General features: G+C 49.0%; 27 protein-coding genes across 31 annotated transcripts; 20 read left to right on the forward strand and 7 right to left on the reverse strand.

Moving 5' to 3' along the window:
- Positions 1-812: 812 nt before the first annotated feature.
- On the reverse strand, positions 813-17,221 carry STAT3 (signal transducer and activator of transcription 3). Of its 4 annotated transcripts, none has more exons than XM_084275548.1 (24): positions 17,204-17,221; positions 10,515-10,661; positions 9,802-9,946; positions 9,540-9,638; positions 9,023-9,118; positions 8,857-8,938; positions 8,344-8,438; positions 8,071-8,222; positions 7,469-7,627; positions 7,248-7,340; positions 6,440-6,499; positions 6,139-6,168; positions 5,906-5,999; positions 5,775-5,822; positions 5,445-5,528; positions 5,256-5,354; positions 4,960-5,095; positions 4,795-4,847; positions 4,639-4,706; positions 4,181-4,320; positions 3,562-3,774; positions 3,261-3,303; positions 2,808-2,920; positions 813-2,714 (listed from the first exon to the last, which is right to left on the reverse strand). In XM_084275548.1, exons 2-24 carry the CDS (start codon positions 10,640-10,642, stop codon positions 2,659-2,661), a joined length of 2,286 nt encoding a protein of 761 aa, XP_084131674.1. In that variant the 5' UTR covers positions 10,643-10,661; positions 17,204-17,221; the 3' UTR covers positions 813-2,658. The 4 variants fall into 4 exon arrangements, with proteins under 4 accessions (XP_084131674.1, XP_084131673.1, XP_084131672.1 ...); XM_084275547.1 differs by having other exon boundaries at positions 3,559-3,774; XM_084275546.1 differs by having other exon boundaries at positions 4,612-4,706.
- A 516-nt stretch (positions 17,222-17,737) lies between these two features.
- Positions 17,738-39,427, reverse strand: CAVIN1 (caveolae associated protein 1). The gene is made up of 3 exons (XM_084275505.1): positions 39,365-39,427; positions 35,596-36,059; positions 17,738-20,454 (listed from the first exon to the last, which is right to left on the reverse strand). The coding sequence occupies exons 2-3, from the start codon at positions 36,037-36,039 to the stop codon at positions 19,789-19,791; spliced, it is 1,110 nt and encodes a 369-aa protein (XP_084131631.1). The 5' UTR covers positions 36,040-36,059; positions 39,365-39,427; the 3' UTR covers positions 17,738-19,788.
- A 235-nt stretch (positions 39,428-39,662) lies between these two features.
- Positions 39,663-74,976, forward strand: ATP6V0A1 (ATPase H+ transporting V0 subunit a1). Its single transcript, XM_084275591.1, has 21 exons — positions 39,663-39,723; positions 39,938-40,079; positions 40,341-40,419; positions 40,712-40,809; positions 41,402-41,530; positions 46,587-46,669; positions 47,801-47,927; positions 49,053-49,135; positions 49,769-49,862; positions 51,465-51,677; positions 52,419-52,569; positions 52,757-52,896; positions 53,786-53,943; positions 54,369-54,459; positions 55,271-55,389; positions 56,189-56,405; positions 57,710-57,817; positions 61,538-61,645; positions 64,858-64,975; positions 65,408-65,579; positions 73,471-74,976. Exons 2-21 carry the CDS (start codon positions 39,963-39,965, stop codon positions 73,562-73,564), a joined length of 2,499 nt encoding a protein of 832 aa, XP_084131717.1. The 5' UTR covers positions 39,663-39,723; positions 39,938-39,962; the 3' UTR covers positions 73,565-74,976.
- A 1,712-nt stretch (positions 74,977-76,688) lies between these two features.
- On the forward strand, positions 76,689-80,618 carry NAGLU (N-acetyl-alpha-glucosaminidase; the record flags this gene model as incomplete). The annotated part of the gene is made up of 6 exons (XM_084275660.1): positions 76,689-77,074; positions 77,263-77,410; positions 77,494-77,640; positions 77,798-77,883; positions 78,119-78,375; positions 78,660-80,618. 6 exons carry the CDS (start codon positions 76,689-76,691, stop codon positions 79,874-79,876), a joined length of 2,241 nt encoding a protein of 746 aa, XP_084131786.1. The 3' UTR covers positions 79,877-80,618.
- A 430-nt stretch (positions 80,619-81,048) lies between these two features.
- Positions 81,049-82,792, forward strand: HSD17B1 (hydroxysteroid 17-beta dehydrogenase 1; the record flags this gene model as incomplete). The annotated part of the gene is made up of 6 exons (XM_084275634.1): positions 81,049-81,145; positions 81,304-81,465; positions 81,751-81,930; positions 82,027-82,120; positions 82,252-82,435; positions 82,542-82,792. 6 exons carry the CDS (start codon positions 81,049-81,051, stop codon positions 82,710-82,712), a joined length of 888 nt encoding a protein of 295 aa, XP_084131760.1. The 3' UTR covers positions 82,713-82,792.
- Positions 82,793-83,236: 444 nt separating this feature from the next.
- Positions 83,237-88,245, forward strand: COASY (Coenzyme A synthase; the record flags this gene model as incomplete). The annotated part of the gene is made up of 9 exons (XM_084275639.1): positions 83,237-83,843; positions 84,203-84,417; positions 84,808-84,939; positions 85,189-85,378; positions 85,829-85,893; positions 86,551-86,635; positions 87,265-87,362; positions 87,454-87,600; positions 87,897-88,245. 9 exons carry the CDS (start codon positions 83,237-83,239, stop codon positions 87,951-87,953), a joined length of 1,596 nt encoding a protein of 531 aa, XP_084131765.1. The 3' UTR covers positions 87,954-88,245.
- LOC311201281 (coenzyme Q-binding protein COQ10 homolog B, mitochondrial-like) lies at positions 88,013-90,182 on the forward strand. Of its 2 annotated transcripts, XM_084275641.1 has the most exons (5): positions 88,013-88,148; positions 88,288-88,649; positions 89,150-89,251; positions 89,340-89,529; positions 89,747-90,182. In XM_084275641.1, the coding sequence occupies exons 2-5, from the start codon at positions 88,582-88,584 to the stop codon at positions 90,155-90,157; spliced, it is 771 nt and encodes a 256-aa protein (XP_084131767.1). In that variant the 5' UTR covers positions 88,013-88,148; positions 88,288-88,581; the 3' UTR covers positions 90,158-90,182. The 2 variants fall into 2 exon arrangements, with proteins under 2 accessions (XP_084131767.1, XP_084131766.1); XM_084275640.1 differs by lacking the exon at positions 88,288-88,649 and having other exon boundaries at positions 88,019-88,148.
- Positions 90,183-90,597: 415 nt separating this feature from the next.
- MLX (MAX dimerization protein MLX) lies at positions 90,598-95,604 on the forward strand (the record flags this gene model as incomplete). Its single annotated transcript, XM_084275585.1, has 8 exons — positions 90,598-90,642; positions 90,876-90,912; positions 91,030-91,119; positions 91,894-92,000; positions 92,205-92,304; positions 92,601-92,700; positions 93,099-93,300; positions 94,116-95,604. 8 exons carry the CDS (start codon positions 90,598-90,600, stop codon positions 94,275-94,277), a joined length of 843 nt encoding a protein of 280 aa, XP_084131711.1. The 3' UTR covers positions 94,278-95,604.
- A 3,805-nt stretch (positions 95,605-99,409) lies between these two features.
- LOC311201073 (tektin-3-like) lies at positions 99,410-103,795 on the forward strand (the record flags this gene model as incomplete). The annotated part of the gene is made up of 7 exons (XM_084275379.1): positions 99,410-99,796; positions 100,270-100,353; positions 101,651-101,721; positions 101,935-102,078; positions 102,707-102,929; positions 103,160-103,314; positions 103,579-103,795. 7 exons carry the CDS (start codon positions 99,410-99,412, stop codon positions 103,793-103,795), a joined length of 1,281 nt encoding a protein of 426 aa, XP_084131505.1.
- Positions 103,796-105,560: 1,765 nt separating this feature from the next.
- Positions 105,561-109,959, forward strand: LOC311201074 (tektin-3-like; the record flags this gene model as incomplete). Its single annotated transcript, XM_084275380.1, has 7 exons — positions 105,561-105,947; positions 106,421-106,504; positions 107,815-107,885; positions 108,099-108,242; positions 108,871-109,093; positions 109,324-109,478; positions 109,743-109,959. 7 exons carry the CDS (start codon positions 105,561-105,563, stop codon positions 109,957-109,959), a joined length of 1,281 nt encoding a protein of 426 aa, XP_084131506.1.
- A 1,765-nt stretch (positions 109,960-111,724) lies between these two features.
- On the forward strand, positions 111,725-116,117 carry LOC311201075 (tektin-3-like; the record flags this gene model as incomplete). The annotated part of the gene is made up of 7 exons (XM_084275381.1): positions 111,725-112,111; positions 112,585-112,668; positions 113,968-114,038; positions 114,252-114,395; positions 115,024-115,246; positions 115,477-115,631; positions 115,901-116,117. 7 exons carry the CDS (start codon positions 111,725-111,727, stop codon positions 116,115-116,117), a joined length of 1,281 nt encoding a protein of 426 aa, XP_084131507.1.
- A 1,629-nt stretch (positions 116,118-117,746) lies between these two features.
- LOC311201077 (tektin-3-like) lies at positions 117,747-122,311 on the forward strand (the record flags this gene model as incomplete). The annotated part of the gene is made up of 7 exons (XM_084275383.1): positions 117,747-118,289; positions 118,763-118,846; positions 120,170-120,240; positions 120,454-120,597; positions 121,226-121,448; positions 121,679-121,833; positions 122,095-122,311. The coding sequence occupies 7 exons, from the start codon at positions 117,747-117,749 to the stop codon at positions 122,309-122,311; spliced, it is 1,437 nt and encodes a 478-aa protein (XP_084131509.1).
- A 1,629-nt stretch (positions 122,312-123,940) lies between these two features.
- LOC311201078 (tektin-3-like) lies at positions 123,941-128,505 on the forward strand (the record flags this gene model as incomplete). The annotated part of the gene is made up of 7 exons (XM_084275384.1): positions 123,941-124,483; positions 124,957-125,040; positions 126,364-126,434; positions 126,648-126,791; positions 127,420-127,642; positions 127,873-128,027; positions 128,289-128,505. 7 exons carry the CDS (start codon positions 123,941-123,943, stop codon positions 128,503-128,505), a joined length of 1,437 nt encoding a protein of 478 aa, XP_084131510.1.
- Positions 128,506-131,860: 3,355 nt separating this feature from the next.
- LOC311201079 (olfactory receptor 5AR1-like) lies at positions 131,861-132,829 on the forward strand (the record flags this gene model as incomplete). Its single annotated transcript, XM_084275385.1, has 1 exon — positions 131,861-132,829. One exon carries the CDS (start codon positions 131,861-131,863, stop codon positions 132,827-132,829), a length of 969 nt encoding a protein of 322 aa, XP_084131511.1.
- A 4,037-nt stretch (positions 132,830-136,866) lies between these two features.
- LOC311201080 (olfactory receptor 4A15-like) lies at positions 136,867-153,760 on the reverse strand (the record flags this gene model as incomplete). Its single annotated transcript, XM_084275386.1, has 3 exons — positions 136,867-137,836; positions 151,928-151,932; positions 152,831-153,760. 3 exons carry the CDS (start codon positions 153,758-153,760, stop codon positions 136,867-136,869), a joined length of 1,905 nt encoding a protein of 634 aa, XP_084131512.1.
- A 7,425-nt stretch (positions 153,761-161,185) lies between these two features.
- On the forward strand, positions 161,186-162,199 carry LOC311201081 (olfactory receptor 6B1-like; the record flags this gene model as incomplete). The annotated part of the gene is made up of 1 exon (XM_084275387.1): positions 161,186-162,199. One exon carries the CDS (start codon positions 161,186-161,188, stop codon positions 162,197-162,199), a length of 1,014 nt encoding a protein of 337 aa, XP_084131513.1.
- Positions 162,200-166,661: 4,462 nt separating this feature from the next.
- On the forward strand, positions 166,662-167,432 carry LOC311201082 (olfactory receptor 6A2-like; the record flags this gene model as incomplete). Its single annotated transcript, XM_084275388.1, has 1 exon — positions 166,662-167,432. The coding sequence occupies one exon, from the start codon at positions 166,662-166,664 to the stop codon at positions 167,430-167,432; it is 771 nt and encodes a 256-aa protein (XP_084131514.1).
- Positions 167,433-173,285: 5,853 nt separating this feature from the next.
- Positions 173,286-180,417, reverse strand: VWA5A (von Willebrand factor A domain containing 5A; the record flags this gene model as incomplete). Its single annotated transcript, XM_084275721.1, has 17 exons — positions 173,286-173,365; positions 173,545-173,671; positions 173,875-174,095; positions 174,565-174,771; positions 174,948-175,129; positions 175,479-175,582; positions 175,715-175,879; positions 176,232-176,343; positions 176,817-176,896; positions 177,201-177,345; positions 177,783-177,871; positions 178,143-178,270; positions 178,711-178,825; positions 178,971-179,113; positions 179,470-179,719; positions 179,798-180,045; positions 180,369-180,417. The coding sequence occupies 17 exons, from the start codon at positions 180,415-180,417 to the stop codon at positions 173,286-173,288; spliced, it is 2,445 nt and encodes an 814-aa protein (XP_084131847.1).
- A 995-nt stretch (positions 180,418-181,412) lies between these two features.
- PLA2G4C (phospholipase A2 group IVC) lies at positions 181,413-209,818 on the forward strand (the record flags this gene model as incomplete). The annotated part of the gene is made up of 16 exons (XM_084275389.1): positions 181,413-181,452; positions 191,534-191,574; positions 192,522-192,638; positions 194,239-194,381; positions 196,693-196,891; positions 197,163-197,280; positions 198,721-198,861; positions 199,630-199,683; positions 200,961-201,035; positions 201,870-201,996; positions 202,129-202,253; positions 202,408-202,458; positions 204,017-204,112; positions 205,102-205,256; positions 207,056-207,224; positions 207,843-209,818. 16 exons carry the CDS (start codon positions 181,413-181,415, stop codon positions 208,010-208,012), a joined length of 1,821 nt encoding a protein of 606 aa, XP_084131515.1. The 3' UTR covers positions 208,013-209,818.
- A 1,382-nt stretch (positions 209,819-211,200) lies between these two features.
- On the forward strand, positions 211,201-212,347 carry LOC311201346 (olfactory receptor 14I1-like). The gene has a single exon (XM_084275723.1). The coding sequence runs from the start codon at positions 211,328-211,330 to the stop codon at positions 212,264-212,266; it is 939 nt and encodes a 312-aa protein (XP_084131849.1). The 5' UTR covers positions 211,201-211,327; the 3' UTR covers positions 212,267-212,347.
- Positions 212,348-214,581: 2,234 nt separating this feature from the next.
- LOC311201345 (von Willebrand factor A domain-containing protein 5A-like) lies at positions 214,582-222,731 on the reverse strand (the record flags this gene model as incomplete). The annotated part of the gene is made up of 17 exons (XM_084275722.1): positions 214,582-214,661; positions 214,844-214,958; positions 215,267-215,490; positions 216,837-217,043; positions 217,201-217,382; positions 217,636-217,739; positions 218,031-218,195; positions 218,383-218,497; positions 218,964-219,046; positions 219,448-219,592; positions 219,846-219,934; positions 220,080-220,207; positions 220,367-220,481; positions 220,630-220,772; positions 221,106-221,328; positions 221,442-221,689; positions 222,689-222,731. 17 exons carry the CDS (start codon positions 222,729-222,731, stop codon positions 214,582-214,584), a joined length of 2,409 nt encoding a protein of 802 aa, XP_084131848.1.
- A 6,528-nt stretch (positions 222,732-229,259) lies between these two features.
- LOC311201084 (mast cell protease 1A-like) lies at positions 229,260-231,395 on the reverse strand (the record flags this gene model as incomplete). Its single annotated transcript, XM_084275390.1, has 5 exons — positions 229,260-229,439; positions 229,937-230,194; positions 230,311-230,452; positions 230,777-230,930; positions 231,338-231,395. The coding sequence occupies 5 exons, from the start codon at positions 231,393-231,395 to the stop codon at positions 229,260-229,262; spliced, it is 792 nt and encodes a 263-aa protein (XP_084131516.1).
- Positions 231,396-237,071: 5,676 nt separating this feature from the next.
- Positions 237,072-239,200, reverse strand: LOC311201085 (mast cell protease 1A-like; the record flags this gene model as incomplete). The annotated part of the gene is made up of 5 exons (XM_084275391.1): positions 237,072-237,251; positions 237,738-237,995; positions 238,099-238,240; positions 238,564-238,717; positions 239,143-239,200. The coding sequence occupies 5 exons, from the start codon at positions 239,198-239,200 to the stop codon at positions 237,072-237,074; spliced, it is 792 nt and encodes a 263-aa protein (XP_084131517.1).
- A 9,710-nt stretch (positions 239,201-248,910) lies between these two features.
- Positions 248,911-250,655, forward strand: LOC311201086 (mast cell protease 1A-like; the record flags this gene model as incomplete). The annotated part of the gene is made up of 4 exons (XM_084275392.1): positions 248,911-249,143; positions 249,467-249,608; positions 249,725-249,979; positions 250,476-250,655. The coding sequence occupies 4 exons, from the start codon at positions 248,911-248,913 to the stop codon at positions 250,653-250,655; spliced, it is 810 nt and encodes a 269-aa protein (XP_084131518.1).
- Positions 250,656-255,134: 4,479 nt separating this feature from the next.
- Positions 255,135-256,070, forward strand: LOC311201088 (olfactory receptor 13G1-like; the record flags this gene model as incomplete). Its single annotated transcript, XM_084275394.1, has 1 exon — positions 255,135-256,070. One exon carries the CDS (start codon positions 255,135-255,137, stop codon positions 256,068-256,070), a length of 936 nt encoding a protein of 311 aa, XP_084131520.1.
- Positions 256,071-258,828: 2,758 nt separating this feature from the next.
- Positions 258,829-260,983, forward strand: LOC311201089 (duodenase-1-like; the record flags this gene model as incomplete). Its single annotated transcript, XM_084275395.1, has 5 exons — positions 258,829-258,886; positions 259,312-259,465; positions 259,789-259,930; positions 260,047-260,307; positions 260,804-260,983. The coding sequence occupies 5 exons, from the start codon at positions 258,829-258,831 to the stop codon at positions 260,981-260,983; spliced, it is 795 nt and encodes a 264-aa protein (XP_084131521.1).
- Positions 260,984-268,978: 7,995 nt separating this feature from the next.
- LOC311201090 (uncharacterized protein) lies at positions 268,979-275,928 on the forward strand (the record flags this gene model as incomplete). The annotated part of the gene is made up of 2 exons (XM_084275396.1): positions 268,979-269,918; positions 274,979-275,928. 2 exons carry the CDS (start codon positions 268,979-268,981, stop codon positions 275,926-275,928), a joined length of 1,890 nt encoding a protein of 629 aa, XP_084131522.1.
- Positions 275,929-279,453: the final 3,525 nt, after the last annotated feature.

Raw genomic sequence — 279,453 nt, forward strand, 5'->3', positions numbered from 1 at the left:
TAATCCTGCCCTGACACCGCAATAATCTCTCCCTCTGAGCCTCATCAGAGCCCAAACCTTGCAGCGGTGCCACAGCCGGGCTGTGGCTTCGCAGAGGGCTGCAGGGAAAGGGGAGATGCTGGTGCTGGAGGGGCAGCACAGCCCCATCCTGCACCCAGCACCCCCGGCCCCGCCGCGGGACAGAGCAGCGTTCATGGCCCAGCGCCACAAGGCGCCAGCTCCGTCGTGTCCCCACGAGAGGGCAGGACAGGCCCAGGCTGCAGCTCTGCCCGCAGCCCTGAGGCCACAAGCCCTGGGGCCAGGCAGCCACCCCCGCAGCCAGCTCAGGGGAGGGACGCTGGGACAGGCACCCGGAGCCAGAGCTCAGGAAGCCCCTGGGCACCCCCACCCCGCGGTGGGTGGGTGGGTGGGTGGGGGGGGGGTGTGTTTGGGTACAGGCGTCACATCGCAGGCTCCCTGCGAGGTGCAGTTTCCTTTGCGCAAGCAGCGGAACCCCAGGCGCTGCTCTGGGACAGACCGCAGGCAGCCCCGGGCTGCGGCCTGGCGATACACCCCCCACCCAGCCCCCGGGGCAGGGGCCTGCTGCGCTGCGATAAGGCGGGCAACGCGCGGCCTACCCGCGGCCTGGCCGGCAGCAGCACAGCCCAGGTAACTCAGCAGCAGCAGCAGCGGGCGGGCTGGGCTGGCTGGCGGGCTTGCGTCTTGCAAACCGCAGCGCTGGCGTCAGGGCAGCGTTTGCACTGAGAGAGGCCCCAGTTCCTGGCAGGGGAAGGCGGGCGTCGCACGCAGACAGCTCAACTCCCAGCCCCCAGCCCGCTTCAGAGCCTTTATTCTGGAGAAAGTTTAAAGCCTGTAGATACAGCAATAAAATATACAAAAAAATAAAGTTTTTTACAGTATCGAGTGCTGCCCGGGGGGGCTACAGTGAGTGACGGCAGCTGGGGGCAGCTCCACGAGCACGGGGCTACCAACCCCCTTCTACCCTCGCCGCACCTCCCAACGTCAAAAGACCCTCCTGGGCCCAGGGGGCCAGAGCCAGCGGCTCCTGCGCACGCTGAGCCCAGACCCTGCAGCCCTCTCCCTTTCCTCGGGGATCCTACCCCTGCCCTCTGGCTCCCAGCCCATGGGCTGTGATGGGCAGAAGAGGCAGAGTCAGGACAGGACCCCACCCCACCCCCCCCAGAGCTGCACTGCTGGTACCCACACCTGAGGGCTTCTCCCCACCCAGGGCCAAGGCAAGACAGCTCACAGATGTGTAAAGCCACGGGGCGGCTGCCTAGTACTGATACATCTGCTGGTGTTACCCACAGCCTCTGTGGGGGCAGCACACTGAGCCCTGCCCCAAACCCTGGCCTAAGAGCCTGCGTGCCACCCCACTGTCCACAGCTACAGCCCCATTACCAAGGTGGGTGGGTTACCTCTGCCACTGCCTCCCCTATCTGGCTGGAGCAGGTGCCACAGGCACCAGTGAGCACAGCTCCTGGCCTTCCCTAACCCCCAAGCAAGGAAACCTGCCCTTCACAACACTCACGTCCCTGTGGAGCACTGGGCAACAGCAGATTCTTCCCCCTATGAAGATCCTGCTCCCTTCAACGCTCACCACCTCCTTCCTACCTTAACAGCAACAGCCAACCTCCAACCAACCTCCAACCAAAACGCCATGCAAAGCCCCTGAGAAGCTGCAGACCTGCTGCCTGAGCCCCTAGCCCAAGCAGAGGGAAGAGGGCCAGACCACCTGCTGCTGGTTGCACTGGATCCCACAGCCTCCTCGAGCCTACAGGCCCAATGCCACACAGCAAGGGAAGCACAGCCACAGTCCCCTGCTTGGCTCTGGGGTAAGCCACGCTGGGGGAAGCCTCCATGGTTACACCCAGCTCCCAGAACAAACCCAAGGTGCAAACGCTGCATGCTCACACACAGGCACTGGTGCAGGACACACCGCTGCCCTGCCCCAGCACAGCCTTTGCACCATGGGAAGCCATGTGTCCCAGGGAGCCCTGGGGCTGCTGGAGCCAGGCAGATCTCAGTGCCTGCAGCAGGAAGCTAGTGGTAAGTGCAGACAGCCACCAGAACTCCCCGCTCCCAGTAGAGCCAAGGAGCAGCCCAGCAGAAGCATCACCCAAGCCCAGCTGCCTCACAGCTCTGAGCCTGTGTGCTGGTCCTCATGGGCAAAGGTGTGGCAGGGAGACCCCTCTGCAAGCAGCAGCCAGGCAGAGCCATGGTGCATCAGGGAACCTGCAGAGGCCAGGACTGCCTGATCCCCTCTCAGGCACCCAGTGGGCTCGTAAGATCTTCACAAGTTTTTGGACTCTGGCAGTCAAGAGAGCAGCTTTTGACAGCAGGCAGCATGGCTGGGGCTGCAGAAGCGCCTGTAAGAACTGAGGCTGCGATCGGAGGCGAATAGGCACTTGAATGAGCAAAACAAGAATAAAAAACTGTTAGGGAAGGAGATAGAAAAAGGTTCATCCCCCCCCAGAGCGCCGAGCGGCGCCGCCTGGGAGAGGGGGGGTTTGTTTGGGGTAAACAAGAAATTGGTGGCAAGGACTCTGGGACCCCAGCTCCTCTCAAGTTAAGGGTCAGAGCAACTGTGACCAGGGGAACTCTTGGGAGCAGGAAGCCCGAGTCCCAGGAGGGCCCTGTGAGCGCTGGCAGAGCACCTCACATGGGTGAGGATGCACACTCCTGGGTCAGCTCCATGTCGAAGGTCAGCGACTCTGCAGGGAGACACAGGTGGAGGTTGGGAGGGGAGTCCATGTGTGGTGACAGCCAGGAGCCCCCCTGGGTGCCACAACCTCCCCCAGACTCACCAAACTGCCCTCCTGCATTGGCCTCTGCTCCCTCGCTGCTGTTGCCAAACTGCATGAGTGAGTCCAGGGTGCGCGGGGACATGGGCAGGTCGATGGTGTTGCTGAAGGAGGTACTGTCCAAGGGAGGGAAAAGCACAGAAAGCTCTGGAGTCAGGGCCCAGTGTGAGCTCTCCAATCACCCCTCTGCCCCTGATGGGCCCCTGGGCATGGCCTGGCCCAAGAGCTCTCAGAGGAAAGGGGCCCAGGATGGGAAGGACAGGGCTGCAGCCAGGGCAGCATGCCAGAGCCTGGCTCAGCCCCCACGGCCAACTCTGCCCAGGCATGGAGCCTCACAGCACCTGGGCAGAGTTTGGGCAGTGTCAGGAAGGAAAAGCCCTACAAGACAGGCTGAACACACAAACACCCCCACCCCCCTCCCCACACTCACAGACAACCCCCCCCAGGAACACTCACGGGGTGACACAGATGAATTTGGTCTTCAGGTAGGGAGCAGCACCTGCAGAGGAGGGAGCAGCCTTGTCACCAGCTGCATGAGGAGGAACCCTGTTCTCCCCCATCAAACACAGACCTGGGGACAACACCCACCCTCTCCCAGCCCCAGCACAGCCCTCGCCCCACAGGGACCCCACCACTACTCCCATGCTGTGGCTAAGTCCTCTGGGGACCAGCACAGGAGCCAAGCTGGTGACACTTCTTCCCTGGAGCCACCGTGCAACACAGGAGCCATCCTGGAACATGGAAAGTCAACGACTACCTGAGTCAGTGGCTTCAGAGTGCTCCTGGCTCTCAGAGCGGCAGTACTTCCCGAATGCCTCCTCCTTGGGGATGTCTGGGTACAGGTACACCAGGGGGGACACCAGGATGTTGGTGGCATCCATGATTTTGTAGCCCATGATGATCTCCGCGAATGACATGTTGTTCAGCTGCTGCTTGGTGTAAGGCTCCACAGACTGGATCTGGGTCTTCCCTGTGCAAGGAGACTTTTGGACACAGCACAAGACACCCGCAGTCCTCAGGCAATGGCAGAGCCTTCCTCACACCCCAGGAGCAGCAGCGACAAGACAGCCTGGCCTAGGGCCATGCTCAGCCTCAGAAGGTTCCCAACAAGCCACAGGGCAGGATGGGACCTGCCAGGTGGTTCCAGCACTGCAGGAGACTGTGCTCTATGGGCAGCACATGGGCACTGGCAGCCAGGAGGCAGAGACCAGCAAAGGGCACCCAGGCTCAAGACTCAGCCCAGGGAAAAGGCTTGTCAGGACAAGGACAGAAGTCTAGTCAGGGACATGGCCATGGCCCAAGGCCCCTTTGGAGCCAGAAACACCAGCTGAGCAAGAGACTGCACACCCAGGGCAGTGAGGGGGAGAGCAACGTACCACTGATGTCCTTCTCCACCCACGTGAAAGTGATGCCACCTTCCTTGCTGCTCTCACTGAAGCGCAGCAGGAAGGTTCCTGGAGGCTTGGTGCTCAGGATAGCTCGTTCACGTTCCTTGCTGATGAACCCCATGATGTACCTAGGTGCATGGAAGCAAGGAGAGCAAGGGTGGGTCAGGATACCAGGACAGCTATCCCAGGACACGAAGCCTATCAGTGCTCTGCATAGTGTCAGGCAGCAGCAGGATTTGGCCTGTCCACCAACACTTTAAGGATGCCCAGGTGGGTTTTTACTCTGATCCAGCAACAGGGTCTGGGCAGAAAAAGCAGCCTGGGAGAGGCCAGGACCTGGACAAGGCATCCAACTCACTCCATCAGGGACCACTCATGCGACACCCCCCACCCAAGGCCCAACACTGGCCAAGGCTCACCCTTCGTTCCACAGCGCCAGGATGTACTTTTTCACCAAGTCAATGATGTTGTCCAGCCAGACCCAGAAAGAGAAGCCTTTGCCAGCCATGTTCTCCTGAGGAAAAGGGCAGAGAGGCCATGAGCACAGCTCAGAGGGAGGGAACAGCCAAGGGAAGGTGCTGAGGGAAGAGAGGGGGACACACCTTGCAGAACTTGGCCCAAGTAATCTGGCAGCCTGAATAATTCACCCCTGGCCCTGGCAGAGGAGAACAGGAGCATCAAGATGTGGCTAGAGCCATCCTTCCAGAGACATTTCCAGGGAATGACCTGAGGGCAGGAGGATGGGCAGGACACCCACACCCAGTTACCTAGAAGTTTTTCTGCCAGTGTTGTCAGCTGCTCGATGCTGAGGCCACGCTTCGTGGTGGAGGAAAACTGCCAGCTCAGCACCTCTGCCACCTGGTCCCAGGTCCCAATGGGGGGCTTGGTGAAGAAGTTTACATTCTGCACAAGGGAAAACACAATCCAGAGTGAGGCACACAATGAAAGCAGAACCAGGTCCTGCCCCAGGTTCTCTCTCACTGCCTGGAGCCTGCTGGCCAGGGCATCCTGCTCCCAATGCACTGCTGCTCTGCCAGCAGCCCCCCCAGAGCACCGGCCCTACCTTGGGGTTGTTGGTCAGCATGTTGTACCACAGGATGGATGCCCAGGCATTGGGCATCTGGCAGATGTTGGAGATGACCACCACAGGCAGCGAGTGGGTCTGGGAAGACAAGATGTAACCTCAGGCTGGGACATCTCCCAGGGCTGCTCTGTACACAGGCCGTGGTGGAGGCAGTAACCCACAGCTCACCTCCAGGTCGATCTTCAACCCCTGGTGATACACTTCTGTCTCAAAGGTGATAAGGTGCAGCTCCTCAGTGACAATCAGTGATGCCTAGGATGAAAGAGGAGATGCTGAGCACACAGGAGATGCCTGCCCTTGGCCCAACAAGGCCATTGAACCCAATGCTGCTGCTCAGGTCTGCAAGGGGAGGGTGGTCTGGCAGCTGCCAAGGCACCAGAAGGCGCCTGTGGACCCCCCCAGTGAGGCAGGACTCCTGTTTCCCCCATGGCTCAGCTGCTTGACAGGGAAGAGAGCTGCTGCAAAGGGTTTGCACACCCAGGACCCCCCAGCACTCACATCACAGTTGGCTCTGCCTCCGTTCCCACACCGCTGCTCCCTCAGGGTCTGCAAAGGGGAGAACAGGCTGAATCAACACTGCAACAGCACACAGCTGTAACAGGAGCTGCCTCAGAGCTCCAAGTACCTACCAGGTGCTTGAACTCTGCTGAGAGGCTGCCATTGTTGGACTCCTCCATGTTCATGACCTTGGTGTTTGTCCCCAGGATGTTAAACTTCCGGGACCTCAAAAGACAGACAGACAGAGCATGGCTGACAGGGCCCTCAGAGCAAACGTGCAGTGGGACATTTGCCAGGATTAAAAGCAGAAGCAAGAAAAAAATTGAAAAAAAAAAAAAGAAATCCAAACCACCATTGCACTTACCCCCGAAGGGCTGCAACATCCCCAGAGTCCCTAGGAAAGGGGAAGAGAGGCACCGGTCACAGCCACAGCCTTCCCACCCTGACGCAGATAAGCTGGCATGTGGGGCTGGCTGCATCCCAACACTGAGTCCCACAAGCCCTAGGCTGCCCCCACCTCAACAGGAACAATCCCTTGGGACACAGTGCCACCCCACACCCTCCCTCTTCTATAGGTTGGGGGTGGCAGTAGTCACATCATGAGACCAGAACCTGACCCAGGTCAGGTCTTGTTCCAGTTACACCACCCAATGCTGCCAACTCACTTGTCAATGCAAACTTTAATTTTCAGCTGGTAGTTCAGCTCTGGAAACTTGACCAGTAACCTGCAAAGAGTCAGCAGAGGCAGAGCATGAGCATCCTGCACACACCAACAGCTCCAGCTGGACACAGCACGTGGCACACACTACAGAACAGCCACACAGGCAGCACAGCTGCATGTGTCCTCACACAGCACTGCAGATCCACAGAGACAGGGCTTCACCCAGCTCCTCCAGCACCCCTGAGCCCATCTGCTGCAGGCTGGGATGTGTCAGCCCTGACAGGCATACCCAGAACCAGGGAGGTGCCAATGCTCCCTGAGCACGGTTTGCTTGGCTGCTGACTGCCCATGCTGGGCAGACACCTCCTTCAAACATCCTCCACGCTGCTCTGCAGCCCAGTTTCCCCCTTGGCACGTGGCAGCACAGGAGGCACAGCTGGGAGATGGTGCAGAAGCTCTAGGCAGGGCTATCGTTAGAGCAGTCTCTCATGGAGTCTGGCAGGGAGTGCAGGCCAGCCAAGAGGCAGCTGGCCAGGGATGTGCTGATGCTTCCTGCTGCTTGCCCCCATGGCAGGATTTACCAGAACCCTTGCTGCCTCCAGGAACGTGGCAGAGCCCCAGCCAGCAGCTGCCATGCCAGCACTGAGTCACGCCGGCAGCACTCCAGCAGCACCAGCCTGCTGGGATTCATTCCCTCCCAGCACCAGCACTCCTCAGCCACACCAGCATCCACACCAGGGTATCCTGTGGAGCAATCCCACAGAGCTCCTTTCCCTTGCCTGAAAACAGGATCACAGGGGCCAGAAACTCACCTGACTTTGGTGGTGAACTGCACACCAGTTTTGATGACCAGGGGCCGGTCAGGGTGCATGGGCATGCACGGCTGCCTCTCCACGACGAAAGCACTGCGGGGAAAAGCCCCAAGAACCATGGTCAAACCTCAGGCTGGGTGCAGGACACTCACTGCCCACCCCTCCACACCATGCCTGAGAGCAGGGGCCTGCTCACAGCTTCCCCCCCCAGCCCTCTGCACCTTTTCATCAGGTTCCTGAACAGCTCCACAATCCGCTCCTCCAGCATAGGCCGGTGCTGGACGATTGGGTCACCCTTGTAGGACACCTTCTGCTGCAGTTCTTCCAACTTTTTGATCTGCTGCCGGGTCTGTAGCTGTGACTCAGCAAGAGATGTTATCCTAGGGGAGCAGGAAGAACCAGTGTCAGCTCCAGCTGCCGAGCCCAGCACGGTCCCAGCCCGCAGGGCTCGCCTCTTCCCACGCTAACGCGAGAGAGCACGGCCTCTGTCCCAAACCTGCAGAGAACAGAACGTGCCTGTGGCTCCCAGCACAGTGCCTTTTTCTAGGCCATGCATGACAAGAGAAACCTGCACGTGCTCAGGTTCTGCAGAGACACACTAGGACCAGGAACATCTCTCAGCACCCTGAAAACCCCACCAGCTCATGATGCCAGCACTAGTGCCCACTACTGAGGATCAGTCCAACAAAGGGATTATGCTTATGCTTGCAGGCCTCAGAAGCAGTTTTGCCAGGATATTTCCAGAGGCAAAGGGCTTATTTCCACTGCAGGTGTTGAAATGGCACCTCTGCAGGGACTGGTGCAGCCCCCAGCAAGCTCCTACCAGTTCTCCAGCCGGTCTAAGCAGATGTTGGGTGGGCCACCAATGCAGGCGATCTGCTGCCGTCTCTTCCAGTCTGCCAGCTCCTCATCTGCCAGCATCTTCTGCACATACTCCATGGCTGACAACAGCCCAGCCAGCTCACTCACAATACCCTGTCAGAAAAGCAAGCAGAACCTTCAACCCCTTCTGATTCCCTCCCTGAGCTGCTGGTTTCACACTCACAGTCACTGCCCACGGCTGCGTTTCCAGTGCTGCTCTGGGTTCTGGCCGTACCCTCCGCATCTGGTCCAGCGCCGTGAGCATCTGTTCCAGCTGCTGCATCTTCTGCCGGGTCACAGACTGGTTGTTTCCATTCAGATCCTGCATGTCTGTAGAGAGGTGAGAAAGCTCCAGCCATGCACGTGGACTCTTCCTGCCTGCCCAAGCATCACACAGACTAAAGACCTCCACTGCGAAGGAGCAAGCACCCTAACGGGGTGCCAATAGCCAGGCAGGGATCTTGCAGAGCCTCCAAGCATGTTGTTGGCCTTCCTGTATGCACAGCAGCACTACCACCACCACATGCCACTTCCCTGCTTGCAGGCAGAGCTCTGGTTTAGCTCTCCCAGAGGCAGTGTCAGCAGCAGAAACAAGAGACAAGGTTTCTCCACTTGCCATGCCAACACCCTGAGCCAAAGCCACCCTTCCTGCTTGAGGGAGGCGTGGGGAGGGCTGGAACGTGCCCTCCAGCAAGCCTCCTTGCAGCAACACACTTTGGTTTGCCAGGAGCTAATGAGCTTCCATTACCTCCTTGGCTTTTCAAGGTCTTGTAGTTAAAATCAAAGTCATCCTGGAGATTCTCCACCACTTTCATCTTCTGCTCCAGATCCTGCAAGGCAAGAGACGTGGATTTATTCTAAGCACTAAAGCGCTGTGGTGGGGGAAGGAGAAGGTGCCTAGGCAGCACACATACCTGCACCCTCTTCCTCACATCCTGCAGATGCTGCTCCAGCATCTGCTGCTTTTCTGTCACCACAGCTGCTGTTGGATGCGTTGCCTGTCCCCCTTGCTGCAGAGAGCACAAAGAGGGCATGAGGACAGGGATGTATGTCCTCAGGGATGCTCCCTTCCCAGCCCGAGGAGGTTTTGCAGGAAGGATCTGCACCCCATCACTAACAAAAGCCAGTGCAGCTGGCTGCACGCTCACAGCATGGGTTGCAGAGCAAGGTGCACAGTGCAGGGCACTCCCCACACAAGGGCTGGGAGTGCAGATGGGTGCACAAGGCCAACAGCCACCCCAGGCAGACAGCACCCAGGCTATGTCCTGCTGGGAAGCAGCTGCTGCACGCAGAGCAGAAGTTATCAGCCCCCACAGCCACGCCAGCCCTGGGCACAAACCAAGGGTAGGACCTTTGGGCTGGAGCTTCCCCACAGCACCAAGTTACCCACATAGCACTGCCAGGAGGAACAGTGGCCTCAGAGCCACATACCTGGGCTGCAGTGGCAGCTGTCTGGAGGAGCCTGGACTCTTCCCACAGGCAGCGAGCCACGATGCGAGCTATTTCCATCGGCTTCTCCAAGTATCTGCTCTGTAAAAGGTTCAAGCCCCCAGGGTTAGTAGGCACAACCTAATTCCTGGGATCTCCGCATCGTTTGGAGCTGTGGGTCATGAGCTGTGCCAAGGAAACTGTCAGGCTTCAACACAGGCTGCCCCAGCAGCTCCTGACAGCCAAACCAGTGCTCCCACCTCACCTGCAGGAACTGCTTGATCCGCCGCAGGTTGTGCTGGTACAAGACGTTGGACTCCTGCAGGAAGCGGCTGTACTGCTGGTCAATCTCCCCCAGCAGGTTGTGGAACACCAGGGTGGCGTGTGACTCCTTGCTGGCAGCGTACGCCCTGCACAGGGTATTGGGGCAAGGCAGCACCAAAGGCAGTTCTGCTCAGGCCTGTGCCGCCCTGTGCAATACAACACCCTGCCCATCTTCCTGACCTACACCAGAGCAGGGCCCAGAGCAGGCTTGATGTGATTCACACCAATGAACTGAGCTCTTGGCCCATGCCTGCAAGGGCAGGGTGACAGAGGGGGTTTGACTCAGGCTTAAAGCCTGGTCTTAAACCAGGCAGAGCGTGCACATGAGCAGCTCACCAGTCCTGTCCGTTCGCTAGGCAGGAGCCAGGAATTAGCCAGGAATTGCTCTGCAGCAACCTAATTCCCAACAGTAGCCAAAGTTAACCAGCCCTGGATGGGGACACCTCCACTTTGGAGCTCCCCCTTCTCAGGGCTGGGGGCTCTGACCATAAGCAGACAGACCTGCTCTGTTCCCCTTTGTGCCACACGCCTCAGGGAGGAAAGAACCAGTCCCACCATAGTGAGAGCCTAGGGAAAGCGAAGCTCCCCCAGATCTGCCACCCCAAGGTGGGCATCCTGAGCAGGGTCCCCACAATGGCATTCACAAGGACTTACCAGTCCTGGCTCTCAATCCACGGAGCCAGGAACTGCCGAAGCTCCATGGGAAAGCTGTCACTGTAGAGCTGATGGAGCTGCTCCAAGTACCGTGTGTCGAGCTGCTGCAGCTGGTTCCACTGCGCCATCCTGGCCAGCTCCGGAGACCTGGGATGGGCACACGTGATGCTCAGAGCTGATGTCCAGGAGCCCCTGGGCTCCTTCCTGCCAGCCACTCTGCAGGATCTGGCCACAGCCACCACTGCCCTCTGGGGAGGGCTGGAGGGAGCAGACACAGAGATATGCAAGGGCACAGCGAGCCGAGGGGAAGTGGCTTCAGAGGGCCAAGGGTCAGGCAGCGTCCATCCCAGCATGAGCAGCTGCTGGGTACACAGAACGCTGCAGAGCCCAAGTCAGGATGAGCCCAAGGCTGGTGAATTCAGCAAGCCACCCCCTCAAGCCTGCAGCCAGTCCCAGTTTGCTACTGTGGTTCAAAGAGCCCTGGGAGCAGTGCCACTTTGAGCCTCCAGGCTAGGCTCTGGCAAAGTGAGAGCTTCCAGCAGCTCCAGCTGGCAGGACAGGTGCTGCTGCCACCTCCTGGGGCAGACCTGGGTCAAGGGAAGGCAGAACAGAGCCCAAAACTGCACCATTAGTGTGGGAATAACACACATGCCTGGGAGGGCAAGGAGAAGCACGGTGTGCTGGCGAGGGGAAGAGCCCTTCTCACACCCCACAACTGCGCCCCGGCACTCAGCCCCTGGCAGTGTGGGACCCATGGCTCACCTGCCCATGGGGCAAGTGGCAAAGCAGCCAGAGCACTGAAAAGTAAGGGGCTGGCAACACCACTCCCATCCCCAGAGCTCAACTCCAAGCAAGCATGGAAGGTGGTTCTGGCCCCTGCCCTGCAGCGGAGGTTTCACTCCAGCTGCCCCAGCTGTGAAGCCGAATAAAGCCCCAATTCTGAGTCATCCTCCTTTCACCACACGCTGTGACATTCATCTGAAACACGTGAGGTCAGAAGAGCAGAGCTGGCAGCCCGAAGCCATTTGCACCAGGTCACAGGAGTGCAGCAGGCCAGCCCTGGGACCAGGCTGAGCCTCATGCCCTTCCAGCCCTATGGAGGATTTCACAGCCCACAGATGCCCAGGGCTCAGATCGTGCTGCCCTGAAGTCAGACCAGACAAGCCCAGACAGATAGGAACCTCAGGTCATGCTGCCCCTCCACCCAGAGTGAAAACAACGTCCCTAACAACACTGCATCCCTCAGACAGGGAATGTGGGACACTTCCCGAAGCTTTCTCCTAGAAAAGCACTGTTCCCCAAAGGTTTCTTAGCTTCTTGCTGGGGAAGCAGGGTGGGGAGTGAGGGGTCGTGGGTGTCACCAGTGACAAGCATGAGGCTTCAGTCTGGTGCCAACATCTTCTAGGACCCCACAGCAGCAGCACACAACCCTGCTCTGGTGAAGGAGGGAAGGAGCTGCAGAGGCTGAGACTGCCAGAAAACAGCACAAAGGAGGGGCAGCAACTGTCAACTTAGTGACTTGCACAGGGATGGAAACCCCAGTTAGGCTAACAAGGGGATGGCAAGCTGTGCTCTGGAAATGAAGGCACAGAGCTCTGCCCAATGCCAGCAGAAAGTCACTGCCTTGCTTTTCCCAGAGGTCATGGCAGAGAGCAACACACCAGCTGGGACTGGAGGGCAGCTGAGGGGACCAGTGCCACAGGAGCAAGGTGCAGGTGAAGGGCTGGCACCAGCCATGAGTCCCAGGCTGGCCCAGGGCTCAGATCAGGGCACTGTGCTCCATCCCACAGCTGTGTCAGAGCCAGGCTGCTCTGCCCCAGGCTGGGCTGGAAGCAGGCAAAGACACAACACCCAGCCCCAGGTCTGCTCCACACAGGAGCCAGGCAAACTTTCCCTAGGCAAGACAGAAGCTGCTGAAGCCCTGCTGAAGCCCAGTGGTCGTGTACAACTTCCCTGGGCACACAGGAGCATCAGGCAGGAGTTCTGAACCTCACCTGGGAGCTGGGTGCTCGTGCTGGTTTCTGGCAGTGCAAGAGGGGTCCACGGGCACCCTGTGACTGCTCACCCACAGCACCCACCCACAGGTTTCACTAGCAGCTTCTCTAAGGTGAGCCCACGAATCAGGTCACGGCTGCCTGACACCTTCAGCTTTGCTGTATGTGGAGCTCTTCTGATCTTTGCTGCATGTGACACCTTGCCCATCCTTCGGGATGTCATTTGTAAGAAGAGAGGAAGAAGGAACATCCCATTGCAGCCTGAGACACAGGCAGGAGGAGACAGATGCTGGCACTCGCCAGAGTTAGAGGTCTTCAGAACTTCACAGTATTCAATAGCTCCAGAGACAGAGCAACATCCACAGGACATTAACCTTGAACAACAGCCCTCTGGTGCAATCCAAAACACCACGTGAACCAACCCTAGGAGAGAGACACTGACCTGAAACAATAGACACTGCTTCAGCCACAGGGTAAGACCTGGCTCGATGTGGTGGGGCCTTTGTAACCCCATAACTCTTGCTTTCTGCAGCTATGGACCAAGAAAGGCCAGGCTGTTATCTGCAGGGCATGGCCACATACTGGCACCATATGGAAGCCCCTGTTTGGCAGTGGATCCAGCTCTTTGCTGGCTGTTTGGCTGCTGCAGCACAGAGAATACTCCCCCAACTTGGGCTTGAGGCTGCTACTACAGCAGGAACCATACGGTACTGCTTCAGTGGAGAAACCTCAGCGAGTACACAGGCCAGGCAAGAGCTGGAAACCTCCAAGCCACAGGAGCATCCCACCTGCCGGTGGGCTTGGCCACCCCATTTCCCTCCACACCCCCATGCACAGGGAGTGCTTCAGGACAGCCACTGTCCCAGCCCATCTCCTGCCACAGCAGGGTTTCCAACCCAGAGCCAAGGATGGGTGCTGCTGGGCCACTGCTGCAGTACCACCATTACAGGGGAGACCCCATCTCAGGCAGCCCCCCACACGGAGAGGCTCATGGATGGACTTTCCCCTACCAGGCTGCAACAGCCAAACCAGACACCACTTCACCAGACCCTCGACCCAAGCAGATCACCCAGGAGAGAGCCACAGCCTGGGTGCCTCAGGGCAGCACCGGAGCCCCAGTCTGCAGAGCACTGAAAGGCTGAACTCTAAGCCCCTGCCAGGCTGCTGCTCAGCAGCGACACTTGGACAGGAATCAGTCACTTCTCGCTGCCACAAATAGCTGCAGGATGAGCCACCGCAGCAGCCCCAGCGCTCAGCACCAGATCCTCCCTGCCGCAGCGCATGCTCTGCGGCCGCAGGAAGCCGGCGCCCTGCCAGGGCCCCCGTGTCGCGCACCGCCGTACTGATCCCTGAAAACAGAACTAGCACGGGGCAACACACGAGCTGCCCTGCCTCTTCCCACTGCAGGCACCTCCTTGCAAGGCGAGAGGCTGAGGAAGCAGAGGAAATCCCTGCAGACCACAGGCACCAGTGCAGAAGAACCACAGCAGGCTCACCCTGCGCAGGCACGGAGCGGCAGCCTGCGAGGACAGACGCTGCCTGCAGCCAGTCCAGTGCTGGACATGACCTCTGCTCCCATCCCTAGGGGCTCTGCTCCATCCAGTTCTCACCTCAAGGAATCTCAACAGAAGCAGCAGATCACGCTGAGTTTTTACAGCCTCCAGCTCAGCCTGGCTGACCCTCCACATGGCACCACAAGAGCGGTGGGCTGGGAAGAGCCCCAAGATGGGTTTTGCTAGATCATGGGCTCATGCCAACAGAGGCAGCTCTGCTACAGCAGGTGACAGGAGGGCATGCAGCCTGGGGAGGGAGCTATGTGGTGGAGGCTGCCCAGTTAGCATGTGGGAAGGTAAGACTGCCTGGGAGCAGAAGCCATCAGACACCTCCTCTCCTTCCCAAAGGGCTGACTGACGCTGCCTCCTTAGGCACAGCACCAAGCTCCAGCTCCTCCAGCACCCACAGAAACCAGTCAGGCAGCCTGAAGCACTGTCCTCCCTGGAGGTCCATGCTGTCACAGTCACTAGCATTAGGGCAGCCCTGATCCTATCAGCCCTAAAATGCCACTGTGAGCATCTCCCCAGCCAGCCCTTACTGCCAGGAAGCCTCTTTTGTCGGGGTTTAAAGATCTGAGGGTTGAACCTTTCCAATTCCCCTGGGCTTGCCTGTCTCTGCGGTTAGACTCTCCTCCCATCTCTGGAACAGAGCCAGGGAGCAACTGATGTGGCCAGGGCCAAGCACTGCATGATGCAAGCCCAGGGGTGAGCACACTGTCCAGACCTCACAGTGAAGCTGTAAAAGTAGCTTGAGAGCTAAAGTCCATCTTTCCTTAGCTCCCCTGCAAGGGCAGAGCATGAGAGCCAGGCCCGAGCTGTGTAGAATCACTAGCAGAGCTCTGCACACTCCAACAGCCCTGGGTACAATCCCTCAACTGCCTTGCATCTGTGTTCCCCTTTCTGAGGCGCAGCTGAGCTCTCACCTGCACCCCCACGACAAGCAGCAGTGACCCTGGGAACACATCTGGGGGAGTCACCAGAGAGGGCTGTGAAAGGATGGCAGGACCATGGCACCCCTCATCCCCCACAGCACCATGAGCAAGAGGAAGCTCAGTTACCAACAGCGTTGCATAGGTGACGAGTTATCACCAGCTGGAGCATCATGGACTCGTGCCAGATGCCATGGACAACACTTCACAGAACCCTCAGCATTCCAAGAGTCAGCTGCACTCACACCAGGGCCTGGCCTCCCACACCACCAGCAGCAGGCTGATGAAAAACTGTTCTGCAACAACACAGCTGACTGCTCCAGGCAAACACCAGGGTGAGTTCTGAACAGGCTGCTCGGAGAACGTGGCTCCGTGTGTCCAAAACTGCAGCAGCAGATGCAGAGATTTGAAAAAGCAGAAGGTGACAGTTCAGGGCAGAGGGAGGCACGGGGTGACCTCCCAGCCACAGCGCTGAGTTCCCTGATCGGCTCACGCCACAGCTGGATGTTCCTCATCACAGCTCAGCAGCTCTCTAGGGTCCCGTTCCAACACCTACCGCCTGCTGTGGGAGCTGTGTGTAAGGCACTCAGAGCTTCCATCACACAGCCCTCCTGTCCTCTGCCACCGCTCCTGCAGATCCATAGGGAAGAGCAGAAGAGGCTGTGCTGAGGAGTGACAGTGAAGGCAATCCCCTTCAGGGTGGAAACGGGGGTCTAGTGCCCCAGTGAGCACACATGGGAAGGGCCACGTCCTGCAGATCCAACAGGGACCTTCTCTAGAGCACCCACCCTCCCCTCCAGGACATTACCCTTCCTGCCTTTGCACGGGGGACCCCAGCTGTGCCACAACTGGGACACATGGATGCACACACAGCCTATGGGAGAGCAATGGGCAGAGCAGAGGCCAGCAGCAGTGGGCAGCACTGTCAGCCCCCACTGAGCACTCAGGCTGCTCAGCCACACAGCTCAAATACTCAGCCAAGATCCACAGCCCAAGGGCTCTGCTCCATGTCCTCTCCTCATCCACTCTGCATCGCACCAGCTGCCCAAGGATGGTTATTAAACCAAAGGATGCTCCAGGAAGAAGAGCCCGAGCAAGACACTGCCAAGCAGCTCTGTTCAAGGGGTGGGTAAAGCTGCAGCCCTGAGCTCAAAGCGTTACTACAGAGGCCAGGCAGATCTTGGTCTAGCCAGGTGCAGACCCTCAGTTACCAGTCACTGCATCAGCTGAAAACCCCTCACTGGGACAGGCTGTGTCAGCACCTGCCCGAGCAAGTGTGTGGGACAAGCTCAGGTCTGGGGCCCAAGAGACGTCCTACGGCTCAAGCCCTCCAGCTGCAGGGCCCACACCGGAGCCGGCTGCCCAACCTCGCTGACATAAGGCCAGGCCCTGCTGATCCGGATGCGTTTTGCTCTCCAAGGTGCCTATTTTGGCTCCAACCAAAACCAATAAGCCATGTTTCACCCACAGGCCAGTGCCTGGGACATGGGGCCCGAGCCTGGGACACGGGGCCCTGTGCCTGGGACACGGGGCCCTGTGCCTGGGACACGGGGCCTGCGCCAGCTCCTGGGAGCTGCCGGGGAGGAACGAAACGCCGCTCGCTATCAAAGCAGAGAATTAGGTTAATTAGTACCTCGCTAATTACGACTGACAGGGAGCTGCTGCTCACGGCAGCGCCAGGCCCGGCCGCGCCACCGGGACAGAGCGCGGCGGCCCCGCAGAGCCGCCTCCCAGCAGCAAAACCGAAACCGCCGGGTGACCGCGACGCCGGCCCTCACGGCGGGGACGGGCCCGACCCGACGCGGGGAGGCTCCCGGCAACGACGCCCTTCGCGCGGCTCGGGGCTGCGCCCTCCCCGCGTACACCCGGCAGGCCCGGAGCGGCCGCACCCCCCCCCCCCCCTCCCTACACCCCCCCCTCCGCCGTGCACACCCCTCCCCGGGCCGCTCCGCACGGCTCAGCCCCGCCGAGGCGGGCGGTGCCGGTGCCACGGCAGCACCCGGCGCTGAGGCAGCTCCGGGCCAAGACGCAGCGGCCCCGCAGCCAGAGCCCCGCCGGGGCGCCGGCACCCCGCGCCCTGGCACCCAGCCCCGCGCCCCCGCAGCGCTGACACCCCGGTGCCAGCCACCCCCGGGCCCCAGCACCGACGGGCACGGGCCCTGCAGCCAGCCCGGCGTGTCCGTCCGTCCCCCCCCTCCCTCCGCCGCGCTCACCGGCAGTCCCGGGCGGGGCGGGGCGGCGGCTCCCGGGGCCGGCGACGATCGCGGTCGGGCTCTTCCCGAGTGACGAGAAACCTGCTGCCCGTCCGGCCCCGCCCCGCCGTGACGCGTCAAGCCCAGCGCAGCCAATAGCGGCGCGGCGCTTCCCCAGTCCCGCGAGGGTCGGGCCCTGACAGCCAATCAGTGCGGCCGCCCCGCCACTCGTCACGGCTGGCCGCGGAACGGGGGGGCTGATCCGGCCGGCTGTTCCCGGATGGCACCGCCTCCCGCCGCGGGGCGGTGCTGGGGAGGGGCGGTGCTGGGAGGCGCGGCGGGGGGGGTGGCGATTACCGGGAACGGCCGTGCGGGAAACCCAGCTGAGTTCCGGGCAGCGCCGTGACGTCAGCGCGCGGCTCCGCGGCCGCCGCCACCGTCTCTTAAAGGGGCAGCACCGCCCGGTGCCCCGCCAGCGCCCCCGCGCGGTACAACGGGGCTCCCCGGCGCCCCAGCCGCCCCTCGCCCCGCCATGAACGGGCCGCACACGGGTGGTGTAGAAAAGAGACTTTATTAGTTGCGCTGGACGCAGTCAGGGGCTTGTCTGGGCTCCCGCCTGCGTGGCTGCGCCTGCCCGGGGCCCCAGGGCCTCGTACCCTCCACCGCCAGCCGCTCTGCCGCCGCCGGGCTGGGCTGGGCACCGCCAGCTGCTGCCCCGTGGGGCAAGGAGGCCGGAGCGGGCAGGACCCAGAGGCAACGAAGAGCCTGGGTGTCCCGCTGCGAGGGGTGATGGTGTCGCAGGGCTGGCACCCAGGGCTGACACCCAGGGCTGGCACCCAGGGCTGGCACCCTGGGGTGGCACCCAGGGCTGACACCCAGGGCTGGCACCCTGGGGTGGCCCCCTGAGCACCTTCTCCAGGGATGGTGGCGGCAGTGCTAACCCTGGGGGGAGGCACCTCCCAGGTACTGACACGGGCCCTGGCAGCGCAGGCACCAGGATGGGACCCTGGGGCCGGGGCCAGACCGGATGAGCCAGACAGTAAAAGGAAAGTAACTCTTAGAGGAAAAGCAAGTTTATATACTGGGTTATGTCAGCAGCAGCCATCCGGCTGCCTGGGGGGAGCGGGCTGGGGAGGAGAGCGGCTGCGCTCACGGGAAGGGCTGAGCTGGGCAAGGAGATGGGGATGAGCACCCTCAGCTTCCTCCCTTGCCTGCCTGCTGGGATCAGCCTCCCCAGGTGTAGCAGCCTTGACACGCAGCCTCCCACCTCGCCACCTGTTCCCGCAGGGCTGGGCTGTGCTGGGGCAGTGGCTGCCTACACAAGAGCGGCAGTGTGGTGACCCCAGGCAGAGCCAGGGCTGTGCCCTCAAGCTGTGGGGTGCTACTCTAGTGCTGCCTTGCTGCAGGGGACAGGGAGTGAAGCTGCAGAAAGTGGGTAATGGGCAGGAAAGTGCAGTATGTGGACATGAGCCTAAGCTGTGCTGAGACCCCCGGAGAAAGCAGATGCTTGGTAATACTCAAGGTCCAGTGCTGGACTGGTGTCAAGGCCATTCTCTGACAGTCAGGAGCCTCACATGGCATCAGCGCATCCCACACCCCCCTGGAAACCAGCTGCAGGTGGTGGTGGCTGCTCCAGCACTGCTGCCCGCTCATCCCCTGCTGCCACCACCCCCTCGGGTGTGCAGGGACCAGAAACAGCACCCCACCTCCATGGTGTTCCCCCCAGCAGTGAGGACATGCCCATCTACAGCTGCAGGGCCTCTGGCAGCTGGATCTGTGACCTGGGTGGGGAATCCTGCACTGCTCCTGCCACGGCCCTGGGGCTGCTGCAGCGACAACCCCAGCACAGTGGGGAGGAGCAGGGGACCCCAGCTGTGTGATGCCATACGGGCACCACAGCAGCCCCTGCTGTGGGGCAGCTTCATGGCAAAGCCATCCAAGGCACCACCACACGTACCCCAGTCCTCGGGAGGGTGGAGTGGAACAGCCCCACCTGCCTGCTCTGCCGCTGGCTCTGCTTTGCCCGGACTCTGCCCATCAGCAGGACTCGCTCCACTCTTCCCTCCCACAGGCCGGGTACATCCCAATTCCTCTGCTCCCCAGAAGGGGCAGCCAGCTTGGGACCTGGGAATCTTCCTGCCTGTGGGGATGGCTGCACAGCCTGGCACAGGGAGCCAGGGTGGTGTGGTCTGGGGGGCTTTCTTGACACCACATCTTTGCTTATGGAGGACACTTGAGATTTCCAGGTGTACAGCCGTTATCTTGGTTTTAGCACTCTCCAGCCGGGCCGGGTCCCCGTTGGTCAAAGCCCATCTTCAGGTCTGGTGCTCGAAGGCTCTCACACAGCCTGCAGCAGGAATGGTTTCCAAGGGTGATTTAAGAGTGTAAGAAAAAAACAGTCCTGTGTTCCTATGGTTTCAGTGTGCTAAAACTAAAATATAAAATACACCTTGTCCAAGCTGGCAGGGGATGGGCGGCGGCTCTGCAGGGTAGGAAAGATGCATTGTGGACGCTTTCCCTGGGGCACCAGGGCAGAGAGAGATCTTGAAATGTGAATGATAACGTGTTTGGCCGTCGTTCACAACCCTTCCATGCTGCAGCCTGTCCTACTCGCTGTCGCTCTTGTCCACCAGTACCGCGTCGGACTCCTCGGTGATCTCCAGCAGCGTGTGCATCTCGGGGCTTTCCCCACGCATCAGATCCGAGTTTTCTCCCTCCTCTCCACCAACCTCCACCAGCTCTGTAGCTTTCACTTCCACTTCACCCTCTCTTATTTTCTTGACGTGGAAAGTGAAGGGTGGCACTTTGTAGACGGCCGTCTTGGACCTGGCATAGATGGTGTGGTCAGGGGTGAAAGACTTCCTCAGCTTGTCCCGAGAGGTCTTCATCTTCTCTCTCCTTTCATTAGTCACAATCTTGGTGCCCAGTTTGTTCATCCTCTTCTCCAGGTTGTGGCGGGTCTTCTCCAAGTTGTGGCGGGTCTTCTCCAGGTTTTCCTTGGTCTTTAGCTTAGTCTTCTCCATCTTCTCCTTTGAGAATGCCTTCTTAAAGTCATCCACCCTTTTCATGCCGCTCCTTTTGATGCGCTCTGCCCGTGACTCTTCGATAATCTCTTCAATTTCCACCTCTTCATCCGAGGAGAGCTGGACATGGTCCTCCTCTGCATGGTCCTCACCCACAGGCACCTCCTCACCCTCGCCTTCCTTCTCCAGCTTTTCACCTTCCTTTAGAGACTTGCTGATGCTCAGCTTAGACGGGAGCTTCACTTCATCCTGCAAGACACAGAGCGGAGCCAGTGAGACACACATCCCCAGCCCGGGGAGCCAGCCCCTCTCTGCCCGGCAGCGCCGCAGAACTGCAGCTACAGCTCCCAGCTGAGCAGAACCAAATGACCTGGGGCCTGGGCTCATCCTCCCTACCGCACCCATGAATGACTGTAACGAGGATTTCTTCTACTCATGTTGAAAGCTCAGGGATGCTGGTTCTGCTTGGCCTAGGCTGGTTCCAAACCCATCCCTGATTCCAGCAGTGCAGAAAGAGGCAAGCCAGCACTGGAACTGGAGATTTTTCCCTTCCTCCTGTGCTCCCCATCACATGCCCATTCCCTCCTGTTTCCTTTTCATCCCAGGACCTGGCCACCCTGCTCCTGGCCCCAGGAAACCCCCCGACTGGCACCCTGTCATGAAGGGGCACAGGGAACCCACTCGAGCGGTGTGGTGCCCCTTCACTCCTGAGCGCTGGCCCAGACTCCCAAACCCCCCTTGAACCCCACCATGCAGCATTCCCACATCCTTCCTGCAGACGGTCTCCTCTTGGCAGGACCGTGGGCCTCTGCCAGCTCTGCAACCTGGCCAGTGTCCGGCCTGCCATGGGCCCAGGCTGGACTGCAGCTGGCAGCCACGCTGGCTGGCTCACCCAGGTCTGTGCTCAGACTTTCCCAAGGTCTGTGGGATCCTGGCGTGGGGCTGGACATCTCTTGGGATGGAGCAGGATGCCCTTGTCTTCCCATTCTCTGCTGGGCAGTAAGTGAGGGAGTTTGAGGCTGTATCTGAAGGCGGCTGAGCAGGTGGCCCTGCCTCGCACGGCGAGGTCTGCAAGGTTACGCTGTCTCTCCTCGGGATAGGGGGTGAATTCATTCAGCTTCTCCACTCTCCCAGGTCAGCCAAGTTTCTGATCCCAGTGGCAGAGGACAAGCATGTGCCCAGGAGAGGGGGCATAAGTCTGGAGTGGGATTGGTTTTCATCTGAGCAGCACATAGCGTGCGTCCCAGCCGCAATGAATCACCCCTCTGTTCCCAGGACAGGCTGGAAATAGCCCGTCACTGTACAGGGCGTCACAGCTGCAGGGCTGCAGCCCACGTTTCAGGAATTTACTGCCTGAGTAGTTCTGATCTATTAAACTGGGTGGGAGAGACGTGGAGCTGCTAAGATGAGCTCGGTCAGAAAAGCAGCAGCAGCCGAATGGGCACATCAGAGAGCAGAGCCACTGGGCTGAGGTTTTGAGAAAAGCTGTGGTAGAAGGACAGCCAGGCACCATTCCCAGCCCTGGCACAGATGGGAGCTGAACAGTGTGAGGCCAGGGCATCCCAATCCAACACTGGTGGGAGTAGGGACCAGTGAAACCAAAGGGCAGACCGTGGGCAGCCCAGGCCCAAGTGTTTGAAGTGTGTGGCAAACACACAGGCTTGGGGACACCGGGAGAGGAGCTGGCCATGTCCCAGGAGATTGAATTTGCTGTGGCATCCCCTGTGCAGGCTCAGTGTCTCACGCTTGCATGGCAGCAGCCACTGCACCAATGCAGCCATGAGCTAATGAGCTACACAGATGTCAACGGCCAGGATGCTCATGAGGGTCAAACCGTCCCACAGCCAGCTCCATCCCCGCCTCTGTGCAGGTTTCTTTGGTGCTGCTGCAGCAGAGGACATCCTGAACCTCTGTGCAGTGCCAAAAGGGATGGTGTGTTCATGTGGCTGCATCTTGAGTGCTCACCCACCACTAGACTGCCAGGCCACAGCTCTGGCCTGAGCCCCTGGACGAAGGCAGGACAGGACACTCCCTCTGCAGACACGGGGCTGCTCAGCTGGGGCAGCTACAGTCCCCAGCTCTCCCTTCCCTTGCACCCCTTGGAACTGACATGAGCTTACTAGAAAAACACTGTGAACAAGGAAAAGTCATCTTCACAGAGCCCTGGGCTCAGTGAAGGTGACATGGGCTGCAGTGTCCGTGGTCAAAGCCCAGTGTCTGTTTCGTTCTGGGTTTCACTTAGAGCAGGGAACCACACTGGGCAAAGCTTTTCACCTTCTGCATCACAGCTCAGGTCCCAAACACTTTCTGGAGATGCAGGTCAAGTGGCCCACATATGTTTTCTTCATTTGATTAGCCACTTCAGGAGAAAACAATACACATGTCCTCCAGAGGGTCAGGTCAGTCCAGAACAAACCCCCATCACCAGGAAGGCAGGGATCCTGTTCTCCACAACAACACCTGCTGGAGCAATCCCAGAGACTCCCGGGGACCCTGCCCGTGGAGCCAGGAACATCAGGAACTCCATCCACTTCCTTCCCTCAGTCAACACAATGAGCCAGAACAAAGGCATCCCCCTCTCTCCTGGCATGACTGTCACTGGAAACTGGCCACATCCTGCAAGCTCAGATACTTATCAGCCCCTTGATAGCTCCAGAACACGTGTGTGCAGAAAGCACCACCACCTCAAAAACTCTGGATCTGCCACATAAATAACCACCTTTCCTTGTGTTAAGCCAGCAAATCCATCGTCTGACTGAATTTTCTGGTGTGGCTGAACAGGCCACACCAGCAACACACCCATCTGACCTCAGCAGCACCCTGCAGCGTCTCCTCACAGCCACGAAGATGTGGCCAGCAGCAGCTCCCGGAGCAGCCACTGTTAGGGAGACAGTGCAGCTCTCTGCAGTTCCTGACACTTAATCCTGAGGCCAGAAACTTCCTGGCTGTTTGACCCTAACCCAGACCATACTAACATGCAATTCCCCACTTGTACTCCCCCATGTACCATCCCTGCAGGCAGCCCCTGCATCACTCAGGCACTTGAGGCCCTGCTCATGCCTCTTTAGGGAGGCACCCTCACTGCTCAGATACAGAAGCAAAGAGGGAACAAAGCTATTCCCCTAAGGGAGGGTGCCTACAATCCCAACCTCCCCCCTCAAGACTGTTTCCAAGAGTTTTTCTCCAGTTGCCCTTGGGAAACCCTTTGCAGTCTTCACCCAGCCCCTTCCCCACAGGGTGAGCAGGGGTGATGTGCCTGCTGCAGGGCTGCCAGCCCCACACAGCATCTCTCTTTCCAATGCCTGGTGTAATTGCTGCATTTCCCACCCCTCAGCTGTAAATAACCAGCTGGAGGACAGCTGCTGGGTTTTTGGGTCTCTTTCCTGACTCCAAGTCCACCTGCACTAGGCAGCATTCCTGCTGGTTTAGCAGGCTCTGGTGTAGACACAGCACAGCTGGTGTGAGACCAACCAACAGCTCGAGCCATGTCCTATAGGACATTGCCGCTGAGCAGCCCTCATGTGTTGCCCTCCACCTGCACCCAGGCACTGCCCAAATGCCACCAAAGGTCTCTCCCTTCCCCCTTGAGAGGTGTTTCTCTGGTGGAGAAGGGAACTGCCTGCTTTGGCCAAACTTGCCTACAGACACAGCCTGTGGTGCAGGACAATGGGATCATGTAGGAACAATCCAGAACCATCCTGGGTGTCCGGGTGGCTGCCACACAAATCCCTGCTCTGAGCAAGGCACTATGATCTGTGCACTTTATGTCAGTCATGACTCATCCAGATGAGCCACATTTTTAACACCAGGCATTCCAACTACTCTATTTTTACTGGGAAAACACCGACCCTTGACGTGGGCAAGTCTCAAGTCCCGGGTCTTGGCATCCCTGCCCACTGGGGTATTCAAACCCTGGCTCCCAATCAGCAGGAGCAAACTCTTTCAGTTCTCTAAACCAATTTCAATCCAGCTGGCACAAAGACAGTGGGTAAACAAAGCTTCTCAGACAACTTGTACCAGCAGAAGAAAAATCTTCCAGCTCTGTGCACCGAGCAGAGCTACACCCAGCAGAAGGGCCGTTGGCATCTGTGCTGGAACCGAGCTTGCTGCCATGTGAAGTGTTCCACAGAAAGGATGAGCTCAGATTGGAGTTCTGTTTCTCTTTTACCCCTTTGCAATGTGCCACCCCCAGCCCATTTCACAACCTGACACGTACAGCTGTGCCACCCCTTTGCACAGACCTCCCTGGGGAAGCTCTGTCCCGCTGGCAGAGCCGATGGGAACAGCAGCCTGATGACTGCAGAGCTTGTGGGTGCCCGTACCCAGCGGCAAAGGCAGCTGGCTGCCAGCCTACAGGGTGCTGGGCTGCTCTGTATCCCTCCTGCTTCAAACAATTGAGAGCTGGTAGATCTACAGGGCAGGCTGGCCTCTGCCTTGCTGCACTACGTGGGCTTTTGATCTGACCTTGTTTTCGAGCTGAGTTCCCTTGCAGTGAGTCACCCCGGCAGCCCCGGATGGTCATGCACACACTGCCTGGTTGCTACAACATGCGTAAACACTTCCCCTGTAATACAAAAGGCCAATGGGACACAAAGCTGAGCTGGATTCCCAGCCCAGCAGAGCTCTGCGAGCGCTGCAGAACAACCAGCAGATCTGGGGAACGCTCAGAAGGCGAGAGAAAGGCTCCTGGGCTGCTCTCTGAGAGATTCTTACTGACAGCGTGCAAGAAACAAAGTCCCAAGAGCTCCCAGCCACTCAGATCACCAGTCTGAAGGTTTAATGGAGGAGTTTTCACACATGCATGCTAATCACACCTGTAATTCACTTTGTTCAGTTAGTTTTTACAGGATTGCAACAGCACAAACAGTTGAGTTTGGTTGACATGCAGCTGTGACATGCAGAACATGAGCAGCTCACGTCCCCAGCCTCTGCTGTGATCCCAGCTGCTGGGTGAGCTGGAACTGCTGCACCCCCTGCACCACACCAGCCCTTCCTCTGCCCACCCAGGGCAGAGCAAACAAGCTTTCACACTGGGGGAGGCCGAGGGAGGGTTAAAAGCATCTGGGCAGCAGACACCCTTCCAGGGCAGATTGATCCCTGCCAGGGAAGAGCAGGTTCTGCACTCCCACGGCCACAATAATCAATTTGCTCTGCCAGTCCTCAGAGGATGCTTTTCTGTGCTCACTTTCCATCAGTGTCACAGGAAGGAGGATTCAGTTATTCCTGAGGAAGAGCAACATACCTGATAAACACCCACAGCCTAGCAGAGCTCATAGATGTAAAGATGCCCTATGCAGAACAGAGGAGGGCTGTGTTTTCTTCTCCAGGGCCTTGCTGGAATGGACTTCTCTGGAGATTAGAATTGCTATCAGACTGTCTACCAAACACTGCCTTTTTAAAAACTGACGTTGCTCTCCTTGAAAAAGAGTTTTCCCTGGCAGCTTCCCCCAGACACCCTGATTCCAGGGCTGAACTCCCCTCCACCCAGCTCCCGGGGGAGTCCTGTGGCCGTTCCCACTGTTCCCAGGACAGGGTGACCACCCAAAGGGCAGGCAACTTAAACTTAGAGTACTTTCTCCAGTAGCCACACAATATGAAGGTGGCTAACAGGGCACTGTGGTGTTTCCAGTGGTGTGAGATAAGTGTTAGACAAACAGCAGCTGAAGCCACCACCAGCTCCAGTCGGTGAGGAGCTTCACTCTCCATGACCAGCGCCGAGGGCTGCCACTGAACAGCCACCTGCCTGAGACAACTGTAGGTTTATGTCACACAGATTGTGCTCTCTGCCTTTGATCTCTTTAAAACAATAACTTCAGACTGTTTCACAAACGTTTATACACTAAACCTTACAACAAGCAGGAGGAGGTAGGTATTGCCAGGTCGGTGTTTCAGGGGGAGAAACTGAGGCTCCCAAAACAGGTAGGGTTTGCCCAGGCACATCAGAAACCAGCAGAGCTAACTGCTCCTGGCTATGAGCAAGCCATACAGCAATTCCCCCCTCCCAGACTGCAGATGACAAGACCCCTAATGCCCAAGAGAAAAATCACAGCTCCTCCCCATCCTTTATAATCCAGGCAGCAGCATGCAGCAAGCAGCAAGCAGGTTAGTCTGAAAGATAAAGCCTTTGGGTCTGAGCGCTTGCAGCAGCCCCAGCAGGCAGAGAAGGCAAAGGCTTTGCAATCAGCAGTTTTTCAGAGTTTCAGAAGAGGTTCAAAGTGATCTTCAGGGATCTCCTGCCGAGGCCCTAAAACTGCTGCCTCCTCACGTGTCTTCTGCTGGTTTGGGCCATGGCACTTTCTGCAGCGTGGACAGAGGGAACCCGGCTCAAAGGGCAGTCCCTGGCGAAGACTCAAAGCCAGCACTCTGCATCTTCTTGGGCTGAGATGAGGAAAACTGTGTTTCAATGCCCAGTGGAGAGGAATCACAAGGGAAAAACTTACCTGGCCCAGCTGGGAGTGTGATCAGGAGCATTCCCAACAAAGTAGTCTGGGTTAGGATGAGAAGGGGCAGAGAGAAAAGGCACAGCGGTATGAGCTAGTAAAGGGAGAAGCCAGGTAGCAACATTTGACAGAAAAGACAGCAAAGATTTATTAGAAGAGTCTCCTCCTCTAATTTACAGCAGGTCCAAGGGATTGTAGTCTCCCTTCAGGCATGTTTACACTGGGCCAGATTCTGCTCTCTCTTCAGAATGCTGACCAGAGAGTGACCTGACAGCAGCTCTTCAGCTGCACTTCTTTCTGGGGTGCAGCTGAAAGCAAAGTTTGCTGTGTATGTGCACGATGATGAAAAGAGGGTGATTTTAAAGCCCTCTGTTTATTAATTCCAATATACAAGCTGGAGAGATGGCAACAGCCAGGTGTGATTCCAGAGCTGCATCCATCAGTTTTGCCAGCATACTGGCCATACCCCAAAGCAATGCCAGACAATACCCAGCATCTCACAGCTGTCTATACCCAGGGACACAGCAAACCTGCTCACCACAAAATCAAAGCCTCTTTCTTCTGCTAAATGCACTCTGAGGACAGAGGGTGGCTGCTCAGCATTCCTAGAAGCATCTGGCCTATGAAATTAACCCCTCTCTATGCATCAGGCATGGCTGCAACTCCTACATTCCAAAGGTTGGACAGGTTTTATCTCCAGTAGTCCATAAAAAGAGAAGCCTTGAGTCCTTAGAGAGAAGGCTGGAGAGGGGCTAGTGCCAAGGACAGGGAGAGAGAGGCCCTCAGCTGCAGGAGGGCAGCTGGAGAGGAGCTGGGAGGCAGAAATCCTTCCGGGGAGAGGGGGGAGGCCCTGGCACAGAGTGTCCAGAGAAGCTGGGGCTGCCCTGGGATCCCTGGCAGGGTTCAAGGCTGGTTTGGATGGGGTTTTGGGCACCCTGGGCTGGTGGGGGGTGTCCCTGTCCATGGCAGGGGTGGCACTGGGGGGGCTCTGAGGGCCCTTCCCACCCAGGTTATCCTGTGATGCTGTGATTCTAAGACTACTGAGTCCTGTAGTAGGAAATCACCAGGAAACACTGCTGAGACAAAGGAAAAGATCTAAGATATTAGGGGGAAAACCAAAACAGGTTGGGATTAAGCACATGTTTAAGTGACAACCTACTTCATTCTCAAGCAGTGTCTCCCTGACCAGCAGAAATCCTCCTACACTGTAATTCTGTGCATTGCACAATCTTCTTGGCTGTTTTTTCTGTCAGGCATATCCAGTTACTTTATGTCCTGGAAGCTATGTCCTGAAAGGCTGTATCTTCTTCATTTGCTGGTGAGAATGAGCAGCATCATATAGCACTGGAGCCAGTTCAAACCTGATGGTGAAAAGCAAGGGAGGAATTGCACAGGAAGAGGAGGCAGCTGTTTTTTGGAAGTGCTTCTGCCTAAGAGTGAGTCAGAAGAAAGGCAAGGCTGTAGGAAACAGGGAAGTAAATAGATTGCAACGTGAAAAGGCTTTATTATTTTTCTTTCCTCTGACAGCAGAAAAAGTTTTGATCCTATTATCAGTCTGTTTGTACAACTGGCTTTACTCTCAGAACTGCTCCTCACAGATAAACCTGTCCCAACTGATTAATAACTCCAGAGCTATTTCTGAACACCAAACCACTAACGATGGAGTTTGCAGATAGACCTGTACTGATACTGACACTTGCATCCTCTCATAAAGCTATAGACTAAACATCCTGAGACTTTTTATTCTAAATATTTGATTTTACTTCACTGACACTGAACATCTTTGTTTCTGGCCCTTGTCTTACCTTGCAGCTGGACAATTCTTCAGGTTCTTTGTAAGTTGTAGAAGATTTTAGAGAATCAAGAGGACATCTTTATCCCAAACAGGATAAATGAAGGCTAAACATGTTGCTGGAGAGCTTATGAGTCATTGCCATGCTCTGCATAGGTCACAGATGCATCACAGATTGCACTCATTGCTTGGACAGGGACAGCACATTGCATGGCTGGGCAGCAAAAAGCAGCTTCAGCAGCAGGAAGAAGCTCCAGTTTCACCAAGCCTGTGCCTTCCCGGTCAAGCAGCATGTTCTTTGGGGAAATGGCTGTGTTGGAGCACAGCTGCTCACTCCTCCTGCCTGCCTGGCAGAAACTGTGTGCCTTCTCTGAAGCTGGGATGGGGTGACAGTGTGTGGTGAGTCACCCACAGCAGGCTCAGCGCCCGCCCTGTGAGCCAGGCTGAGGGACGCTGAGGGACTCACACCAACTCCAGAGCATCTGCATTCACAAAAAGCAGGGGGATGGAGATGCTCTGCAGGAAAACCCCTTCTCCTGCAACACTCACACCCTGCCAGGGCTGTGCAGAGCCTCCAGACTAAGCAGCTTTTACCACCTACCTGTTCAGTTCTCACACTGGGTGCACCAGCAGGAATGGGACTGTGTCTCTGCAGAGACCCACAGTCTGAGCACTGACTGGCTTCTTCAATTCTGTACTGCCTAATCCCAAACTCAGTTACAGGTGGCCTTGAGAGTTCTCCCTGCTGGGTGTCCATGAAGGATTAATTTCTTTTTGCTGAGGGCTTGTAACTAGCTTAAGAATGGGGAAATAAGCTACAACCACACTGGAAAGCAGAGCACTCCAGGCACGCAGCCCGGTGAGAGTGACCAGCAAATTCTGCACTTTGCTGTACTTCAGCATGCAGTGGCCCCAGGATGGATCCTCTGCTCCTAGGCAGAGAGGAATACATGATCAAAGGGAATATTACCTTTGCCTATATTTTCAGGAGCCGTTACTCCTCTGGTCCAACCCCATCCCCACTGGCTGCGCAGCCTCTGGCCCTTTGCTCTGAGACTATTTATTGCTGCACAGTTCAGTACCCAACTAATAATGCTGAAAGGATTTCAGCAGAGCAAACAGTCCTGGCCCTGACTGCTTATAAATAATACCTGAGCAATGAAATATTAATGCAGTTGATTGCAGGCTGCAGCAGAGAAATCCATGCTCCAGAGCTGTGCTTTGGTAGGAAGACTGATAATCTGCCCTAAGGAAAGTGAGAGCCATCAACATCCTGATATTTTTTAAGTCTCTGTCTCCTGTGATTTATTACCTTATAATAACTCTTATCATTCAGTAATGTGCAGAGAAGATGAAGGATACTTCACACATCAGGATCTTAACGTAGTGCCTTTACAACAGGTGGAGAACATGCAGCTGAATTCAGTGCTGCAGCCTGGAAGACTTAATTGAAGACTATTTCTCTCCTTCCCCTTGTAGCTTCCTGATTATTCCTCTTTCATATTTTGTTTAAGAGCAGAATAATAGAAAGTAAAAGCCAATCCAGAACCACAGGAATATCCTGTCCCCATCGATCACACCAGAACTGCCAGTGGATGATGAGGGGTTTCTTGGCATTTGGCAGGTTCCTGGTGAACAGAAGAGTAATTCTCTGTGAACATACGACAGTGGGAGCTGGTTGGAGTGGATTCACAGCCAAATGAAACCAGGCTTTTACTTTATTCTCACAAGATCAATACTAAACCCACTGGCTGCTGCAGTGCAAATCTCCACAGTGACGATGTACTGATGCCATGTACAGGGCGGCTCCAGATCCACAGCGACTCCAGCTCCCAGTGCTCCTAAGCACATGCAGCCAACCAGCCTTGCAGGAAAAGCATAACATGGGTGCCCAAGCCTATCCCCAGTACCATCACTCACATTTTGACATGTCTATTTAGTGTTTAGCTCCTGTTCTTGGGCAAGCTCCCCTGATTCCACAGCCTGGAACCGTCCCCGGCTGTTCTCTGGGACTGTAGATCATGCTGGCTCTCATGAACCCTCTGCTGTCATTAGACTCATAAAGCTTTTGTTTCAGAATGATTCATTTGAAACAAAACCAAGCTCAGGGCAGCTGACATGCTGTTTTGGTGGTGGAGAAGGGCTGCAGCCCAGGGGTGGTGGGTGCGGCGGCCGCGGCACAGGGGTTTGTACTCCCTGTGCTCCCTGCCCCATGTTTCTCATCACACCCCTGAGCTCACGCTCCTCTCCACGCTCTCTTTTGAGGAGCACAGGCCTAAAAATGAGGCAGTTTGGGTCAGGCTTCCAAATCCGTGGTGTTAATGTGTGGGTTTGGAATTCATCCCTCCTCCCCATGCCTGACAATCTTCTTGTGCTCGGCCGTATAAGGCCCACTTGAGGCACAAAAGCTGAGCTGTGCTATTTATATTTCTTTGTCCAGCCCTACCAACCCTACACATTGTACAGCTGAGGTTCATGCTCTGCCCATGCTCTCCTAACCTTCCAGAGAAACTCCATGCATTGCCAGGCTCCCAGCAGCCACCACAGTCCCCTGCTGAGCAGAAGAGCCCTGGGGGAGCCCCCAAATCAGGCAGTGTGGGGAGCAGCCTGGCCACACTCCTCTGACAAAGGCTGCTCTCTTCCCAACAAACAATGCTGCACATCACACACCAGGCTTCCCAGAGCTCAGCACCCACATGAGCCTCATAAGGAAGGACCATTGTATTATAGAAATTCAACCCTCTGTATGTGTGCTGAGGGCTGGAGGCTTCTGTCTGGCTGTACAAAACCCAGGGCTTTCACATTTGGACAAGTAAGTTTAATCATTTCAGAATGTTTGGAGGAAAATGCCATGCTTACATAAGTGCTGACACGTGCTGTTCTTCAGATGGATGCAGCACACTGTCTGGTTTCAAGGCAGTAGTTTTTTGCATGTGACATCCACTATTTAATCATGAACTGTAGTAACGAGCCCCAGATTCCTGTATCCTAAAACCAGGAGATTTGGGATGAAGTCCCCCCCCTGTTTGTTTTTCTTAGCAACCCCACTAATCAAATCTGTTGGTGTCCTAATTTCTCTGAAAGACAGGAGCCCAGGGCAGATGGCACAAAGGAAGCACTGAGAGGCTCTCTTCCCATGGGCTGTTAGTAAGTGCACGTAGCCATCTGACATCAGGCTTTTTAGGAAGGCAAGTCCTGTTTCACTGAGTGTCTGTTTACAAAGCAGCTTGTCAAAAGCCCTTTGCTTTTAGTAGGCTCATTTTCAACCCAAAAAGATGTGGCAGTTTGGAGGGGGCTTGGCTGTTTCAATTTTTGTAATCAAGAATCAATCTAATTCCAGTATCAGCATAAACACTCAGTATACATCAGTATAAAAACTCTTCCCTCAGTAGAAACCAGACCGACTCCTGGCAAAACCTGGCACGGGGGTATTTGAGAGAGTGAGCAGGGCAGAACTCCTGCACTCCAGGGGTGACTGCAAGGAATGGATTGTAAACACTCTGCTTACTGCCTCGCCCTTGGCTGGCCCAAGTGGAAAGGACTTTCAGTTCTTTCTCCCCCAAAGACTGAAACTAAGCAGGTAGATGCTTTAGCTCATCTCAAGGGGTCGAGCTTTCCCTGATTAAAATTTCATTTTCATTTTCTCCTCCTCTAAGAGCTAGCAAAATAGCTCTCTCCATGTTGTTTGCCCTCTTCTCCCAAGGTGCCAAAAGGTCTTATTTGCACTCCTGAAATAGTCCCTCTGTAGCTGCTGGAGACTCAATATTTCAGTGCCTGAAGAATAACCAAACGCCTGGAACAGCTGAAGAACTGATTTCTCTTCACCTCCTTTCACTTCTTCAAACCCCAGAATCCCCCCATATTAAACCCCTCTAGACCATGACCACTGTTTTTCCCAGCTATATGGCTTGAAAGCAGACACCACTTTGTGTCTCTTCAGATGAGTTTCTCTCTTTTTCTCCAAAAGACTAATTTGGCATTTTTAGCCAGGACAACTGACAAAGCAAGTGCACAGGAAAGAATCACAGGTTTCCAAGGGCAGCTTTAGCTGAGTGAGAAAGCAGTAATAAAGCTGCTCAGCATCACACAATTAAGCACATTCACAAAAAAACCCCACCCTAATGTAAATGTTGCAACCTGGTAGGTCTTGAGAAGTGAAGAATTAGAATTAGGAAAGAGTTCTTTTGTAATCTTTTTTCATTAATGATAAGACACAGTTAGGAAAACACAGTGAATTTTGCTCATTTAAACTCCCAGGTGCAGCCCACCTTAAAGTTTGGGGTTTATAGACCCTTGATACATTTTTTCTACATTTCATGATTATTAATACTGACCCTTTTCTAATTTTCATTATTATTAATACTGAAACACAGAAGAGTATTAGTAAGCAGGTAAATCCAGCAGGAATCAATGAGGCTTCTTGCAACAACCAGCACTGTTCGTTCTCATCAAAGCAGCCACACATCACCCCCTATTTAATAAATGTCTGTACAGCACCCCCCCACACACAAATGTCCCTCCTTTCTGTACAGTTTCTCCCTAACTGCATTGGCATTTTCTCTTTCCTGTAATCCCAGACAAAGTACCACTCTTGTCCTTGATGTGCCTTGAATTCCTGACTCTGATAAAATATCCACATGAATAAATTGGGACACAAAACTGAAACCTGCTGTTGTTACAGATCTGTGCAACTCCCTCAGCCTGGGTCAGGGATTTCTGAAGAATGACATCTCCACAATTACAGGCACAAACCCTAAAACCCCTGTCCATTCCAGGAAAAAAAACCAAACAACTAAGCAGAATAAAACCCCCTAAAGCCAAGAGCAAAACTTCTGAGATCCCCCAAATCATAGAATCATAGAATGGTCTGGGTTGGAAGCGACCCCAAGGATCACAGAGCTCCAAACCCCTGCCACAGGCAGGGACACCAACCTCCAGGCCTGGAGCTACAAATGTTTATCATTTTCCAAATAAAAGGGCTCCACAAAGAAGGGAGACTCCAGCACAGGATGGCTGGTTTTTCCTCACACCAAGCCATACAATTCAGGTTTCTGTACAGTGAGTTACATGCTGATGTTTTTATGGGGTGCAATCTGCACTTTACCTATGAAACAACTCTATTTTCTAGAGGAGAAATGATAATTGATGTAGCTCTGAGGCTGCAGATTGATGTAATGCAGGAACATTCTCCACTGAGCAGAACTCAGTGGGAAAGTGTGATGACACTGATGTAGAGGGCTGCAGAAACACTCCCCATTCTTCCCTGCAGTCCATGTCCAGACATCAAATTCTCACTCTCTGGGTCTGTCTTTGCCACAGGAATGCTGAACAATGCTACTATCAGTAAGACATTTGTTACTCAGGCATGTTAATACTTTTGCTGTCTCTTTCCTTCTCCTGTTCAAACGTCAAAAGCCCATCATGGATTTTGGTTTTCGGTTTCAGCACCAAATTAAGAGATAATCAAGAGTTTGTCCTCCCAGAGAGACTTTCATTTGCCACACTGTCGGCCTGCCCAGAGCCAGAGCCTTTCCCCTCACCGTGAGGGCTGCTCAGGCATCCTGCAGAAGCACCAGGATTTCCATGAGAGCACAAAAGGCTCCGTTTCCCATGAAACAAACTTGGGGAATTTCTCACCTGGGCTCTGTGATCTCCCAGGCAAATCACACTAAATTCCATGCAGGAAAATTACAAATAAATACAATTTTTTTTTCCCTAATATCTTCATGATTCACAAAATCTGCACCATAGTCCCTTGTCAGCTGCCTCTCTCAGAGGTTTCTCTGTCCTCATCACATCATTGCATTGCCCCCATTTCCTTTAGACACAGGGTTGCTTTTTCATATTCAAAGAGCAACTCTCCTCCATACTCATAAGCAACAGCAAAACAAAATGACCAGTTCAGAAAGTGACCATCTGCCACTGTTGAGGATGGTTCCAAAGGACCTAGAAACTCACCAACTTCCCACCTACTTCTGTAACCCACAAGGAATGGTTTTGTTTAAGCAATTCCCTTCCCTTCACTCTTCTCACTTTGCAATGTGTGTTGCTTCTGCAGTTCATTTAAAGCTCTATTTTATTTTTCCATCCATCTTCCCCCAAAAGCCTGATACAAAGATCTTGGAATAAATATATATATATGAGTATATATAGAACTGGTGAGGTTGCCCATATGCTCTGAATAGCCTTGAGTATTTCAGCCTTTCAGGCATGATAAAACTACAAATGCTTAAGCTCTGAATCAGAGGGCTACGCAGGCTGCTGTGCTTGTTAGATTCCACAGCCTGTTATGATCCACTCTCCCTTCAGACCCTGTAGTATGAAGCATTTTCCCTTTTTTTCTGTTGTTCTCTCTCTTCCTGTAATCAGCTTCTCTCTCTGCCCCTGCACTGTCTATTATTAACTTCTAACTGAACTGTTAACTATTTCACTCACTTTTCTTCTGTGGCCCGATAGCAAAGTTGGCTCTGCTAACTCCAGACAGGAAAACTGGCAGAGACATACTGCTCTCTTTCTTCTTGTTTAATATTAAAGGAAAAATCTAACACTTTAGCACAGGGGTTGAACATCAAGCAAACCAAAGCTGTTGCTGAAACCAGACAGTTAGAAGATTCAAGACTCCAAGGTTGCATAAAAAAAGAGTGTGGAAACAACAGCCAAGGCAGACCTGAGTGCTGAGGAGCTCAAGGAGCTGTTCTGTATTTTCTCTGTTTGTCCTCATCAGTGAGGTGAACCCTAATGCTGCTCTTAATGTCTGTTGTTACCAGATGCATGTCACAAATGGGTCTCCATGTAGCAACACCCATTGCCTCTCACTAGAAAAGATGCAGGCAGGCAGATTTGCAATGCTCCCTTTCCATTCTTGTTCTTTTTCCTTAGTTAGACAGTAAAACCAGGTTATTTTGATACTTGTGGTCCGTTGCAGTGAGTGCTTTGGGGCATTCTCACTCCCTTTGTTAAAATTCCTGTTAAATATAGCAGCTCTGCCAAAGCTTATCTTAGAACACACAGGCCACGTTAAATCATGAACCAGGAGAGCTACTCCAGACCCGCCCCAGTCTGGACAGTCAGGGACCTTTAGGAGACTAACGGGGGGGGGGGGGGGAAAGAAATCCCACCACCACCAGGAGATAAGGAAGTTGTGAAAGAGTTCCTTACCTGGTAGATCATGACTTTGAAGTTCCTGCGTTTCAGGAGCTCGGCCTCGTTGGCCTCCAGCTTCTTTATCTGCCCAGCTTGTTTCTCCAGGTTCTGCCGGACAGTCTTGACGTTGACGCTCACCTTGCGGACCTTCTCCAGCATCTTGTTCACGGTGTTGCTGGTGGTGGTGTGTGCCTTTGTCAGCTTGGTTAATTCTCCTTGGATGCTGGTCACTGCGCTATCCATCTCTTGTTGTCTCTCCTCCAGCTGTGTTTGTGTCAGCTGGATCTGATCCACTGCTCCAATGATCTTGTCCAGAAGGGTCAGCACCATCACCCCGTTGATCTGGTCTGATTTGATGGGTTCTTCAGGCACTTGCTCCTCTGAGGCCTCAGAAGCGGTGGGTGGTTCGATAATTTGCAAAGTGGTATCCTCCATGATTGCTTGGGAGTCCTGGCTCATGGAGCCTGCAGAAGCTGTCACTGCAAGGAGAGAGAGGAGGGAAAACTAAACCCGAGCCACAGCTAAACTCTGCGCTGGGAGACACGCCAGAAATGGAGAGCGCAGTGTGTGGATGTCTGTGCTGCGATTCAAATGGCACAGCTCCGCTCGAGCTGTCCAGTGAAACTGCTCTGCAAAATTTTCCAGGCTTGCAGGTCATTGGTTGACTCCACCTCAGCTATATAAAAGCAGCCCGCTGCCAAATGCCTGGCGACCCACCCTTTCTGAAATGATTAAAATAGTTGGAGGGGAGGCGATGGCTTTGCATGCAAACACAGGCACAGCTCGGAAAGGAATGCAAAGCTCTGAACCTACAACCACACGTCCAAAGGCACTGTAAGCAACGGGAGGAAAAAACAAAAGCCTCAAGTGAGCGGCTCGGGAAGCTGCTGGGAAGAAAGCAAGCCCATGTGGGTACAGCTGTATGCACTAGAGGAAGGCTGGTTTAAAAAGCTGTGCACGTTGAAGTTCAGCTGGAAAATTCAGCTCTTGCAGCTGAAGTTTGCTTTTTTTTTTTTTTCCCAGGACTAGGAGAGCCTGATCTGCAACACGTTAACAAAAGGCTATAGTTTGGGTTGAGGAGTTACAGCACACAACTTCTGGGTCATAAAAATGTGTGTAAATATACACACCAGGCACACACGTGCCATACACAGCACGTACCGTGTCTCTACGCAGAGTTAACACAGGGGAGTAAGAATAATTTGCTCCGGCAGTGAAGCAGCTGGCTGCTCCCACCTTTAAGCAGCTATCACAGCTCTGCAGTCCTCCATCCATCCATCCATCCATCCATCCATCCATCCATCCATCCATCCATCCATCCATCCATCCATCCACCCACACCTCTACTTGTTAAGACACTTAAATACAGGACACACTTCAGCATATGCCACATGGAAAAGTACTCCTAAGCAATGTCCAAATCCCTTGTGTCACAGAAGGCTTTATTGGTGAAAAAAATACTAATTGTTTCAGAACTTAATAGGGTAATTATTGGTTTGGAAAACATGGCGAAGAAATAATCCTTATTTTCTAGCTTTCAACCTCAGTATTGACATGAGAAGAACTCTCAGGGTCTTATAGGGCAGAAGTTTATGCCTCGTGGAGCCATCATCAGCTCACTGCCTCAAAAGACTTTGAGGTGCTACCAAAGGCTGGCCCCAACAACCCAGCAGGACCCAGCACAGCACCACCAGGAAGGAAAACTCAGATCTTGAGAGTGACCCTTGGTGAGACCCTCATCGCTGCCCCTGGTGTTGGCTCAGGCACAGGGACAGAACCGCTGGGACGGCTCTGGGACTCTGGAAGCAGCAGAGAGCCCTGGGGGGCTGAGCCAAAGGGCTGTGGGCAGAGCCAGATGGCTGCTGTTTCCCTGTAGTCCTGTCAAGAAGCATTTGGTACTCAGCACATCCTGCCTCCCACAGGGTCAGGCCCAGCCTTGACATTTGCCACCAGCTGGCAACTGAAACCAGTTCTGTGAGGCTCAGCTTCTCCAGGGCCTCCCTAACAGCAGTGCAGGGAGAACTCCTCCATGGCAGGCACACACACTGGTGTGCAGGAGCGTTGTTTAACGATGAGAGCTCCCAAGAGTCAGCACTTTCTGCTCCCCTGCACTCTCTGCCATGTGACAGCTCACTTTTTCTGCTGTTGTGCTCATGCTGCACCACTGATCTAGGTCTGGTTTGACTGTGCATCAGTACATTGTGCTGCACAGCTTCCACAATAGGTATTGTGTCATGTATTAAAAATAGGTTGCTTTTCTATAGCCTGTTTTTCCTGGAGGGCCCTTTTTCCTGAGCATTTATTTCCAGTGTTTGCCGTTGATGAGTCAGCTCCACGAAACACCCCTCTCTCCAGCCAGCCAGCATTGAGGCCCTGCAGTTGTCTCTTCCTGGGGGTATCTGCTTTAGGTATTACTGATCATAGAATCATAGAATGGTCTGGGTTGGAAGGGACCCCAAGGGTCACAGAGCTCTAACCCCCCTGGAATTGAGTGCACCCTCAGCAGGTTTGTGGATGACACAAGCTGAGTGGGGTGATTGACACAATAGAAGGAAAGGAAGCCACCCAGGGGGATGTTGACAGGCTGGAAAAGTGGGCCCAGGTGAACCTAACAAGGTTCAACACTGCCAAGTGTCAGGTGTTGCACCTGGGCTGGAGGAATCCCAGACATAGATACAGCCTGGGAGAAGAGCTCCTGGAGAGCAGCTCTGCTGAGAAGGGGCCTGGGGGTTCTGGTGGATGAGAAACTTAACATGAGCCAGCAGTGTGCTATTGCAGCTTGGAAGACTAATGCTGTCCTGGGCTCCATCAGCAGAGGGGTGGCAGCAGGGACAGGGAGGGGATTGTCCCTCTCTGCTCTGCCCTTGTGAGGCCCCAGCTGGAGTCCTGTGTCCAGAGCTGGGGCCCCAATACAAGAAAGATGTGGGACTGCTGGAGAGGGTTCAGAGGAGCCACAGAGATGATCAGAGGGCTGGAGCAGCTCCCCTACGGAGAGAGGCTGGGGGAGCTGGGCTGGTTCAGCCTGGAGAATAGAAGGCTGTGGGGGGACCTCATTGAAGCCTTCCAGTCCCTGAAGGGAGCAGAGGAACAGGAGGGGAATCAGCTTGTTAAAGGGCAGAGACTGGCAGGACAAGGGGGATGGAGTGAAGCTAAATGAGGGAAGGGTTAGATTAGATATTAGGGGGAAGTTTTTTTACAGAGAGAGTGGTGAGGGGCTGGAACAGGCTGCCCAGAGAGGGGGTGGATGCCCCATCCCTGGGGGTGTTGAAGGCCAGGTTGGATGAGGCCCTGGGCAGCCTTGTGTAGCTCCAGGCCTGGAGGTTGGTGGCCCTGCCTGTGGCAGGGGGTTGGAGCTCTGTGACCCTTGGGGTCCCTTCCAACCCAGACCATTGTATGAATTCCGCTCAGCTCCCCAGACAGCAAGATCCAGGTGTTGGGGGCCCGGCAGAGACAAGGAACAGCCGCAGCGTGCAGCAGACATCCCCTCAGATTTCCATCTGTCCTTTCACCTGTAGCTTACATCCCGCAGAAAGGGGCTGGGCAAAGCCCATTCCCTCCCGTTCTCACAGGCCTGGCAGAGGGGAGGGAGGGGATGTGCAGTGTGCGTGAGCCGCCTGTGCCGCTCGAGGAGCTCTGAGCTGCACAGGCCTCGGCCCACACAACGCGCTCGGCTGGGCTGGGCTGGGCTGGGCTGGGCAGGGGGTTACGCTGCTGTGGCGGAGCTCGGGGGTCCACGGCGCCGCCCCGCCCAGCCCCGGCGGGCCCGGGCTCCCCCAGACCGTACCTGTGGCCGCCTCACGGAGAGGGAGGCCGCGCCGCCGAGGGCGGACCAAACCCTCGCGCCTCGCCCGCGCTGCCAGTGACGCCACTGCCCGCTTGGCGCCGCCACCGATGGCGTCAGGGCCGCGGGCAGAGGCGACGTCATCAAGCCCTGCGGCGCGGAGCCGCTGTCGGGTGACGTGACGCCTCCCCTCCCGCCCCCGTCGCCGTCACTTCCGGCGCGGGCCTAGCCGAGGCGCGCCGTCGCTAGGAGACGTGCCCGCGTGACACCGTCCTGCGGTGCGGTGACGTCAGGGACGGGAGCCGTCGCGGATCAGCTGGCGGCGGCCGCTGCGGGTCGGGGCTTCGCGGGGGCTGCGGCAGGTAGCGTGGGGTGGCGGGGCCGGGGCCGGGGCGGGCGGGGATGGTCTGGCACAGGCGGGATGGGGCCCACCGCGCCCCTCCCCTCTTCTCCCCTCCCGCCTGGCAGCCGGAGCCGGGCCCGTGAGGGAGCATCGGGGACATCCCGGCGGCCCGGCCGGCCCCCTGCTCCGTCCCGGTGCCGGCCGAGCCCCGTCCTCACGGCTTTTCTCCTCAGAGACCGCGGCGGGGCCGGCGCCGCCATGGGGGAGCTGTTCCGCAGCGAGGAGATGACCCTGGCCCAGCTCTTCCTGCAGTCCGAGGCCGCCTACTGCTGTGTCAGCGAGCTGGGCGAGCTGGGGAAGGTTCAGTTCCGCGACGTGAGTACCCGCCGGTCCTGCGGGGAGCACCCGGGGCGCCGAGAACGGCGCTGCCGGCCCTGCCGTGGCCGTGCCCGCCGCAAAGCACCGGGAGGGGGGGCGGAATGGAGGCGGGGGGGGAGCGGGTAAAGGATGGCGGGGGAGGGGGGCAGGGTGAGAGACCCCTGCCCCTCTCTGCCGGGCTGGCTCAGGCCCCGTTGCCTGCGGGGGGGGGGGTGGTGCTGGTGAGTGTCCCTGGGCAGACGTGTTGTCTCTCTGCAGCTCAACCCGGACGTGAACGTGTTCCAACGTAAATTCGTCAACGAAGTCAGGCGGTGTGAGGAGATGGACCGAAAGCTGAGTACGTTTCTCACCGGGCCCTGATGCTTTTACACAGGCTAAACCCCTGGGGCTGCCTTAGGGAACAGAGTGCTGGCTGGAAGGGGAGAAGATTGCCTTCCTTCTGTGTGTCAGCCACTCAGCCTGCCTCCAGGGATTCCCTTCTGCTTGAAAGATGGCTTTAACCCGCTAAGAGGGGCTTGGAATAGGAGGTGAAAGGGTTCACACCTGCTAATCAGGCTAGGCCCTGGGTACAGTGACAGTTTGACATGGAAGTATCTTTTTAATTAGCATTAATAATGCTGTCTCTCCAGGGTTTGTTGAGAAGGAGATTAAAAAGGCAAATATTCCGATCATGGACACTGGAGAAAACCCGGAGGTGCCTTTTCCACGTGACATGATTGACTTGGAGGTAATGATGTGTGTTAAGACTCAAGGGGTATTTGACTCTGGATGAAAACAGGGGAAATCGGCTCACTGGTAGATACCCACTGTGTGCAGTGTCAGGGGTGTGTTTAATTGTAGTCCCAGCTGTCACTTGAAATGCCAGCTCTGCTGGCTCACCTCACTTTGATTTGCATCCACAAACATTGTTCTGTTTATGTACCTGCCCTGCTGCAGTTTAGAAGTGAAAGTGCTTCAAAGGCATTTCACTCATTTAAATCAGGCAAACACTGTTGGAACTGCCTGCTTTATGGTGGGTCTGTGTAAAAGTTTACAGGGTTTTTTGAGTGACTTGAAGAACAGTGGATGAATCCAGCCTATAAAAGACTGTCTGAGTATGAAAACTTTCAGATGCCCTGAGAAAAAAGTCACCAGTCTGGATCTGTGTACCATGGCAGGCTGGAGACACATCTGTAATTGCATGCAAACTGCACAGGGATGTAAAGCATCTTGCCTAACTCTTTCCTTTAATAGACTTATTTATGGAATTGGTTGAAATGCACTTCTTCATGGACTTGGTTTCCATCCTTTTTTCCCCTTCTCCTTTTCACCTCTTGCAGGCCAACTTTGAGAAAATTGAAAACGAGCTTAAAGAAATCAACACAAACCAGGAAGCTCTGAAGAGAAACTTCTTGGAGCTGACAGAATTAAAGTTTATACTGCGTAAAACTCAGCAATTTTTTGATGAGGTCAGAATACCGGGGGGCGGGTTTAAGCACTGGGGGAGCTGGTTCTTCTCCCACCAACTGCCATTTTTATCCTCAGATATATTTTTAATTGCTGGTTTGGGCAGCAGTGTCATTTTTTTCGCTTTGCTTAAGAAAGCTGCTCAAATTATTTTCCATTTTTTTTCACGTGCATAGCTACCCATGGTTTACCTCTTAGGATCTTGTTCAGGGGTTGTTTTACTTAAGCAATGGTCTGTCTAAAAATGGTGTAAGGTAATTAAGATGCTAATAGTTTTTAAAGCTCATGAGCAGACCAAAACTGTGGTGCTGCAGTGAGTGCTTTCTGTAGTGAGTTAGAGTTTCTTTGGGACATGGTAATTCCTCTCTGTAAGCAAGACACGACTGCCAGTGTAATTTCTCTTGAGCCTTCAACATGTTATGTGGAGGTTACTTATTAGGGTCATAATACAGAGTCCACTGAAGAAGTAGGTTATTTATTAATTAATTAATTAATTAATTATCTATTTGAGCCTTTGATCAAACCCTAAAGTTTTCAGAAGTAAGGTCAGAATATGGCAACTCTCTGGCTGGGCCTGAAAAGAGTTTCTCTGATGTTATTTGGTACAGAGACTCAAAGCCTGAATGGGAGAGGACATCGTCCTTTGTTGTAAAGCTGAAGTGTCTCAAAGTCTGGAGAGTTTCTCAGAGGGTTCCTGTACGTTTGTTAGAACGTAAGGGCCTGGTTTTGCTGGATATGTGTCCCACTCCTCTAATCCAAGGATTTGAACAAACAGTTCTCACTGCAGATGGCTTCTGGTATTTCCAGAGGCTGTGATGGAGCTGGGTCCCTGCAGACTTCAGGCCGTTTCTCTAGTGGTTTGTTTTTAGCACAGGCTGCTGCCTGTTCAGACACGGAGGTTCCTCCTGTGCCAGCACAAGTCTTAGTCACTGCTGACATAGGTACTGCTGCTGGTCTGATCAGCTGATTGGACATGGGTTGGTTTCAGTACAAAAATCTTGTCTTCAAGTGTTGAGTGTTCACTTACCAGCATCTCCTTGGACAAACAGCATTAGCCTGATGATCTATTACTTAGCTGCATTAAAGGTGCCACTGCCTGCCAAGTATTGAGTAGAACCAAGTACAGCTAGTGCTGTCTGCTTTTTTATTAGCTACTTCTCTCTCTGTGACTACTTTTCTTCCAAGTACAGTGTGATTGCACTAAATTTGGAGATGAAAATCAATTTTCTGAACAGCCTGTATCAGGTCACCCTCAAGAGGGAACTCGGGCCAGTAGTAAATGAAGTGGCCACAGAAGGTGTAGGTCTGTTTCTGCTCCTCTGTTTTCTGTGATAACAAAGCAAAAGGCAACAACTGAAATGTGATGTTCTTTGTAAAAGCCAACTGAACAGCACCTGTGAGACTCAGGGAAACGTAAGTGTTAAAAAAGTGAAGCTCTTTCAGTTCACACTGTGAAAAGCAAAGAGCTGGGTGAGAGATCCTGGGTAGACCAGGACTCCTGAGCCTACTTATTACCCCAAAGCGGTGAACGCTTCATTTCTTCATGCTGTCATTTGCACAGTGCCTTCAACACTGGAAGACTTCAGTAACTCCTAATTAAGATTGTGTTATTCATAGTACTAAGTTGGCACAAGAAATGGCTTACTGTCCAAAGCACTGGGTGCTGGGTGCTGCTCTCCTCTCCAGAGCGTGGGTGCCGGGGGGAGGGAGGGTGGCAAAAGGTTTTCACATGTTCTTCATGTGACCATTCTAGTCAAAGCAGCCATTTCTTGTTTCAACATACCATGTTGATGATTATGCTCCTTTTCTCAGTCTTCTTGTCTTTGCTTATGAAGAACACTATGAGCTGGAGAGATTTCTCTCAAAGATTTGCCTAGAGTGTGAGCACAAAAGAAGACTGGAAAAGTAATGGTTAATGGCATGCAGTCCCCTGTCTCCCTTTCCTCTTGACTCTTCTCACCAGCTGCTTATTTTTTGTTTTGCATCTGCCATTCCTGTCTGGGCTCTGGGCTAATAAGTTTGATGGTGAAATGAATCCCTTTTAGTCCTTGTAAAAATGGTTTTCATTTATTTTTTCTTTTGGTCCTGTTTGTGAACTGGAAGGGGCTTGAATTGTATGGCATTGTTTGGACCTCCAGAGGTGTAGGTAGTGTGGAACTGTCATCCAGTAGGGAAAAGGGGCCTTTTCCACTGGCCTTGAGATTCAAGGTGCTGATCTGGGTGAACAGTAAGCAATTTAAGAATGTTTTCATAGTGAAAAGTGCACATCCTCATTCCTGATGTGCAAATGCCTGGCAGCCTGAGCAGCCTGGCACAGCATAAAGAACTGCACAGTAACTATGATCATAGAATCACAGGGGTTGGAAGGGACCTCGAGAGCTCCTCAGGTCCAACCCCCCTGCCAAAGCAGCTCCCCAGCTCATAGTGCACAGGTCGGTGTCCAGATGGGGCTGGAATCTCTCCAGAGAAGGAGACTCCACACCCCCTGGGCAGCCTGTCCCAGGGCTCCCTCACCCTCACTGGGGAAAAGTTCTTCCCCATGTTGGTGTGGAACTCCCTGTGCTTCAACTTGCAGCCATTGCCCCTTGTCCTGTCCCCACAGACACTGAAAAGGGGCTGGCCTTGGCCCCCTGCATCCCATCCTTAAGATATTTATAAGCATTAATAAGGTCCCCCCTTAGTCTTCTTTTCTCCAGGCTGAACAGCCCCAGCTCACTCAGCCTTTCCTCAAAGGATGGATCCTTTGCTGCTGGTGAAAGCTCTTGTTCAAAGTAAATTTCCCAGAGTCTTGTTTTTCTGCATTGAAGCTGGAGAGCTCTATGTTTCCACATAGTCTCTTGGGTTTTTATTTCTGTTAACTCTTACACCACTGCTTGAGTTACCCTTGCCAACCCAGAGCTGATTTTCCTACACCATTTCCTTTCTGGAAAAGGTGTGATCATCAAATCAAAGCAGTTGAGAGAGACATGGAAAGAACACAGGGGTTTGTTGCCCACATAATCCTTGTGTAAGAAAGTTCTTGTTTAGTAAAACTGGTGTAATCCAATTTTATTCTAAGCTGCTTCATTCTGTAACTTTCAGCCCCTCTAAGTAGGACTTGGTTTACAGAGTGTCCTGAATAAAGGACGTGGCCCTGACAGGGATAATAAGTATTTATAAGAATTATGCTCTCAAGTGAGGCAGGTCCAAACTTCACATGTGCTGTCCCCTTTTTTTTATGTTTTGGATGCTAAAACGTGGTGCACCTTGCAAAAATTGTCCCAGAGAGTGTTTTGATGACTGACAAATACAATACAAGCCTCTTACAATTGTAACTTTTATCTTCTTGTTTTTCCACATCCCAAAATCTAGATACCAAATAATCACTGGTATGTTTGGTCTGTCTGTTTTGGTTTTATGGGTACCAAACTCCCTTCCTTTCGTTGTGCTTTCTGTGAAGCAAAATTTTCACTCAGTTTTGGATGTTGCAACAAGTTGCCTGGAGGATGGAAAGGATCAGAAATGCTTCGTGTTGGCTTTTGAAATGAATTTGAGGGGCTCCCTTACTTTTGTAACATCTGGAAGCTCAAGCAAGCCTGTGTCCAAGCAATTGAGCTGTGTTTGATGTCAGCCTTGCAAAAAACTTCTTGCACATGGTAAATGCTTTTGTTTGCCACGCAAGTAAAATGTTGAGGAGTTTCTTTCAACCATTGTTGAAGCAGCTATTGCACAGGGAAACTGTGGCTGAGTTGTTAAATTTGCTGTAGACTTTCGTAAGGCTGGGCTGTGTGTGTGCATGTGTTGTATGTGTTCTAGGGTCAAACTCGACCTTCTGGTGTATTTTAGCAGGTTCCCTTGAGAGCTCTGTGGGGAAGACTGCCTGCATACCCCAGAGGGTAGAATTTGACCCTCAGAATCTGTAATTTTCATCATTTCATTATATAAGCTGCAGAGGTAGAAGACTTGAGGTTGAGCAAAGTATAAAGATGTTGCATAAGAGGATGTGACTTGAGCATCCTTCCTGAGTTGAATTGCTGACTCTTACAAGCTGTATTCCCAAGAATTCTAGCCTGCAGATCAGTTGCAGTGAAGGGCAGTATGAATCCACGTCCTATTTTAATGTCTGGGTGGTCAAAAAAGGAGCAAGATTATCAGTCTGCCTTAAGTGATGCATCTTTAAGCTGGGCTTATTGTATGTTTGTCCTGGAGGGAGAACTTCATTAAGCCAGTAAAGAAAATTACCACCTGGTACTTCCATTCCTGATTCTGAGCCTGTGTCTCCAGTGATGTGGCGAGTAACATGGCATCACTGAGACTTATCATCACCCAATTCTGACATGAGGTATTGTCTGTGCTTTCAAGTGCAGCTGAAGGCTGTCCCGTGTAGGATACACAGGGCTTGGAGAGCTGGTTGTGGGTACAGCCTTGTGAAGCTGCAGGCTGCCCAAAGGCCAGTTCAGCTGTCTCCAGAAGTCTTGCCAGAACATCATTCTTCCAGTTTCTGTAGAACAAGACTCCCAGGCTACTTTACTTGCAAGATTGATTTCACAGGCACCTCTGAGTAAATGCCTTTTGCATCCTCATTAATGTGCAGAAATTGCACAAGTGCAGGGGGGAATCAGCATCTCCCTTCATGGTTTTCTCCCATTTAAGATCTAGGGAAAGATGAGGATAAGCTGTGTCACTCTGGTTCATGCTGTTACAGAATGGTTCTTGGGAACATCACTTGTATTCAAAAGAAGAAATTTTTTTGAATTCTGCCTTTCTTCAGACTTATATATCCCATGGCTCCTTTGTTCTGTTGCAGCAGTCTTCAGACTCTTCTTGTGTGGAAGCTTTGCTGAGCCATTTCACTTTTCCTCTTGTTTTTATTCCCTGTGTGACTCTCTCCTACCATCTCGTTCCTCTTTCTGCTGTCTTATGTCCATCTGTTCTTTTCCTTTTATTTTTTTCCCTTGTTTGTTTTTTTTTTTTGTCTCCCCAAACTATCTCCTGGTTCCTCCTTCCCTGCATGCCACTAACTAGTTTCATTAGATATTAATTGATTTGTGAATTCAGGCTGAATTGCATCATCAGCAGATGGCGGATCCAGACCTGTTGGAGGAATCCTCTTCACTCCTGGAACCGAGCGAGATGGGAAGAGGTGCTCCGCTCCGCCTTGGGTAATGGCAATTTGTGCTTTCTCCATCCTGTGTTGGCTCACTTGGGTAATGGCAATTTGTGCTTTCTCCATCCTGTGTTGGCTCACATTCATCCTGTGGCATCTGCAGCGAGTTTTGGAACTTACCAGACTGGCACACCAGGCAGATGAAGGCTGATCTAAAGCTCTCTGCTGTCTCTGGTTTTGTCCTGGGTACATGAACTTCCCAGGTCATTTCCTTGTACATCTGGTCTGGTTGCTTTTCAGACATTCAACTCTCACAGTTTGGTTGAAATTCTTAACACTTGTGAGCACATAATACTCAAAAGAATCTGTATAGTTGTATATCCTCTGCATTGGATGCTTCCAGGCTGTCTCTGCATGTGTGTCATTCCATGTCTGGGTGTAGTGGTGTGAACCACTGAAGGCTTCTGAAGCATGTGCCCAGGGAGCAGAGGAACAGGAGGGGAATCAACTTTTTAAAAGGGTAGACAATGGCAAGACAAGGGGGATGGATTAAAGCTAAAGGAAGGAAGGTTTAAATTAGGTATTAGGGGGAAGTTTTTTCCAGAGAGAGTGGTTAGGGGCTGGAACAGGCTGCCCAGAGAGGGGGTGGGTGCCCCATCCCTGGGGGTGTTCAAGGCCAGGTTGGATGTGGCCCTGGGCAACCTTGTGTAGCTCCAGGCCTGGAGGTTGGTGTCCCTGCCTGTGGCAGGGGGTTGGAGCTCTGTGATCCTTGGGGTCCCTTCCAACCCAGACCAGGCTGTGATTCTATAACCACAGTACATGGTAGCCATGACTGCTGTAATCCTTGCCATGTCATGTGCTGGGAGCCTACTGGGATGAAGACTAGCAGGCATAGAACCTGTACACCTGAATGCATTTCTTTCTCCTTTAACCAGTGAATGACTTACTCTTTTTAGTAGACAATTGATCTCATTCCATTAAAAGCCATCGGTGTCGCCGTGGTGTGACTGGGTTTGTTGTGGTTTCCTCTCTCTGCATTCAGAGGATGCACCTTCCATTTCACTTAAAGAACTCCTTTTGTACCTTCCAATCTGATGCCAGCCTCTGGTTGCCATCATCAGTTCAGGTGTTGGGCTGTTGTGTTCTTCTGGGCCTGGAACTGAAGGTTGGGCTGTTCCCTTCACAGGTTTGTGGCCGGTGTGATCAACCGCGAGCGAATCCCCATGTTTGAGCGCATGCTGTGGCGGGTGTGCCGAGGGAACGTGTTCCTGCGTCAGGCAGAAATTGAGAACCCCCTGGAGGACCCTGTCACGGTAAAAGGAACTCTTCTTTGGGGCAGATAAAAGGGTTTTCCTTACAGATCTACAAACCTGTATCCCTCAGTGAGCTCCATGCAGTCACTGAGTGTGTGTTGTCCCTTCAGCAGTCCCTGCCCGTGGCCTCTGGGGCTGCAGTGACAAATGTTTTCCTGGTTTATTCAAACAAAACCAGCAGGGTGGATGGTGAATGCTGTTGAAGGGGTGGAAAAACCCCAACTCAGAACTCGGACTGCAGCAGGGCATAGTTGCTTCTCTGGCACAAAGTACAAGTCAAACTCGGGTATGCAGTTCTGAGCAAGCAGTAATCCTCCTTGAAAGAGGCATTTTGGACACCAGCAGTGGAACATCTGTAGCTCATTCACTCTGAACTTGGACCTTTCACTTTTTTTTTTACTTTGCTGACAAACACAGAAGAGTCAGAACCTGCTCACTGCCCATTTATTTCTCTTGTAAAGCCGACTTGTTCCACTGACTGCTGGTAGTTGACCTGTTGAATTATCTGTCTACTAGGAGAGACTTTGTTCTTATTGTGCAACACTTCCTTAAATTGAGGTTACACCTAGTGTAATCATTCTTGAAGTGTTACGTTAAACTTTCCTAAGTGAGGTAGAACAATAACTTGTCAACAAATGCAGGAAAGGGGACCCAGCTGCTGACATGAAAACAGCTGTACAAAGAATGTGCCATTGGCCTCCCTGGAGACTCCAGAGTTGTTTAACTCAGCTTTACCTTATTTTGGTTCAGTCTGTAGCTTTTTGCTTGGTTCTGTAGGTGAGCTGACTGCAGTAAGTGCTGATAAGTATTTCATTGCATCTCTCAACTTGGGAACACCTCCAAAAGAATTCCTGTTCATTGCATTGCCTAGGATATATAATAGATAATTTAGAACATTTTGCTTCAGTAAACATGAGTAGAGGTATTCTGTACTTAGGCTGAGAACATTGCTTTCCCTGTGGCTGGCTCAGTGTTGTTAAGGCATGTCCCAGACTCACTGTGCAGGTATGAGCTCTATATGTACAGATTCAGAGGAAGGAGAAGTAAGGCTCTGTTGTAATTTACTATAATGTTTACTCCTGTAAATAGCCAAGCTGTTACAGTGCAGTCTCTCTTCTGTTCTAGGGGGATTATGTGCACAAGTCTGTGTTTATCATTTTCTTCCAAGGTGACCAGCTGAAGAACAGAGTCAAGAAAATCTGTGAAGGGTATGAAAGTCTTACAGCTCTCAGATCTGTGAAACACAGTGACATGAGTTAATACCAGTATTGTTCAACTCCTTATTTCATAGTGACTGTAGGAGCACGTGTTTTGACGGCAAATAAAACGTATCATAAGCAGCTGAGACGTATTTTACAGTCAAACTGGCCACTCCCCAAGCCTGTAGTGCTCAAAATAGGTGACTGCTTTGCTGGAGAATGCCTTGAAACAAGGGAGTTCAAGTGTTGAACGCTCGGACAGACCTGGTGGGATGTTAGTGGGTGGTATTCCCACAGGGTAGACCAACGGTGGATGCTTCTAGCAGCAGCTGCGTTGGCTTGATAGCAGCACCCTGGGGTGGCTAATCAGGCTGTTGCCAGTGCCTTTTGAGATCCTGGCAGTACAGGGAATGGAGGGTTTTCTCCCACATCCATGTTCTTAAGCATTCAGCTTCTGTTTTGGCCTAAAGCAAGCTTCTGTAGCCATTTGATGTAAAGACTGAAACTCTGCTTGGCAGGCTTCACTGATCAGAAGCTTCTCTTGAAGCGCTGCTTGCTTTATTTCTGCCTTCAGCCATCTCTTTCCCTGACTGGTTTGTCTTCCTTCCATCTTTCTTACTAAGGTGCTTGCATGTCTTTCAGATTCCGTGCCTCCCTCTACCCATGCCCAGAAACACCACAGGAGCGGAAGGAAATGGCTTCTGGTGTCAATACCAGAATTGATGATCTTCAGATGGTAAAATAACCAGGGTCAATGCCCTTCTTTATTTTTTCTTCAGTAATAGAGTTAAAATCATCTTTGCATCTTACTGAAACATGAGAATTTTGGACCCTACTAGATGGCTGTGTTTTCAGCTTGAGACCAGCAGCTCAGCACTGTAAAAAAGATGTTTGGAGACTGCTCAGTTGTTTATCTCAGGGTTTAGGGTGGTGGGATGGTTTGATATTTCTGGAGGGCTAAGCAGTTAATTATGTACATGTAAGTACAGCATTGATAGAGAACTGCATGCCAGGGAGCAGAGAGGAGTATGCATGTGTAAGGAGATACCGTGCTTCCCAACACTGAAAGCATGCTTGTACAATTGCCTGCTTCATCTGCAAGAACTTCAAAACCACTTAAACTTGTTTCCAAGTTGAGATAACAATGCTAACTTTAACTTAGCTATTCTTTTTTCTGCCTATCTTCATATTTTCACGTTGTGCTGTCCTGAAGAGCTTCTGCTTTACAACTAATCTCTTGTGCAGCAGCCTGAGTGTTGGTAAAAAGTAATCAGCACACAATTCTGGTGGTGCCTGATCTGAAATATTTGATGCTTGCTTCAAGGAAAGAAAGGCAGTATGTTATAATGCAGAGAAATTTAAGGGATTTGAGACAAAAACATAGGAAAATGTTCAGAAACTAAAAAGAAAAGCAGCTAAATCTTAACTGCTTCCTTGATACAGAAGCTGTTTCAATCTGGGCGTTGCATAGTGCAGCTGTTTGGCAATTTTAAAGTAGACAAGAACCCAGAAGCAATTTAACTGATGGGATTAAAAGTTGCATGTGCCCTGTGCCCTCGCTTTCCCTTGAGTCTCAGACTTTCCAGTCTGGAAATCTGGCTTGGCGTGAGTTAGATATGTTCCAGTTGGAAAACACCCTCAGTAGAAAACACTTTCTCCTCTTCCCTGCAGTAAAAATGCCTTTCATTGTATTCTTTGTGTGTTTTCTTAAGGCAACGTATACCTCACTTGTAGAGCTCTGCTCTTTTAACCTGGGTGGAGGAAAAAGTGTTCTCTGTAATCTCTGAACAGTTCATTGTTTGAAATATCCACTGACCTTGGAGTGGGAGGAGGAAAGTTGTCAAAAGTATCCCTGGAAAGAAACCTTAAAACCTTTTAGTGGTACTAATTAATCTGGAGACTGAAGCGTATATTGTAGTCATGTGGCAGTCTTTGGTGTGGGGTGGGGGAGAGGGCTCATCCATCCATCCATCCATCCATCCATCCATCCATCCATCCATCCATCCATCCATCCATCCTCGGGGGGGTTAGGCTGTCTTGTTGGTCAGCCCCATTTCACAGTGCACTTACAGAGAGAGTGATGAGGGGCTGGAACAGGCTGCCCAGAGTGGGGGTGGGTGCCCCATCCCTGGGGGTGTTCAAGGCCAGGTTGGATGGGGCCCTGGGGCAACCTTGTGTAGCTCCAGGCCTGGAGGTTGGTGTCCCTGCCTGTGGCAGGGGGGTTGGAGCTCTGTGATCCTTGGGGTCCCTTCCAACCCAGCCCAGCCTATGATTCTGTAAGCTTCAGGTTTTGGTCAGTGATATTTCTCCTCATCTTTCCCATGCTTCTCCATGAAAGGTGCTGAACCAAACAGAGGATCATCGCCAGAGGGTCTTGCAGGCAGCTGCTAAAAACATCCGTGTCTGGTTCATCAAAGTGCGCAAGATGAAGGCCATCTACCACACCCTGAACCTCTGCAACATCGATGTCACACAGAAGTGCTTGATTGCTGAAGTCTGGTGTCCTGTTGCTGACCTTGATTCTATCCAGTTTGCTCTCAGGAGAGGCACTGTGAGTAACCACTGCACTGCTCCTGCCTGCTGCAGCTCAAGCAGACTGGCAACTGCTGGCAAACACCGAGTGGATTAATTGATTCTTCTGAACTGCCAGGCTCTGAGATACATCCCTTTGAGTGGGTCCTCACAGAGGATGGGTTATTTACCAGGCTGGAATTGTGGTGTATAGATAAACTCTGTAACAAATATATTGCATAAAGCTTTAAGTTCGGGGAAATGCCACAATGATAAAGCATCTTCCTATGTTTGAGTCCCTTGGTACATTGTGTGGAGCCAGGAGTTGGACTTGATGATCTTTATGAGTCCCAACTCAGTGTTTTCTATGATTCAGTTAACCTGGCTGTGCTGTGTAGCCCTGCTGACTGGATATATAGTGGAATTAGTGAGAGGAGCCATCTAAGATATTGGCAAGCTCACAGGCAGATAGTAGAGTGGAAGTGCCTTTGTGTGCTGTTTTAAAAAACAAACAAACTCTTGCATGAGTTTTCTTGTCTGTCCTAATCAAACACTGTTCATCCTCACTACAAGTGCTTTTCCTCCTTCTATACAAAGTGGAGAGCAGTGGAAACTTGGCAACCTTCCTCAGCTGCTCAACTGTATTTCTCATGGTGCAAGCACTCTACAGAAATGCAAGCTTGTAGTTTCTCAAATGCTGTTGAGAAAGTAGTGTTGTATTCTGCCCTGCAGTGCTCTCAGATTGGGTGTCCTAAGCTTCCCTTTTCTTTTTTCCAACCAGGAGCACAGTGGATCCACTGTCCCATCCATTTTAAACAGGATGCAAACCAACCAGACCCCACCAACATACAACAAAACTAACAAGTTTACTTCTGGCTTTCAAAACATTGTTGATGCTTATGGCATTGGAACATACAGGGAAATAAATCCAGGTAAAGTAATACTTAAAAAAAAGTCTAAGACATCAATTTTTTAGCCATGGTGTTTCTCTGTATTGCTTGTCCTATGTGAAAATCTCTAATAGGGTACTTACACCTTTCAGAAGCAGAGGAGAAGCTTAGGAATTACATTGCTGAATTGCATAAACCATACAGGGGTAAATCCTCTTTTCTCTTCCAGCACCATATACGATCATTACCTTCCCATTTCTCTTTGCTGTGATGTTTGGAGATTTTGGCCATGGAATCCTGATGACCCTGATTGCTGTTTGGATGGTGTTTAGAGAAAGTCGTATTCTGTCACAGAAGAGTGACAATGAGGTAAGTGGTGGGTCATGATGAGCTTCCCACTGAAAACAAAGCATTGCAGCTTGCTTTACTCACATCCTTCCCTCCCTGAGTTGAGAATGCCCATTTCTCCTCACATGTGAAGCACACAGACAGAGAGAGGAACTTGTAGACCACAGACTGAGTGGCATTGCTTCTCAATAGCAGAGAGTTCCTTTGTTTATCCTTGCAGATGTCCATAGGAAATTATTCCTTTCAGTTGTTTGAAGGAAATTGTTTATCAGGTGTAGATAAGAATTTGTACTCTGCATTGGTGAGGCTGCACCTCGAGTGCTGGGTCCAGTTCTGGGCTTCTCACCATCAGAAGGACATTGGGATCCTGGAGCAAGTCCAGAGAAGGGCAACCAGGCTGGGGAAGGGGCTGGAGGGCAAATCCTCTGAGGAGCAGCTGAGGGAGCTGGGGGTGTTCAGCCTGGAGAAGAGGAGGCTGAGGGGAGACCTTATCACCACCTACACTGGCCTGCCAGGAGGGTGCAGAGAGGTGGGGGATGGTCTCTTCAGCCAGGGGACAGGAGATGGGACAAGGGGCAATGGGCTCAAGCTGCCCCAGGGCAGGGTCAGAGCAGATGGGAGGGAAAAGTTCTTCCCTGGCAGAGTTGTGGGGCTGTGGCACAGGCTGCCCAGGGAGCTGGTTGAGTCACCATCCCTGAATGTGTTTAAAAAAAGGGTAGATGAGGTACTGAGGGATCTGGTTTAGCACAGGATGGGAATGGTTGGACTTGATGATCTTAAAGGTCTTTTCCAACCTTGTGATTCTGGGAACTGATTGATTCTACTGGGCCACCTCGGAGAGACCTTCCCTGTTCTCATGTAACTTATCTGTTCCTTTTTGTTGTGGTTTTTGTTTCTTTCTTTATACTAGATGTTCAACATGGTTTTTAGTGGTCGGTACATCATTCTGCTGATGGGCCTGTTCTCCACTTACACAGGCCTCATCTACAACGACTGCTTCTCCAAGTCCCTGAACATGTTCGGTTCATCGTGGAGCGTCCGGCCCATGTTCTCAAAAGGCAACTGGTCGTGAGTAGAGTTGGTAACTAGATGAAGAGTGACAGTGATAAGCTGGTGACTTATCTTTCCCCTTTGTCCTCTCCACTGAGGAAACCCAAAACTTCTGAACTCAGGCTCAAGTAGAACTGGAGGAGAGATGTAAATGGGATACCTATCAAGTTTCAAACCAGCTTTGTTTTTTTTTAAAGACTTGTGAAGATGCAGTTTAGCACCTTTCTCTTCATAGACTGTAGCAGGATTCCTGTCCACTGCATCACTCCCTTGTGACACTGAGTGACAGGTCGAGACCTGTCATTGAAAAAAATCTCTAGGACCACACAGAAACCTTAACAGTTCTCTCAATTTGAGATATTCCTTGGTCTCACAAGGTAGTTGTTACAGAAAGAGGACAGTGTTGCTTGTGTTAATGTTTGTGTCATCTTATACCCCAACAGAGATGCCTTGCTTGAGACTACTCCTCTGCTTCAGCTGAACCCTGCCATTCCAGGAGTGTTCGGTGGACCCTACCCCTTTGGCATTGACCCTGTAAGAGCTTCTCTTTCATCTGCTGACCTTTAAGAACATCCTCTGTGTCAACAGAAAGAAAAGTGCCTGTCTAGTTCACTGTGAAAGATTTCCACACCCAGGCATTCCCTTAGCAAGCTCTTTATCAATCTTGGGAATACTCCCAAAAGATAGAATAATTCAGTTCCTATTGAGACACTAGATTTGGGACAGAGAGACTTCTTCTCAGGTCCTTCTTTCTCCCCCTTTCTAAGCTGCAGTTTTAATAAAATCAAGTTAGACTTGCAAATCACTTTATGAAGTTCATATTTAACCTTGGAGAAAGTTATTTATCTTTTTTTTTTTCCCCAGTCAGTCTTGGAAATGTTAAGTTTCCACCTAAACTGGCACTTTGTGTCTGCCTACATGGCTAACACTGCTCCTAACACTGCTCAGGATGTTTGATACACATTGTCAGTGTGTTCCACATGAAAGAGGAAGTGTAGAAAATGAGAGCTGTGTGTAATTGTTCATTTAAATGGCTAATCATACTTTGTTCTGGCAAGGGTCCCAACCCCCTTTTCCTGCAATTTTTGTCTACCATGAAAACAAGTGAGGTCTGATTCCTGCTCTGATGGTGGGATCAGTTGCTGTAAGACATGTTCCTAGCAGGAAAGGTTGTCTGCTCGTTTCCCCAGAAGATATCCTTGTGACAAACACTCCTTAAAAACACCCTACTCTTAAAGCCTGAGGCTTCCTGGATGGTCAATACTGTTTAGCTTAGAGTTAACATTTCTATTCTCTTGTTTTCCTTTTACTCTGCCTTTGGCTGACTCAGTGTTGTTTTTCACAGATCTGGAATATTGCCAGCAATAAGCTGGCCTTCCTCAATTCCTTTAAGATGAAAATGTCTGTGATCCTTGGCATCATCCAAATGCTTTTCGGTGTCACACTGAGTCTCCTCAACCACATGTAAGTGCTTTGCTCTGGTTTTCTCATGGGGCAGAACTCCTCTGGGTGCCATGTGTGTGTTAGTTTGAGAGCAGGAGCCTCTCAAGACTTTTAACTCCAGGTGGAAGGGTGCAGTCCAGCTGTTTCTGGCTGCATAGGTAGAACTGTTGGAGAGGGTTCAGAGGAGCCATGGAGATGCTCAGAGGGCTGGAGCAGCTCCCCTATGAAGAGAGGCTGAGGGAGCTGGGCTGGGTCAGCCTGGAGAAGAGAAGGCTGTGGGGGGACCTCATTGCAGCCTTCCAGTCCCTGAAGGGAGCAGAGACACAGCAGAGTAATCAGCTTGTTCAAAGGGTAGATAATGACAGGACAAGGGGATGGAGTGAAGCTGGAGGAAGGAAGGTTTAGATTAGATATTAGGGGGAAGTTCTTTCCAGATAGAGTGGTGAGGGGCTGGAAGGGGCTGCCCAGAGAGGGGGTGGATGCCCCGTCCCTGGGGGTGTTCAAGGCCAGGTTGGATGGGGCCCTGGGCAGCCTTGTGTAGCTCCAGGCCTGGAGGTTGGTGTCCCTGCCTGTGGCAAGGGGTTGGAGCTCTGTGACCCTTGGGGTCCCTCCCAACCCAGACCAGTCTGGGATTCTATGATTCCAACTCTGCACGCTGAGCAGTGTTTTAAGTCCCAGCTATTGCTCAAATGCTGACCCCCAGCAGTTGTGTTCCAAAGATGCTCTTTGCTGTCTCATTAAAAGTTCATGCCCTACATGTGCCTAATTCTAACCCAGTGTAACTTCAAACTCTTTTTTTCCCCCTTTTTTCCCCCCATAGCTATTTTAAGAAGCCACTGAACATATACCTTGGATTTATTCCAGAGATGATTTTCATGTCATCCCTGTTTGGATACCTTGTTATTCTCATCTTCTACAAATGGACAGCCTACGATGCTCACACATCAAAGGATGCACCCAGCCTTTTGATACATTTTATCAACATGTTTCTGTTCTCCTATGGTGATACCAGCAATAAGATGCTTTATAAAGGGCAGGTGCGTGCTATTGCTGGAATAAGATCAGAGATCCTTTGTGATACTGCTCTGTCACTGACCTTGTAATAACTGTGAAATCCAATGTTAAACTGTTTTTCTCTGTGGTAGAGGAAATGTGGCATCATTTCCAAAGCCTGATGCCAGTGTGCCCTGGGGGCTAAGAGAGCCAATGTGATTCTGGGTGGCATCAGGAGGAGTGTGGCCAGCAGGTCACAGGAGGGGATCCTCCCCCTCTGCTCTGCCCTGGTCAGGCCCCACCTGGAGTGGTGTGTCCAGTTCTGGGCTCCCTGGGATAAAAAAGACAGGGATCTCCTGGAGAGAGTCCAGAGGGGCTACAGAGATGATGAAGGGTCTGGAGCATCTCCCCTGTGAGGAAAGGCTGAGTGAGCTGGGGCTGTTCAGCCTGGAGAAAAGAAGACTAAGGGGGGGGCCTTATTCATGTTTATAAATATCTGAAGGATGGGATGCAGGGGGAAATGGGCAGCTCCTTTTCAGTGTCTGTGGGGACAGGACAAGGGGCAATGGCTGCAAGTTGGAGCACAGGGAGTTCCACACCAACATGGGGAAGAACTTTTCCCCAGTGAGGGTGAGGGAGCCCTGGGAGAGGCTGCCCAGGGGGTGTGGAGTCTCCTCCTCTGGAGAGATTCCAGCCCCGTCTGGACGCCGCCCTGTGCAATATGAGCTGGGGAGCTGCTTTGGCAGGGGGGTTGGACCTGAGGAGCTCTGGAGGTCCCTTCCAACCCCCACGATTCTGTGAATCTATGTATGGTTGAAGGAAGGAACAATGCCTGTGCTGGGGATTTCTCAGTCTGAACCTGTCAGCTGCGGCTCCAGAATGGCTGGATCCAGACTAACAGTGAAAAGTGGGTGGGATATGCTGCTGCATCTACAGTGTGCTGCCTCCAAGACACTGACACCATTTCATCTCCATGCCATCAGGCCTCTTAATCTAAAGCAGTATCAGCATTACATGTTCTGTACCATCAGGTGGGGCAGCTGCAAGCAGGCATTGGGTACAGCACTTCTTGCTGTTCTAGAAGGAGAGTGAATTAGCAATGTACTCTAGGAATTCAGTTGTTCAGTTCTCTGTAAGAGCTCTTGCTACTTCTACGTGTGTCTGTGTTTGAGCACAGGCTGCCCAGGGAGGTGGTTGGGTCACCTTCCCTGGATGTATTTAAAAAAAGGGTAGATGAGGTACTTTGGGACATGGTTTAGCTTAGGACAGGGACAGTTTGGGCTTGATCTTAAAGGTCTTTTCTAATCTTATGATTCTGTAATTCATTTGAGACTTGTTTCTTTCACAGCAAGGGCTCCAGTGTTTCCTTGTGGTGGTGGCGTTACTGTGTGTGCCGTGGATGCTGGTGGCTAAACCCCTGGTCCTTCGCCATCAGTATTTGAGGAGAAAGCACCTGGTGGGTGACTACCTTTTTGTTTTTTCAATGTAAAACCTAAATACAGTTGAAAAACGATGTTCTCTGTCTTGGATACCTAGGTTCACACTGCATTGTGCCCTGTAAAACACTTTTGCATATTCCCAGGTGTAAAGGCAGGTGGGTTTTACTGGAGACAAAGTGCTGCCTGCCTGCTTCTCAGATCTGGACCCAGCATCAAATCTGCTTTTAAAACCCCTGTCTATTGGTAATGATAAAAGCAATGCATTGGGCTTGGGCTTTATCAGCTGGCTTAGGAACACTGTCTTACTAGATGCTGGATGCAATTCTGTGCCTTTGCTATGCTGACAGTGTAAAAGCAGAGATGCAAGCTTAATTGGCTGGCAGACTTACTGGCTGTCTTTGTTAAAGCAGTTTGGATGGTAAAAAATAACAATTAAAAGGGGGAAAACCACCCAGGCTTAGGCATTTTGTGAGAGGTTGTCTTCTGGGGTACTCTCTAGGTTCCCAACTGCCTTGTAAAGTATCTCTATAGAACACCCAGGAACCTGGCACATGTGCACTGAGGATACTTGCAAATTCTCCCTGCATGTCTGGCAGACAGCTTGTAGGATGTTAAGTGAGTCAAAGCTCAGTTCAGTTAAAGACACTCCCTCTCCCTTCTCTGACCATCCTTCATCCTCCCATGTCCCCTCCATTCGTCTCCCTTTCTCTTTTTGTTTTCTTCCTCCTCCCTTCTTTTCTTCCATTCACTATCAGGAAGGGCAACCCGTGGAGGCCCAAGTCAGCACAGTCCTGACCGAGCAGGCACTAGAGGCAGCAGCGGCTGCAACAGTGAGTGGATTTAAAAATCACCTGATGGATTTAAAGATGGGAGTTGGCTTTCTATCTAATTATCCAGAGAGCATGGAATGTATCTGAATTTCCTAAGCGAATGGCAACTGCACCTTTAGGGTGAAAAACGCTTTTCTCTTGGAAAGAGCAAAGTTCAGCAAAACTGATACATTCTGGAAGAACTACCAGGCTGGAGGATAATAGTTATGTGGGCACAGAATGCAGAGCCACTTCTTTGCAGGAGTGCTGCTGAAAATCAAAGCCTGCAGAGCACCACAAGAATACCTTCCCACCTCATCCCCCAGGTTAAGTTCCCCTTTTTTTTCTCCTTTTCTTGCATATTTGTTTGAGGTAGATTAGGATTCTTCTCAGTGAAGCATTTCTGTTTGCATTATGTGTTCCCAAACATCATGTTTGTGTGGTGGCCTCCCAACGACTTCATCTCAGTAGTTACTGGATTTTTAACACCTCTGCCTTTGTAGATACTTTAACTAAAAACTATTTTGAAGTGGTTGTGCACGAATCAGCCTCTCAGTGCCAGCTGTTTCTAGTTATTTGTGTCCAAACCTATAGACAGCCTCTTACTGCTGAAGCTCTCTGGCAGAGTGATGCTTGCAGTGGTTCCCAGCGCTTGGTCCCTTTCCCAGTACTGATGATTAGAGGCTGGAGCAGCTCCCCTGTGAAGAGAGGCTGAGGGAGCTGGGCTGGTTCAGCCTGGAGAAGAGAAGGATGCAGGGGGACCTCACTGCACCCTTCCAGTCCCTGAAGGGAGCAGAGGAACAGGAGGGGAAATCAGCTTTTTGAAAGGGTAGACAATGACAGGACAAGGGGGATGGATTAAAGCTAAAGGAAGGAAGGTTTAGATTGGATATTAGGAGGAAGATTTTTACAGAGAGAGTGGTGAGGGGCTGGAACAGGTTGCCCAGAGAGGGGTGGGTGCCCCATCCCTGGGGGTGTTCAAGGCCAGGTTGGCTGGGGCCCTGGGCAACCTTGTGTAGCTCCAGGCCTGGAGGTTGGTGTCCCTGCCTGTGGCAGGGGGGTTGGAGCTCTGTGATCCTTGGGGTCCCTCCCAACCCAGACTGTTCTATGATTCTATGATACTGCATCTTTCACCTTGGTTTCAGTTGTGAATGCTGCCTGTGATGAGGAAGCACACATCTCACAAGCTGTGTGAAGCACATTGTGCATTCTGTGTGTCAGAGGTGCTCAGAGGCACTTTTTAGCTGTTGGCCAGTGTTTCTACCATGACATTTTAAGCAGCCTCAGAGAAATTTCAGAAACTCAAATGGATCTTTTGTCTGTGATCCATCCAGCGTATTAAATACACTTCAAGTCAAGAAGCTGTGAGGGAAGGTCTTGGATGAGGTGTGGTTAGAGTGTAAAGTAAACCATGAGAGCTGATGAAGCCATGTTTACCTTGGGCAGTTGAGAGAGAACAGATACAAGTCAAGTGCAAGGGAAAAGCTGCAGAAGTGAAAATCCCTGCAGCCTAGAGATGTATAAAGAGCACCCTGGTACATCAGGAGCTTGTAATGCTTCAAAGGTGCTGAAAATCCTAATAGAAAGCACAGTCTTACTATAAATGGGGTGGGTGAAGTGTATGTTATTACTATTTTCACATCATAAACTTCTACCTAATTTGCTTTTAAAGAACAGATAAAATCTTTATTTCACATCTGATGTTACAGGCAAATTTACAGTCCAGCCTAAAAATAAAAGCAGGCTTCTAGGATGAAATGGGTTTGAAGATCCCTTAGAAGCCATTCTGCTGGTGTGCCAGAGCCATGAGCTGTGAAAGCAGGCAGGCCCTGGGATGTTAAGCCTCCTTGGTGTACCCAGCCATGCCAAAACTGCTGCAGCCTCAGTGTTCAGAGTTACTTCACACTCTGTGGCACAGATGACCCCAGTGCTAAACCTGAGCTCAGGGCTTTTCTTCCCATTTATGGTATTTCAGTTCACCTCCCTGTGTGGGTCAGACTCACACATCTTAATTTATAGTCCTTCAGAGCAGTTGTGAATGTTTTCTTGCTTTGGAGTGTCTGGGAAGAGATAGAAATTGGCTGTGCAGGGCACAGCCCTGCTTGCTGAACAGAAACCCAGCGACAGTGGTGTGCACATTGCACCTTGGTTCTCAGGCCATATAAACTCTGCTTGAGGGCACTGTCAGATGATCAACAGGTTTGTGTGCCCTTCCTTGGTGGTAAGAAGGTGTGGAGGAGGAAGCCTGCCATAAATTGGATGTTAAATGCACAGTGATTGCAGCTGTGGAGTGAGAAGAGCTCCTGGCTCTTTCAAAGCTTCAGCCCGATGCATGGGTTATCCTTCTCTGTTTGGCATGAGGACAGTCAGGTGTTGAATGTCAGTACAGATGTCTTAAGAAGGAGCTGCTTGCACAATGTAGTGTTTCCAAGTGCAGGAGAGTCTGATTTCCCATGTGTGGTGTCGGTGTCCTGGCACTGGCAGGGAGCAAGCATGTGCATGTGTGTCTGTGTCAGTCCTTCCTGCTGCGACAGGCTGCTCTGTCACTGGGTTCATTCACAGCACCAGTGGTGTGTTCCAGCACGTGCCCAGCAGCTGCTGGGCACACAACATTGGTCTGCTGCATGCCAGTGCCAGCCAATGTCCTCTTGAGGAGAGAGATGCCTTTTGTTTTACTTAGGGCTGCAGTTACTTTGTAGAAATGCATCAAGTATTCATTCAGAGAGACTTTTCCCCTCCCCAGCCCTAGCAGGAATCAGCATCTTTCTCCTGCAAACTGGGAAATAGAATTGTACAGATGGTTTAACCTGGGCTTTGAGATCTTGGTTTCTTCTGTGAGCTGCTGCTGCACACGGAGTCGTAAGACACATGTGCTCTTGCAGCAAAGCACAAACACCACTCTGCTCTTTCTTTTCCTGCATGCATTAGGGGACACACAACTTCGGTGGGATCCGGGTGGGCAATGGACCAACTGAGGAGGATGCAGAGATCATTCAGCACGACCAGTTGTCCACCCATTCGGAGGAGGGGGAAGAGGTAAGCACCCAACCATCTTCCTCTATCAGGGCAAGGCACGTGGTACTGTGTTATGCCAGCTTTATGACTGTATTTTTCAATTTCCAAGCTTCTTGGAACCACATAGCAGTATTTTCAGTGAAGTGTTTCCATAGCAGTGTTTCAAGCATCTCTTGCTCATCCCAGGGCCCCAGAAAAAGCTTATATTAGTTTGCATGTAAAGGGAAAGGGGAGCTCTGTTTGTCCCCCATACAAAAACCATCACCCTGGGGGCTACACAGTGAGAGCTGCACAGTGCTCCAAGGTGGCAGATGCAGCTTCTGCTCTGGCTGAGGTGCAGTTGTGCTGCTGGCTTTGCCAATGCCAGCAAAAAATCATGGGGCTGTACTTCTGCAGCAGTGCAGGCTTGTTGCTGTATGCATTTTGGCTGTTGGGGGACAATATCAACTCTTCTGGCTTACCTTGGGTAGTGAAGTAAAAGGAGTCAAGCTTATGTAGTGTGGGAGTGTTCTGATGCCTCTGAACAGCCCCAGCTCTGTAGTACATGTGACATGTTATCACTTTACTGCATCATGTTTAGGAGGGAATTGCTGAATGTGTTCATGATTAACCTTGTGATTGAGACACTGCACTAAATGTAAACTTATGTTTTCAAGCCTACAGAGGATGAGGTGGTAAGACTACAGCCAGCTTTGCGTTCATGTGTATCTGGACCATTTCCCATTGGTGTAAAGCACATGCTGAATGACACATGTTCTGTCACCACATCTTGTTTTCCAAAAGATCTAGCTATTTACATGTTACAGGCCATTTTTAATTCTTCATACATATAAGCCCTTTAGCAGACCATTAATTACTTCACCTCTGCAGCTTGTTTGTCTTATCCCCTGTCTGTAGATCTTGCTTAGTTTACCTGGAAAACCGTTACACTGGAGGTTTGAAACTGAGCAGGTTTTGCTATTAAACTTCTGCAGAAGAAGACCTGTTTGCCTTATGTTGTGTCTTTGGTGATCCTGCACAGCAACAAACTGTTTAAAAGAGACTTTTTTTCCCAAACAATCTGCAATTTTAAGGGTGATACTGGTTGTTGCCAGTCAGCAAATACAGCAAAAGCAATTTCATACAGATCAACAACTTAACTAACCAGTATCTTTCTGTAAAAGAGAAGCTCTGTTCTGAGAAACTGCTCATCTGTGAACACTTGTAACGAGCATGAGAGAAACTGGGGTTTAGGAATGTTCATACAGGAGTGGGGCCAGATCCAGATCTGGGGCCTGCAATACAAGAAAAATGTAGAACTGTTGGAGAGGGGTCAGAGGAGCCACAAAGATGATTAGAGGGCTGGAGCAGCTCCCCATGGAGAGAGGCTGAGGGAGCTGGGCTCGTTCAGCTTGGAGGAGAGAAGGTTGTGGGGGGACCTCACTGCAGCCTTCCAGTCCCTGAAGGGAGCAGAGGAACAGGAGGGGAATCAGCTTGTTAAAAGGGTAGATAATGGCAGGACAAGGGGGCTGGAGTGAAGCTGGGGGAGGGAAGGGTGAGATTAGATACTAGGGGGAAGTTATTTACAGAGAGAGTGGTGAGGGGCTGGAACAGGCTGCCCAGAGAGGGGGTGGGTGCCCCATCCCTGCGGGTGTTCAAGGCCAGGTTGGATGGGGCCCTGGGGCAACCTTGTGTAGATCCAGGCCTGGAGGTTGGTGTCCCTGCCTGTGGCAGGGGGTTGGAGCTCTGTGACCCTTGGGGTCCCTCCCAACCCAGACCAGTCTCCTGTGAACTTAGACTAGCTTCACAACAACAATGCTGCTGTATATTGAGCTGCATGTAGCCTTTCTTGGGGATCTGTTCTCCAGAGGCCCATCTAGAACCGAGGGGGGTGGGAGCAGTGTGCTGGGGTACCTGTCACTCCTGTGCATCACTAAACCTGGGAAAAGTGTGTAAATCTACAAATGTGCTGATTTCTCCTGCTCCCTAGCACAGTGGCAGCTCTCTCCAGCAGCTGCCCAGCTGTCAGAAACTTGTGATAGTTTAAATACTTCCCACATTCCTCTGGTTGCAGGGTGGCTTGCCCTGTGTGCTGGGAGGTGCTGCTGGGCACTGGGGCAGGCTTTGCTGTAGAGGTCACGTTCTGTGGAGAAAGAGTTAGGCTTTAGACAGCTAATTTATCTTAATTGTTTGAAATATTTATTGCTCTAGATAGACTAGGAGAGAAATAAGACTATAAATAGCTTTCCCTGCATGCTTAGGGCATTAGTCACTTCATGTATTTAAAACATGGTGTTCCCTTAACTTGAACATGAGCAGTTTCTGTAGCATGGAAGAAATCCAAAATGTAGGGAATGCTTTCCCAAGCTGCAAAACAAGAACCTGTCCTACATGACATACTTCCTTATAAGTTCTTTTACTATGTGAAAAAATTACCAAGACCCAGAGTCTTTGCCAAGGAATGGTGCACAGATGTGACTTTTTCAAGGCTGCTTTATGCATTAGTTTTGCTCTCCCAAAGGGCAGGTTGGTATTTTGCAAAATGTTCTTGTTGATCCCATAACAAAGGTGCATATACAGTGTCAGCTTGGAATACTGTCTCCTTTCTTGTATAGTGGTACATACAAATTGCTGGTGAATTCATGTAAATACCATGTTGTTGCTGAACTGTCTTTTCCTGGCAAAGTCCGTAGCTGAATTGGAAATATCTTACTTTCATCTGCCATAAGGTGAAAACAATAACATCCAACCTGCAGCACTGAACTATCATTCCACAAAACCACCAAGGCATCAAAACTCATTTTTCATTTATAAAGCTCACATGCTTTATGGCTTTATGGGCAGCCCCTTTTCAGTGTCTGTGGGGACAGGACAAGGGGCAATGGCTGCAAGTTGGACCATAGGAAGTTCCTCACCAACATGGGGAAGAACTTTTCCCCAGTAAGGGTGAGGGAGCCCTGGGACAGGCTGCCCAGGGGATGTGGAGTCTCCTTCTCTGGAGATATTCCAGCCCCATCTGGACACCGACCTGTGTGCCCTGTCCTAGGGAGCTGCTTTGGCAGGGGGGTTGGACTCGATCTCTGGAGGTCCCTTCCAACCCCTGTGATTCTGTGATGAGCCAGGAGAAGATGGTGTCAGTGTCTAACCTCAAACACAGTGTCCTCAGTGAGAGCAGCAGGCAGTGTGCTCCTTCTGCCCAGCCCTGGCTGCTGCGGGGCTCGCAGCTCTCTTCATCTCCTGTGTTCTCTTTGCAGTTTGACTTTGGGGATACGGTGGTGTACCAGGCTATCCACACCATCGAGTATTGCCTGGGGTGCATTTCAAACACTGCATCCTACTTGAGGCTCTGGGCTCTCAGCTTGGCCCATGCACGTGAGTATTCCTGATGGGACTGGGATTTGGATCCGTGTGTCCAACCAGGGGTAGGTGAAAGGCAGGAGGGGACGTAGCTGCTTGGAGCTCAGCTCTGTGGGAACAGGCTGGAGCTGCGTGTGCATTAACTGGGGGTAATTAAATCCAAACACCAGTGTGTGCTTGGCTGCTAAAAGGGAGGGGTGGAGTTGAAAGCAGTGAGTAAAGCAAAGAGCTGCTGAGCAAGGGCTCTGCTCACACAGTGTGACATCCTGGAGGTGACATCCTGGCATGCTTGGCTGCAGAAGCTGTTGTCCCTCTCCAACATCCCAGCTTGTTGTTGTCGTGGGGTTTTGCTTGACTTCAGTTTTTGTTTTGTAAGCAAACTGTAACAATGCTCCACTCTTGCTGAATGCTCTGAAATGAGCCATCTTCTCCCCTTTCTCCTGGCAGAGCTGTCGGAGGTGCTCTGGACCATGGTGATCCACATTGGCCTCAGTGTGAGGAGCCTGGGTGGAGGTTTTGTCCTCTTCTTCGTATTTGGTGCTTTTGCCACACTGACAGTAGCCATCCTCCTGGTCATGGAGGGGCTCTCTGCTTTTCTCCACGCTCTCCGCTTGCACTGGTGAGTTACTGGAACACACAGAAACTTCAAAGCTCTTCAGAGCAAGAAAATCAGTGTCACCTGGACAATGCAAAAATGCCATCTTCTAGAAAACTCTGTTGTCCCTTACCTGGGAAAGCTGAGGCTGTGAAATGGGGGCAGTGGGTAATATTTGAGCCAAGATCAACAACGTTCAGAAGTGCTGGAGTAACTGCAAATCTACCTAAACATCTCAAAGTCTTTAAAAGGGCCAGAGATTTTTTTTTTTTTGCCTTGTTTCTAGTGATACACCACTCCTGATTGTACATGTAAGTGTTGCTCAGAAATTGTGGAGAGTGACTGACCTCTGCTTAACAAGCAGAGTTAGACTGAAGCTTTGTGAACAGCGGGATGGGAAGGTTGTGCTGGACAAATGAGCCTGCTTGTGGCTTTCAGTGGGGCTTCCTTGTTCTGCCTTTCAGTCTTTTGCCTGGTTCTGATGCTTGTGTTACTTAGCACATGGTAGCTACAGACTGCCAGTTTCCTTCACGTGGTCTTGCTTCACTGTGTAAGACTGGCCATGGAGCAGAGGCAGCTGTGCCTGTCTACCCTTTGGGGTGCTGTGGAATAGGAGCTGTTTCTTGCTGGTCTTACTTGTTGGTGCATTTGTAGCCCTTCTCCCATCATTATTAAGCTCCCATGTGTGCCACTTGGTAAACAAGAAGGAATTACTCATCCTTTTTGCTGCATCCAAGTATGGGAAGTATTCAACAGCTTTCTCTAATCCCTGTTTAAGAGTGTTCATTGTCCCACTCAGATTCTCTGGTGAGTGCACTGGTGGGATCAAAGGAGCAATGTGGGAGTGGGTTTTGATTGCCTAGGGCTCTCTTCAACCTAAAACATAGGGAAGTACATACTTGTCTGTGTGTAGGGAAGTACATCTGTGTGTAGGGAAGTATGCCTTTATGCATCCATAGAGTTCAGATCTGCCATCTCTTCAGGTAGCTTCTTTCCTGGTAGTTTGAGGGAGCAAAGCAAGGTCCTGTGAAGTTCATAAGGAGTGTTCTGTCTTGCTTAAATGGGAAGAAGAGGTTGTGAGTGCCTTTTAGAAGTAGTTCTGTGAGCCAAAAAGGCAGCCAGTGCCTTCAAAAAAAAAAAAAAAAAAAAAAAGGAAAGAAAAAGCAACTTTTTAAAAGGGTGGACAATGGCAGGACAAGGGGGATGGATTAAAGCTAAAGGAAGGAAGGTTTAGATTAGATATTAGGGGGAAGTTCTTTCCAGAGAGAGTGGTGAGGGGCTGGAACAGGCTGCCCAGAGAGGGGCTGGGTGCCCCATCCCTGGAGTTGTTCAAGGCCAGGTTGGATGGGGCCCTGGGCAACCTTGTGTAGCTCCAGGCTGGAGGTTGGTGTCCCTGCCTGTGGCAGGGGGTTGGAGCTCTGTGACACTTGGGGTCCCTTCCAACCCAGGCCATTCTATGATTCTATGAAAAATAAGGAAAATCAGTATTTTTCACTTTTCCCCTGCTTCTGGGGAAGGAAAGCTCTGTCATTTTGCCCTCTCTGTTGGCAGCCTGTAGGCCACAGGCTGAGGGCCTGGGTCTTCATGGCTCAGGCAGGCCGGGCATCACCCTGAGGTTTGGAGGTGTCACCATTTTGTGTGGAGGAGCCCAGGGAACTGCTGCTGAACATGGCTGTGGGATGGGACTTGTCTTTCCTGGCATGTAGCCTAGAAATCTTCCCTCTGTTCACTTGAGAACTTCTTGCTGACTGGCTGGTGTTGCCTCATCCTGCTGTTACTGTGCTCCTCCATTGCATCAGTGTGACAGAGGGAGCTCTGCGAGCCCTGCCTGGTACTACCACTAGCTGTCCAAGAAGAGCAGAGAGTAAGCAAGCACTCCAGCTCCATCTATGGTGGGTTAGGCTGCAGCTGCTTGGGAATTAGTGGGTTTTCAAAGCCTTGCTCCTCTGGAATGCTGTGCTGGGTGGCAACAGTCCCGAGCAACGGCACATAAGCGGCTCTGAACGGCTTTTCTTCTTGGCAGACTTTGTGTTTCCTTTTCTACCCGAAGGGATAGGCTGAGATGGGTGGTTTTTCTGGAGATCCCTGTCTTGTGTTAATAATCAGAAACTGTGCTCACAGATGGTGCTCTCAGAGCTCCTGCAGCGAGTGGCAGCTGGGGGCTGCGCTTCAGCCGAGTGGCTTTTCGCAGTGCCAGGCCCAGGCTGTCTCTAAAGTGAGATGACAGACTTGTCTGGAAATGTGTCCAGGGAATCATAGAATCATAGACTGGCCTGGGTTGGAAGGGACCCCAAGGGTCACAGAGCTCCAACCCCCCTGCCACAGGCAGGGACACCAACCTCCAGGCCTGGAGCTACACAAGGTTGCCCAGGGCCCCATCTAACCTGGCCTTGAACACCCCCAGGGACGGGGCACCCACCCCCTCTCTGGGCAGCCTGTTCCAGCCCCTCACCACTCTCTCTGCAAAGAACTTCCCCCTAATATCTAATTTAAACCTTCCCTCCTCCAGCTTCACTCCATCTCCCTTGTCCTGTCATTATCTACCCTTTTAACAAGCTGATTCCCCTCCTGTTCCTCTGCTCCCTTCAGGGACTGGAAGGCTGCAGTGAGGTCCCCCCACAGCCTTCTCTTCTCCAGGCTGAACCAGCCCAGCTTCCTCAGCCTGTCTCCATAGGGGAGCTGCTCCAGCCCTCTGATCATCTTTGTGGCTCCTCTGACCCCTCTCCAACAGTCCCACATCTTTCTTGTATTGGGGCCCCAGCTCTGGACACATGACTCCAACTGGTGCCTCAGGAGGGCAGAGTAGAGAGGGACAATCCCCTCCCTGTCCCTGCTGCCACCCCTCTGCTGATGGAGCCCAGGATACCATTGGCCTTCCAAGCTGCAAGAGCCACTGCTGGCTCATGTGAAGTTTCTCATCCACCAGAATCCCCAAGTCCTTCTCAGCAGGGCTGCTCTCCAGGAGCAGGTCACTGAACAGGCAAACAGAGAAACCCAGCTGGGCAGCAGCAGTAGACACTAAGGGAGCTGCTGAACTGAAGCTCTCAATGAAGCCCCATTTTCCCTCAATTTGTAAAACTTTACTGTACATTCCTTAAGAGGAAAACCTGTTCAAGCACAGAGCCTGCAAAGCAAGTGGAAGGCAGTGTTTCAGACTGCAGGTTATCTGCTGAAATGCTTTTGGGGCATGTTGCTTTTTGTTAGTGCTGTGGAGGAGGTGGCACCTGCAGTTGTTCCAGGGAACAGAGTGTTAACATTCCTTTTAGCTTCTGAACCTGTTATCAGGGTATTTCCATTGGTAAGTGTTCCCTCATTAGAAGGAAAGGGGGGTCAGATACAGCTGTCCAGGGAGGAGCAGATCGGATGTTCTGGCTGTGGGAGAAGAGTCACCTCTCAGGAATTCTGAAGGTGTGGGTGGTTCAGCCTTCCTGGAAAGGAGGAGGAATTAGTATGTATCTTACTGGTGGGGGGGGAAAAAAAGCTTAGATTGTTCCATGTCTTCTGCCTATCAGTCCCTGGTGAGGAAGATTTATTTTGTGCTTTTTCAGAAAGCATGAGTTCTTTCAGTGGGCTGGGTCTTTCTGGGCATTCTGGGGTGGAGGAAGCACTCTGAGCACTGCCAAGACAACAGGCATGTGTGTTGGAGGTCAGCTGGAGCCAGCCTGGAACTGCTGGCTGTGCTTTAAGAGCAGTGTGCTCTTAACTCCTGATCTGAAATATTTCACCTTTCTATTTGGTTGTCAGTAATATAGTTTGATGTGAGTGTTTAGATTAATGTAGCTTACCTTTTTTAAAGCTAGTCAGCTCTTCTGATGTGAGCAAATACAGACTTTGCCCAGAAGAAGTTTGTAGCTGGATTCCAAGGAAGGTCACAGCATCGTGGATTGATGCAGGAACATGGTTTTAGTGGAGCTGTTTTCCTGTGTGAAGAGGTATTTTAGTCTCAGTCTTAGGCCTGATTTGGAGCCAGAAGCTAGTCTCCCTGAGTATGTCCCAAAACCAGCCCACAGCTAGAAAGAATGGCTACCAGTAGGCATAATGCAAAGCAAACAAGGTTAATTCAGGGCGCTGAAGAGTGGTGTTTGTGTTGCTCTGCAGGAGAGAGGTTGGTGCTCAGTGAGCGTCGTGATGTACAAGGTTCAGTTCCAGAGGCTGGAGGCTCAGACCGTGCTCATGAGGCTTGCTCTGGTGGCTCAGGCATCTCTCAGCCAGTCCCCCACTCAGCCCATGTCCATCAGTGTAGGTCCTGGCTGTACACAACTACAGCTTGTGCAGACAGGGACAACTCTTGTTTTCTGCTCATGCTAAAGGTTTCAGCCTGTCCTCTCCCTCAGGTGTAGCAGCAGCACCTTCCCAGGATGTGTGTGCACTTCATTGTGGCTGGACTTGACAGAGACATCTACATTATATTCTTTGTTGTGTGTTGCCTGAGCTCTTTGCTGCTGCTCTGTAATCATCCCCAGGACGAGCTGAGCCCCTTGGGTGCAGTGAAATGCACCCAAAGCAGCACTCTCAGCCCTGCAGCCTTAGGGACAGCAAAAGCACAGAGCTCACATTCTGAATGGCAAAGCTGGAGAGTGCTGTGGGCCTGCTTAGGGACTTGGAGAAAGATTTCAAGCCCCAAAAATGTGGCCAACATCAACCAACCTTGTGGAATAAATAAAAATGGCAATTCTGCAGCTCTTCATGGGCGGCTGTTCCCAGCTGGAAGCTGAGGATGGACAGACAGACCTTCCCCTCTGGCCCACTGCCACGGGCAGAGCAGCAACATGGCTTTGAGGCGTGGGTGTGCTGGACTTGCATCCCAGCCCTGGGAGTGGTGGAGCCCAGAATTCCTGCCAGAATTGGTGTTTTTCTTTGTAAAGGTCAGGAGGCAGCGCCTGTTGTTTGTGTGACTGTGAGAGGAGAGCACAGCGCTGCTCTCAGAGGCAGTGTGAAAGGCTCCTGTAAGTGAGAACAGAGTGACCCAGGGTGTGGGGTATGAAACTCCTGGCCTTTTTGGGAGAGAGTAAGTGTGACACACACACTGCACCGACACACACACTGCACCAACACCCCAGTGCACTCTGACTGCAGGCATCTCCCTTCAAGGTGTGCTCTGAACACAGCCACCCCTGGGGCGAGCACACCCCTTGGAGGACACTTGTACCACACAGAGGTTAGTTCTGCTGGTCAACAACTGTGTCTGCAGTGACATCCCATGGGAGTGTGAGTTGCCACCTTTCCCAGTCAGTGTGGGTACTCCATGGCTCTGCTGGGTCTGACAATCTGCATAGCTACACTCCAGCAAAGGCTTAAGCTAATTATTAATGCCAAAAAGCAGAGGGTTTTCTTTAACACTCACTGCCCAAAAGCTTTCCAGGCTGTTTATTTACAGTGTGGTGCTGTCTAGTGAATGCTTCTGCAGAACTTAATTGCTGGTGGGAGACACACAGTGAAAGGTTTAGGAATAAAGTGGGTACATGTGACAGGCAGTGATCCTGGGAGCAGCAGGGTCTCGAGCAGAAGAAGGGCCTTGGCCCCTGGGTGTTCCTCTAGACCTGCAGAAAAACCATACAGAACACTTGAGGTGTGATCCTTGGTTAAAGAGAGCCAGTGGGATCCTGGGGGCATCAGGAGGAGTGTGGGCAGCAGGTCACAGGAGGGGATCCTCCCCCTCTGCTCTGCCCTGGTCAGGCCCCACCTGGAGTGTTGTGTCCAGTTCTGGGCTCCCTGGGATAAAACAGACAGGGATCTCCTGGAGAGAGTCCAGAGGAGGCTACAAAGGTGATGAAGGGCTTGGAGCATCTCCCCTGTGAGGAAAGGCTGAGTGAGTTGGGGCTGTTCAGCCTGGAGAGAAGAAGACTAAGGGGGGTCCTTATGAATGTTTATCAATATCTGAAGGATGGGATGCAGGGGAAATGGGCAGCCCCTTTTCAGTGTCTGTGGAGACAGGACAAGGGGCAATGGCTGCAAGTTGGAGCACAGGGAGTTCCACACCAACATGGGGAAGAACTTTTCCCCAGTGAGGGTGAGGGAGCCCTGGGACAGGCTGCCCAGGGGGTGTGGAGTCTCCTTCTCTGGAGAGATTCCAGCCCCATCTGGACACTGACCTGTGCAATATGAGCTGGGGAGCTGCCTTGGCAGGGGGGTTGGACCTGAGGAGCTCTCAAGGTCCCTTCCAACCCCTGTGATTCTATGATTAAAGAAAGGTTTTCACTGGCTCTCTAACCTTCCCACAGCCTCTCCTCCAGCTTCAGGCATCCAGTTGTGACCAGTTGTCACTGAGTGTGTCCAAGAGCAGCTCTCAGGTGCCAGGGCCAGCTGGAACGGTTCATCATCAGAGTTACCATTTCATTTACAGGGGATTCTGTGTGACTCAGACTCACAGCCTTCTGCCTTTTATTTGGCTTTGCTTACAGAATAGTTACTTAGTCACAGGATACTCATGGAGATTTTCAGGGTTCCTGAAAAACTGGAGCGTGTTGGCAAGGAGCCCGTCCTCCCACACGGAAAATCCTGCCCATCCCAGGGATTCCTCCACAGGGACGCTGCATATCTGCACAAACAGGCAGCAGAAGATAGGAGCAGCAGGCTGTTTTTTCTCATGGTTTCCATCCTGGGCTCTGTTGGGCAATCACTTTCTGCCAGCTGAAATGCCAGCAGCTTTGGAGTTTGCTGTGATTTCCAGTTTGGGAGGGAAAAACGAAGTAAAATTCAAGCCTGCCTTTTTGTACTTCATAAAAATACATGTGAACTGAGTTAAATTTCTCTATGATTTGCTGTCACTTGCTTTCTACAGGGACTTAGGGTTGTTTTTTTTTAGTGGATCACGCAATGGAAAGTTCCTCACAAGGCCACTGAAACACTGTGCTTGTTTGTGCTCAGAATCATGGGATTATTTTTTTCTTTCTTTCCCTATTTGGCTGCTGCTGACCACTGGCCAGTTCTCTAGAACAACCCTTTTTTTTTTTATTATTATTAGCTGAGTTTATTTGGGGAAGCAGGCAAACAAGGCTCCATCAGTGTTCTGCTGGAGCCAACAGGCACAGCTCTTAGCTCAGCAGTTGTTGTGTGGGGATAAACCCAGTGTGCTCCAGTAAATAAACGGAAGTGGCTGCTGGAGGAAGTCTGAGCACAGCAGCCTGTGACTGAGGTTTGTGCTAACTAAGATGGGAGCTTGAGGAATGAGATTACTAGTTATGAAGATGATGAAGGGCCTGGAGCATCTCCCCTATGAGGAAAGGCTGAGTGAGCTGGGGCTGTTCAGCCTGGAGAAAAGAAGACTAAGGGGGGACCTTATGAATGTTTATAAATATCTAAAGGATGGGATGCAGGGGGAAATGGGCAGCCCCTTTTCAGTGTCTGTGGGGACAGGACAAGGGGCAATGGCTGCAAGTTGGAGCACAGGAAGTTCCACACCAACATGGGGAAGAACTTTTCCCCAGTGAGGGTGAGGGAGCCCTGGGACAGGCTGCCCAGGGGGTGTGGAGTCTCCATCTGTGGAGAGATTCCAGCCCCATCTGGACACTGACCTGTGCAATATGAGCTGGGGAGGTGCTTTGGCAGGGGGGGTTGGACCTGATGATCTCTCGAGGTCCCTTCCAACTCCTGTGACTCTGGTCTAACAGGAAACACCATGCGCTCCCAGGTGCTTCAAATGATAGGCACTTTGGGAATTCATCCTGGTTTTGTTGCCCTCTTGCTGCCTGTGGGGTGGGATTGAAGTACCCTGACAGTTACACTCCACTCCAGAAACTGATACCAAACACAAGTGTGGGTCTTGTGCTGTTAGAGACGTGTTCTAATTCCACTTTCTCTCTTTAAAGCTCCGTTTATAGGTAACAATCACACTTCTAATGGCACTCCTGCTAGTCACTAGCTCGTATCTGAGAGCCACTGAGTTAATGACCACACACTCTTCCCTCTCTTGCAGGATTGAGTTCCAGAACAAGTTCTACACTGGCACAGGATTCAAGTTCCTCCCGTTCTCCTTCGACACCATCCGTGAGGGCAGGTTTGATGATTAACGATCCCTCTGCTCCAGCGGTGTCAGGCATCATGCATTTATGGCTAGCCCCCTCCCCTGTGTCTGAGTTGCATGTAAATCCTCCCTTAGTGCCAGTAACTTATTGCAGCACTCGAGTGTTCCCCTGGTGTTTCAGAGCTTTGACATTCTCTGGTAGTGAGTGACACTGGATCAAAGAAACTTTTTCTGCTCCTTCCGTTTACCACTGAAGATACTTAAGTGCATGAAGTGTCTGGGTTTGGTGTGTAATAGTGTACTCCTTGTGTTGTGAATTCCCTGGCAGGCTTATCAGGGCAGTGTGAGAGAGCTGCAGCTCTGGCTGAGCGGGTGTAGGAGCACAAGGAGAGGAGCTCTCACAGCTTCAGCGTGCACACAGCGTGCTGCTCAGGAAGAGGTGCTCTGGTTTGAACGCATGGATCTTAACGTGTGGCTACCTCTGGTTAAACAAACTGAGCAGCAGGGACTTGACAATCCAGGGTGTGCGTCTGCCTCCAGGGCTGCCATGTGTGCTGTGTTTTAATCTGACAAAGCCAAGGATTCAGCTCTCTGAACTCTGGCTGGGGCTTGAAGAGCTACGTGAAGGGGCAGGACTCAGCTGTGGCTGAGTGTGTGGTGGCTCTGGTTGCTCTAGTGCTGGGGAAGCACCCTCTCCTTGCAGGAAAGGCTGTTCCCATCCTCCCCAAGAGCTGCTCCTCTGACTGTGCACGTATCCCAGGCAGAACCTCCATTTACCTCCTGTTGCTGGAGGCTGTGAGCCTGCAGCATCCTGGGCCCACATCCAGGTTCTGCCTGTGCAGGCTTGGTAGCAGGGGGAAGCTTGTGCAAAGGCAGAGAGGTACATGTGCCACATGGTGTCATGTCTGCTCAGAGTCTAAGGAGCCCCTGAAGGGAGAACAGAGGCTGAGTCTTGCCCAAGCAGCCCCATGGCAGTGGAGTCACCCTGGTGTTTCCCATAGTAGCTGTTGCTTTCTCTCCTGTGCAAGATGTGAATTAATTTCTTACCCTCCTCGACTCGATGTAGCTGTAGGAGCAGTGGGGGGTTGTTAGTGTTGTGTGTAATTTTTGTGTTTTAATTGTCACAGTGGGTCTGAAGTATTTGTGTGTGGACAGATTAGAACAATAATGAGAATCACTGTAACCTGGAATTAAGAGGAAAGGTGGTGTAGTGCAGGGCTGTTTAAAATTATGTGAGGGGTGTGTGCCAGTGCTGCAGGGAACACAGGGATCCTTGTCCTGTGCCTGGGCAGCTTGTGGGTAAGCACTGTGTTTACAGGTAGCTGTGGCTGTATGTTTACAATGGTGTCTACAGAAGGAAAGATGAAGTCAAAATGTGTCTGTGGGCAGAGCAGTGATGCCAGCCCTGCTGTCCCTGGGAAATGTGTTGCTGGCAGTCACTGTATAAATTAAACTAACTGCACAACAAGCACTGTGGCCTCTTTTCTGCTTCCCTGCAGCGCCTCTTCGCTGTCCTGGGCTGGGCAGAGCCCAAAAAGCTGCCCAGGGGGAGGTAGGACCTTTGGCTTTCCTGCCCTGGGATCCTGTCACGGCGATGGCAGAGCTGGGGGGAATGGAGCTGGCTTGTGAAATGAGATTGGTGTGACCATGTCTTGGCTGAAACTTCCCTGTGCTTATCAAGCCCTGGCTGACATCCTGAGCTGGGGCCGGTCAGGGGCTGCTTTGTCCTGATGCCTCCAGATAAACCTGGTAACTCAGTGAAACGAGTGGTTGTGCTGGAGGGAAAACTAAGGCTTTACCAAACCTGGGTGTTGTGGACGGCCTTTCACAGGGACTGGGGCAAATGCTCTGCCTGCTTGGGGGTGTAGCCCTGCTCCCAGCCTCCCAGGGCCTCCCCCTCCATGGGGACCCCACTGGGCAAGATGTGTTTTCGGGCTGCCCAAGAGGGTTTTCCACATGTGCTGGAGGAACAGAAGGGAGGTTGCTGCAGGGGCTTGGCCATGGTGGGTTTGAAGCCATGTGTGTTTCCTGCCTCCCGCTGTCTCTGGGAGGACAGGAGCTGCTCTGTGGTGCCCCTACAGCTCTCCTACAGCAGAGACACGGGTGCCCTGCTGCTGCCGTGCCAGCTGTGTCCAGGGGCTGCTCTCCCCTTTCACCCCCTCCCCTGCTCTCTTGCACCACTTGTGTTTGCAATCATATTAGGCTATTAGGAAAAAAATTCTTCATTAAGAGAGTGGTAGATCCCTGGCACGGGCTGCCCAGAGAGCTGGTGGAGGCTCCATCCCTGGAGACACTCCAGCTCGGGCTTGATGGGCATTCTATGAGCAGGGGGCTGCGGCTCCCCCCCCACCAGCCCGCTGCAGGGCCTGGGGCTCCTGCCCTGCCCTACCAGCAGCACGGGCTGTCCCGGAGCGGTAGCAGCAGCCGAGCAGGGCCACGAACCCAGCTTGCCCAACTCTCTCAGCCCGTCTTCATCCCCCCCTCCAGCACAGGAGCCGGCGGCAGGGCTGACCCCCGCCCCAAGGCCCCGGCGAAACCCCAGGGACCCTGCGCAACCCCGGCAGCGAGGGCGGGAGGGAGAGGGGGCGGCCGGAGCGGGGACTTGCCGGGTCCCGGTCTGTCCGGACGCTGCCGGGTCTCTCCCCGGGCCCGGGACCCGCCGCCGCCCGGTGCCGCAGCGCCCCCTTCGGGGCGGACCGGTCGCAGCCCGGGCGTGCGGGGGAACTGGCGGGGCAGAGCCGGGCGCGGCCCGGCGGCCGGTCCCGCTCCATCCCGGGATGTCTGAGCCGGGCAGCGCCGCTCCCCCGGGCTGGCGGGCGCTCCGGGACCGCCACGACCCTGTTCGCCCCGCGGGTTGCGGAGCCGTGGCGGGGGGGAAAAGGCCGGGAGCCGCCGGTACCTGCCCTGTGGGCACCGCGGGCGGGGAAGGGACCGCGGTGTCCCGGCGCACGGGCAGCCTCCGGAACCGCCTGTTGCTGCCCTGCCCCACAGAGCAGGGGGGGGGGGACTCTGGGCGTGAAGTCAGCCGACACCCAGCCGCGGAACCGGAACCGACGCCGCTTCTCCCGGTACCGTCTCGGTCCCACCCACCGCCGGTTCCGCCCCGGCCGGCACCGCCTCCTGTGGGTCCCGATTGGCGGAGCCCGGCGGCGCTGGGGCAGGGAGCGGTGATGGCGGCGCGGCTGGTGCCGGTCCTGGCGCTGCTGCTGCTGCTGCTGCCGCTGCCGGCGCGGGCGGGCGCAGGGGACGCGCGGCAGGAGGCGGCGGTGCGGGCGCTGGCGCGGCGCCTGCTGGGCCCGGCCGCCTCCGCCGTGTCGCTGTCGGTAGAGGCGGCGCTGGCGGCGGGCGGGCCCGACACGTACCGGCTGCGTTCGCCGCCCGGAGCCGCCGTGGCTGTGGCCGTGACCGGTTCCAGCGGCGTGGCGGCGGCCGCCGGTCTGTACCGCTACCTGCGCGACTTCTGCGGCTGCCACCTGTCCTGGTCCGGGGCGCAGCTGCGCCTGCCCGACCCGCTGCCCCGGCTGCGCGCAGAGATCCGCGCCTCCGCCCCGGGCAGGTAAGGAGGCCGCGGGGGTCCCGCCGGGGCGGGCTGGGCTCCGGGCGCGGGGCCGGGGCTGCTCATGCCTCGTTAGCACAGGACAAGGCACCTTTATGCTACAGGAATGGGGCCGGGATTGGGATGGGGGGGGGCTGGGGGGGGCCTGGGGGTAACCCAGCCTGCAGCCTCCTGCCCGCTCCCCCCAGGTACCGCTACTACCAGAACGTCTGCACCCAGAGCTACTCCTACGCCTGGTGGGACTGGGCGCGCTGGGAGCGGGAGATCGACTGGATGGCGCTCAGCGGCATCAATCTGGCGCTGGCCTTCGTGGGGCAGGAGGCGGCCTGGCAGCGGGTTGAGTATTGGGGGCTGTGGGACCAGGCAGGGCGGCAGTGGGGCAGCCACTGGGCCGGCTGAGCATCCACCACCGTGCGCAGGTGTACCGGTCCCTGGGGCTGAACCAGTCGGAGATCGATGAGTACTTCACGGGGCCGGCGTTCCTGGCCTGGAACCGCATGGGGAACCTCCACGGCTGGGCAGGGCCGTTGCCACCTGCCTGGCACCTCAAGCAGCTTTACCTGCAGGTACTGGGGACACTGGGGGCTGCCTGCCTGCCTTGAGCAGACCCACACAACCCCCTCACTTTGCTTCTTGGGGCCAAGATGGGGCTCACGGAGTCGTGGGGGGACTGCCACTCTCCTTCCCAGGGTCCCCCACCCACTCCCTCCTTCTCTCTCCCAGTACCGGATCGTGGAGAGGATGCGCTCGCTGGGGATGATCACGGTGCTGCCAGCCTTCGCAGGCCATGTGCCCCAGGGGGTTCTTCGGTAGGTGCAGCCTTGTGTGCTCCTGGACCACATGGGGTGAACCAGGCCTGGCTCCATCCCCCTTCCCAGTGTCTCAGCCCCGTGCCCTTCCCGGGATCCCACCTCTGGCCAGCACCTGCTGGGAGCAACATGGCTCGTAGCCCTCCTGTGCCCACACCAGCTTCCCAAAGGTTGTTCTGCCACCCTGGGGGTGTGGTGGTCCTGTCCTGATGCCTGTGTCTGCCTTCCGGTGCAGGGTCTTCCCACGAGTGAATGCCACTCGCCTGGGGGGCTGGAGCCACTTTGACTGCACGTACTCATGTACCTACCTGCTGGACCCGGAGGACCCCATGTTCCAGGTGATTGGGACCCTCTTCCTGAAGGAGCTGATCAAGGAATTTGGCACAGACCACATCTATAGTGCTGACACCTTCAACGAGATGACCCCTGTCTCCTCTGACCCTGCCTACCTCTCGAGGGTCAGCAATGCTGTCTTCACATCGATGACAGGAGGTGAGTCCGTGTGCGGTGCCCGCCTGGCTACAGGACTCTGGGCAGGAAGAGCCGGGGACCAGAATGGGAGGTGGCTGTGGGCACCATGTGTGTGCTGAGCTGCCCGTGCTCAGCAGACCCCCTTGGTGCCAAACATTCAAACTCCCCTCTAAGAGGGGCAGTTGGTGGCCTTGGGGACAGAGCTCTGGCTGCACCAGGAGCGTGGCAGCTGCACTGGGAATAGGGCTGCTGTGCCAGTAGGGTTGACCTGGAAGGGAGCCTCACCCCGTGACCTCTGTCCCCAGCTGACCCCGAGGCGCTGTGGCTGATGCAGGGCTGGCTCTTCCAGCACCAGCCGGACTTCTGGCAGCCGGCGCAGGTGCGGGCCCTGCTGCGTGGCGTGCCCCTTGGCAGGATGATCGTTCTTGACCTCTTCGCCGAGTCCAAGCCCGTCTACCAGTGGACAGAGTCTTTCTATGGGCAGCCCTTCATCTGGTGCATGCTGCACAACTTTGGGGGCAACCATGGCCTCTTTGGCACCGTGGAGGCCATCAACCACGGCCCCTTTGCGGCTCGCCGCTTCCCCAACTCCACGATGGTGGGCACTGGGCTGGTGCCTGAGGGTATCGAACAGAACGACGTGGTGTACGAGCTGATGAACGAGCTGGGTTGGCGCCAAGAGCCCCTTGACCTCCCCAGCTGGGTGACCCGCTACGCCGAGCGCCGCTACGGTGCCCCAAACGCCGCCGCAGCCGGTGCCTGGCGACTGCTCCTCCGCAGCGTGTACAACTGCACGGGGGTCTGCGTCAACCACAACCGCAGCCCGCTGGTGCGCCGGCCCTCCCTGCGCATGGACACCGAGCTGTGGTACAACGCCAGCGACGTCTACGAGGCCTGGCGCTTGCTGCTGAGCGCCGCCACGCAGCTGGGCTCCAGCCCCACCTTCCGCTACGACCTGGTGGACGTCACGCGACAGGCGGCGCAGCAGCTGGTGAGCGACTACTACCTGAGCATCCGCCAGGCCTTCCAGAGCCACGCGCTGCCGGAGCTGCTGACGGCCGGCGGTGTGCTTGTCTACGACCTGCTGCCGGAGCTCGACAGCCTCCTCTCCAGCCACAGCCTCTTCCTGCTGGGCCGCTGGCTGGAGAGTGCCCGTGCCATGGCTACCAGCGACCGGGAGGCTGAGCAGTATGAGCTGAACGCCCGCAATCAGGTGACGCTCTGGGGACCCAGCGGGAACATCCTGGACTATGCCAACAAGCAGCTGGGAGGGCTGGTGCTGGACTACTGTGGGGTGCGCTGGAGCCTCTTTGTCTCTGCACTGGTGGAGAGCCTCAACTCAGGCAGCCCCTTCCACCAGGACCAGTTCAACCAGGCTGTCTTCCAGGTGGAGAGAGGCTTTGTTTACAACAAGAAGCGCTACCCAGCCGTGCCGGCTGGGGACACACTGGAGATCTCTAGGAAGCTGTTCCTCAAGTACTACCCCAGTGCCCTGCGACGCAGACGGGCTGGGTCAGTGTGACTTTGGGCCGTGCCTCTGGAGGGAAGGAGGTCAGAGACCCCGAGCCCTCCCGCCTCCAGGCAGCTCCTGGCCTGTCAGCTTTGTCCTGGCGATGCTGGAGTGCAGGTGCAGATCCCCAGTGGCCCACAGCCAGCCCATAGCAGCAGGATGCACTCTTAGGGGGATGACGCCCAGACACAGGACAGACTCTGCTCCAGGGACTCATCCTGTGCCATGCTCCCTGCTCAGCCTTTGCCCTGAGCCTGTCCCTGGGAAAGCTGGGCTTGGCACAGGGGAAGGGCTCTGCATCCTCCACACCGCCTGTGGGACACTTAGGAGGAGCTGGAACTGTGCAGGGGGACAGTGCACACGCATTCCTGCTGCAGGGCCCATGCTGGCTGGTGGGAGTGGTGATGGTGTAGGAGAAGCTCGGGGTGGCAACAGTGGAGGGGGGGAAGGCAGGTCCTGCCCAGGGGGAGTGGGGCACTGCCCTTGCCCCTGGTGTGGTCCTGGGTCCCCCTGGGATGGCGGGGGGCTGCCTGCCCCATGGATCCCCGTGTCCATGGGTCCCCGCTGCTGCCTGGTCCCAGCCATGTTTGGTGCCTGTTGTACTGAAAGAGGCTTTGCACAGTTTTCTACAGTGACACTGGGGCCATGCTCCTTGGGATGGGGGTTTCTGGGCCTTTCCATCCCCCCAGCTGGGGCTCCAGCAGAGCCACCGTGGTACTGCCAGCCCGCAGAGCAATTAAAGGCCTGAACGCTGTGTGCTCTCTCCTGTGTCCATCTCCTCTTCCCAGCACAGGACTTGTGTGAAACAGGGTGCAGGGGAGTAGTGCTCAGCCCCTGGGCCTGCATAGCAGGAGAAACACGCTGCCAGATGCGTGCCAGCAGCCTGGGTGCCTGGCACGGCACGGTGCAGCGGGGGCTGGTCCCAGCTGGTGCCAATCCTCAGGCCTGTGGCTCCCCTGGTGCCCCAGAGCCTCATCCCACCGGGGGGTCTCAGCTCCACGGGGTCTTTATCGCAGCAGCTGCGTAAGCATCAAGGCATGGAATGCCCCAGGCGTAGGCAGGGAGGTTTGTGGAGAGGCCTTGAGATAAGGCAGCAGACACAACATCCATGGTGGGGGGTAGGGGGGTAGCCCCCTCCCAGCCCTTTTAAACGGCACAGCCCCCTCGGTCGGCACTGCCTGTCCATGGAGAGAACCAGGGTGCTGATCACGGGCTGCTCCTCGGGCATCGGCCTGGGGCTGGCTGCACGACTGGCGGACGATGCTGCTCACAGGTTTCAAGGTAAAGGGGTGATGCTGCAACAGGGGATCCAGCACTGCTGGGGTCTCCCAGGCTGGGCCAGGCAGCGCCTTGCCAGGGACAGCTGGTGCTGGGGGCTGGACTGTGCCCTGTGCCAGCCAAGCAGCTGGGGAGCACCGTGGCCACGCTCTCTCCCCCAGTGTATGCCACCATGCGTGACCTGGCCAAGGGCGATCGGCTGTTGGAGCGCCTTGGGGGCTGCTGCCCCGACACGCTGGAGGTGCTGCAGCTCGATGTCACTGACCCGTGCTCACTGGCAGCTGCTGCGCAGCGGGTGCAGGAGCAGCAGCTGGATGTGCTAGGTACGGCTCTTCCCAGTGCCCCCCACCATCCCCCCGGGGTGGCTGGAGGGATCTCTGGGTTTGCCAACACTCCCCATGGCACTGGGAGCAGATACCAGCAGTGCTGGGGCAGGGATGGGGTGTGTTCAGTGGGTCAGGGGTACGGGAGCAGGGTTTGGGGGTGCTGAGGGTTACTGGCTCATCCACGGGGAAGAGGTACCGTGATCCTGTTTTCTGGCACCTCCATGGTGCCAGGGAGTGTGAGGGGGACTGTGGTGCTTGGCTCACTGGTGCTGTGCCCGGCAGTGTGCAATGCAGGGGTGGGGCTGATGGGCCCCCTGGAAACCTGCTCCGACCAAGCCATGAAGACGGTCTTCGATGTGAATCTCTTCGGGGCCATCCGCACCATCCAGGCGTTCCTGCCTGCCATGAAGCGCCGCAGGGCCGGGCGGATCATCATCTCCAGCAGCATCGGGGGGCTGCAAGGTGGGACCTGGCCCTGCATCCCCCCCCCCCCAGCACCCTGCAGCACAGGGAGCCATGGGGAAGGGACCTGGTGCTCAGTGTGCCGCTCTGCTCCAGGGCTGCCCTTCAACTCCGTGTACTGTGCCAGCAAGTTTGCAGTGGAGGGGCTGTGTGAGAGCCTGGCCATTGTCCTGCAGCCCTTCAACATCCAGTGAGTACTAGCGATGCTGGGAGAGGGGCAGGGGGCTGCTTTCTTGCCCACCAGGGTGGAGGGACGCTGGGACAGGGACCCACGGCAGCTCAGGCTCTTGGCTCAGAGCTGCCGCCCCACTTCCCCTGCAGCCTGACGCTGGTAGAGTGCGGACCCGTCAACACCAGCTTCCTGGACAACCTGCAGCGCCCGGATCCCGAGGGCAGCGAGCTGCAGGGGCTGGATGCCGAGACACGGGGCCTCTACCGCCGGTACTTGCAGCACAGCCAGAGCCTCTTCCGTGACACAGCCCAGGAGGTGGAGGATGTCCTGCAGGTCAGGCTGTGGGGACAGGGCGCGGGGGTCGGTGGGATGCGAATATACCCCGGGGGTGGCTGTAGGAGCCACGCCAGGGACGGGTCTGACCTCTCTGCGGTGTCAGGTGTTCCTGGAGGCCATCGGCACCCCCTGCCCCCCGCTGCGCCGTGTCACCACCCAGCGCTTCGCCCAGCTCTCGCGTCTGAGGCTGACCAGCCCCGACGGCACCGGCTACGTCCGGGCCATGCACGACTTCGTGTTCGGCCACGGTGAGGCCGGAGGGGACCAGCCCTGAGCAGAGCCGCCGTGACTCCCGCCACCCCCAGGCTGCGGGTACCGTCCCGGCCGCGGGGCTCGGTCCCTCCGTGTCGCAAATAAAGCCCTTTGCAGCCGCACGGCTCCGCGCTCCGTCCGTCCCTCTCGCCGCAGCCCCTCTCCGAGCAGCCCTGCCCGCGGGGCGGGGGGCGCGCTCCCCCCGGCCTCTGCTCCGCGGTCCCGCCCGAGGGTCCCCGGGATCCGGACGTGCTCCACGGGGCTGGAGGGAACCGGGCTGGGGCTGGAGGGAACTGGGCCGTGCCCGGCGGTAACGCGGCGCCATCCGGGAGGGGGATTGGGGGGGGGGGGGGCGGGTCTGTCCGTCTCCTCCCTCCGCGGGCGGAGCCTCAGTCCCCGCGCTCGCCGGCAGCGGGACGCTCGGCGACCTCCCGTCCCCGGGTTCCCCGTTCCGTTCCCCGAGAGGCGGTTCCGGTGCCGGGGGCGTTACCCCGGCGCGTTCCGGGGTGGCGGCGGCGGCAGCGGCGGCGGCTTCCGGCTCGGGCCATGCCGCCCTTCGGCTCGGGGCTGCTGGTGCTGACGGCGCCGCTGGGCGCGTTGCCCCGGCGGGCGGCGGCGGCGCTGGAGGCGGCGGCGGGAGTGGTGGCGGGGCCGCTGTACGTGCACCTGCAGCCGGGGCTGCGCCTGGCCACCCCCGCGCCGCGCCCCGCCGCGCCGCCCGCCGACCCCGCGCTGCTCCGGGCCTTGGCCGCGCTCTACGCGGCGGCGGCGGCACAGCGGGGCCTGGACCTGCGCGTCCTGCTGGGCCCCGGCCACCGCCTGGCCCGGCCGCCCCGCGTTTTGTTGGCCGCCGCTGCTGAGGCGCCGGGGCCGGCGGAGCCGGTACAGCTCGGCCTGCGACACCTGGCCGCCGCCGCCTACGGCTGCCCGCCGCGCCTGCCCGCCCTGTTGCTGGGCGGCCCCGAGGACGCCGGGGGGGCCCCCGAGGAGGAGCCCGAGGACCCCGGTGCGGCGCTCCCCGACTTCTTCGACGTAGCGGTCGGCGGGACCTTCGACCGCCTCCACGGCGCCCACCGCCTCCTGCTCAGCGCCTGCTGCCTCCTGGCCCGGCGGCGGCTCCTGGCCGGGGTGGCCGACGGCGACCTGCTCCGCCGTGAGTCCCGCGGCCGCGGCTGGCACGGGGGGGGAGCCGGCGGTGGGTGGCACAGAGCGGGTCAGCCCGCTGCTGAGCGGGACGGGGTGCTGAGAGGGGCTGGTACCGCGACCAAGCAGCCGGTGGGCCCCATGGTGAACTGAGATGCACCCAAAGCAGCCGGGTCTGGGCAGGGTGACAGGGACACGGTGTGCCATCCGTGGAGCTGAGGGCGAAGGGAGCCGGAGGATGTGGCCTCCTGAAGTCACGGAGGGGTTTGGTCCCTGTCTCCCAGTCTCGCTGTTCTCTCTGCTGCCCCTCTGGGCGCCGTGTGTTGTTAAACAGATGCTCTCTTGCTTCTCCATCCTGGTACCCGGAAGACAAGGTCCTGCCGGAGCTGATCGAGCCCTACGAGCTGCGAGCGGCAAAGCTGCGCGAGTTCCTGGAGGACATCAAGCCCTCGCTGTGTTACGACATCGTGCCTCTGGCTGATCCCTACGGGCCCTCGATCACAGACCCCGACCTGCAGTGCCTGGTGGTCAGCGAGGAGACCCGCAGGGGAGGGGAGGCCGTGAACAAGAAGAGACTTGAAAATGTAATGCTTGCGTGGGAGCTCCCTGGGCTGTCCCTTCCCACCCTCCTGGCCATGCCTGCTGCTGGCTGTGGGTAGATCAGGGCTTGGCAAGTGGCCACAGCTGTTTGGCTCCCTGGCCATGGGTGCCCCAAGGATGGTGTACAGCCATGGGGGATGGAGCCAGCCCTCCACCCATGGAAGGTCAGGGTCAGACTGGCAGCTTGAGGGTCTCCCTTCCCATCTGGCAGCTGGGAACATTCCCCTTATGGGGACAGAGCTGCTCTGTGGGTTCACCAGGGGTGGCCATGGCCTCTTTGTGCTGCTTCTCTCAGGCCTTGACCTCGTGCTGAGCCCCCTTCCCTCCACTGCATCCCCAGGCTGACTGCACCTGGGGCTCCCTTCTCTTGGCAGGGGCTCCCAGAGCTGTCTCTCTACGAAATCTTCTTGGTGAAGGACCCTGATCACAGTCAGAACGAGGAGGAGAAGATCAGCTCCTCCAGCCTCCGGCAGAGGCTTCTGGGGACGCTGCTGCGGCCCCCACGGGTGAGATGGGGAAGCTCTCAGAGAGCTGCAGGCTGCAGTGGGAACGGTGTGCCAGGGAGGAGGGTGGCTGCCTTGGGAGCAGAGGAGCTGGATCATCCTGCTGTTGCAAGGGGAAAGGTTCTGGAGGGCAGGCTGCCTGCTGCCTGTACCAGCCCGTGGCTTTGCAGGGCCAGGACCGGCCGTGCTTGTCTCCAGGATGGGTGGTCATGATCCTTCTCCATCTGACAGTGTCTTTCCTTCTGCCCTTAGCAAGACCCTGCCTTGCCTCTGCGCCCGTACGTTATCGGCCTGACAGGAGGAACTGGGAGTGGGAAAACCTCCATTGCCAAACTCCTGGGGCACCTGGGAGCCTTCGTCATTGACGCCGATGCCCTGGGCCATGCTGTCTACATCCCTGGCGGCCCTGCCTATGAGCGGGTGGTGACGGCCTTTGGGGCAGGTAGAGCCATTGGGTGGGGAAGACTGGGAGGAGGAAGAGGAGGGAGGGGTGTGCCATCATCCTAGCGCCCCAGGGAGCTGGCCTGGCCTGCGCTTCCCTCCATCCCCATGGTTTTTGGGCTCTGCACCACCCAGATGGGGCTCTGAAGCTGAACTGGTGGTGCTCTGAGTGGGGCAGACTGCTGCTTTGCCCAGGTCTTGCATGTCCCATGCCTGAGCTACGGTGAACTGGCTGGTGTGGCAGGTTAGATCAGGCTGCCATTCGTCTGGGGAAGGCTCTTCCCTCTCCTTCCCTGGGGTAAGGTGAAGAGCTGCCAGGTCAGGTCCAAAGGCTCCTTTCTGATTCCCTTTGGGAGCCCTGTGCTGAAATCCTTTCGCTCTGCCCTAGGCTTGCTGCAGGGAAGCCAGTTGAATTCAATCCTCCCAAGCCTGTTCTGCTTCTGTCTTGCAGAGATCGTGAATGAAGATGGGACGATAAACAGGAAAGTCCTCGGGGCCAAAGTGTTTGGAAACCAGGTAAGAACAGCACAGAGACTGTCAATGTTTAACTTTGTGAGCAGGGGGCTCTCTGTCTGTGCTGGAGCTCTTTATTTTTCAGCCCTTTGCCCTGATGATGCCCTTCCTGACTGTACTTTCTGGCAGTGACGTACAGACAGGGCAGGACACCGAGGTCTTGCCTCTCATAGCAGAGTCAGTAGCTGTGCTGGACACACTCCTCTTGCACTGAGAACCTCTCATCCCCTCTGTCTCATGCTTGTCCTTCACCCAGCGTGGAGCAACAGCTCTGACGTGTGCAGAACCAGTGCTGCCTGACCCTTGTGTGGTTTGGGCTCATGCCCAGAGGGGCTTGGTGGCACGGCAGCCAAAGCTGACCCTCTGCACCTGGCTTTCTTGGCTTGGCCCTTCACTTGAGCTCAAGCATAGAGGCAGCTTGAGGGGGTTCCCCTGAGACGGAGGGGTCTCATGTGGGTGCTGCTGTGTGGGGAGATTTCTGTGCTGCAGGGCAGTGCCTCTCACAACAGAGCCCGAGTTCTGGGGCTGAGTCCTGTCCCCATGCCATAGCAGGTTCTTTCTGGGTATCCTCTGTAACTGCTGCTGCCACCAGCGATCCCCTTGTTGGCTGCCCAGGGGTTCTGAGGGCACATAACCAAATCCCATCACGATCCTTTCCAGGACAGGCTGAAGAGTCTCACAGACATTGTGTGGCCTGAGATGGCCCGGATGGTCAAGGAGCAGATCAGAGAGGCAGATGCTCAAGGTAATTGGGGTGGCTCTCATCTCAGCACAAAGGTGGGAGCTGGGTGGGTGGTCTTGTGCAGCACGGCCCAGAGCCCCCAGGAATCTGCTGCTTTTGCAGCACTGTGAGTGCCTCCCATGCTCTGATTCCCCTCTCCTCTGCTGGGAGTGTTCACTTGCATGTGTCTGAGCAAACCCCTCCACTCAGCTGGGCTGGCAGCAGGGACAGGCTTACCTCAAGCTCCCTACTCTGCAGGAGAGGGCAGCTTGCTTTCTCTTCTCTGCGTGACGTCAAGTTCATTTCTGGGGTAGAGCTCCAGCAGTTAGTGTCCTGCATGTCCCTTGTGGGAGCAAAAGTTTTCCAGCTCTTGGGAAATACTTCTGGTAGCTCAGCACACATTCAGCTGAAGGCATTGGCTTACCATGCTGGGAAACATGCCAGCCTGGGTGCACCCTTCAAGCAAATGCAGCCTCTGCCTATTGCTTTCTTGTCTGCGTGAGGTGCTTTGGCTCAGCAGTAAAGTGTCTGTGCTGCCAGTTTGCAGGAAGATAGAAGTCTGCAGACATAAGTGGACTGGTTGGGTGGGACTCCGAGGGGCAGTTGTGCTGCTTTGTGATTGCCAGGTAGTGAGGAACGGCCTCGTTCCATAGGAAAGGCCGTGTGTGTGCTGGATGCAGCCGTGCTGCTGGAGGCTGGCTGGCAAGACATGGTCCATGAGGTGTGGACAGCCATCATCCCAGAGGAAGAGGTAGGCAATCCCCTCCAGCCCATCGCTGGCTGCTGAGGCTGGTTCTTGGCTTCCTCTCTGTGCTCCTGAGTGTCCCCTCTCCTCCTGCCAGGCTGTGAAGCGCATCATGGCCAGGGACAAGCTGAGCGAGGAGGCTGCTCGCAGCCGGCTGCGGAGCCAGATGACCAACAGCCAAAGGGTGGAGCAGTCGCAGGTAGTGCTGTGCACCCTCTGGGAGACAGATGTCACCCGCAAGCAGGTGAGCCCCAGGCAGGCTGCAGCACTGGAGGCTGCCTAAAGTGGCAAAGGGAGAGAGAGAGGTGGGTGACTGACAGGGACTGGAGGGCTCAGTGCTGTGCCCGGTGTGCCTGGGCATGCCAGCCACCATCCAGGCTGCCTCTGAACATGGACATGAGGGATGGATGCAGGGATGTAACTGCAGCTGGGAAGGGACAGAGAGCACAGGATCCTTGTGTGATTCTCCTGGCCGTGCTGCTCACCTCATCCCAGCTTGGCCGTGGGCTCTGAGGTGGTGCCCCCCTGGGTTCTCTGCAGGTGGAGAAGGCCTGGGACTTGCTGCAGCAGCGCCTGAGCCAGGACCACAGCACATGAGGGGGTCACGCTGCTCTTGACTGTCATGTGCTGACTCCGTGGATCCCACACCGGTGGGACAGGAGGCGAGGGTCCCTGTCCGGGCACCATGCACCATCAGCGAGCTGGCCGTGCTGGGGAGCAGTGCAGCGTGGGGGCTGAGCCCACCCGCCCCATCCAGCCCTGCCGAGGCTGGGGGTGTCCCTCTGTCCCCTGGTGAGGAAGGGGACACGCTGTGGTGGCTCCCGGGGCCAGGGGCCAACCTCGCGCTGGTGCCTGGACCTCCCTGCACGACAGTAAAGAGGCTTCTCCCGCTGTGGTGTCCCCTGTGCCCGTCCTATCCTGCTCCCCACAGCCCTCCCAGCAGGTGCCCCAGCCCCTGCCCGGTTCCCACAATGGGACATCGCTCCCCTCGTTCGGGGGTCCGGGCCCGGGGGGGGTCCTGTCCCACTCTTGCCCCCTGCCCCGACCGCCGCAGCCCCCGAGATACGCGGTGCCGCCGGGGTCCCACACGGTGCCGCCGGGCCCGTCCTGTGGGCGGGCGGGGTGGGCGGAGCGGCCGGTCCCGCCCCCCCAGAGTCCCCCTGCCGTGATGTCACCGGGAGCACGAGCCCATCCCGTCCCGGTACCGGCGGGGTAGAGCGGAGCCATGGCCGGGCAGGGGCGGACGCTGCGCGGGGTGCTGCGAGCGGCGGCGAGCGGCGGGGCCGCCTCCCGGTGAGACGGCGCGGGGCCGGGGTGGGACCGGGGTGGCACCGAGCTGTGCCGGTACGGTGCTGTGCCGGTGTGGTACCGAGCTGTGCCGGTACGGTGCTGTGCCGGTACAGTGCTGTACCGGTGTGGTACCGAGCTGTGGTGCCGGTACGGTGCTGTGCCGGTGTGGTACCGAGCTGTGCCGGTACGGTGCTGTGCCGGTGTGGTACCGAGCTGTGGTGCCGGTACGGTGCTGTGCCGGTGTGGTACCGAGCTGTGGTGCCGGTACGGTGCTGTACCGGTGTGGTACGGTGCTGTGCCGGTACGGTGCTGTGCCGGTGTGGTACCGAGCTGTGCCGGTACGGTGCTGTGCAGGTACGGTGCTGTGCCGGTGTGGTACCGAGCTGTGCCGGTACGGTGCTGTGCAGGTACGGAGCTGTGCCAGTACGGAGCTGTGCCGGTACGGTGCTGTGCCGGTGTGGTACCGAGCTGTGCCGGGCTCCCTGACCCCATCACCTCCTCAGGTGTCCCGGCATCCCCCATTCCCCACCGGTGCAGCCAGCGCGGCCGTTCCTGATCCCAGCGGGCACCGGCCCCAGTAGACACTGGGAGCGGCGTGTCCTGGGGTGAGTCCTCCCACCACCCCGGGTCCCACGGGCTGGGCTGTGCAGCCCCCCTGCCCGACCCCCAGCCTGACCAGCACCTCCGGGCCAGGTACTCTGCGGAGCAGATGTACGAGCTGGTGGCCAACGTTGGGGAGTACCAGCGCTTCGTGCCGTGGTGCAGCCGGTCGGCCGTGCTCTCCCGCTGCGGGCAGGTGCTGCAGGCAGAGCTCGAGGTCGGCTTCCCACCCATCCTGGAGCGCTACGTCTCTGAGGTCTTCCTGGGCCCCCAGCAGATCCAGGTAGGCAGGGCAGGACTTAGGAGGGATTGCGAGTCCTGCTGGGGTGGGAGCCAGAGACTCTTGGGGGTAGGGTGGGGGGGGGTAGGTTGGGGGAGCAGGGTGCTGGGGCTGCCCTGCCCTGCAGACACATGGGGCAGGGCCACGGCTGCGACCTGCACACCTTGGGAGCAGCGTGGCACCGGGTCACACCACCCCAAGCAGCATCTCCCTGCCTCAGGCTGTCAGCTGGGACTGCCGCCTCTTCAGGCGCCTGGAGACGCTGTGGCGGTTCGGGCCGGGGCTGCCCGGACGGACAGACACCTGCGTGCTGGACTTCTCAGTGAGTACCTTCCCCTGCGCGGGCTCTGCGGGGACAGGCTGCTGCCCGCTCTCACCCCACTGCCTGTCTCCCTCCCTTGTCAGGTCTCCTTCGAGTTCAGGTCGGCGCTGCACGCCGGGCTGGCCGGCCTGTTCCGGGACGAGGTGGCGAAGCGGATGGTGTCGGCCTTCGAGGGCCGGGCGCGGGCGCTGTTCGGGCTGCAGGCGACGCTCCTGTCCTGCCCGCGCACGGCGTGTGGAGCCCGGGGGTGACTGTGGGCCGGGCTGCCGCCGGTTGGCGGCTCTGCCCATCCTATTTATGTCTGTTTAACCCAGGAGATAATTTATTTGCCCAACGCCGTGTCTGTTCTTGCCGCTCGCGGTGCTGCTGCCCAGCAATACCCTCCCGTGCGGGCGCTGCCTGCTCCGCCCGCCCTCCCCCGCCTCACGGTCCCCCCCACACCCCCGGTGACGGGGCCGGCCCTTCCCTATCGGCAGCTCCGCCCAGCCTGAGATGATGGGGCTGGGGCTGGGCCTGCGCGGTCGGCGGACTCTGCCCCCAGCCCCGCGCTCCCGCCCCTCCCGGCTGTCAGGGGCCGAGCCCCGGCCGCGCCCCGGCGGGCGGAGCTGCGGGAGGAGTCGGCAGGGGCCGGACCCGCCGCCCCCCCGGCTCAGTACTGGCACCGGCGCCCTCTGGTGGCCCAGCGGCGGGAGGCGGACTGCGTTTCCCGTCGGCCCCCGCGCCGGTCACATGAGCGGTGCGGGCGGAAGATGGCGGAGCCGCCGGGCGCCGCGGCCGAGGACTCTTGGGGGAAGGTGGTACCGCTCGTCGGGCTTGGGCGGGGAACCGGGCCGGGAGCCGCCAAGGGCTCTCGGGGGGAGGGAAGGGGATGGGGATGGGGGGGGGCGTGGAGGGGGGCGGGTCCGAGGCGGCGGGTCCCGGGGAGAGCACGAGGGGCAGAGGGCAAAGGTCACAGCACCGGAGGGGCGGTGGCTGCGGTTCGCTGCCCCGTCCCGCCTGACGCGTCTCCTCCGCCGGCCCCGACAAGGTGGACGCAGCCTTTGGCGACAATGGCCTGGACTCGGGTAGGTGCCCGGCCCCGGCCGTGCCCCGCAGTCACGGCAGCCGCTTGTCCCGAGCGTGCCGGTGACCCGGGCCCGGCCCGCGTCTGCCGCTCACCCCCCTGCCGCCTCTTCCCGCAGCGCTCTTCATGGAAAGCGCCAGGAAAGGGAGCATAGTGTCCCGGGCCAACAGCATCGGCTCCACCAGCGCCTCTTCCGTCCCCAACACGGGTAGGCTTGTGGGGTTTGTCTGCTGTCACCGTGGGCTTGCAGAGCTCCCAGCCCTCACTCCTCTGCCCAAAGGTTTCAGCATGGCTGCGGGGCAGGCTTCCCACCCCCAGGAGGGAGGGGAGGTGGTGGGGGACAGCATCAGACCATGGGGCTTCCAGCAGAGTTTGAAGCTGGGAAGTGGTTGGGTTGGGTGTTTTCCCCCCCTGCCAGCGCCACAGGGGCAGCAGAAGGGTTGGCAGGGCCCCTTGGAGAGGTTGTCCGGAGCCTGACCCCCTGGAGCCGGGGACATGGGTGCTGTCCTGGGCCCAGCTGGAGCTGGGGATGTGGGGCTGACCTGGGCCCAGCTGGAGCTGGGGATGTGGGGCTGTCCTGGGCCCAGCGGGAGCTGGGGATGTGGGGCTGTCCTGGGCCCAGCGGGAGCTGGGGATGTGGGGCTGTCCTGGGCCCAGCGGGAGCTGGGGATGTGGGGCTGTCCTGGGCCCAGCGGGAGCTGGGGATGTGGGGCTGTCCTGGGCCCAGCTGGAGCCGGGGGGCTGAGGCTGTGCTGGGCCCATCTGGAGCTGGGGGGATGAGGCTGTCTTGGGCCCATCTGGAGCTGGGGGTATGAGGCTGTCCTGGGCCCATCTGGAGCTGGGGGTATGAGGCTGTGCTGGGTCTGGCCACAGAGCCTGTGGGGTTCCTTGAGCTGCCCCCCTCTCCGTGCACTGGCACCCTCACCCGTGAGGCGTTGGCTGCTCAGGCTGCTCCAGGCTGACGCGAGTCCCCTCCGCACAGATGACGAGGACAGCGATTACCACCAGGAGCCCTACAAGGAGTCCTACAAGGACCGGCGCAGGCGCGCGCACACCCAGGCAGAGCAGAAGAGGCGAGACGCCATCAAGGTAACCCCAGGGGCTGCGGGTGACTCCCTGGCTCCCAACAACCCGCAGCTCGCAGCATCTTCCCCTCCCTGTTGCTGCTGGATATGCCCTCTCCAGACAGAGGTGTCCCCTTGGTGGTGGGTGGTGGGGTTTGACACCTTTGAAACGGCTGGTCTCACGCTGCTGAACTCCAGACGTGTGTGCTGTGGTTCTCCTTCCCTGCAGAAAGGCTACGATGACTTGCAGGCCATCGTTCCCACCTGTGAGCAGCAGGATTTCTCCATAGGCTCCCAGAAGCTGAGCAAGGCCATCGTCCTCCAGAAAAGTGAGTCTTGAGGGTGGGCAGAGGGAAAGGGGTGCTGTCACCCCCCCCCCTCCCAGCTCCCCTTCCCTTTCCCCTCCCCCCAAAACACCTCGCTGGAGCCACGCAGTCTGGAGCTTTGGTACTTTGGACCTTTTGCTGTGGTGATGCTCTGGGGGAGCCTGGGTGCTGACCACCTCCACCCACCTCCCTGAGGAGAAACAGGGCAGCTGGGAGCTGCCCAGGCTCAGGCACCTTCTGTGGGGATCTCAGGGGCTTGTGTGTGCTCTCAAATCCTCACTCTGTATTGTCATGCTCAGCCATCGACTACATCCAGTTCTTGCACAAGGAAAAGAAGAAGCAAGAGGAGGAAGTTTCTACCCTCAGGAAAGATGTGATGGCCTTGAAGATCATGAAAGTGTAAGGGAAGAGCTGTTGGCTGCTGCCCTCTTCTTTCTGCTGTTCTCCCCTGTCCCTTCCCAAGGCTCTTTAGGGGCACTCAGTGCTCCATAGACAGCCTGGCACCAGCACACCAAGCCTGTCCCTGCCAGCTGCCATAGTTTGTCCCCTGGCTCGTTAGCATGGGTCTGTCTTGTGTCAGTTGGTGTAGCTTAGTATGAAGGTGGAGCTGAGTCAGAAGATGAATCTGGTCCCAGCGTTGGGAAGGGCTGCAGCTTCCCAGTGTTTAGTTACTCACAGGATGTTCTGCAAACTCTCAGCTCTCCCCATCCCTGGGTCTCAGTGGCCAGCGCTGGGCAGAAGCTGGTTGTGAGGGGCCTCACGCTGCTGCTGAACTTGGGGCACTTGGTTTGTTTCAGGAACTACGAGCAGATTGTGAAAGCTCATCAGGACAACCCAAATGAAGGGAAGGACCAGGTCTCTGATGAGGTGAAGTTCAACGTTTTCCAAGGCATTATGGATTCCCTGTTCCAGTCCTTTAACGCCTCCATCTCAGTAACGAGTTTCCAGGAGCTCTCGGCGTGCGTCTTCAGCTGGATTGAGGAGCACTGCAAGCCCCAGGTGAGGACAGGAGCTGTGGTGGGGGCTGCTGGGAGGGCAGAGGGAAACAGAGCACAGACTGTTGTGTGGAGAAGAGGAGGCTGAGGGGAGACTTTATCACCACCTACAACTACCTGAAGGGAGGTTGTAGAGAGGTGGGCGATGGTCTCTTCAGCCAGGTGACAGGAGATGGGACAAGAGGCAATGGCCTCAAGCTGCCCCAGGGCAGGTTTAGATTGGATATTAGAAAAAATTTTACTGAAAGAGTTGTCGGGGCCTGGAACAGGCTGCCCAGGGAGGGGCTGAGTCACCTTCCCTGGATGTGTTTTAAAAAAGGGTAGATGAGGTACTTGGGGATATGGTTTAGCTTAGAATGGGATTGGTTGGACTTGATGATCTTCAAAGGTCTTTTCCAACCTTGTGATTTTGTGTGGCTGTCCCCTCTCCCAGGGCAAGTGTGTGACCAGTGCTGAGCTGAGGGAGGGCAGGGGCAGAGTGGGGATGGGAGACGGTGCCCGAGCTGCGGCCTCTCCCCCACCAGCTGCTGGAGTGGTTTGGTGCTGAAAGCTGGCTAGGGCAGAGCAGTCCTGCCTGGTCCCCATCACTTCCTCAGGGCAGCTAAAGGCTTTCTGGGACCTGAGAAACCTCTGAACTTCTGCAGCCCAGGACCCTTCCCCGCGCAGGCGTGGCAGTGTCTGCCACCACGTCAGCCAGATCCGGTGCTGTGACCGGGAACGATGCCCGTGGCGCGTGCCCCAGGCTTTGGTGGGAGTCTCCCCCTGGGGCCAGGCTGTTCCCTCACTCAGCAGACTGATGGTGTCTCCTCTCTGCCCCAGACGCTGCGGGACATTGTCATCGGGGTCCTGCACCAGCTGAAGAGTCAACTCTACGGAGCCTCTGGGGCTGCCGCTGCCTCCACACCCAGCGGGACGGGGCATGTGCTGCCGGGACGGGCTGGACAGGCTCCCTCATGGCTGTTGTTGAAGCTGCAGAGGTAGTGAAGCGATTCCTTAGGCTTTGGGTTGTGCAGGCTGACCCTTTAGTGTTACATGGAGCAGCACGGCTGTTGGCAGGGTGAGAGAGTGGCAGGCACTGTTAGAGACTCCCAGCGATGCCCCAAAGAGGTGGGATGGCTCTGGGTTGCTTTAGGTGTAGCGTGAGCACATGCAGTCTGAGTGTTGGTGAGTGAGCACACCTTACCTTGTCTCTGTGTGTGTGTGTGTGTGATGTTTTTCTTTCAGGTGTAGTCTAGGCTTAGTTATTAGATTGTAATAATAAAAAAACCACCCCAACCCAGGGGATTCCACTCCTCCCCCCACCCAAGCTGGTTTTTTTTCCCCCCCATCCTGGTCACTCTGCAAGGTGTCATCACAGTCTGGGGGCAGGCAGCAGTGCTGTGGCTGGGGTTTTTGTAGGCAGGGCAATGTCTTTGGAGCCCCCCCAGGAACACCATTCCCAAGGAGAGCCTTGCAGGGCAGGCAGTCTGAGTGTTGGTGAGTTTGCCTAACCTTAGGGGTGTGTGTGATGTTTTTCCTTCAGGCGTAGTCCAGGCTTAGTTATTAGATTGTAACAATAATAATAATAAATCCCACAGCTGAGTGATTTTTGTTTAGTTCCCCCCAGTCCTGGTCACTCTGCAAGATGACCACTGTCACCAAAGTTTGGGGGCAGGCAGGGCTTGGGCTGGGGTTTTTGCAGGTAGGGTGATGTCTTTGGAGGTCCCAAGGAGGGCTGTGCAGGGGGGTGGTTTCCACATCTAGGGATTGCATTTCCTTTGGAGGGCTTTTGCAGAACGTCCCAATTGCTCATTGCTGCAGGGAGGATTGTTTGCTGAATGGTTATAGGAAGTGAGTTGTGGCAGTTGTGGAGGACAGGCACAGAGCCAGTCTCATCAGGTGGCTTGAGGAGGACCAGACTGCAACTAGACAGGCTTAATTGGCTTTAGAGCTAGCAGGCACTGTACATTGTTATGGTTCATACTGTATTTTCATGTGTAATTTCCCCTTTTTCTTGTTAAGCACAGGCACAATAGTTGAGAACCTGCCCAGGAGAGCAGAGTTCTCCACCCCTTTTGCAGGGTCACACAAAGAACAGACTCAATGTCAGTTTGTACCAGAATATAAAGAAAATAATCAAATCTGTTGTCAAAAAGAAAAAAAAAATGGAACATTGATGCAGGTGTGTTTCTGAGCAGCCTTGGGTGTGACAGCTGATCACCTTCAGGGCTCTGTTAAGAGTTCCTGTTAACATATCAAATGTAAAAAATAAAGAGATGATGAAGATGATACAACAGGAGACCAAATAATAAAGTGTTTTTGGACTCTGTGTTCAGTGTCAATTTCTTCTGTGGCTTTGATTTATTTACAGGTGTCTGTGAGAGTTTGTCTCTCCCCCTCCTCCTCTCTGACTCCTAGCTTCCCCTGCTCTATTTGCACCTTTCTCCCCTCCTCTCTTGTCTCACTCTCTTTCCCCCTCTTTCTTACTCCTCTGTGTCTCCCTCTCTTCCTCCCCTCCTCCTTTATGTCTCCCCCCACCACTTTGTCTCCCTCTTTCTGGCACCCCTCCTCTTTGGAGGACAGTCTGCTTCACTATGGTCTTCCTCATGAGCTGCAGCAGAGTCTCTCTGTCTCTCCAGCAGCTGGAGTGCACCATTCTCCCCTGCTTCTTCACTGACCTTAAATCTTCTCACTTCCTTCTCTGGTGGCAAAAAGCTGCTGCCTGGGGGTGGGGTGGTGGGATTTCTTCTTAAAATGTGATTCCCAGAGGTGTGTGACCATTGGTGATCGGCTCAGCCTTGGTCAACAACAACTCCAGCCTTGCATCAGCTGGTGTTCGCTGTCCAGAGAGGGGGTGGGTGCCCCATCCCTGGGGGTGTTCAAGGCCAGGTTGGATGGGGCCCTGGGCAACCTTGTGTAGCTCCAGGCCTGGAGGTTGGTGTCCCTGCCTGTGGCAGGGCATTGGAGCTCTGTGACCCTTGGGGTCCCTTCTAACTCATGCCATTCTATGTATGCAAATTTCAGTGTGGGGTTTTTTGTGCACAGTCTCTAGGGTCTCAAAAGCCTGTGCTTGCTTCTTGGCTTGGTGCCACTCAGGTTCTGTTCTGCTTGTGGCATGGTTGGCACTCAAGTCTTGGAAGCTTCTGGTCTGTCTTCTCTTGTGGCATGATCAGCAGCTGTGCTGCGTCGATCCATTTCCATGGATTGAGGCATCTTCCATGCATCCTTCTATCATTAGGTCTTGAAGGAGGGCTTCTTGTGAATCCATCATCCCAGTTTTGACAGCAGGTCCTTCCAGGGGCTGTTCCTGCCCACTCTTTTCATTAGCCAGGCAGCATGGGATGCTGCAAAGTGCCTGCCTGGCAGCTGTGTGGCGTTGGGATTACTCCCCTCCTGAACCCAGCCACCCTGCTGCACCAGCTGCTAGAACAAAGATTAGCTCAGGCCAGACCCCTGGTGCCTTTTCCTACTGCTGCCCTGGACTTTACAGCCAACAGTTAATACTTGGAGTAAATCCTACACCATACCTCCCCTTTAAACTACACAGCTGCACACCCTACTCAGCCACCACCACCACCCCTAATTAGCACTGTTATGCAAATGAACCATGCAAATAAGAGAAACTACCCCCCCCCCCCCCCACCACTGTGAGCAAATTACCCCACCCTTGACAGCTCTAATAACAATAATTAGCGGAACACCCCCAGGGCTACTGAACTACCGTCCTTCCAGGAATAACAGAACCACAACCCCAACTGGTGCCTCTGCTGAAAAAACTCCATGAGCCAAGTGCTGCCTCTCTGGCCAAAAGGCCTCTGACGGCCCTTTCACCGCCAAAAGCCCATGGAGTCTCTAGTCTCGATGCCCAGAACTCCCGCCAACAACCCTTTTAATGCCAAAACAACACAGAGTGGGTTGTCGCGACAGCCGGAAGTCCTCCAGAGGCCATTTAACACCCGAAACACCACAGAGGAACCCGTCTGGATAGCAGGAAGTCTTTCAGTGGCCATTTTACTGCCAAAACACAATAGAGATTGTCTCTGGATGGTTGAAAGTCCTCCAGCGGCCTTTTTACCACCGAAACACCCTAGAGTGTCTCAGCTCTTTCGCCGAGGTCCTCCCGCTGCCATTTTACCGCTGAAGTACCATCGAGTTGTCCTCCTCCATTGCCAGGATTCCTCCCTCCACTGGTCATTTTGTCACTGAAACACTCGACTTTTTAGTCTCTATGGCTGGGACTGCTCATTTCACCATGGAAACGACAGAGTTTCACGTCTCTGTGCTGTGTTTCTAATTGAACATGGGTCTGGCTGAGAAAATCCCATGGGAAGTATTAGGAGGGTTCCCTGGCAAAGGAAAGCCCTGAGCCCCAGGGTCAGAGGGGCAGCTTGTGGGCTGCCTGGGGAGGTTTCAGGCCAGCTATGTCTTTCAGTCTTGGCTCCTTTGGTTTGGGAGCCATTGCTGGACATTTGGCATGTTCGGAATTGAAGGCAGACCTTGGTTTTGTCTTGCATTTTTATTTCTTTTACTTAGTATTTTTTTCTATGAAGTTTAACACTCTCTTTAGTATTTTCTGTCCATATTTTAGTAAAGTTATAGGTATTTACACACCCAGCGGAATCATCAACATAAATATTCGGCAAAGAATGTTTTCAGCAAGAATCCCTTTCTCCATCCAGCATCCCACCTCTGATAAACCACTCACGTCAGCAGAGCCACACCTGCTCCTCCAGCTGCTTTTAATCCTTCTGCTGGCAGCATCCTCCCCTTTCCCAAGGGACTGTGGGAAGGGCAATGGGTGAGACCTGGGGTATATAAGGCACCTGCCTTGCCTGTGGGAGCTCATTCTGCATTGGGTCTCCTGTCAGAGGGGTCTGGTTTCCATGGTGTAGTTGAAGTGTTGGAGGTGCTGCTATTGTCCTGGTTCCTGTAAGAGAATATTGAATGTGACAACTTATAAAGGTGGGAAATACTAATCATTACAGGTTCCCAGAGCTGCTTGTGGTGGTGTTGTGGAGGAGTTCTGAGGAATATTCTTCTGTCCAACTGGAAAGTCACTTGTGCTATTGTACAATTGGTTACCCCATTCACCCTGGTGCTCTGAGAGGATAAGGCTTCTAGAGAGAAAGAGATGAGGGCCAAAAGAAGCATATTGGGAACGTCCTTTGAGGACAGAATCTATATAGACTCAATTGGAGTTCCTCAAGGGGTTCCTGATGAATTGAAGGCTAGGAATTGGATTGCTACAGGTTTTGAATCATTCCTTTTTTGGTGGGTCACAGTAAATAAAAAGGTAGATTGGATCAATTCTATCTATTTTAATGAACAGAGATTCATAAATCATATGAGGGATGCTGTTAAAGGAGTATCAGAACAATGGGATGCTAATAGCAGAATGACATGGGAAAATGGGATGGTCCTAGATATGATGTTAGCAGAGAAAGGAGGAGTATGTTTTATGTTAGGGGGACAGTGTTGCACATTAATACCAAATACTACTGCTCCTGATGGAAGGATTACCAGAGCCTTACAAGGCCTTACCACTTTGGCCAATGAACTAGCAGAGAATTCAGGACTAGATACTTCTCTTACTGGGTGTTTGGAATCTTGTTTTGGAAAATGGAAGGGAATGGTGGCATCCATTTTCACTTCTCTGACAGTGGTAAGAGGGATATTAGTGGCCGTAGGGTGTTGTATAATCCCTTGTGTTAGGGGAGCACCGAGCGTCCCTTGTGTTGCTGAGCACCCCTTGTGTTGCTGAGCACCCCTTGTGTTGCTGAGCACCCAGTGCCCATGGCAACGTATCTGTGTCCCTGCTGGCACCTGGCACCGTGCACCCCGCAGCGCCCATCAGTGCTGCTACTGAGCTCGACAGTGCAGCAGCGAGTTTGGGTTCTCCCAAGTAATCAAGTGCAGGAGCTTCCTGAGCGAGGTTGTCTTCCATTACCACCGTGCAGGACACAGAGCGGCATTCCAGAATGGAGCTGCCGACGCTGTCCACCCTCCCAGGATCAACCCCTGCCAAGTTTTTGCCCCCTATAAGCATGGGTCCCAGCTCTAAGAAAGGCTTTCCTTCCTCCCCCTTGCCTCCGAGCTTGAGCCAGCCCTGGATGCCCAGGGCCACCAACCCGACTATGGGCTCATCACGTAAAAGCTCCGAGGGGGTAACCCCCCGTGAGGCGCTTCCTTCCATCTCCAGCAGAGCAGCCCCGGTCACCCGATACACTCCTGGTGACTGGCACAGGGCCAACCTGGCCAACTCCAAAAAGTCAGAGACTTCCCGGCGCAAGGCGGAGCTTCTGACAGCTGACACCTCCCGCTTGGTTCAGGACAAATACCAGCAGACAAGGAAAACCCAAGCCAAAGCCACCCAAAAGCTGGGAGAGCGTGTCAGTGATATCAAATTTTGGAAATCCCAGCTCCGCCAGGAGCTGGATGAGATGATCGGGGAGAACAACGCCCTCATGGACGCCATGAAGCGGCTGGAGAGAGCCTTGGTCAAGACGGAGGCCCCTCTGCAGGTAAGCGCCCTGTCCAGGGGGCTGCCAGCTGTAGCCGTGCAAACATCTCATTATTTTTCATTAATTAATGACCATTGGTTAGGTTAGTAACCAAGAAATCCCTTGCCACCTGCTGCATCCGCTGTCAGCACGTGCTGAGTGCATCAGGCCAGTACTTGCTGAACCCAGTATGTTTAGGAGCGGTGTAGCCAAAAGCCCGGTACGTGAGAGAAAAGCCCAGGCCTCCCGGTGAGGCCCTGGTGAGGTCAGTGTCGAGCCTGACACAGGGCCCTGCCCTGAGCTGGGGTGGCACCAGGGCCACTTGTGCTCCCCCCTGGTGTTGCTGTAACGCTGCCGGTGCAGCTCAGCACCTCGCTGCTGCTGCTGCCCTGGGCCCCTTTGTCCCCTGCTGTCACCTCTGCACCCACCGAGTGGGACTGTCTGTCTCGGGAAGCCTGTCCCTGCAGCCAGCACTGATGGCATGTCCCCAACAGGTCACCCAGGACTGTCTGCTTCACCGGGAGAAGCGGATGGGCATCGACCTGGTGTGTGACGATGTGGAGAAGCAGCTCTTGGTGGTAAGTCTGGCAGTGCTGATGAGGCCTTCGAGTGCTTTCCACCTGCCCTGCCCTAAGCAGGTTTTGCAGCCCAGTTCCCTCACTGGTGCCTGGTGGCGTGCAAAGCATTTCCTAGAGTCATAGAATCCCAGACTGGTCTGTGTTGGGAGGAACCCCAGTGATCAGAGAGCTCCAATCCCCCTATCACAGGCAGGGCCACCAACCTCCGGGCCTGGATCTCCACAAGGCTGCCCAGGGCCCCATCCAACCTGGCCTTGAACACCCCCTTCGATGGGGCACCCACCCCATCCCTGGGCAGCCTGTTCCAGCCCCTAGACCACTCTCTCTGGAAAGAACTTGCCTCTAATATCTCATCTAAACCTACTCTCCTTCCCCCTTGTCCTGCCAGGGTCTGTTCTTTAACAAGCTGATTCCCCTGCTGTTCCTCTGCTCCCTTGAGGGACTGGAAGGCTGCCAATTTCAGCCTTCTCCAGGCTGAAAAAGCCCAGCTGCCTCAGCCTCTCTTTGTAGGGGCCCTGTGATCATCTTTCTGGCCTTCTCTGAACCTTCCCCAATGGTTCCACATCTTTCTTGCATTGGGGCCCCCAGATCTGGACACAGGACTCCAGATGGGGCCTCATGAGGGCAGAGCAGAGAGGGACAGCACATTCGTAAGGCACAACCTTCCCTTGGGGAAGCCGTGCTGGCTGTCCTGGATCACACACTCCTCCCTCATGTGGTCCAACATGTCACCCAGGAGGATCTGTTCCATGATCTCCCCAGGCACAGAGGTGAGGCTCAGCGGCCTGTAGTTCCCTGGGTCTTCCTTGCTCCCTTTCTTATACACGGGAGTGACGTGACTGTTTCTCCAGTCCCCGGGGACCTCACCCGACAGCCACGACTTTTCAAATATGATGGAGAGTGGCTCAGCAGCTACGTCAGCCACCTCCTTCAGGACCCTGGGATGCATGTCATCCGGCCCCATAGACTTGTTTGAAGTGGGACACGTTCTGGCTGTGCTTTTCAGCTGGCTCCTGCAGGCAGGAGGGCTTACTGATGGGGTTTGAACAGGAATCTCCTGAGTATCTGGAATGTGACAAATGTGTGCTGAAGGGAGCTGAGAGCAAGACAAGCAAGACTGGTGGGGACTGGCACCAAAGCCAAGGCCATCTGCTCTTGTGCCCCGTAGATGGGATTTCTCCCGGGCAGGAAACCATTTTGGAAGCAAACAGGGCAGATGCTGTTGTGGGATGGGGATGAGCGTGTGCAGGGCAATTGAGCATGGATGCTGATGGGATGGTGCTTTGCCTCTGCCCAGGAAGTGGATGTCATCAGGTCGTGCCAGGAGAGGCTACGGCGGTACCTGGATCAGGCAGAAGCCCGTCTCACGTAAGGAGGCACTTGCTGTTGTAGTGAGACCCCAGCAGACCCTCCCTCTCCCCTCACCCCACAGGTGTGAGCCGCATGCAGGCTCCCAGGGAAGCAGGCGGTGATGCTTGTGGGGGCACGTAGCTGCCCGGGGGGAGCTGACAGGTAGTGGGATGGGGAGGAAACTGTTGCACCTCTATGTCCCCTGTGACGGTGGCTGTTTGTGTCTTGAAGGTCCAACAGGCTGGCCCAGCATGAGATGGAGAAGGACCTGGCCAACAAGCAGGTGGCCCACCGCATCGATGATCGGTGCCACCAGCTGAGGAACACCTCCAACGGCATCAGCTACTACCAAGGGGTGGAGCGTGTGGATGCCACGTGAGTGCACGCTGGGCTTGCCTGTCCCCAGGATGCGCGGTGCATCTCCCTGGCAGGGAGCTGCTCTTCCCCAGCTCGCTGTAAGGACGCATGTGTCTGCATGGCATGTCCTTCCCCCCGAGCGACCCCCACCTCAGAGGGGACCTTTTTCTACGCTCCCCATAAAGGGAGAGCAACCTTTGGCTTGGAGCGGGATGCTGAACATTGGGTGGGTGAACGCGAGCCCCAACTGGTTCAGCGTTCAGGGCTCAGAGATCAGCCTGGAAACGAATGCAGTCCAGCCCCTCTGCAGAGCTCATGGAGTTGCTGTGTGTTCCCAAGATGTGCCAGTGCTTGCCTGAGTGCTCATCATTGGCGGCAGATCTGGGGGGTTACACTGCATGCAGAGGGCCTGGTAGGGAGTGGGAATGACACAGACGATAGAGAGATGACGGTCTGAGGCCAGAGTTCAGCTGCCTGAGGGTGCCAGGAGTTGAGCTTTGGGATGACAGTAAAGGAACGGTGACCTGAACCAGCCCTGAAGAGCAGAGATTTAACATACTTCAGTCCCTGCTGCTCCCTGGAAGGCTCCATGCCCTGAGCAGCACAGGCTTAGACAGACTTCTCCTTTCCATCCCCTGCTCCCCAGGATCTCAGTGCCAGAGTCATGGGCCAAATTCACAGATAAGAACATCCTGCGCTCCCAGAGCGAGCGGGCAGCCTCTGCCCAGCTGCGGGACAAGATTGAGAACCTGCTGGTGGTGACGGGCAACGAGATGCGGCGCCAGTTCAGCTGTGTGAACGTCGCCTTCAGGCACCGCATCGCCGAGACGGACGAGGCCAAGAGGAAGATCCAGGACAATCTGAGCAAGGTAGACTGAGGCCCTCCCTTTGGGTGGGACCCTGCTTAGAAACCTCCTCTGCTGTGACAGCACGGGCAGAGAGAGGCCTTTCCCTCAAGAGAGGGGAGGATCTGTGCCTCTGTGGCAGAGCAACAGCAGGCTGAGCCCACTTACGATCCTGGGTTTGATTGCAGACAGGCAGAGGAAAGGGAACTGAGGTGGTCACTTGAGAATATATGCACATGTCTTTCTCACTCCAGACGCTGCAGGAAATCTTCCAGCTGGAAAGGACCATAGAAACCATCCACAAAGCCATTCGAGACAAAGGGCGTCCCCTAAAAGTGGCTCAGACACGGCTGGACAAGCGCAGACGCAGACCCAACATGGAGCTGTGCCGGGACACTGCCCAGCTCCGGTACGTCTTTCCATAAGTGCCCTGCTCGTGCCTCTTCTTGGTGGCATGAGCTGCTCCGGGAGACATGGCTGAGCACTGCCAGAGTCTGACAGACAATCCTCTCCTCGGCTTAAGCGTGTCCTTGTCTTTCCCACATCTGCCACAAATGGGGGGTCCCAGGTAGTGGGCACATGCCAAGGGGCCCATCAGCAATAACATGCTAGAATAGAAACCACCCCCACCCCGTGATGGGGCTGCTAATGTGGGCATATTTTTGTTTTCCAGCCTTGTCAGTGAGGTGTCTGAAATCGAAGAGACGCTGCAGAGCCTTCAGCAGCAGCTGGGAGATGCCGAGGATGCGCTCCAAAGGCTGCTCCATGCCAAGTCGGTCTTGGAGCACGACCTGGCCGTGAAAGCCAATTCGCTCTTCATCGACCAGGAGAAGTGCATGGGGATGCGCAAGGCCTTTCCCAGCACGCTGCGGCTGCTGAGTTATGTTTAGGCTGGGCTCAGCTGCACTCTCAGCAGCTGAGGGATTCCTGGTTTTGCTCAGATAACTTCCCTGTTTTGTGAACATGTTTTAAATTAAAGAATAAGACTTTTTCTGTTACATGGGCTGCTGGGATGGTTTTCCCTTTCGGTTTGTCTTTTTCACGGTGTGCCAGAAAGGAGCTGAAAATATCCTGGCTGCTACTAATCATACCTGCACCCCAGGCATCGATCCCTTCTCCTCTCTTTCATTTTTGTGGGGCTTTCCCCTCTTTCCTTCTCCCCCGCCACCCCCCATTTCATCACCTCCTTCTGCTGTCGTCTTGGGTGTTTTTTTCCATTTCACTCATTTCTCTCTGCTGTCTTCTCACTTTTTGTGGCATCTGCAAAGTGGAGCTTTGCTTCTGCTAACACATTTCTTTGCTACCCCCGATTTGCTACAATGCCAACTCCTCACCTACAACAGAATCTGTGCAAGTGGATGTACACCCCCCAGTAGGAGACGCACACCACACAAGAAACAGTGCGAGGCACACACAGCATACAGTAAATACAGTGCCTGTGTACAGTACAGTATGCACAGGGTCTACAAAAAGCACCGTGATGTCATGTGGATGACATAAAATAGAACAGACACCAGCCCATCTGTACCATGAAAAGACATGAAGGAAAAGGCATAAAATAGAACACGAGACAAAAAATGCTCTCCATCAAATTAACCACACAAGACTGCACAATTGGTTACCCTATTCACCCTGGTGTTCTGAGAGGATAAGGCTTCTAGAGAGAAAGAGATGAGGGCCAAAAGAAGCATATTGGGAACGTCCTTTGAGGACAGAATCTATATAGACTCAATTGGAGTTCCTCAAGGAGTTCCTGATGAATTGAAGGCTAGGAATTGGATTGCTACAGGTTTTGAATCATTCCTTTTTTGGTGGGTCACAGTAAATAAAAATGTAGATTGGATCAATTCTATCTATTTTAATGAACAGAGATTCATAAATCATATGAGGGATGCTGTTAAAGGAGTATCAGAACAATGGGATGCTAATAGCAGAATGACATGGGAAAATGGGATGGTCCTAGATATGATGTTAGCAGAGAAAGGAGGAGTATGTTTTATGTTAGGGGGACAGTGTTGCACATTTATACCAAATACTACTGCTCCTGATGGAAGGATTACCAGAGCCTTACAAGGCCTTACCACTTTGGCCAATGAACTAGCAGAGAATGCAGGACTAGATACTTCTCTTACTGGGTGTTTGGAATCTTGTTTTGGAAAATGGAAGGGAATGGTGGCATCCATTTTCACTTCTCTGACAGTGGTAAGAGGGATATTAGTGGCCGTAGGGTGTTGTATAATCCCTTGTGTTAGGGGAGCGCCGAGCGTCCCTTGTGTTGCTGAGCACCCCTTGTGTTGCTGAGCACCCAGCGTCCATGGCAACGTATCTGTGTCCCTGCTGGCACCTGGCACCGTGCACCCCGCAGCGCCCATCAGTGCTGCTACTGAGCTCGACAGTGCAGCAGCGAGTTTGGGTTCTCCCAAGTAATCAAGTGCAGGAGCTTCCTGAGCGAGGTTGTCTTCCATTACCACCGTGCAGGACACAGAGCGGCATTCCAGAATGGAGCTGCCGACGCTGTCCACCCTCCCAGGATCAACCCCTGCCAAGTTTTTGCCCCCTATAAGCATGGGTCTCAGCTCTAAGAAAGGCTTTCCTTCCTCCCCCTTGTCTCCGAGCTTGAGCCAGCCCTGGATGCCCAGGGCCACCAACCCGACTATGGGCTCATCATGCAAAAGCTCCGAGGGGGTAACCCCCCGTGAGGCGCTTCCTTCCATCTCCAGCAGAGCAGCCCCGGTCACCCGATACACTCCCGGTGACTGGCACAGGGCCAACCTGGCCAACTCCAAAAAGTCGGAGACTTCCCGGCGCAAGGCGGAGCTTCTGACAGCTGACACCTCCCGCTTGGTTCAGGACAAATACCAGCAGACAAGGAAAACCCAAGCCAAAGCCACCCAAAAGCTGGGAGAGCGTGTCAGTGATATCAAATTTTGGAAATCCCAGCTCCGCCAGGAGCTGGATGAGATGATCGGGGAGAACAACGCCCTCATGGACGCCATGAAGCGGCTGGAGAGAGCCTTGGTCAAGACGGAGGCCCCTCTGCAGGTAAGCGCCCTGTCCAGGGGGCTGCCAGCTGTAGCCGTGCAAACATCTCATTATTTTTCATTAATTAACGACCATTGGTTAGGTTAGTAACCAAGAAATCCCTTGCCACCTGCTGCATCCGCTGTCAGCACGTGCTGAGTGCATCAGGCCAGTACTTGCTGAACCCAGTATGTTTAGGAGCGGTGTAGCCAAAAGCCCGGTATGTGAGAGAAAAGCCCAGGCCTCCCGGTGAGGCCCTGGTGAGGTCAGTGTCGAGCCTGACACAGGGCCCTGCCCTGAGCTGGGGTGGCACCAGGGCCACTTGTGCTCCCCCCTGGTGTTGCTGTAACGCTGCCGGTGCAGCTCAGCACCTCGCTGCTGCTGCTGCCCTGGGCCCCTTTGTCCCCTGCTGTCACCTCTGCACCCACCGAGTGGGACTGTCTCTCTCGGGAAGCCTGTCCCTGCAGCCAGCACTGATGGCATGTCCCCAACAGGTCACCCAGGACTGTCTGCTTCACCGGGAGAAGCGGATGGGCATCGACCTGGTGTGTGACGATGTGGAGAAGCAGCTCTTGGTGGTAAGTCTGGCAATGCTGATGAGGCCTTCGAGTTCTTTCCACCTGCCCTGCCCGAAGCAGGTTTTGCAGCCCAGTTCCCTCACTGGTGCCTGGTGGAGTGTGAAGCATTTCCTAGAGTCATAGAATCCCAGACTGGTCTGGGTTGGGAGGAACCCCAGTGATCAGAGAGCTCCAACCCCCCTACCACAGGCAGGGCCACCAACCTCCGGGCCTGGATCTACACAAGGCTGCCCAGGGCCCCGTCCAGTCCGGCCTTGAACACCCCCTTCGATGGGGCACCCACCCCATCCCTGGGCAGCCTGTTCCAGCCCCTCACCACTCTCTCTGGAAAGAATTTGCCTCTAATATCTCATCTAAACCCACTCTCCTTCAGCTTCACTCCATCCCCCTTGTCCTGCCAGGGTCTGTTCTTTAACAAGCTGATTCCCCTGCTGTTCCTCTGCTCGCTTGAGGGACTGGAATGCTGCCAATTTCAGCCTTCTCCAGGCTGAAAAAGCCCAGCTGCCTCAGCCTCTCTTTGTAGGGGCCCTGTGATCATCTTTCTGGCCTTCTCTGAACCTTCCCCAATGGTTCCCCATCTTTCTTGCATTGGGGCCCCCAGATCTGGACACAGGACTCCAGATGGGGCCTCATGAGGGCAGAGCAGAGAGGGACAGCACATTAGTAAGGCACAACCTTCCCTTGGGGAAGCCGTGCTGGCTGTCCTGGATCACACGCTCCTCCCTCATGTGGTCCAACATGTCATCCAGGAGGATCTGTTCCATGATCTCCCCAGGCACAGAGGTGAGGCTCAGCGGCCTGTAGTTCCCTGGGTCTTCCTTGCTCCCTTTCTTATACACGGGAGTGACGTGACTGTTTCTCCAGTCCCCGGGGACCTCACCTGACAGCCACGACTTTTCAAATATGATGGAGAGTGGCTCAGCAGCTACGTCAGCCACCTCCTTCAGGACCCTGGGATGCATGTCATCCGGCCCCATAGACTTGTTTGAAGTGGGACACGTTCTGGCTGTGCTTTTCAGCTGGCTCCTGCAGGCAGGAGGGCTTAATGATGGGCTTTGAACAGGAATCTCCTGAGTATCTGGAATGTGACAAATGTGTGCTGAAGGGAGCTGAGAGCAAGACAAGCAAGACTGGTGGGGACTGGCACCAAAGCCAAGGCCATCTGCTCTTGTGCCCCGTAGATGGGATTTCTCCCGGGCAGGAAACCATTTTGGAAGCAAACAGGGCAGATGCTGTTGTGGGATGGGGATGAGCGTGTGCAGGGCAATTGAGCATGGATGCTGATGGGATGGTGCTTTGCCTCTGCCCAGGAAGTGGATGTCATCAGGTCGTGCCAGGAGAGGCTACGGCGGTACCTGGATCAGGCAGAAGCCCGGCTCACGTAAGGAGGCACTTGCTGTTGTAGTGAGACCCCAGCAGACCCTCCCTCTCCCCTCACCCCACAGGTGTGAGCCGCATGCAGGCTCCCAGGGAAGCAGGCGGTGCTGCGTGTGGGGGCACGTAGCTGTCCGGGGGGAGCTGACAGGTAGTGGGATGGGGAGGAAACTGTTGCACCTCTATGTCCCCTGTGACGGTGGCTGTTTGTGTCTTGAAGGTCCAACAGGCTGGCCCAGCATGAGATGGAGAAGGACCTGGCCAACAAGCAGGTGGCCCACCGCATCGATGATCGGTGCCACCAGCTGAGGAACACCTCCAACGGCATCAGCTACTACCAAGGGGTGGAGCGTGTGGATGCCACGTGAGTGCACGCTGGGCTTGCCTGTCCCCAGGATGCGCGGTGCATCTCCCTGGCAGGGAGCTGCTCTTCCCCAGCTCGCTGTAAGGACGCATGTGTCTGCATGGCATGTCCTTCCCCCCGAGCGACCCCCACCTCAGAGGGGACCTTTTTCTACGCTCCCCATAAAGGGAGAGCAACCTTTGGCTTGGAGCGGGATGCTGAACATTGGGTGGGTGAACGCGAGCCCCAACTGGTTCAGCGTTCAGGGCTCAGAGATCAGCCTGGAAACGAATGCAGTCCAGCCCCTCTGCAGAGCTCATGGAGTTGCTGTGTGTTCCCAAGATGTGCCAGTGCTTGCCTGAGTGCTCATCATTGGCGGCAGATCTGGGGGGTTACACTGCATGCAGAGGGCCTGGTAGGGAGTGGGAATGACACAGACGATAGAGAGATGACGGTCTGAGGCCAGAGTTCAGCTGCCTGAGGGTGCCAGGAGTTGAGCTTTGGGATGACAGTAAAGGAACGGTGACCTGAACCAGCCCTGAAGAGCAGAGATTTAACATACTTCAGTCCCTGCTGCTCCCTGGAAGGCTCCATGCCCTGAGCAGCACAGGCTTAGACAGACTTCTCCTTTCCATCCCCTGCTCCCCAGGATCTCAGTGCCAGAGTCATGGGCCAAATTCACAGATAAGAACATCCTGCGCTCCCAGAGCGAGCGGGCAGCCTCTGCCCAGCTGCGGGACAAGATTGAGAACCTGCTGGTGGTGACGGGCAACGAGATGCGGCGCCAGTTCAGCTGTGTGAACGTCGCCTTCAGGCACCGCATCGCCGAGACGGACGAGGCCAAGAGGAAGATCCAGGACAATCTGAGCAAGGTAGACTGAGGCCCTCCCTTTGGGTGGGACCCTGCTTAGAAACCTCCTCTGCTGTGACAGCACGGGCAGAGAGAGGCCTTTCCCTCAAGAGAGGGGAGGATCTGTGCCTCTGTGGCAGAGCAACAGCAGGCTGAGCCCACTTACGATCCTGGGTTTGATTGCAGACAGGCAGAGGAAAGGGAACTGAGGTGGTCACTTGAGAATATATGCACATGTCTTTCTCACTCCAGACGCTGCAGGAAATCTTCCAGCTGGAAAGGACCATAGAAACCATCCACAAAGCCATTCGAGACAAAGGGCGTCCCCTAAAAGTGGCTCAGACACGGCTGGACAAGCGCAGACGCAGACCCAACATGGAGCTGTGCCGGGACACTGCCCAGCTCCGGTACGTCTTTCCATAAGTGCCCTGCTCGTGCCTCTTCTTGGTGGCATGAGCTGCTCCGGGAGACATGGCTGAGCACTGCCAGAGTCTGACAGACAATCCTGTCCTCGGCTTAAGCGTGTCCTTGTCTTTCCCACATCTGCCACAAATGGGGGGTCCCAGGTAGTGGGCACATGCCAAGGGGCCCATCAGCAATAACATGCTAGAATAGAAACCACCCCCACCCCGTGATGGGGCTGCTAATGTGGGCATATTTTTGTTTTCCAGCCTTGTCAGTGAGGTGTCTGAAATCGAAGAGACGCTGCAGAGCCTTCAGCAGCAGCTGGGAGATGCCGAGGATGCGCTCCAAAGGCTGCTCCATGCCAAGTCGGTCTTGGAGCACGACCTGGCCGTGAAAGCCAATTCGCTCTTCATCGACCAGGAGAAGTGCATGGGGATGCGCAAGGCCTTTCCCAGCACGCTGCGGCTGCTGAGTTATGTTTAGGCTGGGCTCAGCTGCACTCTCAGCAGCTGAGGGATTCCTGGTTTTGCTCAGATAACTTCCCTGTTTTGTGAACATGTTTTAAATTAAAGAATAAGACTTTTTCTGTTACATGGGCTGCTGGGATGGTTTTCCCTTTCGGTTTGTCTTTTTCACGGTGTGCCAGAAAGGATCTGAAAATATCCTGGCTGCTACTAATCATACCTGCACCCCAGGCATCGATCCCTTCTCCTCTCTTTCATTTTTGTGGGGCTTTCCCCTCTTTCCTTCTCCCCCGCCACCCCCCATTTCATCACCTCCTTCTGCTGTCGTCTTGGGTGTTTTTTTCCATTTCACTCATTTCTCTCTGCTGTCTTCTCACTTTTTGTGGCATCTGCAAAGTGGAGCTTTGCTTCTGCTAACACATTTCTTTGCTACCCCCGATTTGCTACAATGCCAACTCCTCACCTACAACAGAATCTGTGCAAGTGGATGTACACCCCCCAGTAGGAGACGCACACCACACAAGAAACAGTGCGAGGCACACACAGCATACAGTAAATACAGTGCCTGTGTACAGTACAGTATGCACAGGGTCTACAAAAAGCACCGTGATGTCATGTGGATGACATAAAATAGAAGAGACACCAGCCCATCTGTACCATGAAAAGACATGAAGGAAAAGGCATAAAATAGAACACGAGACACAAAATGCTCTCCATCAAATTAACCACACAAGACTGCACAATTGGTTACCCTATTCACCCTGGTGTTCTGAGAGGATAAGGCTTCTAGAGAGAAAGAGATGAGGGCCAAAAGAAGCATATTGGGAACGTCCTTTGAGGACAGAATCTATATAGACTCAATTGGAGTTCCTCAAGGGGTTCCTGATGAATTGAAGGCTAGGAATTGGATTGCTACAGGTTTTGAATCATTCCTTTTTTGGTGGGTCACAGTAAATAAAAACGTAGATTGGATCAATTCTATCTATTTTAATGAACAGAGATTCATAAATCATATGAGGGATGCTGTTAAAGGAGTATCAGAACAATGGGATGCTAATAGCAGAATGACATGGGAAAATGGGATAGTCCTAGATATGATGTTAGCAGAGAAAGGAGGAGTATGTTTTATGTTAGGGGGACAGTGTTGCACATTTATACCAAATACTACTGCTCCTGATGGAAGGATTACCAGAGCCTTACAAGGCCTTACCACTTTGGCCAATGAACTAGCAGAGAATGCAGGACTAGATACTTCTCTTACTGGGTGTTTGGAATCTTGTTTTGGAAAATGGAAGGGAATGGTGGCATCCATTTTCACTTCTCTGACAGTGGTAAGAGGGATATTAGTGGCCGTAGGGTGTTGTATAATCCCTTGTGTTAGGGGAGCACCGAGCGTCCTTTGTGTTGCTGAGCACCCCTTGTGTTGCTGAGCACCCAGTGCCCATGGCAACGTATCTGTGTCCCTGCTGGCACCTGGCACCGTGCACCCCGCAGCGCCCATCAGTGCTGCTACTGAGCTCGACAGTGCAGCAGCGAGTTTGGGTTCTCCCAAGTAATCAAGTGCAGGAGCTTCCTGAGCGAGGTTGTCTTCCATTACCACCGTGCAGGACACAGAGCGGCATTCCAGAATGGAGCTGCCGACGCTGTCCACCCTCCCAGGATCAACCCCTGCCAAGTTTTTGCCCCCTATAAGCATGGGTCCCAGCTCTAAGAAAGGCTCTCCTTCCTCCCCCTTGTCTCCGAGCTTGAGCCAGCCCTGGATGCCCAGGGCCACCAACCCGACTATGGGCTCATCATGCAAAAGCTCCGAGGGGGTAACCCCCCGTGAGGCGCTTCCTTCCATCTCCAGCAGAGCAGCCCCGGTCACCCGATACACTCCCGGTGACTGGCACAGGGCCAACCTGGCCAACTCCAAAAAGTCGGAGACTTCCCGGCGCAAGGCGGAGCTTCTGACAGCTGACACCTCCCGCTTGGTTCAGGACAAATACCAGCAGACAAGGAAAACCCAAGCCAAAGCCACCCAAAAGCTGGGAGAGCGTGTCAATGATATCAAATTTTGGAAATCCCAGCTCCGCCAGGAGCTGGATGAGATGATCGGGGAGAACAACGCCCTCATGGACGCCATGAAGCGGCTGGAGAGAGCCTTGGTCAAGACGGAGGCCCCTCTGCAGGTAAGCGCCCTGTCCAGGGGGCTGCCAGCTGTAGCCGTGCAAACATCTCATTATTTTTCATTAATTAATGACCATTGGTTAGGTTAGTAACCAAGAAATCCCTTGCCACCTGCTGCATCCGCTGTCAGCACGTGCTGAGTGCATCAGGCCAGTACTTGCTGAACCCAGTATGTTTAGGAGCGGTGTAGCCAAAAGCCCGGTATGTGAGAGAAAAGCCCAGGCCTCCCGGTGAGGCCCTGGTGAGGTCAGTGTCGAGCCTGACACAGGGCCCTGCCCTGAGCTGGGGTGGCACCAGGGCCACTTGTGCTCCCCCCTGGTGTTGCTGTAACGCTGCCGGTGCAGCTCAGCACCTCGCTGCTGCTGCTGCCCTGGGCCCCTTTGTCCCCTGCTGTCACCTCTGCACCCACCGAGTGGGACTGTCTGTCTCGGGAAGCCTGTCCCTGCAGCCAGCACTGATGGCATGTCCCCAACAGGTCACCCAGGACTGTCTGCTTCTCCGGGAGAAGCGGATGGGCATCGACCTGGTGTGTGACGATGTGGAGAAGCAGCTCTTGGTGGTAAGTCTGGCAGTGCTGATGAGGCCTTCGAGTGCTTTCCACCTGCCCTGCCCGAAGCAGGTTTTGCAGCCCAGTTCCCTCACTGGTGCCTGGTGGAGTGCAAAGCATTTCCTAGAGTCATAGAATCCCAGACTGGTCTGGGTTGGGAGGAACCCCAGTGATCAGAGAGCTCCAACCCCCCTACCACAGGCAGGGCCACCAACCTCCGGGCCTGGATCTCCACAAGGCTGCCCAGGGCCCCGTCCAGTCCGGCCTTGAACACCCCCTTCGATGGGGCACCCACCCCATCCCTGGGCAGCCTGTTCCAGCCCCTCACCACTCTCTCTGGAAAGAATTTGCCTCTAATATCTCATCTAAACCCACTCTCCTTCAGCTTCACTCCATCCCCCTTGTCCTGCCAGGGTCTGTTCTTTAACAAGCTGATTCCCCTGCTGTTCCTCTGCTCCCTTCAGGGACTGGAAGGCTGCCAATTTCAGCAGCTGCCTCAGCCTCTCTTTGTAAGGGAGGTACTCCAGCCCTGTGATCATCTTTCTGGCCTTCTCTGAACCTTCCCCAATGGTTCCACATCTTTCTTGCCTTGGGGCCCCCAGATCTGGACACAGGACTCCAGATGGGGCCTCATGAGGGCAGAGCAGAGAGGGACAGCACATTAGTAAGGCACAACCTTCCCTTGGGGAAGCCGTGCTGGCTGTCCTGGATCACACGCTCCTCTCTCATGTGGTCCAACATGTCACCCAGGAGGATCTGTTCCATGATCTTCCCAGGCACAGAGGTGAGGCTCAGCGGCCTGTAGTTCCCTGGGTTTTCCTTGCTCCCTTTCTTATACACGGGAGTGACGTGACTGTTTCTCCAGTCCCCGGGGACCTCACCCGATAGCCATGACTTTTCAAATATGATGGAGAGCGGCTCGGCAACCACGTCAGCCACCTCCTTCAGGACCCTGGGATGCATGTCATCCGGCCCCATAGACTTGTTTGAAGTGGGACACGTTCTGGCTGTGCTTTTCAGCTGGCTCCTGCAGGCAGGAGGGCTTAATGATGGGCTTTGAACAGGAATCTCCTGAGTATCTGGAATGTGACAAATGTGTGCTGAAGGGAGCTGAGAGCAAGACAAGCAAGACTGGTGGGGACTGGCACCAAAGCCAAGGCCATCTGCTCTTGTCCCCCATAGATGGGATTTCTCCCGGGCAGGAAACCATTTTGGAAGCAAACAGGGCAGATGCTGTTGTGGGATGGGGATGAGCGTGTGCAGGGCAATTGAGCATGGATGCTGATGGGATGGTGCTTTGCCTCTGCCCAGGAAGTGGATGTCATCAGGTCGTGCCAGGAGAGGCTACGGCGGTACCTGGATCAGGCAGAAGCCCGGCTCACGTAAGGAGGCACTTGCTGTTGTAGTGAGACCCCAGCAGACCCTCCCTCTCCCCTCACCCCACAGGTGTGAGCCGCATGCAGGCTCCCAGGGAAGCAGGCGGTGATGCTTGTGGGGGCACGTAGCTGCCTGGGGGGAGCTGACAGGTAGTGGGATGGGGAGGAAACTGTTGCACCTCTATGTCCCCTGTGACGGTGGCTGTTTGTGTCTTGAAGGTCCAACAGGCTGGCCCAGCATGAGATGGAGAAGGACCTGGCCAACAAGCAGGTGGCCCACCGCATCGATGATCGGTGCCACCAGCTGAGGAACACCTCCAACGGCATCAGCTACTACCAAGGGGTGGAGCGTGTGGATGCCACGTGAGTGCACGCTGGGCTTGCCTGTCCCCAGGATGCGCGGTGCATCTCCCTGGCAGGGAGCTGCTCTTCCCCAGCTCGCTGTAAGGACGCATGTGTCTGCATGACATGCCCTTCCCCCCGAGAGACCCCCGCCTCAGAGGGGACCTTTTTCTACGCTCCCCATAAAGGGAGAGCAACCTTTGGCTTGGAGCGGGATGCTGAACATTGGGTGGGTGAACGCGAGCCCCAACTAGTTCCGTGTCCAGGGCTCAGAGATCAGCCTGGAAATGAATGCAGTGCAGCCCCTCTGCACAGCTCATGGAGTTGCTGTGTGTTCCCAAAATGTGCCAGTGCTTGCCTGAGTGCTCATCATTGGCGGCAGATCTGGGGGGTTACACTGCATGCAGAGGGCCTGGTAGGGAGTGGGAATGACACAGACGATAGAGAGATGACGGTCTGAGGCCAGAGTTCAGCTGCCTGAGGGTGCCAGGAGTTGAGCTTTGGGATGACAGTAAAGGAACGGTGACCTGAACCAGCCCTGAAGAGCAGAGATTTAACATACTTCAGTCCCTGCTGCTCCCTGGAAGGGTCCATGCCCTGAGCAGCACCGGCTTAGACAGACTTCTCCTTTCCATCCCCTGCTCCCCAGGATCTCAGTGCCAGAGTCATGGGCCAAATTCACAGATAAGAACATCCTGCGCTCCCAGAGCGAGCGGGCAGCCTCTGCCCAGCTGCGGGACAAGATCGAGAACCTGCTGGTGGTGACGGGCAATGAGATGCGGCGCCAGTTCAGCTGTGTGAACGTCGCCTTCAGGCACCGCATCGCCGAGACGGACGAGGCCAAGAGGAAGATCCAGGACAATCTGAGCAAGGTAGACTGAGGCCCTCCCTTTGGGTGGGACCCTGCTTAGAAACCTCCTCTGCTGTGACAGCACGGGCAGAGAGAGGCCTTTCCCTCAAGAGAGGGGATGATCTGTGGCTCTGTGGCAGAGCGACAGCAGCCTGAGCCCACTTACGATCCTGGGTTTGATTGCAGACGGGCAGAGGAAAGGGAACTGAGGTGGTCACTTGAGAATATATGCACATGTCTGTCTCACTCCAGACGCTGCAGGAAATCTTCCAGCTCAAGAGGACCATAGAAACCATCCGCAAAGCCATTCGAGACAAAGGGTGTCCCTTAAAAGTGGCTCAGACGCGGCTGGAGAAGCGCAGACGCAGACCCAACATGGAGCTGTGCCGGGACACTGCCCAGCTCCGGTACGTCTTTCCATAAGTGCCCTGCTCGTGCCTCTTCTTGGTGGCATGAGCTGCTCCGGGAGACATGGCTGAGCACTGCCAGAGTCTGACAGACAATCCTGTCCTCGGCTTAAGCGTGTCCTTGTCTTTCCCACATCTGCCACAAATGGGGGGTCCCAGGTAGTGGGCACATGCCAAGGGGCCCATCAGCAATAACATGCTAGAATAGAAACCACCCCCCACCCCCCCCATGATGGGACTGCTAATGTGGGCATATTGTTATTTTCCAGCCTTGTCAGTGAGGTGTCTGAAATCGAAGAGACGCTGCAGAGCCTTCAGCAGCAGCTGGGAGATGCCGAGGATGCGCTCCAAAGGCTGCTCCATGCCAAGTCGGTCTTGGAGCACGACCTGGCCGTGAAAGCCAATTCGCTCTTCATCGACCAGGAGAAGTGCATGGGGATGCGCAAGGCCTTTCCCAGCACGCGGCGGCTGCTGAGTTATGTTTAGGCTGGGCTCAGCTGCACTCTCAGCAGCTGAGGCGTTCCTGGTTTTGCTCAGATAACTTCCCAGTTTTGTGAACATGTTTTAAATTAAAGAATAAGACTTTTTCTGTTACATGGGCTGCTGGGATGGTTTTCCCTTTCGGTTTGTCTTTTTCACAGTGTGCCAGAAAGGATCTGAAAATATCCTGGCTGCTGCTAAGCATACCTGCACCCCAGGCATCGATCCCTTCTCCTCTCTTTCATTTTTGTGGGGCTTTCCCCCCTTTACTTCTCCCCCGCCACCCCCCATTTCATCACCTCCTTCTGCTGTCGTCTTGGGTGTTTTCTTTCCATTTTACTCATTTCTCTCTGCTGTCCTCTCACTTTTTGTGGCATCTGCAAAGTGGAGCTTTGCTTCTGCTAACACATTTCTTTGCTACCCCCGATTTGCTACAATGCCAACTCCTCACCTACAACAGAATCTGTGCAAGTGGATGTACACCCCCCAGTAGGAGACGCACACCACACAAGAAACAGTGCGAGACACACACAGCATACAGTAAATACAGTGCCTGTGTACAGTACAGTATGCACAGGGTCTACAAAAAGCACCGTGATGTCATGTGGATGACATAAAATAGAACAGACACCAGCCCATCTGTACCATGAAAAGACATGAAGGAAAAGGCATAAAATAGAACACGAGACAAAAAATGCTCTCCATCAAATTAACCACACAAGACTGCACAATTGGTTACCCTATTCACCCTGGTGTTCTGAGAGGATAAGGCTTCTAGAGAGAAAGAGATGAGGGCCAAAAGAAGCATATTGGGAACGTCCTTTGAGGACAGAATCTATATAGACTCAATTGGAGTTCCTCAAGGGGTTCCTGATGAATTGAAGGCTAGGAATTGGATTGCTACAGGTTTTGAATCATTCCTTTTTTGGTGGGTCACAGTAAATAAAAAGGTAGATTGGATCAATTCTATCTATTTTAATGAACAGAGATTCATAAATCATACGAGGGATGCTGTTAAAGGAATATCAGAACAATGGGATGCTAATAGCCGAATGACATGTGAAAATGGGATGGTCCTAGATATGATGTTAGCAGAGAAAGGAGGAGTATGTTTTATGTTAGGGGGACAGTATTGCACATTTATACCAAATACTACTGCTCCTGATGGAAGGATTACCAGAGCCTTACAAGGCCTTATCACTTTGGCCAATGAACTAGCAGAGAATTCAGGACTAGATACTTCTTTTACTGGGTGGTTGGAATCTTGTTTTGGAAAATGGAAGGGAATGGTGGTATCCATTTTCACTTCTCTGACAGTGGTAAGAGGGATATTAGTGGCCGTAGGGTGTTGTATAATCCCTTGTGTTAGGGGAGCACCGAGCGTCCCTTGTGTTGCTGAGCACCCCTTGTGTTGCTGAGCACCCCTTGTGTTGCTGAGCACCCAGCGTCCATGGCAACGTATCTGTGTCCCTGCTGGCACCTGGCACCGTGCACCCCGCAGCGCCCATCAGTGCTGCTACTGAGCTCGACAGTGCAGCAGCGAGTTTGGGTTCTCCCAAGTGATCAAGTGCAGGAGCTTCCTGAGCGAGGTTGTCTTCCATTACCACCGTGCAGGACACAGAGCGGCATTCCAGAATGGAGCTGCCGACGCTGTCCACCCTCCCAGGATCAACCCCTGCCAAGTTTTTGCCCCCTATAAGCATGGGTCCCAGCTCTAAGAAAGGCTTTCCTTCCTCCCCCTTGCCTCCGAGCTTGAGCCAGCCCTGGATGCCCAGGGCCACCAACCTGACTATGGGCTCATCATGCAAAAGCTCCGAGGGGGTAACCCCCCGTGAGGCACTTCCTTCCATCTCTAGCAGAGCAGCTCCGGTCACCCGATACACTCCTGGTGACTGGCACAGGGCCAACCTGGCCAACTCCAAAAAGTCGGAGACTTCCCGGCGCAAGGCGGAGCTTCTGACAGCTGACACCTCCCGCTTGGTTCAGGACAAATACCAGCAGACAAGGAAAACCCAAGCCAAAGCCACCCAAAAGCTGGGAGAGCGTGTCAGTGATATCAAATTTTGGAAATCCCAGCTCCGCCAGGAGCTGGATGAGATGATCGGGGAGAACAACGCCCTCATGGACGCCATGAAGCGGCTGGAGAGAGCCTTGGTCAAGACAGAGGCCCCTCTGCAGGTAAGCGCCCTGTCCAGGGGGCTGCCAGCTGTAGCCGTGCAAACATCTCATTATTTTTCATTAATTAATGACCATTGGTTAGGTTAGTAACCAAGAAATCCCTTGCCACCTGCTGCATCCGCTGTCACCACGTGCTGAGTGCATCAGGCCAGTACTTGCTGAAGCCAGTATGTTTAGGAGCGGTGTAGCCAAAAGCCCGGTACGTGAGAGAAAAGCCCAGGCCTCCCGGTGAGGCCCTGGTGAGGTCAGTGTCGAGCCTGACACAGGGCCCTGCCCTGAGCTGGGGTGGCACCAGGGCCACTTGTGCTCCCCCCTGGTGTTGCTGTAACGCTGCCGGTGCAGCTCAGCACCTCGCTGCTGCTGCTGCCCTGGGCCCCTTTGTCCCCTGCTGTCACCTCTGCACCCACTGAGTGGGACTGTCTGTCTCGGGAAGCCTGTCCCTGCAGCCAGCACTGATGGCATGTCCCCAACAGGTCACCCAGGACTGTCTGCTTCACCGGGAGAAGCGGATGGGCATCGACCTGGTGTGTGACGATGTGGAGAAGCAGCTCTTGGTGGTAAGTCTGGCAGTGCTGATGAGGCCTTCGAGTGCTTTCCACCTGCCCTGCCCGAAGCAGGTTTTGCAGCCCAGTTCCCTCACTGGTGCCTGGTGGAGTGCAAAGCATTTCCTAGAGTCATAGAATCCCAGACTGGTCTGTGTTGGGAGGAACCCCAGTGATCAGAGAGCTCCAATCCCCCTACCACAGGCAGGGCCACCAACCTCCGGGCCTGGATCTCCACAAGGCTGCCCAGGGCCCCGTCCAGTCCGGCCTTGAACACCCCCAGGGATGGGGCACCCACCCCATCCCTGGGCAGCCTGTTCCAGCCCCTAGACCACTCTCTCTGGAAAGAACTTGCCTCTAATATCTCATCTAAACCTACTCTCCTTCAGCTTCACTCCATCCCCCTTGTCCTGCCAGGGTCTGTTCTTTAACAAGCTGATTCCCCTGCTGTTCCTCTGCTCCCTTCAGGGACTGGAAGGCTGCCAATTTCAGCCTTCTCCAGGCTGAAAAAGCCCAGCTGCCTCAGCCTCTCTTTGTAGGGGAGGTACTCCAGCCCTGTGATCATCTTTCTGGCCTTCTCTGAACCTTCCCCAATGGTTCCACATCTTTCTTGCCTTGGGGCCCCCAGATCTGGACACAGGACTCCAGATGGGGCCTCATGAGGGCAGAGCAGAGAGGGACAGCACATTAGTAAGGCACAACCTTCCCTTGGGGAAGCCGTGCTGGCTGTCCTGGATCACACACTCCTCCCTCATGTGGTCCAACATGTCATCCAGGAGGATCTGTTCCATGATCTTCCCAGGCACAGAGGTGAGGCTCAGCGGCCTGTAGTTCCCTGGGTCTTCCTTGCTCCCCTTTCTTATACACGGGAGTGACGTGACTGTTTCTCCAGTCCCCGGGGACCTCACCTGACAGCCACGACTTTTCAAATATGATGGAGAGTGGCTCAGCAGCTACGTCAGCCACCTCCTCCAGGACCCTGGGATGCATGTCATCCGGCCCCATAGACTTGTTTGAAGTGGGACACGTTCTGGCTGTGCTTTTCAGCTGGCTCCTGCAGGCAGGAGGGCTTAATGATGGGCTTTGAACAGGAATCTCCTGAGTATCTGGAATGTGACAAATGTGTGCTGAAGGGAGCTGAGAGCAAGACAAGCAAGACTGGTGGGGACTGGCACCAAAGCCAAGGCCATCTGCTCTTGTCCCCCGTAGATGGGATTTCTCCCGGGCAGGAAACCATTTTGGAAGCAAACAGGGCAGATGCTGTTGTGGGATGGGGATGAGCGTGTGCAGGGCAATTGAGCATGGATGCTGATGGGATGGTGCTTTGCCTCTGCCCAGGAAGTGGATGTCATCAGGTCGTGCCAGGAGAGGCTACGGCGGTACCTGGATCAGGCAGAAGCCCGTCTCACGTAAGGAGGCACTTGCTGTTGTAGTGAGACCCCAGCAGACCCTCCCTCTCCCCTCACCCCACAGGTGTGAGCCGCATGCAGGCTCCCAGGGAAGCAGGCGGTGCTGCGTGTGGGGGCACGTAGCTCTTCGGGGGGAGCTGACAGGTAGTGGGATGGGGAGGAAACTGTTGCACCTCTATGTCCCCTGTGACGGTGGCTGTTTGTGTCTTGAAGGTCCAACAGGTTGGCCCAGCATGAGATGGAGAAGGACCTGGCCAACAAGCAGGTGGCCCACCGCATCGATGATCGGTGCCACCAGCTGAGGAACACCTCCAACGGCATCAGCTACTACCAAGGGGTGGAGCGTGTGGATGCCACGTGAGTGCACGCTGGGCTTGCCTGTCCCCAGGATGCGTGGTGCATCTCCCTGGCAGGGAGCTGCTCTTCCCCAGCTCGCTGTAAGGACGCATGTGTCTGCATGGCATGTCCTTCCCCCCGAGAGACCCCCACCTCAGAGGGGACCTTTTTCTACGCTCCCCATAAAGGGAGAGCAACCTTTGGCTTGGAGCGGGATGCTGAACATTGGGTGGGTGAACGCGAGCCCCAACTGGTTCAGCGTTCAGGGCTCAGAGATCAGCCTGGAAACGAATGCAGTCCAGCCCCTCTGCACAGCTCATGGAGTTGCTGTGTGTTCCCAAGATGTGCCAGTGCTTGCCTGAGTGCTCATCATTGGCGGCAGATCTGGGGGGTTACACTGCATGCAGAGGGCCTGGTAGGGAGTCGGAATGACACAGACGCTAAAGAGATGACGGTCTGAGGCCAGAGTTCAGCTGCCTGTGGGTGCCAGGAGTTGAGCTTTGGGATGACAGTAAAGGAACGGTGACCTGAACCAGCCCTGAAGAGCAGAGATTTAACATACTTCAGTCCCTGCTGCTCCCTGGAAGGCTCCATGCCCTGAGCAGCACAGGCTTAGACAGACTTCTCCTTTCCATCCCCTGCTCCCCAGGATCTCAGTGCCAGAGTCGTGGGCCAAATTCACAGATAAGAACATCCTGCGCTCCCAGAGCGAGCGGGCAGCCTCTGCCCAGCTGCGGGACAAGATCGAGAACCTGCTGGTGGTGACGGGCAATGAGATGCGGCGCCAGTTCAGCTGTGTGAACGTCGCCTTCAGGCACCGCATCGCTGAGACGGACGAGGCCAAGAGGAAGATCCAGGACAATCTGAGCAAGGTAGACTGAGGCCCTCCCTTTGGGTGGGACACTGCTTAGAAACCTCCTCTGCTGTGACAGCACGGGCAGAGAGAGGCCTTTCCCTCAAGAGAGGGGATGATCTGTGGCTCTGTGGCAGAGCGACAGCAGCCTGAGCCCACTTACGATCCTGGGTTTGATTGCAGACGGGCAGAGGAAAGGGAACTGAGGTGGTCACTTGAGAATATATGCACATGTCTGTCTCACTCCAGACGCTGCAGGAAATCTTCCAGCTGGAAAGGACCATAGAAACCATCCGCAAAGCCATTCGAGACAAAGGGTGTCCATTAAAAGTGGCTCAGACGCGGCTGGACAAGCGCAGACGCAGACCCAACATGGAGCTGTGCCGGGACACTGCCCAGCTCCGGTACGTCTTTCCATAAGTGCCCTGCTCGTGCCTCTTCTTGGTGGCATGAGCTGCTCCGGGAGACATGGCTGAGCACTGCCAGAGTCTGACAGACACTCCTGTCCTTGGCTTAAGCATGTCCTTGTCTTTCCCACATCTGCCACAAATGGGGGGTCCGAGGTAGTTGGCACATGCCAAGGGGCCCATCAGCAATAACATGCTAGAATAGAAACCACCCCCCCATGATGGGACTGCTAATGTGGGCATATTGTTGTTTTCCAGCCTTGTCAGTGAGGTCTGTGAGATCGAAGAGACGCTGCAGAGCCTTCAGCAGCAGCTGGGAGATGCCGAGGATGCGCTCCAAAGGCTGCTCCATGCCAAGTCGGTCTTGGAGCACGACCTGGCCGTGAAAGCCAACTCGCTCTTCATCGACCAGGAGAAGTGCATGGGGATGCGCAAGGCCTTTCCCAGCACGCGGCGGCTTCTGAGTTATGTTTAGGCTGGGCTCAGCTGCACTCTCAGCAGCTGAGGCGTTCCCCGTTTTGCTCAGATAACTTCCCCGTTTTGTGAACATGTTTGAAATTAAAGAATAAGACTTTTTCTGTTACATGGGCTGCTGGGATGGTTTTCCCTTTCGGTTTGTCTTTTTCACAGTGTGCCAGAAAGGATCTGAAAATATCCTGGCTGCTGCTAAGCATACCTGCACCCCAGGCATCGATCCCTTCTCCTCTCTTTCATTTTTGTGGGGCTTTCCCCCCTTTACTTCTCCCCCGCCACCCCCCATTTCATCACCTCCTTCTGCTGTCGTCTTGGGTGTTTTCTTTCCATTTTACTCATTTCTCTCTGCTGTCCTCTCACTTTTTGTGGCATCTGCAAAGTGGAGCTTTGCTTCTGCTAACACATTTCTTTGCTACCCCCGATTTGCTACAATGCCAACTCCTCACCTACAACAGAATCTGTGCAAGTGGATGTACACCCCCCAGTAGGAGACGCACACCACACAAGAAACAGTGCGAGACACACACAGCATACAGTAAATACAGTGCCTGTGTACAGTACAGTATGCACAGGGTCTACAAAAAGCACCGTGATGTCATGTGGATGACATAAAATAGAACAGACACCAGCCCATCTGTACCATGAAAAGACATGAAGGAAAAGGCATAAAATAGAACACGAGACAAAAAATGCTCTCCATCAAATTAACCACACAAGACTGCACAATTGGTTACCCTATTCACCCTGGTGTTCTGAGAGGATAAGGCTTCTAGAGAGAAAGAGATGAGGGCCAAAAGAAGCATATTGGGAACGTCCTTTGAGGACAGAATCTATATAGACTCAATTGGAGTTCCTCAAGGGGTTCCTGATGAATTGAAGGCTAGGAATTGGATTGCTACAGGTTTTGAATCATTCCTTTTTTGGTGGGTCACAGTAAATAAAAAGGTAGATTGGATCAATTCTATCTATTTTAATGAACAGAGATTCATAAATCATACGAGGGATGCTGTTAAAGGAATATCAGAACAATGGGATGCTAATAGCCGAATGACATGTGAAAATGGGATGGTCCTAGATATGATGTTAGCAGAGAAAGGAGGAGTATGTTTTATGTTAGGGGGACAGTATTGCACATTTATACCAAATACTACTGCTCCTGATGGAAGGATTACCAGAGCCTTACAAGGCCTTATCACTTTGGCCAATGAACTAGCAGAGAATTCAGGACTAGATACTTCTTTTACTGGGTGGTTGGAATCTTGTTTTGGAAAATGGAAGGGAATGGTGGTATCCATTTTCACTTCTCTGACAGTGGTAAGAGGGATATTAGTGGCCGTAGGGTGTTGTATAATCCCTTGTGTTAGGGGAGCACCGAGCGTCCCTTGTGTTGCTGAGCACCCCTTGTGTTGCTGAGCACCCCTTGTGTTGCTGAGCACCCAGCGTCCATGGCAACGTATCTGTGTCCCTGCTGGCACCTGGCACCGTGCACCCCGCAGCGCCCATCAGTGCTGCTACTGAGCTCGACAGTGCAGCAGCGAGTTTGGGTTCTCCCAAGTGATCAAGTGCAGGAGCTTCCTGAGCGAGGTTGTCTTCCATTACCACCGTGCAGGACACAGAGCGGCATTCCAGAATGGAGCTGCCGACGCTGTCCACCCTCCCAGGATCAACCCCTGCCAAGTTTTTGCCCCCTATAAGCATGGGTCCCAGCTCTAAGAAAGGCTTTCCTTCCTCCCCCTTGCCTCCGAGCTTGAGCCAGCCCTGGATGCCCAGGGCCACCAACCTGACTATGGGCTCATCATGCAAAAGCTCCGAGGGGGTAACCCCCCGTGAGGCACTTCCTTCCATCTCTAGCAGAGCAGCTCCGGTCACCCGATACACTCCTGGTGACTGGCACAGGGCCAACCTGGCCAACTCCAAAAAGTCGGAGACTTCCCGGCGCAAGGCGGAGCTTCTGACAGCTGACACCTCCCGCTTGGTTCAGGACAAATACCAGCAGACAAGGAAAACCCAAGCCAAAGCCACCCAAAAGCTGGGAGAGCGTGTCAGTGATATCAAATTTTGGAAATCCCAGCTCCGCCAGGAGCTGGATGAGATGATCGGGGAGAACAACGCCCTCATGGACGCCATGAAGCGGCTGGAGAGAGCCTTGGTCAAGACAGAGGCCCCTCTGCAGGTAAGCGCCCTGTCCAGGGGGCTGCCAGCTGTAGCCGTGCAAACATCTCATTATTTTTCATTAATTAATGACCATTGGTTAGGTTAGTAACCAAGAAATCCCTTGCCACCTGCTGCATCCGCTGTCAGCACGTGCTGAGTGCCTCAGGCCAGTACTTGCTGAACCCAGTATGTTTAGGAGCGGTGTAGCCAAAAGCCCGGTACGTGAGAGAAAAGCCCAGGCCTCCCGGTGAGGCCCTGGTGAGGTCAGTGTCGAGCCTGACACAGGGCCCTGCCCTGAGCTGGGGTGGCACCAGGGCCACTTGTGCTCCCCCCTGGTGTTGCTGTAACGCTGCCGGTGCAGCTCAGCACCTCGCTGCTGCTGCTGCCCTGGGCCCCTTTGTCCCCTGCTGTCACCTCTGCACCCACTGAGTGGGACTGTCTGTCTCGGGAAGCCTGTCCCTGCAGCCAGCACTGATGGCATGTCCCCAACAGGTCACCCAGGACTGTCTGCTTCACCGGGAGAAGCGGATGGGCATCGACCTGGTGTGTGACGATGTGGAGAAGCAGCTCTTGGTGGTAAGTCTGGCAGTGCTGATGAGGCCTTCGAGTGCTTTCCACCTGCCCTGCCCGAAGCAGGTTTTGCAGCCCAGTTCCCTCACTGGTGCCTGGTGGAGTGCAAAGCATTTCCTAGAGTCATAGAATCCCAGACTGGTCTGTGTTGGGAGGAACCCCAGTGATCAGAGAGCTCCAATCCCCCTACCACAGGCAGGGCCACCAACCTCCGGGCCTGGATCTCCACAAGGCTGCCCAGGGCCCCGTCCAGTCCGGCCTTGAACACCCCCAGGGATGGGGCACCCACCCCATCCCTGGGCAGCCTGTTCCAGCCCCTAGACCACTCTCTCTGGAAAGAACTTGCCTCTAATATCTCATCTAAACCTACTCTCCTTCAGCTTCACTCCATCCCCCTTGTCCTGCCAGGGTCTGTTCTTTAACAAGCTGATTCCCCTGCTGTTCCTCTGCTCCCTTCAGGGACTGGAAGGCTGCCAATTTCAGCCTTCTCCAGGCTGAAAAAGCCCAGCTGCCTCAGCCTCTCTTTGTAGGGGAGGTACTCCAGCCCTGTGATCATCTTTCTGGCCTTCTCTGAACCTTCCCCAATGGTTCCACATCTTTCTTGCCTTGGGGCCCCCAGATCTGGACACAGGACTCCAGATGGGGCCTCATGAGGGCAGAGCAGAGAGGGACAGCACATTAGTAAGGCACAACCTTCCCTTGGGGAAGCCGTGCTGGCTGTCCTGGATCACACACTCCTCCCTCATGTGGTCCAACATGTCATCCAGGAGGATCTGTTCCATGATCTTCCCAGGCACAGAGGTGAGGCTCAGCGGCCTGTAGTTCCCTGGGTCTTCCTTGCTCCCCTTTCTTATACACGGGAGTGACGTGACTGTTTCTCCAGTCCCCGGGGACCTCACCTGACAGCCACGACTTTTCAAATATGATGGAGAGTGGCTCAGCAGCTACGTCAGCCACCTCCTCCAGGACCCTGGGATGCATGTCATCCGGCCCCATAGACTTGTTTGAAGTGGGACACGTTCTGGCTGTGCTTTTCAGCTGGCTCCTGCAGGCAGGAGGGCTTAATGATGGGCTTTGAACAGGAATCTCCTGAGTATCTGGAATGTGACAAATGTGTGCTGAAGGGAGCTGAGAGCAAGACAAGCAAGACTGGTGGGGACTGGCACCAAAGCCAAGGCCATCTGCTCTTGTCCCCCGTAGATGGGATTTCTCCCGGGCAGGAAACCATTTTGGAAGCAAACAGGGCAGATGCTGTTGTGGGATGGGGATGAGCGTGTGCAGGGCAATTGAGCATGGATGCTGATGGGATGGTGCTTTGCCTCTGCCCAGGAAGTGGATGTCATCAGGTCGTGCCAGGAGAGGCTACGGCGGTACCTGGATCAGGCAGAAGCCCGTCTCACGTAAGGAGGCACTTGCTGTTGTAGTGAGACCCCAGCAGACCCTCCCTCTCCCCTCACCCCACAGGTGTGAGCCGCATGCAGGCTCCCAGGGAAGCAGGCGGTGCTGCGTGTGGGGGCACGTAGCTCTTCGGGGGGAGCTGACAGGTAGTGGGATGGGGAGGAAACTGTTGCACCTCTATGTCCCCTGTGACGGTGGCTGTTTGTGTCTTGAAGGTCCAACAGGTTGGCCCAGCATGAGATGGAGAAGGACCTGGCCAACAAGCAGGTGGCCCACCGCATCGATGATCGGTGCCACCAGCTGAGGAACACCTCCAACGGCATCAGCTACTACCAAGGGGTGGAGCGTGTGGATGCCACGTGAGTGCACGCTGGGCTTGCCTGTCCCCAGGATGCGTGGTGCATCTCCCTGGCAGGGAGCTGCTCTTCCCCAGCTCGCTGTAAGGACGCATGTGTCTGCATGGCATGTCCTTCCCCCCGAGAGACCCCCACCTCAGAGGGGACCTTTTTCTACGCTCCCCATAAAGGGAGAGCAACCTTTGGCTTGGAGCGGGATGCTGAACATTGGGTGGGTGAACGCGAGCCCCAACTGGTTCAGCGTTCAGGGCTCAGAGATCAGCCTGGAAACGAATGCAGTCCAGCCCCTCTGCACAGCTCATGGAGTTGCTGTGTGTTCCCAAGATGTGCCAGTGCTTGCCTGAGTGCTCATCATTGGCGGCAGATCTGGGGGGTTACACTGCATGCAGAGGGCCTGGTAGGGAGTCGGAATGACACAGACGCTAAAGAGATGACGGTCTGAGGCCAGAGTTCAGCTGCCTGTGGGTGCCAGGAGTTGAGCTTTGGGATGACAGTAAAGGAACGGTGACCTGAACCAGCCCTGAAGAGCAGAGATTTAACATACTTCAGTCCCTGCTGCTCCCTGGAAGGCTCCATGCCCTGAGCAGCACAGGCTTAGACAGACTTCTCCTTTCCATCCCCTGCTCCCCAGGATCTCAGTGCCAGAGTCGTGGGCCAAATTCACAGATAAGAACATCCTGCGCTCCCAGAGCGAGCGGGCAGCCTCTGCCCAGCTGCGGGACAAGATCGAGAACCTGCTGGTGGTGACGGGCAATGAGATGCGGCGCCAGTTCAGCTGTGTGAACGTCGCCTTCAGGCACCGCATCGCTGAGACGGACGAGGCCAAGAGGAAGATCCAGGACAATCTGAGCAAGGTAGACTGAGGCCCTCCCTTTGGGTGGGACACTGCTTAGAAACCTCCTCTGCTGTGACAGCACGGGCAGAGAGAGGCCTTTCCCTCAAGAGAGGGGATGATCTGTGGCTCTGTGGCAGAGCGACAGCAGCCTGAGCCCACTTACGATCCTGGGTTTGATTGCAGACGGGCAGAGGAAAGGGAACTGAGGTGGTCACTTGAGAATATATGCACATGTCTGTCTCACTCCAGACGCTGCAGGAAATCTTCCAGCTGGAAAGGACCATAGAAACCATCCGCAAAGCCATTCGAGACAAAGGGTGTCCATTAAAAGTGGCTCAGACGCGGCTGGACAAGCGCAGACGCAGACCCAACATGGAGCTGTGCCGGGACACTGCCCAGCTCCGGTACGTCTTTCCATAAGTGCCCTGCTCGTGCCTCTTCTTGGTGGCATGAGCTGCTCCGGGAGACATGGCTGAGCACTGCCAGAGTCTGACAGACACTCCTGTCCTTGGCTTAAGCATGTCCTTGTCTTTCCCACATCTGCCACAAATGGGGGGTCCGAGGTAGTTGGCACATGCCAAGGGGCCCATCAGCAATAACATGCTAGAATAGAAACCACCCCCCCATGATGGGACTGCTAATGTGGGCATATTGTTGTTTTCCAGCCTTGTCAGTGAGGTCTGTGAGATCGAAGAGACGCTGCAGAGCCTTCAGCAGCAGCTGGGAGATGCCGAGGATGCGCTCCAAAGGCTGCTCCATGCCAAGTCGGTCTTGGAGCACGACCTGGCCGTGAAAGCCAACTCGCTCTTCATCGACCAGGAGAAGTGCATGGGGATGCGCAAGGCCTTTCCCAGCACGCGGCGGCTTCTGAGTTATGTTTAGGCTGGGCTCAGCTGCACTCTCAGCAGCTGAGGCGTTCCCCGTTTTGCTCAGATAACTTCCCCGTTTTGTGAACATGTTTGAAATTAAAGAATAAGACTTTTTCTGTTACATGGGCTGCTGGGATGGTTTTCCCTTTCGGTTTGTCTTTTTCATGGTGTGCCAGAAAGGAGCTGAAAATATCCTGGCTGCTGCTAAGCATACCTGCACCCCAGGCATCGATCCCTTCTCCTCTCTTTCATTTTTGTGGGGCTTTCCCCCCTTTACTTCCCCCCTCCCCACTCCCCCATTTCATCACCTCTTTCTGCTGTCGTCTTGGGTGTTTTCTTTCCATTTTACTCATTTCTCTCTACTGTCTTCTCACTTTTTGTGGCATCTGCAAAGTGGAGCTTTGCTTCTGCTAACACATTTCTTTGCTACCCCCGATTTGCTACAATGCCAACTCCTCACCTACAACAGAATCTGTGCAAGTGGATGTACACCCCCCAGTAGGAGACGCACACCACACAAGAAAGAGTGCGAGACACACACAGCATACAGTAAACACAGTGCCTGTGTACAGTACAGTATGCACAGAGTCTACAAAAAGCACCGTGATGTCATGTGGATGACCAGCCTATTAGTACCATGAAAAGACATGAAGGAAAAGGCATAAAATAGAACACGAGACATAAAATGCTCTCCATCAAATTAACCACAGAAGACTGCACAATACCAGGGTCCTGTGCATCCTTGAGGGCTTCTTCCTTCAGGTCTTGCCTGCTGGAATATACAGTTTACAGATGGCAGCAGCCACGCCAGGCTGGTGGTAATGACTGAGAACAGGGTAACAGAACAAAATGCCTTAGCCAATAGAGCTCCTGTGCAGAAATCACAACTGATTGCACTGACATGAGTACTGGGACTGAGGAAAGGAAAGAAAGGAAATATATGGACAGACCTAAAATATGCCTTTGGAGCAGTCAATGTCCACGGAGCCATATGGAAAGAATCAGGACCATTGCCCTCCCAGGAGGAAAATATTAAGCATCAAAAGGAAATACTACAGTTATTGCTGGTGGTTCAAGAACCACTCCAAGTAGCAATCCTGCCCTGTAAAGCACATCAGACTGGAAATGCAAAACTAGCAGAAGGAAACAGGTTGGCAGACCAAGCTGATATGAATCACCAAAATGTTCAAGTCAGGATGAGAAATTCACATAACTGTTAAATGAAAAGATGTTGAAGAACATGTTGGATGTCAACAATTACCTGAAAAACGTGCTCCTCAAAATATGAAACTAGACCTAAACAGCTCTTCCCCAGTGATTTAATTCACCAACCCCTGGAGCACTAACCACAACAAGTTGGTGGGGCTGAAATTGCCGGTCAGTTTCAGAGAGGTTTTGGGAGAAGAGCCTTCATCCTTGCTGTACAGAAACAACTTTTTCCTCATTACTTGTGGTTTCCTTCCCAATATTGAAAGTGGTTTTATAGTCTATAATTTTATAGTCTTCTAGTTCTAGATAACTAGTAGCAGAATAAAACAAGAAAAATTATACAAAGGTCCACATTGTCAAAAACAAGGGGAAAATAATGTTCTCTTTAAAAGTGAATGAAGTCCATTGGTGTAATTGCAGGAAAGGAGAGGACAGGCTATCTCCACTGGCAATAGAAAAGATATTTTAATAGTCCCACTGTGCCTTGTCTCAGGCTCAGGCTCGGTGGCCAATAAGGAACTCTGTACCCGAAACTGTATAAATGTGCATGCCAACTGCTAAAATACCCACTTGCTGTTGTGAGAGATTTTCTTCTTCCTGTGAGAGACACAGTTCCTCTTCCTTTCTGGTTTTAGAAAATAGAAATCACTTGTTATCTGGAGCTAGTAGACTGTGTACACCTTGCAGTCAAATCTGCACTAAGTGGACGTTTTCCTCTTGCCTGTTTATTTTACATTGACAAGAGAAGAAACACTAGTGCACCCAGCACGGTAATATGTGAGTACTAAGGTAAGAACAGGCCTGGAATTAGAAGGTTGGTGATGATTAGGAATGAATATGCTAGACATATTCTGTACCATTTCTTTACTAGGGAGGGAGAATTCCCAAACTCACATGTTCCTCTCAGAGTATAAGAGTATAGGTATTCCTGAAAATGACAGAATTTGGGGTTTTTTTTTGTTTGTCTGTTTGGTTTTTTCCTTCCCCATATTTTGGGGCTTTGGGTTACTAAATTTCTAAGCAGTATTTTTCTCACCGTGCTAGAGTTCTCTTCCAGATTTGGCATGTTTGCCATTAGTACAAACTTAGTGTGTGGCTTAGGTTTAAGTAGTTGGCTGTGTGTGGAGCAGGGAGTTTGACTTGATCCTTCTGGGTCCCTTCCAACTTAAGCTGTTCCATGATGTTATGAATCTGTTTCATTTTCTATGAAGTGGTGGAAGGGGAAAAGTGGTTCCTTTTTACCACAATGTGAGGGAGGGACACAAAAATTTTTCTATTTAAATAATAAAAGGAAAGACCAGAAGTGACTATGGACCATGGGAAATATACTGGAAACTTTAAAGAACATTAGACCAATGTTTCAAGTAGATACAGCAGTTGAGTTCAATCTTCCTTGGAAAACGAAAAAATGAATTCTTCCAAGGTCTCTTAAATGTTTTCTTCCTGGGAACAAAAAGCTTAGTTCAGAGTTCAGGAGGAGACAATGCCTGAGAATTCAACTGCTAATAGTTCTCATTTTATTCTCAGGTTTATGGAAGTAACAGTCGAGCAGAAGCTCTGCTCCCTTTTTACCTGAAATGCCATTAATATTTATACTGCAGCTTTTCCAAAGCCCTAGCTTTGAGCTTCTGCTTCCCATAGTTGCCCCAAAATATCATTTTGTCCTAGTGGTAAGCTATATATTTCTGGCCACAATTATTGTGTTTGAGAGATTTTACTAGTGTAGCATGTGTTTACCTTTATACCCCAAAATGTTGAAAGCTAATACCTGTGATGTTGTCTATATAAAATGGGACAAACAACCCCAAAATGTTTCAATTAATGTTTGACTAGCTGTGTAAAGTAGGTGAGGTGAAACAAATACTCTGGAATTAGTAACCCCTGTGCAGATGACTGTGTTTTGTGAGGGACATGCAGTGAGACCTGCAGGAATAAGGGTGCTCCTTCAGTGTCTGCAGAAAGACTAGAAGCCCTTGAAAGGTATAAAATGTCTATGAGATCATTTGAGTTCAATACTTGAAAAACATGCATAGGAAGATACACAGAATTAAACCTTCATTGTAGATCAGCCTGATGAGAGCCAGTTTGACCCACTGAGAGTCAGCCTGTGTGTACCTTGTTCTCTGCAGTGTAATCCTCATTTTTTCCACCTACGCTAGATGGCAGAAGGAAACCACACTGTGGTGACCGAGTTTATCCTGTTGGGATTCACAGACAACATGAAGTTGCAGGTCTTACTCTTCATGGTGTTTCTCCTAATCTACCTGCTGACCCTGGTGGGAAATCTGGGAATGATTGTGCTCGTCTGGATTGACTCCAAGCTCCACACTCCCATGTACTTCTTCATCAGCAGCCTTGCCTTCTTAGATGTCAGCTACTCCACTATCATCATACCTAGCACACTCATGACCCTTGTGGCTGAGACAAAAGTCATATCTTACACAGCATGCACAGCTCAGCTTTTCCTATTCTGCATCACAGTAACAGGGGAGTGCTATCTCCTGGCTGTGATGGCATATGATCGGCTTATAGCCATCTGCAATCCCTTGCTCTACCCTGTCATTATGTCCAAGAAGTTTTGTGTGCTTCTTGTGTGTGGCTCCTACTTCATGAGCTGCATGAATGCAACTATTCAGACATTATTTATATTCCAGCTCTCCTTCTGCAATTCCAACATCATCAATCACTTCTTCTGTGATGTGCCTCCCATCCTGAAGCTCTCCTGCTCTGACACCTACGTCACTGATGTGGTTCATTTCACCTGTGCTACTGTGCTTGTCATCTCAACCATGCTTCTCATTCTTATCTCTTACATTGGCATTGGGATTACTGTCCACAAAATTAAATCCACCAGAGGCAGACGCAAAGCCTTCTCCACCTGTGCTTCCCACCTGACTGCTGTCAGCATGTTCTATGGAACAGGCTCCTTCATGTACTTACGGCCCAGTTCAAAATACTCTTTGGAGCACGACAAGATCATCTCTGTGGTTTATACTCTGGCAATTCCCATGCTGAACCCTATGATTTATAGCCTGAGGAACGAGGAAGTCAAAGCAGCTCTTCGAAAGACAGCAGCAAGGCTTCATTTCTCTCTGTGTGCAGGACTGAGAGAACCTGAGAACTGTTGAAAGAGAATATGCAAATAGAAAAAGGAGCAGTAACCAAGACTGCCTAGACAGTATTTGTCTGTTGTGAAAGAGAATAGGCAGCACCCTTTCCTGTGTCAGGGCTTCCTACTTTACCTCACCCCCCTAAAAGAGAGATATGTCACTGAGCAGTCCTTAGGAACTAAATTTTCAGATGGTCAGTTACTATTTCAATATGCTTTATAACGTAGTAGTGCCCCACATCTGTTCAGATATTGTGACTTCTGCACTATAGACAGTGTCTGACAAGTCCTTTGAGAGTACTTACAGGCATGTTTTTTCAGGGTTTTCTGTTTTGTTTTTTTTTTTTAATTTAGAAGATTAAGAGACCCATTATGGTATCAAACAGCAAAGAGAAAAAAACTGAGGAAAAAAGAAAAAAAGCAGCATTGGAGTAGAAATCTTTCAGAAGGTCCAGTGCTGGTGAATACTGCCTTAACAGATTTTTAATCATGCCCTGATGCATGCTTGAGGCTGCCTCTTGATGAGTCCTGAATCTAATCAGCATGGCCTGGAGCAGGACAATAACCAATTACTTCCCTAGTCATACTCCCCACGCTATTATTAACACATGGTCACTCTCATATCTACACTACTGAGGTGTTCACTGAATCTATTCTCACTGAATCTATTCCCTGTTCTGTCCAGGCATACAGATAAGCCACACTAAAGCTGAAGTCAACCCACTCAGTGCATGAAAGTCCTCAGGGTGGTCCTGGCAACTGATTGCAGCTCTTCCATGCAATAGGTAAAATGTCAACTGTACAGAAGCCTTGAAGTGTAAAGGGAAACGAATCCTGAGCTAGTCTCTAATCTTTCAGTCCCAGGTTTAGCAACCAGCATCTTTGGATTCACAAGAATACTCAGAAAGGCAACCCTTCCCATGTTGCACATCCACATGTCCATAGAATTCTTGAAGTTATTTCTGGAAATATGAAAAGCAGCTATCTGACCCTAGAAGGAAAATTGTGTTCCAATCTATATAAAATTGTGTGTGAATATTATTTTGGGAAAATGGTTTCTACTGTCAGTTCATTAATCACAAAATACCCACCTGTTGCTCTGCTCTTAATAGGTAATTACCTGCCTTATTTTGAACTAGAGGGCTTCTGAACATTTTACCTGGTTGGTAGAAAAGAAACATAGCTTTGGGCTGCTTGTAATTTCTTTGTACCAGAAAACAGGGACTAGGGAAGATAACTTAGGTCATGCTGTATCCCATTAAAACTTGTGTCACTTGCATGTAAGCAGGGAAGTGCCTCAAGAGAAATCAGCCTTTCTGGGAAATGAGCATCCTGGGTGGGACCCTAGCTGATGGCCAGATGCCCATCAAAGTTGCTCTATCACTCCCCTTTTCAGCTGGAGAAGGGAGGAAATAGATATTGAGAGGCTTAGGAATGGAGATAAGGACAGGGAGAGATTATTCAGCAAGTAGGGTCATGGGCAAAACAGACTCAACACGGACTAAAAAGATGGAAAAAGAAAAGCATCTAATTTCTTACACTATGCTACACACACAGACACACAACCAGAATTGGACAATGAGAAGTACAAACAGATCTTAAAGCACCTACCCCCACCCCTCCTTTTGTCACAGACTAAACTTTATTCAAGATTTCTCTCTCTTCCTCCCCAGCAGGTGTCACAGGGGGAGACAAGGAATGGGGGTTTCATTCAGTTCCTCATGAACTGTTTTCCTTCTTAGCAAGGGGCATTCATTCTTCATTCTCTTCCCCTGCTGCACCGTGGGGTCCCACCCACAGCAGACAGTCCTCCACGAACTTCTCCAATGTGAGTCTTTTCCCACAGGGCTTCAGCTCTTCACCAACTGCCCTGGCATGGATCCCTCCCACAAGGTGCCGACCTTCAGGCCCAGACTGCTCCAGCTGGTCCCCCTTGGAGTCACATGTCTCCCCAGGAAATCTGCTCTGGTGTGGGTTGTTCTCTCCACGGGGTGCAGGTCCTGCCAGGAGCTTGCTCCAGTGTGGGCTTCCCAAGGGGTCACAGTGTCCTTCAGCTGTCTGCACCCACTCCAGCTTGGGGTCCATCAATGGGCTGTAGATGGGATCTCAGCTTCCCATTATCATCCATGGGTAACAACCTGCTCCACCACGGTCTTCTCCACAGGCTGTAGGGGAATCTTTCTCTCAGACACCTGCAGCACCTCCTCCCCTCACACTCTTCACTGGCCTTGGTGCCTGCAAAGTTTCTTACATCTTCTCACTCCCTTCCCTGGTGGCAAAAAGCAGCTGCTTGCAGGGTTTTTCTCCTAAATGTGATTGACAGAAGCACCATGACCATTGCTGATTGGCTTGGCCTAGCTGGTTTTAACTGTCAGGCCTACTGAAAGCTTCTAGCTGCTTCTTGCAGATGGCATCCCTGTAGCTCCCTCTTCTCCTCCAGAACCTTGCCATGTAAAACCACAACACCACAACAGCACCAATCATGTAGGTGTTGGTGCAGGCCAGCTTCAGCAAAGGATGTACATCCCAGAAATGGGTGTGAGTTTCATTTAGCCCACAGAATCATAACTGAATGATAAGCAGGGTCTTATTTCTTATTTCTTAGCTTGCTGTTGGTTATTAGCAGTATAAGTATCAGAACTGTGGTATAGACTGTTATCCCTTAGACATTTGGTATGCAGAAATTTGAAACAGGAATTAAACCAGGTAATTATTTCAAAACTTTAGTAAGGTTTCTGGTTGGTCCTCACTGCTTACCAGCTAGTTTTACTGACAGTACAAAACACAGAAGCCATTCTTTACTTCAAGTATTAAACTTGTATAAGAATTCTTGCCAATGTGTAGAGGAATTTAATGTTTCCAGTGACTCCTTTTATAAACTATGGTCCAACTGTACCTAGCACCACCCAGCACTTAGAAATGAGACCCTAAAACATGAAATACATGAACAAATGTTAAGTTATACGACCTGACTTGGGGCTGGGAACAGCTTGTAACCTTCAATCTTCCTCAAGCCATGCTAAGGTATAACACAGGTGTGGATATTTAAAAGGAACAGAAGTGAAGAAAGAAAATGGGAAGTGCTCCAATTAGTTTTGAATGGCACTAGGCAGATTTCTTCCTCCTGAACTCAGCTGATTTGCTGGGTTCCTGCTGGCAAAGTGTGGGTCAGGGTCTCATATCTCATGGCTCCTTTGTTCTGGTAGAGATCCTGAGCTGCTACCGCTCCTCTCCCTGTTCACAGCTTTGACCAACACTGTATTGATTTGATCTTTCATTCTCAGGTTTTGTCTCTTCACTCCTCCAACAGCAATTGTTCCAGTCCTTCCTGTGAACGATGTGCTTCATTGTGGGGGTGTGTAAATGTGCTTTGTTAGGAAGTATCTTGATTCCTGAAAAACTTTTTTTTTTTTTTGGTGCTTCTGAACACATTCCTTAGTGGCTACACATAAGTAACGTGTATTTCCTGGGGTCTGGGATTCTGTATTAGTGTAAACACTGAAATAAAAAATCTGAAGAAAAGCTGAAGGGTGGAAGGGATGGTTGGTGACAGCTGAAGTACTGAAGAAAGAACTTGAATTGGCCTAGAAGTGGAATGGGAGAAGCTTTCCCTCCTCTTAGTTGCATCAGCAAATGATCCAATTAGCACAAAGTATTAAGATTTTAATTGCTCACCCATGGATTCAAAATACCACAATGTAGTTGTCATTAAAAGGCATTTATTGCAAGAAGAAAGAGACCTTCTTTGTATGATTGTTTCCCGCAGCCAGGGACCATAGTTCTCGGTTTTGCAGCTTTCCCAGGATTACAGAGCAGATGGAGTTTGTCTAAAAGTTGATACCTGGGAGAACAATAACTATAGGATGCCCTGTCTGGACAACTTTTAAAATAATTTTTACAGCATTTATTTCTTTTCCCTGGTCCTGTGCTGGTCAATAAGAAAATATAAAGCAATGTTCCTAATTACAAAAGGAGTCAAAAGCAAGCTTTGCATTAAAGGCCTCATGGTGAGAGATAGGTGATCCTCTATGATCCTTTGGAAAAGTTACTGTAGTTCTACACCTCTCCCTTCTCACTTATGACTTTTCTACTCCACAGTTTTTTCATGGCACTCTTCATCTCCTCATTCCTCAGTGTGTAGATAAGTGGGTTCAGCATGGGTGTGATGATAGTATAAAATACAGCTATACTCTTGTCCTCTGGCAGGTCACTGGATGGGCGTATGTAGGTGAACGTGCATGGCCCAAAGAACAGAATTACCACAGTGATGTGGGACCCACAGGTGGAGAGGGCCTTGTGCCGCCCTCCAGACATTTGACTTCTCAAGGAAACCAGGATCATAATGTAGGAGATGACCAGGATCAAGAAACAACTCAGTGCTATCATTCCACTGTTGGCAACAACAATAATACCCACGGTGTAGGTGTCGATACAGGCCAGCTGCAGTAGGGGGTGCACATCACAGAAGTAGTGATCAATTTTGTTGGGACCACAGAACGGGAGACAGGAGGTTAGGAGAGTCTGCACTGTGGAATGCACAAAGCCGCCCACCCATGAGCCGATCACCATCTGGCTGCACACACGCCGGGTCATGAGGGTGGTGTAGTGGAGAGGTCTGCAGATGGCTGTGTAGCGATCATAGGCCATCACTGTGAGGAGGAAGATCTCGGTGCAGCCAAAGAAATGTACTCCAAACAGCTGTGCTATGCAACCCACAAAGGAGATTGTTTTATTGTCAACAAGGGAATCTGCAATCATTTTGGGAGCTGTGACAGAAGAATAACAGATATCTACAAAGGACAAGGAAGAAAGGAAAAAATACATGGGGGAATTCAGATGCTGGCTGCTAATTACAGTGATAACAATTAGCAGGTTTCCTACCACAATAATAATATAGAAGAACAGAAACACCACAAAACATATTTTCTGCACACTTTGATTCTCTGAGAGGCCGAAAAGAATGAACTCCTTCACCCTGCTTGCATTTTCCATGTTAATCGGTTGGATGGCAATATGCAATACACAGCTTGTTCACCTGGAAAAAGAAAGACATAGGATTCATCAGCTTTTTCATTATTAACAATAATTTTGGTATCAGAATGGTGCATACAGACTATAGGATTAATACTAATCTTATGAAGCTATTATTTAACTTTTATTTGTTAGATAGTCAATTCTCCTTTCATGTGTCTCAATTAGGGTTCTTTATAGACCTCCTTTATTTCCATTGGCTAGAATAAGCCTAAGTAAATTAATATCACTAAAGCTGCTAACTTTATTGAATAATCCTCTCTATCCCCTGACATTAGTTCAGAGCTTTCACGATACCTTCCCACCTCTTTGTGCTATGGCTGAACTCCTTATCCTGAGATATTTCTATGTCTGTATACAGATTCTCTTTCTACAAATGGTCATGATCCAGCATGGACATGGGGCTTTTTTGGTTCAGCCTGTTCCAGCTGTACCTCCTGGAGAATTACATGTTACTAGCAAAAAAATAAAATATCTTTTTGCAGTCCTTAACATTTCTAGCTTGTTATTATGCACCCAGACAATGAAAGTCTCTGGGGTCACATGCACTCTTTTTCTGCCTTTGTACTGCAAATCATAATCAGTCTATAGCAATAACTTAAAGATGTAATAAATTACATGCTGAAGCTACCTTATCCTTTCTGATGACTCAAGGACAATGACTAATTAGATAGAGAATTCCCAGGCATTGTGTCTTACCTCTTAAATAGACTAGAGTTGTATAATGCAATCAGTTGCAAAAAAAATAAATACAATGTAAACTACTAACATCTCAAATAGGGTGACAAATTGCATCCTCTTCTTGTATTATCTCTTTATTTTATATATTTTTCTCTAAAATCTCAGGTGGTTAATGGGGGGATGGTTGGGGAAGAAGAATAAGCAAGTCATCTCATCTGTAGAACTGGCTCTGTACATGGTTCCAGCCAAAGATAACCACAGATCAGTGATATCTTTAATGAAACTGTCATGTTGTATTTTCACAAATAGTTGAAGAAGAAAGGAAAAGGAAAGAAATGAAGAAAGAAAAAAAGAAAGAAGCCAGAAAAGCTGGAAAACTTACCTCTTCTGTATATGATTTTATGCCTTCAATGTCTCCCTTCTCTGCTAAGAATGTGTTAGAGTCTTTAAAGAATGTCAAATGGCTTCTGGAAGGCTTCCAAAACTGGCTTAGGAGATGTCTGTGGCCACCTCATCTAATTTAATCTCTTGCTTTCTGTATCACAAGTGTATCTTGATATTTCCTGCCTACATAAGTATGATTTGATGGGCTATCTGGGTTATGTGGCCTCTGTGCACTGAATCATGCATTCATAACCCAGCAGTCAAAAGAAGAGCTGAGAATAAAACCATTTAAGTACAACTCCTCAACTCTCTCTCAGGAAATCTTCCACCAGAAGGGCTCTTGGGGCCAGAGGAGGGAGATGTAGAGGCTTAGGGAAGGAAAAGCACAAAAGGAGGGGGCAGAGGAGGAGAGATTAATTCTGTCCTGAATGAAATGTTTAAGCAAATGTATTTTAACAAAATAGTTGGCAGTCAGAAGCATTATAATGACACTACAACAGCATTTCATGTTTTCACCACTAGAAATAACAAATGAATTGGCTGAATATTGATGTGGACAAGTAAGTGCAGCAAACTAGCCTGTTAACCCCTTCCAGAATCCTTCATTACACCAAGCTGTGTTCTTTTGTCTTGGATTGAGTCAATTTTCTTCATAGTAGCTAGCATGAGGCTATGTTTTAGTTTTATGTTGAAAACAGTGTTAATAATATAGAGATATTTTTTCTTGCTGTTGAGCAGTGCTTACATAGAGTCAAGGCCTTTTCTGCCAGGAGACACCTCCCCACTAGAGAGTTTCCTGGGGGTTCGCAAGAAGCTGAGAGAATACAGAGCCAGGATAGCTGATCCCAACTGACCAAAAGCATATTCCATACAATATGATGTCCTACTCAACATATAAAGCTGAGAAGAAAAAAAAGATGATGTTTGCCTCCCATGTAGCCTTTACAGGTGATGGAGCCCTGCTTTTCTGGAGATGTCTGAACACCTGCCTGCCAACGGGAAGAGGGGAAAGAATTCTTTGTTTGCCTTTGGTTGCATGTGCAGCTTTTCCTTAACCTCTTAAACAGTCTTTAAGTCATTGAAAGAATTTTCTCCCTTTCACCAACTCACAGAATCACAGAATCACAAGGTTGGAAAAGACCTTTGAAGATCATCAAGTCCAACCATTCCCATCCTAAGCTAAACCATATCCCTAAGTACCTCATCTACCCTTTTTTAAACACATCCAGGGATGGTGACTCAACCCCCTCCCTGGGCAGCCTGTTCCAGGCCCTGACAACTCTTTCAGTGAAAATTTAGTAAGAATATAGAACAGACTCACTGATCAGCTGCAATGCATGACCATACCAGCATGTGTGGTACTTTTTAATCCCTTTATCACTCTATTTTCCACATAAATTTATCTCCAAATCCCTTAGGTTCATCACATTCTTTGCCTTTGTTTTCTCCCCTGGAGATCTGAGAATGTCACATGCATTCTCAAAATGCTTTTCCCCTGCATTCCATACTGTGTCCCATATCCTTAGGCAGTAATTCCCATGGGCCTAAAAGGTGCTACAGCCTTGACTCCCTTTCACTCATCATGATGAGTTTCACACCTGGAATGGAGCTGTTAAGTGTCCTATAACACCCCTAGGACGAGCCTGGATAACATGTTCCCTCTTCTGAGCCTGTAAATTGGTTCTCCTGCCTTCCATTTCACCTCTGTGCTCCACAATCCTTGTGTAGATGCACCCAGATGAGCTCTCACTGTGATGGTCCTGGATGCTTCTGGAGCAGAGTATTATTTGGTATCTCCTTCCTGTCATTGTGCTCCTTTGTGTATGAGGATGTGTTTTTTATCACATAACCTAGAAAAGGCAACCATTGAGTCCCAATAGATCAATTGCTCATAAGTCCATGTTTTAAAGAACAAATATTTGATATATACAGCTCAGAGGTTACATAAATTGCAGTTTCTTTAGAATTCTGCCTAAAGCAGTTTTCACATCTTTATTTTTCAGGCTGTAGATTATGGGATTCAGCATGGGGGTTAAGATGCTGTACTGGGTGGACAGCACTTGGTCTAGAATGATTGATGAGACTGATTTGGGTTTTGTGTATTGGAACAGAGCAGTTATGTAGAGTAACCCTATTACAATGAAGTGGGAGCTGCAAGTGGAGAAAGCTTTGTGCCTCCCTTCTGAGGACTGTATCTTCAAGACAGTAGTGATGATATAGATGTAGGAGATGAGGGTGAGCAAAAAGGAGCTGGACCCAAAGATCACAGCAGAAGAAAGAAGAATGAGTTTACTGAGAAAGGTCCCACCACAAGCAGCAGACAGGAGAGGGGGAAGCTCACAGCTGAAATGTTTGATTTCTGTGTGCCCGCAGAACTGAATATTTAACACAGGAACTGTGTTTAGAACTGAATAGAAGAGGCCCATTGCCCATGCACTCCCCACCAGCTGATAACAGAAGTGTTTGCTCATAGCCTCTTGATATGTCAGAGGATTACAGATGGCCACGTATCGGTCATAAGCCATTACTGAAAGCATAAAAACTTCACACCCAGCTGAGAGGAAGATGAAAAACATTTGAGTCATACAAGCATTGATGGCAATGGTTATGCTTCCTTTCACAAGGAAATTCACCAGCATCTTTGGAAGAACAGCAGTGGCATAGCAGATGTCAATGAAGGCTAAATGAAAGAGGAAGAAGTACATAGGAGATTGAAGGTGGAGATCAGTCCTTATCACCATCATGATTACCATATTGCCGAATAAAATAATTAGGTATATGATTAAAAACACGGTGAATAAGAGGCTTTGAAGGAGAGGATCTCTTGTAAGTCCCAAGAGCACAAACTCAGTTCCAGTTGTTTGGTTTTCCATTTCTTTGTGACCTGAAGGGGAGAGAAAGGCATGATGTTAGCACTGGAATCAGACCACACAAAATTACACAAATTAACTCCCAAGTGGTACATCAATGTTGGCTTAAGGAAGAAATTTCAATCCATATTGGAGAGCAGGGAGTTTGGAAGAGGTATGAAGAAAGAGCCCTTTTCCTCACTGAGCCCTTATAAGAACTGGCACTTGCTGTTCCTATTCATATTGTCTTATCAGAACCTCCCAGATGCAATACAGGAATGAAGTATTGAAAGATCACCCTGAGCCTGAAGATGTGCTTCTCTGATCTGTGGTTTGTCTTCCCCTGACAATCCAGATTTACAAATTAGGCCACCTATCATCAAGAGTGGGGACACCACAGGAATTCCAGTAAATCTGTGCATCTGGTCATGGACTTTGCTTCCTCACTTACAATCTCAGTCCTGAACAAATGATGAGTTTGAAGTTCGTCAGGTTCTCAGAAATTCTACAATTTGGAATTTCTCTTATTCCACTAGAGGCCCTGAATTCCCACAGCACATGGGTACAGTATAATCCCTGTGGCCACAGATTTCTCTTGAGATATATAAATTTATGTGTTTTGATCCTACAAGCTGAATTATGATACATGAAGTTTGAGGTGGAAACGTTTGGGTTTGGAGACAGGGAGAGGTGAGAGGGTCAATAGGTGTTTTTAATATTTTTATTGGTTTATGATGATTTTGCTTAAAAATCAGCTCATTGGATTTTAAAGCAGAGAACACTCATGGAATGTTCTCTGTACAAACATGCCCTACTGAACTATGATGCCTATTACTTTTTTTCAGTAAAATGAAGAAACTTAATGCAGGGAAAAAGCAGGAAGAATCTAAGCAGAAAACACTCCCAGCCTCTGTGATTATTTTAGTCACTTAACCTGAAACATGCCTAAGGCACGTGTGATGCATTTCAAATACACAAGTGTTCATACCTTTGAATGCAGAACTAAGTTATTGCAGTTATGGAATGAAATACAGTATCACTGCAAAGTGTCTCCACGCAGTTAGTCAGGGTAGGGTTTCAGATGGCAGAGCTGCAGTTTGCATTAGTTCCCTATTTTTAATACTTCCACATTTGGCATGGGTTTCCCACTCTATAAAGATAACCAACTAATGTTATAGTTCAGGGAGAATCAGATCCAGCAGCTCACATGTATGGGCACCCAAGGCAAGGAGGAGTAAGTGTGGGCTAAATCTGAAAGAATCAGAGGACAGCAAAAAGTGAAGGCTGCCACAGGGTGAGATATGAAACCCTATAACAGGGTAAACACTTTTTTTCCCCTTTAAATCAGTGTTTAGTTCTCTGCTTCCAGCACACTAGTCTCCAAATGAGAAAATTAGGAAGTCTTGTTACCAACGTGTTCTTAGTTATAAAAAGCTTTTCCTATTTTGACTTGCTTAAAAGTTGGCAATAGAAATCTAGATTTAAGGAAAAATAATTACCCTCTGAAGATGCTTCATGTTAGTTAGCATTTGAGACACTGGAAAGGAATAAGCTTGTAGAAATGTTTTTCTATCTCAATTTACAATATATTCAGACAAGTTGAATCAACCCAGCTTTCTGGGTGAAGTTGTTTTGTTTACTTTTCTTTTAATTGTGATCTTCAGGGCGTAATATAGTTATTTTTTAAAAACTAGATTAAGTTGTTCCATTAAATTTAAAGAAAATATGTAGGATGCCATCCACAAAGAAAAGTAGTCTGGCACAAAGGCAACATCTTCAGTTTAACTCTTTTGCAACAAAAAAGAGCTGTGGAAATACCCTGGTGATTACTTTAAAAGTGCTAGAGTTAAATGGATAGGAATTATGCTACACATATAATACCAAAGCCTACTTACTTTTCTTTTTTTTCTATGTGTACAATCATGATTCTGCACTGTCTTGTCCTGTCCCCCAGAAATCCACACCAATTTACAGTTCTTGCAAAATGGACATTCACTGACTTATTCTGTCTAGAAGTTGTGTACTTAAAAAGGAAATAATAGTTTCTTCTTTTTCTTAAGATATCAGTTAAATATTTGCTATTTGTCCTTGGCTCCAAAAGTCCTTATTGAAAAGTGCTGAGTTTATTAGTACAAAACATACCATAATGAGATAACAATTGTGCATGCATATATATATTTATATGGAGTCCAAAAATTATCTATAAATAATAATAAAATAAAAGTTGAATTCATCTACTTCCAACATGCATATCTAGAACAGGTCATAACTTAAATGCAGATAGGCTTATTAAATATAGCAACAAATATATTGGTGGATAAATAAAGAAATTAGTTCATGGTAGATTTCCAAGTTTGAAACATGCAAGAATTCCTTTCTGTCTTCTTCTCTTAACTGAACTGTTTTGACAACAAAACAACCAAGAAAGTAACTGTTTCCAAAGTTGTAACAGTGTTATATTTAAGGTTCCCTCCCTCTCTCTCCTTTTCCAAGCTACACCAGTATCCTTTTTTATCCTTCCTTACATTTTGTCCTAAAAGTCAAAATTTGCACACAAAAATGTGCAGTTTACCACCAGGAAAAAAAACCAAAACCCTTTTCTTCTTATTTCTCAGCTCTTTTCATATTCCTAACTCAGCCCTAGTTTAAGCACCTAAATATATTCTTACTGTCTCTGTGGCATGTGAAAGAAACTATGAATATTATGGTAGGGGTAATAATCAGCATTTCACAAAAAATAGGCTAACAGGCTACTTTATTTTCTTCTATCCCCAAACAGCTATTCCTTAACTGAGAGTGACTTTCACACACTCAAACCTTGAAGAATGCTGCATCCCCTCAACATTGATGTGATGCCCAAGGAATAACTCCACGGATGCTGAAAAGAGGAAATTTTTGTTTACTCATACTGAAAATATCTACTGATACTGTAGTTGTAATTCAAATGTTTATTTAAAGTAAAAAAAATAGTACTAAATTATTTTATTTGCTAAAATTTTTGAGATGAGCATGAAGTTGAGAATTCATTTATGAATGATCTCTTATCTAAGACGTATTTGTTCTCCCATTGTTAAGTAGCTCTGTATCAATAACAACAACTGATCTAGTTAGCCAGTTTCCTTACATTACCAAAGAAGAGAAAAAGGCATTTGCAGATAATGATTTTCTGCCCTATCAGGGAACCATATCGTTGAACATTATTTTTCTTCATATGGAGTATAAAAGCAATTGAAATAACTACCTGAGCTGTTCTTATCCAAAGACCAGAGATCCAAATAGGAACAAGCAAATCTTACAAGAAAGACTTGCAGTGAAATAGTTTTCTAACTATGCTCTTCATGCTCTTCCTGCCTTTTATTAGAAGACTATTCCATTAAACTCTCTGGAGTGATGTGTTTTCTGCCTTGTGAGACCAATGAAGCTTCTTCCTGTTGCAGAGGACTCAGCTGTAATCTGGCACAACTATGGGCTGTGAAAAGTTTAACTGAGTGAGCAAGTTGCTTACTTACATGGAGTTATGTTAAGGAGAAATAGTATTAATTGTTTCCCCCAGATTTAGCACACATTCCACACGAATTCAATTCACTTATTTTAGGCATTTTAGACTATGAGTAGGTTTGTTATCTGTTGTCTCTCATTAGTCAGATGAGAGTTAAGCATCTGAAAAGATTAAAGACATTGTGTTACTGTGTCAGTCCTTCTGTTGGCAGCACTCTGTAATCCTCAGGTCGGTAAGGTACTCTGGGTTATCACTGGGTGTGAGTGTGATTGGCCATTGTTTTTCTATGTTCACAGGGGATTTATCAGTGACCTGTCACTATCCCAGCCCAGGGAGGCTCTGTCTGTTTCTCCTTTGGGGGCGAATGAGTGGTGTGTGGTACTCAGCCTCTGCCTGGGGCTGACCCACCACACTTTGATAGCATGATGCCACAAAGCTCCAAGTCTTCAATAAAGCAAAGCACCCTTCTCACTATTTAATCACACATACTTCCCATGACCTGTTCTCTGGAGAAGAATATAGAAAACATAATCAAAGGTCAGATTTCAGCAACAGGTGCCCTGGTCAGCATACCTGGGGATGGGCACCACAATTACTGTGCAGGTAGGAAATAATGGCAGGTGTCCTGCTGCTGTCAGGTACAAGACAAACACTGAGCAATGCCATTCCAAACAAGCCCCAAACAATGGATGCTTACAGACCATGTGGAGTATCTCAGCACGTGTGCTCACACTGTGCCAGCCTGAGCAACAAACCTGGACAGGAAGCAATCACCAGGCAGCACGACACCCTTGTTTTCAAAAATGGTGCTTTATTTCAGGTCCCAGCTTCTGCCAAAGTGATGCCAGCTGTGGCTGGAAAGATAAATTTGATGCTGGTTACATCATCCATAACCAGAATCCAGACCTGCTTCCAATGTGCCTGTCCTCCAGCAGTCCTGCCCATCGCTATTGCCAGTTAGAGTGCAGGATCCCAGTGCAGGCAAGTGCTTTGGCCAGTGTCAAGTAACTTGGCCACTTTAACTCTAGAGAGAAAGCAAACTGGGTCACAGGCAACTAGATAAGCTACATTGGAATTAGAATGGAGTGCCTGGCAAAAAGTAAGATAGAGGATTATTATTCTAATGTAACTTCTTCTGACTTAATTCACAGATCAGAGTGCTTTCAAACACGTTTGTTGTGATGTGACAAATGATGTGCTATAATATACTAGTATATCTCAAATGGCACCTGATAGCTTTCACATTATGATACACAGCATGATATATCTGATCAGTTTGCACTAAGGTGAGATAATATATATATGGATATACTCTCACAGACTGCATCTTTGACTCAACTTTGATGGGTCTGTTTGAACGCAGTTGATTTTCCTGTCATTCAATGTAGTGAATTACAATGTAAGAGGGAGAGGTAAAAATATCCAGAAAATTATTTACTGCAGAAAACAACATTCCTATCTAAAATTGTTAACTTCAACATCTGGAGTGGCCAGTTTCTGTTTATCATAATTATGCCACCTGTCTTCTACCTAAAGGTTCTGATTCATTACAGTACCAGTAAAAAAGGCACTCACACTCTGTAAAGTATCCCTTCACATGCCACTTATTAGAGCTAGAACTGCAATGAATAATGGGATGGTACAGATAATCCTATGTTCCTATGGGAACTGTGAGTTGCACAGCACCAAACAGGCCTCTTACTAGAGGAAATCTTACCCAATTTTGGTCATTCAAGGTATTACAGAGAACAATTTATCCAACAATTTTATCTTTTTATCCAAAGACAGTCCCATAAGAAGTTCTTGCTGCACTTCTAGGTAAAGGCAAAGACACACAAGTGGTGTAATCATAGGTACAAAGTCGGAACTGTGCTGTTAATTTCAACCAGCAAAGTTTATTGTGCAACCAAATGGGTACAGACAGCACAAAGGCAGCCTGAAGGTCAAGATTTATATGCAGCAAATAACATGCCTGGGCATACTACATGCTACATGGGCCACTAATTCCTCAGTGTACAATGGTCTTCAAGTCAGGTTCACTATACACTACCATATGCCAAACCTGAAGTTGTCTGACTGAATGGTTATACAAACAGCATAGATACAGCAAGAATAACATTTTCTGTATACAGTAAGGTGGTGACAAAACAAGGAACTCAGCCTATTTTTGACAGGTGTTTTAGCTCTCTTTATCTGTATCTGCATCTGTAGGGATTTGGCCAGCTGATTTGCAATGATACACAGCATGGTTTTGAAAATTATAAATCTAGAAGATTATCTGCCAGCCATGGTTTTAGCATGACTTCTTATATTGATATTGTAGAAGAATATTTTACAGCCAGGTTACTTCAGTCATCAAAACACCCCCATGAATGGGAAGGAGTCCTTGCCAGACTTCAGTGCAGCAAGATAGTGATGACTGAGCAATGAACAAACTGCAGTGGTCTTATTAAACTATGTTTCCAGAAGGAAACTCCTCACTGCTATCCATATTCCTCTGTCTCAGTCTAGAAAGTTACTGCTTTGCAGAGCAGCTTGTGCTTATGATTTTTCTCAGAATCTCTTTCACCTCCTCATTCCTCAGACAATAGATTAGAGGGTTCAGTGCTGGAGTGAATATAGCATAAAAGACAGATACTATTTTATTGAGGTTGAATGGATGGATCCTCCTGGGCCTGGCATATATGAAGATAGTGGCTGAGAAAAAGATAATGACTACGGTGAAATGGGAGGTACAAGTGGAAAATGCTTTTCTCCTTCCCTGGGCTGAAGGCATACACAAGATAGTTGACAAGATACAGGAGTAGGAGAAAACAATGATCAAGAGAGGTATCAGCAGAATCACCAAGGCTAATACAAAGTCCACTGTCTCTGCAAGGGACATGTCAGTGCAGGAAAGGTTCAGGACTGGAGAGATGTCACAAAAAAAGTGGTTTATGACTTGTGGACCACAAAAGGTGAGGTGTGAAATAAAAGACACTTTGACCAAGGAAATGGAAAAACCTCCTGCCCATGAAAGAATTGACAGCTGGAAGCATAACTTGTCAGTCATGATGGCTGGGTAGCGCAGGGGGTGGCAGACAGCCAAATAGCGGTCGTAGGCCATTACAGCCAAGAGGACACATTCAGTACACATAAGGGAGATAAAGAAGTATAACTGTGCCATGCAGCTGGAGAATGAGATAGTCATGCTCTGTGACCAGAACCCAAACAAAAGCCTAGGCAATGTTACTGAGACATACCAAATCTCCAGGAAGGACAAGTTCCCCAAAAAATAATACATGGGCTTTTGGAGGTGATGGCTCCTCTTCACCACAAAGATGATGATTGCATTCTCAGTGACTGTTAACAAGTAGATGACCAGAAAGGCCAGGTAAAGTAAGTTCTGGACCTCCAGCCCATAGGAAAACCCCAGAAGAATGAACTCATTCATAGCAGTTTGATTCTTCATTCCATATTACATGCCCAAAGTTATCCCTGCAGGTGTCAAAGCAGAATGAAAGGCAAATGTAAGAGTTCAAGAAAAGCAAGTTTGTGTGAAGAATTAAGACACTTAGTAAACTGTTGCCTGTGGAAAATTTTTATGAAGTAGAACCAACATTTCATAGAAGAAAGAAATGGAGACATATGTCTATTTCCAATGACTTGTTAGTTTGCTTTCAATAGCAACACTGCAAAAAACGCTCCAGAAGACCTCTGTAATGCACACTATTTTCCTGTAGGAAAGAATTCCTGGAAGAATGCAGGCACTCTGGCTTCTGACATTCACAATGCTGAAAACAGCATCACAAAAGTTCAGGTAGTATCTAGAATAAAAAAAGCTAAAAACACAGATGGAATACTAATGGAACACACAGTTTTGAAAATGTTGGTCTTAATTTCTTATTAGGAAATCATTCACCTCTGTATTTTTCAGTGACAGCAGAGACTTTTATTGGAAAACATTGCTATCAAAATTATAACTCCCTTAGCTACAGATTTTAGGAGTTTGTGTTTAATAAAAAAATTAAGCACTGGCTCCTCCAGTGGGTGATTCATCTAACTTCTATTAAACTCTTGCTTTTGAAAGAGTAAAATAATTCTTTCCCATTTTCAATTTGAACTTAGCTCTGATTTAGATATTTAGGTATCTAGTTGATGGTTTAACTTCAATAACTTAGATACTGCAGGTATATATGCACTGTTTTGCTCTATATTCCTTTCATAACCAATGGGTATCTACTAAAGGCAGATTGTGGTATTAGTATCCTAGAATATAAGATTGTCTTTAAATATATCTCCTTCCAAAATACATCACATATCCTCTAGAAATGCCTATTTCTCCCATTGGACATTTTAGTGATCTTTGTCCTTAAAATATCTGTACCTTTAATGATTTTAAATGGAGGAGAATAGGTTTACTCTCACTGCTTTTAATGGAAATGATAGGAAATAATGAACACATAAACATACCTTATTCCAATCTATTTACAGGTTTTACAGTTTGTTAATATATGCATGTTTGGCTATGCATGAGAAAAAGATGTCTATACAAAATATACATTGATCTATTCAGAACAGTAACGTATTCTTTAGCCTTTTTCTTTCAGCACCTACCTGAACATGTGTGGTTCTTTGATTAATTAGGTGATGATAAATGTGACTGGAGACAAGGAAGAAAGCTTTGGCAGTTTCTTTCTCCAAATATGAAAAATGAAGTCTTTAAGGAAAAGGGAAGCAGGATATTTTTTCAACACCTTTTGTCCATGCAAAAGGGTAAAAAAAGTCTCTTTCCACAAAACAAGTCCTGGACAAGTTCCATGATGCAAAGCAGATTCTGAGGAAAAAAAAATCCCCAAAGAGAATAGCAGTGACAGTCTAAAGGTCAGTGAAAATGGCACAAGAGATCCTTGGGCATTCAACACAGTTCTATCCTCTCTTTACTACTCATGTCTGCCTAGTGATACACACCTGTGGGTATTTTTGTATTTACAAGGCATACTTAGAGAATGCAGAAATCAAGGCAATGAGCAGCAAGGCAGGAAAATGTTTATTATTAAGAGGGAAAAGTTTATGGAAGAACTAGATGCATATTCTATTATTCTTCACTTGCAGTTACATTCCCTCATTACACATCTGGCAATTTATGTGATGAAAATATATGGGATAGGATAATCAAGAACTGTTTTATTGAATTATTCAGTCCAATAATAAACACCATAATGAACATGGGATGTCCTGGTTTATTAATCTCTTACTGTAAAATCAGATTAAGACTTACCTCCCTACTCAGGATGTCCATGTATACATGTGGTCTTTAAACTCTTGTAATGAGCAGCAGGTCACATATTTTTTTATAGCCTACCTGAAAAGTTTTCCTTCAAAGGATTCGGTGTCTTTTTCCAGGAAAGCCTCCCTTGTACAAAAAGGCCTGAGCTAATAAAGTCCTCTGCCAATTAAAAAAGTGAAAGGGGAAAGGAAGCTTGTTATCTCTAATTGTCTCAAATAATTATCTGATTTATATGCATAATTGTGAGCAGCAGAAACGGAGTCAGAGATGTGATCAGGGGAATAAAGCCCATAAACAGAATATATACCTGTCATACTTTACACAGAATAACAAGTATTCCTTCTTTAAAATGTATTAGGAAGACATGACTAGGCAGGAAGTATGTTTTCTGAAATGTTTGGGAATTCTGCAATTTTATTTTGAATAAAAAGAGACATTTTGAGATTATTTTTTTTCTTTTTAAAGAAAAAAATGTCCTTCATTTTACACATAGAATCCCAGAATGGGAGGGGTTGGAAGGGACCTCTGGAGATCATCTACTCTAACCTCCCTGCTAAGGCAGGATCACCTACAGCATGTTGCACAGTGCCCAGGCAGGTGTGGATCACCTGCCCACACAAAGCCCACAGGAAACCTTCCTGCCACAGGCTGAACGATGCCACTATGTGGCAGTAGCTTTCTCAGAAGACAGGTAATAAAGTTGAGTTCTTTGGTCAATAGGAGGGCTACATGAACATATATGACCACAGGTCAGATTGAAATTGGGTCGAAATGGAATCCTGCCATAGAGCTACTTTGAGTCTGTCTCGCTCAGACCAACTTGTCTGCAGTGGGATGCCCATGATGCTAACTGTGGAATGACCTCTCCCTGTCCTTACCTTGACTCCTAATCCTCTCAATATCTATTTCCTCCCCTCACCAGCTGAAAAGGAGAGTAATAGACTGACTTTGGTGGGCGTCTGGCCTCCAGCAAGGGTCAAACCACCACAGCTGCACATACAACTTGGTCTTCAGGTCTGTTTTGTGCAGCACAAATACCTTGGACAATCAGCTCCAACTTAGTACCACCCATTAACCACCTGCATGGCGTTGCCTTTGTCTAACAGTGCAGCAGGAAGTGCTCCTGTGAACATCCTTTCTCTTTGACAGTAGAAATGATGGCTACAATTGTCCTCATTTAATGATAGCATTAGCTGTCATAAATAGCTTTTTAAATAAGACTTGTCACATCCTCTGTGTTTGTCTTTCTTACTGAAATCATAACAAACCAGCAATTCCTGGCACAAAACACCCTCCTACGCTTCTCCATCTTAATGACAAATTTCACATCTACTCTGTTAGCTGAGCAAAGAAAATGAGAAGAGGTAAACTACGCTCCCAAGAATCCTCCAGATGGGTACATACCACAACTAGAGGGAAAAAGGAAAAATAAATGAAGTTTAAGAATCTTGCTCTTGCACAGAGAGGGACGTTGTTTTCTTCTGCTCTCAATTCAGAAGCCAAAGATACAGATATATAAACTTACCATTTTGATTTCACACACAAACAATACACAGCAACAGAGAGATCTAAGTGAGAGTTTGTCTCTTACTACATCAGAAATGTAGTTCAGGGCACACAAACGGTGGTTTTACTTAATCTACTGCACTCCATTCAGTGCCAGTGGAGAACAAGGTTATCAGTCCAATGTTCTTAATCAGACCAGTATCTTAATGTTCAAGATTGTTGAAGTGGAGAGAATCATTACCCCTTCAGGCCTTCAAATAAACTTTCTTCACAGCATAGAGCTGAAGAGCTCATCTGGGGAGTATCTTCACCAGACCTCACCAGAAGACTAAAGTCTTTGATATATGTGGAATGCTTTGCATTAGGTCTATTATCCTCTTCTCTGATGATTTATTCCTCTCATCCCTGTGTAACAGAAATGTTTTCACAGTATTCAGAGAATACTGTTCCATCTTAGCACAGGCAAAGTACAGAATGATTTCCGTACAGATGGGCAGGACATAGATGATATGGTAGAAAGCTGTTCAATTGATCTGTATGCCGAACCTACCTTAAAATTAAATAAAAAGTAGTAGGAAAAATCCTCTTAGAAAAACCTAAATGACAACAACAAAAATAAAAACAAAACAAAAGCCCCCAAAAGAAAAACAACATCAAAGGAATTTTCAGGAGAATTGACTCAGAGCTACAAGGGAAGTATTTTTGGTGAGTGATGGCAAGTCATATTATCCTTCCAGTAATGCACACAATATCAAATCTACTGCTAGATTTAATTCACTATAATTGATACTCTTGTCATGCATGTATCTTTTTGGTTATCAGTCTTTTCAAGGCTTGTTTCACCTCTTTGTTCCTCAAGCTGTAAATCAGGGGGTTCATCATTGGAGACATCAGTGTGTAAGAGAGAGAAAGCAGTTTGTTACTGCTGCTTGAATAAAAAGCTTTGGGTCTCAAGTAGGTCACAATGCCAGATCCATAAAAGATAGTGACCACAACCAGATGGGATGAGCAGGTAGAGAATGTTTTTCTCTTGCCCTTAGCTGATGTCATCTTGAAGATGGTGTGGAGAATCTGGACATATGACACAACTATGAGTAAGAAGGGGACCATGATGAAGAGGACAGCTATTATGTAGGTGGTGATTTCATTCTTGTAGGTGTCCACACAAGCCAACCTCAGCAGAGGTGGCAAGTCACAGAACCAGTGATTGATCTGGTTGGGCCCGCAATATGGAAGGGTAAAGATGAAAGTTGTCTGCACTAAGGCCACCAAGACCCCAATAAACCAAGATACAGCTGAAAGCAGGAGGCAGATGTTCCAGCTCATCATGGTTGTGTAATGCAGGGGATAGCATATGGCCACATAGCGATCATAGGCCATGGCAGCCAGCAGACAACATTCTGTGATCCCTAAGAGGCTGAAGACATACATCTGTGTGGCACAGCCCAGCAAGGATATGTCCTTCCTTTTTGTGAGCAAGTTCACTAGCATCTTGGGGATTGTGGATGTAGTGTAGCTGATCTCCAGGAAGGACAAATTTTTGAGGAAAAAATACATGGGAGACTGAAGGGCAGCATCTAGCACAGTGGCGACAATGATGAGGACATTTCCCACCAAAGTACTGAGGTACATGAACAATACCAGACAGAAGAGAGAGCCTTGGATCTCTGGGATGCTGGAGAATGGCAAAAATTGGAAATAGGTCACCACTGTGATGTTCCAGCTTGTCATGTCCCGTAGCTGTGTTTTGTTTTGCTTTGGTTTGGTTTTTTTTTCTGGAGAAATCATTACGTTTCCATTTTCTGGTTGATCTAGAGAGATACAAAATAGTACATTAAAGACAAGCCCTGTGGAGGTGGCAGAAGAACAATAACATATGGGAGAAGAGAAAGAATCCTGAAGGCAAATGAGGCAGCTCACCTGCTGGTCTGAGAAGGCTGTGGTTAATATCTGTGGAAAAGCCACATCACAGGCCTTGAGTATTTCAATGTGTTCATGTTCCCAGTGGAAAACAGTCTGTTGGGTATTGATTGATTGCAGCTGTAGGAGTCAAGTTATTTTTTCCTCAATGTTTAAGTACAACAAAACCCTCTCTCTGGTTCTCCTCTTTGCTCCTGGAACAACCTGTATGGAGAGAGTTATAGAGCACTTGCTTATCTGCTTTAATCTCTTATTCTTTAAGCAGTTGTGGTGGTTTGGCCCTGGCTAGAGGCCAAATGCCCACCAAAGCCTCTCACTCACTCCCCTTTTCTGCTGAAAAGGGCTGAAAATATATATTGGAAGGCTTAGGATTCGAGATAAGGACAGAGAGAGATCACTCTGGGCAAAACAAGATCAACACAGAATAAAGGAAAAGTAATTTATTACAGTACATCTACACACCCAGTGAACCAGAGTATTGAGAAGCATGGCCAGTTCTTACAGCACCTTCCCTCCTCCCCTCCCTTCTTAACAGACTTTAATCATAAATTCATGGTGCAGGGAGGGGCAGGGAATGGGGAATGGGGGTTTTCATTCCGTTCCTCCCGAGTTGTTTTCCTTCTTAGCTGGGGTGGGGGTGCATTCCACACTGCCCTCCCCCCTCCCCTGCGGCACTGTGGGGTCCCACCCATGGGAGACAGTCCTCCATGAACTTCTCCAGCATGAGTCCTCTCTCTACTGGGTAGTCATCTCTTCACCACGTGCCTCAGCCTGGCTCCCTTCCATGGGGTGCTGACCTTTGGGCCCAGACTGTTCCAGCCTTGTCCCCCACAGAGTCACAATTCCCTGGCAAACCTGGTGAGGTGTGGATCAATCTCTTCACAGGTCATAGATGTCTCTGTTCCCCGTCCTTATCCATCGGCAGTGAGGGGACACTTGCTCCACCATGGTCTTCTCCATGGGCTGGAGGGAAAGCTTTCTAGATGCCTGGATTGCCTTCTTCCCCTCTTCTTCACTGGCCTCGGTGTCTACAAAGTTTCTTACATCTTCTCACTCCCTTCTCTGGTGAGCAAAAAGTGGCTGTTTGTGTTTTTTTCCCTCTTAAATGTGATTCACAGAGGTGCTATGAGCATTGCTGATTGGCTTGGCCTTCATCAGCGGTGGCTCCAGCCTTGAACTGGCTGGTGTTTACTCTGTCAGGCCTAGGGAAAGCTTCTAGCTGCTTCTTGCAGAAGCCACCCCTGCAACCCCCCTTCTCCACTAGAATGCCATGCAAAAACACAACAATATGCCAGGCCTTCCCATATTTATATTCCAGCCATCTTCCTCATTATCACGGAGTCTTTAAACAGTTGCCATGTTTGATAACTTCATGCTTCACATTTGTGTATGACGTGTGAGCATCCACGGTCAAGTCCACCACTCGATCCAGCTTCTCCAGCCAGGCAGCAATATCCTGCCACAATGGGCCAATCCAGATGTGTTTGCCTCTGCATTGCCATGTGGTCTCCTTCCATTGCTGTAACAACGCCACAGAACATTAGTCACCAACCATTAGTCAGTGCAGAGGTTAAACTCTGGTGACTTTTCTCGTTCAGAGACATCTAAAGCCAGCTGGATGGCTTTCACTTCTGTAAATGCACTCAACTAACTTTGTCCTTTATGAGCTTCTATCACTCATCATGTAGGACTCCATACAGCAGCCTTCCACCTCCTGTCGCTTGCAGGTTTTTTTCTGTCTTAAATATGTTATCACAGAGGTGTAACTGTTCCCTGATTGACCCACCCTTGAGCCTGCTGGTATTGGCTCTGTTGGACCCAGGAAAAGCTTCCAGCACCTTCCTGTAGAAGCCACCTCTGCAGCCCCACCACCGCCATCAAAACCTTATCGTGCAAACCCACAAGAGGATGGTAACAAACTGAATGTTTACATGCTGGAAAGCAAAGCTGCTATTTATGAGGACCTCAACAGGCTGAAGAAATGGGCTGCCAGGAATCTTGTGGGTTTCATCAAAGACAAATGCAAAGTGTGGCACCCAAACAAGAGTAACTGTGCAGCTGGGGTGCAAGCTGAACAGGAGGCAGCACATCCTTGCAAGCAAAGGTTGCAATCAGTAAGACTGTAGCCAGCAGGGTGATGTGATATCCCATTTGCAGTATCGTAACCAGCTTGAGACAGGGCAAGAAAGACCGCTCTACAAAATGCAGTTAAGACAGTGAAGGGCCAACACTGTCTTTTCTTATTACAAAAAGATGGCTGAAACACAAGTCTTTGGGGAAAAAACCCCCACAACTTCATGTTAAAGAGCAGATTATTTAGACTTCAAATTGGGACACACCAGGAACTAACTGGAGCATGTCCATGCTCACACAGATGACTGAGTCTCAAGAAGACCTAGACTGACAAACACTGATGAGCAGCATGTGCTTTAGACATAGAGCAAATCACAACAGGGTGTGGAGCTCAGATTTTCCATTTGATATTAAAAATGTATTTTTCCTGTTTCAGTTTCTCTGCCTTGACTCACATGTTGCTTCTTGTCCTCTCTTCCCATGACAATAAAGTTGCTTTCCAAGATGTAGAGTGTGTTCATCCCAAGGCACTAGAAGTTCACCAAGTTCTAACTAGGCCTTTGTGTTTACCTGAGTCCCTCCCACGGGAAACACTGGGCTGTAGAGAATAGGGGTGAGGGCCAATCACCACCTGGAAAAGATTTTAATCTCAGGAGTGATTCTAATCCCATAAGTCTTTGTTAGCTCCAATTAATTGCTCTTAGATTTTTTAAATGAAGACAAATATTTAATTGTCTGAGAGAAAGGCAGGACCACATCAATCCAAATCTAGATGAGACTGGGGACACTGGTCTCTCTGATGTTCCACCCTCATAACATTAGAGCTGGAGAGAGTTAAGGGTTTTCAGAAACTTCTGAACAGCTCCAGGAGTTGTCAGGACATTGCACTGGGGTCACTGGGCCAACATGTACCTGCCTGCAAAGAGGCCCTTGCTTAACCGTGACCTGAGAAAGCATAATATTATCAAACAACACCCAAGAGCAAGGACCAAAGGCAGCAAAGATTGAAACTGCACAAGGAATTAGTGACCTTACATGGCATTTAGTGGTAAATATGAACTGTGTTCTAAGCAAATAGAAGCCCAGAGTTTTGGACTCAACCATGCTGGTCTAATGCTCACCTGTACCCAGAGCAGTGTTATTCAAGCCCTGATTTTTTCCTCAAGTGTCCTATTCATCTGACTACTTTTTACAACACACTTCGTACATATTATTGTTCCTTCTTGAATTATTCATTCTATCCCCTATCCATGCTAACCATTTTCTTAAGTGTGTCATCCACGCTGCTGTGTCCAGCTCCTCATGACATACCACTCCTTCACTTGGTTCGTTGTACCAAACACAGTTCTTAGTTGCCTGACTTGCGTTTCCCAACTTTGGTTTTCCCTGCTCCAGCTGCTGTCTGAATTAATGTAGGATCCTTTCCTGATCTATGGAAGGAAGGAAGGAAGGAAGGAAGGAAGGAAGGAAGGAAGGAAGGAAGGAAGGAAGGAAGGAAGGAAGGAAGGAAGGAAGGAAGGAAGGAAGGAAGGAAGGAAGGAAGGAAGGAAGGAAGGAAGGAAGGAAGGAAGGAAGGAAGGAAGGAAGGAAGGAAGGAAGGAAGGAAGGAAGGAAGGAAGGTTGGTTCTAGAGATCTGTTCATCTGAGTAACTATAGGCATACATGGAAATATGATCTTTCTAGCTGTCTGAACTTCTAAGTATAGACAGAAAGCCTCCTCCACCTGTGTTTCCATTGTGACAGTAGTAATCATGTTCTTAATGTTCTTCAAGCATGGTTGACCAAGGATTATATGCTTCTTGAATCTCAACAAACTATTCTATAATTTTCACTATAGTTACTCCAATGCTAAATCTGTTCATTAACCATGAGGAATGAGGAGGCAAAAGAGATTCTTATGAAAAAGCCTTGCTGACCACCTCAGATGTTTGTGTTTGCACTAGGTGAGATAGTGCCACAAGGGTTAAATTTGGTATTACCTCCAATTATGACAGGGTGAACAGCAGGACTTTGACCTACATTATTTGAATATTTTAATTGTCAAATCTGGTCTCAGTAAAAAAATTGCAAACAACAAAACTGAAGCAGCAACAAACTAAGTGTTATTAAGCTTCTTCTAAGGAGAAGAATCACATCACATATAGACATCACAAAACTGCCTAACGCTCACAGGGTAATGGCCTAGATTTCAGTGATATCTGCAGTCACACACACACACACAAACCCCACCAAATCTCATATTTTTCATAAATGGCACACATCTCATTCTCTCGGTAATCACAGTAGATCTTCATCTCAATGTATCTGATAATGTCTATGGAATTTAGATTTTAGTTTTGAGGAAGAGTTCTGGGCTGTCCACCACCTCTAGTATAGGTACAGTATTAACAACTGGATGCCTCCAGCTGTCCTCATTGATTATTATATTTTATCAGACTGCTTTATGTCTCTTATCTTCTGGGATCATCTTTCCTATCCATCCTGGACGGTGCTATCCAGGTTACTCCAGACAGTTCACATTTGCATTACATAGTCTACATGGACTCCTTGCCATTCAGAGGAACTTCTTTCCTTTGGTGTTCATTTTGAAAAACTCTCATAATGAGAGACTTGTACTGAACTTTTCTTACTTAGGTTTTTCAGCATGATATTAGGTATTGTGTATGCTGTGAAGTTGTATGAAGGAACAAAGACTGAGGATACAGTGCAGGCCTGATTTGGCAGGCCTGAGACATTGTTCCTGTACTGTCTATAAACAGTAATCAGATGAAACTAGCCATGGGTTTACACTTTGATCTTGACTAAAAAGGAGCTAGTTGGCTCTGCTACAGCTAAAAGAAGTTATGAACTTAAAGCAGGATCTTACATAAATACATTCCCTTACATATATAGAGATGCCTATTTAGATGGAGGGGTATAGCCTTTCTTTCCAGAACATGTAAGTTCTTGTTAAAGGTCTTGAGTGAGATCTGCCAGACTCTCACACATGTTTCTGAAATGCCACAGACTAATTGCAGACAAATTAGTTCCATGTGCAGGGTGATGTGCTTTGTGCTGCTACAGTTAGGTGATCATGTAGGCATGGCAATAACTTCTCAGGTTCAGATTTATATTGTATAGTTTGGGTAGCTTCCTGAGGAACCTCTGTCAGTAGCTTGTTCATAGGAAGAATCACTAGTAGGGAACTGTGGAACAGAAAATTTTTCACAGCACCTAAGTTATGTTGTTGTTTTGTTTCATGAACTGTAAGTGCTGCAGAGAGCCTCTGAAAGCCAGAATTAATCTTCATGGTACATTAGTTTCACAAAGGCAAAGAAAACACTGAAATCCCATGAGTACTTGTATCTTATGCAATCTTATACCAAACTGCTTTTTTATGAACAGGTAAGAAGTAATCACATCAGTCTGTTTTGCAGACCTCCTACCACTTGGGTTCCTTTTTTTCCCAATTAAATCACAGTTATCTTCCCTCACCAGTCCATGAATATGACCACAAGCATTGCTGAAATGGTGTGAAGGTAAGTAAAGTTTTTCACTGCTCTTAAGGAATTTTCATAGGGTAAACAGCTCCTTCAAAGGAAGAATGAATCCACTGGCATTTCAACTTCTGCATGTGTAGTGTGTATATGACCTACAGTGAGCAACACATCTAGGTTTCCAAGCTGCTTACAGAGTCAAGGAAGAGAGAAATATACACAGCAATGGAATGATCCATCAAGCCTATTTTAGACCTTTTCCTCTCAATAAGACCAGTATTATCTGTGAATGCCTATATATGTATAGAAAGAAGACAAGCTCACTATATTGTATGTCAGATAACTAAACTTTTAGCCTTCTCAATTTCAGCAGATGAATTGCAGTTTCTCAGTATAGTCTTCTGATGTTAAGACAGCTGAGGTTATTTACACCAGTTCAAGTGACAGAGAAATGCAAGATGTTTATTTGGGTTAGGGGAATAACTATCATTATCTTCTAATTGCTTATTTAGAGATTTGACTGGTGTGTAAGATGAAAAATTTGAAAGAGAGATCTCTGGGTTTATATGAAGAACTAATACTAGCCAACACAGAGAGTACTGAATACATGTACTGTAGAGACAGACTGGTTAATGTGTCCAGTGCTGACTGAAACAAAAAGACAAATTTTTACAGATTCTTCTTAGAGAAGTTCTCATGCTAGTAGTGAAAGCTAACAGTATTATTACAGTATTATGATTGCAAGGTTCTGTGAATTTTCATATTACAAGTCTTCAATCATGGTTTATATTTTCAATTCTGAAGTTATAGCAGGTTTTAAATGAACAGTATCTGGACTGGTGTTTCAGTGACAACTATTTGTTTTATAAAGATGAATATCCCAACACTGAAAATCTAGTTTATTTCATGCTTTTCTCTAAATAATTTGGGGGGGGGGGGCAGTCTTTTATTTCTTTGCTGTCAACATGAAACAAAATATTGCACTACTAGAACTTAAAAACAAGGTGAAAAAGCATTGTTTATTATAGATGAGGGGATAGAAGATGCTCTTCTACAGAAGAGAAATGTGCATTTTCTAGTTTGAGATGTTTTTCTTCGTTTTCAAACTTGACCTGTAGAAATTCAGACAATTAACTCATCAAATGTAATTTATCTTCCCTTAGAGCTCTATTTAGAACAACCAGATTGTTCTCTGGAAATACCTGTTTTATTTAGTGAATATCTGAAGACCTTCTATGCTGGGAAAGTGTGCAGTGACCAAGCTCAACTCCACAGACAGCGCAGGAATGACTTGGCTTTACAGAGGTAAGCTCAACTGCCTAAGTCATGCATATGCATGCAAGATACCCAGTATCCCTTGAAGTTAGACAACTGGGCATCAAGCTGTTATATGTACATTTAACACCTATGTATTTCAGTAATAATATAGGCCACTAATTATGAACCAGATATCAAAATATCATATTGAGTTCGTTCTTTTTGCTTCAAAATGGTTTATGATCTGACTGTAATAATGCTTTTCTTTTTCTCCACCACATGTTTTTCTTATTTTATCATTATTATTCTTCCTTTCTTCTTTTTGACTAGCTTTTTTTTTTCCTTCCTCTGCAATTCTTCTCACTATTTCTTTGATTTTAATAATATTCTGTATTTTTTTTCTCTAAGGCTTGATGCTATGCCCCTTGCCATGAAGCAGAAAAACAGCACAGAATTCCAGGAATTTATCCTCTTGGGATTTCCAACTGTCATGGAACTTCAGATGTTGCTCTTTGTGATATTCCTGATGGCATACATGCTGACCATCTTGGAAAATGTGCTCATAATTATCGCGATAAAGATGAACCATCAGCTTCACAAGCCCATGTATTTCTTTCTCAGCAATCTCTCCTTCCTGGAGGCTTGGTACATTTCAGTCACTGTCCCTAAACTGCTAGGGAATTTTCTTGTTGAAAGCAAAAATATATCTTTCGGAGGCTGTATGACCCAGCTTTACCTCTTCAGCTCCCTCATTTGTACTGAGTGTGTTCTCCTTGCAGTCATGGCTTATGACCGCTATGTGGCCATCTGCAGTCCCCTGCACTATCCAGTCATCATGAATCACCATCTCTGCATGCAACTAGCCACTTGCTCCTGGCTCATTGGCTTCTCGGCCTCCATGCTGAAAGTACTTTTCATCTCTCAGCTGTCTTTTTGTGGCTCCAACATCATCAACCATTTCTTCTGTGACATTGGCCCCTTGCTGAACATAGCATGTGCTGACATGACAACAGCTGAAATAGTGGATTTCATTCTGGCCTTGCTTATCTTGCTGGTTCCCCTCTCTGTCACCATTGTCTCTTATATATGTATCATCAGCACCGTTGTGCATACCCCCACAGTCCAGGGCAGGAAGAAAGCATTCTCCACCTGTGTTTCTCACCTCACTGTAGTCAGTACCTTCTTTTCAGCCACTCTATTCATGTATGCCAGGCCCAAGAGAATCCACCCTTTTGACTTAAACAAGCTGGTGTCAGTTGTGTACACAATTGTAACTCCTATGCTCAATCCCTTCATATACTGTCTGAGGAACCAGGAGGTTAAAGGAACTTTGAAAAAAATGTTCAGTGTTAGGCAGACTGTCCCCAAGGTCTCTCAAGTGTCCTGGTTCCAGCCAGGCCAGAGTCAACCTCCCCAGACAGTCAGCACGGGTGAGCTGAGTTAGCCCAGGGGAGATGAGTTAGCCTTTCCACACCACCTGACATCACTCCCCTATAAAAGGGGCTGGTTGGAGGGGGGAACTGGTTTGGTGACTCTGGAGCAGTCTGAGTGTGGCTGGGGTGTTGCGTTGGTCATTGTGTTGTTTAGCACTCTGTAATTGTTGGGTCAGTAAGGTACAGTGTTATCCCTCTGTGTGTGTATTTGGCTGCTATTGTTCTACTTTCATGGTGCTTTTGTTAATAAACTGTCTTTGTCCCAACCCATGGAGGCTCTGTCTCTTTCTCCTCTGGGAGTGAGTGAGCAGCGTGTGGTGCTCAGCCACTGTTTGAGGCTAAACCACCACATCAAGCCATTGCTGTCCATCTTTAAGATAGTTCTCTACAGACAGAGTTTACGTGTGAATGTTAGAAGGAAATTTAAGATTTAGTTTGCTATTAGTCAGAACTGCAGTCATAATAACTGGTAACTAAAGAAACTGAGGCATACATATGAACACTTACCTCAACAAGAAGTCACCATTCTACATGATTCTTCAAATGATCTTTTTTCTCTGCTTATGCACAACAAAGTTACTGATTTGACTCATAGGCATGTCAGGGAACAAGAATATATGTCTAGAATTTCATACAGCAATGGCTTTGAGAGCATGAATCAAATATTCTGTTAATAGTACATGATCCAATTCCAAGCAATAATATGACATCTATGGTGAGATGCATATGCCTAACTATAAATTTTAAAGACTTTGGATATTCATTTCAATCTGTAAATATGATGTTAGAAAAAAAGTCCTAATGCACTAAATAATGAATACTAGATGATCTTTAAGGCGCCTTCCAACTCATGTCAAACTGAGCCAAAGTTTCATCCATACTATGAAAACAGAATTTCCTTATTTCTGGTATGAATTTCCCATGTTTAAAATACTGCTGACTGGGGTCTTCCAAGGGTTTAATAGGAAGAAGAATTTCTCCCACCATCTCACTGGCTATAGCTTTAGAAATACAGCCCATGATGTCGTTGGTTGCCTTTGCTGTAAGTGTGCTTTGCACACTATTGACTCCTTTTCAGTTTGCTGTCAACCAGGATGTCCAGATGTTTTTCTGCAAGGTTATTTCAGAGTCAGCCAGGAACCAGCATGTATTGTTGCATGAGGTTTTTTTCTTTCCAGATGCAAGACAGCATTTTTCTTTGTTGAACTTCATGAGGTTCCTGTCAGCCCATCTCTCCAGCCTGTTGAGATCCCTCTGAACAGCAGCTGTGCCTTGCAACATATCCCTAATTTTGTATAATCTTCTCCACCAGAACCCAGCCACCCAAACCTAGAACACTGGACAAATTTTCGAATGGTCTAAACATTTCCAGACTCAGGGATTATAAATTTTGGTTACCTTTTATTAGGCAACGTAAATGAAAATGTGCTGGTTTGATTTCCATTATACTATACTGCATTCCAGCCCTATTCCAGATGATGTGGTAGTCTCAGATATCCCTACATGCAATGAGTACTTCTCACACCATGCTATAAGAAGCAACATACTGTTTGGATGGAACACAATTCTGTAATCATTTCAGGGAACTTCAGTTAGGAGAAAAGAATGGTAATAATAAGGAAGAACTACTTCTGAGATCCTCAGAGCATCAGAGAGGTTTAAGACCTAGATAAAATGTTATGCAGAATTGTCCTGGGCATTTAATTCTAAGGGGGGGGTTAATCTTGATGAGAAACAATGTAAATTCTTCTGCACAACTTGCCCTGTTTTCTGGGAATCAATCCCTCTATTGGCAATGTAGGAGTATGTCAGTATCTCATTGCTGACACATAAAAAGATCAGTGACTACATTCTTAACTAGGCAGCTCAGCTAAGCCTCTGAATTTAGGAAAATCTTTAGTCAGGGTTGGGATTTATCTCATCCAGCACTAACAGTACCTAACAATTAGTTCCACTTGAGCTAATGTACAAGATGGTTTTGTAATGGATCTGTCCTTTCTAGAGAACAATTTCTATCCTTCCTAGAGAACAATTTAATAAATGTGGGATAATTAATATTTTCCTTGTCACACCTGCAGTGTCAGGAAAGACAAATCCTACCAATGGACTATGAAACCACAAATACCTCTTATTCTGCTGAATAAGATTGAACTTTTTGCTATATGCCTCACATTAATTAGAAGAGAACCCTTTGAGGTGTTCAGTTTAATGAGCTGCTGTACACCCTGCACAGACATTTCATCAATAATTTTAGTTACAAACTTTTACAAAATTAATTCATTAAAACCAGGAATGCTGATTAATTGCTTAATCTATTTCTGGCTACTAGAAGATCAACAAACCTGTTTTCAGGGCTGATGTGTTTATTCTTTTTCAAGCCCAGGGAGAGCTACTATTGCCAGGCTATGGAAGAGAGAAGAAGTAACTTTTTTCTTTGATTGGTCCCTTTGGAATGATAAACCAAATGCACAGATGAAACCCTCTGGAAAGTGAAAAAATAATAAACAGATGTTGCAGCACAGTCTCTCTGAACTTCAAACAGTCCATTCGACGTTGGTACAAGGACTCACATTTGTAAGTGACATAGACATATTTACTAGTCTAACATTTCTCAGAATAATAACAACACTTTCTTTAAATCTGCTGAATAGTATGTTGGCTAGTGAAGCTAGTAAAAAATAGAATGGCAAGGATAGGTTTTAAATTAAGTCTATTTAGTGAGAAATTAAATAGGAAATCTTATTCCTCATGGAACATCTGTGAATTTCTGTGGAAAGAAAGGAAAAACAAAAGAGGCAGTATCTTTCCACCCCTGGCTTTCTTAGATTTAATAGAGAAAACCATGAAAGAACCTCAAGGTTGCTCAGCCAGATAAATAGTATGTGATCTGAATTTCATTTTTCTGTACCCAGGTGGTCAAGAAGGCCATCAGCCAGGATGCTGATGGAATACTATCAGGAATAGTGTGGCCAGCAGGAGCAGGGTAGTGATTGTGCCCCTGTACTAACCATGAAGACCACATTTAGTTTTGGACCCCTCACTACAAGAAAGACATTGAGGTGTTGGAGTCCAGAGAAGGTGAACAAAGCTGGTGAAGGTTCTTGATCACAAGTCTGATGAGGAGCAGCTGAGGGAAATGGGATTGTTTAGGCTGGAGAAGAGGAGGCTGAGAAGAGAACTTTCCACTCTCTACAACTCCCTGAAAGGAGGTTGTAGTGAGCAGGGGGTTGGTCTCTTCTCCCAAGTAACAAGTGAAAGAACAAGAGGAAATGGCCTCAGGTTGCACCAGGGAAGGTTTAGATTGGGTGTTAGGAAAAACTTCATGGGAAGGGTTGTCAGGCATTGGAACAGGCTGCCCAGAGAAGTGGTAAAATCACCATCCCTAGAAGCATTCAAAAAATGTGTAGACATAGCCCATGGTTTGGTAGATGTGGTGGTGTTGGGTTGATGGTTCCTTTCCAACCTTAAAGATTATATGATTCTATATCCCTATACCAATTTGGGCAGCTCTGATATCCTGGGGTTTCTTATGTGGTATTATATTTTTATCTATCTATGGATGAATCTTGCCCTTATCATAGGAACGAGGACTCCAACCCTCATTGGTTATTCAGGCTTCCACTTTCCTTATACAAAAACTGGAATATATTATACAAAATGGGAGCACATTGGACACATCAGCAAATATCTGAAATGTCTTTGAAAGTGTGAGGCAGTGCTGGAAATTTTCAAATTGTATTAAGACAACAATTTATGGACACAAGGGTTATGGAGCAGAAAAACTTGTGCTTATTGTTTTAATTATTTTAGAGTTATAACTTGAATCCTGACCTTTATTAAAGTTTCAGCTTTAAAAAATAATAATGCATTGATTATCTGATTACATGAATACTGCTGGTGGTGTTGATAATATTTTATTATTTTAGGGAGTATCTATTTGACTGATTTTTTGGCAACTCTATTCCTACTTTTGCAGATAAATTCATTATACAATTTAGAAAATTACCAGACATAACAGATAATTCCCTCTAGAAGGTCAAGGAAAAGGTAGGCATTATGTCACTTAGAGAACTCAGAATTATTGTTGTTCTGTTCTAAATATCATGTATTTGAAATCTTTAATAATTAATAAAGCAAATATTTACAGCAGTATGAACACTAATATAAATTTGACTGCAGTGTGAAAGAAATATGAAACAACTGTAAAATGAGAGATACACAGAGAGAAAGGTATCCTAATGTACTGCAGTCACTAATAAGTCATTGCTGTTGTTGTCTTTACAGAGGTAAATGGTAAACATGGTGGTCAGCAATCACAGCGTCGTCACAGAATTCATTCTCCTTGGATTTCCAGTTGCTCCTCACTTGCAGATTCTCTTCTTTGCAACATTTGTCATTGCATATCTCGTAGTTTTAGCAGAAAATGTTATTATCATCCTGGTTGTCTGGACAAACTATAACCTCCACTCCCCCATGTATTTCTTTCTGAGTAATTTTTCTTTCCTGGAGATCTGGTATGTGACAGTCACACTCCCCAAGACAATGCTGAGCTTTGTGTCAGTGACAAAGCAAATCTCCTTCATGGGATGCATGACACAGCTGTACTTCTTCCTCAGCCTGGGCAACACTGAGTGCCTCCTCCTGGCTGTCATGGCCTATGATCGCTATGTTGCCATTTGCAAGCCTTTCCACTACTCTACTATCATGAGACACACTGTCTGTGTCTATTTGACTGTGGGATCTTGGTTGACTGGCTTCTTAATTTCGGGATGCAAAGTATTTTTTATCTCTCAGCTAACGTACTGTGGACCCAATATAATCAACCATTTTTTCTGTGATGTTTCTCCTCTCTTGAACTTAGCCTGCACAGATATGGAACAAGCTGCTCTTATGGATTTTGTGGCTGCCTTATTTATTCTCCTGTTGCCTCTCTCCGTAGTAATCCTCTCCTATACCTATATTATCTTCACTGTCCTGCACATTTCCTCTGTACAAGGTTGCCAAAAAGCCTTCTCCACCTGTGCTTCCCACCTTATAGTAGTCATTATCTTCTATGCAACAAGCATTTTCATCTATGTGAGGCCCAAAACACTTCCAGTTCATGACACAAACAAAATCGTGTCTGCTCTCTATGCTGTTGTTGTTCCTCTCTTCAATCCCATAATTTACTGTCTGAGGAACCAGGAAATCAAGGATGCTCTCCAAAAGATATTGTTCAGAAAAAGAGCTTCCTTGCAGATTTGACAAAAGAAATTCTGTAGGTAAGAAAACCATATCGATATAATTGGATTCTAAAAAAACCCAAAAAACTTTGGGAAATCTTTCATTAGTAACAGCAAAAGTAAGAAGGAACTGGCTCTGTAATATTATACTTGACAGAACAGAGAGCAAGTAAATTGTTTCTAAGGGAGTTAACACAGTATTTTTGAAATTGTGTCCAAAAGCATCTATTTCATATCTGCTAAGCACTCTGAAAGTGCTTGGTGTGAACTAAAGGAATAAACTAGCTTGACATCACTTCATTCATATGCTAAAAACCAGTTTGGAACTTGAAGAAAAAAGGTTTTTGTCTTAAAGAGGAGTAAAACATCTCTCAGCCTCAAATTCCTAACAAGTATAAGATGGTAAAATGTTCTCATTAATGAGGATAGTTCCTTTATGAAGGAAATAGGAATTTCTGCTTTTTCCTTAGGCCAACATTAAGCCTACATGGTATGTTGTAAGAACTGCAAGCACACAAACGTGAAATAAAAAATGAAGTCAAAGTGGTTTTGTGTTGAAACTGAGAATGCATATTTGGAGAAGAGGCTTCCCACTTACACTTCAGTAGCAAAATTACTGTCTCTTTTCTGAGAAAAGGAATCAGGACCCATCTTATTTTGTTGATTAATATTCTAGCTGTATTGCACTATAGAACTGACATAATGCAGATTATAAAGAGAACAGGGTTGCCAATCATTAGGAAAATAAAGGTAGCATCTTTTTCTGGTTTACTTTGATGTTTAAAGCTATGCAGTTGAGAAACTAGGGCAGCTGGAAGTTCTTTACTCAGTCTTGCAAGGGTAGGTGGAGAGGGGAAAGAAACCACTCATTTGTGCTAATCAGCATGGGAAATCTATTGCAGTGGAGCTAACTGCAGAAAAAAAACTTTTCAAAAAAACAAATAAGGCAGCCAGAACTTAACATTCCTCCTGCTTATGTAAAAGCTCTCTTTATCAGAGCCTGTGTTTGGAAATGATAGTATCTAGAACATTTTCCTGTTGGCCAGGGTATGTTAGGAAGGTTGAATGTGATATACAGGGTGACAGGAAACATCCATCCTACTGGAGATATAGCAGAACAGTGAGAAGAGGTGTTGCTATGATTTAGAGGAACAGATAATGAGGAAGCATAACTTTTTTTACTTCTAATGTAGCACTGTGCTGTCCCCAACATGTTTTATGATTTCTTGCCCTGTGCTTTTACTGCATCATCCTCTGGGGAAACACAGCTTTAAACACAGAAATATGCTGGGGGGCAGGCAGCTGGCATATGGCTTTGAAGCAGTGCTTACCTATAGGGTGAGCAGAGAAGAAAGAAAAGCTGTAGCAGCAAGTCTGTCATCCAGTGGAGACCCAACTGTACCCTCTTCTGGCTCTGCAACATTTTTTTGTGCAGTTCTATCCAGCATTACTTCAACTGTCAGCACTCATCAGTGTTACCCATGAACAATTAATATGTCTATTTGGAAAGAAGCTCTCCAAAGAAAAAGATGATCCATTTTTCATCCATGCTAACTGACATATGAGTTGCTTTTGTGCAAGGCCATCCCTCTTCTATAACCAGTAATGCTTACAAGTCAGCAACTGACTACAATTATTCTTAGTTGGGGTTAATGCTCTTTTTATTTGGTTTTCCTATGTCAAGCAAATAGACTTTAAGTAACTGCAAATTATAAGAATAAGGGTGAACATGTTACTTTTAATATGGGGCAAAGGAAAATTTATTAGAAGAAGTTACAAACAGGCCATAGAGCAGTGATAAGCTTGTACTGTCTTACTAGAAAATTAATAGACATAAGTATATGGTGAATATTGTACTTCAGACCTGAACTTCTGCTTTTGCAATATTTTTTTTTTTTTTTGTCATCAGGATTTGAGTTCAAACACATATTATGTGGGGTGAGCCAGAAAGCAAGTCTTTCTGATGTCTTTCTGAACATCATTGCCACTCGATAAACAAGAGCCTGCATCACTGAAAACTGTAGTCTCTGTTCCACTGAATGAGCTGACATCCCCAAAAGAACATGGGCAAAAAGACAAACCTGAGTATTTGTACCATTTCTCTCCACTGACTTAGCTTCATGTAGAATTTGGCAAAACACTGAAGAGGGTGTGGGATTAGTTATTCATTGGTAGAAAGGTAAACGCACTATTACATAGTTCCTACTTTGATTTAGAACAGAGGGAAAAACATAGTAAAGAGAGCATCAGCAAAGCACGATAGCCAAATAGCAGAGTATCCCTGTATTCTGGGAATGGGACAGTACAGTTTGGAAGTTTTAACCTAATGGTCGTAATGCACTGGCACAGAGACGCATTTACAGCTCTTTCATATGGGGCTGTAAGAGCACACCTCACCAAAGCTCCATTTGGCATGAAAGGCAGCAGCTGGGGAGCTGGTAGCTATAATCAGATCCTGCTGGAAAGTTCTGCACTGGCACCTCTCCGGGCACAGAGGTGTCACAAGCTGCTTGGTGTGAGACCCCCTGCAACTGACCTGACGTGCCTCAGAAGGCTGCGCTCCCAGTTCTGACCGGGACTTCTGCAGGCATCAAGTTTTACTGCAATAATCTAGGGTAAAGGTGCACTCAGTGTAGGAGGCAGCAATTTCAGGCTAAGTTTATCTGGACTCCAGAGCACCTTTAAGTAAAAGATTAATAATAATCATCAAATCATATGTACGTACAGACCTAAATATAAAATGAAGATGATTTAGTTTTTCTGCTTGCCTCTACATTGATGAAAAGAGATCTATAAACTAATCCAACTGCATTTCCTGCTGACTAGTAAGCAAAAAACCCACCTAGAAGCTATGGTGAAGTACAGGTGTTTTTATAAACATGAGGAGGTCTGAGAGGCCAGTGCAATGGACCGTAGGGGAGAAACAAGACAATCAGCAAATGGCTGTGAAACAGCTTTCCATACAAGGGATGAAAATACTTTATGGAAATAAATGTCTATCATGAGCACCCTTAACATTTTGGCTTCTGCACAGGGTGAGTGAGGAGGGTTATGATCAATACATAGTGGTTTCCCTGTGCTGCTCTTTTCCTCTCCCACTTTTCCTCTGCTTCAATGTGAGTTCTCCACAGGCTGCAGTGGGGATCTGCTCCACCGTAGATTATTTACTCCTTCTTCTTCAATCTTGCTGTTCCCTCTGTTGTTTCCACCTCTTTTTTTTTTTTTCTCTCCCTCCTGTCAATTTCTGTCCGTCCTTAAAGATGTTTTCCCAGAATTTCCAGCAGCTTCACTCATGTGCTCAGCTTGGCCAGTGGTGGGTCTATTTTGGAGTTGGCTCAAAGTGGCTGTATCTGACACAGAAGCCACACCTGAAGGCCCATTGTTACCAAAATCTTACCATGGACACCTGTGGTGGGTTAACTTTGTCTTGCTGCCAGATGCCCATCAAGTACCTCTCTCACTACCCCTCCTCAACAGGACAGGGGGACAAAATAAGAAGAAAAAACTTGTGGATTGAGATAAAGACAATTACCAATTACTATCACAGGTAATGGCTGAACAGGGAACTCCTCATGGAGCTCAAGAGGAAAATGAAATTGCACGATCTCTGGAAGGGAGATTAGGCTTCATGGGAAGATTAGAGAGCTGTGATTTGTATATGCAGGGAGAAAACACAAAAGGCCAAAGCTGAATTAGAGTTACAACTGGCTCTCTGACAAGAAAGGCTTTTTTAACAATATCAATAACAAAATGAGGTCTAAACAAAACATTTGCTGGAGATAGTTACCTGACTAATAGCAGAGACATATCGTGGCATCATTTAGGTTGGAAAATGCCTTTGTAAGGTCAAGTCCAACTCTTAACTTAGCACATCCAAACCCACCACTAAACCGTGTCCCTAGGCAATACATATACAGTAAATGCCTCCAGGGATGGTGACTCCACCACCTCTCTGGGCAGCCTGTGCAGATGAGACCTTCCTCCTTCAGCTGCAGGAGACCCAGAAGACTCCTGGAGTCCGTGGATGACAAAGTTCTGGTTCAGGAAGTGAAAGTTGAGCTCTTTCACTCTTCCTTCCATAGATGGAGCTCTGTGCCTGAAGTACCTGTTCTGCTGTTTCCTGGTGTTACAGAGATAAGCAGTGCCCTGGAGGGTATCTCTCTTAGGATTTCAGGGAGAGAACACTGCATAAATGAACCCCTGCAAAAGGTGAGAACTCTGAGCTGCAGCAAACTGTTTCAGGAACTCAGGCAATGGTTGTCCTTCCCCAAACCTCCAAAACATTTCCAAGTTATCTTTGGGAGTCTCTTGGAGAGAAGAAGCCAAACTCTCTCCCTGGGTCAACAATGCCTTTGTTGGTCACCGAAGTAAGCTAACTACCAGTATGTCCTCCCACTCATGACTGACCTCTCCAAAATGTGATGACCTCAATACTCTTCTTTCTTCCTTTTACACCCCAATGAGTGTTGAAGGACACATTCCCCATCCCATTTTCATCTCTGGGGAAGGTGATGACTCTGTCTCCCCACTGACCTTCATGCAGGTGGTGGAGAGTGTACACAGACATTTGTGCTGTCTGCTCTAGACAGCAGAAATGAAGCTTAAAGGAAGAACAGTATTTATTTTCAGAGTCACATGCTCCAATGCACTTAAAAATTTAAAGCTAAACCAAAGCTGGATGTTAATCACCTGACAACTTTTCTGTTACAGCTAGGATGTTAGGCAACAATCATGTGTCTTCTGGGCAAAGTATTGCTACAGCTGCTACCACTAAGATCAAGCTGGAATAACTTAAATCCAGAAGAAGTCTAGAAAAAGCCTGTCAAATCCTCAGCTCTTATCTTACTAACCTAGAACAGGTCTGAGCTCTTCCAAGAGCAGCGGCAGCACCTTATTTAGTGTATTACATTACACAGCTCTCTGGTAATCAATGTCCTTTTGTACTGCTCCTGGTGACTCATAGATGGTCCCTGGAAGGAAAGACCAACTGAAATAAAGGCTATGTCACACCTTTTGGCTTACAGAAGACTCCTGTTTATTGAAAAATTAATAAGGGACTTTGCATACATGGAATAAGACAGATGAATTCAAGGCCCTGGGACAGGAGGGAGTACATTGCATAACTGCTTTGCTAATCAAAAGCACCTCAGTTCCACTTCCAGCATGGTGATTGTTGTTAACAACCTCTTCCCATGTGAGTTTTCCTGGACATTATGATCTGATGGGTCTGATCTGGAGGAGACCTTTACTTCCAGAATGATTTGTTTACATGGTAGTGCAAGTATGGGAGTTCCTGACACAGCCTGGACTTTCAGGGTAAAATGAAGAGGTCAGCAAGTGGGGTGCAGTAGGAGTCTTTGGGAGCCACTGCTATTGCACCTGCTGTTGACACCTCTAAACACTCTTCTTTTCTCGTATGAACAGCAGTCCCTTATCAAGACAGAAACCACAGAATCATACAACCACTTAGGTTGGAAAAGACCTTTAAGATCATTGTGTCCAGCCACCAACCTAACACTACCAAATCCACCACTAAACCACATCCCTAAGTGCCATCTTTGTGGAGGCCAGTAGCCTATTCTGCCAAAGCTGAAGCTGTGAAGAGCAACAACTGGGTAATGTGATGCTTCCTCCCACTCCACCTGCACCAAACCCAAACACACTGGAGGCTCTGAACTTGAGGTTTTGTCTTGGGTTCAGCACGATGCGGGTTCAGCCCAACTAGTATAAGACATAAGAGGATTAATTTGTGATGTAAAACCCCAGTTAGTAGCAACAGTGGTATCCCAGCACAGTAGGCAAATTTATGCTATACTTTCTGGCCTTTTTAGGTTTGCAAGTATTACTGGTCAACAGCACAAGGTATGTGTTGAGCTCAGAGCCTGAAGACACTTGACTCCACGTTGCTCCCAAGGAGGGTGTTGGCTGCCTCCAGGCATTTATCCAGCTGGGACACTGCAATCAGAGAGATAGTAGGGGAGTCATGCAGGAGGCAGTGCTCACAGATGGAAAGGAGAAAGGGGACTCAGGACTCCACCTGTGGACTTGCAAAGGGATGAGGCAGGTCCCTCTGTAGAGAGAAGGGAAGAGGCTGTGCTGTGGGGTTCAGCAGGAAAAGGACCCTTAAGACTCACCAGCTCGGCTGCACAACCAGGTCACAGCTTTAGCCTCCAGCAGCTCACAGAGGTCTTGGTAACATTTGTCACTTCTGTGCAGCCAGGTCACAGCCAGCACTGTGGCCCAGATACTTGGATCGATGACCTGTAGGAGAACAATGACTTACAGCAGCATGCAGTGCTGAGCATCCTCCCTGCAGCCTCACCGTTTCCCACCCCTTCATTTGTGGCTTCTAGTTTCTGATACTTTCATTCTTCTCTGGCTGGCCTTGGGATGCCAGTGTTGTCACCAGCCAAGGAATTCAGACTGGCCTAGGATGACATGCTTCTACCAAAAGAGGTTCTCACCACACCAGGCATCTTCCCCTTGATTTCAAACTCATTGACTTCCAGCGCAGAGGCCAGTCCTGAGCTGAGAGCCCAGGAGCCATCTACATTCTGCAGTGCAACCAGCTCCTGGCACTCAGCAACAGCTCCGGTGAACCAAGAATGAGAAATCGTAGATAACAAAAATTCTCTGGTATCCACATATGTGAGAGAAGAAATAGATGGTGGTGGTGTTTTACATGCTGTGGGAGAAGATGTGAACAGGAGAGTTGGGAGAATCACAGGAAGCTGACACCTCTTTACTTCCCTGTGTGATGCCCCAGAATGTTATCTCTGCTTTTCTTTGAGTAGGTACCTGCAGTCTAAGTTCCTTCCTGCATGTCCCCAAAGCAGTCCCATCCACAGCCCTTTCTGGATACCCCTAACTCACCCTCATCTTGGACCATTGCCCTTTCTCCTGGCATTCCTGCCCAACCATGTCCAAAGACCTCTTTTGATACACCCCCCAATGCATGTTATCCAAATGTGTATATGATCGAGCACTGTCCCTGTTCCCTCCCTTGGTGTCCCTGAGCTGTCTTATATTTGTTGAATGAATTTCAGGTTTAAGGGCATCCAAGGGAAGGGTTAAAGGGAAAATTCATTGATTTCCACGCCATGGACAAGACACAGCAACATAACATGCCTATAAGTCATTAGATTATGACATACCTTTTGAGCAAGGCCTCCGCTGTGCCAGGGAAGCAATGCCATGGGTAAGTCGACGGAGAGCAAGCCATGACGCACACATTGCTGTCAGCCAGCCAGGTGGGACCCAAGTGCTCTTGAGATAGCAGGAAGAGACTTTATGGGAGCCACGAAGCTCAATGATCTGGCAGGGGACGAGTGACTGGCGGGGTGGCAACAGTGACAGGAGCCCTTTAAGGGGAAAAAGGGATGAATAAAGCCCATGGGAAAGAAGTATCTAGTGGTGATGGGGCCTGCCTTGTGGGACTGGGAGTGCCCTGTGGCTGGGGTTCCAGCTTCAGTGGAATGAGAACATCCCGTGGAGCTGGGATCCCCATCAGCTCTTTCCCACAAGTATCTTTCCTTACCTTGGTGCCAGGTGACCCTCTGTGATGTGCGAATGCCCACATAACTGGTTAAGGGGCAGAAGATCCCTGAAGTGAGGCTGGTCTCAACTGCACGATGCCTTGGTTCATCCCCTGACCCACTTGCAACTTCTGGCAACAACCTCTTCAGCAAACGTCTTGCAGCCAGACGATGCCCTGCCAACCTGAGTACAGAGTGGGGTGAGGCCTGATCACCTGTCTGGTCTCCATGCTGGGGAAAGGTGGACAGAGAGCCTGATCTCTCTCTGATCTCTCCCTTCAGGAGTAAGGATGGACAGTGGGAAAACATGTATGCCAGGGTCCTCGTCTGCCTGGAGGGAAGTGATGCCCAGGTTCCTGGGCCCTATCTCTGTGGGATCAAAGCAGGGCAGTAGGGCATGCTTGGATACTCAGGTTCTCTGTCAGTTTTAGACGGTATGTGAGAATGCATAAGCTATCTGCCCCACCTCTCAGCTGAAGTCCGTGTCAGAGATGAGGGGGATGCATACATTTTCCTTTAGGACAGGCTCTTACCGGCCATCTCCCTGTGGGCACAGTGGGAATTCAATGGTGTGAGTGACATCCTGGCCGTCCAGGCTGTATTGCAAGGTCATGACCCCCTTGGCCACTGTCACATCCTGTGAACACATGGGAAGGTACTAAGGTTACCAGGGACACTGATGGATATTGGGAAATTACTGAAAGATTAATGGTGGTTATGGGAAGGCTGTTGGAAGGTAACTGGGGGTAACTGTAGTCCCAGCTCTCACCTGTGTCTGTCCATGGATCTGGGCGTAGAGGAGGCTGTGTTGACCCTGAAAGATGAATTGCGGGGTGCCTCCCAGCACCTCAACCTCCAGGCCACAGGGCATGGCCCAGCTCAGAGATATTCCCTCAGCTGCTGGCTTGAGGGCCTGCTTCAGGCACTTCAGCATCTGAGGACAGAGGGCAGGACATCACAGTTTGCAGTTCTACTAGGGTTCAGCCAAGACTCCCAGTGTCAAAGGTCCCTGGGGGACAGTGGAATGTGTGGGGTAGCCTGCACCAGGGAATGGTCAGGCCTGTGGATTACAGTGGGGCAGAAGCCTGGAAACCTGGGGTTTCCAGGTGTGTGAGTGGGGCACCAGGAGGGTCAAGTGGGGTACAGTCAGGGGAAGCTTGAGGGCTGGGTTCCTGGAGCAGCTGAGTCTTGATTAGTGTGTGTGTGGGCAGCCCAGGTGCTGAGGTACTTGGAGTCAGTGTGTCTGTGGAATAGAGGGGGACCTGTCAGGGTTCCTGAGTTCCTACCACAGCTGTCATACTGTTGTCAGAAGGAACATAGGTAGCTTCGCCCCCTGTCTCCCTTGCCAGGGCTGTAGCCAGGGCAGCACTGTCCTCGGAGAAGCAGAATGAGAAACACCTATGAGGAAAGCAGGGAAAGATGTCATAAATGACAGCCAGAGAGACATGCATGCATGCTGGGTTAGAATGGGAGAACACAACCTGAAGTTACAGCTAGGGCAACAAAACTGGCACAGAACAAGGGGACAGGAAAACAATAGGGAGTCAGGGCTAGGGTTGGAGCTGAGATTAGAGAGGGAGATGGCAAAGAACTGGGACTTGAAGCTGAGCTGAGATTGATCTAATGGGGCTGGACTGTGCCTCAGTCTCTCTGTGCACTCTGGGAAGGGTGCCTCAGTTGTGGAAGTCGTAAGTAGACTCCAGATGGAGGCTTGGCACAGGAGAACTATACAGGGTGGGAATGGTCTTTGGGTCACTGGAGGGACCCAAGGATTAGGGCAGGCAGTGGTGATCAGGGGCCCTCATCAGCGTTGGAAGTGACTGGATAATCAAAGGGTAACTGGAGGACAGAGGGCAGGCACTCCCCATTACCGATGACTGTTGCGGTGACGGCAGACCTCAGCTACAATGGCTTCCTTGTCAGGGGGTAGTCCATCCATGAAGATGAGGAGCTGGGAAACAGAGGACACGAGTGGTGGGGCCCTGCGCAGAGACCCCAAAATGGGCAGTCCAGGTTCCTGAAATGGAGAAAGGGGCCCAGGAGAGAGGCCCCTGTAGAGAGGATATCTACCCCAGAGAGAGATATCCACTCAGGGACCAAAATCCTCCAAAGATATAGACCCACTTCTCCCACACCCCACAGTATCCTTCCACACACCACATAGCCTGGGGTGACTTCTTTCACCCACTATCCCACGTCCCCTTTCTCCTCCTAGGACACCTCTCCCTCCACCCTCCATGCCTCTGCACCCAGACCTGGCGCGTATGCCCGTGGGGATGCGGGGTATTGTAGATTGAGCGGAGGGTTCCCAGCAGGTTGGTGTCCCCTAGACTGGAGCTGGTGGAGGGGATGTGCTGCATGGCCTCATTCAGGTTGTCCTGAGTGTATTCAACACTTTGCCTGCAGGGAGCACAGAATGTTTGGAGACCACATTACTCTATGCTGGCCCTGGTTCTCCCCAAGACCATGCCCCATAGCATTCCCTAGCAATGCTGTAGAGTCCTCTGCAAGCCCCTGCTCCATAGTAGATCTTGAAGAGATCTGGATTTGTAGTTCCTATAAGACTCTGCTCAACAGAACCCCAAGAGCTGCTGTCCCATAATGATACATTCCCCAGAACCCAGCCTTGCCCTACAGTCACCAGTTGTACACACTGCCAACCAACTCTGCCCCATAGCAACCAGCTCATTTCAGAGTGTGCACACCTACTCTCCAGCATCTAACCCTGCCCCATAGCCCCCATTCTAGCTGCACAGTGCCCAGCTATGCCCCCACAGTATCCAGCCCTACCCACCAGCACCTAATCCAGGCACACAGCCTGCCCCATATTTGCTCACGGGTAGATGCCCACAGAAGTTTCTCCATAGCAGTAGATGTTGAAGTAACAGCCCAGGGGCAGGCTTTTGAGAAGGAAGAGCAGGGAATCCTGTGGAAAGACACAGCAGGCAGGTCTTGGGAGTGGTGGAGGTTACAGATACCTTTGCCCATAGTATGTTTCTCCTAAACCCTCTGGACTCCCCCTGGTGACCCAAACCAGTGCACTGAACTCCCCATGGCAATTCCCCTCCTGAGATATTTCATGACCATTTCAGGCTTCACCAGTCCCCTCTCACATCTCTGTCCCTCTGTAAATGCCTGCCCTGGCCCCATGCCTCAACCTATTCTTCCCCATCCTGCTCCCCGCTCTGCAGGGGTACCTGTGCATGATCAAGAAAAGTGCTATCCAGGAGGAAGATGAACTCTCCGGACTGGTGCTGCCCGGGCACTGCCTCAGGGATGCTGGGTGCCAGTGTCACCAGCACCATGGGGTCACCAAACAGGGAGCCTGGAAGAGGTATGGGGTGTGATGAAGGCCAGGTAGGGATCTTATCTTCCTGGTTGTGATTGTTATTGTGCCTTCAGCTTTCACAGTGCCAGTCCATGACAACCCCACACTGGTACCTCAATACCCTGCTGTACTGTCTACCCAGTGCACAGCCTAGTGTCCCATGTATTCCAACACAGTGCCTCCAATAGAGCTGCCCAGTGATCCCTGACACAGAACTTCCCAAATACATGCTGCTTTGTATGTGATACCTCACCACAGTGTCTCAGATACGTCACTCTGTAGCCTCAGGACACGAACTATCCCATCTGGATGTATCCCATTCCCATCCTAGTCTCCAGTGATATCTCACACCACCACAAATTCCCAGTGTCTCCATATGCCCCCATGCCTCCTGCAACCCATAAATACCTCCATATTCCCTCTCCAGATGCACTTACCTGGAGGAGCCCCAGGGTCTCCCTTCTCCACCACAGCACTGACTGCACTGGGGTCTCCAAAATACACCAGCATCTCCAAATCATGGTGACTTGGAGGGCTACCAGTCAGTGAGACCTGGAGAAGAGGTACTTGATTATACACAGGAAGGGAGCACTAAAGCCAACATTCATCCTGGAGCACAGACACTGATCCCAGTGTATCCCCTTTTCCGCACATGTCCCCAGCTCTGCCTAGGACCCTGATGCTCAGGAAAGCATACCTGTGCAGTGCTGCAGTCCTGGGCAGTGTAGATCAAAGTAGTGTGGGCAAAGTTGGCCTGGACATCAGCCACTCCACGGGGTGACTGCAGGGTGGCAGTGAGCAGCAGACTGTAGGACAGCTTGCCAGTGAGACAATTTGAGGCTGCATGGAGGAACATGGCACTGTAGAGGGTAAAGACTTTCCCTGCAGGAGCAGGGGGTTGGGGGCAGAATTTGGTGTCCATGTATAGGACATATGGAGAGAATTGGGGGTTGTCAATGAGGTGTATGAAGGGGTCCATGAGTCTATGGGAAATGTGTGTGGAAGGTGTGGATCCTGTCATGGAGCACAGGGAAAAATATGTGGATCTGTCCAGGGGGTGCATTGGATAAAAATGTAGGTTCCTCTCTGGATGCAAAGGAAAGTGGCATCAGGTCTGTTCATAAACCACATGGGAAATCTGCGGACCTTTTGTGGGGCATGTATCTGGGAGGGCAGTTCCTTGTGGGGTAACTCACCATAGAGATAGCTGTGGGGATGCAGTGTGGGTGGCAGCACAAAATGGGCTGCTCCATCTGGCTTCCGTGGCAGCTCTTGGACATAGCGCAAGGTCACAACCACCTCTCTGCCAGGGGACAGGGTGCCCAGGAAGCAGGCAAACACTTCGCCCCCATACTCAGATTGATCCTGAAGGTATTCCAGATTTTCCCCACTCCCTGTAGTCTTGTGCAGCTGCTGTGCCTGGGTGGGCAGGAGAGAGACAGAAAGCTGATCTCCAGGCAGGACATGGGTTGCTCATCCCATGCCTCTGTTGTGATTTACCCATTTGTCCCTGGATGCTGATACCTCATCTTGCAGCATGGCCTGGACCTTGGCATCCTCACTGCAGGCCTGGAAGGAGTAGATGGCCATATGTGGGTTTAGGGGGAAGACAAAGATTATTTCTGTGGAGATCTGACTCTTGTTCTGGTAGGTGAGTTCAGAGGCCACGTCAGCCACATAATCCTGGATAGCGACATCCACCACAGCACTGCACAGAGGTATTGTGTGCAGAGGTATGTGGAGCCACTTCCCCAGCAAAAAGGATCCCGTTGCTGTTGGGAGAGATGCAGCGTATCCATCAGCACAGATGAAAGACACAAGGAGGTGGTTGAGTCTGCTTCCAGTTTGTGCCTGTTCCCACCCTGGAAACCAAGACTAGATGACAAGCATTACTGAGGTTCTAATGTGAGCCTGCCATAGAACACTGTCCCCAACTCCCCCAGCTTCCCTTTTCCCCCAAGCCTCTGTTGCCCACCCATTTCCTGTAGAGCTTTTGACTGTTCCTATCCTTGTTTCACTCTGGGAAGATATTTCCCCCTACAGCAGCTTAATCTCCTCCTTTCTTTGTCCCCCTTTAGGAGTATCCCCAGCTTACTGTCATGGCTGTAGGATTTTCCTAGAAGTCCAAAGCTCTGACGCCACATTTCTGGAGACCTGCAGACAGGAACTGTTTCCTTTAAGAAGAGAGATTCACAGAACCCACCATGTAGTCCCTGTTTGGTGAAGATTCTTTCCCCTTTCCCCATTCCTACACATGTATCTGGAGGCCCCAACCCACCATATGCACTCAGAGTAAACCCAGGGATTCAGAAATTCCCATTTATGATCACTGGGACATCACTAGGAGTACCCCTGCATTGACGAGGTCTGCCCCCTACTCCCCACCATGGGAGAATCTTCAAGAGAACTGAGGGACAGCAAGAGGAGATGGAGGGAAGAAGCTGTGAAAGCAAGAATGGCTGGCTATCTGTCTGTCTGTCTGGATGGAACTACATGGGGGAGAAAGATACATGGCTATTCATCCATACTGCATGGATAGATTGGCAGACAAGGTCCATTTTGGGACAGATGGTTGCATAGGTGCACAGAGAGGCATCAGATTTTTTGTTGAAATGGATAGATGGGCAGGTGGAGCAGTCCGTGTTAGAAGAGATGAGCAGGTCTGCATCACAAACAGTGTTGTGTGAACGTAGCTGTGCTCATTACCTCACTTTCCCCAGTTCCTACTCTGGGACAACAAGGTAGGGAGAACCAGAAAAAACCCTGCCCCACCATCATGCTGACAGGCAGGAAAGACAGAGTAAATAGGGTGTAAGGCCTAAGTGGTGTAGAGGTGAGGGATGGATTGATTAGAGCAAGCTCTCCTAGTGAACAGGGACAATGGACAGAGAATAAGGACAGAATAACAAAATGAACCACAAACAAGTAGATACTCACCAGAATCAAGGCCAGAGTCTGCAGTGATAGACCGACAATCAGATGGATGGAGGGAGAGATGGAAGAGGAAGGGGGAGAGGCTGTAAGGGGCAGACGGATGATACAGAACAGGAGGAGGAGGAGGAGAGCTGGAGACTCATACCAAGAGATGTTCGGGCAGACAGGAAGATGCAAGGGCTACGTCAGTATAAGGGTGGCTGCGATGGAGAGGCGGAGTGGCAAGCAGATAGACGGACGGGAAGGCAAGGCCAGGGGTGTGGAGACACGTCACTTCAAAGCCCCTTCCCAGCGCCAGGGAGCCTGGTTCCCTGTGGGCTGCGGAGGCAGCAGGGATCCTGGATGCTGAGAGGCTGTGAGACAGGATGGGAGGAGAGGGGAGGGGAGAAACCACACCCCCGGGGGAAGGGATCTGACCCGGGTACCCTTGACCCCCCTCCCCGCCTCAGATGCGCAAGTAGTGAGTGGGCGGGACTGGCTGCAAACACCGCACCGCATGAGCTGCTGCAGCCGCTGGTGCGTCTGAACACTCTGTCCTGCCAGCGCCAGAACGGGGAGGGCGTCCTGGACCGGGAACAGCGTCCCTCGCTGCCGCCGGATTCTCTGGGCACAGCCAAGGAAGGGACTGCAAATCCATCAGCAGGACTGCTCGTGGCCAAAGGAAGCCTGCCAGATCTCCCCAGACGGCCCGGCCCCTCTGCTCTGGCTTGCAACAGGCAGCAGCTGCCAAGGATGCTCTGCAACCCGAGGAGTAGAGTCTTCTGTGTTCCTGAAGACGTTTAGATTGGATGTTAGGAAGAAATTCTTTACTGTGAGGGTGGTGAGGCGCTGGAACAGGTTGCCCAGAGAGGTTGTGGAGCTCCCATTCCTGGAAGTGTTTACAGCAAGGTTCAAACCTCTTTTTGGTCAACCTGGTCTAGTGAAGGGTGTCCCTACCCATGCAGGGGGTTGGAACTAGATGATCTTTCAGGTGCCTTCCAGCCCAAACCATTCTCTGATTCTATGTGGCACTCGACCCTTCAGGAACCAGCCCCTCTGCCAGGCCTGCAGCACTGGCTGCATATTTGGAGGCTGGGCTTTGGTCTATACACTGCTTAGACAGTTATTGGAGTGGTGGATTGCAAAGAAGTAAAACCAATTTACTGGCCAGATGACGAATGGGGAGAGTTGGCAGACAATCTCAGACTTATATACTTACTTTTGGAATGGACCTTCCCTCTTTTCTGCTTCATTGGGATGCTCTGTCATCACCATCCTTGCATGAGCCAACCTCATACTCATGCCTCCCTGGCAACCAGCCCCTAATTGAAACAACCTACCTCACTAGTAGTCTCTAGGCACTCAAAGGGACAATTTACATTTGATTTCAGATGTGTTGCTCCCAGAACACACCCTGGCTGTCTTTCACTGAACTCTCACTTGGCCACCAAATCTGGGCATCTTCCTTCAATCTGCCTGTCAGAATTGGTGTGATTCTGAGAGAAGACCACTCCAAGGGCTGTGCTGACAATGTGATGCCCTTGATCAGCACAGGCAGTTCCAGTACTCTTTGTTCAAAGTCTGTCACAGTGAGTCCAGCCTAATTACACTCACGGAGATCAAGTTCTTCAAGAAAGTGGGTGAACAGACATTCATGTGGTGCTGATGGATGTAGTCTGTGTCTACCTTCAAGAAATGGTGGAACACCCCATGTAGTATGCTTAGGAATAGGCAAATGTGTTCCAGGTGTAGATGTTACATGCTACTTCTGAGCAGCTAGGGAATAATTCCCTGCCTCTCAGATCTTTCTTGCCTCATCCAGAATGAAAATATTAGGATAGACATTCATGCACAAAGGATATGGAGAAAATAACAGCAGGAAGGATGAAGAAGTTGACCAACCAACAATGTAAAAAAAAAAAAAAAAGTGTGTCCTGTGTTGCTGAAACAATCTCACCTAAGCTGGAGAAGCAATTGACATGCCTAAGCTTATAAGACTAGTGTAATTCAAGTTCATGCCCCCATGAAACCTCCAGACACTTGTCAAGAAAGTGACTTCTGGAGATCTTTCACCATAATTGAAAGCTTCATGTACTGCTTGAGACACCTTAGGCTGTCTAAACCTGTTATAGACATCTGTGTTTTGACACTTTGTCCTGGTTTCAGCTGGGGTTTGGATTGACATTCCATAACATATGGTGGCATGTTCAGTGTATAAGTTTGCTCTGTGTGTGATCTCTGCTCAGGAAAAGCTGGGTGTTGAGCAATTACATTGTGCATCACTTGTTTGTGTATGATATTAGTATTAGCATTATTGGTATTTTTGGTATTATTGGTATGATTGATATTATTGGTATTATTTTATCTTCCTTTCATGTCCTATCAAACTGTTTTTATCTCAACCCATGAATTTTACTGGTTTTTCCATGATACTCCCCCCTCTCCAGTTGAGGAGTGAGGGGTGAGCAAGTGAGCAGCTGTATGGCATTTGGGTGTTTTCTGAGTTAAAACATGACACATCATCCCACCATCTGGCAGTGGGATTAGATCCATTGATCTCTTGAGGTCCCTTCCAGCTGCTACGATTCCGAGATTCTGTGATCTAATACATGAGAAATATGCACCCCTGGTGTCTTTCCAGACAGCTGGTTCAGCTAGAGAGGTGTACATTCTGATACCTAACAGGTAGGTGGTGCTGCTGGACCTCAGCAAACCTGTCAGGTCTTTGAGAACAGCATCCTCTCCAGTGCAGGACTGCATCCTGATACTCTGGAGAACAAGTAGGTCTACCAGAAGACTGGCTTGCCTATGCCTGGAGACAGAGCTCCAACGGACAAGGTGACACACAAGTAATGGAAGAGGAAAGCAGCTATAAAATCTGATTTTGAAACATGTAGGGACAGTGTCTGGAAAGCCAGTGCTCACCTCAAGCTCGGATTTGCAAGAGGTGTGAAGGGCACAAGAAGACCTTCTATTCCTACATTAGTTGTAAAAGGATGAACAAGGAAAATGCAGGAAACTGTTGCAACAGTTCGATGTGTAAAGGTGACCATCAGTGTCTGAATTTGCAGGACTTTCTGAGGTACTGATGAAGAACTACAGAGGGAGCCAAATGATGTGCTTTTGTTCCTACTATTTCTGGTTATTGTTCCTGGAACAAACTAGCTGGAGAGTCCCAGCACGAGAAAGAGGGAATCTGTGGATCCTTTAGAACCCAGGAGTAAATGAAGTTTGTGGGTAGTCAGAAGTTGGAATTCAGGAAGTGAAAACTTGCATGATTCACACCTAGGTGGCACCCCGTGCATCTAGAAGAACCCTGAAATGTGACAAGTAAAGGTCCAGCACAGTACAATTAAAAAATAACAGTGTTTCAAATCTAGACATGTGCTGGAGAAAAGGGTACCTGATGTGGCAAGGGATGTGGAAGGAGACCTGTAGAAGGAGCTGTTTTCTGCAGCTGTTCCTCTTTTCAGGACTATAGGTAGAACCAGCATGACTACTTCAAACTTTTATCTCATCTTTGTTGCACTGTAGATTGAAAAGATAGTTCTTAGGCTGTTTCTTGTGGCCTAGTTGTGGGCATTAACGGAGCCAGGATGGAATGAACTCCATTGAGCTTCAGGAATTCATGCAAATCACTGCCTGTCAGCAGCTTGTGGTTCATGAATGTGTCAGCAGTGTGTGATGAGTCATACAGTCCTGGCTAATCATTATAACTGAAACCTGGAAAGCAGGACCTGTGCATCTGCTGGTGTCTTGGAGGACCAGGTTTAGAGAGCTGGATCCATGGCGTTATCTTTCCATGTGCCATGTGTGGAGATTGCTGACTGAAAGGACCATCTTCCCAGCACCTGGGAACTGCTGTTTGACTTCTGTAAAGGACGTCAGGCACAGGAGAAGTCTATGGGTTTCTGTGCTGTCTTGTAATCAAAAGTCTGTGAGTTTCTGCTCTAATGAGCCCTGGTGGGAAAACTTGGTCCAATCCCGTTTCTAGTCTCACATCTCACACTGGTCTCCATTAAAACTCCAAGTAACTTTTCTTCCTGCTTCTGCCTGTCATTCTTTCAAGGCAGCTTGCCAGACTTTGCCACAGCATAACAGGGAGGTAGCACCACATTCTCCAAGGGGCTGGTGAAAATGCTGTCAGCCATAATGAGCTCTGCGCTTGGGTTTCTGCCACTCCCTATAGAGTTGTAAGCATTGTGTAGCTAATGAGGCAACTCCCAGATGTGTTTCAGTGCACATGTACAGCATAATTGTGTTTCTCATTTGCCTCATTCTTATTATGGTCTGTTCTCTCGTCACTGCATCCTACCACAATCTCAAAGGGTTTCTTTGCAAAGCTTTGTCTTCTCTAATTAGTACTGTCTTTACCTGTTGTACTAACCATGCACAGTAACAGGAGGAATATTCACCACCATTGCAAAAGAATTTCAAGGCCTTTTTAAGGAAAGAGGAAGGAATGAAGGAAGGAAGAGAGAAAGAGGTAAAAAGAAAGAAGGAAAGATGGAAAGAAGGAAAGAAAGAAGGGAAGACAGAAAGAAGGAAAGAAGGACAGAAGGAAAGAGGGTGTGGCGGTTTTGCATAGCTGGATTCTAATGGAGAATGGGGGGCTACAGAGGTGGCTCCTGCAAGAAGCAGTTCGAAGCTCTCTGCAGGCCCCAATAAGTAAACATCGGCCGGTTCAAGGCCAGAGTTGCTGCTGACCAGGGCCAAACCCACCAGTGATCATCACAACACCTCTGGGAATCCCATTTAGAAGAAAAAAATGCAGGCAGGTGCATTTTGCCACCGGAGAAGGGAGTGAGAAGATGTAAGAAGCCATGCAGACACCAAGGCCAGGGAAAAAGGAAGGGTGGGGAAGAGAAATGCATCTTTTCTAACAAGTGAAGGAAAAATTGACATTCAGATGTGTTCAAATCTGTGATATTGTTATAGTTACCCTAATGAAACAGCTTGGTTTTCAGAAATTTTAGCAACTATGCACATTAAGGCACTTCAGTAGGATGGGAAGGGGTATGCTAGGAATGCTGTACTTTGGTAAGAAGCACAGGGGTACCTGTCTCCATTAGGGATGGTTAGGATCCAGAGTCATAGCCAAAGGATGAGATGAGCATGTGCAAGAACAGGGTTCAATCAGTGGACACAGTGAAGAAGACTTTTGATGACCACCAGAGGACCCCGGCTCAACACAACTATGCATGCATTAGGACATATGCATATAATCATGGTTTCCAGGAAATAACATGAATATGCTAATCATTACTGTCCCCTCTTTGTATTTAAAACAATTAGTAAAGTGTACCAATGATTTTTTGTGGAATTAAACTACGGATAAAGTGAAGAAATCGAAAACCAGTCATGGCAAAGGTCAGATTAAGAAGCGAGCATTCTATGCAATTTTAAGCAATGACCCTGCTAAAAGATGTATAAATATACTGTAATTTGTAACTAACTCCAAAACACATTTGGTGAAGTTACCCCCCCATGTTTCCCAGCACTAGAATGAAGAAGTGCCTGCTTATCTGCTTTGTGTTGATAAGGTTTTTTGCTATTGTGACCTCTAATAATATGACAGATACTTTGTTTTCTTGTACATATTGTCTTTAAGACTATGGACAGTTTCCAATGCTAAGCCATGACTTCTCTCATCAAATACACGTGAATTTGTTCCTTGAATAATACTCATCCCTTTGTTAATTGCAATTAAAGGCAGAATTCAGAACACTAAAGGAATTTCCTACTTTTTACTCTTTTTTTGCAAAAACACATGAAACACAGAAGCAGTTTGCAATTTACATTGAAGCATGGACTGTAGTGGGGAAGTGTCCCTTAGCTGTGTCCTGCAATTTGAACTGATATGTTGCTCTCTTATGTATTGCTTGAGATGTGACAGAATGGGTAAATAGTGATACAAGAACTGCTTTCTACTACCAAGCATAGAAAGAAGAAGTGCTTTCTACTACCAACAGTCATCATTTTCTCCTTAGAAGGAAAACTTGTCAACCTTTCTTAGAAGCCTGTTCTAACAGGACAGTACTGTAATAGGTCTTTTCTGGGCCTGGTTCTTTCACCTCCCTTTCCCAGTGAAACTTTATAGATGTTTCTGCAGAATCTTCTCCACAAGATTAAATCTTGGAAGAAGGTGACAGCACTTTGAAAAAAAGGCAGCTTGCATTAATCATCTGGTTAGACAGAGATTATTTTAGAGCTTCCATGCAGGCCACTATTTTCCAAGCAGGCTATATTCCACACCCAGGTGGACTGTGTTAGGTAGCTGAATGAAAAACTGCAGTGCCTGGCAGAGCAGCAGAGTCCCAAGCAGTCTGCACCTGTGATTCTTCTTCTGAGAAAGGCCAGTTTTAGATGTGGTCTTGCCCTTCAACTCACTTGCATGCTTTCTACAGTCAATCTGAGGACATCTGTAAAGATTCAAGACTATCTCCTAGGTCAGCAAGGTCTTTAGCAGTCTCAGCCCAAGAACAGAGCTCTGCAGAATCCCTAAGTATGTGTTTCCAGTTCTGGTTGAAAAAAGAATTCTCCTTCATGTTAACCACGGCATGGAAATGTCAGAAATGCTGGACCTGTATAATTCTGATCACTGAGCCCCTTCTAGGTCAAGATAAGGACAGGGAGAGATCATTCAGCAATTAATGTCACACGCACCCACACACCACACACATCCCCAACCCCAGACATCCACCCCCCCTCCCCTCCAAAACCAGAGTAGGATAATAAGAAATAAAAACAAATCTCAACCCCCCTCCCCTTCCCCTTCCCTTCTCCCCAAGGTCAAATTCATTCATGATTTCTCTCCCCTCCTCTCCTGCAGCGGGAGACAGGGAATGGGGGTTCCAGTCAGTTCATGATGAGTTGATTTCCTTATTAGATGAGGGAGAATCCTCACACTCTTTCCCCACTCCAGCGTGGGGTCCCACCCATAGGAGACAATCCTCCATGAACATTTCCATCATAAGCCCTTTCGCACAGGGCTTCAGCTCTTCACCAACATCCCCAGTGTGGGTCACTTCTAGGGGGTGCAGGCCCTCAGGCCCAGAACACTCCAGTATGAGTCCCCCACAGAGTAACAAGTCCTCCAACAAACCTGGTCCAGCATGGGCCCCTCTCTCCACAAGCTGCAGATTCTGTCAGGAGCTTGTTCCAAGGAGACCTTTCTACTGGGTCACACTGTTCTTCATACATCTCCACCTGCTCTAGTGTGGGGTCCTCAACGGGATACAGGTGGGATCTCTGCTCCCTATCACCTTCTTAAATTAGCCATTTTATTTGGAAAAAAAACCCCAACCAAAACTACCCAAGCCCCAAATGCAAAAACACCCCAACCCCTCAAAAATATACAGAAAAAAAACTTACCCTGTGCCCCTACCCCCCAAAAACCCCACCCAAACCCAAACCCTGATACAGACCACAAAAAAAAAAAAAAACCCAAACCAAAAAACCAAACAAAAAACCCCCAACCACACCACAACCAAAATAAAACCCGTGGTTTCTTTTGGAGCCTCAGATAGACACATATCCAAAATAATTCAAATCCATCCTACCTATATAATGAAGATAAGAGATATAGATATGTATATATTTCCTTTACTGGCAGCAATTAAGCTCTCTCCAAGTGGAAAACCAAGATACAAATAGCAACTAACCTGAACAAGCAGCTAGGCATCAGAGTCACTCAGTTTTTCTTCAGCAAACTGCAGAAGAGAATTGGAAGAGTCAAAGGTAGAAAACTCATGGGTTGAGGGAAAGACAGTTTAATAGGGAAAGCAAAAGCTTCCTGTTCAAGTAAAGTAATGTAAGGACTTCATCTATCAATTCTCACCAGAAGACAGGTGTTGAGGTATTTCCAGGATAGCAGGGCTTCATCACCCATGACTTGTTCAGGAAGACTAATGCCATAACTCTGAACATGCCCCTCTTGCTCCTCCTTCGTTACACCAGGCTTTGTTGCTGAGCAAGATGTCATATGGTACAGAACATCCCTGTGGTCAGTTGGGGTCAGTTGTCCTTGCCTTCTCCACCCACAGCTTCTTGTGGCCCCCCAGCCTGCTCACTGTCAGGGCAGTGTGAGGACCAGAAAAGGCCCTGACTCTGTAGAAGCACTGCTCAGCAGTAACTAAAACACCAGTGTGTTGTCAACACTATTTTCAGCACAAATCCCAAATAGATATGAAGAAAACCCAGTGATAATGGAAAAATACTGGCAGAGAAGGATATCTGCTTCACTGTGAGGCCAGGACATGCTTGGTATGCACAGCTAAGAGCCCAAGATAAGCACAGACCAAAGAAACCACAATAACAAAGTGATCTTCTAGGAAAGCAGAAGTCAGCAACAACTGTTCCAAGAACCGGTGTCCCAATTGTTTATCCATACCCTGTATCTTATGCCCAATTATGTATTTACACCAAGGCTATAAAAGTAAATCACTATCTGCCCAGTGTGAGCTTCTCTATATGAGATCTCCTACACAGACCAGACCCTTGTCTGCCTGGGCTGACTCCAGACTCTGTGATCGGGATCATCTTTGAAGTGAAACTTTTCTGCCATGGATTTGTCTGGTGAGTGACATACCTGAAACAGTATATGTGTGTCTATATATATATATAATGAGTATATACAAACACGTGCATATAGCTAAAAGTTCAGAAGTTAATACTTGCTGTACTAGTGGTAATATTGTAGTAACTTAGAACATATACTTGCTAGAAGTAATTTGTGATGATGTAATTATGGAAACAAAGCTTCTTTATCCTTATGTATTATGGAATACAGAATCCTATGAACCCACTCTCTCAATATTTACACACACATGGGTCAAGTAACCCTCACAGCTTGTAACCATGATATCAACTGATGTCAGAAGAGGGATTTTGTCAATACACAGGTCATGAAGTACAGTTGAAATGCAAGAGAGTAAGGGATGGAAAGAAGTGAGGTGGGACAGGAAATGGATCACTGAAAAATGTCTTGACTGGGAGATGCTATGAGCACAATTTCAGAAGTGGAATGAAATTTCCAAACATAAAGCAAAAAAGGGACCTTTCATTGGACCACTCACAGAAAATTTGTGATAATGGTGAGAAGGACTAAACCTGCAGCCTGAATGTTGGGAAGGTGCTAAAGGAAATTGTTGTGTCTGCTACCCTATCCCTACCTTTGAGAAAAGTAATGGAGGAACTCTGAACTTCAGGGAGTTCAGGGAGTTTTGATGACCTGTCTTCACTGGCTGAAAGTTTTGGAATTAATAGAAGTCTTCATATACCTTTAGTGGTAAAAGATAAATATTCTTTCCCTTTTCTCATGGACGTGGGAGCTTTACTACCTGTCCTTGAAGCTACAGGAAACACCTCAATTGATCCAGACAACTCAAGAAAGAATTTATATAACAAGGTTCATTGGGAAAAAAAAATTAAAAAAGCTCCCAGTAGCTTTAATAAAACTGACCCTGCCAAATGGAAACACACCCAGACTGACAGTGACAATAGGGACTTTAAATATATTAGGTGTGGACATATAAAAGTTCCAGAGCTTTAGTACTGCATTACACATTCATTGTGAGCTAAGCACTTGGATTCAAAACTCCACAGTCTCTAAAGACAAAATTCCAACTGAGGGGGTCTACTGCCTATTACAATCTGCACCTAAATTACCCTGAAGTGCCTTGATCCACGTATGACAATATTGTATTAGCTCTAAATACATACTAGGTGTAACTACTCTTACCCAGGATTTAGAATGATGGGGTATTATTCAGAAAACTCATTGCCCATACAATTCCATCATGTGGCATGTTCATAAACCTAACAGCACCCTGCATTTCATGGCGTAATGAATAAAAATAGTAGACCCCTAGATGCTGCTTTTTCATCTATCATGTCTCTTGGTTTTTAATATGCATTCTTGGATGGCTGCTGTGAATGTAAAGGATTTTCATGGTCCCCTTAAAACCTGAGGGTCAAGAAAGAAATTCAGTACACTTTTACCCAATTGCCTCAAAGATTCAGTCACAGCCCTGCATTGTCAAATCAGGATTTAGCTCAGGGACTAGCACAATTATTTCATATACATATGCTACCATTCCATGGAAATTATGGTATATTTGGCAATATTGACAATGTGGAGTGGTCACAGCCATCAGGCTGTGAATCTTAATTTAGGTAATAAGTACTTTAATTCTAGATGATAATTATTCAGCCCTCCTTTTAAACACTTGCTTTGTTGGTTTAGGTTTGTTTAGCCTTGGAAGAGGGTAGAAGGGGAAATAAATTAATGTCCAACTAGAAAGTTACTCTCAACTAAGACATTGCTGTGCGTTCCCTTTTCATCAGGTCTCCAGAAAGCAAAGACAGACACCACAACGGCTACCAAGGTATGCTCTTTCTACCCTGAGTCTCCCTTCTGTTTCCTAATTCCTCTTCTGTCTACTTCTTTTTCCACATTGTTTTATAAAATGGATGTTCTGTGGACTTCATGCTAAGATTATACTGCAAAGTATTTTTAAGGACTAACTTCAATTTTTGAGCCTTCCTCTCTAGATAGCTAAATAGGATCCTGCAGGATGTGAACCCAGACAAGGGTAGCATTCATCTCATCTGACTTTAAATATCTACATTAGAGATTTCTACATATGAGCAAGTCATGGATGCAATTCACAGTGGAGTTGCACGTCTGAGGTGTCTGTAATAGGCTTTTGGAGTGAAACTCCAGAAGCGCTTCTTGCTCTCCGCTGATGTTTGAAGATGTTCAGCAGACTGTGGATCTCAGGCTGAAGTTTCAGAAAGATAATGAATTGAATTGAATGCTGCCACAGAAGCATTGTTGTTTGTATAGTACAAACAGAGGAAAGTTGCATTTCTTCAGGCTACTGTGAACATGAGTTCAAGGTAGACATTTGGTTTTAACTGAAGTTTACACCCCTGGCTCAAGGAAATCAACTAGCAAATTTCACAGGATTTGATAAACCACTTTGAGAAGGAAAAATTCTTCAGATTTAGGGTTACTATTGGGAAAAAAAGCTAACTAGAATAACAATGTTTCCTCTGAGAAAACAGACAATTTTCTTCAGTCAGGAGATCAAGCACCTTTTATCTGGAGGAACTGAAATTTTTGTGTTCCTTCCTCTTCACTTTCTTAATGAGGTTCATAAACACTGCCTTTTTCATTCTGTAGTTTAAGTGGATCTGTCTTACAATGCTGTGGGATATTGACTCAGAGTGAACGTTGGTCAGTCTGCAGAAAGCTGTATGGGTCCCATTTATTGACTTTCTTGCAGAAAGAAATATTCTTACCCTGAATGTGTCTTTCTTTGTATTTCAGGATGACAAGAAAGTCCGTCTGTCTCATGCTCTCTCAGAAGGTGAGATAGAAGCAACTCAGAAGAGAAGAAAAAAAGTACTGTCATGTCTGCAAAGCCTTCAGGTTCCTTGTGGAGAGGTGAGTACCGACAGTCCTATTGGTGAAAGCAGGGTAACAGTTCAGTGATGTGCATAGCACACAGAGTGCCATCTGAAGTCCCTAGGAAGTGATGTGTGTCTTCACACGTTTTCCAGTGCAGGCTTTCTGTCCACTTCTGGGAAAATGGTTCCAGCTGAGAATTGCCAAGGTGAAACAAAAGGAACAGGACACCGAATTTTCAGTGGCATTCCCAGCTGTAATTGCTGCATCTATCAGCTCGTTAATTATTAACTGGCTTGCCCTTACATCTGTTTTTATTCATGCATATATTTATAAATTTCTATGTATACATGCATATTAATTTATACACACACCATTCAGAACACAGTTAACCACCTGTTGTATCCCAATAAGAGTGTGTACACACACACATCTCTCATCTCTCTGCATTCTTGTGCACACATTGACCTTCACATTTGAACCCTTTTATCCTCAGAGGTGAAGTATCATGTAAAACCATTATGCTTTTCCATATGCTGAGATCACAGACGTGCACTATCACTCTGCACACATTTCCTTTGACTCCATGCTCATTATACCCTTGCAGCATGAATGTTGGGCTGACACCAGCCAGAAGCCAACACCTGCAGAGCTGCTCACTCACTTGCCTCTGCCATGAGACAGGGAGAAAATACAAGGAGGGTGAGAAGACTGAATCAAAATGAAGCCAGTTGAATTAGTAAAGGAAGAGCTGCAAAGGTGTGTGCACAGGCAAGGGGAATTATCCACTGCTTCCCATCACCAGGGAGATATCAGCCACTGCCTGCAAAGCAGGGACTCAGCACACATAACTGTTAGTTGGGAAGACAAATGCCCTAAGTGCAAACATCCCCACTTCTTCCTTTCCTTAAACTCTTACTGCTGAGCATGATGTTCTGTGGTATGGACTGTCACTTCAGTCAGCTTGGGTCAGCTGTCCCATCCCGATGGCTCCTTCTTTCAGCCTACTCCCCGACTCTAGCCTACTGGCTCAGGGTGGAATGGCGAACAGGAAGAGCAAGAGCCCTTGGAAAGCAGCTCTTGAAAGAAGCTCTGTTGTGGAAGACAGCTCAGCAACAGTCAAAGCATTGGTGTGTTATCAATACCTTTTTAGCCACAAATCCAAACCACAGCAACACTTGGGCTGCTGTGAAGAAACTTAACCCTCTACCAGCCAGATCCAGTGCAACATGTCTCTTGAGAAATTTCTGTGGTTGGTTGTAAAGGGTTTACCTTCCTCTTTTGGGAGAAAAAAATAAGTTCTTGGTGACAAAAAGAGAATGGAGATGATGACATCTAGAGAAATAACAAGTACTGCTCCAGGTTTATTTACATTTTAAGGCTACTTATATTTTGAAGCTACAGCACAAGAACACAATCACAACACATTTCAGTACCAGAAGACATGTGATAGTGCAATAAAAAGGCAAATCCATTCTGTGACTGTTGTAAAGGAGAAAGTGAAACAGGGGGAAAGAGACAAACTATGGGACATGTCCTAAAGCAAGAAAGCAGGTCAGGTGAGAAGTGCAATAACCTTTATCCCATCGGTTAAGCCTTTGCTCTAAAAGTAACATGTTTTCTGTCTTCTACTCCCCAGAACAAAGTCCCTAATATTGTTGTTCTGGGATCAGGTGGAGGCCTGCGTGCCATGTTAGCCATGCTAGGAACCTTGGTGGAGCTGAAGAAACAGAATTTATTGGACGCTGTCACATATCTGTGTGGGGTGTCAGGATCCACTTGGTAAGTGCCTGTTGTCTGGCCTGGTCATGACTGTTTTTCCTGCTCCATAGATTCAACAGCACTTTGACACTTTCATCACTGTTCAGCACACTTCTGTTGGGCTCTCAACAGATGAAATGAGTGGTAGGTGAGATACTTGCCTGTGCAATGGTGGGAGGCACAGGGAATGTTCATAACCTTAACTACAGTTCATCAAAACTGACTTTTCCTCCCCAGAGAAGGAATCCCCTCTCAATGATAATTCAAATAAAGATGTCACTTGGCCATTTGCTGTCACCTTCTGGAGAAGACAATTCCCCCTATTCACAGGCCATGAGGAGGAGAAAAGGGATAAGCAGCCAGGAAAGCACTGACTACTTCTAGGCAATATACTACTCACAAGCAGAGGGATTTGTTTAAATGGAGGCTGTGGTGTGTTTAAGACAGGCCCATGGCACCCAGCTACAGCTCTCAAGTTTGTGTGAATGAGTCAGGTGCCTAAATGCAAATGCTTAATGACAGCTAAGGTACTTACTTGGCCACACCCTGCAAGTTTGGAAGAGCACCAGGTCTTCTGCATACACTGCTTGAAATCTACCAAATCTGTGGGGATTTCACTTATCCTTGTGGCAGCTAAAAGGCATATTAGATACATGCTTATGGTCTGAATGTTTATAGTTCGTTTACTTTTTTAGGCTTACCTCATGTGCAGTGACATGAGTGCATTGCACATGAGGGTCTTAAGGCCCACATGCAGCACGTTAGAGACCTGCCAGGATTGCTCCTTACACTGAAGTGACTGTGAGAGGAGTCCAGCTTATGTGTTGCACAGAGACATTCTCTAGGAGAATGCTGTGGGAATGAGTGTCAAAAGCTTTGCCAAAATCCAGATAAACAACATTCACAGCTTTTCCCTCATCCACTAAGAGGGTCATCTTGTCATAGAAGGAGACCAGGTTAGTCAAGCAGGACTGCCTGCCTTTCATGAACCCACGCTGACTGTGCCTGATTGCCTGGTTGTCCTGCATGTGTTACATGATGGTACTCAAGATAATTTGTTCCATCACCCTCCCCAGCACTGAAGTCAGGCTGACAGCCCTGTAGTTCCCCAGGTCCTCCTTCTGGCCCTTCATGTAGATGAGTGTCACATGTGCCAGCTTCCAGTCAAGTGGAACCAACCTGGTCAACCAGGAGTGCTGGTAAATAAGGGAAAGTAGCTTGGCAAGCACTTTCACCATCTCCCTCAGTACCCTCAGGTGGATCATCTGCTAATCTCCAGTCACCTGGGTCCTCCCCAGTCAGCCAAGACTGCTGTACCCATGGGTGGACCTCATCTAGCCCCATAGACTTGCACACTGAAGCAGGTCCCTCACTATTTCCCTTTGGATTATGGAGTCTGCATTGTGATCTCCATCCCTGTCTTCTAGCTCAGGGAGCTGGGTACTAAGAGAACAACTGGTCTTCCATTGTACCAAAGGGGATAGGTTTATGTCTCTTGCAGTGTCAGTTCAGATGTCCTGGGAGGAAATCCTGGTGGGTTTTGGTGTTGTTTCAAATGGACACATTTCTTCCTCAGATCTTTGGTTCCTGTCTGTCACATAAGGGTGGAAGTCGTGGACATTTTAGGGCATCTCAAGTGTCACTGTCTATGATGGGGTACTGCATATAGTGTCTGTAGTAATGCAGAACATCTCCTTCCTTGCACAGACCTAAGACACGTGCTGCTCTAGATGAAAAAGGTAATGCTGTACATCTCTAATTCATACCTGAATTAGGCTGTGGAGTGGATCTTGGAACAGAGTGACCCCTTACATCTCTGCAGGCAGCCAGCATGAGCTGAGAGCCCTAAGTTTAGTAGGAGATGATGTCACTCTGAGGGTGTCCAGCTTTGTTAGTCTGAGTAACATACAAAGAAATGTCATGAGTCTCCAGTGGAAAATCATGATGTGCTTCTATGTGTTAAGGTTTGTTTCAAGTCCTTTTATGGGTTATCTGTGTCTAGGCAGATTCCACATCTTTCCCACAAACAATCTGTTCAAAATCTATATTCTTGCACAATTTAACCTTAAGATATGGCACATAGCCAGCTGAAACTCAGCTTCAGGTTGATCCAACTAATTAAATGATATTATCAGTGTGCAGCTGAGCAGTGATACCTCTCAGTGATGAAAAGTGCCTTTCCTAATTAGAAACCTGGGAATTCTTTCTCTTCCCATACGGTTTAAAGACACTCCTGTATCTGCATGCAGATTCCAACAACAACAACAACAACCAAAAAAAACCCAATTGACTTTTCCCTGTGCTAGAGAGACTTTTCTTTTCTCCTTTAAAGGTGCATGTCCCTTCTGTATAGAGATGGGAAATGGTCAGAAAATTTGTTGTCTTTGAAAGACAACCTGTGTGAAGAACTCAATAATTTATCCTGGAGTATTAAAAAAGCAGAAAAATCCTTAGAAGAGTCATCAGAAGATGAACTTTATTCACTCACCGACTTCTGGGCCTCCTTTCTTGTATACCAAGTACTGAAGCAGGTAAGAAGTTAACTTCAAACACCTTGGGAATGGTTTGAAGATCTCAGAGTAATTGCAACAAAATTTGACATCTGTGGGTTTTTCTTCTGAGGAGCTCTGTAAATTGAAGCAATATTTTAGAGCGTGACATCTTATCTTTAGATACGGAAATGTGTAGGTGGTTCGTGCAATGCCTTAGTTAATCCATTCTCCTCAAATGGGGTGGCCTCAGTCCTACAGTAGTGGGGAGGGTCATTTTATGTTCCTTCAAAAGTCCATACTTCTCTTCCAGTTTGATGAGAAAGAGCTGGCTGAGCACAAGGAGGCCTCAGAGACTGGAACAAACCCTTACCCGATTTATGCAGCAGTGGACAAGGATACACTGAACAAAGACAATGGATTGTTTCCAGGTAAAATATGGGGTCCTAGTCTGACTGTATCTTAAATCACATGTGCAGGGCTCCTTAAACTTAATGGCAGGCATCAACTGTGCTGATGTCCAATTTCAGTTTGTCAGCCTATGTCTATGTTTATAGATAATGGAGAAAAACATCCCCTCCTGCCAGAGGCTGAATAACAATCTGCAAAAGTGGCTTTTGGGAAGGGTAAGGTGAGGCAACCCTAGAACAGGGAGAAACAAATCAAATAAAACAACATCAATAAAACAGTTCTTCAAAATGTAAAGGCCCATGTATAGGCATTCAGTGCCATCACAGATCTCCTTGGCCTCCATCTCAGTGTTCAGCAGGGTGCAGACCTCTTGCAAATGGTCTGTCATATGTGCCAGCCCTATGTGGAGCTCCAAAATATTCCAGTGCTTTTAAAACCAAAGATATCAACTATATCCTGTTTTAAGTAGTTAGGGAGAAGGCCTCCATGTGGGGAGGGTTACTTTTAAACAACTGTTTTTACCCTGTCCAATTAAACTAACTTTTCCCTCCCTGCAATTTTAAACTCTCTCTTCTACCCCTGTTTGCAGAGAGGAAAGATCACCTCCTTCTGCTTATCAACAGTAGGCTTTGATTTCAGGTGATAGGACTTGATTCACAAAGCACAAGCTGGTGGGGAGTTGTGGTAACTCTGGGAGATCTGAGTGAGAATGGGGGACTGAAAAGGAAATGGGATCAAGGAAGGGATTATGAAATGAAGAGTAGGTGGCTTTATGGTTTAGGCAGCTGTGTGCAGGATAATAGTCACAATCAACAAAAAGTTTCACTGTTGCTATCAGATTTTATTTTCCATACCTGTTAGAATAGTTGATGTCTCTCTGGAGCAAATGGACTCAATTCAGCTGTCCACAAAGAGGCCTGTGGTTCCATTTGAGATGGAATACTACTATACTTTGCCTACCTCTCCTGGCTTTCTAAAGGAGTATGAATGTTACTTCAGTTCTGTGTCATCACTCTTGGTGCTGTGCAGATAACTCGGTTCACCACAGATCCATAGTACCATAGGTTCCCAGTTACATATGTGTGGGTACTTGAATCATGCCCAGTCTCTTCTCTTCATTGACTTTAAAGAATGGTAGGGCAGGCAGGCTCTGTCACCTGTGCATAAGCATTGAGAGGCCCTTGAGATGCCTAATGCTTCTGAGAGATCAGCACAGAGAGTCACAATATGACACATAATCAGTGGGAAACCAAGACCTTTCTGGAGGCCAGGATAGGAAGGATATCAAAGAGTACAGGGTAGCACACTTGCAACTTACTTTGTTCCCCATATGCAAATTCATCTTTGTCAGCTAACATCAGGTGATTTTAGAGAGGAAAACAACCTAAAGGTTACTTTGGGACAGTGAGTTCAGCTGTGCTTCTGAGTACTGAGTGGCAAAGCTGTTTGATTTTTCTCAGGGACTTGGTTTGAGTTCACTCCACATGAGGCTGGATATTCTGCCTTCGGTGCTTTTGTGAGCACCAACCACTTCGGAAGTCAATTTGAGGGGGGTATGCTGAAGAAAAAGGGGAAGAAGAAAACCATTTGTTACATGCAAGGTGAGTCTTCCTAATGCTGCTTTGTAGAAAAATAATACATGTTTAAATGCTCAAACTGGAACATCTGAATGCTTCTTTACACTCCACTGTCTACACTGACCAATTTTCTGTGGTGCCTGTGGGAAGTTAGAGACATACACTTTGGATTACTGAAGTTAACAAAATAATTCCAACCTAGGTGTCTAAATGTTCTATAATCCCAGCATGTTGCTTTCTCAGGGAGAGATGCTTCCCAAACCAGAGGCATCTCTCAGGCCTGGTAGCTCCTATTTTGCTTATTTGTTTCATTCTGTTTCAGTCCATGTTCAAAGTTCTTTTGTTCCCTACCAAAATGGCATGCTTGTCTGTGACATGACTAAATGTATGTGGAATCCTTAAGCAAGTCTTACATTTAATATCTTCATGCCCCAGGCTCTTCAAAAGACCCCTTGAGACACATCATGCTATAGGGGGGAAAGAAATAGAAAAAGAGAAAAGAAGCAAAGCACTCTGGTTTGTAGTGTTTAATTCCCTCAAGAGGAAAACCAAAAAAGACAATGCACCCATGATGGGCAGTTAATGCCACCAGGTTCATGTGTGAGGCTGGTCCAAGGAAGTTGTAGGCCACAAGTTCTGCAGTGAGAGAGTACCTGATGATTTCCATGAGATTCTGGTCCAAGCTAAACTTGGATTCAATTCTTAATGAAAAAATTATAAAACAAGCTGTTTAAGCACATTTTCTTCTTTTTTTTTTTTGGTGTGTGTTTGTTGTGTTTTGTTTTGTTTCAGGCTTATGGGGGAGTGCTATTGGAAGCATGGAAGAAAATCTGAAGTTTATACAAGGTACTATATAATTCTGTTTGCTAGTATGCTCAAATCAGTTGTTGCACCTGCTGAAACTGAGCACATCACATTCCCCTTGAGCAATGCCTGCAGTGCTCTAGCTCCAAACAGAAATACAGCTATGACTAACACAAGCTCCACTGGCACTCCACTTACCATCATCAGAGATGGCAAGACAGAGTTTGTCCAGATCTTAACCAAGACTCTGCAGCATGAAGAGCCAAAATTGGAATCATAGAATGGTTTGGAAGGGACCTCAAATCCCACCTAGTTCCAACCTTTCTGCCACAGGCAAAGACACGTTCCACACCAGGTTGTCCAAAGCCCCATGGAAAAGGCTGAGGTACTGAGCACCACCTTTGCCTCATGCTGTAATGTTCAGACTGGCCTTTGGAAACCCCTGGTCCTGGAGACCCATGGGAACCCCTGGAGCAAGGCAGTCCCTCAATGCTTAGCAACATGAAAACAAATTGCATCAGGTTAAGGAACACGCAAACAAATTGGACATCTGCAACGCATGGGACCTGGTGGGATACACCCACAATTGCTGGTGGAGCTGGCTGATGTCATTGCAAGGCCACTGTCAATCATCTTTGAAAGGTCATGGCTAGAGAGGCAGGTTTCTGATGACTGGAAGAATGACACCTTTCCCATCTTCAGAAAGAGCAGAAAGGAATATCCAGGAAGCCCCAGGTCTGCCAGCAAGACTTCCATCACAAATTCACATATTCATAGAGGTTGGAAGGGACCTCTGGAGGTCATCTAGTCCAACCCCACCCCCCCCCCCCCACCCCCCCCCCCCCCCCGGCCAGAGCAGGATTACCAAGAGCACGTTGCACAGGATTGCACCCATACTGGTCTTGCCCCTGGGAAGGAGACTGAACAAGTCTCCTAGAAGATCTTTCCAAAGGGAGTAATGATAAGAAGCTGATGAGGAGTAGTTAGCACAGAGTGATTGAAAGCATGCTTAGACAACAGGAAAGCTTTCTATGAGGAGATACCATGGCAGCATGAGCAAATAATAGAGGTGACTGAGATGCCATCAGGGGTCTGAGAAAGCAAACACAGAGCTACGAGCGATGAACAGAACTAGAAAGAAAATAGTACTCTTTGTGAGTGCCAGCCACAATGCAGGTGAGATCCTCCAAGGAATCTAAAATAGCACTGCACATCTATGTTTAGGTGTATGGCTAGCATTTCTGGTATCTCTCATTGGCAGACAATGACTACTTTGTTGGAAGGGGTATTACTTTAATTATCCCTTTCTTTCTTCCAAGACCATCTTCCCAGAATCTTTCCACACGCTGAAGAACCTGTTTACCTACTGAGAGATGCATCTTCAGTTGGACCTAGTGAGTTATTGCACTTCCCCCCCCCCCCCAGTTTTTTAATTTTTAAATTGAACATTCTTTTCTGCTTGCCCAGTGTTTTCCTTAGGAGACTAATAGGAATGTCAGCCAAGTACAAGGAAATCCAGACCTCCTTAACTGAGCTTGACTGAGTTCAGGAAGCATCTAGATGATGCACTCAGTCACATGCTCTGATTTGGCTGGTCCTGTGTGGAGCCAGGAGTTGGACTTGATGAGCCTTATGGGTGTCTTCCATCTCATATATTCTGTGATTCTATGATTCTATGAACTCTCGTATACATAATGATTTGTGAGACCTGGAACATGTAGCTGAAATAAATACTGTGACATCTTGGAGGGATACACAAGTGTCCAACACACTTTACTAATGGGCTTCTGGGAAGGTGGTGCTACTGCACTTTTATGTTGCTGCTTTTTAAATTCAAAATGGGAATGAAGCACATGAGGCATATTAGAAAATTCCCATTTACTCTAAACTATATTTGTGTTCCTTCTCATCTACTTTGTTTCAAGGAACTTTTCTTCCAAGATGAATGCAAAGGCCATCTGAATCCTGGCATGGTTTTGCAACTGTCCAGGTGTGAGTGCCCAGTGTTTGGAGTTTTATTGTCAACAGAGTCTGGAACCACTTTGGCATGTGGTTCCTCTCCAGCTTAAACAACCTCTTTAGGATGAGAGGAATGATGTCTGTGTTTCTACAGATTCCATGGAATTCAGGGGCTAGATCTTCACTAATTCACATGTCAGTTACTGTCTCATCAGTTCTTTGGTAAGATAAATTCCACTCGGATGTAAATTTTGTCTTATCTTTCTTAGACTATGTTTCAGACACCATCATGGCTTATCAGTCCGCTCTTCTGCTACTAGACCTTCAGCTGTGTGCTCTAAATGGGAGTGATCCTAAGGAAGTCTTCAATAAGCTGCTGAATTTATTGTCAGGCAAGTGAACGATGCTGAGATCTCTAAGCATGTAAATTCTCCGTAACCTGTTTTGACAAAGAGTGATTCCTTTGTTGTTGTGCATTCTCATATTTTCCTTTTCTTCTTTCCTCTCTTTTTCACAACAAAAAGGAAGAAGTGCAGCCTACCAACTGTGCCTTGAAATGCATGATACCTGGGCAATGAAGACAAAGGAGGAAAGAATGAAGAGCTGTGCTGACCTGGGCAAGGAGATAGAAAAGGAACTTAAAAGCAAGTATTGTACCTTAGTGCTTACCATAATGGTGATGCCCCTGCCAGACAGGTAGAAATGCCCCCTTGCATTTGTAGTAAAAAGTTGCCCTGTAGGTTGCTGTCTATCTGTTTCTTTAACATGACTGGGTTTTGTGCTTTTTCTTCACTTGATCTTCTTCAGGCTTCCTTGTAGAAGACCGTGTTCTAGGACTGTTGCCATCGAAGCTCATAGGCAAGTTGCATTATCTTTGGTTACTCTTTGTATTGCATGTGCTCTGGAGAATTCCTGCTTTGCAGTTTCGGGAGTGGGAATTCCAGTGTAAATCTTGGGTGCAGCCACTGTAAGGAAGACCTGGTGAAAGCCATATTGAAGGATATGGGCCTGCCAGTGGTATTCTCATCCAGGGAACAGTTTCCAATATCCACAAAGCTTTCAGGTATCACAAAGGCACTTAGAACCTGCCTACTTAATTATCTAAGAGACCTAATCCTGAACAATTACTGTTTCCCATCTATCTTTGCACCTGGCTGAACCTATGTTGTCAGCAAGACTTCTCAGACATGCCAAACTGATGGAGTACAGGATCTTGGCAGCTGCAGATAGTGGATTACTAAATGGATTGCCACTGGACAGCTAGGGTGACTCCATTTCATGTGCTGCTTGGAACTTTCAGCACTAGAGAAATTTTGAAATAAAAAGTCATGAGCCAGGGCATCCTAAGGCAAAAACTGGGTTTCCTTTAACAAGCTACTCTATTCTTTCTGTGATTTTATTTTCAGCTAATCATCATTTCTGACCTTTTGTCTAAACTGAAGCTTGTTTTCAATCAACTGAACTCTTTTAGCTGACATCTGCAATAGCTAAGAGACTCACTTGTGGGTGAAATAAGTGTTATTTGGATTTATTTCAATGAGAGCACGAAGAGGTCTAAGAAAGATACAAATAAGTTGCAAAGATTTTACACTGAGATTCCTCAATTTCATTTGCAATATTTCGTTGGTACATCACCTGTTTAGATCCAGGGCTCTGCTAGTTCCATCAGCCAGAGTGTACGGGCCGCTTTTGTACACTTCCTTCTTGAGTGAACTGACTGGTACTCTGCAATTAAAGCTGGACATTGGAGACAGGCCTATTTTCTCTCCAATGCCTGTTCCAAGGAATGTGTTCACAGATCACGCCTGGATTGTCTCTGTGCACACAATACAGTCCTCCAAACTCTTTCACTGGGCTGGTCTTCATACAGTCTCTCACGCGGTCTCTCGATGGCCTCATGACTTTCAGCTGATAACCCCTACCTCATACAGGCCATTCTCCCAGGGTGTAGCACGGCCCTCGCTTTATTCAGGGCACTTTCAGTTGGAAAGAAGATGGAGAGAAATTGTAATCCCTCTGAACTACACAAATGCTATAAGAGGCCCAGAAAAGACCATGCTTCACTGTTGTGCAACACTGATGTAACCAGACCATTCCAGAGCCTGCGAGCCTCATGCTTGGTCAGCATGTCAGGTAGTGCAGGGCCCAAATCCTGTATAGTTTGTGTCCTGAGTAGCTTATTCTAATCTGTTTCAGTTGTACTGAGATTCCATTGTTTCATGTTAATTATCTGAACTAGAAGAAAGCATTGTTCTTCTTCCTCTGAAGCACTCAACCCTTGACCCTAAGGCAGTTTGTACGCTATCTGCATAGTTTTCTTCTAATGCCACGCATCTCCCACAGATTTTTGTCTCACCAATGGAAAGGTGAAGTTCCCTAGGTTCAACTATATTCTCAATTTGTTGTCTCTTCGCAGGCTCAATGTGGAATGTCAGTAGCATGGTGTTTAAAACAATCCGATGTGTCTTGACCTGGAGATGGGGAACGACTAATAATTTCCTTTACAACTGCCGTAAGAAAATCCCATTAAGTGATAATTTTTTCATATTCAGAAAATATGGAGTGGTTATGCCATCCAGCTAGATCTATGGGGCAGAATACCTGGGCTTTAGCAGATTTTTTATGCTGTTGGTGTGATGTTAAACCAAGGAAACTGTCTTTGCCATTTATCTTCTTAAAACATTGAGTCAGACAGCTTTTTTCCTTTTCACAATCCACTGTCTTCTAATAGCATCCCGTTATGGGCAGTTACCCACAGGATTATCACACACTACTGGAATCCAGATCTGCAACATCATTGCAGATATATTAGCTCAGTTCTGTAACCTAGTCATCTAATGTCACACAAACTACCCTTGAATACAAGAGATGACAGCATTCAGCTGGAAGGCTCAAAAATAAAACCTATAGGACTCCTGTACCCTTTTGGAGGAGAATCTGAAGAACACAAGATTTTCCTCCTAAGGAGTTAAAATTGGACAGCTATGTTTATGAAATTGAGATGTGCTCCTGATGTATGAGCATGAGTAACATTAGTCTCTAGATTCCATTGTCTGCCTTAGCTGGAAGTTTACTCACAGGAACAGCAGCTTTGTCACACAGCACATAAGTAGAAACCTGCATTTATACAGGTGAGGTGTCATCATCTCGAGCTGGCACATGCATTCATTTATCTGTCTGCTCAGATACCTGAAAACTATGGGTGCATTGTTCTAGTGGTGGGATCCCATGACTTTCAAAAAGCCCATCAGGAACTCTAATCTGCAACTGACCACAGTCATGGAGGTTGGTCAGAGGGATTTAGATTCCTCTTCTGAGAAAACAGTTGGACTTCAGGTTGGGGAGGAGAGGAAAGGAGAGGCAGGTTTTAACATGGTTTTGGGGTGCATTATCAGTGAAGACCAATGGACTCTTTTGGGGCTGGTCACATGTATATATATTCATATATGCCTTTATGAAATCTCATTCTTTTTTGGTTTTGTTTTGTTCTAATTGAATTAGCCAACATTCAGCCCTCTTACCTGGTCGAAAATAAAACAATCTCTTTGATTGATGCTGGCCTGGCAATAAATTCTGCCTATCCTCTGGTCCTTCGAGCACAGCGGCAAGCAGATCTTATAATTTCCTTTGATTTCAGCGCTGGAGATCCTTTTCAGGTATATGTGTGGCTATGCCTTTGGAGAACCTCCTTTTGGGGTCATTGGGTTGGGGACATTCATCCCAGAGAATCTCATTGTGTTGTTGACACAGAATTCTTCCATACTGGGGAGGGATTAGGTGGCGGGAAGTTTAGTCTCTCATAATAATTCAAAATGTGCTGGGATATCTCAAATTCCCATTCCTCTGTGTATTTTCAGTGTGGTCACTTTAGGGACGCAGGAATCATGGTGGCAAGGTCTTGCACAAGCGTGGGCCAGGCTCCATGGTGCTTGGGACAGGGCTCAGGAAGGCCTGAGCTAACTGCCAAGGGCCAGCTGCTCCTAAGGCAAAGCAAACCAGGTGTGGTAACAGAGCAGGCAGGGCAGGGCCTGGACAGCCAGTGCCTAGTTTCACAGGATCCGAGTGAGACACACAAGGAGGGCTTGGAGATAGAAGTCAGGTTCAAGCAAGGGTTGGAATCATCAGGCAAGTTTGCTGTGATGAGGCAGGTCCAAGGTCGATTGGGGAAGTCAATATGGGCCAGGACAGGTGTCAGGTCAGGTCTGCTGAGGGTAACCAGTCCAGTGATGGCTGGGCAGGTTCATAGTGATGGCACCGTTCTAAGGTCAAGCGAGGAAGTCAGCCTTTGGGGCAGGGCCCAGATCTAGGAGGCAAAGGCACAGGTATGACTGTGGCTGAGTGGGAGACCAGTGCACCTAGGACACAGCTCATGTTGTGGACTTAAGCCTGAACTTAAATAGAGTTCATGGCCCCCTGGGAAGGATGTGGCTTTACCAACTCATCAACAAGAATAAAATAAAAGGGGTTTGGAAAATGTAATTCTCCAGGGAAGAAGAGCAGGAACCCTTATTAGAGGTAAGTATGCTGCCATTTGCCGTCAGATGCAGTGTGTGGCCATCTGACAGCAGATGGCAGAATACTTTTTGAAAGACAGTATTTACAGCAAAATAGATCTTCTACCTTTGAGGAGACCTCCTATCAGTATCTGTAATTGTTTTGCTCCATTTCCATTTGTGTAGGCTTTTTCTTCCTCTTATAGTCCATCTCCTTTCTCCTTTACTAAACAAATTAATTACAAATGAGGGTGAATATGCAATCCTGTTTCTGTGTAAACCCATTCAGAGAGGAACAAGAAAGACTCACAGGTTGTTTCTTCTCAACGCCTGAACAGCTGGGAGTAGTATTTCTCAGGTAGACTATAAAAAAACCTCATTTTGTGCAATCCCCCAACACAACGGCAGCCCCAGTCAATGCTTTCACCCAGAATGAAAGTTCATGCATGCCTTGTGAGTCAAATGAGTTAGGGTCTCCCTTTGATGGACAGATGGACCTAAGCAGCACAGTGTGAGTTTTGAATTTTGTTAGAATGGTAGAGCACCAGGAGGAGTTGCTTTGGAAATCAAAATTTGTTCTAGAAGTCTGTGAACCAGGTGATGTCTTCAGAATCCTTGATAGATGCCAAATCCCTTTAGTTTTGATATCTTTCAGGTTCAGCCTCATGCCTTTCCTAGGTGTAGCTGTAATTTCTTAAACAAAAGTTCTTGCTAGAAGAGATGCTGGAAATGAGTGCTTGATTTTCATTTATATGCTAGACTTAGCCTGTTCCTCAGAGGGAAACCTAGGAAAACCTAGACTTCTAAATATACTTTATGTAACAATTAACTGTAGTCTAAGAAATGAACCATCAATATGCTCTAGCAAATAATTTTATTACTAGAAATAGGACTGCTTTACTCTAGGAGTTCAGAAACCTGCAAACTAACTAAAAAATGCATACAATTTCTCTGTGTCTCAGACTATCAAGAAAACAGCTGCATACTGCCAGAAAAACCATATCCGTTTTCCCAAGATAGAGGAAAAGGAATTTGATGTGAATAATCCTTCTGATTGCTATGTCTTCCGAGGAGGTGACTCATGCCCCACAGTCATGCACATTCCACTCTTCAACAACGTGAATTGCTCTGGTAACATGTGCTCTGAATCATTTTGTCCCTGTGTATTTTCACTTTGTGTTCTCAACTTCCAGTGCCAAATATTTCAGAGTTCTTTACTCAGCACTGCTGCCACTAATGCATGTAGAAGAAAACAACAGGGCAGGTTCAGCGGTTAACACCAGAAGCTTGCATGTGCATTAATGCACTCAGCCTCTCAGACAAGTGATGTATGTCCTGATTGATAAGGATTTTACACTCCACTTGGTATGCTGTGTAAATCAGTGCAATTAAATTGTGGTCCTTCTCTGAAGAGGAGTTGGCATCACATTCAGAAACCAGAGGCTCCATGTCTGAGATATTTACCACTGCTTCCCTTTCTAGTTATTGGTGAAGATCAGGCAGGTCCAGAGAGAGCTTTAACGTCCCTCTCTCAGACAACTGATGAAGCAGGTAATGAAAGAGGGACTTCCAGACTCTAACTCCTTTCTCTTCACTGGCTACAGCAGAATCTTAATGTCATGAAGAACTTGTGTAGGAAACTTGCAGATATTCAAGGGTTAATGTTTTTCTCAAGTCCATGCATTTCTTGAATGATCTTGTAGGTTTTTATTTGGCATTTATTTACATATTTTGTCTACTCTTTTCTAGGTGAGATAGAACAATACAGAAAAAGGTTTCCCACCTTTTCCAAGTCTTTCCCCAAAGGAGACGTTGAAGACCTCCTCCAGAAAGCGGGGTTGAATGTATCCAACAATCGTGGGAAGATTTTGGAAGAGATAAAACGGCTTGTGACTTCCCCTCATGCAAACAAGTTCTGAATGCAAGCCATTTTTTTTATTTCTGTATGAGACAATGAATTTATGAATTGCTAGTACTTGTAGACTTTACCCCACTGTGCTTTTAATCTTGGCCACTTGATGTGTTGGTCTTCATAGTGTGCTCTGATAAACTGTAATGTAGATTTCTCTACCTCAGTTCGTCTCTAAGTTCCTCTATAGCAAAAAGAACTCAAAAAGTACTCGTAGGAAGTGAATCATTTCACACATTTCAAAAGTATTTGTGAGAATGAAGTGGCCTGAGTTTCTGAAGGGCTAAAGAGGCTCTCTTTAAAATTGGCTGAGATGGAGGCACTGGTGTTTGTGAAGTTCTAGAAATAACAAAAAAACCTTAAACTAATAAAGAGGAAGAAATAGGGAAGAAGGAGAAAGAGCAAGAGAGAGGCTTTTCATAGAAGGATCACTTAGCAGGCAGCATGATAGAAAATAATTAGATAGACAAGTACTAAATAAACATATTAAAAGGGAAAAGTAACCACTATAATTTGTGCTTTTGACAATGGAAGAGTCACAGTAGAGGAGCCAAGAAGGAGATAAAAAAACATCCAATGGTCAGAGACTTACAAATAACGCTGGTAAAGCTGGTGTGTCTCTGCACAAGAAGAGGATGTCTGTCTGTATGAACCAAATGTGAGCTAAAGCTGGGCTGTGGATTGCTCACAATACTAGCGTTTCATCCTTCTTTTTTCTTCAGTATTTCTCACTTGTTCATATTTCTGCATATTCTGCGTATCATATTTAATCCTAACCATATATTAAGCATATGAGTTATAGCTTGTTCCTAAAGGCAGCCATGTTTGGTTTTGTCCCACTGTGTACTGCAAAATCAGAGTCAAAGAATGCATCTGTAATAACCTGGCACTGAACGAATATATCTGTGGCATAGAAAAAAACCAAACCAAAACTCCAAAACCAAACGCCTCCTCTGAGCTGTCCTGGAAATCTTTAGCTTCCAAGTGTTTTCTTGTGTTCAGACTGAATTAAAAAACCAGGAAGTTCAAAATAAAGACAGTGTGGTGGGCTGACCCTGGCTGGAGGCCAGGTGCACTTGAAAGACGCTCTATCACTCCCCCTCCTTATATACCTCCAAATACCAATTCATGGGAACTGGAATGAGTAGTTTATCTTAAATGATCTGTCTTGCAGGATAACAGAGCCAAGAGAGGCAGGGTGACTCTTTGTGGACTAGAGCCCCCATCCTCTAAAAGCTTGTAGGGGCCTGTAGAATCCTGGTCTCAAAGGCAGCTGCCCTGACAAAACCGGGCATTGTGCTCAGGTGGCTTCCTCACTCATTAAGCCATCTGGACACTGGCCCTGCAAGGGGAGTTCTCTGATAAACAGGAAACAGTTTAGTTTATCAATTCCCTGATAAACAATAAACTGTCCTTATCTGATAAGGAACAGTGACAGGCCAGGGGGGCTCTGTGGAGGCAGAGCACTTCTTGCTAAAGTCCTGTGTAAAGCCACTGAACAGGGTCATTGCTCCATCAGCTTGCAGGGGGAAGGTGTGTGTCAAATGACAACCTGGGACCCACATTCCCCACTGACTCATTTCCAGAATGCTCTACAACCCCATATATGGGTAGCAAAACAGATACAGATTTGGGATGTCTGCTGCATGCCTGACATCCAAGGACCACAACTTTATGCCAATTTGTGTTGGACTCCTTGGTAGGGATTATCTCAGTATTTTTTCTCTCTCTCTCTTTCTCAATCTCTCTCAAGTTCTAACTTTGTTCTTCACACATAAGATTAACAGTGTTTCTGATTTTAATAAATTCTACTAATTGTAATCCATTGCTCCAAATACATAGTGTTGTGTGGTTTTGTTTGCAAGCTTCATAATCATACTCACTTTTAAGAAAAGTTGCACTTTGTGTGGACCTCCTGGTTAATTGCTGTTATTCCTGAGTACTGCACAGATTATAGAAGCCAGTCTCAATGCTGAAGTTGTTAAAGGGGATTAGATAAGAGAGGGTTAACCTAGACCCTAAGGCAGGTCAAAAACGTTAACACTATATATACCTATCTGCTGGCATGGGACAGACAGGTTTGAGAGAAGGATTGCACCTAGACTCTTCTCTGAAAAGGAGTTTAGAAAGCAAGGGGGTCCAGTCTGAATCTCTAATGAAAGGCTCGAGAGTTGAGGTAAGTAAAGACAGGGAGAAACCATTCAGAGCACACCAGAGAGAGAGAGAGAGTCCTTAGGAGATTCTCCTTGGGAGGAATAAATTGGCACCTCAATGCTTCGGCCTTGTCATCCCTCAGAATTTCCAAGCCAACTAAACACAAAGCAGCCAGGAACCAGCAAGGTAAGTATATTGTCTCAAAGGGAGGAAGTAGACAACTGTTGGGGATGAGGGAAAAGGACAGTGAACAAGGATTTAGCTTCACCTTTGGATATCTTCTTTGAATTTTCTGCACCATATAGGGTTACAGAGGACCTAAATATTTGAGCTCCCATGTTTTCTCCTAAATGGGTCTTTGAGAGCTGTAGAGCTGATTTGAAATAAACATGATATTCTGTTCCTTAAAATTTTCTATTGCATCAAGACATGTCATAGTGCTTGCACATTCAAATGATCCCTTGGGCAGGGACAGGCTGCCAAGCATCCTTTGGTATGTCTATCACTTTTGGATTTATGTCTAAATTACCCTAGGGAGCTACAGAAAATGATAGCCACTTCTTTACAGTCCAGCATCAGACAGAAATTTTAAAACAAAGATGAAAAAATATATAAATTTAGTGTTCCAATAAAAAAACCCAACCAAATAAAACAAGATAAAGCCAAGCTAAATCACCTGATAATATTAACATGCCAAGAGGAAATCCTTTCCTTTGTTACAGTGACAAGACAGTCAACTGCTGTTGCCAGATGTTGTACTATGAATCCATATCCCACTAGCAGGGGGGATCTACATCCAGATTTCTAAATGAGACCATAGCTGGATTCCCAATTTATGAAAGGCCTTCTATTAGCAAGTTGTTTTGACTTTGTAATAGAAGAATACACCACAGACTAGCTTTGCACCTGTGCTTTTGTGCAGGACTCCAGAGTGCTACTCCCAAGACTGAAGCGAGACATTAAAAGACTTGTTTTCTTGCTGCATTCTTCATATCCCTGCAGTGATGCTGTGAGGCAGATGTACACAGCTCATTCTAAGGTAAATTGGTTTGTATCTACTTCTTTAAGTTTATCCTGACATTAAGGTATAAGGTGACTGCATCTTTCATATCTAGACTGCACAAATCCTTGACTTTCCCTTCACAGTTTCCATCAAGACTCTAGAAAGAAGATGTTTAACCAAAGCACTGTGACAGAGTTTCTTCTCCTGGGATTCTCTGATACTCAAGGAATGCAGATACTCCACTTTATATTATTTCTGGGGATCTATCTGATTGGCCTGGTGGAAAACTTTCTCATCATTGTGGTCATAGCTGTCAATAACCACCTTCACACCCCCATGTACTTTTTCCTGATGAATTTGTCCATCTTAGACCTTTCAACCATCTCTGTCACTCTCCCTAAGTCAATCGTGAATTTTCTATTAAATACCACAGCCATCTCCTATTCTGACTGTGCTGCCCAAGTCTTTTTCTTCCATGTCTTTGGTGCTGCTGATCTTGCTTTACTCACTGTCATGGCATATGACCGTTACATTGCCATCTGCAAACCTCTTTACTACAAGACAATCATGAAGAGGACTTCTTGCATTTGCATGGCAGCCAGTGCATGGCTCAGCTGCATCCCTTACGCTGCTCTCCACACTGGGAACACCTTTCATTTATCCTTCTGCAAGTCCAACATCATTGACCAGTTCTTTTGTGAAGTTCCACAGCTTCTCAAGATTTCCTGCTCCCATTCATACATTAGTGAAGCTGGAGTTCTTTCATTTAGCTTCCTTTTAGCTGTCATCTGCTTTGCTTTTATAAGTGTGTCCTACATTCAGATTTTCACTGTGGTCTTGAGAATTCCTGTCAAGGAAAAACAGCGTAAAACTTTTTCAACCTGCATTCCTCATCTCATTGTGGTCTCCTTGTTTATTAGCACTGGTTCTTTTGCATATCTTAAGCCTGTTTCCAGCTCCCCTTCAGCTCTGGATCTCACAACTTCTCTTCTCTATTCCGTGTTGCCATCAGTGATAAATCCAGTCATCTACACCATAAGGAACAATGACATCAAATCTGGCATGAGAAAATTAACCATCCACAGATTATTATGCAGAAATAAATAATCAATCTTTCTCCCTTAGATGTCCCCTGAATTCTTGGTAACAAACATTTGGTTTTCCAATAAGGGACAATTTATGTAATATTCATCCTTTTTAAAGAAGATTGTTAAAAGAGTTCATTATACATGCAATTTTCACTTCCTCATGACAGCAGCTTTTGCAGAACGATATATCAGTATTGGAACAAATCCAGGGTAATGCTCACAAATACTTTAGATAAGCCTACCTACCTACATCTCTATTTCACCTTCCTTCTGCTTTATAGATGCTTATGGAGCATATAATCAGCTATTGTAAAAAGGGACATGTCTAAGATTGTGTGAGAGAGACTGCATAAGAGGCTGGGACATTTCTTTGCAAACATGATGTGAAACCCAGAGATATATTTTCATGGTGTCCATTTTGTTATGTCACCACTGGAGTGTTTGTTGTTCCTTTACTGTCTCAGGTACATAAAGTACGATTGTGACTAGAGTGCAAGATGTGCATCTGTGTCCTGATCAGTTTAAATCTAAATAAATGACTGTTCACAAGATCTGCTTTGTAACTCATCCTAACTACATGTACTGTACATTCCTTTCTCAAAGTAAATTATCACTCCTTTCACCTCCTCCTACCCTCAGTCCCAAACCCTAACATGGGTGTTTGACACCAATTCCTTCATTTTGGCTGTCCATGTGCAGGAATCACTGTAGCCTAATTTTTAGCAGCTGAATCATTTTAATTTGTTGGTGTGGTGAGCTGACTTTGGCTGGGTTCCAGCTTCCCACCAACCCACTCTATCACCCCCATTCTCAGCAGGACAAGGCGGGGAGAAAAAAAGACAGGAAAAAATACTGACTTAGCTTGACTTAGGGTCAAGCTAAAGGCAGTTTTGTAGAGCAAAAGCAAAGGTCACATGCAGAAGCAAAAGAAATCAATCCCCTCATACACAGCTTGAGAAACAAGACGGTCCAGGAGGAGGCTATTAAGAGGTTCTGGGGTAGCAAATCAACTTTGTGTTAATATTTTAGGGGATTTCTGGGATGCTATTACTACCTTTGCATATAAGGTAAAATGGATTTATTCTTGTGTGATTCAACTGCACCAAAAAAATCACCGTAAAAAGTGTAGATGTAAAAAATAGGATTAATTTTTCGTACATTTTGACTTTGCCCAGCTGCTTATTCACTCCTCTTCCTCAATAGGATGGGGGGGCGCGGGGAAGGGACATGGATATAAGGTGAAAATCAGGGAGATTACTTGCAATTCACATCACAGGCAAAACATATTTGACTTGGGGAAGATTAATTTATTGACAGTTAGAGTAGGATGGTGAGATACAAAGACAAAAACTAAAACAACCTCTCCCTACAAGTCCCCGAATTCCTTCCCTTCTTCACTTCTGACTCTTCCTCTACTCCTACTCGCATCATCCATACTGGGGGGATGAAGGATAGGGGGCTATGATCAATACACAGCAGTTTCTCTCTGGCACTCCTTCTTCCTCACACTTATATTCTGCTCCAGCGTGGGTCCTCACCATGGGCTGCAAACATCCATCTGCTCCATCATAGGGTATTCATGGACTACAGCATGAATATCTGCTCCACCATGGCTGCAGGGAAATACCTCCTCCTCTCCCTCTTATCTTGACGTTTGCTCCACTGTTCTCATTCTTTTTTCCCCTCCTGCTCTGCCTCTGTGGCATTTTTTACCTTTTCTAAAGTGTCTTTTACAGGGATGCCACTAACCTTGATGATTGATTCAGCCTTGGCCCACAGCTGTTTTGGAACCATCTGTGACTGGCACAGAGCCGCCTTTTCCCACAGAGGTCTCCCCTTCAGCACTACCAAAACCTTGCCATGTAAACCCAATACACCTGAAAATCCTGGAGCATCATAAATGGCATGAGGAATCCCCATTTAGGCAACCAAATCCCAAGGGAGAGAGGGAGGGAGAGAGGAAGGGAGGGAGGAATTAATGAAGGTCTTTTTCTGTAGTATCTGAACAGGATTTTTCTCCTTGCAATTTGGTATTTTGAGCAGATGACTATTTGGGTAAACCTTAGAGTTTGGGTTTAGAGCAGAATGCAGAAAAATGAAGCAAAGTTTAGCATATGTAATTAGGGTTATCTTTCAGAAATAACCATGGGGAATCTCTCATATCATGGTAGAGAGCAAATGTGTGAACAAGTCATCTTGTGGTGAGTTGGCCCTGGATAGCAACTAGGCACCAAGTCACTCCCATAACTGCATGATGTTAATGATATGGAATATCCCTTTATCCTGGATGTGTCCCCTCCCAGCTTCTTGCCCACCACTAGCAGGAGGGTAAGTTCAAATCCTGAAGACAGTGGGCTGCACAAAGCAGCCTAGCAGGGAATTTGCTGCCTCCAGGTATTTATCCAGCTGTAACTCTGCAAAAAGAGAGAAAAAGTAGAGGGGGATCACAACTCAGTAGGGGAAGACAGTATGTATTGACAGTCTCATAGACTGCTATACACAAGCACTGGGAAAGAGGGACATTGGTTAATGTTTCAGCTGTGGCTTTGGTGAAAAAAATCTCACAGCATGACTTGACCCAGCAAAATCTTCTTACCAGCATGGTCCTGTAGCCACCTACACGCTTTGGCTTCCAGGAGCTCTGACCAAGGTACATTCCACTTATACCGGTGCAACCAGACTAAGGCCAAAACTGTGGCCCATGCAGTTAACTGCACATCCTGGGGCAGGAGGAGCAGAAAGAACAATCAGTGAAGAAAGAAAAAGAAAGATCAGACCTAAGCCAGCATGTAGAAAAAAATTAAGACCTTCACACATACACACAAATGGACTCTAAGTTTCTGAAATCCTCAACTTAGAAAGTTGACAAGTACCTCTGCAACCCCTACAGTCCCCTTCCATAACCTCTATATCCCATCTGCTTTCATCTCTTTCTCTTAGTTCATTTCTGACCAGAAACTTGGAACAGAGGAAGGTTCAGCTCATAACAGTGCTCCACTCCTACTCCTAATCTGCTTACCTCAGTGGGCCTTTGTCCATCAACATCAGCACTGCTGAGCCCTAAGGCAGAGGCCAGGGCTGTGGTGAAGGCCCAGGAACCATTTGCATTCTGAAGAGCCACCACTACCCTGAGCCCAGAGAAGTCACACAGTCTTGTTGACAGTGGTGAGGTTTTCCAGTCCCAACTGATGTTGGATACTGGTGATTCTTCCATCATCTGCTCTTCAGAAGAAGGCTCCCGCTCTGAAAGACAGAATCATTCACACAGCTCATATGAGATAAGCAATGCTTGGTAACCTTAAATTCTGCCTTCTACAGGTATACTCAATTGTCCTCCATTCTCTCTCTGGACTTTCCCATTTTTTCACAGTCCTCCACAAGCATCCTGAACCTTTTCTGGACCTCCCAGAGCATACACAAATCTTACCAGCTCTTCATAAATACACTAAAATCTGTCCTATACTTTACTCGGTAATTCTACCCATGAACATCACTAATACCCATGAACATCACTCCTTCCTGTCACTTTCCCCATTATGGCCCATGTTCATTGTTAAGGGCCCCACAGGTGTCCTCCATCATCCACTCTTGAATATACTAGCCTCAGCATGAGTTCTTCCTTTCCACATCCCAGGACTACTTTGGAGCTACAACAGCACTGAATCACAAAGAATTGAAGTTGAGGAGGGCCAAGCATAGCCTGTAGGTCATTATAGCCCCAGGCATTGCTCAGTTCTAGAACAGATTTAAGAGCTTTTATGGGTAGAAAAGGAAGCACTCAAGCACAGAGCAGTTAGGGTAGAAGTAAGGGCCATTTAAGGATGGTCTAAAGGTATACAGAGGTTGGAAGGAATCTCTGGAAATCATCTTGTCCAAATCCCTACTCAAAGCAGGTCTCATTAGAACAGCTCAGGTATCTGTCTATTCAAGTCTTGAATAGCACTAAGGACAGAGATTCCACCAGTTTTTCATTATCCTTATGATAAAATAAATTAAAAAATTCTCATACCCATTCAGCATTTCCCATGTTCTAACTTGGACCTGTTGCCTCTTATCCTAAAGCTGTGCCCTTCCAAGAGTCCACCTCTGGTTTCTTTATATTTTCCTCCAGTCAGCACACTGTAGACAGAAATAAGCTATACTCTTCTTAAAGATGAACAAACCCAGCTCTCTCAGCCTCTCCTCACATGCCACGTGCCTTAATTCCTCAGTTTAGTGGCTCTCCACTAGATGTGTTCCACTATGTCCATGCTTTTCTTGTAATGGAAGCAGAAGCTGGACACAATACCTCAGGATGCAACCTACCAAACAGTGCTGAGTAGAGAGGAAGGATCACTTCACTGGACCTAGTGGCTACACTCTTGCTAATACAGCCCAGGATGCTGTTGGCTTTCTTTGTTGCAAGAGCATGATGCTGACTTCTGTGGAACTAGTTGTCCACTGGGACAACTTTTTGCAGAGATGCTTCCTTGAGTGTGTGTGCCCTGGACCTGGATTGTTGCATAGGGTTATTTCACCCCTGAGGCAAGACTTTGCACTTGTTTTTATTGAATGTAATGCAGTTCTTTGGTTGAGAAGCTTCTCCTTACCTTCATGAGATGCTAAAAGCCATGGGAGTGCTTCAGTGTCAGGGGCTTTGCTACCAAGCATCTCAAGGCAGAACTGGTACTTCTTGGCCATCCAAAACTTGGTGGACTTGAACCACACAGGCCTGGAGCCATGTAACCAAAGTAGCTGGCAGGGAACCAGGTTGCAAGAGGAAGAGAACAACGTGGAGGAGTCTGGAGGCAAAGAATCTGGGGAGAGAAACCAGGCAATAGGAGTTAGACATATGGGTAGTTTATATAGGCAAAAAAAGTGGTCTGTCCCACACGATAAGGGGCTGCAGATGGTTAGCAGACATCAGACCAACAAGTCCTGCTTTCCCCTCTCAGTCACTGTTTCTGCCCTTACCATGGTGCCAGGCATCCCACTGTTTTGTGACTACTGCCACGTTAGACGTGAAGGGGGATGGAACCCCCAGGCTGAGGCTGGGCTGAACTGTGCTGTGCCAGATGTCCATCACTGTCTCACTTGTTCCCTCCCAGGCCAGTTTCCACAGCAGGTGCCTCATGGCCATGCGGTGCACAGCCAGCCTGCAGAGGTAGGGAGTTAGACCTTGATTCCATCTCAGGGGACATGTGGAGTAAAGAGGAGGGGGCAGTGGGTAATAGTCATCCAGATCCTCTCCCGAGGTCAGGGCAGAGGGGACAAGGGGGGAGCACTGGATGCCCGGATTCTCTTCCCACCTCAGGCTACAGTGGGAAGGATGCTAGCAAAGCATATCTGCTGCCCTTCCTTCAGAACCATTAGCACTCTGCCTCATGGGCAAGTGTGTTACCATCTCACCTTTCATCTGCTGATGGGAAAAGTGAGAACCTGAGTGTGTAATTGAAGGACTGGCTGCCCACATGGTACAGAAGGGAGACAGCTCCCTCACCCTGTTCTGGATCCTGCAGACACAAAGAAAAGAGTCAGACAGAAAAGCTCATCTGCATGCACAGAAAATCTCATCTGCATTTCCTTCTTGCTTTACTGAGGTAGATGTCCACAGTGGGAGCAGGGATAGCATCTCAGGGGGTGTGGGGGGTAGGGGAAGAAGGTTCACAGAGCCCTAATAGTGGTCTTTCACAAGTCTAGCAAACATGAAGGACTCCCAGTGATGGGAAGGTGAAACAGAAACTGGGTCCTTTACCTTCCAGAAAACCCTGCCTCAGTGCATATGGATCCTGGATCACTCTCACCTGTGCTTGCCCATGGATCTGGGCATAGATGAAGCTATGATGACCCCGGATCATCATCTCAGGAGCTTTTCTGATCATTGACACCTCCAGGCCAGGTGGAAGCTCCCAATGTATTGAGATACCACTAGCTGTGGGCTGCAGAGCCTGCTGCAGGTACTTCACTGCCTGATGAAAAGGAAGAAGAGATCACAGACCACATGGGTTCCCTCCAAGTTTAGGGGGTGGGAAGTTGTAGCAACTTTTTGATTTCAAGTTGATGGTGGTATTTGGATTTCTTTGCATGCTCAGGAGAACTATGCATGGTTGAATAGAGCAAGGGAGGTTCTGGAAGCGCAAGTATCTCGGTCATTACCTCAGATGTCATGTCCATCTTAGAATGGACGCACACACATTCACCTTTGGTTTCCAGAGCCATGGCCTGGAAAAGGTTGAAGATGTCACATCTGTTGGTAGGAAAACAGAAACACCTGTGAAGGAAAATAGGGGGAAGTTAAAGATGGGACAAAGGTGAGAGACACCAAAGAATGCTACAATACACAGAGTCTGGAGAGGTAAGGATGCTTCTGTTCATAGAAATGAAACTGTAGCTAAGAGTTTTCCAATCTGCTTGGATGTGAGAGACGCTGCATGCTGGGCAGGGAAATCGTGGCTTTGGACCCACAGAGCACTTTGAGGTACTTGAGGGGGAAATAAAGTCCTGAGAATAACAGGAAAAGATTGGGAGAGGAGTTCTGCTACATGAGGAATATAGGTAGTCTTACTGAGGTAAGGAAAGTATGTGTGTGGGGGGCTGTTACTGAAGTGCTATTGTGGTAAATGGAAGATCTGAGACAGAATAGGATCTGTAAGAGTGTTTAAAGGACTCTGACAGTCAGGGGAAGAGGAAGGTTTTGAGTAGCATGTTGAGCGACAGGAAAAAGTCTCCCCCATTACCGGTGCTGGTCCCGGTACCGGTACACCTCAGCCATGACAGCTTCCTCATCACTGAAGACCTTCCTTTGGATGAAGATGAAAAGCTGAGGAAGAGAGGAGGGGAACCAAATATTGCTAGGGTTGGGCACCCCCATAAAGGAAAGACAAGCTACTAAAATGCAAGCAGCCTTCCCACTTTTCTCCCTTATCCTCCCATGCCCACTGGCCTTCAAACAGGAGGAGAGACTGTGTGTCTCTCTTCTTTAACATCAGAACACCTCCTAGCACAAGCAGACACCCCACAAGGAAGATCCACCTTCCCCAAATACAGACAAATTCCCCAGAAGCCCTCCCAAGCTGTCCACTCCAAAGATGGTGTCGCTTTGTGCCATGAGGGTGCCTCCTTCCTAGTGCAAACAGCAGCAGAGTATCTTACCCTGAGCCCTGAAGTTTACCCCATCGTTTACACATATTCCCCTCCCCATAACCCTTTGGCCCCTGATACCTGACGGAGGTGCCCATGAAGGAGAGGAGTGCTGTAAATAGACTTTAGGAGGCCCAACAGGTCACAGTCCCCCACATCAGGGCAGATGGAGGAGATGCACCCCACTGCATGGTTCATGCTTTCCTGCGTGTATTCCACACTCTGCCTGAAGGAGGGCAGACAGGGTGTCAGAGGAGAAGAACCTGGCCCATGTCTACCCTCCCATGGCCACTCTCTAGAAAAGCTCTACCTCACTTCAAGTGCTACAGAAGCACCCTGAAAAGAGGCCTTACCATCTCTACCCCCAACATATATTGCCCCATAACTGCCCTCAGGCAAGAGCTTGTCCCATAGTTTCCCATAGAAAAGTCATGCTCTACTTACCCCTTAGTCTTGCCCCATCATCACCCCCAACTCACGGGTAGAAGGCTCTGAAAGTGGCCCCAAAACTGTAGACATTGAAGTAACAGCCCAGAGGCAAACTCTTGAGGAGGAAGAGCAGTGTGTTCTGGGGACAGATGGAGGGATGGGCAGAGCTCAGATGCGGAAACTAGGCTGAACATCTCCCTTTGTGTAGCATCTTGCCTCTATGCTCACCAGCTGGACATGGCCAGTGTGGAAAATCACTCCCTTAAAATCTCTTCTAGTAGTACCTGTGCATCCTGGAAGAGGCTGCGGTCCATGAGAAAAAGGAATTCACCAAGCTGGCCTGAATTTGTCACAACCTCAGGAATGTAGGGTGTCAATGTCACCATCACCACAGGGTCTCCCAGCAGAGAGCCTGGAGTGTGTTGAGAAACAAGGAGTGTTGGAGGCCACTTCCCTGCCTCTTTGCTTTTATCTTCCACATAGCCTTCAGTTCTGCCTGAAAAGCCCCTCAGATCACCCCAATCTCACTGATGCTCTGTCCTTAATGCCCACTTCCACATTCCTCACTCACCAGGTGGGGCTGTGGGATCTCTCCTCTCCACGACAGCACTGAGAGTGTGAGACCCTCTGTAATACACCAACAAGTTCAGATCATCGTGCATCCAGGGTGGCAATTTCAAGGAGACCTGAGGACAAGTGGGGTGTGGGGAAGAAAGAGAACCAAATAAAAGGGTTGGGGAGTCCTAAGTATCAAGATACCCTGCAGGAGTCCCCAGGCTGCAGACCTTTCCTTCCTCTCCCCCTTTGGAATTCTAGCAGCTGGCAGGGCTGTACCTCAGCAGACTTCTGATCTGGAGCTGTGTATTGCAGAGGGGTGTAGCTGCTGTTAATGTCTACATGGGACACACCATGGGTTGACTTCAGACAGATGTTGAAGTGCAGGCTTTTGGATATCTCCTCTTCAGAACACACATAGCCTGCAGTGAGAAAGACGTCTGGGAAGAGGAAAGAAGACATCGTAGGGCAGCAGACAGCTATGGTAAGGCACTGGGTGTTGTGAATAGGGACGAAAAGTGGCATGTGAGACACCCCTCACTGTGGTGCTTAGTGGGGTGGTGGTGAATCTGGAGACTCACACTGTGATTTGTGTGTAGGGAACTCTTGCTGTGGGATATATGGGAAGACCTGTGGAGTTTCTGACTGTGAGGTGCAACAGGGAATATTCAGATTCTCACACTGAGGCATGCACACACATATGGGGTGTCCCCTTTGGAGGGATGCTGGGGGGAAGAACCTAGGGGATCACTCACTAATGTATTTTCTCCAGGGGAACAGCTCACGTGGCCAGCGAAATAGGGCAGCTCCATCAGGATGCAGTGTCAGCTCCTGGACATAGCACAGGCTGATGGTAACTTCCCTGTTAGGAGGCAAGGTTCCCAAGAAACAAGCAAACACAGGACCCCAAAGATCCCACTGATCCTGCAGGTATCTTAAATTCTCCATGCCCGAAGTGGCTTTGTACAGCTTCTGGGCCTGTCACAGAGGGAGAAAAATGCATCACTGAGGTTTCCTGCAAGTTTAAATTCTCTCACTTCTACTCTTCATGCCAATCTGATGACTACCCCCTCCCACCACAATCTCAGTACCTCCTCCTTCTTCAAGAGCTTTGCTTCAATACACGTATCCCCCATGGTAGCGTAGAAGGTGTGTACAACAGTGTCAGAATCCACAGGAAAGATAAACATGATCTCCTTAGAGACTTGCTGCATATTTTGGAAGACCAGCTCAGACACCACATCAGCCACAAAGTCTTGGATGGTTACTTTTACTGTCATATTTTCCAGTTCAATCTCAGGATAGGAAGAAAAGAACCATATTCCTTTCTGGAATAAGCCTGAGGAAGACACAACAGCTGTCACACATGATTGCATGGAGGAAACTTGGTCCAGAATGGCGTAACACTGTGTGCTGATTCTGGCCAGGCCAGAGTTAACCTCCCCAGGCAGTCAGCACAGCTGAGCAATGTTAGCCCAGGCTGTTTTCCACACCATCTGACATCACTCCTGCATAAGAGGGGCTGCTCAGGGAAGGGTGCACCTGGGTGCCTCCAGGGCAGTCTGAGCGTGACTGGGCTGTCAGGTCAGTCCTCGTGTTGGTGCAGTACTCTGTGTTACTGTTGGGTCATTAACGTACTCTGTGTTATCACCAGATGTGAGTGTAATTTTGCACAGACTGTTGTTGTTCCCCTTTCACAGTGATTTTTGTCAGTAAACTGTTCTTATCCCATCCCAGGGAGGCTCTTGTCTGTCTCTCATCTGGCAACAAGTGAGTAGTGTGTGGTGCTCAGACACTGTTTGGGGTTGAACCACCATATGCTGTAGTAGGAACAGAGTGACACTTAGCAAAGAAAGGTGGAAGACCTGCATAGGAGTTGATGTAATGTCTTGGAAGGAGATGGTGTACAGAAAACAGTATCATTCACCTGGAGGGAATGGCGCAACTCAGCAATCAAGTGATGTACCTAGGTGTCCCATCACAATTCAATAGGGGATGAGTTAGCACCACAGTAGAGGTGATGCAATATGATAGCACTGAGGAGTGTTTGCCCCCCATCCCACAGTGGTAGATCTCTCTCCTGCATCATTCTCCCACTTTGTGATGGGTTCCCTGGAAAAACCTTCAGCACTGTGGGTGAGATGGATCACACTTACAAAAACATCTCTTGCTATGCCAACCATAAAAAGTGAAGGCTGACTACAGTCCATGCCCCTGAATTCCCAAAATACGGTGAGATGTGCCTGTCAACCACCCAATAAATCAGTTCCTTCCCACATTCCTCTCCCAGCTCACTTCCCCACTGCTCACAGATGCCACTGTTCTGTCCCCAACTCACCCCTAGGCCTATACTGTTTGGTCAGGATGCCACTTTTCCTCATTTTGACTCTTCATTTGAAGACAGCTTCTACATAGGAAAGAGCATAAAGTGAGACATCTGAAATTATACTAGACACCCATGTTTCAACAACTAAATCTCATTCTTAAATTTAAACAAGAGGGAGAACCTCTTGTTATTAGGAAATTAGGATTAATTTTAAGATTGTTATGTGTATATGTGTTATGTATAAATGTAGGTATTTAAAATAGACAAATTAGAATTAACTTCTACATCCCTGCAAGAGGATTTGTCAAAAGGCACAGGAAGAGGAGGGATGAATGACAAGTGAGGGGGGTGCCAGGGGGGACAGAATGAGAAAGGGAAGGAGAGCTGTGAATTTTCTGCTATAATGATCCCCATGGGGATGGGGGATCACTGTACATCGAGGAGTTAGTTCACCCAAGGAGGTACAGGACTGTGCTGTGCTGCACATGCAGCTTTCCTTTCAAGCCTGTGCTGATCTGCACAAATCCTCTGGCCGCAGTATAACCTCAGCCAGCTCATAGTAACAGAGCCACCTCCGCAACACGCGCATTGTAATAAGCTTCATGCTGATTGGAGGCCCGTTCCATGCTGCACAGCCCGGGGGTTTCCAGCATCTGAGGGGATGTAAAATTATCTGTTATCTCGTTCTTTATAGTGTCAGCTTTAAGAAATGACATTTCAAATGATACTTTGTGGAATCTGAGTGCCTTTCTTACTGGGATCTCAGCAAACCAGCATCTGTTTCCTGGGACAGAATGTTTGGTGCTGTCTGCAGGTCCAGGTGAGGAATGCTTTCCTAGGAATAGGGTAGCGAGGAGGAGACAGCCCGGGAGCCTGGCCAGCCCTGCACACAGTCATGGGAGACAGTCACCATCAACTTGCCCCAGTTGTTTTCCCCAGTGAACTGGGAAAGTGAGGAGGAATTATCTGAGAGCACCAGCAGGTGCAAAGGAAAAGGCAAGGAGAACTTGTGCGGTGTTCGGTTGTTACTGACGTGCTCAGAACAGACACGGGGATGTTCGCTTCGGGGACCCCGGCGGGGATGGGGGTACGCGCAGCGGAGAGGGGAAGCGCGGAGCCCACAGGGGAGAGGTGCCCCCCTCCAGCCTGCAAACAGTCCGGGGAAGGGGCAGCCTCCCCGCTCTGCCTCTCCAGCGCGGCTCACCAGGGAGGCTGAGAACTCTCCTCATCCTTACGCTTTACTTGCAACGCTATGAGCCAGCGGGTTACGGCTCTGCTATGTGCCGAGGCAAGGGTAAACCGAATCCCTGGTGATCTGCCCCATTTCCCTAGGATTAAAGTGATTGATTGTTAACAAAACCGGGGTGGAGGGCGGGAGAGCTGTCTTGGGAAGGCTTTCTAACCTTGCACTAGGGAGCACGCTATGCATGAGCATTCAGTTCCCTCCCAGCCTGGGTAAAGTAAAAAAATAATCAAAGGAAAAGGAATAAAAGTCAACAGGTCCAAACCTGCATCCAGGGGCTTGGACTTGACTCGCCATCAAATGTAAGGACAGGGATAATTCTCATTGCTTTACTCATATGAGAAAGCATATGTGTTCTCTCTCTCTCTCTGGTGCTTCTATCATTAGTCAGCCATCCTTGTCAGTTTCTTTCAACTGTACTTGGATAATCCCCCAGATTCTGGAATTCCCAGGAAGATATCCCCTACTTGATAAAATTGAGAGTTGCTACATTGATGAAAGATTAAAGATATGATTCTTCACTTGCAGTGGAAATCCTGGTTTACTGGCAACTGCTTTTAAGGATCCAAATTACAGAATGCATACATTTGCATGTGCTTGTAATTTATTTTCTGTCAGGTAAGAGACTGAATTTAGAAATATTGTGAATTTGGACTTCAGCCTGCTATCCTTGATCTTAGAGATCTCAAATGTGGCCTGGCAGGACAAGGCAGCAAATGCAGACAGACACACAGAAGCCTCCAAGCCTTTAGCCAGGGTAAGGCAGGCAGAGACAGATAAATGCACTCACGCATGCAGAACAGCTCTGCAATCCTTCCACACGGAGAGAGAAAGCGATGGATGTTCAGACAAACACACTCACCATGGAATGGCACACTGTAGCAGCAACAACGAGCAGACACACACAGGAACGGCCCCAGGACTGAAACCTGCCGGCTGCAGAGTGAAAGGATGTTCTCAGAGGAGAAGGAGGAGGAGGAGGAAGGCTGGTCTTTGGAAGAAGTGGCAGGAGACAAATGGGAGCTGGGATCATTGCTGCAGTGCCTGGGCAGATGCCAGGAAAGGGAATACTGCCAAATGTGCATTCTGAGATATATGTTTGGGAACCAGGGGTACTGCCAGCTCTTCCTGCTGAGGTGGGTGGAAGCAGTCTTTGTAGGGGTACTCCAGGTCTCTGGGCAGCCCTGGCAGGTCAGTGGAGCCATGACAAAAGCAGGAGCCATGGGGAACCCACAGGGAGGATGCTTTTGAGTGTCTTTTTTCACACAGTATATCCAGCCTCATGTGGAGTGAATTCAAACCAAGTCCCTGAGAAAAATCAAACAGCTTTGCCACTCAGTACTCAGCAGCACAGCTGAACTCACTGTCCCAAAGTAGCCTTTAGGTTGTTTTCCTCTCTAAAATCACCTGATATTAACTGACAAAGATGAATTTGCCTTTGACAAACTAAGTCACTGACTGGATTATATCCACTACAGTAATTTGGGCCTGGCCATCCAGCCAGCTTTTTACTGAACAAAGAATATGCCCCTTCAAGCCATGAGCAGCCATTTTCTCCCACAGAAAATTGTCAGATGTAGCCCTTAGTGTTTCTGTAGCAATATTGAAAGGCATTTAACACGAGGCTGATTATTTATGTTGGTGCAAAGAATTCCTTCAGAATTAACAGACTTTCCGTCTATTCCTTCTGTTATCAGTGAACCTGCTTTTATTTTACTCAGGGAATTTTGTAGCATATGTAAATGTTACAACTCACTTCCCTCACACACAGGGAAACAGGTCCTTCAGGTAGATGAACAGACCTTATGGTGTCTGCAGTGCTTGGATGGGTCCAGCTGGTCCCTCCAGGGGTTCAACTCTTGAACTCTGGGTATGTATGTGATCCAGCCTAAACTGATGGCCACTCAAAACCAGTTCCTGTCACACCAGCCACATGGGGCCTCATTATTCACAGTCCCACGCTCTGGTTGCTGTCACTCTTAACCAACATTTAACCAATCTCCTACATCTGAGCAGTCAGGATTTCCTGCAGGGTTTCAGTGACTAAAGAGCACCATGCTGCAGGCAGGAGAGGGTAAAAAGGCACTGGCAAAAGAAAACAGCTCCCTGTGAAAGACCCAAGCCCAACTCACAAGGTTAGGTTTTCTCATAAAGATAAGGCAGGTATTTGTAGCCTCATTCTTAGTAGTGTGTGGAGGAGTTCTCAGCTTTTACGTTTTGTCACAAGGAGGTGAAGTTGTCAAACAACTCTGGTGTCTTTCTTGAAAGGAGCCACAGGTGTAGGAAAATGACACAAGTCCAAAATCAGGGAAATTTAGGGTTCATTTCCCCCCACTGGTGCAGCAAGCATATGTAGTCTGTCAGTAGCCACAGAGCTGTGGCAGAAGCACATTTCCTGCTCTTCTCATGGGCTTGGTGCTAGAAGTAGTCATTCTAAAATTATATTAGAGAGCTGCAGTTTCATGAGAAGATGGGAAAAGACTGTGCTCGTCAGGCACAGCATGTGTCCAGACAAGTGCACTGATGAGCCAGATGCCTGTTTATACGTGACCAGCCCAATTAGCCACTCACCCTCACTTTCCCACACACAGGAAAAGGAACTCACCCAAAGGCAGTAGGACCTGGAGTCCTATTCCTAGCTTTGTCTGCTCAGTTTCTCACTGCAGCCTCTCCCAAAGCTACTCACTGCCTCACTACCTGTGGGCATATTGAGTGAGACTTTCCTTTCTGATCACAACCAGGGGAGGAAGTCCCTGTCTCTGCTCTTGCTGCATACCTTGTGCATTCTGAAGCTGCCCTGTCCTCAGTCAGTACTGCTACCTAAGTCTTGTCTGAGTGACAACAGACTGTGAGACCTTGAGTAACGATGGCCTGTGTGACTGATGTGCCAGGAACTGGCAGCCTGCAGCATGTATAGGGCAAGGGACCTGTTACCCAGGTATTAGGTACTGAGGCAGCCATTGGTTTGGGAAATATCCCAGACATAACCCTGGAGTTCAAGAGGTGCCTACTTGGAGGGACCCTGATAGCTTCCTGTGGAATACCCATTCAAGCAGAAACACACACACATGGATGCAAATGGGTCTCTCAGGGGATATTTCAACCTGCAAGGTCCAAAATGAAAGACAAAGTCTCTTATGTTCATGGTGTTTGAGTTACCAACCAAGAGAGGAATTGCTGAGAACATCAGCACTTTGCTGGGAACATTAGAATATTGAAGAAGGCTGTGGTTTTGCTTGAGTGTTTACTACATTTAGTTCTACAGCTTGGTGTTGTGTCTCCTTGGTTTGGGCCTGTGCTTTGTTGATAATCTCCAACATCTCAGAAAGCAAAATGTTTGCAGTTTTCTGATTTTTCTCTCAGTGGGACAGAAACTGTGTGGTTGAAGATCTTCCAGGAAGCAGTCTCGCCCAGATTAGATGCCATGCATACAGGCTCTGAAAGAATGGGAAAGTGAAAGGTGAAAGCTGGAGAAACAGATGTTTTCTAAGAAGTCTGCAAGAATCATGGAGCAACTGCTCTCACAAAGCACGTTAGGGTAAATGAAGGAGAGGAAAGAGGGTTGGAACACATTCACAGCCACTTTACAGTGACCAAGCGCCACACAGTGGACACAGTGCCTCAAAATAATCCCAGGATATCATACCTAGTCACTTGACAGTTTCTTCAACTACAAGAAGCATCACATTAATCCTGGTGAAAAGTTCCAGTCACCTCACAGTTCTTGGAAAAGCAGAGTAGCAAACTGCAAGTGGTCCAGGAGACTCTTCGGATGTGTTGTGGGTAATTTCTTAAGCCAGGTGACAGTCTGACCAGAGGTGAAGCATTACGAGACCTGTTGCTTACCAACTTGGAAGGACTAATTAAAGAGGTCAAGACTGGTGCCAGTCTTTCATTTACTCCTCCCCTGATCTCACCTCAGCTGTCATCATGGACTTTTCATGGATTATTACTTGACCTGCTCTAGTCCTGCTTCAGATTCCTTCCACCAGCACTCCCCACAGAATCACCTGTCCAGAGCAGGATGGTCAGGGGATTCCCCAACTTCATCTGAGAGGCTCGTAGGCCAACAGAGTGCCAATTCATTACTTTAGACTCTCTCAGGACTGGGACTTTTCATCCAATATCACCCCCACAGGAAGCGGTTGGACTTGATGATCTCAAAGGTCTTTTCCAACCTAGTGATTCTGTGAAGTGGCCCCATGTATGGATGCACCTTAGAATGCCACTCCCCGGTCCCAGCATAGTGAAAAAATCACCTGTGAATTGTCCACCTAGATGTCTGCTGCCTTCAGTGTACTAAAATAAATTTGCCTCGTATTTCTGGTCAGAAACGTTAATTGCATGTCTGTTCCTTGGGATTATAAATCATATATTTGGTTATTAACAGCAGCTAAGGGAATTAAAACAGAAGAGCTTTCTTTGTTTGGCATCCTGTACATGAAAGGTCACAAAATCATGTAAGTATCAGGTCACCATCTGCAACTGCTACACTGAACTGAGCTGCCTAACTTTCAAGATGAGGCGTTCCACCCAGTTCCAGCCAATAAGAAAGGCAATTCTCCCTCCCACAAGCGGTCAGGGTTAGCCACTGCTTTTTCCTTTCTATACCTCCAGCAGCTGGGCAGAGCACCTCCTGGACTAGGCATATTTTGTGCAGATGATCCAATAAGAGAAAATGTCCCCATTTCAGCACCCAGGCATTTTGTGGCTACCAAGCAAATGCTTCATCTAAGGATCAAGTGGGAGGACAGAAGCAAAGGTGTGTGGATAGGATGGGTTGGGTTGAAGTTTGTCTAAGGGTCCTGATACTAGAAACCCACCTGACTTCCTCTTGGATGCTGTGGTGCTTCTGTTTCTGAAAGGCTGGGTAACTGTTTTGCAGAGGTGGTTGGAAATACTTGCTGGCTTAACTGGAAGAGGCAGAGGGAGAGAATGGGCAGCATTTCCAGCCAGTAAGCATTGAGATCTATAGTGCATGCCACACCCACCATCTTGATCAACCTATCCCACCGAGCGTCACCTCCTCATTCTCACCCTGATGCGTTTAACCCAGTTCCCAAGAAGGCAGCACTCACAAGCAAGTTTGAACATGCTTTTATTGGTGAACAGAAAGCAGAGCAGGAGGCAGATCTGTGGGGCAGCAGAGGGAGGAGAGAATAATATGAAACTCTGTGTGTGCTTGGGACCTGTGTTTTTGCCTTGCCTTGGAGACATTCCTCAGTGCAGAAGCCTGTGCAGAAGCAGTGAGAGCCTCTGTGACTCCATTTCAGCTACCCCTGGAAGCCTCTGAACATCAGTGGGTGTTTGATGCACTGGGGAAATGGGGCATTGAGCATTTTAGTCAGAGGAGGGAGAGTCAGGTAGGTCTTGGATTGCAAACTTCCTCAGCTCTGCACGTATCCAGGGTTCAAAATAGGAGACTCTGGTATATACTTCAGGGAAAATGCAATCTTCATCACCATAAGAAACAATGCCATGAGCCTGCCCGTTGCAGACTAATGGGCCACCAGAATCACCCTGTGAAGGAAAAGGAGTGGGAGGTGTCAGAGGTGTCAGAGCACAGTTCCCCCTGCCCTAAGGAAGAGACTGACCCTTTAAGCCCCTCCAGGTGAAGGACCTCCTCTTTTGTTCATCTCCTGCCAGGCCCAGCTCTGCAGGAATGGTTGCTGCCTTACTACTCCTCTAAGCTCATCTGTGAAAGAATTCAGGTCTGGGAGACACCTGCACACGTGGGCATATACCAGCCATTCCACTGTGCCAGGAGGACAGGACAAAACATTCACATGAGACCTGCAGCCTGCTGGAGCCATGGAAAAAGGCACACACTGCAGGACACTTTGGGAGCTACACCCAGGTTCAGGGAGCATGTCAGCTTCAGAGCTCCTGAGAAGAGCCTCAGCACACCATCCTGAAGAAGCTAGTTCATTTTAATCCTCTTTGTCCTCCACCTGAGTATCTACCTGACTGTCTAGCCACAACCTTATCCCAAGCTTGCAGACCAAAATAACACTTACATGGCAAGATGATTTTTTGCCATTCTTATCCCCAGTGCAGATCATAGAATCCTTCTGATAGTTGTTGAAAGCATCGTCACAAATGTTTTCACGTTGCACCTTGAGGTCCACTTCCATCAGCACACTACTGGTATCAGGTGCTGTTGTTGATGTTCGGCCCCAGCCAGCCACTTGGCACACGGTTCCTGGTTCCAGACGCTTTTTTTTGGGCAAGTTGATACACCTGACTGAATTAGTCAGCTTGGCCTTTGGATCCAGCTGCCAAGCAGAGAGAACTCATGGTTAAAGCAAGAAAAGAAATGGGAACAAGTTCATGATGTTGGGGATGTGATCAGGGACAACCTGTTGGAAAGCAAGGATGTGTGTGGACATACCTTTAGCAGCACGATGTCATTGGGTTCGGAGCCGCTTGAATACTTTGGATGGATGACCCAATGATGAACACGGAATTTCTGCTGGCTCGGCTCATTTTCGCTTATGTCGTGAGCTCCAAGGATCACTGTGACATTCACTTTCCTGCCGGAAAAACACCAACATTCCACAGCTACACTGATCAGAGCCACACAGCCCGCAGGGCAGGTGGCTTGAGGGAGGTCTTGGTGGGATATGTGTCCCCAGAGATTAGATCTCAGAAAGCTGCCCTCTGTAGCCTGGGATCCTTCCACAATTCAGTTGAGGGTCCCTTACCCCACACTGACACAGCTCTGAGATTTCCTATCCTGAAGACATAAGGAAATGAAGGAATGGGAGACACACCAGCCTCTCTTCTCCAACAGGAGCTCTGAACCCTCTCTCTGTGAGACCTGAAAATCCCCATCTGCAAGAAAGTTGGGGCCTTACCCTTTTCCAGTCACACAGTGAGCTGCTGAGAGCACTGCATCTGGGCGAATCAGGAATCCTCCACAGTGAAAAGCTTTTGAGGCACTTTTAATTATTAAATAAGCCATGTAGGGCCTGGAGTGAGGCTTGGCTTCCCATCCGCCAATGATCCTTCCTGAAGGAGAGATGAGAAGTGTTAACAGCATATATGCCACTACTTCCTGGCAAGTTTGGAGCTGCATGAGGATAGAGGGTCATCCTGTAGCATGCATCATATGCCAAAGATGCCAAAAAGTCTCCTTATGACTTGGGCTGTCTAAGGCATTGCTTATGCACAATGGAGAGGAAAACAAGCAAGACGTCCTGGGGATGACTGTCCACACTTGACTCTTGATGACTGAAATGCTGTCAAAGGGCACTGCAGTGGTACCTGTAATGTGTCACTGTTTGCAGGCAGAGTCTGAGCTGAGAGATACGAGTAGAGCAGAAAGAAAGAAGATATGACAAAAAGCAGCACGGCAAGTGCCAAACCGATTTCTCCCCATCCATGTCCTTTTCTAAATTCCATCTCTCTGTACTCACCAGCCCCAGCCCCTGGGAGAAGGAGAAAAGCACTTGCAAGCAGAAGGAGAAGCAGCATCTTCCACCACTGCCCTGAAGAGCCAAAACAGTGGTGATGGCCAGGCAGGAGACAGGTACGGAATGGCCACCTATATATACAAAGTTTGGAGATGAAACAGGAAACCTCAGCCTGCTATCATCTCACATCATTTACTGCTTCTTTTCTTACAAACCCTATGTTGTGGTTTGGTGACAGAGTCATGTCACAGTCTCTTGGTTTTGTGACTACCTCCCTCAAAATTTGGAGATCTGGACTTGTATGACCTCCTAAGCAGCACCACTGGTCTCTCAGTCTCATCATCCAGCCCAGTTCTCCACTCAGATCGTAACATCCCAACCTAGGCAGAAGAATGTCCTGGCAGACAATGTCAAAAACCTTACTGAAGTCAAGGTAAAAGACACTCACTACTCCATCCCACCCTTAATGCCATAAGTGGCAATGGAATCACACTGCTCAGTCCACTGTCTGGCACTTGGTCAATATACAGGGATTGTTCCAACCCCGTTCTTCTTCCTCATTTACCTTCATGTGCTTTGTGAGAGCAGTTGCTCCATGATTTTTCCAGACTTCTTAGAAAACATCTGCTTCTCCAGCTTTCACCTTTCAGCTTTCCATTTTTCCAGAGCCTGCATGCACAGCATCTAATCTGGGTGACTCTGCTTCCTGGAAGCAGAGGTTAATGGATTTTAAAAGAATGAACTTCATCAAGGTGAATCCAGGCACATCATTCCCTGCTGCAAATGACTTGAAATGCAAGTGGTCATTAGAACTGACTGAGGACAGGGCAGCTTTAGAGAACTGCAGTACAGACAGAGACGTCTTCCCCTGGTTATGATCAGAAAGGAAAGTCTCACTCAATATGCCCACAAGTAGAAAATCAGTGAGTAGCTTTGGCAGAGGCTGCGGTGAGAGACTGAGCAAAGCTAGGAATAGGACTCCAGGTCCTACTGCCTTTCCAGGCCTCTGACTTCCAAGGGACTGCAAGGGATCTTGCTCCCTACTTGGCCAGAGGGCAGACCTCCAGACATGCCCACAGAAAGCCCCTCACCAAAACACTGAATGCAAACTTCAAATGTGCAGAGCTGCAGCAATATCTTCTCTGAAGATAATCACATTAGGGCACAAGCTCTCAACTCCCATTCCCTCTAAAATGTGAAAGCTAAGTCTGCAGGAAGATTGGACTTAGTATGGGATGCCAGGAGCAGCAGTTTGTGATTACACAAAAGATACTATATGATGTTTAAAACAAGGGTCAAAGGTGGGGAAGAGGAAGGACCAAGGTGACCTGAGGAGAAATGTGTGTGGGAAAGGGAGTTTGAGTGGCTAATTGTGCTGGTCATGTATAAACAGGCATCTGGCTCCTCGATGCAGTTGTCTCCCCGTGTGCTTTGCCTGATGAGCACAGTCTTTTCTTGTCTTCTCATGAAACTCTTCCTCTCTAATGGTTTTTAGAATGACTACTTTTAGCACGAAGCCCATGAGAAGAGCAGAAAATGTGCTTCTGCCACAGCTCTGTGGGAAACGACAGACCACATATGTTTGCTGCACCAGTGGGGGGAAATAAACACCTCTCAGGTGCATAAATGTCTGCCTTCACGTGAGGAGCAGAGCATCCTTCAAAAGTCAGTGGTGGTCAGGATTTTACACACCATCTAAAAATCCAAAAGCACACAAACAGTCATGGAGGAATGAATATCTTAAAAATAGCATATTTCTAACCTGCTATGGGTTTCTTTTTTCAGGGTTTTAAGACATTAAATCCAGGGAAGTTAAATCATGAGCAGTAGCCTGAGACCAAGCACACAGCATCATAGAACAGTTTGCATTGAAGAGATCTTTAAAGGTCATCTAGTCTAACCCTTTAAGTAATAAGCAGAGACAATCATGGTGATTTGTTTCTCATAATATTAAATGACATTTTCATAGATGATTTCTATGCTTTTAAGTAAAGATCTGATTTAACATTAAAACATCAATATTGGATAGGTTATCAACAGTCAGGCTGAAGTAACTGTAGGAGGGCATTCTTCTTTACAACAGGGAGATACAGATTTTAAGGTTTAATTTCAGAACCCGAAGGAGGTCTGGAAAATTCAGAGGAATTCCATCCTTAAAGTGTCTTTTCATCTCAGCTGACTGCAAGAGAGATCGACTCAAGAGATCACAGGGGTTGGAAGGGACCTCGAGAGATCATCAGGTCCAACCCCCTGCCAAAGCAGCTCCCCAGCTCATATTGCACAGGGCGGCGTCCAGACGGGGCTGTAATATCTCCAGAGATGGAGACTCCACACCCCCTGGGCAGCCTGTCCCAGGGCTCCCTCACCCTCACTGGGGAAAAGTTCTTCCCCATGTTGGTGTGGAACTTCCTGTGCTCCAACTTGCAGCCATTGCCCCTTGTCCTGTCCCCACAGACATTGAAAAGGGGCTGCCCATTTCCCCCTGCATCCCATACTTAAGGTATTTATAAACATTAAGAATGTCCCCCCTTAGTCTTCTTCTCTCCAGGCTGAACAGCCCCAGCTCACTCAGCCTTTCCTCATAGGTGAGATGCTCCAGGTCCTTCATCATCTCCATAGCCTCCTCTGGACTCTCTCCAGGAGATCCCTGTCTGTTTTATCCCAGGGAGCCCAGAACTGGACACAACACTCCAGGTGGGGCCTGACCAGGGCAGAGTGGAGGGGGAGGATCCCCTCCTGTGACCTGCTGGCCACACTCCTCCTGATGCCCCCAGGATCCCATTGTCTCTCTCAGCCCCCAGGGCACACTGCTGGCTCATGGCCACCCTGTCACCCACCAGAACCCCCAGGTCCTTCTCCATAGCGCTCCGCTCCAGCAGGTCACCCCCAGCCTGTACTGATTCCAGCAGTTATTCCTTCCCAGGTGCAACACTCTACACTTGCTTTTGTTGAACCTCATCTGGTTTCTCCCTGCCCAGCTCTCCAGCCTGCCCAGGTCTCTCTGGATGGCAGCGCAGCATCCTGTGTGTCAGCCACTCCTCCCAGGTTTGTATCATCGGCGTACTTGCTGAGGGTGGATGCTATTCCCTCATCAAGGTAGTCAATGAAGATATTAAACAGGACTGGAATCTATGTGTACAGTTCTTTAAAGGGTTAACAGAACTTTTTTTTCCCCTCCTCCCAGTGAGTAGTATCAGAGATGTTTTAGAACAGTTTCACTGCATGTTGGATCTTCCCTGGCTGCCGTATAGACTTTGATTTCTGTTGTAGCGTTGCGTGACTGGGTTCTGGTGGAGGAGAGGGGGCTTGCAGGGGTGGCTTCTGCAAGAACCAGCTAGAAGCTTTCTGTTGGCCCAACAGAAGATACACCAGACAGCGCAAGGTTGAAGTCGTGTCTGGCCCAAGGCCAAGACTCTGAATCACATTTAAGAAGAAAGAAACCTCTAGCAGCTACTTTTTGCCATCATTGAAGGGAGTGAGAAGATGTAGGAAACTGCAGACACCAAGGTCAGTGAAGAAGGAGGTGGAAGGGATGAGGTGCTCCAGGTGCCAGATTCCACAGCAGCCCATGGAGAAAACCGTGGAGGAGTGAGTGACCCCCTGCAGCTCATGGGTGATAAGGAGGAGCGGAGATCCCATCTACAGGCCGTAAGGACACCATGCTAGAGTGGTGGAGACACCTGAAGGACACTGTGACCTCGTGGGAAGCTGGCGTTGAAGCAAGCACATGGCAACAAAACCTGCAGGCCGTGGAGAGACCAACCAACACCAGAGCAGGTTTTCTGGGAGAAACTGTGACTCCATGGGGAGTCCAAGCTGGAGCAGCCTGGGCCTGAAGGTTGGCACCCCATGGAAGGGATCCACGCTGCGGCAGTTGGTGAGGAGCTGAAGACTTATGCTGGAGAAGTTCATGGAGGACTGTCTGCTGTGGGTGGAACCCCACCCTGGAGCAGGGGAACAGTGTAAGGAATGTCCCCCCAGGCTGGCTAAGGAGGAAAACAACTTGTGAGGAACTGACTGAAACCCCCATTCCCACAGTCCCTGCCCCTGCCTGTACCACAATGTGGGGAGGAGGGAGAGAAATCATGAATTGAGAAATCATGAGTTGAGTCTGCAAAGAAAGGTAGACACACACCACACACACACACGACAGGGAGGTGTTTTAAGATCTGGTTGCACTTATTATCCCACTCTGGTCTCACTGTCTGTGTAGTAGTAGTGTATTAAATTAGAGAGTTTTCTTTCCTTTATTCTATGCTGTGTGTTTTGCCCCTGACACTAGTTGCAGAAGGATCTTTCCCTGTCCTTATCTTGACTCCTGAGCCTCTCAATGTACATTTTCTGCCCTGTCCAGCTGAAAAAGGGAGGGATAGAACGACTTTGGTAGGCGTCTGGTCTCCAGCCAGGGTCAAACCACCACAACTTCTACACATGATTCCCAAAACATAGATGCTGACCTAATTTTCACAGGGGCTGTTTGGGTACAAAATTAATCTGCACTGGGCTAAAAGCAAGACCTTTCAGAAGTGAAAGCAAGTGGAGGAAAAGAGAACGGTGTACCTTTGTACCACAGGAGGATAGGGAGAGTGAACAGAGATAGTCATGTCCTAGTTCATAAACCAATGTGCAATTTAAATAGTTACTTTTCTAAAAGAATTTTAAAGTCACCTGAGGATCAGGGAAACAACGTTTACCAGCTGAAAAAGTGGGAGCAGGACCCAGAGGGCTTTGTTAGCTAACTCTGGAGGAGAAGTTTGTCCTCACTTTCCCTCTTTGGAAGCACTGATATCAGTAAAACTGATTTCTGCTCAAAGCTTCTGTTTGTGATTCTTGGGCTTGAAAAACTAACACTGTACTGAGCTGTATCATGAGGAGCAGAGCCATCAGGCTATGGAGGTGTTTCTTCCCTTTCACCCAGCACTGGTTAGACAGACTATGGAATAGTGCATCCAGTCTGGGGTCCTCCAATATAACAAAGACATTTCGATACCTCCAGCAGCTGGGCAGAGCACCTCCTGGACTAGGCATTTTCTGTGCAGATGATCCAATATGAGAAAATGTCCCCATTTCAGCACCCAGACATTTTGTGGCTAGCAAGCAAATGCTTCATCTAAGGATCAAGTGGGAGGATAGAAGCAAAGGTGTGTGGATAGGATGGGTTGGGTTGAAGTTTGTCTAAGGGTCCTTATATGGCTTCAGGTTGATACTAGAAACCCACCTGACTTCCTCTTGGATGCTGTGGTGCTTCTGTTTCTGAAAGGCTGGGTAACTGTTTTGCAGAGGTGGTTGGAAATACTTGCTGGCTTAACTGGAAGAGGCAGAGGGAGAGAATGGGCAGCCTTTCCAGCCAGTAAGCATTGAGATCTATAGTGCATGCCCCACCCACCATCTTGATCAACCTATCCCACCGAGTGTCACCTCCTCATTCTCACCCTGATGCATTCAACCCAGTTCCCAAGAAGGCAGCACTCACAAGCAAGTTTGAACATGCTTTTATTGCTGGACAGAAAGCAGAGCAGGAGGCAGCTCTGTGGGGCAGCAGAGGGAGGAGAGAATAATATGAAACTGTGTGTGTGTGCTTGGGACCTGTGTTTTTGCCTTGCCTTGGAGACATTCCTCAGTGCAGAAGCCTGTGCAGAAGCAGTGAGAGCCTCTGTGACTCCATTTCAGCTACCCCTGGAAGCCTCTGAACATCAGTGGGTGTTTGATGCACTGGGGAAATGGGGCATTGAGCATTTTAGTCACAGTAGGGAAAGTCAGGTAGGTCTTGGAGTGCAAACTTCCTCAGCTCTGCATGTATCCAGGGTTCAAAATAGGAGACTCTGGTAAACACGTTAGGAAAAATGGAATTTGCAGGACCATAGGAAACAATGCCATGAGCCTGCCCGTTGCAGACTAATGGGCCACCAGAATCACCCTGTGAAGGAAAAGGAGTGGGAGGTGTCAGAGGTGTCAGAGCACAGTTCCCCCTGCCCTAAGGAAGAGACTGGCCCTTTAAGTCCCTCCAGGTGAGGGACCTCCTCTTTTGTTCATCTCCTGCCAGGCCCAGCTCTGCAGGAATGGTTGCTGCCTTACTACTCCTCTAAGCTCATCTGTGAAGGAATTCAGGCCTGGAGACACCTGCACACGTGGGCCATTCCACTGTGCCAGGAGGACAGGACAAAGCATTCACATGAGACCTGCAGCCTGCTGGAGCCATGGAAAAAGGCACACACTGCAGGACACTTTGGGAGCTACACCCAGGTTCAGGGAGCATGTCAGCTTCAGAGCTCCTGAGAAGAGCCTCAGCACACCATCCTGAAGAAGCTAGTTCATTTTAATCCTCTTTGTCCTCCACCTGAGTATCTACCTGACTGTCTAGCCCCAACCTTATCCCAAGCTTGCAGACCAAAATAACACTTACACTGAAAGATGATTTTTTGCGATGCTCATCCCCAATGCAGATCATAGAATCCTTCAAAAAGTTTATGAAAACGTCTTCACAAACTTTTTCATGTTGCACCTTGAGGTTCACCTCCCTCAGCACACTACTGGTATCATGTGCTGTTGTTGATGTTCGGCCCCAGCCAGCCACTAGGCACACGGTTCCTGGTTGCAGATGCTTTTTTTGGGGCAAGCTGATATAACTGACTGAATTAGTCAGCTTGGCCTTTGGATCCAGCTGCCAAGCAGAGAGAACTCATGGTTAAAGCAAGAAAATAAACATGATGTTGCGGACGTGACAGGGAAAATCAGTTGGAAAGCAAGGATGTGTGGGGACATACCTTCAGCAGCATGATATCATTAGCACTGGTGCCTTTTGAATACTTTGGATGGATGACCAAGTGATGAACTTGGAATTTCTGCTGGCTCGGCTCATATTGGTTTACGTTGTGGGCTCCAAGGGTCACTGTGACACTCACTCTCCTGCCAGAAAACACCAACATTCCACAGCTACACTGATCACAGCCTCACAGCCCACAGGGCAGGTGGCTTGAGGGAGGTCTTGGTGGGATATGTCTCCCCAGAGATTAGATCTCAGAAAGCTGCCCTCTGTAGCCTGGGATCCTTCCACAATTCAGTTGAGGGTCCCTTACCCCACACTGACATAGCTCTGAGATTTCCCATCCTGAAGACATAAGGGAATGAAGGAATGGGAGACACACCAGCCTCTCTTCTCCAACAGGAGCTCTGAACCCTCTCTCTGTGAGACCTGAAAATCCCCATCTGCAAGAAAGTTGGGGCCTTACCCTTTTCCAGTCACACAGTGAGCTGCTGAGAGCACTGCATCTGGGCGAATCAGGAATCCTCCACACTGAAAAACATGTGATGCATTTGTAATTTTTAAATAAGCCATGTAGGGCCTGGAGTGAGGCTTGGCTTCCCATCCGCCAATGATCCTTCCTGGAAGAGAGATGAGAAGTGTTAACAGCACATACACCACTACTTCCTGGCAAGTTTGGAGCTGCATGAGGATAGAGGGTCATCCTCTAGCATGCATCATATGCCAAAGATGCCAAAAAGTCTCCTTATGACTTGGGCTGTCTAAGGCATTGCTTATGCACAATGGAGAGGAAAAGAAGCAAGACGTCCTGGGGATGACTGTCCACACTTGACTCTCGATGTCTGAAATGCTGTCAAAGGGCACTGCAGTGGTACCTGTAATGTGTCACTGTTTGCAGGCAGAGTCTGAGCTGAGAGATACGAGTAGAGCAGAAAGAAAGAAGATATGACAAAAAGCAGCAAGGCAAGTGCCAGACAGATGTCCTGCTCAGAGCTCCTTTCTGCACTTCCATGTCCCTGTCTAAATCCTTTCTCTCTGTACTCACCAGCCCCAGCCCCTGGGAGAAGGAGAAAAGCACTTGCAAGCAGAAGGAGAAGAAGCATCTTCCACCACTGCCCTGAAGAGCCAAAACAGTGGTGATGGCCAGGCAGGAGACAGGTACTAGAATGGCCATCTATATATACAATGTTTGGAGACGAAACGGGAAACCTCAGCCTACTATCAGCTTGTGTCATGCGTTGCCTTTTTTCATCTAAATCCCAAGATGTGGTTTGATGATGGATTCATGTCACAGTCTCTTGGTTTTGTCACCATCTCTCTCAAAATTTGGAGATCTCTACTTTTTCAGAATGCCCAGAGTGCCCATCCACTGCTACAGCCAGATAGCAGGGAGAGGAGTGGGGTATCTCCAGTCAAATGCGTATCTCATGGATTCCCTTGCCAAGATCCTCCTTGGGTCCTAGATATGGGTTGGGGTTGTTTGGGGCTTTTCAGTGTTTTGTTTTTTTTCCCTGTCCCCTGGTAGGAACAGCGAGAGCTTAACAGGCCCAATCCAAGGAGACATTTCAGACAACACCTCACTTTCTGGCTCATCGGTGTATGGGATTCCAGGAGCAGCATTTTGGGATTGCACAAAAGACACTATGTGATGTTTAAAACGAGAGTCAAAGGTGGGGAAGGACCAAGGTGACCTGAGGAGAGATGTGTGTGGGAAAGGGGTGAGTGGCTATTTGGACTTGTCACGCATAAACAGGCATCTGGCTCATCAGTGCACTTGCCTGGCCATCTGCTTTGCCTGATGAGCACAGTCTTTTCTCATTTTCTCATGAAACTCTTCCTCTGTAATGGTTTTTAGAATGACTACTTTTAACACCAAGGCCATGATAAGAGAAGGAGACGTGCTTCTGCCACAGCACTGTGGGAACTGACAGACCACATATTCTTGATGCTCCAGACTTGCTTCTGCTCCTCCCTCCTCCAGCACTGGACTGCAAGGTTCACCCAGACAGCCAATGTCATTGTCTCATGTATTACACATCAACCTCTTCCTTTCAGCATTCTCTGCTATTTCCACAGTTTTCACACTCCACTGGTGGTTGTATTGCACTTGAGAGATGGAATGCAATGTTGATTTTCAACTGTATGTGTTTTCTACCTTGCAGTAGAATGTTGTATCGTGGAGAGGGTCATCCTGGGTGCTATCATGCTGCACATGCGTGATGGCCAGGGGATCAGGCCTAGTCAACATGGGTTTACAAAAGGTCAGTCCTGTCAAACTAATCTGACCACCTTCTGGGACAAGGTGACCCACTTAATGGATGTGGGGAAGGCTGTGGATGTGTCTACCTGGACTTCAGGAAAGCCTTTGACACGGTTTCTCACAGCATTCTGATTGAGAAACTGGCTGCCACTGGCCTGGACAGGTGGAGCCTCTGCTGGGTTAAAAACTGGCAGGATGGCTAGGCCCTAAGTTAAATGGAACAAAATCCAGCTGGAGGCCAGTCACAAGTGGCATCCCCCAGGGCTCAGTCCTGGGTCCAGTTTTGTTCAGCATCTTTATCAATGACCTGGATGAAGGGATTGAGTGGTCCCTCAGTAAGTTTGCAGATGACGCTGGGAGGAAGTTTTGATCTGCCTGAGGGTAGGGTTAGGGTTAGGGTTTTAATCACAGATATTATCTGCATTATTTCAAGCTACTCAAGTGAGATTTAGATAAGGAGTCGGAGGAAGTCAGTGTTTCAGCTTTATTTAGCATTTGTTTCTGCAGCAATACCCTTTAATCTGTGCTGCAAAAGACAGTGTTTCAACCAGTAAATGAAAAGGAGATTAAATGACATGTGAGCACCTTCTGTCTCTTTGGAACCAGCATTCTGGCTTGGCTCAAGGTGACAGAGGTGGCAGGTATGATCTCAGCTGCAGGGCAGTAAGCAACTGGACAGAAAGATGTTTTGGAGTGTTATTTTGAGAGTTGGGTCCTTGTTTGAACACTAGGCTGTTACAGGTTCCTAGCATGACTGGCATGCATGGCATTGATCTGCAGAAGGGTTTCTCAGCACGGCCTTGGCAGAGTCCTGAGTCGGGAGCTCACCAGGCGTATGAAACTGTTCAGTGTTTCAGGTGAAAACACAGGCACACAACACTCCTTTTAGCTGCAAGGAGTAAAGACTGCTGATCAGAATCAGCATGCCATTCAAAGTAAAGTGTACTTTAGGATTTGCTGTAGGATTTGCTGTGTATTGAGTAAGAAAGGTTTGTAAACAATATAAGGGAGAATTCATACAGGCTCTGATCACAGCTGGGTGTCTCCTAACCTGCCCCAAGCAGCCTATCCTGAACTAAATTTACTTCATCTGTCTGTATCTGGGATGGTTTCCCATTGGAACCAAAAGAGTGTAGTTGATAAGATCACAGGAATCTCTCTTCACTGGTGGTTTCTAAAGTCTGGTGAGGTCAGTGCCCTCGGTACAGTAGGTGAAGTTATTTTTTCTTCTATCAGATATTTCTTAATCCATAAGAAAAATGCCAAAATTTTATTTTTGTGACATTTGCTTTTAATTACAGTTCTTCCTTCCTTCCTCCCTTTCTTCCACCAACTAAAAATATAAAGGCACAGAAAGAGTCACAGAGGAATATCTTAAAAAGAAGGTATTTCTACCATGTCATTAAAAAGTGTATTTTGTCTGATTAGCAACAAGCAGAGTGGGGAAAATGCCACACAGAACCCAGTGTGGCTGTCGTGCCAAGAACTGGCGAAGCCAGTTGTCTCAAAATACCTCCTTGGTTTGGGCCTGTGCTCTGCTGATAATCTCATACATCTCAGAGTGCTGTCCCCCATGAGGCCCAACCCACACCCCAGCCACACTCAGGCTACTCTGGACCCACCCAATCAGCCCCTTTTATGAGGAAGTGATGTCAGGTGGTGTGGAAAACACCCTGGGCTAACTCAGCTCACCTGGACTAACTCAGCTCCCCTGTGCTGGCTGCCTGAGTAGGTTGATACTGGCCTGACCAGAACCAGGACACCTGCAGATGCACATTAGTGGCTCATATCCAGCTTCTCATTCACTAGCACCCAGAAATCCTTTTTCTCAGTGCTTCTTTCAAGCACATCATTTCCTATCCTGTATGGATAACAGAGGTTGTCCTGAACCATGCTGGCTGTCTCAAATTGCCTCCCTGCCCTCCATGTTCCTCAGCAGAGCTTCCAGGAGGATCTGTTTCATGATATTGCCAGGCACAGAGCTGAGGCTGACAGTTCCCAGGGTCCTCCTTTCCACCCTTTTTTAAAATGGGTTTAATATTTCCTTTCTTCCAGCCTCAAGGGACTTCACCTGACTGCCAGGACTTTTCAAATATCATGGAGAATGTTTCGGAAACTACAGCAGTCAATGCCCTCAGGACTCTGGGATACATCTCATCAGGTCCCATGGAACTGACTATGTTCAAGTTCATCAGATGGTCACAAACCTTATCTCCACTTACAGTAGGCCATCCACTTAAATGTGGGCAACCAACTTGAGAGCTGCGAGAAAAGATGTTGCCAGTGAACTGAGACAAAAGTTACTCAGAACCTCAGCATCTTCCTTGTCCGGTGTTACCAGTTGTCACTCATTGGAGTTGCAGGGGCTGTATGCATTCTTTAACCTTCCTCTTCTAGCTCACATAACTGTAGAAGCCCTTGTTTTTCTTGGCATCCCTTGCCAAGTTCAGCTGCAGCCACACCTTTGTCTTCCTGACCATGTTCCTGCACAACCACACAAAAATCCCATGCTTTTCCCAGGACACCTGTCCCTGCTTCTACTGTCAGTGTAGTTTCATCTTGCCTTTGACCAGCAGGTCTCAATTCAGCCATGATGAACTCTTGCCTTTCCTGCCCGATATCTTACACCTGGGCATCAAGAGATCTTGCATTGTGTTGAAAGCATCTTTAAAGAGCTGCCAGCTCTGTTCTGCTCCTTTGCCCTTAAGGGCTGTTTCCAGGGGCCCTATAGACTAACTCCCTGAAGAGGTGGAAGCTGCTTTCCAGAAATTCAGGGTCCTCACTGTGCTTCAGCTTGGCTGGTAAGTTCATACATGTCAGAAAGCAAAATGTCTCCAGTTTTCTGCTTTATCTCTCAGTGGGACAGAAACTGTGTAGTTGAAAAACTTCCAGGAAGCAAGAGTCACCCTGATTAGATGCCGTGCATACAGGCTTTGGAAGAATGAAAAGCTGGAAGGTGAAAGGTAGAGAAACAGAAATTTTCTAAGAAGTCTCAAGTTTCTCCTCAGGCCACCTTGGTCCCTCCCCTTCCCCACCCTTGACCCTTGTTTTAAACATCACATAGTATCTTTTGTGCAATCCCAAAATGCTGCTCCTGGCATCCAATACTAAGTCCCATCTTCCTGCAGACAGTAAAGTCCCTCAGCCTGCACAGGGCCATAAATCAAAGACAAAATCAGGTGACATACACTCCAGGTCAGAGCTGGCTTCTCAGCTTAGTCATCAGTTGGGTTGCTGTTGAAAGACAGTGTCTCCTGCTTCTTGGGCAAAGCCCAAAGCCAAACACAGACACTCAGTGGATGGACCCTTACCTCTCATCCACGTACCCCCAATCCTAACAGTTCAAGTTGCTTCCCGTTGCAAGGAAACCAGGGAGGACACCTGGCTGAGCTCTCACATTTTAGAGGGAATGGGAGTTGAGAGCTTGTGCCCTAATGTGATTATCTTCAGAGAAGATATTGCTGTAGCTCTGCACATTTGAAGTTTGCATTCAGTGTTTTGGTGAGGGGCTTTCTGTGGGCATGTCTGGAGGTCTGCCCTCTGGCCAAGTAGGGAGCAAGATCCCTTGCAGTCCCTTGGAAGGCAGAGGCCTGGACAGTTCACAAGTACAGAGAAACCCATAGGGTTTCCATGCTTCCAGGCAGCGTGCTGCAGCTTTGATAGTATAACAAAGTGTGTGAAAAGCCAGGAAGAGGAACTCGCCCAAAGGCAGTAGGACCTGGAGTCCTATTCCTAGCTTTGCTCAGTCTCTCACTGCAGCCTCTGCCAAAGCTACTCACTGGCTTTCTACTTGTGGGCATATTGAGTGAGACTTTCCTTTCTGATCACAACCAGGGGAGGAAGTCTCTGTCTCTGCTCTTGCTGCATACCTTGTGCATTCTGAAGCTGCCCTGAGTCCTGTCTGAGTGACAACAGACAGTGAGACCTTGAGTAACGATGGCCTGTGTGACTGATGTGCCAGGAACTGGCAGCCTGCAGCATGTATAGGGCAAGGGACCTGTTACCCAGGTATTAGGTACTGAGGCAGCCATTGGTTTGGGAATTATCCCAGACATAACCCTGGAGTTCAAGAGGTGCCTACTTGGAGGGACCCTGATAGCTTCCTGTGGAATACCCATTCAAGCAGAAACACACACACATGGATGCAAATGGGTCTCTCAGGTGATATTTCAACCTGCAAGGTCCAAAATTAAAGACAAAGTCTCTTATGTTCATGGTGTTTGAGTTACCAACCAAGAGAGGAATTACTGAGAACATCAGCACTTTGCTGGGAACATTAGAATATTGAAGAAGGCTGTGGTTTTGCTTGAGTGTTTACTACATTTAGTTCTACAGCTTGGTGGTGTGTCTCCTTGGTTTGGGCCTGTGCTTTGTTGATAATCTACATCTCAGAAAGCAAAATATTTGCGGTTTTCTGATTTTTCTCTCAGTGGGACAGAAACTGTGTGGTTGAAGATCTTCCAGGAAGCAGTCTCGCCCAGATTAGATGCCGTGCATACAGGCTCTGAAAGAATGGAAAAGTGAAAGGTGAAAGCTGGAGAAGCAGATGTTTTCTAAGAAGTCTGCAAGAATCATGGAGCAACTGCTCTCACAAAGCACGTTAGGGTAAATGAAGAAGAGGAAAGGTAGTTGGAACACATTCACAGCCACTTTACAGTGACCAAGCGCCACACAGTGGACTGAGCAGTGTGATTCCATTGCCACTTATGGCATTAAGGATGGGAGGGAGCAGCGAGTGACTTTTACCTTGACATCAGTAAGGCTTTTGACATTGTCTGCCAGGATATCCTTCTGTCTAGGTTGGGATGTTAAATGGTGAGTAAAAAATTGGATGATGAGGCTGAGAGACTAGTGGTGCTGCTTAAGGGGTCATACTCTACCTGGAGTCCTGTAACATGTGGAATACCACACAGATGTACACTAAGGAGAGGTCAAGGGAACTGAACTGGCGTAGGCAAAATAGCAGTGCTTGGGGGTCCAAACACCAGCTTTTCTGTACCTGCAAGAATCCCACAGGAAGATGGAACCAGGCTCTTCACAGCATAAAATGGTGGGAGGATGAGATATAAAGATAATTTCTAAGCATTAAAAAATAAATAGGTTCATAAAAATGTTCAGCCTACATACAGGACTCGCCCATTTTGACCAAGCTAGTTCTTCTGCCTTCCTTGCTATCTATTGACTCCCTTTCACTCAGGAAGCAGCCACTTCTTACTGCTTCCAGGCATATACCTGTTCTCAACAGCTTACTCAAAAAAGAACACAAGCATTTTGTCCTTATAGCTGACCTTGCTTTTTTGCACCAGCTAGGGCTAAGTGACCTCCTGTTGCCCTGTTCACCTGCACGAGCCTGGAGTCATCAGTGACTTCTGAAGGAAAACCAGCATTTATTTCACTAGTGCTCAAGGCTGTGAGTTTCCGGTAGGTCCTATTGTATTAAACTGGCAGACTGCACAATCTGTAAGACTGCAAAGTAGGGGGACCAAACACTGATGTTTATTCAGCGCTGGGCAGCACAGGGAGTGTGGGGGAGAGGAGGGGAGGTGTGTAACCCCACCAAAGTCGTGCATGCCAGGCAGCAACTCACTGCCTAAACTGAGACAATCAAGTGTTACATATGCATTAGATTTTTGAAAGTGCCTATACATATGCATGACCAATCCCTGCTTCCTATTAAAATTAGTGCCAAGAACTCGTTTCCATAAGTTCCTCTCCATTGCGCTTGCACATTGCCTCCTTGTGGTGGTCCTTGGTGGTCAGGATGAAGGCTGATGGCTCCTCTTAGTCACCCACTAGTAACCTTTTGTTCCTGCACAGGATCAGTCGTCTCTTGGCTCTTATCCAAACCATAGGGTCAGTTCGTGCTGGCTTGCAAAGCAACTTTCTGGTGCTAATCTTTATCAAGACAATGCAGGACCCTGTGCTTCAGTTAGTTTAAGCAATAAACAATGCAAGACCCTATGCTTCCATTAGTGTGTAGAATGGTTGGTCAAACATCCCAGCAACTATTAAGCAACACTACTCTTATCACAGCTCCCTTTTAACCCCTTCATTCAGTCAAGCCAGCAAGTATTTCCAACTGCCTCTGCAAAACAGTTACCCAGCCTTTCAGAAACAGAAGCATCACAGCATCCAAGAGGAAGTCAGGTGGGTTTCTAGTATCAACCTGAAGCCACATCAGGACCCTTAGATAAACTTCAACACAACCCAGCTTATCCACACACTTCCATCCTCCCACTTAATTTGGGAGCCCCTTGGTTTGAATGGGCATGACCCAGAAGGCAATTACTCATCCACACCTCAGTCTAGTGCTTTATAGGCCCCAAACCCTGAAGACTTGCTCACTCACAAACACATTTCCAGAGGAAAACTCTCCAGTATTTATAGAACACAAACTTGGAAAATGTTGGTATGATAGTCTGGATAGTCCCCCAGCGTTAGAACAGACGTAGTCATGGGACTGTCATGGAAGACTAGTGTCTTGTGACAGTCTGGTGGAATGACCTCTAGTTCCCTACAGACACGGTCACTTTGTGACCATGCCAAAAGCAGCTAAATAACTTTCCACCTCAGATCACTCTGGTCATGGCTCCCTTACACTTCATCCTGCCTGCAGGCTGAGTTTCACCTTTCTAATTTCACCACTAATTCCTTTTTTTAGAAAACATCTCCACATGGATTTAGGGAGACTTCACCCCAAGGACCACTCTTTCAATCTAGCACAGAAGAGGTCAGGCCAGGTAGGTCACCACTAGTAACCTTTTGTTCCTGCACAGGCTCAGTCATTTCTTTGCTCTTCTCCAAACCACAGGGTCAGTTCATGCTGGCTTGCAAAGCAACTTTCTGGTGCTAATCTTTATCAAGACAATGCAGGACCCTGTGCTTCAGTTAGTTTAAGCAATAAACAATGCAAGACCCTATGCTTCCATTAGTTTGTAGAATGGTTGGTCAAACGTCTCAGCCACTATTAAGCAACACTACTCTTATCACAGCTCCCATTTAACCCTTTCATTCAGTAGGAAAGAAACCTCCTTAGTTCCAGCTTGTCCTTGGACATGAGAGGGGTTTGGGTGGCCATGAGTCTGACTGCCAATTCTGTGCTATGAGTCCAGTAACATTCACTACTGAGCTATCCATACTGTGAATTCACAAGCAGTGCAAGCACCTTTCAGTCTAGTCATGTTTGATGAACTGTCATGGCCAGTCTCTAGGAAGTGGCTCACATTCAGTTGGGAACTACTGTGGCTATATTAATGAATGTTGCTGTTTATTGGGATTACAGAGTGCCAATTCCTTGGATTGCCAGTGATGATCCACTGTCTACAAAAGCAGGTGCAACTAACATAGCAAGCTAAGGCAGTGCAAAACGACACAGAATTATTTGAGCAATAGAGCAATATAAATAACACTAGAGATTTTTAACTTTCCCAGGATAGCAAAGGGTTCAAATCTCAACCTGTCAAGGTGGGGAAGAAAGGCTCAGTCCATTGACTGGTCCCAGAAGTCAGCGGAGGTTCATGATGGTTCATGATGGTTTCAGTTCTTTACAGGGAGAGTGGTAAGGTGCTGGAACAGGCTGCCCAGAGAGGTGGTGGATGCTCCATCTATCCCTGGAGGTTATTACACAGGTCCTGAGCCTTAGCTACCATGAGAGGTGATTTCTGATATCCTAAGGGCACCTCTGATGGCAGGCAACTCCACTAATAAAAACCAGAACTCTGCCCTGTTAAGTTCTTGCTGTTCCTACCAGGAGACGGGGAAAAAACAACACATTAACAAACCCCAAACATACCTAACCCATATCTATGACCCAAGGAGGCTATTGCCAATGGACTCCACAAGATTCAACTGGAGATATCCCACTCTTCTCCCTGCTACCTGGCTGCAGCAGTGAATGGACACTCTGGGTACTCTGAACAGGTCTAGATCTCCAAATACTGAGGGAGGTAGTCACAAAACCAAGAGACTGTGACATGAGCCCATCACCAAACCACAGCTTAGGTTTTGTAAGAAAAGAAGCAGCAAATGATGTAAGCTGATAGCAGGCTGAGGTTTCCTGTTTCATCTCCAAACTTTGTATATATAGATGGCCATTCCATACCTGTCTCCTGCCTGGCCATCACCACTGTTTTGGCTCTTCAGGGCAGTGGTGGAAGATGCTGCTTCTCCTTCTGCTTGCCAGTGCTTTTCTCCTTCTCCCAGGGGCTGGGGCTGGTGAGTACAGAGAGAAAGGATTTACACAGGGACATGGAAGGGCAGAAAGGAGCCCTGAGCAGGACATCTGTCTGGCACTTGCCTTGCTGCTTTTTGTCATATCTTCTTTCTTTCTGCTCTACTCGTATCTCTCAGCTCAGACTCTGCCTGCAAACAGTGACACATTACAGGTACCACTGCAGTGCCCTTTGACAGCATTTCAGACATCGAGAGTCAAGTGTGGACAGTCATCCCCAGGACGTCTTGCTTCTTTTCCTCTCCATTGTGCATAAGCAATGCCTTAGACAGCCCAAGGAAGGAGACTTTTTGACATCTTTGGCATATGATGCATGCTAGAGGATGACCCTCTATCCTCATGCAGCTCCAAACTTGCCAGTAGTGGCATATGTGCTGTTAACACTTCTCATCTCTCCTCTAGGAAGGATCTTTGGAGGACGGGAAGCCAAGCCTCACTCCAGGCCCTACATGGCTTTTTTAAAAATTAAAAATGCCACAAATACTTCTCACTGTGGAGGATTTCTGATTCGCTCAGATGCAGTGCTCTCAGCAGCTCACTGTGTGACTGGAAAAGGGTAAGGCCCCAACTTTCTTGCAGATGGGGATTTTCAGGTCTCACAGAGAGACAGTTCAGAGCTTCTGTTGGAGAAGAGAGGCTGGTGTGTCTCCCATTCCTTCATTCCCTTTTGTCTTCAGGATAGGAAATCTCAGAGCTATGTCAGTGTGGGGTAAGGGACCCTCAACTGAATTGTGGAAGGATCCCAGGCTACAGAGGGCAGCTTTCTGAGATCTAATCTCTGGGGAGACATATCCCACCAAGACCTCCCTCAAGCCACCTGCCCTGCGGGCTGTGTGGCTCTGATCAGTGTAGCTGTGGAATGTTGGTGTTTTCTGGCAGGAAAGTGAATGTCACAGTGATCCTTGGAGCCCACAACATACATAAAAATGAGCAGAGCCAGCAGAAATTCCGTGTTCGTCATTGGGTCACCCATCCAAAGTATTCAAGCGGCTCCAGACCCAATGACATCGTGCTGCTGAAGGTATGTCCACACACATCCTTGCTTTCCAACAGATTGTCCCTGATCACATCCCCAACATCAGGAACTTGTTCCCATTCCTTTTCTTGCTTTAACCATGAGTTCTCTCTGCTTGGCAGCTGGATCCAAAGGCCCAGCTGACTAATTCAATCAGGTATATCAACTTGCCCAATAAAGTGTCTGTGAAACCCGGAACTGTGTGCACAGTGGCTGGCTGGGGCCGAACATCACCACTAGGGAAAGGAAGCAGTGTGCTGATGGAGGTGGACCTCAAGGTGCAAGATGAAAAAGTTTGTGAAAACGCTTTAAGGAGCTATGTGAAGGATTCTATGATCTGCATTGGTGATGAGCATCTCAGAAAATCAACTTTACGTGTAAGTGTTATTTTGGTCTGCAAGCTTGGGATAAGGTTGTGGCTAGACAGTCAGGTAGATACTCAGGTGGAGGACAAAGAGGATTAAAATGAACTAGCTTCTTCAGGATGGTGTGCTGAGGCTCTTCTCAGGAGCTCTGAAGCTGACATGCTCCCTGAACCTGGGTGTAGCTCCTAAAGTGTCCTGCAGTGTGTGCCTTTTTCCATGGCTCCAGCAGGCTGCAGGTCTCATGTGAATGCTTTGTCCTGTCCTCCTGGCACAGTGGAATGGCTTGTATATGCCCACGTGTGCAGGTGTCTCCAGGCCTGAACTCCTTCACCGATGAGCTTAGAGGAGTAGTAAGGCAGCAACCATTCCTGCAGAGCTGGGCCTGGCAGGAGATGAACAAAAGAGGAGGTCCTTCACCTGGAGGGGCTTAAAGGGCCAGTCTCTTCCTTAGGGCAGGGGGAACTGTGCTCTGACACCTCTGACACCTCCCACTCCTTTTCCTTCACAGGGTGATTCTGGTGGCCCATTAGTCTGCAACAGGCGTGCTCATGGCATTGTTTCTTATGGGCGCAAAACATTCACATTCCCTAAAGTATTTACCAGAATCTCCTATTTTAAACCCTGGATACGTGCACAGCTGAGGAAGTTTGCACTCCAAGATCTGCCTGACTCTCCCTCCTCTGACTAAAATGCTCAATGCCCCATTTCCCCAGTGCATCAAACACCCACTGATGTTCAGAGGCTTCCAGGGGTAGCTGAAATGGAGTCACAGAGGCTCTCACTGCTTCTGCACAGGCTTCTGCACTGAGGAATGTCTCCAAGGCAAGGCAAAAACACAGGTCCCAAGCGCACAAAGAGTTTCGTATTACTCTCTCCTCCCTCTGCTGCCCCACAGAGCTGCCTCCTGCTCTGCCTTCTGTCCCCCAATAAAAGCATGTTCAAACTTGCTTGTGAGTGCTGCCTTCTTGGGAACTGGGTTGAATGCATCAGGGTGGGAATGAGGAGGTGACACTCGGTGGGATGGGTTGATCAAGATGGTGGGTGGGGCATGCACTATAGATCTCAATGCTTACTGGCTGGAAATGCTGCCCATTCTCTCCCTCTGCCTCTTCCAGTTAAGCCAGCAAGTATTTCCAACCACCTCTGCAAAACAGTTACCCAGCCTTTCAGAAACAGAAGCACCACAGCATCCAAGAGGAAGTCATGTGGGTTTCTAGTATCAACCTGAAGGCATATAAGGACCCTTAGACAAACTTCAACCCAACCCATCCTATCCACACACCTTTGCTTCCATCCTCCCACTTATTCTTAGATGAAGCATTTGCTTGGTAGCTGCAAAATGCCTGGGTGCTGAAATGGGGACATTTCCTCTTATTGGATCATCTGCACAGAAAATGCCTAGTCCAGGAGGTGCTCTGCCCAGCTGCTGGAGGTATCGAAACAATCAAAAATGAGAAAGGAAAAAGCAGAGGCACAACCTTGAGCACTTGTGGGAGGGACTTATTGGCTGGCAGGCCACTGCTCCAGAAAGGGTCAGAGGCCACACGGTGTCTATGCCATGCCACCAACTCTGTGGCTTTCTCTGCACTTATTAAATGGCACCAGTATTCAAGATATTCAAGAGTGCTGTCTGTTCCATAGTATGCAGTTATCTTCCTTTTCTCCTTCCTTGCTTGGAAGCTGATTTAAGTGGACTTGCTTTGGATTTCTTCTGTAAGTTCCTTTTGGAGCCCCTGGGCCTGAAGGGGCACGAACCAGAAGGCAATGATTTGTATACACCTCAGTCTAGTGCCTTACAGGCTCCAAACCCTGGAGACTTACTCACTCACAAGCACATTTCCAGAGGAAAACTCTCAAGTATTTATAGAACACAAACTTGGAAAATGCTGGTATGATAGTCTGGATAGTCCCCCAGCGTTAGAACAGACGTAGTCATGGGACTGTCATGGAAGACTAGTGTCTTGTGACAGTCTGGTGGAATGACCTCTAGTTCCCTACAGACATGGTCACTTTGTGACCATGCCAAATGCAGCTAAATAACTTTCCACCTCAGATCACTCTGGTCATGGCTCCCTTACACTTCATCCTGCCTGCAGGCTGAGTTTCACCTTTCTAATTTCACCACTAATTCCTTTTTTTTTAGAAAACATCTCCACATGGATTTAGGGAGACTTCACCCCAAGGACCACTCTTTCAATCTAGGACAGAAGAGGTCAGGCCAGGTTTTCAGTGCCATCCCAGCAGGTCTTGAACACCCCATCCCATCCTCAGGACAGGATGCAGCACATTCAACAGATTATTGCAAACAAACAGCGTCCTTGGGCAACTGCACAGCCTACGTGGACTGCAAGCACTCCCCATTGAAACAATGCCCAAAAAAGCACCAAGCTCCCCTCGAGCTCAAGCTGAAGGAGAGCTCCTTGAAAAGACTGGGCATATGCTGTTCTCTACTACTGATGCTGGGGACCAGAGAGTGTTCCTGAGGATTCATTCTCTGAGCAAGGAAAATGGAGTTGCACTGAACCACACCGTGCTCTGCAGGGTTTATGTGTCTCACTGCTGTAAGGAAACTATCATGAATGCCTACTGTTCTTGAGCAAAGGGGAGGTGTAATTCTTGGAGTGGTTCACAAAGATGGCATAGACTGGGCTTCAATCATCTGAGCATTTAATTTACAGCTGGAGACTTCTTTTGATGGGAGCTTGGTGCATGCAACACTGCAAAAGGCAAGAGAAACCACAGAATTCCAATATCATACTGGCATGGAAGGGACTTAGCAGTTAGTTATTAAAACCTCATGGTCCTTTCAAGATCAACATTGATTTCAGAGTGGGTGGCTCAGGGCTCAGCCCAGTCACATCTTATAAGCTTCCAAAGATGGAATTCCATGGATGACTTTCAATGCACAGGGACTGCCAGAGCAATTCCACACACACCCCCTCTCCCCATTAAATTCCCTTAGAACCTCCACTTTTTCAGTCTGTCCTCCTGTCAAGTACCTCTAGAAATGACCTATTTTTGTCTCCTCAGTAGCCTCTCCACTCATACTGGGAAGTTGTTATAAGGTCCCACTAAGCCTGCTGTTCTCCAGGATCAAGAAACTCTACCACACTCACCCAAGCTTATGAACATCTTTCTTATACTGGAGGACCCCAGACTGGATGCACTATTCCAGAGTCTGTCTAACCAGTGCTGGGTGAAAGGGAAGAAACACCTCCATAGCCTGATGGCTCTGCTCCTCATGATACAGCTCAGTACAGTGTTAGTTTTTCAAGCCCAAGAATCACAAACAGAAGCTTTGAGCAGAAATCAGTTTTACTGATATCAGTGCTGCCAAGGAGGGAAAGTGAGGACAAACTTCTCCTCCAGAGTTAGCTAACAAAGCCCTCTGGGTCCCGCTCCCGCTGAGCTTTGGGTTGCTATTGCAGGTCATGACTTCAGTGCTGAACTAATTTACCACTTGGCTCCCCCTCCTGGAGCATGCTTTAGAGCTCATTCATGAGGGGTGATGAATCTCCAGAAGAAACTACCTCAGTAGATGGCTGTATATTAAGGTGTTGTTTCAGAAAGATTAATGAACACTGTTTATCCCTCTGATGAAAGGTGAGAACAGTAATGCTCCCTCCTTCTCTATTTGCTTTTCTGATCTCTCTTTTTCAGCTGGTAAATGTTGTTTCCCTGATCCTCAGGTGACTTTAAAATTCTTTTAGAAAAGTAACTATTTAAATTGCACATTGGTTTATGAACTAGGACATGACTATCTCTGTTCACTCTCCCTATCCTCCTGTGGTACAAAGGTACACCGTTCTCTTTTCCTCCACTTGCTTTCACTTCTGAAAGGTCTTGCTTTTAGCCCAGTGCAGATTAATTTTGTACCCAAACAGCCCCTGTGAAAATTAGGTCAGCATCTATGTTTTGGGAATCATGTGTAGAAGTTGTGGTGGTTTGACCCTGGCTGGAGGCCAGACGCCTACCAAAGTCACTCTATCCCTCCCCTTTTCAGCTGGACAGGGCAGAAAATGTATATTGAGAGGCTCAGGAGTCAAGATAAGGACAGGGAAAGATCCTTCTGCAACTAGTGTCAGGGGCAAAACACACAACATACAATAAAGGAAAGAAAACTCTCTAATTTAATACACTACTACTACACACACAGTGAGACCAGAGTGGGATAATACGTGCAACCAGATCTTAAAACACCTCCCTGTCGTGTGTGTGTGTGTGGTGTGTGTCTACCTTTCTTTGCAGACTCAACTCATGATTTCTCAATTCATGATGTCTCTCCCTCCTCCCCACATTGTGGTACAGGCAGGGGCAGGGACTGGGGGAATGGGGGTTTCAGTCAGTTCCTCACAAGTTGTTTTCCTACTTAACTGGTGTGGGGGACATTCCTCACACTCTTACCCTGCTCCAGGGTGGGGTCCCACTCACAGGAGACAGTCCTCCATGAATCCAGTACCTGGAGCACTGCTTTCCTCCACCTCCTTCTTCACTGACCTCAGTGTCTGCACAGATTCTCACTCCCTTCACTAGTGGCAAAAAGTAGCTGCTAGAGGGTTTTTTGTTCTTAACTGTGATTCAGAGGCTCTATGACCAGAGCTGATTGGCTTGGCCTTGGTCAATAACGACATCAATCTTGAGCCATATGGTGTTCACTCTGTCCGGACAACAGAAAGCTTCTAGCTGGATCTTGCAGAAGTTACCCCTGCAGCCCCCTCTCCTCCACCAGAAACCAGTGACAAACAGCTACAACAGAAGTCAAAGTCCATACTGCAGTCAGGGAAGATCCAACATACAGTGTAACTGTTCTAAAACATCTCTGATACTACCCACTGGGAGGAGGAAAAACCAAAAAGTTCTGTTAACCCTTTAAAGAACTGTACACATATATTGTCTTATCTTTATGTATTATTATTATTATTTCTGTAACACTTATCATTCTATTCAAGCTTTGATGTGATTTCCCTTGTACTCTGGAAGTATTTTCTGCCTTATTTTCTCTGTTGTGTGGGTTTGGTTTGTTTGGGGTTCTAAGGGACTTTTTTGCCTTTGGAAGCACATCTGTCTCTCTCTGCCTTTCTGTATTTTTAATGTTGGATTGAATATCTTGTGGCCTTGGTGCAGTTGTGTCTTTATTTTTCTTCCTCTGTAGGGGACCCCAAGGCAAATGCACCCAGGGAATCTCACAAAGGTCTCTGAATTCATCCTGGAGGGTGTTTTTGACAACAATCACCTCCAAGGCCTCTACATTACAATATCTTTGTGTCTTTACCTCACTGCTGTCCTCAGCAACTCATTTGTCATTATAGCTACCTTTGTCCACCCGCCGCTTCACACCCCTATGTACTTTTTCATCTCAAACCTGGGCATCCTTGACTTGGTAGGTATCTCCTCAGTTCTGCCCAAGATGTTGGAGAACCTAATCCTGGGCAAGAACACCATCTCCTTTGAGGGCTGTATAGCACAGATCTACACCTTCACTTTCTCAGGCTCAACAGAGCTTATTCTGTTAACAGTCATGTCGTATGACCGGTACGTGGCCATTTGCCAGCCCCTTCACTATGCAGCCGTGATGAGCAGGGGGACTTGCATCTCTCTGGTGGCTGGTGTCTGGGCAATTGGTACCATCAATTCCCTCATAAACACACTTCTTGTGGCACAGCTGGACTTCTGTGGGCCAAATTTAGTCCAAAATTTCTTGTGTGAGATACCCCCGGTCCTTGCCCTGTCCTGCAGCTCAACCTATCTCAGTGAGATCATGGTTTACATGGCAGACATCATCTTGGGCATGGGAAGCTTCCTGCTGGTCATCCTCTCCTATTGCCTCATCATCACCACCATCCTGAAAATCCAGGGTTCTGCAGGGAAGCAGAAAGCCTTCTCCACCTGCTCCTCACACCTTGCTATTGTTGGCTTGTTCTACTCCACCATCATCTACACCTACATCCAGCCAACCAGCACTCCACTGAGGAAGAAAAATAAACCTGTGAGCATTATGTACACTCTGGTGACTCCCTCTCTGAACCCTCTGATCTACAGCCTGCGCAACAAAGTGATCAAAGCAGCCTTCTGGAAAATTGTACCCTTTCACAAGACACATTAATACACACAGACACACGCCCATAATTTTCAGCCCCCCTCTGCATGGTCCACACTCACGGGCAGTTGCAGTGTTGAGTCAAACTTTATTGTTAATAAGGCTGACACTGCTTTCACTGCAGTTCATGTGCCACAATATTGGCAGTTCTTAAGGTGAAAGTACTTAAGCTGAGGATGCCCAGGCCAGGGTGAGGTGAAGAGTCTGTTACTTGGAATCCTCGAGAAAGGGAAGCAAGAGCACAAACTCAATGGAGATGACTACAAGGCAGCTTTCATCAAGTGTCCATACTTAGACCAGCTGAGACTGGAGTTCATTAGCCACCACAGATCTCTTGCTTGTAGTCGCCTGATGGAAAGCACATATTGCTGACCTCTTGAGTTGACCTCTCTTGCAGTCAGCAGAGACAAAAAGGCACTTTAAGGATGGAATTCCTCTGAATTTTCTAAACCTCCTTCTGCTTCTGAAATTAGACCTTAAAATCTGTATCTCCCTGTTGTAAAGAAGAATGCCCTCCTACAGTTACTTCAGCCTGACTGTTGATAACCTATCCAATATTGATGTTTTAATGTTAAATCAGATCTTTACTTAAAAGCATAGAAATCATCTATGAAAATGTCATTTAATATTATGAGAAACAAATCACCTTGATTGTCTCTGCTCATTACTTAAAGGGTTGGACTAGATGACCTTTAAAGATCTCTTCAATGCAAACTGTTCTATGATGCTGTGTGCTTGGTCTCAGGCTACTGCTCATGATTTAACTTCCCTGGATTTATTTTATAAAACTCTGAAAAAGAAAACCATAGAAAGAAACAGCCTAAGTAGATTATAATAATAACAACAATATCATGTTAGAAATATATTTTTAAGATATTCCTCCATGACTGTTTGTGTGCTTTTGGATTTTTAGATGGTGTGTAAAATCCTGACCACCACTGACTTTTGAAGGATGCTCTGCTCCTCACGTGAAGGCAGATATTTATGCACCTGAGAGGTGTTTATTTCCCCCCACTGGTGCAGCAAACACATGTGGTCTGTCGTTCACGACAGAGCTGTGGCAGAAGCACGTTTCCTGCCCTTCTCATGGGCTTGTTGCGAGAAGTAGTGATTCTAAAAACCATTAAAGAGGTGGAGTTTCATGAGAAGACAAGAAAAGACTGTGCTCATTAGGCAAAGCATATGGCCAGACAAGTGCACCAATGAGACAGATGCCTGTTTGTACATGACCAGCACAATTAACAACTCAAACCCTGTTTCTCACACACATTGGCCACCTTGGTCCTTCCCCTTCATCAACCTTGACCCTTGTTTTAAATATCACACTGTTGAAAGACAGTGTCTTCTGCTTCTTGGGCAAAGCCCAAAGCCAAGCACAGACACTCAGTGGATGGACCCTTACCTTCGTCCACGTACCCCCAATCCTAACAGTTCAAGTTGCTTCCCATTGCAAGGAAACCAGGGAGGACACCTGGCTGAGCTCTCACATTTTAGAGGGAATGGGAGTTGAGAGCTTGTGCCCTAATGTGATTATCTTCAGAGAAGATATTGCTGTAGCTCTGCACATTTGAAGTTGGTATTCAGTGTTTTGGTGAGGGGCTTTCTGTGGGCATGTCTGGAGGTCTGCCCTCTGGCCAAGTAGGGAGCAAGATCCCTTGCAGTCCCTTGAAAGGCAGAGGCCTGGACAGTTCACAAGTACAGAGAAACCCATAGGGTTTCCATGCTTCCAGGCAGCGTGCTACAGCTTTGATAGTATAACAAAGTGTGTGAAAAGCCAGGAAGAGGAACTTGCCCAAAGGCAGTAGGACCTGGAGTCCTAATCCTAGCTTTGTCTGCTCCATCACTCACTGCAGCCTCTGCCAAAGCTACTCACTGCCTCACTACCTGTGGGCATTAGGAGTGAGATTCTCCCTTCTGATCACAACCAGGGAACAAATCTCAGTCTCTGTTGCATTCCCCAGTGCTCTAAAGCTGCCCTGTCCTCAGTCAGTTCTAATGACCACTTGCATTTCAAGTCATTTGCAGCAGGGAATGATGTGTCTGGACTCACCTTGATGAAGTTCATTCTTTTAAAATCCATTAACCTCTGCTTCCAGGAAGCAGAGTCACCCAGATTAGATGCTGTGCATGCAGGCTCTGGAAAAATGGAAAGCTGAAAGGTGAAAGCTGGAGAAGCAGATGTTTTCTAAGTCTGAAAAAAATCATGGAGCAACTGCTCTCACAAAGCACATGAGGGTAAATGAAGGGGAGGAAAGGGGGTTGGAACACATTCACAGTCATTTTACATTGACCAAGTGCCAGACAGTGGACTGAGCAGTGTGATTCCATTGCTACTTACGCATTAAGGGTGGGATGGAGTAGTGAGTGTCTTTTACCTTGACTTCAGTAAGTTTTTTGCCATTGTCTGCCAGGATATTCTTCTGCCTAGGTTGGGATGTTATGATCTGAGTGAGTGGACAACTGGATGGGTAAAATAAATTGGATGATGAGACTGAGAGACTAGTGGTGCTGCTTAGGAGGTCCGACAAGTCCAGATCTCCAAATACTGAGGGAGGTAGTCAAAAAACCAAGAGACCGTGACATGGCTTTGTCACCAAACCACACACTAGGGTTTGCAAGAAAAGAAGCAGTAAATGACGTAAGCTGATAGCAGGCTGAGGTTTCCTGTTTCATCTCCAAACTTTGTATATATAGACTGTCATTCTGTACCTGTCTCCTGCCTGGCCATCACCACTGTTTTGGCTCTTCAGGGCAGTGGTGGAAGATGCTGCTTCTCCTTCTGCTTGCAAGTGCTTTTCTCCTTCTCCCAGGGGCTGGGGCTGGTGAGTACAGAGAGATGGGATTTACACAGGGACATGGAAGGGCAGAAACGAACTCTGAGCAGGACATCTGTCTGGCACTTGCCTTGCTGCTTTTTGTCATATCTTCTTTCTTTCTGCTCTACTCGTATCTGTCAACTCAGACTCTGCCTGCAAACAGTGACACATTACAGGTACCACTGCAGTGCCCTTTGACAGCATTTCAGACATCGAGAGTCAAGTGTGGACAGTCATCCCCAGGACGTCTTGCTTGTTTTCCTCTCCATTGTGCATAAGCAATGCCTTAGACAGCCCAAGTCATAAGGAGACTTTTTGGCATCTTTGGCATATGATGCATGCTAGAGGATGACCCTCTATCCTCATGCAGCTCCAAACTTGCCAGGAAGTAGTGGTGTATGTACTGTTAACACTTCTCATGTCTCTTCCAGGAAGGATCATTGGTGGATGGGAAGCCAGGCGTCACTCCAGGCCCTACATGGCTTACTTAAAAATTAAAAGTGCATCAGATACATATATATGTGGAGGATTCCTGATTCGCCCAGATGCAGTGCTCTCAGCAGCTCACTGTGTGACTGGAAAAGGGTAAGGCCCCAACTTTCTTGCAGATGGGGATTTTCAGGTCTCACAGAGAGAGGGTTCAGAGCTCCTGTTGGAGAAGAGAGGCTGGTGTGTCTCCCATTCCTTCATTTTCTTATGTCTTCAGGATAGGAAATCCCAGAGCTATGTCAGTGTGGGGTAAGGGACCCTCAACTGAATTGTGGAAGGATCCCAGGCTACAGAGGGCAGCTTTCTGAGATCTAATCTCTGGGGAGACATATCCCACCAAGACCTCCCTCAACCCACCTGCCCTGCGGGCTGTGTGGCTGTGATCAGTGTAGCTGTGGAATGTTGGTGTTTTCTGGCAGGAAAGTGAATGTCACAGTGATCCTTGGAGCCCACAATGTAAAGAAAAATGAGCCGAGCCAGCAGAAATTCCGTGTTCGTCATTGGGTCACCCATCCAAAGTATTCAGAAGATACCTATGAAAATGACATCGTGCTGCTGAAGGTATGTCCACACACATCCTTGCTTTCCAACTGATTTTCCCTGCTCACCTCCCCAACATCATGAACTTGTTCCCGTTTATTTTCTTGCTTTAACCATGAGTTCTCTCTGCTTGGCAGCTGGATCGAAAGGCCAAGCGGACTAAATCAGTCAGGTGTATCAACTTGCCCCCAAAAAAGCGTCTGGAAACAGGAACCATGTGCACAGTGGCTGGCTGGGGCCGAACATCAACAACAGCACGTGATACCAGTAGTGTGCTGATGGAAGTGGACCTCAAGGTGCAGAGTGAAAATATTTGTGAAGAGTTATTGGAAAACAGATATCTGAAGAAGTCTATGATCTGCATTGGGGATGAGAATAGCAAAAAATCAACTTTCAGTGTAAGTGTTATTTTGGTCTGCAAGCTCGGGATAAGGTTGGGGCTAGACAGTCAGGTAGATACTCAGGTGGAGGACAAAGAGGATTAAAATGAACTAGTTTCTTCAGGATGGTGTGCTGAGGCTCTTCTCAGGAGCTCTGAAGCTGACATGCTCCCTGAACCTGGGTGTAGCTTCCAAAGTGTCCTGCAGTGTGTGCCTTTTTCCATGGCTCCAGCAGGCTGCAGGTCTCATGTGAATGTTTTGTCCTGTCCTCCTGGCACAGTGGAATGGCTTGTATATGCCCACGTGTGCAGTTGTCTCCAGGCCTGAATTCCTTCACCGATGAGCTTAGAGGAGTAGTAAGGCAGCAACCATTCCTGCAGAGCTGGGCCTGGCAGGAGATGAACAAAAGAGGAGGTCCTTCACCTGGAGGGGCTTAAAGGGCCAGTCTCTTCCTTAGGGCAGGGGGAACTGTGCTCTGACACCTCTGACACCTCCCACTCCTTTTCCTTCACAGGGTGATTCTGGTGGCCCATTAGTCTGCAACGGGCGTGCTCATGGCATTGTTTCTTATGGACGCAAAAATTTCACATTCCCTCAAGTATTTACCAGAATCTCCTATTTTAAACCCTGGATACGTGCACAGCTGAGGAAGTTTGCACTCCAAGACCTTCCTGACTCTCCCTCCTCTGACTAAAATGCTCAATGCCCCATTTCCCCAGTGCATCAAACACCCACTGATGTTCAGAGGCTTCCAGGGGTAGCTGAAATGGAGTCACAGAGGCTCTCACTGCTTCTGCACAGGCTTCTGCACTGAGGAATGTCTCCAAGGCAAGGCAAAAACACAGGTCCCAAGCACACACGTTTTCATATTCATCTCTCCTCCTTCTGCTGCCCAACAGATCTGCCTTCTGCTCTGCTTTCTGTCCAGCAATAAAAGCATGTTCAAACTTGCTTGTGAGTGCTGCCTTCTTGGGAACTGGGTTGAAAGCCTCAGCTTGAAAGTTAGGCAGCTCAGTTCAATGTAGCAGTTCCAGATTGTGACCTGAATACATGATTTTGTGACCTTTCACGTACAAGGTGCCTAACAAAGAAAGCTCTTCTGTGTTAACTCCCTTAGCTGCTGCTAATGACCAAATATATGATTTGTAAACCCAAGGGACAGAAGTGCAATTAACATTACTGACCAGAAATAAGAGAGAATTTATTTTATTACACTGAAGGCAGCAGAGATCTAGGTGGACAATTCATTTGGTAGTGTCTTAATCAAAATTCAGAGTTAAGACTTGAAGGAAGATCTTTATTTTTCAGGAAAATGCAGATTAAACACACCCAGCTGAGCTCCTGGCAAGTACACACAGCTCAGTAGGTGTATATTCATCTCCACTGGACTGACTGACTGACTGAGTGGCAGACTGGTGATGTCCATAATCTCAGGGGGGCCTGGACCATTATTTCACCCACATCATAGTAATATCCACAGGTGATTTTTTCACTCTGCTGGGACCAGGCAGTGGCATTCTAAGGTGCATCCATACATGGGGCCACTAGCAGAATCACTAGGTTGAAAAAGACCTTTGAGATCATCAAGTCCAACCGCTTCCTGTGGGGGTGATCTTGGATGAAAAAGTCCCAGGACTGAGAGAGTCTAAAGTAATGAATTGGCACTCTGTTGGCCTACGAGCCTCTCAGATGAAGTTGGGGAATCCCCTGACCATCCTGCTCTGGACAGGTGATTCTGTGGGGAGTGCTGGTGGAAGGAATCTGAAGCAGGACTAGAGCACGTCAAGTAATAATCCATGAAAAGTCCATGATGACAGCTGAGGTGAGATCAGGGGAGGAGTAAATGAAAGACTGGCACCAGTCTTGACCTCTCTAATTTGTCCTTCCAAGTTGGTAAGCAACAGGTCTCATAATGCTTCCCCTCTGGTCAGACTGTCACCTGGCTTAAGAAATTACCCACAACACATCCGAAGAGTCTCCTGGACCACTTGCAGTTTGCTACTCTGCTTTTCCAAGAACTGAGAGGTGACTGGAACCTTTCACCAGGATTAATGTGATGCTTCTTGTAGTTGAAGAAACTGTCAAGTGACTAGGTATGATATCCTGGGATTATTTTGAGGCACACATTGTCACCATGCGTATCTCTGTAGGCAGGTGAACCCTAATGTTAAGTGAGGGAGATCACATGCTAAGTGTTCACTGAGGCACTTCCTTTATTCTTCTGAGCCAGTGTTCCAGTCCTAAACTTCATGCCTTTTAAAGGAACAATATTACTTGGCAGGCAGGAAGCAAGACACACTGAGAAGTTTACAGCAGTGTTCAAGCAGCAAAGGTTGCAAAGCTCTCATACTTCCAGTATCAAGGGTTGGGTTCCACGCCATTTCCCGTGGAGGCTGATTTTCACTCCTCTAGTGTTGTGTGTCTCAACCTGGGCAAGATGTTTGCCAGAATGAAAAGTTTAGTGTTGTTTTCAAATTGATCTCACCAGACTGGTGATATTTGCTATGCTGAGTAATCCTTAGGCGATCTCCATTGTCAGTGCTGAACTGATAGAGTTGGAATGTCTTTCATACCTCATGTAGGTCACGTCTTTAGGAGAGATTTGTTCCTCTACATGTTGTGGAGAAGACCACAATGAAACAGGTTGTCACACTCCAGCCCATAGAGGACCCCACACCAGAGCAGGTGGAAGTGGCCTGAAGGAAGTCGTGACCCCACAAGCTGCTGTTGTGAGGTCTATGGAGAGAAGCCCACCCCGTTGAAGAGCCCATGCTGGAGCAGCTCATGAAGAACTGTAGCCCCCATGGGAAGAATTCCCATTGAGGAAGTTAATGGAGGAGCGTCTCCCATGAGAGGGACCCCACAGTGGAGCAAGGGAAGAGTGTGAAGAGTCGTCCCTTGAGAAGGAAGAAACAGGAGAAATAACATGTAAAATGTAATGAACTGACCACAAGCCCCTGTGCTACTCAGGGGGAGGAGGGAGAGAAATCAAGAATAAAGTTTAGCCCAGGAAGAAGGGACAGACACGGGGAGGTGTGTTAAGATTTGGTTTTATTCTTATTATCCTACTCTGGTTTGATAGGGTAATAAATAGATTAATTTTATTCATTCTTGAGTCTATTTTGCCTGTGAAGTTAATTGCTGAATGATCTCTACCTGTCATTATTGTGACCCACGAGCCTTTCATTATATATTTTCTCCCCTATCCAATAATTACTTCAATATTTCCAAAGAAATTCATCCCTTTTCCAGCTGAATCCACTGTTCATGTTAGAAATTTCTTCCCATGTTGACATCATGGAAAACAAACCTTTACAGATAAATACTCCTATCCATAGATCTACCCTATTAACTCTGGCCTTTGAACCAGTGAATCAAGTTGATGTCAGTTGTCCTCTCCATCTGCTAAATTGTCTGGCAAGGTAATGATATTCTTTTCTGCAGGTGCATTCAGTTTGTATTTATTTCTCTTCATTCTATTGTTTAAGCATTTCTCAGGAAACCAGAGATCAGTGGGGCCACAATAGAAGATGTGGATTTTTAAAAAAATAAGTAGTTTTCTTTTTCTCTTTCCTTAAAAAGGCCACAAATTCTTTTGCAATGGTGATGAATATTCCTCCTGATAATGTGCATGGTTAGTACAACAGGTAAAGACTAATTAGAGCAGACAAAGCCTTTGCAAATAAACCCTTTGACACCGCTGTTTAATTATGTGCCACATAATTATAACAAATGAGAAATACAATTATGCTGTATATGTTCATTGAAACACATCTAGTAGCTGCCTCATTAGCTACACAATGCTTACAACTCTATAGGGAGTGGCAGAAACCCAAACGCAGAGCTCATTATGGCTGACAGCATTTTCACCAGCCCCTTGGAGAATGTGGTGCTACCTCCCTGTTATGCTGTGGCAAAGTCTGGCAAGCTGCCTTGAAGGAATGACAGGCAGAAGCAGGAAGAAAAGTTACTTGGAGTTTTAATGGAGACCAGTGTGAGATGTGAGACTAGAAACAGGATTGGACCAATCAGATTTTGTAGCCGCTTTCCTCTTCCATTATTTGTGTGTCACCTTGTCCGTTGGAGCTCTGTCATGAGCTCCAGGCATAGGCAAGCCAGTCTTCTGGTAGACCTACTTGTTCTCCAGAGTATCAGGATGCAGTCCTGCACTGGAGAGGATGCTGTTCTCAAAGACCTGACAGGTTTGCTGAGGTCCAGCAGCACCACCTACCTGTTAGGTATCAGAATGTACACCTCTCTAGCTGAACCAGCTGTCTGGAAAGACACCAGGGGTGCATATTTCTCATGTATTAGATGGTGAGATCTGGGAACGATTCGGATGTGTCATGTTTTCATTCAGTAGACAGAAAATTACCTTTGTCCCATGTACTCATCAGGAGGAGTAGTTTTTTTCAAGAATAAAAGAACCTCTTGGAATCTATTTTCTTTTCCAATAAGTCCTTGACTCAATAGACAGATGAGTGTCCCTTAAAGACAAGCCCTGTGTAGGTGGCAGAAGATCAATAACATATGGGAGCAGAGAAAGAATCCTGAAGGCAAATGAGGTAGCTCACCTGCTGGTCTGAGAAGGCTGTGGTTGATATCTGTGGAAAAGCCACATCACAGGCCTTGAGTTTTTCAATGTGTTCATGTTCCCAGTGGAAAACAGTCTGTTGGGTATTGATTGCTTGCAGCTGTAGGAGTCAGTTATTTTTTCCTCACTAAGTACAACAAAACCCTCTCTCTGGTTCTCCTCTTTGCTCCTGGTACAACCTGTATGGAGAGAGTTATAGAGCACTTGCTTATCTGCTTTAATCTCTTATTCTTTAACCACTCATGGACTTGGGGCTGATGTCACCTAACTTTGGGGATAAAAAATTGTTATGGAAATATCTACACAAAGCATGCACAGGACAAAGGTTTTGCAGAAGGAGAGAATGTGTGCATAGCTCATGTCTAACTGTGCCTTTATGCTTTCTAACTAATAGTGAGTGAAAGACTTTCTATGGGAGAATTCATTGTGGCAACCCAGACAGCCCCTTCAGGTTGTTCAGAAATTGAAGTCTATGGATAATAATTTCTGCCTTTCTTTGGGTGAATTGCACTGTGCTTCTGTTTAATGAAATAAAGATAACACCCAGCCTTCTGGAAGAAATTGCTCTGTCTGCAGGATGTTCTCATGAGACCCTACTACACTTTTTGAGACAGGCAAGGCCACCAGGTAGCATTGCTGTGGTACCAGTGGGTGCTGCCTTGCAGGCCCTTCTCTGAGCCCATCCTGTAGCCAAGGAATGTGCACACCACAACATAGCTCTGAAGGACACACATAATGTTCACCAAGTTGTCCATAAGCCATCAGTGTGTCTTTGTGGCAAAGAAGGCCAATGGTACCCTGGGTACATGAGGAAGAGTATGACCAGCAGGTCATGGGAAGTTCTTCTCCCCCTCTACTCTGCACTGGTGAGGCCACATCTGGTGTATTGTGTCCAGTTCTGGAATCCAGAGTACAAGAAAGACAAGGAACTACTGAAGAGAGTCCAGCAGAGGGCAACAGAGATGATAAGGGGACTGCAGCATGTGTCTTTGGAGGAAAGACAGAGATGGGTCTGTTTAAAGTGGAAAAGAGAAAGTTGATCTCATCAATACTTATAAATATCTAAAAATTGGATGTCTAGAAGAAGGGGCTAGTCTCATTTCAGTGGTGCCCAGAGACAAGACAAGGGGCAACAGGCACAAACTGGAACACAGGAATTTGTGTCAGAATATAAGGGCAAATGTCATTACTGTGAGGGTGACAGCACTGGAACTGGCTGCCCAGAGAGGCTGTGGAGTCGCCTTCCCTGTAGATATTAAAAATCTCCCTGGATGTGATCCCTTGGAATCTGCTGTAGGTGATCCTGCTTTAGCTGGAGGGTGGACTAGATGATCTCCAGAAGTCCCCTCCAACTCCTACCATTCTGTGATTCTGCGACTGTGATTCTGAGAGGAGGGGGTTTGCCTGCCTGTGTTAGTAGTGATGTGAGTTCTGTGTGCATTGTCTGTGTGGCTGGACCTGTCGATTTCCTTTGCATGTCTGTGTGTCTGCAAGTCTCAGGGATATGTACTTTACTAATGGTTGAACCTCCAAACAGGATAGCACCATCTGTGTCCCTGAGATCCTGAGTCCCTAGGCACAAGCCTGGGCTCCAGTGGCTTGGCAGAAGTGTCCTGAGCCATAGTTGCTGGAGTATGAAGCTGCTCTTGACATTGTTTAACAATGCTAAAGGTGTTTGAGACTCCAAGGTGCCTTGGGATAGCACTAAAGCCCAGCTTGTAGCTCTTTAGATCCTCAGTGACTAGAACAATGTGTGCTCCTGTGGTTGTCTTTAAAAGGCACTACAGAATTGTGCTGCAGAAGCAATATTATGGTTGAGCTAGGATGCAGATGGTCGTGGAGGTTCTCATGTACTCATGTCAAAATGCACGTGCATGATGTAGTTTCAATGTCCCTGTTCCAAGAAACAACCTGATTCTGCTACTATTTCAAGTATATTGAAACATTTTTAGTTCCTTTTCTTCTTTGTGAGGCTTATCTTTGGCAACTGCAGTTTATGATATCTGTTTGAAGGGGAGGAAAATTCCATTTATGGTGCTTCAGAACAAACTTGCCTTATGTTCCATGGAATATACCCTGTGCTAATAACACAGACTATTCAAGCTATGGCAGAAGAGCACCTGCATTTAAAATAGAATTTTAGATCTGCAATGTAAGCTGACTGTAGGAGGCATCAGCTCAACACTGTCTCTAATGTAAGAAAACATAGGAAATTCCTCTAGTAAAATCAGCATGATCCATTTTGGAGGCACTGGACAGCAGAACTGCTGAAGGTAGGACACTTCAAAATGCTTATTGTGAATATATAAAGCAAATGCAAGGATGAACTAAGACCTAAATGTAAAGATCCTCATAGCCACTAAACAAGAATTAAACTAAGTGAGAGTTCTGAGAGGTGTTCTGCATCAGGCAACAAAACACTAACCTAAGAGTAAAACAATGACCATTGAGATTTTTATGGACATTAATTAACAGCTAATAACAAAAACAATAGTATAAAATGTACATAATGGAACAAAGAACAGAGTTAGATAGTTTCTACTTCAGCTAAATGGATTTAACAAGTCAAGAAAACTAGTGTGAATGTGTGTCATTACAAACTGCAGGGAATTTTAAATGTCATTCTTCATTCTGTTATGCACAGATTATATTGAGGTATGTCTCAAAATCTGAGGCTTCTTTCATTTCTATGTTAATGGAAACAACCAAAACCAGAAAGATTCCTTTTAAATACATCAGACCTTTAAATGCCTGAGAACATTAGGAGTTTCTTTATTGTGCATGTAAGTTAAAATCACCTGTGGCTCCAAGTTCCACAGCTTTCACTTCCTTGTCCATGTTAGTAAACCCATAGACAAAAGCCATCTTCTGTGAGTGAAGTTATAGCAGAAAGAGAAATTAGCTGGAGTTGGTATGAGAAGTAAGACTGCTCTTTGATACTGTGTCCTTCTCTATGGGCTGTGGTCTGTTGAGCAGGTCCATGTGTGTACAGTGCAAAAGGCACTTCCCCCCTCTGTCCCCATATATAGATACATTTCTGCTGCTGATATGCATTGTGCACCGTGAGATTTACTAGTCTAATCCAGTGGTTGGTTGCCCCTTTGGTAACAGATGATGAGTCTGAGGAACGCAGAATTAACGACCACTTTCTCCTCTGTTACAGGTTAATTCCTTCTCTTTCAGTAAGAAAACACAAAGCTGCCACGAATAGCACAGTGCTGCATGATATCCCATCAGCATCACACACAGAGCAACACTCATCAGGGTAATGAGGAAATGTGACTAATGAAGGAGAGTGTACTTAGCATTCTCCATGGGTATCTTTCACTCTAATTATTCCTTCTTGTTTTGCCTGTCTACAGACAAAGGGTGTTTGGTTTTGCTTTGTTTTGATTTGGTTTTGCATTCTTTGGAATGGGTGTTTCAGTTTCCAGCTGGGCTTTTCTCCAGTGATAAGAGTTGCCTTGGCTTTTCCCTTCCCAGCTTCTGCTTGCTCCATTTAGGTGTTCTTTCCCTGGAGTTGGTCTCCATTAGGTCTTTCTGTCACACTGGCAGCTGGGGAAGGCTGTGAATTTATGTCAAAGGCTCCCACAATCTGAGATACCCTGGCTTTTATCAAAGGTTGGGTTCCTCTAAGCTAGCTTCAGATGTCTTGGAGGAATGCTGTCTACCCTGCCAGACTACTCAGTTAAAAATCTATTTCCTGGCAGAGTACAAGCATATTTCCTAAGAGAAGCTGTGTTCACAGCTCCACAAGGCAGCAGAATGATTTTGCTTTCTTTGAACTGGGGGTTTGTTGGTTTTCATCTATGGAACCAGTTGAGACCACAGACCCAACATCTGGGGGGAGCACAATTAGTCTTATACCCTTCAATCACAACTCTTCAGAGTTGCATGTTTGGTCACTATCACAAATTATGAAACTTAGAGAGCACTAACATCTTGCACATTCAGCATATGCTACCATTGCCTTCTTACTTTGTTCAGCTAAGCCAGCTCTAGACTAGCACCCTTCAACCTCCAGGGATCTCACCTGGCTGAATCACCACGATCTTACTGCAGTGACCAACAGTCTGTCCATTTGATTCCTTCCAGATGAAGCCAACAGAAGGACCAGAAACAGAAAACCACACTCTTCTGACTGACTTTGTCCTCTACGGATTGTCCAACCACCCAGAACTTCAGCGTTTGCTGTTCTTCATATTCTGCTTGATTTACACCATCACCATCATGGGGAACCTTCTCATCTTTATGGTCACAATCCACCCCACCCTACGCATCCCCATGTATTTTTTCCTCCGTGTCCTGTCTTTTCTGGATATTTCCACAGCATCAATTGTTGTTCCCAAGATGTTGGTGAACTTCCTGTCACAGGACAGGAGCATTTCCTACACGGGCTGTGCCACACAGCTCTACTGTGTGATTTTCTTAGCAGCCACTGAATGTTACATTTTGGCAGCCATGGCCTATGACCGTTACGTGGCCATATGCAACCCCCTTAGATATGCAATCATCATGAACAGCAGAGTTTGTCTTTCCTTGGTCCTTCTGTCATGTTGCAGTGGTAACATTGTCTCTGTGGTGCAGACAGCTTGGGTGTTCACATTGCCGTTCTGTGGGCCCAAGAATATTGATTACTTTTTCTGTGATATACCCCCCCTCATCATGCTCTCCTGCACTGACACCTCTTTATATGAAAAGCAGATCATTATAGCCACAGCACTGGTCATCTTTACACCATTTTTTTTTATCCTGGTATCCTATGCTTGCATCATCTCCAGCATCCTGAAGATTTCTTCTGTAGAGAGCAGAAAGAAGACCTTCTCCACCTGTTCCTCACACCTTACTGTTGTAACACTGTACTATGCAAGTGGGACCTTGATTTACTTACGACCAAAATCCAGTAATTCACAAGATACTAAGAAAGTTCTAGCTCTCATATACACAACCATAATTCCTACATTAAACCCCCTGATTTACAGCTTGAGAAATAAAGAAGTGAAAGGATTACTAATGAAAACTATAGCTGAATTGAGTAAGATACAGACTTATTCTGCTTGAAAGCAGTGTTTCTGCCTCTCTGTATAATTTTTTGTTACTTCTATGCTCGAATTTTTTGAACAGCCTGACAACTTGGAACACTTGCAGCACAAAAATGGATGTATCTCACACTCAGCTGAGAGACCTTGTGTTACTTCTGTCCAGTATGATTGTGTATGTCTTACTACCACTTATGTCTTACTACCACTATATTCATGAGGTTTCAATCTTTGTTTCCATTGAAAAAAAGAAAAAGTCACTGTAGCAGAGACTGCAATGTGTCCTGGACAAGTACTTTGTCACCTGGGCCATAGTGTCATTTGTATTTTGCACCACTCTGTTACTAATTCTTCAGGCCATTAATAACATCTTTTTGAGAAGTGCTTGAGAGACTCACAGAAGCATTCACAGATATATGACTCCAGGACCTTGATTCATTTACCTTCTGCCATTTGGAAGGGAGAGGGCGGAAATCAGCTCTAGCTTTGTTTCAGAAAACAGAAAACTAAATGCAGTCTTCTATATGACCAGCAGGTGCTCCAGATGATAAGTGCCTGTATGCAAGTATGGCATCAGCCTGTATGTGGCATTTCACCTGGAGGAAACAGAGAACCTGGGCTATATTTGCCTCGTGTATTAGTAGAGCACAAGGGCACCTTCTCTTTCAGCAGAATCCAGAGACCTGCAGATGTCATCTATCTGGATTTCTGCAAGACATTTGACATGGTCCCCCACAACATCCTTCTTTCTAAGTTGGAGAAATATGGATTTGATGGGTGGACTGTTCAGTAATCTTTGTAATCTTTCTCATAGAATAGCTAAGATTGTAAGGGACATTAGAGATCATCTAGTTCCAATCCCCTGCCATGGGCAGGGACACTGTCTACCAGCCTAGGTTGCCCAAAACCCCATCCCAAACTAGTCTTGAAAACTTCTGTGCTCGTGTGTAATAAATTAGATGGGTTTTTTATTCTGTGTTGAGTCTATTTTGCCTGTGACACTAACTGCAGAATGATCTCTCCCTGTCCTTATCTTGATTCCTGAGCCTCTCAATATGTATTTTCTCCCCGTCTAGATAAAAAAGGGAGTGGTAGAGAGACTTTGGTGGGCATCTGGCTTCCAGCTGGGGTAAAACCACCACAGCATGCTATCTGATTTCTAGGTGCCATACCTCAAGGGCATGTGTCAGCCATAAATCACATATTACAGATTCCAATGCAGTGTAGACATATTGGGCATTTTAGGACATATGAATTAATTTGAACTTTTACTTTTATAAAAAACTGAATGAGCAGGGTCTGCTTAGAACCAGAAATAACTAGATTCAGTCAAAATATGTTTGAATCCAAATTCAAGTATATGACATAAGTAGAGTGAAGTGCCTATGCCTGTGTAAGTGAAATGAACTGCAGTCTGCATAGCCTGGGTCCTCTCTGAATGTGAAGTCCAGGGCACACACCCCTCATAACAGCAGGCCTCATAAACAGCTTATCTTTTTCTCATTTTTCACAGAATCGCAGAATCACAAGGTTGGAAAAGACCTCTGAGATCATCAAGTCCAACTGTACCTGTCTGCTACTAACCCATATCCCTGAGCACCTTGTCTACCCATCCTTTAAATATATCCAGGGTTGGTGACTCAACCGCCTCCCTGTGCAGCCTGTTCCAATGCCCAATAACCCTTTAGGTGAAGAACTGTTTCCTAATGTATAATCTGAACCTGCCCTGGTGCAGCTTGAGGCCATTCCCATTCATCCTATTGCCCGTGGCTTGGGCAGAGAGACCAACACCCATCTCTCTACAACTTCCCTCCAGTTAATAATAAGGTCTCCCCTCAGCCTCCACTAGGCTAAACATCCCCAATTCCCTCAGCCATGCCTCATAAGATCTGCTCTCCAGCCCTTTCCCCAGCCTGGTTGCCCTTCTCTGGACACACTCCAGGACCTCAATGTCCTTCTTGTAGTGAGGGACCCAAAACTGAACACAGGATTTGAGGTGCAGCCTCACCAATGCCAAGTACAGGGGCACAATCAGTTCCCTAGACTTGCTGGCCACGGTGTTTCTGATACAAGCCAAGATGCCGTTGGTCTTCTTGGCCACCTGGGCACACTGATGACTGATATTCAGTTGGCAGTGAACCAACACCCTCAGGTCCTTCTCCACCATGCAGCTTTCTAGCCAGTCTGTCCCAGGCTTGTAGCACTGCACAGGGTTCTTACGTCCCATGTGCAGGACTCTACACTTGGTGTTGTTAAACCTCATCCCGTTAGTTTCAGCTCATCAATCCAGCCTGTTCAGATCCCTTTGAAGAGCCTCTCTACCCTCAAACAGATTGACACTTCCCCCCAGTTTAGTGTGTCTGCAAACTTATATAGGGAAGGTTCAGTCCCTTCATCCTTGTCATTGATAAAGATATTGAACAGGACTGGACCCAGGACTGAGCCCTGTGGAATGCCACTTGTGACTGGCCTCCGGATGGATCTAGCTCCATTTACCACAACTTTTTGGGCTCAGCCATACAGCCAGTTTTTTACCCAGCAGAGGCTGTGCTTGTCCAGGCCAGTGGCAGCCAGATTCTCAAGAAAAATGAGAATGGTGTCAAAAGCTTTACTGAAGTCCAGGTACTCTATATCCACAGCTTTTTCCTCATCCACTAAAGAAGTCACCTTGTCATAGAAGGTGATCAGGTTAGTTTGGCAGGACCTGCCTTTTGTAAACTTTTGTTGCCTGGGCCTGATTATGCAGTTGTCACATGTGTGCTATGTGATAGCACTCAAGACGATCCATTTCATGATCTTCTCCAGCAGTGAGGTCAGACTGACAGGCCTGTAGTTGCCTGGATCCTCCCTCTGACCCTTTATGTAAATGGGTGTAACATCTGCCAGCCACCGGTCAAGAGGAACTTTCCTAGTCTGCCAGGACTGCTGGTAGATGATGCAAAGGGGTTTGGCAAGCACCTCCTCCAACTTCCTCAATACCCTGGAGTGGAAACCATCTGGCTCCACAGATTTCTGAATATCTAATTGGCTTAGCAGGTTTCTAACCATTTTCTTCTGGATCATGGGAGTTTTGTTCTGCTCTCCTTCCCTGTCTTCTGGCTTGTGAGACTGAACACCCATGGAACATCTTACCTAACTATTAAAGACTGTGGCAAAGAAGGAATTAAGTACCTCAGCCATGTTCTCATCCTTTGTCACTAATGTTCCCCTTTGATCCAGTATGGGATGGAGATTGTCCTTGGCCCTCATTTTGCTGATGATGTATCTGTAGAAAGACTTTTTATTCTAGCAGGACTGTAGCCCTTCTGATTTTTCTCTCTGCATGATCTTACTTCATCCCTGTAGTTCTCCTGAGATACCTGCCCCTTCTTCCAATGTTCACAGACTTTCCTCTTTTTTCTGATATTCACCTAGATCTCTCTGCTCAGCCAAGCTGGTCTTCTTCCTTGCCAGCTCCATTTCTTGCACATGGGGACAGCTTGTTCTTGTGCTGCCAGGATTTCCTTCTTGAAGAAGCCCCTCCTGGCCTCCTTTGACTGTCTCCCATGGAACTTCATCAACCAGCCTGCTGAACAGTCCAAAGTCTGCCCTCTGGAAGTAAAAGGTGGCTGTTATACTGACCCCCCCCTCCTTATTTCTCCTACAACTGAGAATTCTATCACCTTGTGATAGAATCACCTATGCCCAAGGCGTCCTCCAGATGTTACCTCTCCCACAAGGCCTTCTCTGTTTACAAACAGGTTCAGTGGTGCACCTTCCGCAGGCAGCTCACTCACCAGTCTCACTCAAGAAACCTCCTAGGCTGTTTCCTCTCTGCTCTATTAAGCTTCCAGCAGACATCTGGTGTTTGTACACATCTGGTAAGTTGAAGTCTCCCACAAGGACAAGGACTAGAAATCGTGAGGCTTCTTGCAGTTGTTTGTAAAATAACTCATCAGCCACTTGTTCCTGGCTGGGTGGTCTGTAGCAGACTCCTGCCACAATATCTGCCTTATTGTGTTCTCCTCTCATTTTTACCCATAAACACTCAGCCCTGTCATCACCATCATCAAAATAAGGCTATCAAAACACTCCCTAACAAAGAGGGCTACCCCACCTCCTCTTCTTCCTTGCCTGTCCTGCCTGAAGGGTTTGTAGCCAACCATCGCAGCACTCCAGTTAGGTGAGTCCTCTTACCACATTTCTGTGATGGTGATAAAGTCATAGTCTCCTTGTCTTACAATAACTTCTAGTTCCTTTTGTCTGTTGCCCATGCTGTGTTTGTTTGTCTCACAGTACTGGAGAGAAATTCAAGAAATGTATTTATTTTTTTCACAGATAACGTCAGCCCTGAAGCAGACATACCTCCAAAGAAAAGAATGTGCAATGTACATGCTTCCCTTTGGCTAACACATGAGGAGTAGTGTAAACCCTACATCATAAAATGTACATAAAAAGTACTTATTTTCTTAAAGGCTGCTACGGCAGGAAACTCTTAGTGGCTATAGCAAAACCATTTTTGTTCAGACCCAAGGAAGTTTGTATACATTTCATAGTTAACTTTGTTCCTAGCCTCTCATTCAATGCTTAGACAGAATGATGTATAAGTGGGTTTATTTATTGTTTTGGCTACTTTCCCTGGAGTCATCTTTGGAGGAAGGGAATCAGGCAACTCTGAGAACGCAGTCATAGCAGTTCTATGTGTAATAAGGCTCTTGATGTGTGAACGGGAAAAGATCATATGAGAGAAGAACTGTTGCACCAAGGAGGTGCCAAACCTACATCACAGGGTAAAGAGATGTCTAGTTATGAAGATAGCAGCTAATTACGGAAATTGACAGAATTTTAAGGTTATAGATGCAACGGAGCCAAACTGAAGATCTAAGAAAATATTTGGCATCATTGAGACTATCTCCACTGAACAAAATTTCCACTGTAAAGGGCAGGGATATAAGAGGGTTTCTAGGATAGGGGTTTCTGAGCCAGGAGAGGGGACAGATCTCTTTGTGCTGAAAAGTGTACTTTGCTCAGACGCCCTTTTACATTGTTCCTCTTATAGAAATGCTCAGATGGTAAGAAATGGAGCCACAGAACATAACCAATCCTGTTACAGAATTTGTCCTCCTGGGCTTCAACTACAGTCCTAGGATTCAGCAATTCCTCTTCACAGTCTTCTTCATTGTCTACCTGCTGACCTGCTTGGGAAACATCACCATTGTCACCACTGCTATCACTGACTACCATCTGCACACACCCATGTACTTCTTTCTGGCCAACTTAGCATTCACAGATATCACCGAATCATCAGTAAATACTCCCATTTTATTGTCAGGTCTCCTCTCACAGAACAAAACTGTTCCGTTCAAGGAGTGCATCCTTCACATGTTTCTCTTTCATTTCATTGGTGGTGCTCATATCTTCCTTCTTGCAGTGATGGCAGCTGATAGGTATGTGGCTATCTGTAAGCCCTTGCAGTACTTGACAATCATGAAACATGAGGTGTGTGTAGGTCTAGTGGCAGGATCATGGGTAGGTGGGTTCATTCATTCTGCAACACAGATTGCTCTACTTCTCCCTTTACCTTACTGTGGTCCTAACACCCTTGACAATTTCCACTGTGATGTCCCACAAGTACTGAAAGTGGCCTGCACTGACACCTACCTGACAGAGCTGCTGATGGTCTCAAATGGTGGACTGCTCCTCATAATAATTTTTGTCCTGCTGGTCATTTCATATGCTGTCATTTTAGTCAAGATAAGGAGTCAAGTCACTGAAGGAAAGTACAAAGCTTTGTCTACCTGTATAGCCCAGATAACGGCAATAAGCATAACATTCATTCCAGGTATATTCATCTATGCTCGGCCCTTCAAGACATTTGAACTGGACAAAGTGGCCTCCATCTTCTTCACTGTGCTTGTTCCAATGCTGAATCCCATGGTTTATACCCTGAGAAACACTGAAATGAAAAAGGCCATTAGAAGATTTGTTTCTAGGGTTCTGTTCTCAGGAGAAAAGGGAATAGATTAGCCCTGTGCTGAATGATCACCCTTTTTCTTTGTAACTGTTGTAACTTAATTGTTACTGAAATGCCTGAACTCCAGCAAATGCACTTGCAGCTGAGAAATCCTTTCTGGAGAGCCAAGGCAGAGGAATTCCAACTTAGGTCCCTTTACATAAGGTACAGTTCCCATCAATACTGTGGAGTCTAGGGCAGGATACCTCTTGTTAACTTTAAGTAAGGTGTGCTGAATCTTGCCCCAAAACCCTTGTTATTTCCAGGAGTAAAGGAATCATGCTGGCTTATCACTGGAATAAGTTCTTTTTTTGTTACTATGTCCAATGCTGAGTGGCTTGTCAGTTTTTGAAAAACAGGGGAAGAGAGTGAGGAAGAAGGATCAGCAGAGAAAATGTGTGATGAACTGACCCCAACCCCCATTTCCTATCCCCCTGTGCTACTCAGAGGAGGAGGCAAAGTGATCAGGAATAAAGATCTGGTTTTATTCCTCATTGCTCTGCTCTGTTTTGCTTGGGTAATAAATTTATTAGTTTTTTGTTGTTGTTGAGTTTGCTTTGCCCATGAAGGTTACTGACAAACGATCTCTCCCTGTCCTTATCTTGAACCCTGAGCTTCTCATTATATCTTCTTTCCCCTGTCCAGCTGAGGAGGAGGAGTGATAGAGCAGCTTTGGTGGGCATCTGGCCTCCAGCCAGGGTCAACCTACCATAGAAAAGAAAGTTCAAAAAGATGTACAAACACTGAGCTCTGCAAGAGGCAGTGTTTCAGAATATTGAAAAGCAGAAACATGTTGGAAATCTAGTTCATTAAAGAAGATAAAATATTACATTTTTATTGAAAAAGAATAGTGTTCACAAATATATCAAGTCAAGAATCATCACTCACTCACTGAGGACCTACGATTTGGTATTCAATTTATCTAATTTTGAAGGTCCAAATTTTATATATCTCCATTTATCACAGACAGTCCCTTTAAAATCAGTGCAATGACATAAATATGTCTAAGGTAATCATCCTAAAGTAAATACTTGAAATGCCTAGACAAATTCCTTCTAAAAAGTGTCCATTTGCCTTGACTCAGAGAGAGAGACAGACATACCCAACTACAGTGGTTTTGAAGTTCAGGCTGCAGAATCATAGAAGTAAAAAATTCTACTACTTTGATATTCCAGGGGTACTTCAAAGAGATAAAGGCACTTGTGGACAAGCAATTGAATTTCATCCTAAACGACTGAATCTAGAGCTCAAATCCACACGTAAATTGATCTCTCCTCCTGTTCTCCTACTTGCACTGGTTGGGATGGAGATAATTTATGCTTGTGTGGTGCTGTGTTTTGTGAGGCCAAAAATGAGGAAAAGCTCTCGGGTTGTGATGGGAACAGCTTAAAAAATGAAGAAAAAAACCCCAAACAAAACCACAACTGATGTAACAGCATCTCCTACCACCAGCAGACCAATGCCCAGCCACTCTTGGAGCAATGTTTAATTTTGAATAACTCCCTCCAGTTTTATTGCTAGAGCATGATGTCATATGGTATGGCATATCCTTTTGGACAATTTGGATCAGGTGTCCTAATCCTGCTGTGTCTCTTCCCAAATTCTTGGCCACCCCATGCATATTTGTTGAGAAATGGAATATAAACACAGTGTTTATACACTGTTCACCAATAGGTATAACAGAAGTCTATGTGGTGGTTTGACTGTGGCTGGAGGCCAGACACCCACCAAAGTCGCTCTATCACTCCCTTTCTCAGCTGGACAGGGGAGAAAAGATGTTTTAAGAGGCTTAGGAGTCAAGATAAGACTTTTGAGGTCATGGAATCCAACTGTACCTGTCCACTACTAAACCATATCCCTAAGCACCTCGTCTCCCCCCCTTCTAATTACATCCAGTGTTGATGACTCAACTGCCTCCATGGACAGCCAGTTCCAGGCTCTGATAAGCTGATAGGAATAAAGGGCTTTCTAAGCTTATATTTCTATTTCTTCTTTAAGAAAATATTAGAAAATAGAAATATTTTCATGTATTTTTTATGTTCTGCATTTTTTATGCAATTATGAATATTCCACATGTAAAATGAAAACCACAACCATCCATATGAAAATGTTGTACAAATGTAGCATACAATCAACAGAGATAACATCAGATGAACTACTTGATGTTTTTATTAAAAAGAGACTATTTGATCTACTGTTATTCCCCAAACATGATAGGTTGTTGAATTTCTTCAGATATTTTGCTTGTGCAACTGTTTGCACCTGTAGAAATCCTCTTTGTGCAACATCTTCCATCATGTATTTGAAAACAACCAGCCAAATGAGACTTGTACGAAATTGCAGAGGTGCAACAGGTACCTGTCTTGCTTAGTTAAACTGTTGGAATTGATTGGCTGGCTAAAGGCAATAGGAAAGGGGGTGCAGGTCACATAGCTCTATGCCCTTAGCCACTTAAATTAGGGGTGCATAGGGTGAGTGGGCAAGCAAGTACACAAGCAAGCAAAAACGTAAGAAAGGAAGATTTTCCACTGATTTTATTTTTTCCAGGCAATAAGATAAGCTAGGTAGCATATTTGAATGCAGAGAGTCAGGATGCATCTCAGGTACTTAATTGTTGCTGCCTAAAATTCAGTTAACAAAGGCTACCCACATTGTCCAGACTTAGTGAAAGAATTAAGTTCTCTGCAGGGAGAATTTAGCTCATGACAGTTGTCTAAGACAGGTCAGATGAATCACCACAGCTGCTGATATAAATTCCACAAAGAGGAGTAATTGGTTTATCAGAGGACTATGGGGGTGGAGTTCAGATTTCTCTAGACCTGGTCTAGGAGACAAACTGTTCTTTATCTAGTGCATCAGCAGCAAATACTGGATTCACCTCTGTGTCTTGAGGCATTTTAATGGTTTTGATTTTAGGCAATATCTGCACTTTTCCAACTGAATTACCTGCGTGCTTCACCTCCAATGTCTTTTTCCTATGATTACTTACGCTTCATAATCCAAGTCCCTTCTCAGGTAGGATGATCTGAAGCTTGGTGCAGTTCTGAGGAAAGCTCATTCCATTTTCAGTTTTGCACTGGCAATAAGGTTGACACCACACAAGCTCTGACTCTTCCTCAGAAACAGTCTTGGAAAGCTATCTCAGCAACTACTGCACTCTCAAACACTCCTAGATGTCCTTGTAATATTTCTTGGACAATGGCATATTTATGTTAAATATCATGTCTGAAACCTATTTCTGGGTTGTGGTTCATACACTGAGCACAAACCCCCCCAGATCCCAAAACAAAAAAAAAAAACAAACCAAATTTGAGGATATAACAATAATTATTATGCTTTAAGATGCTGTATAGACATCAGGTGAAGGTCTAGCTTAAGTGAACATAACATGAATACAGAGCATGAGCTGCACCAACACGTTTGTGTAGAGGGAAGAAGAATAGCTTTTTAGGACAGATCTTTATGTCAGAGGTAAATATGTTATATGTCAGAGCCCAGGTGAAGTGTTTATGCTGATCTTTGAAGGCTATCTCTTAGGA

Source organism: Gallinula chloropus (genome assembly GCF_964237585.1).
Source record: "Gallinula chloropus genome assembly, chromosome: 26".
NCBI lineage: Eukaryota > Metazoa > Chordata > Aves > Gruiformes > Rallidae > Gallinula > Gallinula chloropus.

Coding starts and splice junctions, on each gene's coding strand:
- LOC311201281 (XM_084275640.1), top strand. CDS start 88,042: ATGCACCATCAGCGAGCTGGCCGTGCTGGGGAGCAGTGCAGCGTGGGG. Junction 89,252..89,339: donor TGGGAGCGGCGTGTCCTGGG/GTGAGTCCTCCC, acceptor CCTCCGGGCCAG/GTACTCTGCGGAGCAGATGT. Junction 89,530..89,746: donor TGGGCCCCCAGCAGATCCAG/GTAGGCAGGGCA, acceptor TCCCTGCCTCAG/GCTGTCAGCTGGGACTGCCG.
- ATP6V0A1 (XM_084275591.1), top strand. CDS start 39,963: ATGGGGGAGCTGTTCCGCAGCGAGGAGATGACCCTGGCCCAGCTCTTC. Junction 57,818..61,537: donor ATTTGAGGAGAAAGCACCTG/GTGGGTGACTAC, acceptor TGCATGCATTAG/GGGACACACAACTTCGGTGG. Junction 61,646..64,857: donor ATTCGGAGGAGGGGGAAGAG/GTAAGCACCCAA, acceptor TTCTCTTTGCAG/TTTGACTTTGGGGATACGGT.
- LOC311201346 (XM_084275723.1), top strand. CDS start 211,328: ATGTTTAACCAAAGCACTGTGACAGAGTTTCTTCTCCTGGGATTCTCT.
- CAVIN1 (XM_084275505.1), bottom strand. CDS start 36,039: ATGAGCCAGGACTCCCAAGCAATCATGGAGGATACCACTTTGCAAATT. Junction 20,455..35,595: donor TCAAAGTCATGATCTACCAG/GTAAGGAACTCT, acceptor TGTGTCTTGCAG/GATGAAGTGAAGCTCCCGTC.
- STAT3 (XM_084275545.1), bottom strand. CDS start 10,642: ATGGCGCAGTGGAACCAGCTGCAGCAGCTCGACACACGGTACTTGGAG. Junction 6,169..6,439: donor ATTAAAGTTTGCATTGACAA/GTGAGTTGGCAG, acceptor CCCCTTTCCTAG/GGACTCTGGGGATGTTGCAG. Junction 5,355..5,444: donor GGTTGAAGATCGACCTGGAG/GTGAGCTGTGGG, acceptor TTGTCTTCCCAG/ACCCACTCGCTGCCTGTGGT.